The sequence below is a fragment of the Suncus etruscus genome, chromosome 1, assembly GCF_024139225.1.
Source record: "Suncus etruscus isolate mSunEtr1 chromosome 1, mSunEtr1.pri.cur, whole genome shotgun sequence".
Taxonomy (NCBI): domain Eukaryota; kingdom Metazoa; phylum Chordata; class Mammalia; order Eulipotyphla; family Soricidae; genus Suncus; species Suncus etruscus.
In genome coordinates this window covers 32668422-32870921 of record NC_064848.1, presented here as the reverse complement: position 1 = coordinate 32870921, position 202500 = coordinate 32668422, and the positions used below count along the sequence as shown (strand labels likewise).

The 202500-nt window shown below is 40.1% G+C and overlaps 1 protein-coding gene and 2 non-coding genes across 3 annotated transcripts; 2 read left to right on the top strand and 1 right to left on the bottom strand.

Moving 5' to 3' along the window:
• Positions 1 to 23869: 23869 nt before the first annotated feature.
• On the bottom strand, positions 23870 to 23976 carry LOC125996817 (U6 spliceosomal RNA). The gene has a single exon (XR_007491492.1). It is a non-coding gene; the product is annotated as a U6 spliceosomal RNA (small nuclear RNA).
• A 21029-nt stretch (positions 23977 to 45005) lies between these two features.
• MARCHF4 (membrane associated ring-CH-type finger 4) lies at positions 45006 to 188431 on the top strand. The gene is made up of 4 exons (XM_049770365.1): positions 45006 to 46590; positions 164276 to 164431; positions 169280 to 169472; positions 187962 to 188431. The coding sequence occupies exons 1-4, from the start codon at positions 46072 to 46074 to the stop codon at positions 188327 to 188329; spliced, it is 1236 nt and encodes a 411-aa protein (XP_049626322.1). The 5' UTR covers positions 45006 to 46071; the 3' UTR covers positions 188330 to 188431.
• On the top strand, positions 179813 to 180027 carry LOC125995078 (small nucleolar RNA U3). The gene has a single exon (XR_007490712.1). It is a non-coding gene; the product is annotated as a small nucleolar RNA U3 (small nucleolar RNA).
• Positions 188432 to 202500: the final 14069 nt, after the last annotated feature.

Here is a 202500-nt window from a genome sequence, read left to right as displayed (position 1 = left end):
CCTCCCCCCTGGGCGATGCCAGTCTGCATTTGCATATCCAACGCAAGAGGAGCAATGTGATGGTTTATAAGCCAGAAATTCACCTTCCTTAGCAGTTGTTCCGTTCTGATGGACTTAATTGCTTTTGCCTCTGATACTTTATCTTTTTTCTTTCTCATTATCCTGCCTCTCCCTGGACTGCCTATTCTTTGCCCCTCCTCCAACACTTGCCTCTAGTTGTATTAGGAAGAAGCTCTCTGGTGTTATTTATAATATTCCATAGTATTCCATAGTTTGATGTGAAAAATTTTCAAGCATCTAAGGTTGTTTCTGGACAAGGTTACTGTAACTGTCACTCATTATTATTCTAATTAATACACATATATAATAATATTTGTGATGATATATTACATAATATATTATGTATAATTTTCAATATATATATTAGGAAAGCAAAGATAGTTTTTATTGACTTAAATTTATTTAGAAAGAAGAGAGAGGTTGGAGGAGAAGGAAAGGGATATGTTTTCAGGGGGAGAACATAAAGTTGAAAGAGCAATCAAAGAGACAGAGGCCCTAGGGCAGGTTCAGGACCTTGCCTTGCACACAGCCAACCTTGGCTCAATCCACAGCATATCACTATGGTTCCCCAAGCTTCATCAGTGATTTCTGAACCAGAGCCAGGAATAGCCCCTGAGCATCATTGGCTGTGGTTTAAAAGCAAATCAAATAAAAGGGATGTAAAGACTAGCAAAGAAAATAGTGCGTAAGGGAGCACATGATTCTGAACAGCAAAGCTATAAAGCCCTTAGAAGCCTCTGGATCTAGGTGCATTATTTTTTGCTGTGACAGTTTATAGACTCCAGTTTACTTGGGCATGTCCATTGTTACTTTTCTGTTTCTTCTGTATCTCCAATTCTACTTCACTCACTGTATCAACATGTCTCATAATGTGCAAAATCAAGGAGGGTTACAGGATTGAAGAAGACTCCAAAGACTTTTCTCTTTTTAAAATAAAGCTTAAAAGTCTTGGTTTGGTTGTAGATATAAAAAAAAAAAGAGAATTAAGCAGGAAAGGAAAATAAAGGAAAACAAATACTCTAGGGGCCAGTGTGATAGTACAGTGGTATATGCTTACCTTGTACACTGCCAACCTGGATTCCAACCTCCAGCATCTGATATGGTTCCTGAGCTCTGCTAGGATATGATCCTGAGTACAGAGCCATGAGTGAAATTCTCAGCACCTTAGTGCCTTCCGAAGAACCCAAATAATAAAAATAACGCTCTAAATAGAGGGCTCTAGTTGTGACACAAGGGGGGGGGGCTATTTGGAAGTGGTCAGGAAAATCTCTCTTAATGAAGTCTCTAAGGCTGTGACCATATGGAGATGAAGAAAGAGTAGGAGGATCAAGAGGAATATCACAGGGACCTACTTTCCAGCACACATAAACTTTTCTGGTTGCAAGTTCAAATCCCCAGTGTCCCCCCATGTGCAAGCTCAAACCTGATAGTGCTATTGTCTGAACTTGGTGTAGTGCTGTCTGTGATCATCATCGGTGGCTCAGGCAGTGACACCACTGAACTGTTCGGGCTCCTGACCTTGAGTGCCACTGCCAGCACACACCTACAGCTAAACATATGTGAGTATCACAGCCAGGCAACCTCCTTTCTATTTCCTCCTTCCATTATTGCAGCTACAAAATAACAGCAATAATTGAGGGGAAGTGGAGGAGGGAAATAAAAAAGTACTTTTAAAAAGGGAAAAGAAAGGCCAGAGAGATAGTATGGTGAGAAACATGCTTGCCTTGCATTCAGCCAACCCCAGGTTTAATCCCCAGCATCCCATATGGTCTCCCAAGTCCTTCTAGGGCTGAAGAATCAGACTGAAGTTTATTTTATTCCTTGAGTGTGGACCAGGAGTAGCCTCCTGAGGAATGACCCCACTGGCTGTGGGTCAAAAGCAAACAAAAAAAGGGGCCCGGAGCAGAGTGGCACAGCGGGGAGGGCATTTCTCTTGCAAATGACCTAGGCTGACCTAGGATGGATCACTGTTAGATTCCTTCCCCCCATTTGGTCCCCCCAAGCCAGACGTGATTTCTGAGACATAGCCAAGAGTAACCTCCTGAGTCACTGAATATGGCCCCCAAAAACAAAACAAACACAAAAAAGCAAACAAAGTACCCAAACAGGTGGTTGTGTGTGTGTTGCTGTGTGTGTTGTTGTGTGTGTGTGTGTGTGTGTGTGTGTATGTGTGTGTGGGCAGGGGGTGTTCTGAGCCAGAAGCGGGGCCTAGAGAGATAGTTTATGGGTTAAAGTGCCCTTTCCTTTTTCTTCATTTCTCTCTGTCTCTCTATCTCTCTGCTCTCTCTCTGTCTCTGTCTCTCTGTCTCTGTCTCTGTTTCTCTCTCTCTCCTCACCTATACCCCAGTGGTCTCAGTGCTCCCTCTCTCTGTGCTCAGGAAATACCTCTGGCAGCCTCAGGGGACCATATGGGATGCCATGAATCAAATCTGGGTCAGTCTTGTACAAGCAAATGTGCTACCCGCTGTACTTATAGCTCTAGTTCCTAGGTGCTTTTCTTGTATGCAGCTGTCTTAGGTTCAATCCCTGGCATAATATATGGTGCCCTGAACTCTGTCAGGAGTAAGCCTCTGAACAGTAAGCAATGAAGTGACCATAAAACAATGAGTACTGAACCAGAGTCCAAGATGAAACAGATCTGGTCCTGGATGAGTGCTATGTTAGAATTCTAGATTTAGAATTAACTATAATCTAAATTAATAGGTTCTAGAACTGGTGTGCTTTTTACTTAGAAATAGTAATTAGAAATAACCTGGCTTTGGCTTCTGTATTCTGCTTGGTTAAGGAAGTTAACCCTGCCACAAACTTGACTTTTGCTGTGACCCTAAGTGCAGCCATGACCTTTTTTTTTGGCACACTTGGCCAGTGCTCAGGGGTTACTCCTGGCTGCTCAGAAATAGCTCCTGGCAGGCACAGGGGATCAATGGGACACGGGATTCGAAGACCAACCACCTTTGGTTCTGGATCAGCTGCTTGCAAGGCAAACACCGCTGTGCTATCTTTCAGGCCTGACAGGCTGCAATTTTAAGGTAGAAAAACCTAGGCTCAGAGAATAGCCAACTCCTAGAACAGATCCCAGGGGTAAATTCCAGAATTACACCCATATAAGGCTAAACAGCAGCTGATAGATCGACAGATGACACTCACACTGTGGGGCCGGGGCACAGACACCCAGCGGTTTGCACCCGGGGACTGAGGAGGGGGACTGGCAGCCTACCTAGTTGTTTGTCTGATGTTACAATGAACTACAACCAATCTTAGACCATCTTCATACTAAGGATCAATAACCTCTAACTAGAGCATAACAACATAAACCCCCCAGAAAAGGAAGACTGAGAAAATACCTTAAGTTGTCATGACATGGGTAATTGTGCCAGAAACCCCCACATTGAGGCTAGTCCTGGAATTTATCTTAACCACACTACCAGGATGGGGAACAGACAGATTAACATAACTGCATAGATGTGGGAAATTCCTGAGTGACTAAGTATTGCTAGTTGAAAAGTATAAAAAGCTTGAATACCTAACATTTGGGGTCCATGTGGAGACCCATGTATCAGGAGATTTTGGACCCAGCATGCTGGTTCAATAAACCTCGCTGTGTGACTTCCATTACTGTGTGCTCTCTGTTTCTTTTGGGATAAAGATAAGATTGACTCTAATATCTCCTTTCCAGGAGCAAACTGAGAGAGTATGAATGGTCCAAAATAGGGCAGTATGGCTGGAGAGTGGTAGACAAGGAGGAGAGAGGTGCCAGGTAAGAGAGGCAAAGCCAGACAGGCCACTTCAGTTTTTTGTGGTTCATGCAAACAAGGAGCAGAAAGGAACCCCTGAATCTGCCCATAGGCCTGGAGCAAATCTGCTCAATCTGCAGAAGTCAGTTCTTTTACTGAGCTGACTGAAAGATGCCAGAAGGGAGGAGGGAGCAGAAGCTCCCATGGTGAGAGACAATCTGAGAAAAGCTGATAGTGGCCTGGCAAGATGGTCCAGCTGGAAAGGGGTATGGGAGAGAGACTGCACCAAATGTTGATTACAGAGAGCCCAAATATGTTGCCTTCCCCCTCCCCCAGCCTCTTGCTTGCCTGCCTCTGGGACTGGGGAGTGTCATTGCCTTAGACAATGTAGATAGGATCCTGAACTTTGCAATGATTTCCCCTTTCTTACCAAGAAACTATAGAGATACAGGTTGGGGCTACAATGTCCTCTCTTAAATATTAAGGTAAAAAAGAGCGGGGGAACCAAGCAGCTTGTCCCAGGTAAAATATTTAACACAGACACCCAGACTGTCCCCACTGTACAAGCTTTGGGGACTGGAGTGATAGTACACTGGGGTAGGCATTTGCCTTACACATGGTTGACCTGAGTCATTCCCCAGCATCTCATATCATCCCCTGAGTACTATCAATAGTTAATCCTGAGTGCAGAGCCAGGAGTAAATCCTGAGCACTGCTGGGCATGGCCCCCAAACAAATTAAAAAGTCAATACACTCTTCACCCAGCTGCTCTCCAGGAAAAGTTTTTTGTTGTTAGTTGTAGGGGCCATATATGGCAGGACTTGGGGACCTGTTGGAGGCTGTTAGAGCTAGAGAGCAAAATGGAGTCTCTGATGCCTGAAACATTAGGCCTGTTTACGTGACAGGTGGCCACTGTGGCATTTACCCCCTGGACCTAAAAGAAATGTTAACCAAACAAGTCAGATGTCCCAGTAAACCGCCCCGAGTTGCTAAGGTAAGATCACACATCCTGTTAAGCTACCATTGTGAAAGAATGTGCCCCATAAAGATAATGTAAAACTGGAAAGTCCATCCTGCACGACCCCCCTACTTTTCTATAGATACCATGGAAAAGTACTGAAAGCTACTTCCTTATGCTGTAGAACTATATATAACCTTGTCTTGCTTTAATAAATTCAGCTCTTGATCAGCAAGCTTGACTTGAGCTCATTTCTTTCCCAGCCTCTTTCTTCTCTTCTAGGTCAGATCCTCTTCGTGACTTACGAATAACTTCGTGACTCCCCAAGTCTCCTGCGGGCAGGGGTCCCAGGGGGTCGCAGGGACCCAGGAACACAGAGCTCTCAGTGCTTGGGGAGACTGAGCTTGGCTGATCTGGTGGGTTTTATAGGACCTATTGTGCTGGGGATTGAATCCAGAGCCTCATACATACAAAGTTTCTCTTCTGTCATTGAACAACATCCCTGACTCTTTGACTTGTGAGATTGTTTTATCCATTCTCTGGGAAATTCCTAAAAACACTCCATTTCCATTTACTGATAAGTTATTTATCATCATTATTACTATTATTATTTGGGGTGGGGTGGGTCACAGCTAGATGTTTTCACTGTGCTCAGCAGCTATTCCAGGCTTTGTACTCAGGAGTGACCCCTGGTGGTCAGATATAGTGCCAGGGATTGATCAGGAATTGACCACTTGGAAGGCAAATAGTGTCTTACCTACTTTGTAGGAACCCTCAATTTAAGTTTAAAGTTGGGTTGTATCAGCAACACTGCTGTAAACCACAGTGAAAAATTTATATTAAAAAATAATGCCTCTGTAGAAGCAGACTGGTTAAATTGGAGGGAAGTGGAGGTAGGGCACTGGCGGAGAAACATATATATTCATAAAGGGATTGGTGTTAAAATATTGTAAGCCTGAAATCCAATCATAAATAATTTGGTAATTTCCACCATCAATGTTCCCCTCTCCCTTCTCCCCCCACCCTCTGCCTGTCTTCCAGACAGAAATTCTATTTCTCTCACTTACTACCATTGTCATGATAATTGTTGGTGTAGTTATTTCTCTAGCTGGTGGTGGGAAGGTCGCGCTGTGACGGGGGGTGGGGGGAGTGGGGGGGTGGGTGTACTTTTTATGACTGAAACCCAAGTACAAATATGTTTTAACTATGGTGCTTAAATAAAGATATTTTAAAAAAACTAATTTCTTTTTTCTTTTTTATTTTTTTTTTTTGGGCCACACCCTGTGACGCTCAGGGGTTACTCCTGGCTATGCGCTCAGAAGTTGCTCCTGGCTTCTTGGGGAACCATATGGGACGCCGGGGGATCGAACCGCGGTCCGTCCTAGGCTAGCGCAGCAAGCAGGCAGGCACCTTACCTCCAGCGCGACCGCCCGGCCCCTAATTTCTTTTTTCTTAATTATATTTTATTTAAACACTTTGGTTGCAAACATGATTGTAGTTGGGTTTCAGTCATACAAGAGGACACCCCCCATCACCAGTGCAACATTCCCACCACCAATGTCCCAAATATCCCTCCTCCCCACCCCACCCCCACCTGTACCCTAGACAGGCTTTCTATTTCCCTCATCATTCTCAATGTTAGGATAGTTCGCAATGTAGTTATTTCTCTAACTAAACTCATCACTCTTTGTGATGAGGTTCATGGAGTGGGCTGTAATTTCCAGCCCTCTTCTCTTTTGTCTCTGAAAATTATTGCAAGAATGTCTTTCACTTTTCTTAAAACCCATACATGAGTGAGACCATTCTGCGTCTTTCTCTCTCTGACTTATTACACTCAGCATAATAGATTCCATGTACATCCATGTATAGGAAAATTTTATGACTTCATCCTTCCTGATGACTGTGTAATATTCCATTGCGTATATGTACCACAGTTTCTTTGTCCATTTATCTGTTGAAGCTGTCTTGGTTGTTTCCAGAGTCTTGCTATGGTAAATAGTGCTGCAATGAATATAGGTGTAAGGAAGAGATTTTTGTATTGTATTTTTGTGTTCCTAGGGTATATTCCTAGGAGTGGTATAGCTGGATCGTATATGGAGCTCAATTTCCAGTTTTTGGAGGAATCTCCATATCGCTTTCCAGAAAAGTTGAACTAGACAGCATTCCCACCAGCAGTGGATAAGAGTTCCTTTCTCTCCACATCCCCGCCAACACTGCTTGTTCTCATTCTTTGTGATGTGTGCCAATCTCTGTGGTGTGAGGTGGTACCTCATGGTTGTTTTGATTTGCATCTCCCTGATGATTAATGATGTGGAGCATTTTTTCATGTGCCCTTTGGCCATTTGTATTTCTTCTTTATCAAAGTGTCTGTCCATTTTTTCTCCCCATTTTTTTTATAATTTTTTATTATGAATTATGAGAACAAAAGATGCAAAGAAAGAGGATAAGGTAAAGTTACAGTGGAAGGACAATCACCCATAACATAATTATCAGAAGAAGTCCCCTTGCTGTTATCTTAACTTTGAACTTTCACCAAAGAAAGTTAAGATAAATAAAACAGAATCCATGTGCAATTATTTTGTCCCTCAAGTCCCCAGATTGTAGCACATTATAATATTTCTTAACAGCACACAAGGCAATCTAAAGCCATCAAACTTACATAACTCCTTAAACATTAGAGGCATAGTATTTTTTACATTTCCATGTACATGCATATTAGCTTAAGTTAACCTCAAATTTTAAGTGGGTGTGTTTTAAGGATTAGAGTCAAAGGAGCACAGTAAAAACGGTGTTAGAGTGGCAATTGTTGTTTGCATAGGCCCACCAAAATATGAGAGGCATGGAAAGGAATAGCCTTGGCCTAAATACAAAGAGATCCTACCCCTGAAGTTTCCTGGCATAAGACCAGCTCTAGGCCTCAGGAAAGTTATCGTTCGCTCCAAGACATTGTCCGTAGCGCCAACACACTTATCACACAGTCTCTGTTGTTGGTCTCATGTTTCTGTATTAAAGATTCTGGAATCTGCATGTCCTACATTGAAGTCATGATGTGGAGTGCCTTCTCGTTTCACCTCACCATGAAAGGGGAATGCAGGAAGCCCTGTCCTGTAAGCAGGTTGTTGTTGTTAAGTCTTCTCAGTGTTAAGGGAAGTCTCTTTTGAGCAGGACTATGTCTGAGCAGTGGTAGGGTCTTCCGTGGTAGAGGATTGCTTCCAGGTGATGTTATAGACAAACCTCACCATAAAGGGGCAATACAGCAAGCCCTGTCCAGTAAGCAGGTCATTGTTCTTGTTGTCTTCTCAGTGTTAAGGGATGTCTCTTTTGAGTAGATCGATGTCAGAGCGGCTGTAGGGTCGTCCCTGGTACAGGAATGCCTCCGGGTGATGTTATATACAACCTTGGATGTTTTGTAAATGTCTTCTGTAGATCAAGGGGTAAATGGAGAATGCCCATTTTTCTGAGGCCTGTGCCAGGTCTTTATGTCAATGTTCAGGGTGTAAGGTCTTATTGCACTACAAGATTTGTGTGTTCCCATTTCTATTAGATAAGAACTTATTGGTATGTATAGTATTTTCCCATGTTAGTGTGCCTACGCAAACAAGATATAAAGCCACGTGGTGCTATCAGATATATGGGGGCATAAGAACATTTCCAACAAGACCCATTATTTGGTTCAAACATAAGTATTAAACTGAGGGATTCTTTCACACCAAATTCCATATTGAGCAGTTCACAAAGAGAAGATAAAAAACATGGGGGGGGGATCATCACTGTATAAGAAAGTATTTAGCAAAAGTTATAGCCATCAAAGAAAACACCCATAAAATGTTGAAAAGATATGTGTCCTTTTTATGCCTTTTAAAATAGTTGGGTGGGTGTTAACTCTAGGGCACCACTTTGGTCTGTGAATTAGGACTCAACAGTACTTAAGTTAGAAAGGGTAAAAAAGGAGTAATGATGATAGGAGATAAAGAAGTTAAAGAGAAATATGAACTTATGAAGGGGTATGCAAAAGGGCAGAGTACAAAATGGACATTCTGCATACATAAAAGCATAATTCAATGATAGTGAGTACTATTAATGTTTCTTGTGAGAGTACTATTAATGTTTCTTGTGCGCGCGGGGGCTATTGCCCCCCGCGATTTTGAAAATGTAGACTGGACAGAGATTACCAGTGCCAGCCAAACCTCCTCCTGCTAGACTCCCGGCTCCCAGGAAGGAGAGATCCTTCAAGAAGCTGGGAGACCAGAAGTTCAGAGCCCCACCCAGACCCTCCCTAAGGAGCCGCATGGATAGTGGGGGAAGGCCTAGGGTACCTTCAAGCTCCACCAAGGGACCCAACTCACCGGCTTGCCCAGGAGTGTGGCCCGGGGAGCCCTGGAGATCTGGAGCAAGGCGGCAGAGGGGTGCTGGGGTTACCCAAGTCCCGCACCCCCCCTAAGCCTGGCCAAGCAGGCCTCCGGCATGGCGTGGGCCTGCCAAACCTCCTCCTGCTAGACTCCCGGCTCCCAGGAAGAGAGATCCTTCAAGAAGCTGGGAGACCAGAAGTTCAGAGCCCCACCCAGACCCTCCCTAAGGAGCCGCATGGATAGTGGGGGAAGGCCTAGGGTAACTTCAAGCTCCACCAAGGGACCCAACTCACCGGCTTGCCCAGGCATGTGGCCCGGGGAAGCCCTGGAGATCTGGAGCAAGGCGGCAGAGGGGTGCTGGGGTTACCCAAGCCCCGCACCCCCCGTAGGCCTGGCCAAGCAGGCCTCCGGCATGGCGTGGGCCTGCCAAACCTCCTCCTGCTAGACTCCCGGCTCCCAGGAACTCTCCCCATTTTTTAATGGAGTTAGATTTTTTTTTCTTGTAAGTGCCTTGTATATTTTGGAGATTAGCCCCTTATCTGATGGGTATTGGGTGAATAGTTTCTCCCACTCAGTGGGTGGCTCTTGTATTCTGGGCACTATTTCTCAGCTTTATATATTCTCATCTGTTAATTTCTGCTTTCACTTGTTTGGAGAGTGCAGTTTCCTCCTTGAAGATGCCTTTAGTCTCAATGTCATGGAGTGAAAAAAAACTGTAATTTCATGGTGACTAAATTAAAAAAAAATAAAGTAGGTTGTCATTGGCTTGATGTAATGTTCCCAAGTACCACAAGGGGGCAGATAATCACCCATAAAAGTGGACTGGTGTCCCCATTTCCCATCTGTCCCTCTTTCAGGACCCCCCCCCCCATTTACTTTGTTTCTCTATGCTTATGCTTGATCTTTTCTTTTTTTTTTTTTTTTTTTTGGGCCACACCCTGTGACGCTCAGGGGTTACTCCTGGCTATGTGCTCAGAAGTTGCTCCTGGCTTCTTGGGGGACCATATGGGACGCCGGGGGATCGAACCGCGGTCCGTCCTAGGCTAGTGCAGGCAAGGCAGGCACCTTACCTCCAGCGCCACCGCCCGGCCCCCTTGATCTTTTCTTTATGGTTTAAGTTTCAGTAGTGAACTTAGTGTAGAATCTACAGATACTGATGGATAATGATGCCTGTATCAAATGGTATAATACAAAGCTACTTCAATAGAAATAAATAATAAAAGAACAAAAAAGAAAAATTTAAAAGGCTGATATCATGCTGTTAGTTGGAGAAATGGTATAAGCAAGAGACATACACATCTTGTCTGATCACAGCACGAGACTAAGCTTATTTTTAGAAGTGTGCTGTATGTGTTGAATTGTTCCTTGTTCTCAATTCTCCAGCAGCGTAACATATTTTATTCCTTTTGCCTAGTTTTTTTCCACTCCCATTTGTTTAATATTTACATATATGATCATTTGGTTGCCTTCCCCTCCTTAATAGAATAAAAAAAAAACAAAAACATACAATCCTGACCCAAATAAAATACCAAACAAAAAGGCATTCTGTTGTTAAGGAATTTCAAGATTATGGGACTAGTTAAGAGGTTTCTAGGGTCACATTTTACCTCTCTCATAATTAAGACAGCATTTGATACCCTCCCCTTTCAAGGAGGATTTCCGGTGGCTCTGAGGAAGAACCATCTTTTCTTTCCCCTAATTCCAAAGTCTCATATTTCTTTCTTTTTTTTCTTTTTCTTTTTGGGCCGCAACTGGCAGCACTCAGGCGTAACTCCTGGTTCTGTGCTCAGAAAGTACTCCTGGCAGGCTTGGGGAACCATATGGGATTCTGAGAATCAAACCCAGGTTCGCCACTTGCAAGGCAGTTACCTTACCTACTACCCAGTAGTATTTCTCCAGTCCCATGTCTCATATTTCTTACTGTCAAGAACTCCACAGTTGCAGTTTTGTTCTGTCCATGAGAGAAAGATATATCATGGGAACTATCAGCTATTTGCTCCTGAGGAAGCAAATTTTTTTTTTATCTGAGGGACTGGCATTCAATTCTTTGCATGGGTCTACGTGGCAAGTTGTAGGTTTGGGCAGTTGGCCAGTGATACTGTGATGCAGCCTTTCTGCTGTAAGCAGAGCTATTTCCACCTGTACTAAATGGAGGCAGACTCAGACTGAACCAAAGAGAAGGAACAGTGACATTTATCATGAGGGTATATAACCCTAATTGAGTGGTTAAGGAAATAAATGCTTTCTAGGTAGTTTACAGTAAGGGACCTCCTCCTTCTAGATGCAATAATAGCAAACTAAGGCTATCAACTCCATTTGGGAAAAAGCATTAGCATCCAGTCCACTCACCTTCTTGGTCCTCCAACAATTGTTTCCAGGAAATCAGCTTCCTTTTAGCGATCAGCTCAATATGATTTAAGTTTTCATTTTATTTTTATGAGAAGCTTCCAAAAGAGCAAGAACTCTCTTCTTAGCTCTAATTGCATTGCAAGTGATGTGTACTCTACTAAGTATTACCTATTTATGCATTTGAGACACCCTGTACAAGTCTGCGCTTCTAAAGTCTGATGAACATCGATTCCCACCTCCCACTATCCCACTTACCTGAACAAGACCACCAGTGACCCTCCAGCCCTATAGCTTTCTCTCCTGGTATGCCAATGGACACACTCAATCATCATGATTAGCTTTATAAATCCAGTAAGGGGGATCAAGTGTATGGTGAAAGCTGGAATTAGGCTTTTCATGGTGAAATTCATGTAAAACATATAGGTACTGATTAATAATGATGTACATCTAACATTTATATTCTACTACAATACAATATTATTTCAATGAAAATGATAAAAATGAGAACAAATAAACAATTTAAAGGCTAGTTATTTGCTGTCTGTTGATTGAAGAGGTGGTTTTTAGTTTGTTTTTGGACCACACCTGGCAGTGCTCAGAGATTACTCATGGCAATGCTCAGGGAACCATATGGAGATCTGGGGATCTACAAAGCAAGCAGTTTCTCTGTTGTACTGTTGCTTTGGTTCCTGATGAGGCAGTATTTAACAATATTAATGACAGGGGCCCGAGCAATGGTACAGCGGTAGGGCATTTGCCTTTTATGCATCTGACCCAGGATGGACCTGAGTTCAATTCCCGTATGGTCTCCTGAGCCTGCCAGGTGCAATTTCTGAGGGCAGAATTAGGTAGGAGTAGCCCTTGAGTGCAGCCACCAGATGTGGCCCCCAAACCAACCAATCAAACAAACAAACAAACAAACAATATTAAAGACAAAGCTATGTATCTGTTGGTGCTAAAGCATTCCTGGGATTTAGGCTCTATTTACATTTAAGAACACTTACCATGAATGTCAGCTCTGGCTGAAAGCAGATGTCAGAGAAAGCTCTGGAAGCTTTAGCTATAGAGGTTGTCATTTGCATAGGCCTCTTTACAGCTCCTGTACTTAATTTTCTAGTCATCATTCTGTTAATTTATTTTTCCTTTCAAAGTTCCTCTTCACTTAACCACATAGCCTGAACTTCAGGAATCTCAAAGTATGTATTTGTCCCTGCCCTCATCCTCTCACTTAGCCAACTCATTCCCTTCTCATTAGACAATTTATATTAGGAGTTTCTTGCCAGTATTTCTGGATGTGCTTTGTGCTTGCAAAATACTTAAGCAAAATGTATTTATTCCTCTCTTTTTCTTTTATTTGGGGGTGGAGATGGGCCATAGTGGCAATGCTCAATGGTTACTCCAGGCTCTGCATTCATAAATCACTCCTGGTGGTGCTTCAGATACTATATAGAATGCTGAGGATCAAATCTGGGTGGGACACATGCAAAGCAAGTGCCTTGCCTGCTGAAATATCTCTTAGCCCTCCACCCCATCCCTCCCACTTTTCTTCCCTTCCTTTCCTTTTTCTTTTCCTGTTCTCTTTTCCATTCCCTAACCTCACCTACCCTCCACCCATCCCCCTTTCCTTTCTCTTTCCCTTTCTATTTTATTTCTTTTGCCATACTTAATGCTGCTCAGGGCTTACTCATGACTGCACTCAGCGGTCACTTCTGACAAAGCTCAGGGCACCATATGGGATGCTAGAGATCAGATAGGGATCAGTGGTGTGTGAGGCAAGCACCCTACCTACCTGCTATACTATTTCTTCGGCCCCTTTCCCTTTATTCTTTCTCTTTAGGAAAGTTAATTTCCTCATAGTTTGGTTGCCTCCTTTATAAAATGAAAATCAATTGTTCCTAGGCCATAAACTCCTGTTCAAATTAAAGTAACATGAAGTATGTCCTTTGCCCAAACAATCACATCACAAGTAATAGTCACTCTAGAAAGAGTAAGACCTGATTGAAGCAAAACATCTGCATATATTTGTTCTTTTATCTGCACTGAAGGCTTGGAGAGCACAGATCCAAGAGACACTCATGTGCTATGTGTCTGCAGTGTCAGCCCATTAGAGTACTTACCTATCTATAGGGATGGGGAGTTAGTTCATGCTCAAGTCTGCTTTATGTGAATTAGGTTTCAGTTAGTGTGGTTTTGATTGGTGATTGGTGGAAAGTTTATCAAACTGTGAAGTTTATCAGACTTCAATTCAGGGTGGTCTGTAACAGCTTTGTTTCAGTTCCATCTGGAGTAAGAAGTGTCTAAGCATGCTTGGGCATGCCTCCGGTTGATGCCCAAAAAACCCCACTCAACTCAATCATAGCCACCCAGACTCATGATCCCAAGAGGTTTTGTATTTTTTTTTATTTATTTAATATTTGGGGAAGGGAACCCCAAGAGATGATGGGGAGGTCTGGGGACCCCCACTGGCAATGCTCTTACCTTTCAGGGAAGCATTTTGCCTACATGGTGATAAGAAAGAGTTAAAGGAAAGGAATAAAAAAGTAGTTTTAGAAAGGCTGGATGCAGATCTGTGAATGTCAAGGTGATCAATGAAGTCCCTTGTGGGGTGGTCCTCTGAGATGAACATACTCCATTACACCGGAAAATCTTAGCAAAGATCTTTGATTAAGGGTTATCTTCCTAATAGCAGGATTTTGTGAAGACAAGATAAAAGAAACATGTTCTACATTTCAGTGCCCTTGCCCAGCAGTTTGTTAGATTTTAACTTTTGAGTTCAGTTCTGATTTATTCTGAATATCTTTCAGAGGAAGTAAGAACAAGGAGGAGAGTCAGTGAGGATGCAATATTAAGTAGAAATATGACATCCAGAAATAGCGAAGATGGCAACTAAGAGGGTGATCCGATCTGACAAAATTAAAAATAAGGAAAATTTGTTGAAGTTAAATTAAGTTTAGAAGAGGAGAGTTATAGATGGGCAGAATACCATGCAATCCTATGACACCATTGAATAAGTTCCCTCTCTCTTCTGCCCAATTACAATTTGTAATTCCCTGTGACTAAAACCTGCTTTATAACAATTACGATATTATGCATAGTATCATGAATGACATGATCTTTGGGGATATCAACCATTGTAACTTAGATACAATATGAATCTGAGCTAACCAGTTCGGAGGACAGAAGGAGCAAGGGCAAATGCCATTTAAGAGCCTTTGCGTTTTTGACAGAAGATTATGCCAACCCATTCCCCCAAGAACAGCAGTAGAAATACAACATTTAACCTACGTCCTTCTGCAAAGTCAATGAATTCCAGGTGGTTGAAGGACATTACAAAGCTCAGCAAATGGGCAAAGTCAGGTGGACAGAAAGAAATATGTCATCTTCATGGAGTGGAACCAGCCTGAGAAGGCCAACAACACACTGCCTTCATGGAGATTCACTCTAGCAAGGTTGTAACCACCATGCTAAAACTGGACAAAGATAAGTGGGGGAAAATCTCCCCAACCCTCTCTTCTTTCAGTGGTGCTCTAGTCTAGAGTTTCTACCTGCATTGTTCAATACTTGGAGAATACATGGTCCAATACTTGGACCATGGGGTGTGGTGTTTACATTGGTCCTCCCAGAAGTGCTTGAGGGCATCCAGTGTTGTACCTAGCTATGCTGCAGGACCATGTGGTGCCAGGAATTGAACGCAGGCTAGGCAGATGCCCTTACAGAGGCATCTGTAAAATCTGTCTTAGAACTAAAGTTAAATCTTGCCAAATCAGAAAAGAAAAGGCAAATATGTAATGAAGGAATTTACTATTAGTGTTATTATTAGTCTCTGATTCTGATTTTATTAAATTTGTCAACAGTGGAAAAAGCTTTTAATGAGCAAGTCAAGTGTGAATACTATTATAAATTATTGTTCACTCTAAATTAACTTGTAAAATTTATTATTTTTTGTTTGTTTTTTTGGGCCATGTGAGGTGGTGCTCAGGACTCTGCACTCAGAGGTCAGTCCTGACAATGCTGGAAAGAGTAAGGCAAATGCCCTACCCCATTCTCTGGCCCCATTCATTTTAATTATTTTATTTTATTTATTTAAAGAAAATATATCACACAGAAGTCATAATTGATCATAATATATTTGTTTCCAGATAAGTGAAAGCAAAGTTATTGAAAAAGAAAGGAAAGAATAAACAAAATGGAAGAGAAGAGAGAAAAAAGAAGTAAAGAAAAAGGTACAAGTACAAGAAAAAGAAAAATTACCAAGCTATTTTGTGAATTGTATTGTATCACCAATGAAGTCATTAATACAATAGCAGAAAGTGTAGTAAGCTCTTGGTGCTGTATGTCCAGTCTGTTAAATTGGGATGTTGTTCCTGTAGGATGATAGCATCTAACAAATAAAGTTGCCCAGAAATTCAAAGCTAAGATTCTATAAATTTTAGGAGCATATACTCAGCATTGTGAGTATATGTGAGAACATGGTGACTGTCTGTGGGAGTGGTTACAGATGGCAGACTTTCCTGGAAGAAGGAAGATACAAGGAAGGTGCCTGCACTCATTCCACAAAAATCCCTGGCAATATCAGTCCAAGAAGTGGTGTACCTGAAGTTTGGTTAAAGAGGCATCTCCACAGGTAATCATAAAGGGTCAAAAATGAGGCAGGGCCATCTGGAAAATGTTGATTCTGGGTGATGGAGGCAGCAAGCATGGCTTCTAGTGAATAGAAACTTTGTCCACCCTGTCCTCCTAAGACAGCTAGCTTTATGCTGCACCAGCCAGTATAGACATAATCTTTCAAGACTCAGCTTACATCTCTTTTGAAAAAGGAGCGAGTTTAAGGAGCTGGCCTGGTTCAAACATGGAGACTCTAATTTATTTATTTATTTATTTATTTATTTATTTATTTATTTATTCATTCATTCATTTATTTATTTGTTTATTTTTTGGTTTTTGGGTCACACCCGGTGGTGCTCAGGGGTTACTCCTGGCTGTCTGCTCAGAAATAGCTCCTGGCAGGCACGGGGGACCATATGGGACACCGGGATTTGAACCAACCACCTTTGGTCCTGGATTGGCTGCTTGCAAGGCAAACGCCGCTGTGCTATCTCTCCGGGCCCGACTCTAATTTTTTAAATGGTAGTATCAATACTTTTGTTTTATATATGCTTGGCTACTTCACCATGCCCACTACTAGAGTCCGAATCCCTCAGCCATTATCCCAAGGTCTCCTCCCCACCACAACAGGAAGAAGTAATTATTTAGAAAATGCTGGCAAGGATGCACCCTACTGTATCACCATTGTCTGACAGTAGATTTTTAGCCTATTGTGTAATTGCTTGAAACTTTTCAAGATATTTCTGAAACATCTCAGAAGCTTATTATTGAGAAACCTGGGAAGAACTTATAATTGAGAAAAATGTTGGAATAAATATACCCTATTATACTGCCATAATGTGACTGTAGATTTTTAGCCTGGTGTGTAATTGCTTGAAACTTTTCAAGTTGTTTTTGAAACATTTAATTTCCTTGCTATTTTGTGATAGACGTGTGGTTTTGCAAATCTACTTTGGCTGTTTTGGTGAATTATTTTATGAATAAAACTTGAAACTGTTTTCATTAACAAATCAAAAATTTAAAAGCAAACTAGATCTAACCCCAAAACAGAAAATAAAAAATCAAGTGTGAACTAGGAGGGTTAAAGAGTCCCTTGATGGGACCTGAGAGAGGGGATGTTGTTCCATGAGCTTTGATTAAATTTGACATCTCACTCAAGGAGGGAGAAAAGGTGTCAATATTAATAAAACCAATCTCTCATGAACAAAGACAAAGTCAAAATCTTTAGCTAATACTTTAATCAATAATTCTTCTAATTACATTTATGGCTTTGCAAATTATGCCTGGGTATGATAATTGCTGTAAGCAGATTTTAGTCACAGAGACTTGTAGTTGTGCAGAAGAGAGAGGGAGTTTATTCAATGGTGTTATTGGATTGCAACTGAAGGATTGAAAATGCTGGGAACAATAGGCTCAGTTACCACTGCTACTGCCCAAGAGTAAAGTGTGAGTAAGATTGCATATGCAAAATGGTCCACGGGCCATCAAACCACCTCCCAAGTCCAGATGGGGCTTTGGAAAACTGCATGCCAAGCCATGTGTCTGAGAAAATGAATCTTGTGTCTGGATTTCAGGAATTCGAAAGTCCTATAGCTAGCTAATCAGCTTCCAGGAAACCACTGGCACCAGCCCCTCAGGACTGAATCGCTGATTTGAATGTGTTTATGACCAACAGACGGGGAGAACCTTTGAAAACTGTGCCCGTTTATTATGTGCTTGCCTTCTTTCACCCAGCTGGATCCTCCATACAGATTCTTCCCTCCTTACTTCTCTTGGCCCCAAATGCTCTATCAGCATGAACATCTCGCGTGATCAGCAAGTCATCTAGGGAAAATCCTTTTAATTAAGAAGCGAGCAACAAATTATTAAAGCAGAGTCATTTATTACCCTGCCATCTGGCCAGAACTCCTCCCAGCCCCCTTCTTCAAATTGCACAGGCATGAGATGTGAAGGAGAAAGATCAGGGGCCTGCCTGTCTGAAGGTGAAAATGATGGACCAGCCCTTCCATGGAACTGGGTGAGGGTTCTAGGAGGCCATTTCTCATGCCTTTTTTTAATGTTCTGCAAAGAAGATGATAGTTTTCTTACTTTTAAAACAGGAACAATTGTGCCTACCTCAGTGCTTACATGAGGTCCAGAACAATGATTGGTACAGTGGAGGTGGCTGGACATTTCAATGAAATCTATGAATTAGAAGCCTTATTTTGAAGGTGGGTTGTGATGATAGTGGCAATAGGGAGGTGGTAGTGGTGGTAGACCTGAGGCAAATAGTCTCCCCAGGAACCAGAGCCATTGTATAGTAGGTAGGGTGCTTTGCATGTGGCTGACCAGGATTTCATTCTTGGCACCACGTATGAGCCTGCTACAAGTAATCCCTAAGTACATACCAGAACTAAGCCCTGGGCACTGCCAGGTGTGGTCTCAAAACAGAAGAACAAAACAAAAGACATAGTCTCCCGAGCCTCCCTCATTAAGCCCCATATGGTTCTATTTCTGTTGGATAAATTCCCATAGCCTTTCCCCCCATATATCAGGCAGGGTGGCTTGGGAAATTATTGCCTGCTTCTTGTTCTGATCTTCTCCAAATTTTCACATGGGGGTTTGGTCTAAGAAACTTACAGTTGCAGATTATTTTGTGTCCAGCGTGGGCATTACCAAAAGACTGACAGATTTAGAGTTGAAAGAAATTAAGAAATGGAATTTGGGAGTATATTTCAATATGTACCAGCTCTCTTCAAGAGAGGGCCACATCAAAGGCATTGATGAAATAGATGCTAATTCTAGATGGAAAAAGAAAAAATATGACAGCTGCAAATGAAGACCAACATAGGAATAGTGGCACAATGGCTATGCTGGCTATGCTGTGACTATTGTAGTCTATGATGATATTTTTCAAAATGGAAATTCCCGGGCCCGGAGAGATAGCACAGCAGCATTTGCCTTGCAAGCAGCCAATCCAGGACCAAAGGTGGCTGGTTCGAATCCCGGTGTCCCATATGGTCCCTCGTGCCTGCCAGGAGCTATTTCTGAGCAGACAGCCAGGAGTAACCCCTGAGCACCGCCGGGTGTGGCTCAAAAACCAAAGCCAAAAAAAAAAAAAAAAAAGGAAATTCTCAGAATATTACATCGAGACTTCCCATAATTCATATCACAGGAAGTAGTTTACTTTTAGTGTTTACTTAGGCATATTTAAAACCATTTATAAAAGTCCTTCCGGTTAGGTAGAAACACAGTTACATTCAAAAGCTTAGATGATTATTCCTCAGTTTTCCAGCTTCATAAATAGATCTGAGCACTGGAATGTTGTATGGAGCAGGGGTAAGGCAAGGTTGTTTCACAGATTGCAAATGATTAAGCTACTTGAAGCTAGGCTCAATCAAGGCTCAACCTGTCAGGAATGGGACCCCTATACCTCAGAGGAGATCCCAATCACTTCAAACTTTTTAAAACATTTTTTGATTGTTTTTTATTGTTTTGGGGCCACACCTGGTAGTGTTCAGGGCTTACTGCTGGCTCTGTGCTCAGGAATTACTCTTGGTGGACTCAAGGGACCATAAAGGGGGATTGGACCTTGACTCAGCCACAGGAAAAGCAAGCACCTTATCAGCGATACTATCTTTCTGGCCTTGCCAAAATGTTTTTTTTAGGACTGATCATGGATAGATGACAAAATTGAATCATGACAACTTAAATATTAAAAAAACATTCAATGAAGGAGCTGGAGTGATAGTACACAGTCAGGAAGCTTGCTTTGTATGCTGCTGACCTGGTTTAAATTCTTGGCATTCATATGGTTCTTTGAGTACTGTCAGGAGTAATTCTTGAGCACAGAGCCAGGAGTAACCCCTGAGCACTATTAGGTGTGACAAAAAAAAAAAAAAAAAGGGCCCGGAGAGATAGCACAGCGGTGTTTGCCTTGCAAGCAGCCGATCCAGGACCAAAGGTGCTTGGTTCGAATCCCGGTGTCCCATATGGTCCCCTGAGCCTGCCAGGAGCTATTTCTGAGCAGACAGCCAGGAGTAACCCCTGAGCACCGCCGGGTGTGACCCAAAAAACCAAAAAAAAAAAAAAGAACAAAAATATTAAATGATAATCAAGAAATTTTGAATTGGAAATTAGAGAATATAAATAATTTTTGTTCAAATTTTATGGCTTAATAATGAAATAAATTTTAGGCTTATATGGGGAGTACCTCTGATGGTATTAGGATTTGCTCCCACCAGTGTTCTATGAACAGTACCATAGATAGAAAATAGGTCTCCTTCCTGCTTCCTTATGATTCCCTTAAGGGGACACCAATCTGACCAAACTTTAGGTATGCTGTTTTTTTTTTTTTTTTTTTTCTGACTGATATTACCAGGGCTTTTTGGAGCAAGCACAGACACCTCCACTCCCTTATCTTCCTTCTTCTGGAAAGCTTGGCAACTGAGCACATGCCCCTAAAGTAAAAGTGCTTTGAATCTCTGGACAACTTCATTTGTTTAATGCTGTCATCCCTATGTAAATATATCAATTTAACAGAATAGATAGCTAATAACAAGAGCTTACTAAACCTGCCATTGTGTTAATGACTTTATCGGCAATACAGATTTTCACATATGTGTTTGCTACTGTACTTTTTCTTTTTTTTTTAAACTTTCTTCTCTTCCTTTTTATTTTTTATTTTCTTTCTTTTTTTCAATAACTTTACTTTTACTTATCTGGAAATAAATGTATTATGATTAACTATGCCAAATATGTGATACATTTTTATTAAATAAATTTTAAATGTTTAAAAATGTTAAAAATTATCTTCAGATTCATAATTTTAAAAAGAAAAAAGAAAATAGGCCTCCTGCATGCTCTCAACCTATTGAGCTGTTTCTATGACTCTTAATAGTAATTTTAGATAATTTTATGTAAAAATACAGACAAACATGACTGCAATTATTCAAAAATAGTTATCTCAGCAGTGACTAACCTGAGTAAATATATCTATGAGTTTTATAAGATCTATTTTCTGGGGAGGCTTGCTTAAACTTGCTTAGCTTGGCAAGACTTTCTTTGGTGTAAACTTCTTTTTTTTTAGTACTCAAGATTCTGTTAGGTATCAAATACACCCTTATTCCCATATGTGATTGGCTGGGGATGGGGTACTCCTGACCCAATTCAAGCCCATCAAGTTTTATTTAACTGTTTTGTTTTGGGGTCAGATTCAGTGGCATTCAGAGCTTACTTCTGTTGTTGTGCTCAGAGATTACTCCTGGAGATGCTCTGGGACTAGATGCCATGCTGGGAACTTAAATGGGGTTGACCAAAGTGCTAGGCAAGCACCTTAAATTTGGTACCATTTCTTCAACCCCATGTATTCTTTTAAAAATTGGTTTCTGGCTACACTCTACCATACAGAGCTATTTTCAGCTCTGTACTCACTTTATGACTTAATGGTACTCAGGATAGTAATCTGGCCTCATGCACATAGCTTATTGAGTTTCCATCAGGAGTTCTAGCACAGGATTTTGGCAGTTGGAACAAAATAGGGTGGTGAGGGTGTAAGTCAGCTCACAAACAAGGCCCTTTCGGGATAGTGGGATATTGCAGGTAGAAAGGCCACATCCCATTTCTCCTCTTTTTGGTGTTTGGTAAGTGAATTCCTTATGCCCTGATTTCTGCTAGACACTACAGATTTCTACTTTCAAATTCTATTGTTTTGTCCTCAACTTAGTAGAAATCTATGCCTGTCATTTACAGCTAAAGAATCTTCAAATAATTCTTTTTTTATTGTATAAACAACTTTATTGATGATTCAATAATTTTCTTTTTTTATTTATTTATTTTATTATTTTTTATTTTATTTAAACACCTTGATTACATACATGACTGTGTTTGGGTTTCAGTCATGTAAAGAACACCACCCATCACCAGTGCAACATTCCCATCACCAATGTCCCAAACCAAATAATTCTTATGGAGACAACCAATAAGGAGAGAATTTATAGATCAACAATTAGTTACCATAAATTAGACACCTCAAAAGTCAGGAGTTGGAGAATTGCACTTTTCCTCAATTTGGTTATATCTAGTAAAAACATATAATGGGAGATGCACTTGAACTTGGCAAATTGTCTTTGTGTGCATAAGAAATGATTATTTAATTAGAGTAACTGTGATAGTCAGCATCTTGTTAGCCACAGTTGTGTTTATCAGAATATTCCATAATGTTATGAGTAGAATGTGACTTCTAAGGCCAGGCCAGGAGACATTGAGGTTTCACCTATGCCTGTCTTGGCTCACGTTCAAAGACATGCAAGTGAGTCTGTGGAGAGGCCCTAGGTGAAGTGACAGAGGGTTAGTGTGTCAGCTAATCCCCCATTGCAAGCTTCAGTAAGTGAATGTAGTCCAGGCTGACATCTGAAAGTTTTCTTAAATTAAATTATAGGAAGATACAGAGTTTAAAAGTTATTGATATAGTGCAAACCACAGTATCAAAAAAAAAAAATAAAAGAGACAGAGAGAGGAGAGGAAAGGGGAAGAAAGGAAAGGAGAGAGAAAGAGGTGGGATGGAAACTAGGGATATTTGTGGTGGGAAATGTACACTGGTGAAGGGCGTGTACATTCTATGACTGAAACTCAACCATGAACACTTTTGTAACCATAATGCTTAAATACAATAATTTTTTGTTTGGTTTTGGTTTTGGTTTTGGTTTTTGGGCCACACTTGGTGACTCTCTGGGATTACTCCTGGCTATGAGCTCAGAAATTGCTCCTGGCTTGGGGGACCATATGGGATGCAGGGGATTGAATCCAGATCCATTCTGGGTCTGTCAGGTGCAAGGCAAATACCCTACCACTGTGCTATTGCTCCAGCCCCTTAAATTAAATAATTTTTTAAAAGTTGTTAATATTTGAGTTTTGGTCATACATTTCAACTCATCCTTTCACCAGTGTCCATTTTCCATCACCAATTTCTCATTACCTCCTGTTCTTCCCACTCACAGATTACCTCTATGGCAGACACTTTTCTTCTTTTTCTCTCTTTCACTCCCCTCTTCTCCACCCCCATTTTGTTCTTTTAGGCAATAAAGCTTGCAATACTGCTTCTGAAGGTATAATGCATATCAATTTACCTCCTTTCAGTTCTCAGTTCTTGTCTAGAGTTATGTACAATTATTATTGTCATAGCAGTCCCTTCTCTCTCTTAACTGTACTTTCCTCCCTAATATCCACTGTCTTTGGGTGTTCTCATACTGTGGGTTCCTGACTGACACCTTGATAGCAATCTTGAACCTGAACCACTGAAAAACCTGAGTTCACATTACTTGTTGGTATGAAGTCACTGTATTTAGGAATATTTTGTTATACACTAAGAACTAAGTAATTCAAATGGTCAAACTCTTCACAATGACCTACATATTCTTTTTTTTTTGTTGTTGTTGTTGTTTTTTTGGTCACACCCGGCAGCGCTCAGTGTTTACTCCTGGCTCTATACTCAGAAAGCGCTCCTGGCAGGCTCAGGGGATATGGGATGCCGGGATTCGAACCACCGTCCTTTTGCATGCAAGGCAAACGCCTTACCTCCATGCTATCTCTCCAGCCCCAAAATTCTTTTTTTTAAAATAATATCTTTATCTAAACACCGTGATTACAAACATGATTGTAGCTGGGTTTCAGTCATAAAAAGAACACCTCCCTTCACCAGTGCAACATTCCCATCACCAATGCCCCCATCTCCCTCATCCCCCCACTTGGCTGTATTTGAGACATGCTTTCTACTTCCCTCACTCATTGACATTGTTATGAAAGTTCTTAGTGTAGTTCTTTCTTTCTTTCTTTTTTAAAATATGAAATGCTTCACGAATTTAAGTGTCATCCTTCTGCAGGGGCCATGCTAATCTTCTCTGTATCGTTCCAATTTTAGTATATGTGCTGCTGAAGCGAGCACATGTAGTTATTTCTTAACTGCACTCACTACTCTTTGTGGTGAGTTTCATATTGTGAGCTAATCCTTCAGGCCCTAATCTCTGAGAATTATTTCAATAATGTCTTTTATTTTTCTTAGAACCCATAGATGAGTGAAACTATTGTGTCACTCTCTCCCTCTGACTTATTTCACTCAGCATAATAGATTCCATGTACATCCATATATATTAAAATTTCATGCCTTCATTTCTCCTGATGGCTGCATAATATTCCATTGTGAATATGTACCACAGTTTCTTTAGTCATTCATCTGCTGAAGAGCATCTTGGTTGTTTCCAGAGTCTGGCTATTGTAAATAATGCTCAATAAATTATAGGTGCTGAGGACAGGCATTTTTGTATTGTTTTTTTTTTTGTGTTCATAGAGTATATCCCCTAGGATAATCCTAGGCTGGATTATATTAGAGCTCAATTTTCAGTTTTTTGTGGAATCTTTCATGTTGTTTTCCATAAGGGCCTGGACTAGATGGCATTCCCACCAACGTGCATGAGAATTCCTTTTCTCCATCACCACCAAAATGATTGTTCTTTTTTTTGTGATGTGTGCCAGATTCTGTGGCATCGAGATAGTACCTCATTGTGTTTTGATTTGCATCTCCCTTTAGTGAATGTAAAAATTTTTCATCGTGCCTTTTGGCCATTTGTATTTCTTTGAGAAATTGTTCATTTCTTCTCCCATTTTTCTGATGGGGTTAGATTTTTTTTCTTGTGAAGTTCTGCCAGTACTTTCTATATCTTAGATATTAGCCCCTTGTCTGATGGGTATTGGTGTGAATAGCTTCTCCCATTTTGTGGGTGGGCTTTTGTATCTAACGCATTATTTCCTTTGAGGTGTAGAAGCTTCTCAGGCTTAATATAGTCCCATTTGTTTATCTCTGCTTCGACTTGTTTGGAGAGTGCTATTTTCTCCTTGAAGATGCCTTTAGTTTCCAATGTCTTGGAGTGTTTTACCTATGTATTGTTCTATATACCACTATGGTTTCGAGAACCCCCCCACAAATTTCTATTGTCCTCTCTTTACCTTAATCTTTAACCTTTGTCTCCTAGTTCTCCTCTCTCATTCTGCCCTCACACACACTAGCCATCCTGTTTTTCTAGAGACTATCAGGCACACAACCCTCTTGGATATTTTGCATTTGCAATTTTCTCTGACTTAAGTCTTCCAGGCACTCAAATGCTCTCTTATTTACTCTAAGTTTTAGTTCCAAATGTACCTTCTCAGCAAAAACCCTTGCCTGATCACCAGATTTAAAATTAAAACTTCTCACCTCATTTGATTACTCAATTTTCTAATACTCTCATCACTCATCACTTTTTTTTGTCTATTTCATTTTTACGTTTTTAGTTTTGTAAGGACAAAGATTTTTGTGAATTTGTTCATGTGTCCTTAGCACTCTCAAAGAGTGCTTACCATATATCGAAAACTCCCAATGATTGTTTATGAAATGAATAAACTTGTCTCATTAGCTTAAAAGCAAAATATGATTACCTTCAGAGAGACTGAAGACTAAGTTCTGTTACAAGACTTATTTCTTATTACATTACTTGAAAACTCTCTGAAAATATTCAATACTGACAGTTGACATGTATCATTTCTAACTGTTTTTCATCAAGGCTTTTTGAGCTTTAAGTAATGTAAATCTATTCTCACTTTCCCAAACACAGGAATTTATATCAGAGTTTCAGTGGACTACAGAAAACCATTAGGAATAAAGTGTCTCTGGGTTTCAATGGAATGGATTTCCAAAAAACAGTGATATAAGTTTTTTTGGGGGGGTCTTACAACTTCTCTTCTAGTGTCTGCTTCATCTCTTTACCTGCTCCAATCTTCTATCTTACTACCACTTTCTTTTTCTCACTCATTGATTCATATGTGAGCCTATTTTGCTTCATAGTGTTTTCTGGAGTCCACTGCAAGTCATCACAGAACAAATTTCATGCTAAAGAATTTTAGAATGATTTTCATTTTGTTCTGGAGAGAACCAACAGAGATGAGGTTCCCTAGGAAGTGAGAATGAAATAATTATGATTCTTCACTTAGTTAATTTTAGGTCAACTCTACAAGGGGGATTGTGGTTGAACTTGGCAAGTTGTCATTGTATGCACTGGAAATAATCATGTTTTTTAATCTTACTGATTTGGTCTTTTATTGTTCCAATTTAAAGTTCCAAGCAGATGCTATTGGTGCCAGTTTGGACCAGTCTGATAGCTAAGGGCACCAATATGTACTTGTTTCTTGGGGTTGTCATAACAAAATTGCATGGCTTCAAAAAAATCAGTTGTCTCACAGTTCTGAAAGCCAGAAGTCTGAGTTGAAGGTATTCATGGAGTTATTTACTTTTGAGGGCTGGGAAGGGGGGTTTGTTTGGGCCTCTGTCCCAGACTTTGATAGTTTGCTAAAGTATTTGGCATTCATTGCCTTCTGTTGCATCATCACAATCTTCTTTCACAGGCTAGTCTCTCTGTAAGCATACACTTAAGAATGAATTTTATCTTGTTATCAAGACAGTCAGCAAGCATTCAGATGCTCCTTAGTGACCTCATTATCTCTACGTGAACATCTACAAGTATATTATTTTCAATAACATCTGGGAGACAGGTAGGACTATAACATCTGGATGAGAGGAGCACAATCAACCTCTGACAGTTCCATTCATTGAAAGAGATTTATACCTTCAAGTGTCTTATGTCTTATGTCTTCAAGTGAGTAGTGGAAGCAATATTTGGCTAAACAAACATTGCTTTCCAAAGAAATACGTATGTTTTTGAAATGCAGGATCATATTTTTCTTTCCACAATATATTGTAACTTTCCTATATCAATGACATATATATCATTTTAAATGGTTGCATAGTATTTTACTTAGTAAAACTGTCTTTGCTATACTAAAAATAAGTTTATTTTAGCAATTCCTATTGTGAGATTCCTTCCTTTTTGCTATTTTGTACAGTACTAAAGTGGGAATCTTTTTCTTTGGTCACACCTGGCAGTGCTCAGGGGATACTCCTGGCTCTGTGCTCAGAAGTCACTCCTGGAAGGCTCGAGGGACCATCTGGGATGCTGGAATTCGAACCAGGGTTCATCCTGTGCTGGCCGTGTGCAAGCCTTACTGCTGTGCTATTGCTCTGGCCCCTAAAGTGGTGTCTTTACTTCTAAATCTTTGTGTCTAAGATGATTATTTCCTTTTCCTTTCTTTCTTTCTTCTTTCTTTCTTTCTTTCTTTCTTTCTTTCTTTCTTTCTTTCTTTCTTTCTTTCTTTCTTTTCTTTCTTTCTTTCTTTCTTTCTTTCTTTCTTTCTTCTCTTTCTTTCTTTCTTTCTTTCTTTCTTTCTCTTTCTTTCTTTCTTTCTTTCTCTCTTCCTCTCTTTCTTTCTCTCTCTCTTTCTTTCTTTCTCTCTTTCTTTCTTTCTTCTCTTTCTTTCTTTCTTTCTTTCTTTCTTTCTTTCTTTCTTTCTTTCTTTCTTTCTTTCTTTCTTTCTTTCTTTCTTTCTTTCTTTCTTTCTTTCTTTCAGAGGTTACTCCTGGCTAGGCGCTCAGAAATTGCCCCTGGCTTGGGGGGACTATATGGGATGCCAGGGGATTGAACCGCGGTCCTTCCTTGGCTAGTGCTTGCAAGGCAGACATCTTACCTCTAGCGCCACCTCGCCAGCCCCGATTATTTCCTAGGAATAAAAGTTTTGTTTAGTTTTTGTTTCATAAAATCAAGGGATACCCTTGACTTTACTCAGGAGACCAATCTAGGATGGACCCTAGATCTTCTGCATGCCAAGCATGCACTCATGCTGTTTTGAGCTATCTCTCTAGCCCTGATGGATAAGATTTTTGAAGCAGCATTAGTAAATGAGAAGAGAATAGGATATTTTAAGAACTTTTGTGTATAATAACAACTTGATCTGCAGGAAATTTGTTGACGTTGCCTGTGTTTCAGCCTCTTTGCTAATATCCAGCAGAGTATTTTTGGTCAGCTAAAGTCAAAGAGATGACAAAATAACTTATAGTGGCTTTTATGTATAATTTTAGAATGAGATAAAGCCCAGTGAGTCCATGGCATATCTGTAACATACTACACACAAAGCTAAACTCTATCTTTTTCTCTTTTTAAGACTATTACTTTTGTTATTGTTGTGGGGTCCACACTTGAAGGTTGTCTCAGCAAGTCTCAGCCTGTGATACTCAGGGCTCAGCAGGGCACCTGGTGGTGCTGCAGAAGGGTTGGGCTGGGTAAGGCCATCCTGTGGCACAGGATGGACCCAGGACATTGTGTAACAATGCATGTCTGACCGTATAATGCTAAGATTTAAAACATTTTTTATTACAAAACTATGTTTTACCAAATTACAGTCATTTCCATTATTAAATATTCAGACACCAGTTCCACCACAGTATGTGATCATCTCTCCTCTTTCATGCCACTATCATTTTTTACCACCTTCTCTGGCTTATTGCTCACCTCTGGGTCCATGCAGGCCTAAATAGCTTGCTTCAGTTTCTATAGCATGACAGAGACCAACTGTAAGTCTTATGGAGTATTTCTTTAAGGCTTGGAATAATGGATGAGTAAGATAGGCAGATTATATCAAAAACTCTTAGCCCTATCAGTCTTAGAATCTTGCTCGGCTCTTGACTTACTTCCACTGACAAAGGGCATTCTTGTTATGTCAATCTATTCCAGAAAGAACAAAATCTTGGCTCTCTCTTCTTTCCCCTCAAAAGTCTCTAATCATGATTTATTTTTCTAGAAAGAGCCCTGTGAAAGTCTTGACAGGATTATTGATAAAAAGGGCATCCATTTCCTTTCAGGACAACCTCATCCCCCTCTCAAGGCATATCTATCCTACGCACAGAGTGACTTGACATTCCTTTTGTTGGGTTCTCTAGTTCTATCCGGTTCTAGTTCTGGTTCTATGCAGTTGTAAACAAATAAGTGAGTGATGCACCAAACCTGAGGAGCCCACCCTGCTTTTAACTAACAAACCTTAGTTCGAGCATCTTCAGTATTCAAAAAGTGTCCCCATTCGCACTATAGTTTATATATTCTTAGCACAACTTCCAATCAGATGAATACTATCCTTTCCTCCTCTGGCATGTCTCTTCTTTAAGAATAAGATCATTAATCACTGCCAGGCCCTTTCTGTCAGCCATTATTCCCACTGACCCTCAGTGTTGATCTCACTCTCTCACTCCAGTCTCTGACAGAGCAGAGTGAGAGGAAACACATTTCATGGAATGAGGTGAACAAAGTCAATGAACAGGCTCCCAATTCTCACTTCCTCACTTTCCCTGCTCCTCACCATTTTCAACCATCTACTTATCAAGAGTATGCCAAATTTTAAATTTCATCCTGGAATTGGCCAACAGAAAGTGACAGAGAGAGGAAGTGGGGCAAATTTTGGAGAAAAACATGGCAATAACTGGAGTCCTGCAGGAAATTTTGAAAGTGCTTTCGCTCACAGCCAGAATCCGGAAAAGTTTTCCCACTCAGTCTTGGATTCCCAGCAGGGATGAAAGATGTCAGATGGGCATGCAAAGGCTGCTTTACTTCTAGACCTTTGCTTTCCTTGTTTTCCTTTCCTCCAAGTTTCCTGCCTAATTTCTTCCAGGACTTAGCCATGAATGAATGAATTGAGTAACTACTGTCCCAGGGGACACAAAATTATAAACTGGGCCACTCTTGTCTTCTCTGGGTTCCTGGCAGTATTAGCTTTTTATGCTAAAAGTAGCAATGCTAAGGGCCTCCCTTCCACTCCAAGAAAACTGCTATGGCTGTGATGTGCTGGGAAATACTCTTTGGAAATGTCTTTGTCATCTCAAATAGTCTCCATTCTATGATAGGAACCACAGGCAGAATAGAAGGGAGAGTATCCTAGGCAGGAAGGAGTGAAGATATTTTTAGGCAGTCCGCACCTCAGAGAACCCATCACAGAGGCATGCCTACTCCACCTTCATGTCAGTGTTAAATTGGGATTGGGATCTTGGTGGCACAAAAGGTTTGGTCTGGAGCCTGAGAAGGTCAGTTCTCCCACATTCTATTTACTTTCAATTAGATGATCCTACTTCATTCAGCTGGCTTCCACCCCAGCTTCTAGAAGAGCAGGCCACCTGAGCAGTCATCAAGCACAGAGTGACTTGACATTCCTTTTGTTGTGTTCTCCAGTTCTATCCAGTTCTGGATCTGGTTCTACCCAGTTGAAAACAGATAAGTGAGTGATGCACCAAACATGAGGAGCCAACCCTAATTTCAACCAACAAACCTCAGTCTGAGCATCGTCAGTATTCAGAAAGCATCCCCATTTGTACTACAGCTTATATATTCTTAGCACAACTTCCAGCAGATGAGGATCCCACCTGCCTCTGGGCTTTCTAGAGCACTGAATTAGCTTTGCCATAATAATTTTAAGACATGTATTCCCATGGGAGCCACACACTTGGATATAGAAAAGTGACTTCTACAATTGATTTTAGCAAAAAGACTGAGAAGTGATGGAAGTACCCCCACCCCAAAATCAGACCAAGATCTTAATCTGTGCCTGGACTATTTCAGAAACTGGAGTGAACCATCAGATAGATGAGGTAAAGAAGGCCTCAGGTAGAAGAATCAAGAAATCTTTGCTACCCAGTGACTTCCTGATATTAATGGTCATTTCTCCTTTCTGGGTCTCAGATTTCTTCTCTGTAAAACAAGGAAGTCAGACAAGGAGTATCTGAGTTACTTTTTATGGATTTACTATGATTTATTGGGATCAAATAGCTCTGTAGGTTATCCAGATAAAATCTACAATCAATTAGTTAGATTAGTAATTTATCATGCTGTGAACTAAATTTTGAAATTATCTTCATATCTGAGGTCCATGCTTTCTTTAACTTTATTATTATTATTTTAGAATGAAGGGTTTTTTTTACTTGTTTGTTTTTGGCCCACTCTCAATGGAGCTAGAGCTTATTCCTTTCTCTGAGCTCAGAGATCACTCATAACAAGCTTAAGGACTATATTTTGTGCTAGGAGTCAAACCAGGGTCAACTGTGTTTAAGGCAAATGCCCTACCTACTGTACTATCTCTTGGGCTCAGTATTTTGTTATATTTGGCAAATATGGGTGGGGGTGGGTGGGGTTGGTTTGTGCTTCCTTCTATTTTATTCCTGGATATAGATAGGACCAAAGAGATTAATTTTATTTGGGTGAAATTGACTTAGTTTGGGTAGAATGCAGAGAACTCATATTTCTTGTCTCTTCTGATTTGACTTACTAGGGCTCTATGGTCTGTTCTTCTTCCCTCTAAATCAGATAGGTCATTAGTTATTGAAATGGGCAGAAAACCAAATCATTATTTTTCTTTTGATTTTTGGGCTACATCCTGTGGTGCTCATGGCCTACTGGCTCTGTGCTCTGATATCATTCCTGGTGGGACTCAGGGAGACCATATGTGGTGCCATGGATAGAACTTGGGTCGATTATGTGTGAGGCAAGTGCCCTACTTGCTATGCTGTCCCTCCATCCCCAGAAACACCAATTCTAATACACTAAAAGTCTAGTAAAGGAAATGTATTTTCCATATGTCTAGAGTATTATCACTACAATACACTTATTTCCTTTCTCCTCTCATTGTGCATTTTCCAAAAAAAGTTTTAGGTCACCAAAAGAGAATATGAATAGTCTCATTCATCTGTGGGATTTAAGAAAAATAAAACACATTATAGTAATTATACACAGAGACAATAGAGATGAGGTCTGGTAGGACCAACCCGTGATATGAAGCTTACGACAAAGAGTGGTGAGTTCAGTTAGAGAAATAACTACATTAACAATTATCATGACAATAATAGTGAGTGAGAGAAATAGATTGCCTGTCTAAAATACATTTACCACTATTCATTTTCAGTAGTATTATCTAGACACCACACCACTTACTTAACTGACTGGACAGAAATGATTTTATTCCATTTTTTTTTGTTTTGTTTTTAGTTTTTTGGATCTCACCCGGCAGCACTAAGGGGTTACTCTTGGCTCTATGCTCAGAAATCGCTCCTGGCAGGCTTGGGGGACCATATGGGATGTCTGGATTTGAACCGCCGTCCTTCAGCATGCAAGGCAAATGCCCTACCTCCATGCTATCTCTCCAGCCCCCTTTTATTCTATTCTTACCACAACCCTATAGTACCATTTTTCCAGGTTAGGAATCTATGTTTAATGCCTTTTTGAGGCGTTGGACACACTTGGGGGTGCTCAGGGCTTAATCCTGGCTCTGCCACTCTGTTCACTCTTGATATTGTTCAGGAGCCTCTATGTACACAGGGTGCTGTGTATTGAACCTGAGTCAGTCTCATACAGGGTAAGTACCCTGCTCATTGTACTATTAGCACCTAGACTCAATGCTTGATTTGCATTGGGACATGCAAAGATTCCAATCCAGATTTTTCTCATCACAAGTCCAAATCCTTTGTTCATTACATACATTCTCATCAAAATAAATTGAAAGAGAACATTGGTTGAGGAGGTAAGAGTCTTGGGGGGGAGAAAAAGGTACAAAGGTATGATAAAACTTTAAAGTGGAGGAGCTGATGATAGGAAGAATGTATTATTTGGTAGATAGATAATGTTGCTTGCTTAGTTAAGTAGTTCCAAATTTATGTTTGCCATTTGTGAAAAGGTTGAACAATAAAAATATTAAAAATTATTAGTTCTCTATTAGATTTTCTTTCTTTCTTTCTTTCTTTCTTTCTTTCTTTCTTTCTTTCTTTCTTTCTTTCTTTCTTTCTTTCTTTCTTTCTTTCTTTCTGTCTGTCTGTCTGTCTGTCTGTCTGTCTGTCTTTCTTTCTTTCTTTCTTTCTTTCTTTCTTTCTTTCTTTCTTTCTTTCTTTCTTTCTTTCTTTCTTTCTTTCTTTCTTTCTTTCTTTCTTTCTTTCTTTCTTTCTTTCTTTCTTTCTTTCTTTCTTTCTTTCTTTCTTTCTTTCTTTCTTTCTTTCTTTCTTTCTTTCTTCCTGTTTCTTTTGCATATACTTTCAGATAGACAATGGCTTGTGGCACAGAAAGGAAGATTTGCATTGAGTGACCTTTGACTATTGTCAGCAAGAGGAGTTGGGTTCCCATGATCATGATGGGAAAAATAAACAAATAGAGTCAATCTGTCTGACATGATATATAAAGGTTTCATGTAAAGTTGCCAAAGTCACTCAGGCCTGAACTATCACAATCAGAACTCAGTGTTTCATTCTCTCTGAACTAACAAGGATCCAGAACACAATCACAACAAAGTAAGCTTTATTATCCTGTCTCCAATTTTTTTTGGCGTCCCTGAGTGGGCAAAAATTGTCTCCAATTTTTAAGAATACATTCTGAATTGTAAAAGGAAAATTAAAAATATGCTTAAATTGTACAAGTTTTAAGCAGACAGCTTAATGGAATTTTACGGAACTATGTATCCATTTAACAACTTTTGCATAACTATATTAAATCATAAAAATGTTGCAGAAAATGTGGTTACATATTTTAAAATAATTTTTGTGGCACCAGGCATTTAACTGGGGAGATCACACATGTAAGGCATGCATACTATGACTAAGTCACATTTCCAGCCAAGATAATATTAATTATAATATATAATACCACATGCAAGTAGATTTTACAACCTCTCTTTTGTAGTGTGTACAATTCTAGATGATTCACAGGATGTCTAAAAGTGATAGAAGTTTAAAACAGAATGCTATGGAACTTATTTTGTGTTGACATTAACTCTCCTCTTATTGTATACACATATAAGCTTCTGTGCTGGTCACATAGAAGGGCTGTGACATATCTTGTGAATTCCGCCAAGAGAAGAAGGGCATATAAATTCAAGGAAGTATTATTGCTATGTATGTCTCTAAAAATCAATGCTTTTTATTGATCTACATGGACACATCAAGTAAACATTTAAAATCAGTCTCTTTTTAAACCACATTGAATAAAGTAGAAATTTTGTTAAAGTTAATTACATGTGTAAGTGGCTAAAAACTTGAAGGGTGTGGGCATCATTTATATACATGTAAACTTGGAGAGACAATAATAAAAATACAGATTACATTTATATTTATGACAATGCATATGTGTAATTGTGTATTTCAGAAGCCTGAACTTCCACACATAGTTGCAGGTCACTTGAATAAAATGCTGTTATCAATCAGGCCTGTTTGGTGAAGAGCTTTGTCCCACTGAAGGACATACTATGTCCAGATATGGGGTAAATATAAGAGGTGTACTTCCAGAGAAGGCTGAGGAGGCTTCAGCCGAGACCATCTCTGCCTTTGTCCCAGCCTCACTCTGAGCAGGCAACTGCCCTCTCAGCACAACTGAGAAGCGGATTCTGTCTATCATGTCTACTGCCTCGCTACAGGCTTTTTGAATATTTAATAATACAATTTGCCTTCCCAGAATAGGAACTTAAAGAATCCTGTGCAGTCATGGGTACAGGAGCTGGGCAGGAGGGCTGTGGCTTATATAGAAATTGCTTGGCCAATCATTCCCCTTCTGAACCACACCCCTCCCAAGCAGAAAACCCCAATAACTAGCAATGGGCTGTGAATATAGCAGGGATAGGAGACAACTCATGGGGTTGGGGGTTGGCATTCAGGTACCACTCAGGAGCCTCAGTGAGGAAGAGGAAAAGCTGAACTGGTATCAAAGACCAAGACATATTGTGAGATGGAAACAGATTTAATTTCTGCTCACACATGAGAACTTGTTCTGAAATCAGCTGCTGCACTGTATTTTATAGAATGGTGAAGCTAGAATAGCCCTGTTATTCTTCTGATTACCAAGAAAACTAGCCCCAGATTACAACAGACTCTGAAGTCATATGGGCAAAGAGGCCATGCTGTTGATATAACCCGACTCTTGTTTTTGTTCTTATGACAGGCTATATATATATATACTTTATATTTATATACCAGCACCTTTCTCGTTTTGTTTTATTTTGTTTTGGGCACCCTTGACAATGCTCAGGGGTTACTCCTGGCTCTCTACACTCAGGGATCATTACTGGTTGTGCTCAGGGGACCATATGGATTGCAAGGGATTGAACCAGGGTTGGCTTCTTGCAAGGCAAATGCCCTACCCACTGTGCTATAAGTTGGGCCTCATCTGTTTTCTTAACACAATTTCTTATATAGTAATGGTTTATTTTACCTTTAAGTCAGTATAGGTCCAAGTGATTATATACCAGCTGCCTTCAAATAGAGCATCCATAATTCAAACTAATTTAACTTTATGTAAATATAAATACATCCCCTCATGGCTGCCCCTTTGATTATTGATCACATGTAAGCTCTAAAATGTGACAGGCCAACTTTGTACCTAGAATTTGTAGTTCATTGATAATAGTCATAAGACCTTCCCCAGTGGAAAGAGAAATGGAAATTACAGTAGTTGGTATATACAGAAAGGGGAAGAGAATAAAAAATACTGGTTTTAACTACTATAACCAGTTACTGCCTGTGGTAAGTTGATCTTGGGTAAATAAATTTTGGGTAAGTTATTGAACTCTCTGAGCATCAGTATTCTCTCCTATAAAATGGGTAGTTTTTACCCCCAGTTTGTTGTAAAAAGTGAAGGAGATAAAACTTATACAGTGTTTGATATTGAGTCTGGCACATTGTACACATTACAGAAATGGCAACTCTAATTCTTGTCTACTCGGTAACTAGCATGACCTTTTAAAAAAGAGAAACCACTTACTTGAAATCCTACAGTGGCTTCCAATTTCACTTAAAATTCATTCCCATTTTATACTTTTATCATCGTACAGGACTCCATGATATGATTCTTGTCTTCCATTCTAATTTTCTCCCCAATAATATCCCCTCCTTCTCTAGTCTCCAAGCTGTCTGATTTCTCTGCTTTGCGAATATTCTCATTAACCCTCATCTTGAATATGCTTACTTATTTCTCTGATCAGAGCACTCTGTCTCTGATCTTTCCATCATTATTATTCTTTCACCTGTTAGTCACAAGTCAGGGTTCCATCCTTACCTTCACCACCTGTTTTTCCACAGCCAGCACACATGCTTTGAGCCATTGTTTATGGCATTACCTAACTGCTCCTTCACAGCAATAATCACCATATAAAAGGAATTGTTTTTATTTATTTGTCTACTTACTGGTTTTTCACAGTAGTACCTGAATTTTATGAGATCAAATTTGTTGCTTACTATATTCTTATCACTGAGAATGATCCAGAATTTTAGTGATGTGGGCACAAATCCCTTCTTAGTATCTTTTCCATCCCACCAAATGACCTTTTTTTCAATCTTGATTTGGAACTTGATATTTACTCATTCATGTTTAAAAAGACTTATTAGGGGAGGGCTCAGTACTTTTCACAAGGTATTTGATAACACAGAAGTTAGGTCCTGATTATGGGCTTTCCTTGGTGAATGTCAAATACCACCTGCTCCAAAATTGTCAGAAGAACTTGTGAGAAATATATATTTCCTGTCACATTAGATAGAATTTTTGGAGGCAGAAGCAATCTATGAATCTGCACTTTCAGTTGCTTTTTAGGATACACTTTGGCTTGATAACAATCTCTCTCAGGTCTTCAGTACACCAATTAAGAATGCCAAAATAATTCTTTTCCTGTCAAGTTCCCATATTTATGCTTGTATTTCTTTGAGAACCATCAAACTGTTTTAGAGTTCAAGCAAGATAGAATACTTTGGGAGACAGAAGCTTGGGCATAGTGACTTATGTTCTCAGTTTCTTCCCTAATGCACCAGTAATTAATTGCTGTGTAACAGATTACCCTCAAATTTAGTATGCTTCTCACATATAAGAACACTTATCAGCTCACCAAAAACTTTTTGAGAAGATAGATTTGAGATTTGCATTAGTATACACAGCAGAGACTATAAAAATCTACTTCAAAATTTTCTATATCAATGACTCAGTAAAAGACCTGAATTAGGAGAGATTTGTTGGGACATATTAATATGCAACTATAATATTGCTTTAGATTCTTTTGTTCTACTATTGAAATAAATCAATGGCTTGAGACAACAATGATGTTAGTTATAATCTAGTCAACAGATTTATGTTGAATATTTATCATGTGCCATCAAAAATCTGAGCGCATGGAATGAAAATGTTGGTATCAAAGAATTCATATTTTAACACATTTTCATGTTTATAATATGACAAAAGTGTATGGTAACCCAATATGTGATAATTATAATTTGCATGTTAATATTATACTAATATTTGTGGGTGTTGGGGCCACTCCTTGTGGTGCTCAGGGGTTACTATTGATTATGCACTCAGAAATTACTTCTGGTAGGCTCAGGGGACCATATGGGATGATGCCAAGGATCGAATTCAAATCACCAGGTGCAAGGCAAACACACTATGCGCTGTGCTATTGCTCCGGCCCCAGTAATACCATTATTTTTGAGAAACTGTGTGTGAAGAGAGTTAACTGGGACATAATGTAAAAGGTAACATGTTGAGGAATAGAAGATTCTTAGTTTCTAATCCTAATCTGATGCTGACTTTGATGGAAGGTCTTTTTTTTTTTTTTTTTTTTTTTGATTTTTGGGTTACACCCGGCAGTGCTCAGGGGTTACTCCTGGCTGTCTGCTCAGAAATAGCTCCTGGCAGGCACGGGGGACCATATGGGACACCGGGATTTGAACCAACCACCTTTGGTTCTGGATCGGCTGCTTGCAAGGCAAACGCCGCTGTGCTATCTCTCCGGGCCATGATGAAAGGTCTTGAGCACAAAGACACTGGGACATTTCCCCCTAGAGATTTTCATAAAGTTTCTTCTAGTTTGGGTACTCTATATGTAAGAAAGAAATAAGAAATTTAGCATGTACTTCCTAGTTAGGGAAAAAATACAATTTTCCATAATAAATCTTCTCAAAAACTGCATTTTCTAATATTCTTTCTGAAGACTATTCTTTGGAGCCTCTCATTCCTTTACTCCATCTAATTCATATGAGCCCAGCATCTCTGTATGTAATGAAATATAAAAGAAAAAACAACCTCATTTAAAAGAATAAATCTATTAAAGAGCTGAGAACTTTCTGGCGTGAAATGAAAAATATTGATTGCTTCTCACCTGTTAGCAATGAAATCCCATCCAGTTAATTAACCTGCTCAGAGATAAAGTTTATTTTTGCCTTTCACTTTCAGCTCCAAATCTTTAAAACCATTAAAACAAGTATTGGTCAATGAATAAATCTTGTCCCAGAATAGTGTTCAGGGCCTTCTGTGAACTGGCTCCAGTCTAACTTTTGACACTATTTTAAAAACTATGTGTGTTCAAGCAACTTTCACTTCAGTCAAGTGGCAGAAATAAAGTATTTAGTGTCCCTCAATTGCTAGAAATATGCTTACCCATAGGAACTGAACCTATTTTAACTGAGCTCAAATGTCACTTATTGACTAAAAGATTTTTGGGAACTCCGTTGTCTCCATCTTTTTTGCTCCCCCACCCCATTTTCAAATTGCTGCCAAATTGTATTAGTCCATTTCTTATTCCAAGTGTTCCCTAAATGTTTCTTGCCTTTGTCAGAGTTATTATCTTATACCTGAGTTATGATTATATGGTATTATATTATGGTACTGGAACCTTGAGAATACAATTTCAATTATTTATTTTTGCATTTCCCATATTTTTCAAATACAATGCTTATGTCTGAAATAGGTATTTAGGAAATAACTTCCTGAAGGTCTAAATGGAGATTTATTTAACGTTATGTTATTGTGGCTTTCACTCTTGGAACTTACAACAACTGTTCATCAGCAGTGTAAAGAGAATTTAACTTAGAGAGGTGCCTTTTAGGCACTCTTTTTAACTTAGAGAGGTGTCTTTTAGGATTTACACCATATTTTAAAAACAATATTTTCAAATTTTTCATTATTCTGAAGATAATCATGCTGTTACATCTAGTTCTTAGCAGTTCTCTGCTTCTAGAAATCCTTTTGTCATTAGGAAAAGAGAGCTGAGAAAGTTCTTTAATAAATACCACCCCTTTCTGGGCCTTGTGTCAATTTTTTTTCTCTATCTTTCACTGATTTACTTGCATGCATGGCACAGTTGAAACGAATATTAAATTTTTGTTTTGTTTTGTTTTGGGGCCACAAGTGACACAGGGGTTACTCTTGACTCTGCATCCAGGGATCACTCCTGACAGGGTCAGGGAACCATATAAGATGCCAAGGATTCAATCCAGGTTGTCTATATCTAAGGCAACTATATTATGACTATGGCGCTAAACTAGGATATTTGTAACACAAAACTATAAAGGTGAATTTTAGATAAAGTAGATATTCAGTTTTATAGAAGAGAACTCAGATGTAGGCTTCCTAGCTGAAAAGAAGATATTGAAAAGCTTCACTGAAATAAGAGTCCCTAAATGTATTGCTTATTTTAGTGGTCACTGATATCAAGTGCTATCAATGCAAAATATACATGATGCTCTCAGTCTTGAAAGGGTCTTGAGACTCTTAAAGAGAGATTACTGTATAATGAGATAATTATATGGTCTGGTTTGTATAAAAATAGGAAGAAGGTAATAAGGGGCACATATTTTTTTCATTGAGTGCTGGTGTTTTTTAATAAACACATTCTACTTATAGTATTTAGGCATCAGATATAAACAATATCTTTAATATTTTACAATTATTAAAAGAATCTTCAAAGCAAGGTCATTAACTGCCATCTTCAAACTACTCATCTTAAGTTAGACCTCAGCTTCCATAGTGAATATACTAAGGTATGATTTAAATAACCCAGCTATTATAGTATAACCAAGACCTAGATTTAGATCCTTGTTCTTTTGCACTTATAGATATTTAAGGATATGGCATCAATATGGTAATTTTTATATAATTAATGTAGCTGAACTTAACACTAACAATATTTTGGTGCAGAGATTTTGGAAACTATTTTGTCTATGCCTCTAATATATATATATTGGTTTTTTGGGTCACACCCGGCAGCACTCAGGGGTTACTCCTGGCTCCATGCTCAGAAATCGCTCCTGGCAGGCTCAGGGGACCATATGGGATGCTGGGATTCAAACCAATGACTTTCTGCGTGAAAGGCAAATGCCTTACCTCCATGCTATCTCTCCGGCCCCATATGCCTCTAATATTTTTAGAGGTGTTTACCACAGCTGTGTAGATGACACATTGAGGTGGCTTGTTCAAATATATGACTCTATAAGCTCAGGTGTGTATGTATGTGTGTGAGAAAGAGAGATATAGGAAGATGTTTATGAAAAAAAACCAATAATGCAGTCCTAACTCTATTGCTTAGGATCTACAAAATCTACAAAGTCTTGTACAGACAAACCATTTTTTATAATAATTTTTATTTTGACCAAAGTGGATTACAAATCTTTCACAGTAACATTTTAGGTACATAGTGACATTAAATCAGAGGCATTCCCACCACCAATGTTCTCTTCTCTCCCTCCCTGTTCCCAGCATGCATCCCATATCTCCCTCCTACTCCACTCCCTCGGCTGCTAGTATAAGTGATCCCCTCTGTGTCTAGCTTGTTGTAAATTGGCTATACATTCTGGTGTTGTTGGCTTTGGATTTGGTGTTTGAGTCTGATCATTTTTGTTTCTACTAATGTTCATACAACTGTTTGGTCTTGGTACCATCCATTATTTCCCCCTCAATTTGTGAGGCGGAATAAGATGGCTCAAGTTATGTGGTTCTGTTTGAAGAAAAGAAAAAGTAAAATGGGGAAAAATCAAACAAGCAAAAAATGGGAGGAGTCCTTCTAGAGGTTATAAATATCAATTTAAGAGATGAAAGGAAAAAGGAAGAAAAACATAACAACAATACAAAAAATCAAACAAAAAAAAACGAAAAGCACCACAGCAATAAAGACAACAACCTCACAATAACCATGGTTCTGAAATAAAAACAAAACATAGCACAAAAAATAAAAAGAAAAAAGTGGGGGAAAAAACCCACCAACAATAACAAACCAAAAAAAATAATTTGTGCTTCTTCTTTTTTTTTGCATAGGCACAGTAAATATTGGAAAGATTAGAAAGGGAATTCCCTTGGCCTAAGAGGTACAGGGTTTCTCCACCCTTGAATTATACTGTCATGGGAATAACTACAGGCTCCGTACATGTTCTTTTACTCTCCCCTAGGTCTTTTTGTGGTGGCTAGAAACTTTCTGCTCCATCGTGGATGATAAAATCAGGCCTCTGTAGCTAGAGATCTTGGTATTTGCACAAGTCATAGGATGGAGCCCACAATGAAGTCTTTCTTTATGGTTCTAGAAGTTCTGTTCCATCATTGTTGTCTTAATCAGTCTTCTGTAGTTGGTGGTCTTGGATTTTACACTGGTCCTAGGACAAAGCCTAGGATAGAGTCTTTTATTATGTTTCCAGAAGATCTGCTCATTTGCAGTTGTAACAGTCAGACCTCTGGAATTAGAGATCTTGGTTGTTGTACCCAAAGCCTAGACTAGGTTCTTTTTTATTGGTCCTGGGATACATTCTGCCCAGTCATGATTGTCACAATCAGTCTTCTGTAGTAAGTGATCTTGACTTTTGCACAGATGAAAGGATGATGTATCTTCTGATTATATTCTATCATTACGTGATGAGGTAAGACAACCTTCTCTTAGATCAAGTTGTTGCCATTTCCTCATTGTCAGGATGTTATATCAAAACTGGCCCATGTTGGTGTCAAAGCAGTATTAAGAATGTCCCTGGACATTCCTGGAGCTGTTGCAGAGAACTGTGTTGGTTTTATGTCTGGGATCTAGGGTATGGGATTGGACTGTCACTGTCTAATCACCTGGAGTCTAAGTTGGGACCACATGACATATGTTCAAGGTGGGAGGTGCCCCTGTATTGTAACATGTATGAGTTCTTATCCCTGTATTGTAAAATTCAAGAGCTTGATTCTATACATAAAATTTCTCCTTTTTTAGTATGCCTTTGTAAGAAGAAATGGTGCTATATTGCAAGATATCTTCGCCGTTATCTTGGCTGGGTATTTGTGAATCCAAGAACAGTCCCCAGAATGAGAAATTACTTCCCATCCCCTTGTCCCCTTTCGGGGGAAGACCTTGGTAATATTTATCCGCAGCAAATAATAATCCACACAGACAAGAACGATAGGGTTTAAAAGATCGGGCAAGGAGAGCCAGAGAATCCTCCTGCAGCCAGCAGCTTTTTCACAGAAGGACCCCTCACTCCTGTCCCTCAAGCTATTTATTGCCAACTCCACAGCGCCCCACCTGGAAGGGTTAGGTGGGGCAAAAGTCACAGAACAATCCTAAGGAAACACTTTTATATACAATTCCAAGAATCATCTTATGGAAACTTTTTCATATGCTACACTATATTATATTGCTGGTGCATTTGGGGGTGAGGGTGTCAGGCTCCATCATCTCTGTGCCTTGGTTTTGACCTGAGCTATTATCCAAGGCAAGACTTTTTCTTGTAGGTTTTTGTACCAAGCAGAACCCAAACAGGTGAAGTTAAGGAAGAGAGGAAAACAGAAACAAGACAAAAAATTAAATATATATATACAGACAAACCATTTTAAGTTCTTCTTGCAGTTTCACATTTAGAGAAACTCTCTTTTTGGTGGTGGTGGTGGTGGAGGAGGAGGAGGTGGAGTGGTGGTGGTGGTGGAGAAACTCTCTTAACTCAGAAATCATGAAAGAAATAATCTATTTTCAATTATCCTTTGTCAGTGGCTCAATGAGATGCTTGGGTAAGGGAAGACTAAAGATATTGGTAAAGATGATGCTATGACATTGTTCTGGTGTCTTGTGACTCGAAACTTAAAGTATGAAGTAACGATAACTGATGATGGAGATGGTAGTTACAATCTATTAATCAAATATATATATGTATACACACACACACACACATATATATATATATATATATATATATATATATATATATATATATATATATAAACTCAAGTACGTTCTGTCACAAGAGTTAGAAAAACCATATCCCACCCGACTTAAATTCTAAAAGAAGAAACTGGTTTAAAAAAAAAAGGTGCTAGCATTTTTCTCTTTGCAGCATTCCATCTTTTCAATGAATTCCTAGTCTCCAGAAATTTAATCTTCCATCAAGACCCCACTTCAGAACAAAAATCACAAAACTGAGTCAGAGAAATAACACAGCGGTAGGGCATTTGCCTTACACGCAGTCTACCCATGACGGACCTGGATTTGATTCCCGGCATCCATATGGTCCCCCAAGTCTGTCAAGAGCAATATTTTTTTTGTTTTTTGGGCCACACCCGGCAGTGCTCAGGGGTTACTCCTGGCTGTCTGCTCAGAAATAGCTCCTGGCAGGCACGGGGGACCATATGGGACACCGGGATTCGAACCAACCACCTTTGGTCCTGGATCGGCTGCTTGCAAGGCAAACACCGCTGTGCTATCTCTCCGGGCCCAAGAGCGATTTCTTAAGGAGTAATCCTTGAGAGTCCTCAGATGTGGCCCAAAAACAAAAAATAAATAAGTAAATAAATTAAAAAATAAGTTGTCTTAAAAATAAAAGAATCACAAAACTTTACCTCTTCTAAACCTTGCAGGCTTTAAGTGTTTTTTTTTTTTTTTATCAGCAAGGAATGGGTGTGTATGAGCGTCCATGGGGGCGGTGACAGTATACTGTGGGAAGAAATTCTACAACCGCACTATTCGCACTAGTTAGCACCTGAATTGCTCCCCTGCACCCCGCTTTCCGTTATCCTCCTCCCTTCTTAAATCCCTCCACCTCCATCCTTCCTTTCCCCCCAGGTCCCTTCCTTCTCTCACTTCTCCTCTCGCTCTCTTCCTCTCCCTCATCCCCTCTTCCCCCTTTTCCTTTTTTTCGTCCCCCACCCATCCCTCGGCGGCGTCTGCGTCAGGGCCCCCCACGGGCGTGACGCGCGCGGGGTCTGGGTGGGAGCTGTCCACTTGCTCTGGTGCTGAATCCAGCGGCAGCGGCGGCGGCGGCGGCGGCGGCGGCGGCAGCAGTAGCGAGCTGAGCGTCTTCTCCGCCCCGGGAACCGCGTCTCCAGCGCTCGGACGGCCAGAAAGCCCCGCGTCCTGCCCCACCTTGCTTCCAGCACCACCCCTTTGGAGGAGTGAGCGAGGGGGGCCCCTGTGGCGGCGGCGGCTGCCGAGCAACGGGCCGGAAGACAACACCTGGCGGCAGCTTGCCAGCTGATGCGCTTCCTTTCGTCTTCGGATGCGATATCTTTAGGCACGGGTCTGGGGTGTGTCTCGAGGACTCCGCCTGGGAATCAAGTAGCGGCTGGCACTCACCTCGGTCCCTCTGCTGGGCTCTCTCCTCCCCACCTTGAGCTGGCAGCTCCAACCAGCCTTCCCTCGATGCCTCGCGGAGAGAGATAGCAACAGCAAGCCCAGCCAGCCAGCCAGAGACAGCGGCGAGGAGGGAGGGGCGAGGGGTGGGGCAGAGAGCCAGCCGAGGCCGCCCAGGGTGGAGGCATTGGGGGCAGCGGGTTCCAGAGTCCCTGCAGCCGCCACCCTCCACCCCCAGCACCCCCGGGAGCACTCTTGCCAGCTCCTTTGAGGACCGAATTCTCATCCGTCCACGAGAGTTATTTCATTTCTTTATTATCCTCCACCCTCCCTCCCTTCCTTCTTTCCCTCCTCATTCCCAGCCACCCCCACCCCAGCGCCTGCCTCGCCTCTGGTTGCATGGCAGCGCTGCCTGGGCGCGGGGGCTCAAGGCCGGCCCCCCGGGAAGGAGGAGGAGGAGGTGGAGGATCATGAAGCCGGGAGTCGCGGTCGCGCCGGACGGCGAACAGCAGCCCGAGGACGAGCCCGAGCACCCCGAGCATCGGAGACGACACCCGGACCACCCGGACGCCGACGAGGAGTCTTTGCAGCCTCCGCCTCTACCCAAGCTTCGGCGGCGGCCGAGGGCAGAGCCCAGCCAGAGGAGAAGGGTGACACCGGTCCAGAGGAGGAAACGGAGCTGAAGGCGAGGCCACCCACCAGCCCCGACCCTCGTCCCTAGCAAGAAGAGACCTTTGATGGAGCTACGGGGAGGGGACCGTGGATTTACTGAATGTAGCAGGGGTGGTCTGGGGGCTGAGACCATGTAACTACTCCTTCCGCCTGTCCTTTCTCCTGTCCCTGTTCTTCGCTCCCTTTCTTTGCTCTACAGCCTCCAGCCTTCCTCCTCAACCTTCCTTGGATCAGGATCTTAATGCTCAGGAAAGAGGAGATCCTGCGAGGGTTAACCGATCTTTCCTCTCCCCCCACACCTCACTTTCTTTCCTCCTTGCCAATCCCTTATTTTTCCACTTCCCTCCTCCAAATTGGCTTCTCCCACTTTCCGTGTGGCTCTTAGGCTACTGAGGCAAAGCACAAGCCCCTTGCCCAGATTCACCTGCGATCCTGTCCTGCCTCTAAAAAACCACGGTGGTGCTTCTGGGTGTTTATTGCCCCAGTTTCTCAGCCCAGGAGAATTCAAACTTCTCCCAGACTTCTCCTCCTCAGTTTACTCCCATCTTCATTCCCAGTCTCCTTAGTCCCGAGGAAAACTACTTTCTTGCCCTTGCATAAGCAGCTTCACTTTTTCCCTGAACTAGTTGCCTGAAAGCCCAGCTCCATCCATCCATTTCATTTCCGATGCTCTCCCATTCACCCCCTCCATAAAAGAGATTTTCCACAGCAGAGGAATTTGAGAAACTTCAATAACCTTCTCTTGGGGAAACTTTCTAGCAATCTTCATTTAAAGGCCCTAAGTACCCAACCTCAACTTTTTTCATTTTTGGTTTACCCTCTAGTAGGGCCCACAGCTGAAAGGGAGAAAGTAGATACCCTGTGCAAAGTCTAAAGTAGGGTGCAGGAAGGGAGGAAAACATTTTGGGAGGCTTACCAGGTAGACTTCAGAATCACTAAGTCAGTTCTCAGTTCTTGGGGTGTAATCTGTTTGCTACTTGTATGAGACAGTGAGAAAGCAAACTCCTCTGCATTCAGATTCGCTTGGACCTCCCAAACCATCCTATCTTCCTCAGCAACGACTCCGGCTGCCCCTCCAGGGCTCTCTGCTTCTACTGGGCACATGCTGGTGCCCCCGAGTGGGCTGCTGTGGTGGTGGTGCTGCTACTGTGCCTGTTACTGTTGTGGACCAAGCGCCCAGGCTCCCCAGATGTTGCGCCACCAGGGTCTCCTCAAGTGCCGCTGCCGCATGCTCTTCAACAACCTGAAGGTTTTCCTACTGCGGCGCCCCCCTCCTCCAACGCCCCTGCCCATGCACGGTGACCCCCAGCCCCCCGGTTTGGCAGCCAGCAACAACACTCTTCCGGCTCTGGGTGCCGGGGGGTGGGCAGCCTGGAGGGGTACTCGAGAAGGAGTCGGCAGGGAGACGCCGCCTGTGCCACCTCCACCACTTTTGCCACCTTCTTCTGTGGAAGATGAGTGGGGCAGCCCAGCCACAGAGCAACCTGCCTTGCTGCTCAGCAGTGCCTCCTCAGATGACTTCTGTAAGGGGAAGGCTGAGGATTGCTACTCACTTGGCAGCAGCCTGGACAGTGGCATGAGGACCCCACTCTGCCGCATCTGCTTCCAGGGGCCAGAACAGGTGAGACTCCTTTCCTTTCTCCTGTTCCCTAGTGGTATCTTCAGTTTTCACAGATTCGAACTCCACTGCTTGCTACCATAAGGAAATCTCTTATGGTAGTATGAGGACCACACATGGTAAGAGCTCAATGGAAATTCTGACATTTAAGTTTATTCAAGAGATACCTGGTTATTGATGAGGCCTAGGGCTCAGCTGTAGCTTCAACTTTACATTTATTTTTAATGCCAGAATCTTTAATTCCACCCCTGAATTCCATAAGCATCCTCAAAATAGGAAATTCAGAAGACAGAAATGGTGAATGAAGAAAAGAAACTTGATGGTCACTTCATGCTTATTGCCTTTTTCTGTGATTTGTTGTCAGTGACATTTTGCCCCTTCTGTTTTTGATTTAGAGTTTGGCCATTTGTCCTCTCTTTAAATATGTTGAAATCTTGTCCTCAGTTTTTTAGTTTTATAGACTGAAGCTCAATGAGGCTGAGTCTTTTCCTTCACTTTGAAAGCATGCACTTCAATATTCTCTATGTATTCTCAGCAGTTTGCGTTAGTAATTGAAAAGGAAATGTGAGGTCCAAGAAGACATTACAGTCTACTAAAACTCAAATTGGTAGACTCAAGTTTTACTTTGAACTCAAGTTCAAAGCAGGAAGTAGAGTTGAGTGAGCTTAATAGAATAGGGAATCTGATGTATTACTTTCTCATATGTTGTTGCAACAATTTGTATTATCACTCAAACTTTCACCATCCAGGACAGGGAAAGCCAAGAAGTCATGAAACAGAGACTTTCCAAGTCTGAGCATTTTTCTTGTCCCTCAGACTTTCACAAACACTCATGCCATCCCTTCTAGCTCTCCTTTCAATCTGGTGTCTGGAGAGCTAGATAGAAAAAGTACATACTTCTAAAGAATCTCAGTTAAATATTCCCCTGAAAATTTGATCTAAGGGCCTGAGACCTAGTACAGTGGGGTGCTTGCTTTGCACACAGCTAACCTGGATTCATACCTGAAAACCCATATGATCCCCTGAGCAACACCAAGAGTGATTCTTAGTGGAGAGCCAGGAATAAGCCTTGATCACCTTTGGCAGTAGTAGTCCCTAAGCAAAATAAAACAAACAGAAAAGAAAATTAGATCTAGTTAGAGATGTTAGGAGAAGAAACATCCAATTGGAAATTGGTCTGGGCTGTGTGGTCACTTTAATCTCTTTCCAGAGGTATAGCGAAATCTTCTGGGAGCTCCTTGCACAAGTGATCAGGCAGTAAGTTCTGTGTGGGTGGCCCCCTGTGTCTTTGACTCTTATTGAGAACTGGCTCCCTGAGTGGCATGTTCAGCAGGTATTTTTTACACCCCTTCTTTGACTAGATGGCAAACACATCAGGAACAGAGGATGACTGGACATTATGAGGTGACATAGATCTCAGCTTGAATAACCAAAGAAACTGAGAGTGAGAACTCTTATGATTAAAGTTACTTTAAGTCTCAATGAAGTTCTGTCCAGAGCTGAGACAAAGGTTAGAGTGCAGGTTTAGTGCCTTTCCTTCAACTCTCATTTTTTATACTGGGCTTCCAGGTGGAGAACAAAACAGAGTGTCTTGGCTGAGACCCTCAACTAAAAGGTCCCGCAGTTTGGGGTGCTCCTGTTCAGCTTTCTAGCTCGACCAGAACCCTTCTTATCTTTGGCAAAAGACAATGATGTAATTTTCTAAAGCTTAAACTCATTCTTCTATCATATGAGCTGGTTCAGGTCTGTATGTCACATAGGCTGCTGGGAAGATGGCTTTATGGCAAGAGCACTCTTGTTTCCAGATATTGGCAGGGCTTGAAAGCTATTCTGGATGAGATCTTACTTTCTGTGTGAACTTTATCAAATTTATTTAGACATCTGAGCCCCTTTTGCCATATCTGGGTCTTAAAACAACTTTTCTTGTATCACTCTTTTCTTTGATGAGCAGGTTGGGAGAATGCAAAGGTAATTAGTAAGGGAAATGCTTTGAAAAGAATGATATAAAATGGCTCAGGGGTTAGGAGCATTTCTTTTATAAACAAAGCATTGTATGAAAAGATTACTCCAATAAAGCAATGTTCTATTGTTATGTGGGAGCAAGAGATAAGGAGTTATGTCAGAATTAAGATTGGATCAAATTAAGAACTTTATATGTATGTTGTTATTCAGGTGGCTTTCTTTGTCTGTGCAGAAGCCAGGAGATTTAAAGAGATTGGGTATAGTGGCAATAAGTGGCATGGGTTATATGTGGAGGGCATACTTTCTCACATGCCAATCACTTTTTTTTTTTGCAAAATTTCAGAGACTTGATACAAAAGGGGAGATAGGAGAAAATCTCTGCAGAAGAGAGATAAAAGGAGAGAGGGAAAGAGACGGGCGGGGGAAGAGAGTTTAGTATTTTGTTTTGACGAAGGAGAAAGCTGTCCAGTAGTTGTCCACACTTTGACCTGGGGGATGCTCTTCTGCAATCTCAGTAACTCAAAGATCTTGTTCCTTTCTCTCTGCTCCCTGATATCTTCATTTTCTGCCCAAACAAAGGAACTGAACAGCTCCCCACCCCCTAGTCATTTGCAACTGCTCTAGGGACTGAAAAGCTGCCAAAAAATGAAGATTTGGTTTCTTCCTAGTAAAAGCTTGTAATGATTATGGTAAGGAGGCAGCCAGTTATACCTTTGCACAGACCTATAAAGGGCGTTGCATGTATTCATTCATGCATGCATTTATTTAACAAATGATTATTGAATACCTACAGTGTGCCAGCTGCTATCTAGGCAGTGGACTGTTTTTATTTTTTAGGAGTGAACACAACAGATGAGGTCTCTCCTCTCCTGAAGCTGACATTCTAATGAGACACAGAAAGAGAAAAGTAAACTAGTAGAATGCCACTAATTCAATGTTATGTTGGAAGGAACATTAGAAAATGGTATAGACTAGGATGAAAATGGAGGGTTTGGGAAAGATGCAACTGCATTAGATAGAATGTCTAAGTCAAAAGAACCTAGCTTATGTATAGGTCTAGAGGAAGAGCAAACAGTAAGTTCCAAGATCTATGTGTGAGAATGCTTATCATGTTTGAGAAAAGAAGGCAAGAGAAGAGAAATGAGGTTTTAAACAAATGCTTGAGACTTGAATCCATGCTAAAAGCTAAGAGAGAAATTCTCTTTTCTCAGCAATTTACTGGGATTATACAGAGTTTAAGAACCATCAGAGTTTGGGATAGGAGTGCAGCTGGCAACCTCTTCCTTGCCATTTTGATTGGAGTTGCTATAGCTCACTATGAGGTACAATGTGGTGGTAGGCAATAGTGTACAATAAGATACAATAATGGTGGGCAAGCTGAGCTCACCAAAGCCAGAAAAACTGAGAAAAATGACACAACCTCTTTATATCTCACCAACGTCTGTTGCATGAGGGTTTTCTGAGCATCACACACATTAAATGATAACAGTGTTTTTCTGTCACATAGGCAAGAAGGTACCTTTTCTGCCTCATTGAAAAGAAGTAGCACGGTTGCTTCTGAGGCTACAGTAGGAAGATCACCATGAGCAGTAGTAGATTGCTTCCCATGCACTCAGTGCTCCTATGTAGGCACAATGCTGCTTCTTTGTTTCCATGTTCAAAAGTCTTTACTAAGTGCCTATTTGTGTCTGCAGTTTCACTAAAAAGGGCCTGAAGAAGTCAGAGAGGTAGCACAGTGGTAGGATATTTATCTTGTATGCAGCCAACCTGAGAGGTTTCCTGGTTTGATTCCTGGCAGACCATATGGTCCTTCAGCCTACCAGGGGCTATTTCCGAGTGCAGAGTCAGGAGTAAGCCCTGAGCACCATCAGGTGTGGCTCAGAAACCAATCAATCAAGTTAAAAAAAAAAAGGTCTGTATATATAAGACAGATATGGCTCTGCCCTCTGATGGTATGATAATCTTTTTTTTTTTTTTGGGCCACACCCGGCAATGCTCAGGGGTTACTCCTGGCTGTCTGCTCAGAAATAGCTCCTGGCAGACATGGGGGACCATATGGGACACCGGGATTTGAGCCAACCACCTTTGGTCCTGGATCGGCTGCTTGCAAGGCAAACGCCGCTGTGCTATCTCTCCGGGCACTAGTATGATAATCTAACCCAGGCATCACTGGGGCTTAAAAAGATACAGCCACAGAGTTGAAAGTGAATTACAGCCACATGGGTACAAGAAGGATGCTTAAAAGCTGTGAGAATGAGAAGTACCTTTTGAAAGAGAGAAGTGAAGGTATATTGCTACCTTTCCCCAGTTAGTCAAAGATGACATCTTTATTGCTACTAAAAACCATAAAAAATAGACTTAGGTTGTCTGGTTGAAGTAAAACACCTGGAAGAGGAAGAGACATCAGCCACATGGATACCTCAACAAGGAAGGGAGACTGAAACCTAAGGAGCTGAGCTAGTAGGTGGGTACCAAAAAGAAATCCATCATGGTGGTCATGGCTGTAAGGATCCATTTTAGGCACAATAAAAGCAGACCTATTTTAGGCACAATGCAAAACAGAAAATAAATCTGAAAGAGTTTAAATAGTCTCAGTCTTCATCTCTTCTTCTTTTAGGGGTTCACTCCCCTAGAGCTCTATTTTGAGAAAAGTCAAGAAAATATGGATTATTTTAGTAAGTGTTTGGACTTGGGTGGAACAAAAGAAGATTTGTATAGATTCAGAGAATCTAGAGACTCCATAATGTGACAAGCACTCTGTGAATGTAGATCTTACAGATCTATATAATAATAAACTGTGTCATTATTTAGTGTATCACCACACACAGTTGAACAATTGCTACAGTTATGGCCCTAGAGGTATGTGGTGGCTCACATACTATGTATTAAAATATTTATTTCATTTTTATTGGCTTATTTTGGAGATTTGGAAACAATGATGCTCATGTGCTGTTCCTGGTTCTGTGTTCAGGAGTGACTCCTGGTAGTGCTAAAAGAACTCTGTGTGACAGCAGGGGTTAAACTGAGGCTGACTGGGTGCAAGGGAGCTTCCTTAACTCCTACACTATTTCTTTGACATCTATCTCTATATAAAAATTTTTAGCAAAATAAAAAATTTTATTAAAAGAGGAAAGAGAAAAGACAATCCAGTCAAAAGTGAATGCAAGATCCTTCAGAAACAGGTATGGAATGATAGCACAGTAGTAGGGCATTTGCCTTGCACATGGCCAACCAGGGACTGACCTGGGTTTGATCCCTGGCATCTCATATGGTCCCCTGAGACTGCCAGGAGTGATTTCTTTCTCATTTCATTTTATTTATTTTTTATTTTTAATATCTTTATTTAAGCACCATGATTACAAATACATTTGTAGTTGGGTTTCAGTTATAGAAAAGAACACCCCTCTTCACCAGTGCAACCTTCCCACCACCAATGCCTCCCAACTCCCACCTCCCCCACCCCCTGCCTGTATTCAAGACAGGTATTCTACTTCTCTCATTCATTAACATTGTCCTGATAGTTGTTAGTGTAGTTGTTTCTCTAACTGCATTCAACACTCTGTATTGTGAACCACTCCTTCCAGCCCTCATCTCTATTGCCTCTGCATATTATTAAAATACTGTCTTTTATTTTTCTTAATTCCCACAGATGAGTGAGAGTATTTTGTGTCTATCTCTCTCTCTGACTTATTTCACTCAGCATAATTGTTTCCATGTTCATCCATGTATAAGAAAATTTAATGACTTCATTTTTCCTGATGGCTGCATAGGATTCCATTGTGTATATGTACCACAATTTCTTTAGCCACTCATCTATTGTTGGGTATGTGGGGTGTTTCCAGATTCTGGTTATTGTAAATAGCGCTGCAATAAAAAATAGGCGTGCAGAGGTATTTTTGTATTGTGTTTTTGTGTTCCTAGTGTATATCCTAACAGTGGTATAGCTGGATCATATGGGAGCTCAATTTCCAATTTTTTGAGGAATCTTCATATTGTTTTCCAGAAAGGCTCGAGTAGACGGCATTCCCACCAGCAGTGAATGAGAGTTCCTTTCTCTCCACTTCCCAGTCAATACTGATTGTTTGTGTGTGTGTGTGTGTGTGTGTTTGTGTGTGCATGATGTGTGCCAGTCTCTTTGGCATGAGGTAGTACCTCATCATTGTTCTGATTTGCAACTCCCAGATGATTAATGATGTGGAGCATTTTTTCTTGTGTCTTTTGTCCATTTGTATTTCTTTTTTGAGGAAATGTCTGTTCATTTCTTTACATTTTTTGATGAGGTTAGAAGTTTTTTTTCTTGTTAAGTTCTATCAGTACCTTGTATATCTTAGATATTAGACCCTTATCTGATGGGTATTGGGTGAATAGTCTATCACATTCTGTGGGTGGTCTTTGTATCCTAGTCACTATTTCCTTTAACATGCAGAAGTTTATTAGCTTAATATAGTCTCATTTGTTTACCTCTGCTTTCACTGGTTTGGAAAGTGATGTTTCCTTCTTGAAGGTGCTTTTATTCTCAATGTCATGGAATGTTTTACCTATGTGTTCTTCTATATATCTGGCGGTTATGGGTCTGATATCAAGGTCTTTTTTAAATATAAAAATCTTTAATCACCATGATTATAAGCATGATTGTAGTTGGGTTTCAGTCATAAACAGAACACTTCCCTTCACAAGTGCAACATTCCCACCATCAATGCCACCCATCTCTCCTTCCCAACCCCTGCCTATATTTGAGACAGGCATTCTACTTATCTCACTCATTATGATTGCTATGATCGTTGGTATCAAGGTCTTTAATCCACTTGTATTTGACCTTCGTGCATGGGGTTAGATGGAAGTCTGAGTTCACTTTTTTGCATGTGGGTGACCAGGCATCCTAACACCACTTGTTGAAGAAGCTTTCCTTGCTCCATTTTGTGTTTCTTGCCCCTTTACTAAAAATTAATTTATTGTATGTCTATGGAAAATTCTTTGAATACTCATGTCTATTCCACTGGTCTGAGGTTCTGTCTTTATTCCCAATACCATGCTGTTTTAATGACTGTTGCTTTGTAGTACAAGTTAAAGTTTGGGAAAGTGATGTCTCCTATCTTCTTTTTCACAAGGGTTGCTTTAGCTATTCTTGGATGTTTATTGTTCCAAATGAATTTCAGGAGTGTTTGATTCACTTCTTTCAAGTGCTTGTAGTGTGGTAATTTCTTCATGTTGTGCTGGAGTTCATTAGCTAGGAGATATGTTCTGCTGCAAAGCAAAGTAGAGCAAGCTGTGCTCCTTGGGCTTCACCCTTTGTGGGCGGGGACAGCTCACCTCTGGATCAGTGCCTTCAGGGAACATTCTGGATGGTGTGTTTCATGGCCCAGCACACAACAAGGCAGAGGCAGTTCATCCTAGGAGTTATTTCTGAGTACAGAGCCAAGAGTAATCTGAGCATGGTAGGATATAGTTTCTCCCCACCAAAAAAAAAAAAAAAAAAAAAAGATTCTCCAGAAAGAGAGGAGAGAGTCCTATGAGCAAAAGGAAAAACATTTAAAAGTAAATAAAACAGCTGTTAAAAACACATTCTACTTTCTTATCCTGGCAAATCTATCTCCAAAGATCTGTAAAAGAGTGTTGATTTTAGAACTTTTATTTTCCTCTGACTTTTGTTTTAGCCTGATAGACATATCTGACACAACAAGCATTTCATACGGAATGTATAATACACACCATCATGGATCTAGGTCACTCTTATTTTCTACCTTTTTCTTGCTCCATCCTATACCATGAGAGGCTTGAACACTAAACAGGCATATGGACACTCCAGTGGTCTTATTTAAGCTTTTCTCTTACTGCCCCAATAGCCACCTTTTACCTATCTTACTTTGATCCTAAACAAAAGAACCTTCCAGGATTAAAGTCATAGCTGATTGCATAGGAATCCCAGATGTACATGTTCAGAAAAATATATGTCTCCTTGAGTTAATATACTTACTACCCTGTGAATCAGGTCATAATGAAGATGAGCCAGAGTTGGGCCCCCTACAGAAAGAAAGCCTGTTGCCTGCAGGCGTCACAGTGGATTCCATTCTAGTGATAATTTGGATTTTGCTATTATATTTCTCAAAGCTTTCTCAAGATATTAAAGGCTACTTAGGGGGAAGCAGGAAATCATATACATTTCTGGGAATAAAAACTCTTAAGATCCTTTCTGAACTTGAGAGTTGGGAGTTGTTGCAATGAAATTGGGGGTGGTATTCAGAGAGATTTTTAGCCTAAGCAGAAAGATGAATCTTGATTCTTCCCAAATCATATATCATCTTGTTTCAGGATACTAGTCCCAGTTAATAGATTACATAGTATGTTTAAATATGTCTTCAAGCAAAGATCCCAAAGATCTCTGTTCCAAGTTGTTGGTGATCATGTGACTGCTGGAATCATGTGTGTACACCAAATACATACCACATAGAAGAGAAAATATTTCACATTATTAGGTAATAGATCTAGTATGGACCTTGGATGTAGAACTATATAAGAAAAAAGAAAATTTCCTATTAACCACTATCCCCAGAGTCATGGGTAGGTATTTTTTTTTCTTTTCTTTTTTTTTTTTGTTTTTTTGGGCCACACCCGTTTGATGCTCAGGGGTTATTCCTGGCCTTATAAGTGCTCAGAAATTTCCCCTGGCTTGGGGGGGACCATATGGGACGCCGGGGGATCAAACCGTGGTCCTTCCTTGGTTAGCACTTGCAAGGCAGACACCTTACCTCTAGCGCCACCTCACCGGCCCCGGTATTTTTATTTTTTATTAGGTTTTTCCACTGTAGCTTTTCAGTCTGTTTTCTGGTCTCTTTTGTTTACATTTATTTTATGCTTACTTGTTTGGGGGCCTACCAAGATCTGCTCAAAGACTGGGGCTTCCATAGGTGATTCTTGCCTGCTGGATTGGTAGTTAAATTAAGATCTGAGGATTTGATGCTGCTCAGATCCTGGATATACATGAGGCCATGCAGGGTGTGATGTGATGATATTTGGTAGACCCTGTGGTGCTGGAAATCAAACTTGAGTCAGGTTCAAGACAGTCAGGAACCATAACTGCTGGGCTATCTCCCAGCCCTTATTTATGTATGTGTGTATTGATTTACTTAGTGCTTCTCCTGACAGTGTTTAGAAGAAACATGCAGTTCAGGGAAAGGACTCCATGATTCTAGATAGAAAGCAAGAGCTTTGGCCCTTTGAGTAATCATCCCAGCCCACCTGGTCCTAGTAGAAATGGAAGCTTGCAGGACCCTCTTTTCACTCAGGACTCATTAATTCCTTCCTAAGAGATGAGAGAAGGATGTTCCAGAACCACACTCAGATTCTTTACTACTTCTCAGATTCCACTATTATTTGCATGCAAAAGCACAAACCAAACACAGTACATCTGTCTCTCTTTAACAGACAGAGCACAGGGTAAAGGAGGGAAGACACCTGGTGTCTGGACTCTTTTGGAGTGATTCTCACCTCTATTGTCTGCTGATCTGCTGCAGTGTTCACTTTGGGATAATCCCACATCATTTTCCAGTCTGCATCTGCTTGTGATGGGCTGGCTGACTCCTTAGGTGTGGCTTCTATCTGAGTCACACAGAGTGGCTCCAGAGTTTGTTAATAAATCTGGTAAGGCAGGCATAAACCAGCTCTTCAAAAGATCCTGAGGAAGAAAGGAGAGATGTGAAGTGTTTCTCCCATCCCTGCTCCAGTAGTGCCCACTTTCTCTTGTACTCATTTCCAGCTGGTATGTTTAAGAAGCCCAGCCTGTGAGTTGGGGAGAAAGACTAGGTCCTAGGGGGAGGGAATACTAAAAGGAGTGTGGGAATGAGTGAGCAGCTAGCAGCTTCTTGTTTGCTGGGAAGAAAGCCAAGTTGGAAGTGAGCCTGGATGTAAAGGCTGGCAAGCAAAACTGTGTGACCTGAGCTGCATACCATCCTCCTCCCATGATGGATCCAATGTAAGAGAGCCTACCTGTGCTTATTACTTAGTATACACAGTGGATATTCCCCTTTACTTAGGTTACAAGTATGAATAGGCTACATATGCTTCATTACAAAACAAAAAATAAAAAGTTGAGTGTTACAATTTGAGATCCAGGTAGATGCAAATGATCAGGGAAAAATGAAATCATCCAACCCTGTGATCATGATGCCCTGAAATAGGCACAAATGGGCCTCAGTTTTGGACCCAGTTTCAACTGGATTTTTTCAGGTTCTGAATTCAGAAATGTTGAAGATAGGTCGCATTAGTTTTCTTCCTTTTCTTTTTGTCCTCTGGTTTCTGGCAGTACTCAGGGCTTACTATTGACTCTATACTTAGTAATCACTCCTGAAAATACTCAGGGAACTATATGGGATGCCAGAGAACAAATGGCATGCAAGGCAAGTACTCTACTCACTTTACTATCACTCTGGCCACAGTTTTAGAAAAATTACTTTAAATGGTATTAAAGAGAATTAATGTCAATTTCTTCAAAAGAAGATTCTTGAGACTACCCTAATGGCCAACTCTTTATCCAGTCAAAACTCGATATTTATTGTTTCTTTCCCCTCCTTCCTGACACATGGTCATCCCAATGTCTCTGTTCCTTAGTGTGCACATGGCAAAATGCTGATTTGTATGTGTGCTTGTGTGCATAAATATGTTTCTTTGTTTATAAATTAAAATGTGAAGCAAAGGAGAATAAGTATAGCCCTTTGAGAGACCATCCACCCCCACCAACTCCCTTTTCTAATTCAGAAATGATACATAGTTGGGCCCGGAGAGATAGCACAGCGGCATTTGCCTTGCAAGCAGCCGATCCAGGACCAAAGGTGGTTGGTTCGAATACCGGTATCCCATATGGTCCCCCGTACCTGCCAGGAGCTATTTCTGAACAGACAGCCAGGAGTAACCCCTGAGCATTGCCGGGTGTGGCCCAAAAACCAAAAAAAAAAAAAAAAAAAAAAAAAAAAAAAGAAATGATACATAGTTGTTGCTTTAATATAAATTAAAGAGTCCTCACCTAGGGGGATGGTGAGGCCTTTCTGGGCTCGACTTGGCTCCTGCAGCCCCTATGGCCTCGCAGGTCTGAAGATTGCAGGATGAGGGTGGAGAGATTCACAAAGCAGACAGATGAAGTTCCAGGAGTCAGCCAGCTTTATTTTATGGCCCTAACCTAACATATACATTTCCTCACATGGCCTCTAACAGCTACTTCTCTACTTCTAGCTCTCTCGGCCTCTGTCTCCCTTTCAGCTGCTTTTTCCTGGCTTCCCAGTTGGCTAACTCCCTTTGCTGAAGCTACTGCTGCTGCTTCTTTGATAATGTTCAACTGCTGATACTGAATCTGATGCTGATTCTCTGTTGATTCTCACTTCGGCCTATTCTCGCTTCAGCTTATTCTCGCTTCTGCCTATTCTTGCTTCTGCCACACTTCTCTCTCAAACTCTCCTTCTTAACCCCTCTCTCCCCTCAGTCAGCCTCCTCTACCCACCCAGTCCAGGTGTGGGCAGTTCTGATCATTCAGGTAGGATAAATAAGAAGTTGAGGGAGGGGATACCCACACATAGTGCTGATTTATCCTAGTAATCATAGGGATCATAGGGCTCATTATTATTTCATCTTGAAACCATTTGTCCAGGAACATGCTTTTCTGTTGTAGGTGAGGTGAACATAGCCTTTGAAGTTAGATAATGTGGACTTAAATTCCAGTTTAGGCCCTTCCCAATTGGGAAATTTACTTGCCTTCCCTAGATGTAGGTTTTCTGATTTATAAAAGGGGAATAAAATAGTGAATTTGAACACTAGCCATAAAAAGTTAGCATTGTGCAAATATTCATTGAGAGGGTGTGATATTTACTTTCATTCTCTCAGGGGACTAAGAGACCCAATGAAGGTTCCAGATTACACTGCTGCTCTTTTTCGGGGAGAATTTTGGGCCCCAATTGGTGTTCAGGGATTACTCCTGCCTCTGCCTTCAGGGATAACTCCAAGTGGTGTGTCTGGCACCATAGGGTGCTAGAAATGAACCTGGGTCTGCTGAATGCAAGGCAAGCACCCTACCCACTTACTACTTTTTTGGCCCTTAAACTGTTGCTCTTCATTACTGGAGTTTTAAGAGAGCCAGAAACTCTAAGGAAGGTTATGCTTTGACCACAGAACAGCCCCAGCTGTTTCTGTGCCTAACAAAAAGTCTGGTATCTTCTGCTCAGCAGATTTTCTGCTGGGCTCAACTGGACTGCTGTGCAGTCCTGTCTAGGTCCTTACCTCATATCATTTTCTTTATTCATTTTCATCATGACAACCCTACAGATCTTTATCAAGAAGCCTACTCTGTTTGGCAGGAACTTCGCAGAAGAACACTTTGTGGACTCTAAGTCCACAGAACTCATTACTAAAGGAACATGTTGAAAAAGTAGTAGAGAAAAGAGTTGTCCTACATGTGACAGCAAGGTGTTTGTACTTCATGTTGTCTACACTGGTGTTTCTGAGGACTTGGGGGTGGGATGAATATCCTAGACAGACATAGCATTAAATAACTTAGATCCTCCTTTGAGTATATTGTTCTCTTTTCAATTTGTTCTTCTACTGATAATTATGTTCAGAAAAAACATATGATTGGAGCAATAATGTCTTTAACATCTTTATGATGAGTATTAGTCTCTTTTATAAACACAGAGGTGTCAGGCTAGAACATTTGAACATGCAGAATCACTAGTTAGAATAGATTCATCTAGCTTGTTTTGTGTGCATCATTTGTTTTGGAAGGAGTGTTTGGGCCATACCTAATGGTATGCAGAGATGATTTCAGGGATCACTCTTGCTGCTGCACAGGGGACCACATATAATTCCAGAAATTGAACCTGGGTCAATCATATGCAAAAAAGTGCCTTACTCATTATATTATTTCTCCAGGCCTGTGTGTGTTTTAACAAACAATTTTTTAAAGCAAAGTTTTAAGTTCATAGCAAAAGGAAGCTAAAAGTACAGAGACTTTGCATACCACATCCTACCTGACACTTATGAAGCCTCCCTTGCCATCAACATCTTGCACCAATACATGCAGGTGCATGTATTGAACTGGATGAATCAACACTGACAATCATTATCACTAAAGTTCATGGTTTACATTGGGCTCATTCATTTTAGTAAAGCCTTTAAAATTACTTATTTATATGTTTTTTATTTCTTCCCCTACCCCTTTTCTTCCTTGTTGTTGACATTGTGGTGATATCTGGCTGTGATATTCTACATTTTAGGAGTGGTGCTTTTCAGGGGATACACATCAGGCTTCCATGCTTTTATACTCAGCTGTGGAAGTTTGAATTCATTTTATTTATTGATTTATTATGATAATTTTTTGTGATTCAAGGGATCAAACTTAGGTCTCAGGAATGCAATACAGCCATTTAGTTGCTTAGTCATATCCATGACCCCATTATATTCCTTTAGTTGTAGTGTTTGTATTGTTGAAGCTCTCTTAGCACTATCTAACAATCTATTGTGACAGCACTCATGGTAGGCTGCTGTGGTGCTTAGTACATCTTAATACTTGTACGTCTTTTCTTTTCCTTTCCTTTTTTTGGGTTATACCCGGCAGCACTCAAGGGTTACTCCTGGCTCTAGGCTCAGAAATTGCTCCTGGCAGGCTCAGGGGACCATATGGGATGCTGGGGTTCGAACCACCATCCTTCTGCATGTAAGGCAAATGCCCCACCTCCATGCTATCTCTCCGGCCCAAGTGCTTGTACATCTTAGTGCTTGTCAAGAATCTCAAGCCTTTTTGTGATGCTTACATACACCTAGCTGTGTGGCAGATGCTTTCAGCACAAGATCATAGACCACAGAATTGCCTGGTTCAATAGTAGAGCTGTGAAGATGTGCTCAGAACATGTAGGACACCAGGAATTTGAAGTCATAATTATATGCTTGCAAGGCAGTTTCTCAAACTCCTGTGCTATTATTCTGAGACTCAGGGCTCATTCTTGATCTTGTACAGTCTAAGTCCTTAGCAAATGTAGGATGAATTGTATATATCATTATAGCACCAGCCTTCCTTAAAAATCTATTGTGTTCTACCCTAAAATACTCAGTAGAATATAGTGGGGTTCATTTCAGAATATTCTAGAGTTGTATTTAGTCTCTTTAGATTGGTTTTTATCATTTAATATTTTAAATTTACAGTTCTCTAAGTCTATTATCATTGCTGTTAGCTCATTTTATTTTATATCAGAATATTATTCTGTTGTGTGTGTGGATATCCCACGGTTGTCTATTTTTTTATGGTGACACCAGCCTTTCCTTTATGGTGGTATTAAGCAGTTTTTTTTTTATGAATGCCTTGAAGTATAAATGTAAATTTTTGAGAAATAAGTAAAATAATGGAATTGATTGTATGTGAATTCATGAAAAAATATAAATCACTAAAGTTTGCCTAATTCTTATCTGGCCTGCAAACTCTACAATAGTTTTAAAACACCCCTAGACACCAAGAAGTTCCTCAGTAAGAGGAAAAGGCGGAATACCGGGCCATGGTCCCAGGAGTCCATGGATGCCTCAGAATTTGTATAAAAAAGCAAATGGTTTTTATAATTCTGAAGAAGGTGAATCCTGAGAAATACTGTATATGAAGTACAGTCAGAAGAGATAGCACATGAATAGAAGTAAGATCTTCTCAGAGGTTCTCAGACCTACAGGAGAAGGAGTATGGACATTGCAGAAGGAGAAGGGAGTGAGTTGAAAGGACATAGGATCTGACAAGGAAAGAAATGGCTGATGGCACTCAGACAAGAGGCAAGCAGGGAAGATTCTGGGTTTTCTGCCTATTATTACTATCCCTATCTCAGTGATTTGAGAGTACATGTTTCAGATGAAAAAGCCACATGGTGGAAACATCTAAGCTATATGGGACTGAGCCAATGAGGGATATACACTTTGCATTAAGACACTGAGATTAGGGTGATTGTCTGTTGCCTGGCTTAGGGCTAATTTCTCTAAGCAAGCATCCACTTCCATTCTTGAATAGTGTTTAGAAGTATTTTTGAGTGAAGTCAAATCTGTGGGCTCCCCAAGGAAGCCTCATAGTTGCCACAGAGCAAGGCAACAGATGGTGCACAGCTCGCTCCTGCACAGCTCACTGAGCATCAACAATGAAGGGCTTCAGTGCGGGAATGGCACTTCACTTTTGCCTCCAGCTCATTGGCTGGTCTTAGAAAAATGGCTCTGCCCAACAGTGACAGGGGTGGGGAGTATAATCCTCTTGGGTGCTGAAGAGAAAGAACATTCAGATAAGGATGAATGCTAAGAAGCTCACCCTGAATTGTATTGGTACCTTCTTTTTTAGAGTTGTTAAGAGATTCAGAGGGACCACACATACCAATCATTTAGAATACTGTCACACCTCTAGTCAGTACTCAATAAATACTAGGATAATAAAAATATAGTTCCTTCCTCCTCAATTAGAAACTCTCCCTTGATCTTAAAACTGAACGTTATAGAACTGAATCAGGAAAGGTATTTGGAAAACAGGAAATAAAGGAATCACAGATTTTTTTTTTCAAAAAAGTGTCTTTTATTTATTTTCTTTTAAAAAATATCTTTATTTAAGCATCATGATTACAAATATGTTTATAGTTGGGTTGTAGTCATAAAAAGAATATTTCCCCATTCACCAATACAACCTTCCCACCACCAATGACCGCATCTCCTCCTCCACCCCCTACCTGTATTCAAGACAGGCATTCTACTTCTCTCACTCATTAATATTGTCATGATAGTTGTTAGTGTAGCTATTTCTCTAACTGCTTTTAACACTCTTTGTGGTAAGCTTCATATTGTGAATCAGTTCTTCCAGCCTTTATTTCTATTGTATCTGGGTATTATTAAAATACTGCCTTCTATTTTTCTTAAATTCCACAGATGAGTGAGACTATTCTGTGTCTATCTCTCTCCCTCTGACTTATTTCACTCAGCATAATAGTTTCCATTTCCATGCATGTATAGGAAAATTTCATGACTTCATCTCTCCTAATGGCTGTATAGGGAAATTACAGATGTTTTTGCAGAAAATTAGTCATGTAGATAAGAAGATTTTTTTTATCTTATCTGGAAGTATAACTGCTTTAGAATCTCCATATAGTTCTGTAGTATATGTGAGGTCTTGGTCAAATCACAGACTCAGAATCTTTATTCATTGCACAATAGTTTGATTGTGCAAGATAAGATGATATGTCTCAAAGGTAGCTGTGAGGTTCAACACCTGAAAATCTGTTACAGTGTGGAATTAAAAAAACAAAAATCATAGACATTATGTAGTAGGAAATAGTAAACATATGTTTTCTGACTGTACCAACTCTCTATAGAGTCTTTAAATTTAGAGGAATAATTTCTACTTTGGTATGTGTATGACTATGGACTTGTTCAGAGCAAGCTGCCAAGAGACCATGAAAATAGATGTACTTAATTATAGGCAGACATGGTGAGTAGGCTAAATAAAATGTATATCACAGATAAATGTATTATCATTCATGAGTGTAGAAGGCATTGTAATGAACAAAATCAAAAGTGACTTTCATTTGAGTGTAGTGTCTTGTCAATAAGTATGTTCCCATACAAATAATGTACAGCTATGGTTATGTGATGGTTGATCCTTAAAAATATCTAAAATATATAAACTGAGGAACATTATATATTAAAAAGGCAGTAACTTTTACAAGTTCCAAAGTCTATAAATAACTAAAAATTATGTGAAGGACTTCCCCAGATTAGGAAGTAAATTTAAGAAGATACAACAATTGAAAGCACTGTGTTACTGAGATTGGATTTGGGTCAAAATAAAGAGGACCAACGGGTCAAATGGTGCTACCTGACTCAGATGTTTTGAATGGTGAATAGCATTATGGTGCACATGTGTTTGTTGCCTGGGTATATAGTATCTGAGCACATGAGGCCTATATCTCCCCTATTGAGATGTGGACTTCTCTACTTTTTTTTTTTTTTTTAGTTTTTGGGCCACACCCGGCGGTGCTCAGGGGTTACTCCTGGCTGTCTGCTCAGAAATAGCTCCTGGCAGGCACGGGGACCACATGGGACACCAGGATTCGAACCAACCACCTTAGGTCCTGGATCGGCTGCTTGCAAGGCAAACACCGCTATCTCTCCGGGCCCGGACTTTTCTACTTTCATGCTGGGTTGTGTACCAGGTCTTTCTCTGCCTTTGGAGAAACCCACATTTTCTCTTGAGGGCTGTACTCATTACTCTCTCTCCTCTTTGTCCTCTTCTTCTCCTTCCTCAGTACCTCCAAATAAAATCTATTTTTACTTAACTTTTTTTTAAATGTGGTGAATAGCATTATGTCAATATCAAGTTCCGGGGTTGGGCTTCTCCAAGATGTCAATCTTTAAAGCATATATATATATATTCCCTGAGGGAAGGGTCTCTGAAATTTTGTGCAAGATAAAAAAGTAAGCCTGACATTGTTTTTTTAATTTTTGGGCCACACCCGGTGAAGCTCAGGGGTTACTTCTAGATATGAGCTAAGAAAATGCTCCTGGCTTGGGGGACCATATGAGACACTGGGGGAGCAAACCACATTCCGTCCTGGGTCAGCTGCGTGAAAGGCAAAGGCCCTGCTGCTGTGCCATTGCTCCAGCCCCTAAGCCTGACATTATTATAAATAAAAATAATTTAAGGTAGGGATGGTTTGTCATACCTAGTAAATTAGTAACTAAAAGAAAAAAAAGAACAGGGATTCAGTCATTAGAAAAACTTTGGTTAGAAATGAGGCTCTTGCCTCAATGAATCAGATATCTATTGTTCAACCCTGAACCTCAGATCCCAATATTGGGCCCAGAACAGCCCCAGGAATCAAACTCCCCATGGGGAAGGTCCAAATGCTGCCCTTGCACCAACTTGCTCCAGTTCGGCCCATAAGACACCCTGACAACAAGGCAACAGTAAAATCTTGATCTAAGGGCAAGTTGTTCTACCTTACTACCCAACAGTGAGATGAAATCAGAAGATGCACTGCCCTAGGATTTGTACAAGAAACAATATCTCTAGTTACAGAAGACTGTCTACAACAACCGTGACTAAGCAGAAATTTTTGGGGGACCACAAAGAAAGACTTTATCCTAGGACCTGTGCAAAAACCAAGATCTTTAGCTACAGAATACTGACTTTGACAACCACGACTGAGCAGAACTTTTTCTGGGACCATAAAGAGAGACATTGGGATTGTCTTTCCCATTGGGATGGCTGGAGCCTGTACTTGGTATTTTGACAGTATGCTTCATGGATAGAGACACCCTGTATCCTGTATCTCTTAGGCCAATGGAACTTCATTTCTAATTTCCCCATTGTTTGATTTGCCTATGCCAAAAAAAAAATGCTACACCTGTCCCTCTCCCTTGCCTTTTCCTTTTTTTTTTTCTTTTCTTCTTTTAATTTTCTTATATTCTGGTTAGGGGCTCCATCCTTTTACATAGAACCATTAAACTTGAATCACTTTTTTCTGTCTCATATCTATGTTTTCCTACAAATTGAATAAAGAAAAAAGTGGATGGGGCCCAGAGGCCAAGCAGTCTCAGGAACATTGAGTGAAAAAAAGGTCAGATCTAAATACCCAAACCAAAGTCATTGACAACAGAATCAAGAGACCCAAACTATAACAAGCCAAACACAAAAAGGGCCTGTGACACTGGTAGTCCAGGGGACTAGGGGTGGAGGTATGGGATGCATGCTGGGAACTATGGTGGAGAGAGGTCAACATTGGTAGTGGGAATGGCCCTAATTAACTGTTACTAAATGCCTGAAATACAACTATGAAAGACTTGTAATTCAAAAAAAACAAAACAAAACAAAAAAAAAAAACAACACAACTGTATTATGAACAACCTTGTAACCATGGTGTTTAAGTAAAAAAAAATCTTTGATAATAAAAAAAACAAGGCTCTTGTACTTATTGCCATAGGTGACTTTGGCAAGTCTGAACATCAGAGTTTTCTATGTATAATGTGGAGCTATGTATAATACTTGCTAGAACTGGGTTTGGATTGATAGAACAGTCTGGAGGGCATATGCCTTGCCTGTGGCTGATCCCGGTTTGATCCCAGGTATTCCATATGGTTCCTTAAGCCTGTCATGAGTGATCCCTGAGAGAAAAGCCAAAAGTAAGCACTGAACACTGCTAGATGTGGTCTCAAAATAAAAATAAATAAATAAAACTAAGCCAAAAAACCCCACTTGCTTGAACTGTTCTGAGAATTTAAGTCAAAAGCACAAGTACAAAGTGCATGAATGGCGCTCACAATAAACATTAGCTCTCTTTCTGCTCCCTCCTCCCCAATCTGTCCAAGGAGGAGCATAAACATGCTTTGCACATTTTCCCAGGTATAAGTACTGTGTGCTAAGATTGACAAGGTGACGCCCAAGCTGTGTAAAGCGTTGAGTGGGCAGGAAAGTTTTCCCAATATGGGATTGTAAGCATATAAACAGAGTTAATAATTATCAGCATAAACAGCACTGGCTATTATTCAATGTTCTTTAACACTCCTTAACCTAACACCCTAAAAGAAGAGGTTTGGCGCATTGAGTGAGTGTGGGCTGTGTATTTTGATTCATCCTGCGGTGATCTCTCCAGGATCCAAAGATTTACGCCTCTGTGGAACACTGTACTTCTTAAGAAAGAATAGCTTTTAAGTGCTGGGGGTCTGAGTTTATTTAGTGTTTAAAAAAATATACCAGACCCTGCAGCTGCAAGCTGCAAGTTGAAGAGCTGATCTGAGTGTGGTCCGCTCCTGTGGTCTGTGTGCTCTGTGGGCAGAAGCAAGTGAGAAGCCTAAGGGGTGTGGGAGTGGATGTGCATGCTCATGTAGAACATGACTCTGTAAGACAGAAGAAAAATAACCTGAGAACTTGGTCCTGTTGGCTGCTCTTGTCATTTGCATATTTTTGTTCCAGAGAACAAAAATGGTTTTTGTTACTTGGCTTTTGTCAAGTAAGTGCTGGAATTTTATAAAACACTGATGGCTATGTAGTGGTTTTTTTTTTTTGTTTGTTTATTTGTTTGTTTTTGTAATTGTTGGTTAGTTGGTTTTGCCTTTGACTTCCATTAATTATTTGCTTGCAAGAAAAAAAAAAGGAAAATCCTCAAAATCAGGTTGAAATTTTAGAATCATATAAATCGCTATATTATTATATCAACAATTTCCCCACACCCAACAATGTAAAGCAGTTTCTCATAATTTAAACCTACTTTTTATTCTTCTTGGGGCTGGAGTGATAATACAGAGGGTAGGGCACCAGTCTTGCAAGTGAACAAGATTGGTTTTGATTACTGGCATTTCATATGGTTCCCAAATCCATCAGGAGTGATTTCTAAATGCAGAACCAGGAGTAAACCATGAGCATCCCCAGCATGGCCCAAGAAACAAATCCACAAAACTTACATACATTTTTTTTCCTGTGAATTTGATTATAATAAAATAATACAATGGTTAAAATTTGCATCAAAATAATCTATAGCAAAAAATAAGATGAAAGAAGATGGGTCTGTGTTAATAAATGATGACTTTGGGTGATGGGTATGTTATTTTTTTTTACCATAGTCATCACTTAGACATGTTTAAAAATTTTCACAAAAAACATGGCATATTTAATAAAAATATCACTCTGGTGTCAACAAAAGGATCAATGTTACATACATCATTCAGCAGGCAAAGCCAACACACTTTGAGGAAAGGAGTCAGAATTAGGGTACCCGCACTTCATCATGCTAATGGTGCTTGCAGGCCTTAGCCATCTTGAGGAATGGCTGTAGTTTCTTGACACAATTCTGGTTGTAGCTCTTGCCTATCCTCTCCTTAGAGACCTTCCTTCTCTACTTAGTAATGTTAATAATTTCTTTTTTTCTTTTTTTTTTTTTTGGGTCATACCCAAAAACAGCTCAGGAGTTACTCCTGGCTGTCTGCTCAGAAATAGCTCCTGGCAGGCACGGGGGACCATATGGGACACCGGTATTCGAACCAACCACCTTTGGTCCTGGATCGGCTGCTTGCAAGGCAAACGCCGCTGTGCTATCTCTTCGGGCCCTAACAATTTCTTAATAAACTTTCTAATCTTGTTGCCATTATATATTTTTTAAGTTTTTTATTGAGAACAATGTGAATTACATGTCTTTCACAGTTGTATTTCAGGCACATAGTGACAGTGAATTAAGGCTATTCCAGCCAGCAGTGTTGACCTCCCTTAACCATAGTTCCCAGCATGCATCCCATACCTCCACCCTTATCCCTCTGGACTGCTATGTAACAGGTCCATTTTTGTGTATAGCTAAGTATAGTTTGGATCTCTTGATTCTATTGCCATTGACTTTGGTTTAGGTATTTAGGTCTGACCATTTTTTATTTCCACTCAATGCTTCTAAGACTGTTTTGCTCCTGGGTCCCATCAACTCCCCCCCCCCCCCAATTTGTAGGAAGACATAGAAATATGAGGCAGAAAAGGATGATTCATATTGTATGGTTTTGTAAAAAAAAGGCCAGAGCTCCTGTTTAGAAGCTATAAATAAAATTAAAAGAAGGGAAACAGGGCCCAGAGAGATAGCACAGCAGCATTTGCCTTGCAAGCAGCCGACCCAGGACCTAAGGTGGTTGGTTCGAATCCCGGTGTCCCATATGGTCCTCCACTCCTGCCAGGGGCTATTTCTGAGCAGATAGCCAGGAGTAACCCCTGAGCACCACCGGGTGTGGCCCAAAAACAAAAAAACAAAAAATAAATAAAAAAAGAGAAACAAAGGAAGAAAGGGGGTGCAGATCTGGCAAGTTTTCTTTTTTATAGATGCAGTAAGCTTTGGGGGAAATTAGAAAGAAAATTTCCTTGGCCTAAGAAATACAGGGTGTCTTCACCCTTGAAGCATATTGTCATGAGAGTGACTACAGGCTCTGGGTATGTTAGTTGTCAAACACCAAGGCCTATCTTTATGGTCCCAGAAAAAGTTCTGTTCAGTCATGCTTGTCAAAACCAGTCTTCTGTAATTAGAGATCTTGGTTTATGCACAGATCCTAGGATGAAGTCTAGGATAAAGTCTTTTGTTATGGTCTCAGGAAAAGTTCTACTCAGTTGCAGTTGTTGTAGTCAGTATTCTGTAATTATAGATCTTGGTTTTTGCACAGATCTCATGATGGAGTCTTTTGATTTCATCTTACCATTAGGTGGTGAGGTAGGGCAACCTCTTCTTAGATCACGTTATTGCTGTTGCGTCAGTAGGGTATCATAAGAACCTACCCTGGAGCAAGTTGTTGTCAAAGCAGTATTAGGGCCTCCCCTGGGGGAAGATTGATTCCTGGTGATGGTGTAGAGAACTGTGCCAGTTCTAAGATTGGAATCTGGGGTTTGGGATAAGATGGTTGATGTCCAATCAATTGAGATCTAAGTCAAGTCCCCATGACAAATGTTCAAGGTGAAAAGCTCCTCTGCATTTATGGTTTCTTATCTCTTTTAGATAAGACTTTCTATCTATAAATAAGATTTCCACATTTCAGTGTGCCTATGCAAAAATGAAGGATGCTATATGCTATTATTGATGCATTTGGGGGTAAAAATAAAATAACAAGCTATACAATCTTTGTGGCCTGATTTTGACCTGAGAGAGATTGATAATAAGCAAGACTTTTCTCTAGAGTTTCCTACTAAGCAGAACCAAAACAAGCAAACAAAACAAAACAATAACAACAACAACAAAATGGTTTGGGGGAGGCTCCCTCTACATATGGAAATAAATACTAAGTGTTATAACTATTAAGAAAATGAGTCTACAGAATCATACAAAGAAAATATAGATATCCCCATTAAGTCTTTTGAGATAGTCTGAGTGGAGGATAAGATCTAGGACACATTTTCATTCTGCATAGTGGTCTTGTAGTGTCCTTGAACTGGGGATCCCTCTTGAGCTGAATGCAGTAGCAAGCAACAGTCCACATTAAGGTGAGGTGGGATAAAAAGGATTTCATAGAAAAATAGCAGGAGTGGTGGCTGCAACTTCTTGCTGGGGAGGTAGACGGGGGGTTGAGAGGGTGTCCTTTGGGGTTGAGAGCTGGTGGCAGCTCTCAACAGCTGGGTGGCAAAAGGAAGATTCCAGATCCAGAAGAACTAAGAACTGGGGGTTGAGGCCAGGGTGATAGCATAGCAGTAGGGCATTTGCCTAGCATACAGCTGACCTGGGGCAGACCCAGGTTCAAACCCTGGCATCCCATATAGTCCCCCAAGTCTCCAGAAGCTATTTCTGAGTGCAGAGCCAGGAGGAACCCCTGAGCACTGCAAGGTGTGGCCCAAAAACAAAAAAAAATCTGAGGGTAAAGAGGGTTAAATAAGAAGAGATAATAGGATTGAGGGGGTGAGAGGATAGGAGTTTCGTAAGGTGATGAAACGGAGGGGGAAAGAGGGAATAACATATAGCAGGGACTATTACAATATACATAGGTATTATGTATAATGCAAATTAGACAAACATAGAGGAGTCCACCACGTATACACGCACACCCACTTATAGACAGACATTCGAGATATATATGTAGGTCATAGTTGGAGGACTGACCCTTATGGGATGGTCAGAGTGCTTAAAAGAATGGGACTAAAACATCAAGGAATGAGATTTTTCAATTACTAGGTACTTCATCAGTGGTGGGGTAAACTTTGATAAATAAAGCCTTTGGGTTTAGATTGTGCATGACATAATTTTCACATCTAGAATACTAAGTAATGTGGTTGTGAGTATCATAAGAGGAGTCTACCTATGTAGAATCATCTACCTTGTTTTATGCATTGAGGTTCCTTTCTTGAAAGGAAACTGCAAGCATGAGCATTATGATATAATAGTAACAGTTTTTTTGGGGGGGCCACACCCGGTGACACTCAGGGGTTATACTCCTGGCTAAGTGCTCAGAAGTCGCTCCTGGCTTGGGGAACCATATGGGATGCCGGGGGATCGAACCGCTAGCGCTGGCAAGGCAGACAATTTACCTCTAGTGCCACCGTGCCGGCAGTAACATAGTTTTAATTACAAAAGAAAAAATAAGATAATAGTACTTTTCAAAGACATACCCAATGAATGGGAACTGTAAAAATGTCTATAGTGTGTAATTGCCTGTTTCTGAGGTCTCTATGGACCTAAGAATTAAATCTTAGTAGCAGATGTAATCAAAAGGAAATGGATAAATTTAAGTATTTTATCAAGACATTGTCATAATGAGCACTGTATTTGGAGCCTAATATGATAGAGCACTAGAATGCAAAATTAAGGCATCCAACCTAGGCATGTAAAGAACACCCCCCCTTCACCAGTGCAACATTCCCACCACCAATGTCCCAAATCTCCCTCCTCCCCACCCCACCCACACCTGTACCCTAAGCCAGGAGCAATTTCTGAGCACATAGCCAGGAGTAATCCTTGAGCATCACCGAGTGTCCCCCCCCCCCCCCCCAAAAAAAAAAAAAAACAACCCAGAGACATACTTCTTGGTCTAATAATGTAACCTGATCAATAAGTAGTGCTAACATTTGTGTCTGAGTACTTTCTTGAGTTTGAATATAATTTGGTCTGATATAAGTTTTACTGTCCCACCTTTTTTTTTTTTTTCGAATGGTATGTATAATTGTCTTCATTCCTTTACTTTGAGTCTGTGTCTATCTTGAACTTTTAAGTGTGCTATTGCAGGCAGAAGATATCTGAGTTTTGTTTTCTGATCCAACCCTCTACTCTGTGGCTTTTAATGGGTGAGTTTAGTCCATTGACATTTAAGGAAATTATTGACAGAGAGGATTGTTATGCAGTTATATTGTGTAAGGTTGTTGTTCTCACAATTGGGTGTTTGGTTTGTGTAATTGATCTCTAAGTAGTTCATTTAGAGTTTATTTGGTCAGCACAAATCTTGCAAGTTCTTTTTTGTCTGAGAATGTTTTTAACCCTTCCTCCCATGTAAATGAGAGTTTTGCTGGGTTGTAGATTCCAGGTTGAAAGTTTCTTTCATTCAGTAATTTAAATATGTCATTACTGTCTTTTTCTCTGAAATTTTTCTGAATCTGGTTTGATTCTGATTCTTTTTTTTTTTTTTTTTTGGTTTTTGGGCCACACCCGGTAACGCTCAGGGATTACTCCTGGCTATGTGCTCAGAAGTTGCTCCTGGCTTGGGGGACCATATGGGACACTGGGGGATCGAACCGCGGTCCGTCCAAGGTTAGCGCAGGCAAGTCAGGCACCTTACCTTTAGCGCCACCGCCCGGCCCCTGATTCTGATTCTTATGTTCCTTTCTTTGTACTTGAGAGTCCCCCCCCCTATTGCTTTGAAGAATTCATCTCTCTCTCTCTCTCTCTCTCTCTCTCTCTCTCTCTCTCATTACTATATGTCTTGCTGTTGATCTGTTAGGGTCTATTTTGTTTGCTATTCTTTTCACTTCCTGGATTTGTAAAGCAGCCTCTTTCCAGAGAGTGGGAAAATTCTCTGCTATTATTTCCCCTCACTACTTGCTCTTCCCCTTTTCTTTCCCCCCTCCTCTTCTGGTATTCTTATTAGTCATTGATTTTTGTCTTTGTTCATTAAGTACATTGCTTTTTCTTCCAATATCTTGTCTTTCATTTTTTATTGACTTCTTTGTTGTTGCTGCCTTGCATTTTATCTTCAAGTTTATCCATACGATTCTCTATGTGTGTAATTATGCTTCTGTGGCTTGCTAGCATGTTTTTTAGTTCTGTTAGCTCCTTTTGTATGGATTCTCTTATCTTCTGATAGAGTTCTTCTTTGAGTTGGTTGAATTGTTATTGTATGGATTTCTTAATTTCTTTGGCTAATGGTTCCTTGAATTCCATTGCTAAGACATTAAATGCTGATTTTAGGTTTACATCTACAGGGTTCTTGTGCTTTGGAAGACCTAGAAGTTTGCTAGGATTTCTCTCCATGAGCTCTCCATCAGCTATTAGTGTCTTCCTTAGTTTCCCCATTGTTCTTTGCATTGGATGGGTTGAAGTGCCAGAGTTTCAGGATGTTTAAAAAAAGTGATCTGTTTAATTGTACAAGAAGTTATTGGAGGTATATCTGTTTTGGGGTAATTTATTCTAAGTAAGTGAGGTTACCCAAGTATGATAGAAATGTTGTAAACTAGTTTGTTGGGTTGTTCTTCTGGTTTTGGGGTTGTATATTTTCTTTCTTTTTTTAATTATATATATTAAATCTTTATTTAAGCACCATGATCACAGCATGATTGTAGTTGGATTTCAGTCATAAACAGAACACCCACCTTCACCAGTGCAACATTCAGGTTGTATATTTTCTAAGGGAAAGAAATGTTTGGCTCGATCTGCCTGGGACCATCTGGTATAAGCTAAAGTGTCTGCAAGGTTTATGGGGCAGCAGGACTATGTACTTTCTTTCTTGTGGGGGTGCAGGACTTTGGTGTCAGTGGCTGGTAGGTCTGGACGAGGAACATTGGGGTAGGGGCTGTTTTGAGTGGGCTAGAATTTAAGAGGTGGCTCGGGGATCCCTGCACCCCACTCTACCAAGCTAGGATCTGAGAGGTTGGGGTGCAGAGTGAGAGGTTGGGGTGCTGGGTTGGGTTGGGTTGCAGACCTTTCTTACCTGTGAGGGCACGGGGCTTTGGTGTCAGATGACATTGTATCGAACATGTATAAATTGTCCTTGCCCTTGTATTTTGTTATGTCTGGCATGCAGGGAATTTCCCAGAGGTTACTTGCCATGTCTATTCTTTACGTATTGTTGCTATACAAACTTATAAGAGTGAAGCCCAAATGATGGACAGAATTATAGATATAGAATAGTTTTTCAGGACAGAAACAGTATTATCCCTCCTCAAATATAGTGGATTTGTGTGGGGATAACATCAAGATTTAAAAGGAATATATGGAAACTACTATTTTTGAACTTTATTAGTTGAAAATGAAAAATAAAAGAAACAAGTAAATAAAAGAAACTCAAGTTCAATCTTCAATTTCTTCCCTTTCTTAATTTTTCTGTCACAGGTGATATTGCTTACATTTTTTATTGCTGATTTACACTATTATGGAATTTCAAGGGCTTAGTCTTACATCTCTGCAGATGACTCACCACACCCACCACTAAAATTCCAGTGTCATTTCACCATCACAAGACTCCTGCACTCTTTCTTTCCACTACCCTCCCCCTTCCTAGTTTTTGCTAAGTTTAGGAATTATATTTGTTGTTTGTTGTTGGTTTTTTTGTTTGTTTTTTTGGGTCACATCCAGTAGTGCTCAGGGGATATGCTGGTTCTGCTTTCAGAAATCGCTCCTGACATGCTCAGGGGAACATATAGGATGCCGGGATTTGAACCACCATCTAGCCTGGGTTGGCTGCCTGCAAGGTAAACGCCCTATCACTGTGCTATCTCTTCGACCCCTGGTTTATTTAATTTTGTTTTTATACTCTGCATATCAGTGAAGCCATGCAGTATTATATCCCACTTTCTTACATATTTTACTTAGCATAGATTTTTGAAGAATGAGATAATTTTTATTTTATTTAATTTTAGTTTAGTTTAGTTTTGGGGCCACACCTGGCTATGTTCAGGTATTACTCCTGGTAAGGTTCAGGGAACAATATGGGGTATAGCGTATTGAACTAGGTTTAACTGTGTGCAAGGCAAGCACCCATACCCACAGTACTATATCTCCAGTCCATGAATTTATTTAAAATATTACATATATGCATATATATCATAGCTTCTTTATCCAGTTTTTTTTAATAATGTGTACTTAATGTTAGTTCACTCTGGGCTTTTTCATCCACATAGTCAGTCTTCCATTAACTTACATTTTAAATATCTTTCCCATCTGTCTATGGCTCTGGATTTAAACCTGTGCAATTCAAGATCCCCTTTTTATCTTTTCTCTACTGGATTGCTAAACCTCTGTTTTGCTTCTGCTCTCATTCATATTTTGTCCATTATGTTCTCTGAAGAGTTATAAAAACCATGTTGGTTTTTTTCAATTGGTTTTTTTCAAAATTCTTCAGTAGAAGCACTTCTTTCAGGGCCATGATTGGCTTCTTGACTTGCTTTAAGAGGTAATTCATAGGTCCTCTGCCTACCTCTCCAGTTCTGGTTAGTGCCTACCCTCACCTCCCAATGTCATATCTGTCATGCATATTGATATGTATCTAGGCCTAAAGAAGCCATACCAGTTTTCCCCCAAATCTTGTTTATCCTTTGCCCCCATTTTCTCTGTTTAGAAAAGTCTCCATTCCCTCATATAAACCTTTCACCTCTGACCCAGTTAACTTTTCCAATTTTTTATTAGTGTTTTACCCCTATGTATAGGTTTGGTACCCCTTAAGCTTCTATATACTCTTATACTCACTTCACAAGTCATGGAACTCATCTTTTTGCATAATGTTTGCTCCTGTATTCAGAGCCCTCTAGCCTATAACCCTCTCTAGGGGAGGTGTCTTATCTACTTTGGGACCACTGCTCCCTTAGCATCGTGGACTTTCAATGGGCTTTTTTTTGAATGAACACACAAACAGTTCTAAACATTAACTAAGCATATGGTAGGTCCTAGCTAGGTGTGTTCATGAAGAGGTGAAGAGTACCAAAGAAGCTGAAACCCTTACCTTTGAGATATGTGTGTAGGGGAAGGACCTGACAGGTAAGACCTCTTATAAATATTTTATAACATTTGTTAAAACATAGTGTGGTCCACCATCCCAGTGTGCCAGAGACTGATGAATTTCTAGGATGTAGGACTTACAATGTTAGAGCAAGACAGTTCCTAATCTCCTACCAAGATTGCTCCAACTAATAAAATGGCTATAAGTGGAAAGACCCAGAACAACACCTCTAACACTCAATGTCTACTACTCCATCTGCCAAGAAACACTTGTTGATTGACTAGGTTGATAGGAGTCTGTTTAATCACTTTAGGAGAAACAGTTAGCAGCTATTGGCCAAGCTGCTTTGAGTCAAGGCGGTGTGCTCTCTGATATCTTTTTATTTGACTGTAGAGAGGGGAAGAGGGAAGGTTTGAGGAGTGCAGTCTCTAGCACAGATCTTCTTGGACATAAGTGAGTGTACGAGCCCTCTGGTGTCCTTGCTGAACTGCAGTGTCTGAGACCTTGTGTGGGAAACAGACTCTAATATCCTGTGTTTCTTGTCTTCTGAGTCAGTGCTAATACTCCGAATTCATAAACCACAGCATAAAGGTCAAGGGACTCCATGATTCTTCTACTTCCTTATCCTAGTATTAGTCTAAGATTAGAATTATTGGTGGGAAGAAAATGACTAGCCAGATACAAACCCAGATCATATAAGTGAACCTGGTAGGACCAGGCTTCAGTATTTATTTATTTTGTTTTGATGCCATACCAGTGGTGCTCAGGGCTTATTCCTGACTCTGCATCCTCCTTATGACACAAGTGCCAGGGATCTCACTCTGGTCAGCTTTGTGAAAGACAAGAACGTTACTTTTTCTACTCTCTCAAGTCCCCAGGGACTTTGTATTTTTAATTCTTTCCAGATTATTCCAATGTATAGACAAATCCTAGGAAAGGGAAAGGGAGAAAAATGCTGCCTGATGAATAAGGGTTGATTGATTGGTCCAGATGGGCTAGGCTGTGCTGTCAAGAAATTTATTGGAAGTGGAACCAGAAATCTAAAAAAAGAAGCTTATTTTGGAAAGCTTAGTGGCAAAATTCTTTTTAAAAAATTACACAAAAACAATGGGGCATCATCGGGTGTGTTTCTTCACCACTTAGCAGAGACTCAACAACATTCTTTAAGCCCTTTGGAGGATGGAGCTCATCATGAAACAATGGGGAGTAAAGGGATGAAAAAATACTTGAAAATACTTGCTAGCAAAGCACAGGTTTCATAGACCAAGACATAGGGACAGGTCTTCTAACTATGCAGAAGTTCCAACTTCCTTGCTCATGCATGCTTCCTATAGCTGTTCCAAACATTGCCCTTTTCTTGTCAAGTTGTGAACCTCATTCCTAACTGATGACCTGGCCCCCTACTTAACTGAGAAAAAAGGAGTCAGTCATTCACATTTCATTATCTCCCTCCTCCCCATTATCTTCTGCAAATGTCTGTCCTAGTATTTCCTCTTCTTGCCTCTCTGCTTTCTTTCCCAAACTGTTGCTATATTTTTCTTGCTCACCACTTATCTTCCACCCTGTATACAATCCATTACCTCACCTACACCAATGGATGGTCTTTACACCATCCAGTACTTCACCTACACTCTGAACAATACTCACCCTCATGTGCAATCCCCCTTCACTGTATCATTTCTTGTTCTAACATCCAAGTGCTAAGGCCTGGCTGCTCACTCTCCATTCTACCCAGAATCCAGTGAAGTCTTACTCTAACTTTGGAACACTCCTTGTGGATCATGAAGTCAGTCACTGGGCAAAATTGCAGCCAGCATGCTCTTCCTCTACCTCAGCTGGCCATGAAATAAACTAGAATAGGTAGAATAAGAATCTTTATTACATTACATGTAAGAAGAGTAATTGCTAGTTACATGTATACTCTTGATGTGAATTAGTTTTAAATAAAAATGAGAAGCTTCTGTTTTTAGTTTGCCTTCTATGCTGCCAATGGGAAAATGAAAAACCATTCCTCTGCAACATTTCTGAAGTCACAACAAGAATATCTCCTGAAAACATATGAGAACCCTCTTCTCAAACTCCTCTATTGCTAGTAGTTTCTCCACAGTTCTACCCTCATTGTTGACTTCTTTCTCTTGTACCCTCCATACTATATACGGCTCTGTTTCACTAAATTGGACTCAGGACTCTATTATCTACCCCATTCTCCTCACATTTGTCCTGGCTTCCACTATAGTTACAGATTTTGCTATATAACACAGTATATTACAACAGCTTCTAATTACTCTCCCTACATCCAATTCATGGAGTACTCTCAGTCTAGTACAAGTGCAGTTTTGAATGGTCATTTATAAGCATTTGAGCCTCATAATCTTTATTTGCAAAGTGGAAATACATGGTATATACCGTTCTCACAGGATTATTGGAGAGCTATAAATCTATCTATGAATCTATATATTTGCCATCTCTATTACCTGTCTCTATTTATAGATAAAGAGGTCAACACAAGCTAGGAGCTGTGATTCTATTAGCCTCCAGTTAATTTGTCAAACACTCTGATATCAGACTGTGAATGACTCTCTATTGACTGTTAAGAAAAAGGTCTTCAGTTCTTTGCTTTATTCTCATAGTTCTTTCTCTCTACAAGATTATTCCCCTGTGTTCAGCACCTCTCATCATTTCATATGTTATTGTAGAGTGGAAACACAAGAGTTTATCTTCCAATGATGATCCCACTGGACACCAGTTCCAGCCAGATGGAAGGGGTATTTGCTATGAATGGAAATCAGCACCCTGCAACCCAGTGCCAAGAAAGTACTAGGTGGACCTTGGCAGGGCTCCTGAATCCTAATCCAGGCCCCTAAATGGCTCATTCATCTGCCTGATGTAAACTCTAGAATCTCCATTCTGACATCCTCACCTGTGAGGATATCTCATATCTCTTCCCCACCAATCCCAAAGCTATCCTGGGCCAGCATCAAAACCCTTGCACAACCCACCTATTCTCTTGTTGGTCCCTCTGCTGGATGCCCTCAGCCCCAACCCATCAAGTCATGTAGTAGACATTGAGCACAGCACCAGAATGTTTGGTACCCCCTTCTTTACAGGCTGATCAACAGCCCTCTTGAATACCAGATAGGTGTCCTGTTGCCACCTCATAGAAAACTCATTTTATCTCATCTGACAACAGAAAGAAGAGGCATAAACCCTATGCAAAGATATGAGGCTTAACCTGTAAAGTTCAGCAAAGTTCCTGCGTAAGGTAAGGTGGGGAGGTGGAAAGATAAAGATTTTCCTTTTGAATTGGATATATACTTTATTTATTTTTAACCAGAGGAGTCCATGCATGGTATAGAACTGACTCTGGAAAAATTGGAAAGTCTAGAGCCAAGAATGTAACTTTGCCTTGCATATGTGACGTTCAGGATTAGATTGCCAACACTGTACGAGCCCCTTGCAATGCTATAAATAACCCCTGAGACAGTAAGTCAGGAGTAAGTATCCCAAGAGCATTGGGGTGTGACCTGAACAACAGCAATAAAAAACTGGAAGATTTAGACTCACTTTCAGGAGACAATTATAGGCTAGGCTAACTAGTCTTTGCCCCTAACTGTGGACAGCTTTCTGCTGTCCCTCTTCTACTCCATTACTTGAACCTTTGTATATACAGTTGATGTTCATCATGATGGAACATTGCAATTTTTCTGTGTGGTTAGTAAGCAGCTGCTGTTAGGAACTCTACCATCCTAGTCACTGCAATTCTCTCTAGGGACCCTCTTTTCTGACCTCACCAGAATCCAGCAAGAACACCAAAGGTGGCTGACAGTCTGGCATATGTGGGTTCCTAACTGTTCATCATTCTGAACAACATTTAGGGATACTGAAGCTTCTGTGTTCAGCTGAGTTCTGAGCAGGAATAGGGCAGGTACCCTGTGGCGTATTGACTGGCGACCGACTGCCTTATCCTCTTAAATATTCTGATTTCTACGTTCTTTTCTTCACTCTTTTTGAAACTAAAAGGAAATTGCATCCCTTCCCTAAGCATTTCATTTAGCTTTTTCTCTGCCTCTCAATCCATGCCCATTCATGGGGGTGGCCTGGGGTCTGGTATACCCTGGGTCAAGGTGACAGCAGGCTAGCCTCTTCCAGAAGCAAAGACAGAGACATACAGAAGGTACCTTCCGCCTTGTGGGCAGCCAAAATGAAGTCATGCACTGGAGACCAACCGTGGGTGTAATCAAAATCATTTTCTTTCTCTGACAATAGAAACAAACAAAATAGCAATCTTCATTGTTGGGATGAAGAAGGACCAGCAGGGAGCAGGCAGATTGGAGGAGCTGTGAAAGGGTATAAATTAATGATTGTGATCCTGCTGGCGCTCATGGGGGGTGCTCTGCCTCCTTGGAATTAGTCTGGTTTTTGTTTCCCTGCACCCTAAAAACCTGAGGATTTGATAGAAGAGGGGGATGTCTTTAGTGAGAAGTTAGCATGAAGGGAAGGCAGAAGGAATAATAAGGTTGCACTGTCCATAGTTCCCACAGAAATGTAACCTTCAGTCTGAGACTCTGACAGTTTCCTTGTGGGTTTTATGTGGCTACTTCCCAGGCTAAGTATCCTGGTCAAGTCGTGGCCTCAACTCTGGACCTCATTTTCACACTATAGAGTGAGTAGATTGGGCCATGTCTTTGCCAATCTCAATGTGCACACACACACATACACACACAAAAAACATACACGCACACACACTTCCATGGACCCACACCTTCACTCCCATGGCTGAAACTGTTACCTGAATTCCAAAACATTCTGGGAGACTGGGGAGCAGAGAGAGCTCTGAGTCCTCATTCTGGTTCTTGCTTTCTAGGCAGAAGAACTCATTCAGGAGACTTAAAATAGGATGAAGTAACAGAATTTTATCAAAGGGTAAGAAAACAAACAAACAAACAAAAAACCCACCCCCAGTATCCAATACATTCCTCAGCATCAAACCCCACGAAGCACAGTGTAGTGGGAACAGTGCAGGAAGAAGGGAAGCAGTTGGTTGTGCTGTGGATGACTTTTATTTTTTTAAAAATTCTGGGCACTGTGATTTTCTGTTAATGGTAGGGTTCCATGCATAAAACATTTCAGCAACACAACCACCACTAGTGTTCACTTACCTCCACCTTGGTCCCAGCTTGTTTCCCTCACCCTTCCACCCACCTCTTAATTCTTCCTCCCATGCACCGACTCTCCTGCCCATGAGAAACATCCTATTAAAGACCATTTCTCAGTTTCTGATGCCTTTGGGTATTGGTTATTCCTTTATCATTTTTTTAATTCAATATATTACCATGTTAACCTTAGGCTGCTGTGGACTGGGGACATGTAGGGGTTCTTACAGTCCCCCATCCCCACATTGCCTTCTGGTTTGGCAAGTGTCAGGTGGTCTCACATCTCCCATGATGGGCATGCTTGATGGTGGGAGCAGGTATTAACCTACTCCCCAGCAAGCACTAACAATCCTGAATTAGGGTTTTTCTCAGGCTTTGAGATACCACTATGTCGGCATTCCTAGCCCACAATCAGCCTTTTGAGGTGCATTTTCTCTATACTAGTCTCCTCAGTGCTCCTGTCTGAGTCACCTGGTACCATGTGGTTTTGGTGCCCTGCCCGGCCATCTCTGCAGCCAGAAAATCCTCCTTCTCAAGGACCAGGAGGCTTTCACTTCCCTGGAGGTCCTTAGGTGATCAGAGCATGAGAGGTGGGGAGAGGAGGATTGGGGTTGGGGTGACAGCAGGGAAACAGCAGAAGGGAAAGAATACCTGACAGCCTCAGAAGAGCTCCTCACAAACCTGAGGATAAATTTACTGGGGAAAATCTCTGGCTCCTGCCTCCCCTCACTCATATACTTTGTTAGTCTCAGGAGTAAGAGCTGGCATGCACTCTGAGTTCTTCCTAGTTGAAGTGAAACTGTCCACCCTTTAACATCTTTTGGGAGTCTTGGGTCATCTCAGATTTAAAAACAAACAATGCACTAGTAGAAACAAATAGTCATTTTGCTACTTTGCCAGATATCTGTTAGATACCAAAGAGCGTTTGCAGAAATGCACTAGATTAGGCTAGTAATTATCATTTGTTGAATAGCTCCAAAGCTGGATGACTTAAAGCAAAAAAGACTTAAGTAAAACAAAACAAAACAAAACAAAACAAAACAAAACCAAAAACCATCATCAAAGCAACACAGCAGAACAATAAATGGATGCACACGTGTGGCCTCTTAGTCCAGCTCACAGAGGTCCATCCACAGCTGGCCCAACCCCTGAGACTTCTGGCTTCTGCTTTTTGGATGGGGGTAGGGAGAGGATACCTAGGAGTGGTGAGAAAACGCAGGCAGCTCAGGCTAGAAAAGGGCTTTCACTTTCCCTACGAAGCAAGGACTTGGAGGGGAAGGGGCCATGTTTGGGAAGGGGCTTATTGGGGTAGGTCTAGCAGAGATGGAGCCTATCAGGACCATTGTCCTGAGGGACTGGACTCCAGATCAGCTGGATTGAAGGGTAGTTCCCAGGTTTCCCAATTGGAGGCAAAGAGGGGGCAAAATCCACAGCCTCACCCGCTGGCATCTTCTAGCCCCAGCCGAAACCTGGGCGGTCAAGTAGACTCTTGGATGATCTCCGTGGATTACTCTCTACTCCAGAGACACCGGTACACCCACAGATCCCCCAGTATCTGCCGCATTGTGGGCAATATGCCAGAACAAATGACCGGGGGGAGGGGCAGTTGAAGATGTGAAAGCTATGGTAAAATTGCCCTATCCCGTGTTAGTGTCACGTTCGCTCTTGTTGAATCAAAGGCATCTCTGAGAGGAAAAGGTCTTGAGAGAGGGAGAGGCAATGAATGAATGAATGGATTTTGTGTTTTGACATATTTTCTAAGAAATGTGGAAGCTGCTTAGCACCTGCTAATTAGAGGCTGAGCAACCTGCATTTTCCTCCATGTACAAATGCTGAGAGAGAGAGAGAGAGAGAGAGAGAGAGAGAGAGAGAGAGAGAGAGAGAGAGAGAGAGAGAGAGAGAGAGAGAAGAGAGAAGAGAGGAGAGAGGAGAGAAGAGAGAGGAGAGGGAGGAGAGAGGGAGAGAGGGAGAGAGAGAAAGAGAGATCTGGAAGGAATGGTGGTTTCCCGGAGGAACTATTCCATCCAGTTGAGGATGAGAGTGGGGGGTCTGTGAAAGAGTGGAATGTGGGGTCGGAGAGCTAGCATGGAGGTAAGGCGTTTGCCTTTCATGCAGAAGGTCATTGGTTCGAATCCCGGCATCCCATATGGTCCCCCGTGCCTGCCAGGAGCAATTTCTGAGCATGGAGCCAGGAGTAACCCCTGAGCACTGCCGGGTGTGACCCAAAAACCACACACAAAAAAAAAAAAAAAAAAAAAGAAAGAGTGGAATGTGAAGAAGGTCAAAGGAAGTCAGAGAGATAATCATCCAAGGAGTAAGGCACTTGTCTGGCATGCAGCAGACCCTGGTAGGTCCCTGGCACCACATAAGGTTTCCCCAATATGCTAGGGGGTTATTCATTCCTAAGCACAAAAGTAAGAATACCTGAAAACTGCTGAAGCAAGTCTTCTTCCCACAAATCATTGACAGTCCAAGGCTGCTCTCTGGTCATCCTGTATTTCTCTGTGCTTAACCCTTACCTCTTTGGAGAGTATCTTCAACCTCCTTACTTTCCTGTTTAACCTGGGGAAGCAAAGCAATTGGGAACACAGGGTCTGGACTCAGGCTGATTGGTCCACCCCCTCTTCTTACCTTCACACTCTCACTGTGTCTTAGACCAGTTAATTTTCTGCAGTTGAGCTTCAGTTCTTATACATAGGAGTTAATAATAGCACCCACTTTATAGGTGGTTGCAAGGATTAAGGTAGCTGACTCATTTCAGAGCCTTAGAAAAAGCTTGATAGAAACCAGCCTTCTCCTTGAATGTTCAGCATCCAAGAGCCTCCCTGGCCCTAGCTCGACCATACCTAGCCCAGGCCCTAGCTTGGCCATACACAGAGATTGTGTGACTTAGTCTGGCACAGGATCTCCTCGGAAAACAAAGCCCAGAGCCAGAGCTCTATTGTGTAAGGAAGAAGCTAGTTATGGAAGTGTGGATAGATCTATAAATCCAAGCTGGAGACCTTGAAGCAGCAGCATAAATATACAAATTAGTTTAATTAATCCCTAACCTGGAGAGAGATAGAGTTAATGGGTTTCTGAAAGGCCGAGACTAGGTATCTTGGCAGTCTAGGTTTTCTGGAATCAGGAGCTTCTGCTGCTATTGGAGGAATGATGCTGGCTGTATCCTAACATTCACCTTCCATTTTGCTGAATCAGGAGCTCATGGAGCTTAGGAAGTAACCTCCAGGAGTCAATGTCCTGCAACATTGAGTTGAACAGGGCAAGAAGTAGTGCAGGCATTGGAATGCAATCTTATTCAGTGTCTCAACTACTTAGGAAAGAGTGGGGAAGAGGGAGAACTGCCTGAAAACAGACTTGGTTTGATGGTTCTAAGAGGAGGATGAGAGGTCCCATAGCACAGTGCCTGGTTCTAATAAGTATTCAATAACTTTCATTTGTTTCAGGATTCAGGTCAGTGGCATGTCATCTTAAAGGCACAACTCACCTCTGTGATATCTCACCTCCTTACTCATACTTTGAATGGAGCATTTGTCCTATTGCAGTGCTGTTTTGGATCAAGTATCTATTTCTTCCACTCTAATAGAATCTCCTACAAGTGAGTTCTTCTTCTTCTTCTTCTTCTTCTTCTTCTTCTTCTTCTTCTTCTTCTTCTTCTTCTTCTTCTTCTTCTTCTTCTTCTTCTTCTTCTTCTTCTTCTTCTTCTTCTTCTTCTTCTTCCTCCTCCTCCTTCTTTAGCCCTTGCCCCTGGATTTTCTGTCATTCTCAATAGTTTTTGAATGAAAGACCTGTTGGTCAAAATGAAATCTATTCCTATTGAAAACCATCTGCAATCAATGCTGGCATTGTGTGATTTGGATTACTAGAACAAGTAAATCTCTAACAGAATTTTAGTGGTAAGAAAGGAAAGAACTTCAGGAGAGAGGAATGACATTCAAGATAGATGAGAGGTACTACAATTTGAAAGGAAACATTGAGCCGTATGCATAGTGAGCATTGACAGTTTTCCAGGCTTCCTAGCTAATTGATAATTATTGTTTCAGTTTTTCTATTTACAAGAAATAACTATTTTGTGGGGAAAATTTAGAAAACACAGGTAAGCCAAAGGAAGAAAATTAAACTGATCCATAATGCCAACACCCAAAATAGCCATGGAAAATATTTTGGAGTTTATCCACTCAGGCATATACATATAACAAGTTTTTTTGTTTGTTTGTTTGTTTTTGGGTTTTTTTTGGTGTGTTTGAGAGTACAGTTGCTTAATGTATTTTCCTAGTCTATTTTTTGTTTGTTTGTTTTTGGGCCACACCCAGTGACACTCAGGGGTTACTCCTGGCTGTGCGCTTAGAAATCGCTCCTGGCTTGGTAGACTATATGGGATGCCAAGGGATCGAACCACTGTCTGTCCTAGGTCAGCTGCGTGCAAGGCAAATGCCCTACTGCTGCACCATCACTCTGGTCCCATAGTCTATTTCTTTTTTAACTTAACTATAATGTTTGAACAACTTTCCAAGCCATTAAAAATGGTTTGCACCATACATTACAGAGCTTCAAAATACTTCATGCTCATATTCTCTTGCTTTATTTAACCAGCCCATTCTTGAAATTTTCAGGTTGTCTTTAGCATTTTATAGTGCTAAAGAATTCTATTATGAAATTTGTGTAGCTTAGTCTTTTTTGCACATTGTCATTATTTCTTTAGGATAATTTCCTAGAAGTGAATTACTGGTCAAATAATGTGCAGGGTTTTGTTTTGTCTTATAAGAAAGATTGCCAAATTGCTTTCTAGAAAGCTTTCTCTTGCTCTCTTTTAAAAATCATTTGCTTTCCTCCTTTGCTATGGAGAAAATGGTTCTAAATTTATCAACATTGACTTGATCTAATGCCATGTTGCAAAAATTAACTTACCAAATGGCCAACTCACCAAGTGGTCAGTGAGGAAAATAGATTAGATAGGCAACCAGACAGACAGGACCAAAGATAATTTATTATGGCCAATTAACAGATAAGTAATTTAACAAATGTATGAATTAATATTGTTTTTAAGGCAGTTTCTATAGCAGGAGCATATATTCAAGTGGCCTTTCAAGAAGTATGAGTGGAATAGTTTTTGTATTATATCAGCAATTTGAAGATTATTCAATTTGTTGAAATGATGAAATTTATGCATGCAATTTCCAATAACCATAAAGTATTTTTGAGTTAGAAGCAGAATATTTGAAAATAGACCTATTAAATAAGAATTTTTCGGATATCTTTTGAGTTTTATTTTTCTTTTTAAGACTCATCAGTTATAGTTTACTGTATTATCAATATATGTTTAAAAGTTATTTTTCCAACATTTATTTACTTATGTTTTGGGGTCACACTTGACTGTGCTCAGGGATTACTCCTGGCTCTGCACCCAGGAATTACTCCTGGCAGTGGTTGGTGAAACCATATGGGATGCTGCATATAATACAAGCACCCTACCTGCTGTATTGTTTCTTCAGCCCTGGGTTACCAATATATTTAAGCAATTAAATATTAAAAAAATGGGAATTTAGAGACATAGTACAGGAGTAAAGGTATTTTCTTTGTGTGCTAACCCAAGTTCTACCCCTGGCTTCACAAGCATCATTAAATATAACCCTTGACCACTGATACTGTAGTGTGTGTGTGTGTGTGTGTGTGTGTATACATGTATGTGTGTATGTGTTTTAAAATCTGGAACTATTCCTGATACTGTCTAGGGATCATATGCAGTGCCAGAGATTCAAACCCCAGACAGAACCATGCAAGACAAATAAATGTCTTACCTCCTGTGTTCTCTCCCCAGCCTCTGTATTCTTTTTAATATCATTTTATTAACAGAAATGTTAACAGTTTTGTTAAATTTATTTACATTTAAATTAAACCTGTGATAGAGTACTTCTCTGATTTCTTAGTTTCATTCTTAGTTTAAAACTATTTAGCATAAGTTTTTTTGTTTGTTTAGGAGTTAATTTTCTCTTCAACTTTATATATTGATGGCAAAGGACATCACATTGGAGGCATTCATTATATCTCATTATATATAGACTTCTCTACTGTACTCTTTCATTTTGTTTTCTACTGATCATCATATACCAATTAGTCCTTGTTTAAAACCAAAATGTCAAGATTTAATAGTTGGTACTAGTATGATGAAGAATATCTTTTAACTTTTTCCAATTATATGCAACATTAGCATTCACTTATTAATTCCTCAAATTATCTATCAGCTTTAATATGTTACTGACAGTGAGATTTTTTTTTAACTTTAGAATTTTTTTTTCTGTTTGGAACCTTGACAATGTCTTTAGTTATTTGGAGTATTCTTTTATCAGCTCTTCAAATACCTTATCAGCTTTAATTTTTTTATTTCTTTAATTTTTGAATTCAATATTAATTGACATTATTGTATTCTGCCTTTTTCTTGCTTTGTTCATCTTTTGCTATTGATAAAATTTTGAGACAATTCATGTTTGACTTCTTATTTACCTCCTATTATGGTGAAAGTTTAGCAGATTTTGTAATTCTGTTCTTTCATTGATGAATTCATTTTATATTTGAAGCAGTTTTGTGCCTAATGGTGCCCTATGTAAATTTAAAAGCATTCTGCCAAGTTGATATTACTGCTTTATTTTTATGACACATAAATCACACAGCACATAGCCATTTGAACAGTGGGAAAATTTCTGAAGGTTCTCTTCCCAAGCCAATTCTCACAGCACTCCTCACACATAGTTAAGTTACTTTCAGATGAATTTGGTAAATTCACTGACTTACCGTATTAATGGCTGTTTGGAAAAATCCATGTTTTAGTAAATTCTTTTCTGATAATACAGTCTGCTTCCTTGTGAGAGCCCTATTTCTTTGCACCCTTGCCAACTATATTTGCTTTTTACTGCTGCTGCAACAAATTGCTACAACCTCAGTAGTGCTAAATTGCACAAATTAATTTTTTGGTACAGTTCTATTGGTTTGAAGTTCAGGATTGGCCTCAAAGGACTGAAATAAAGATATTGGCACACTGTGTTTCTTTCCAAGAGGCCTCAGGAGAGAATTTGTTTCTATTCATTTGGGTTTCTGGCAGAAGGTCAATTTTTTATAATTTTAGGATGGAGGTTCCTGTTTTATGGTTGTCTGGAAACCAAGGACCTTCTCATTTTATAGAGGCTGCCATATTCTTTGATGACTGGGTGCTTCTTCCAAGCTTAGAATCAACAATAGATTCTTGACCTGTCCCAAATTGACTCTGATCCAATTCTTCATTTTCCTCTTGTACTTCTCTGTAGCTGGCTGAATCCCTTCTGGATGGCCTAGGAAAATCTTTAATGTACTGCTGATTGGCAATCTGTATTTTCTTTTTTCCATAAAGCACACATATTTACAGGTTCTCTGGCTTAGCCTATAAAAATCTTCGTGAGGCGATTATATTCTGCTTCCCACACAACATGATTACTGTTGTGAAAGAAAAATAAAAGGTCATCTTAGTTCTATAAGCAGAGACTTAAATCTCAGACCTAGATTTAGGGGGCTGAAATAAAAATTACTTTGGCACTGTGAAACAAAGACATTCCCCCATGCCAAACCAGAGTGACAATTCTTCAATGTCTTGTGTTCCCGGAGATTGGGAAGAAGCCTTTTTTCAATAATTAGAAAAATGGTCTTAGGAGAAAATTCATTCTCATAGACCATGTAAAGTAAATATAAACAAAAAGAACCTCCTATCTGGGATAAAATAGGTGAAAGAAAGTTGGAGGACATGAAAGAAAAAGGAAATCAAATTAATTTTTACAATTAATTACAAATTGGGGAACTCCAAGTGATGGTGCTCAGGAGGCTCTGATGCTGTAGACCAGTAGGGTACATGAATCTTGTCTGTGTTTGGAATGTTGTACCTGGGGTCATGTGTCCTAACCCCTATATTATCTCTTTTCCTGCAAAAATATTTTTTTGGGAGTCTCACAGTCACCTGTAATCAGGACTTACTCCTAGATATGCACTCAGAGATCATTCCTGAAAGGTTTGGGAGATATATGGGGTGTCAGGGATCAGACGTGGGTCAGCTGTGCAAAGAAAGTGCTTTACCTGCTATACTCTTACCTGCTATTCTGTGCCCTGAAAAGAAATTATTTTAAATCAAATAGAAGTTACAAAGCAGGAGCAAATAAGGAAGGAGCTAACATTGATTTCTGTATAGAGTTTTCTGCGCCATGGGGCCATGCATATTTCATCTTAGCAGAGCCTATAGACCAAGGCTGTGTATTTGTTGGACCAATTCTCTTCCATCAGCCAATGAAGAGCATATGCTCCTCAGTATCTCCAAAGCTTGCTATTTTATATTTTTAAAATTTTATCCAGCCTGTGAGGTTACATGATATCACTTTATGGCTTTAAATCCATTTCCTGACAGACCACTAAATTAGAACACTTTCTCATAAAGAACATTGGCCCTTTGCGCCATACTATTAAACTGTTCAAGGCTTTTGCGTATTTGTCCACTGAGTTTTCTGTTTTTATTTTTGATTTATAGAAGTTTATTTTAAATTTCTACGGGGCCAGAGAGATAGCATGGAGGTAAGGCATTTGCCTTGCATGCAGAAGGATGGCGGTTTGAATCCCAGCATCCCATATGGTCCCCCGGAGCCTGCTAGGAGCGATCTTCTGAGCATAGAGCCAGGAGTAACCCCCTGAGTGCTACAGGGTATGATCCAAAAACAAAACAAAACAAAAAAAAAAACAAAGCAAAATTAAATCTAGAATGCAAAATAAACTTTTGGGGACCATTTGGGATGCCAGGATTCGAAACCATTGTCCTTCTTCAAACACCCTACCTTCATGCTATCTCTCTGGCCCCTCTAGATTTATTCTTTTCCTTTGTCATATGTATCTTTTGCAAATATCTTTACCTAGGATTTGCTTCTTCTTCTTTTTTTTTTTTTACCATAAACTAAGTTCTTAAACCAGACTAAAGTTCTTAATTTACCATTTTACCCAAATACTATAAAAACATTCTTCTTTTTAATTTACAAGTTTTATAAATTTTCCACTATAATTTATCTAAACTTTTTAGTGGTGAGGGACCTGGCTCAGGGAATACTCTTGGTTCTACATACAGGATTCACTTCTGACAGATCTTAGGGTAACATATGGGATGCTGTGGATCAAACCTGGTTAGGCTGTATTCAAAACTTGCTCTACTATCTCCCACTTTCAAAAGATATTTGATTTTATTTAGCCACATTTAGTTATTTAGCAACTCCTTGAGTTGCTCCTCATTTCATTTTTTTTTCCCAAGCGATAACCCACTCCAACGATATGGGAATGAGGGCTTCTAAGGATCCCCTGGATGGCATGGGTGGAATTCAGCAGGAGAAAGAATGACACAGAATTTTAACTTCTGTGTTCTGCCAGCTGTGTCCTTGAAAAACATTAAAAAAAAAAAAAGAGGAAAAAGAAAAACTCATTTCATACTGGAACCTCCCAAAGCCGGACAGATAGTATAGTGGGTAGGAGCTTGTTTCTCATATTGCCAATTAGGGTTCATCTCCTGTACCACATAATGTCTCCTTTGCACTGTCAGGAGTGATTCCTTAGCATAGACTCAGGAGTAAGCCATGAGCACTGGTGGATGTTTTTCCAAAATCAAGCAACCAGACAAGCAAGCAAGCAAGCAAACAAACAAAACACCAAAAACATTTCTGAAGCCTCCATTTTTTTTTATTATTATCAGAAACTAGCTTCCTTACCTACTTGTCTTATAGGCATGTTTGAGATTAAATGAGGTAGTAAATGTAAAAACACCTGTAAATTCCAAAAATGAGATGGTAAACTGACCAAGAGCTGCATGCGGGCCAGTTAGGCCCATGGGTCTAAGTTGACCAGGGGCTGGCCACTTAGAGTGCTGGAACACAATTTCAGATTGGGCTAGTTTCCTCTCCTCTTCATATCCTGTACTCATGTTCATTCCTGGTATAGGGCTTATACATCTCCACTCACCTCTTCTCAGTCTGTGGCCCTTGATAAGACCTTATATAATTAGTATTTATTATTCATTTGAAAATAAAAGGCAAACAGGTGAAGAATTTTTAAGTGCTGCTAAATTCGGAAGCAGGTGCCCAAAGGGGTAAAAAGTCTTTCCTCTTTTGGAAAGAAGTGATAGCACAGCAGGTAGGGCATTTGACTGTGTGTGACTTACCCTGGTCTGATCCCCTGTAGCATTAACTGGAAACTATTCCCACTCAGTATACGCCTTGTTACTCATTGGCTGGAAATACTTTTTAATGTAGTACCTTGGATTGGTGTTAGACCACCTACTGCCACCTCCAGGTGTGGCCTGTTCCTTCCTAATAAATATCTTGGGTTTTAGGAAAACACTCTTCTTGCGTTTCTGGAATTCTCGCTGAGCTTCCTGCTCTTCTTAGGAGCTGATGGCTTACATGTTGAAACTCCTGAATCCGTTTCACCCGCGTGTGTGTGTATGTGTGTACATGTTGAAACTCCTGAATTCATTTCACATGTGTGTGTGTGTGTGTATGTGTGTGTGTGTTATTTTCTTACATTGACGTTTGCTTCCAGGCTCACGTCTCTCCAGTGTCCTGGTTTTGGAACTTGAGGCCTGATTATAAGAATCCCCCACATCCCACATGATTCCCGGAACCACCAGGAGTAATTTCTTAATTTTTCTTTTTCTTTTTCTTTCTTTCTTTCTTTCTTTCTTTCTTTCTTTCTTTTTCTTTCTTTCTTTTTTCTTCTTTCTTCTTTCTTTCTTTCTTTTCTTTCTTTCTTCTTTCTTCTTTCTTTCTTCTTTCTTTCTTTTTTCTTTCTTTCTTTCTTTCTTCTTTCTTTCTTTCTTTTTCTTTCTTTTCTTTCTTCTTTCTTTCTTTTCTTTCTTTCTTTCTTTCTTTCTTTCTTTCTTTCTTTTCTTCTTTCTTTCTTTCTTTCTTCTTTCTTTCTTTCTTTCTTTCTTTCTTTCTTTCTTTTCTTTCTTTCTTTCTTTCTTCTTTCTTTCTTTTTTTTTTCTTTCTTCTTTCTCTCTCTCTCTCTTTCTTTCTTTCTTTCTCTCTCTCTTTCTTTCTTCTTTCTTTCTCTCTCTCTTTCTTTTTTCTCTCTCTCTTTCTTTCTCTCTCTCTTTCTTTCTTCTTTCTCTTCTCTTTCTTTTTTCTCTCTCTTTCTTTCTTTCTCTTTCTTCTTTCTTTCTTCTTTCTCTCTTTCTTTTTTGCTTTCTTCTTTCTCTCTTTCTTTCTTCTTTCTTTTTTCTTTCTTTCTTTCTTTCTTCTTTCTCTCTCTTTCTTTCTTTCTTCTTTCTCTCTTTCTTTCTTTCTTCTTTCTTTTTCTTTCTTCTTTCTTTCTTCTTCTCTTTCTTTCTTCTTCTTTCTTTCTTCTTTCTTTCTTCTCTTTCTTTCTTCCTTTCTTCCTTCCTTTCTTCCTTCCTTCCTTCCTTCCTTCCTTCCTTCCTTCTTCCTTCCTTCCTTCCTTCCTTCCTTCCTTCCTTCCTTCCTTCCTTTCTTTCTTTCTTTCTTTCTTTCTTTCTTCCTTCCTTCCTTCCTTCCTTCCTTCCTTCCTTCCTTCCTTCCTTCCTTCTTTCTTTCTTTCTTTCTTTCTTTCTTTCTTTCTTTCTTTCTTTCTTTTTCTTTCTTCTTTATTTTTTCTTTCTTCTTTCTTTCTTTCTTTCTTTCTTTCTTTCTTTCTTTCTTTCTTTCTTTCTTTCTTTCTTTCTTTCTTTCTTTCTTTCTTTCTTTTCTTTCTTTCTCTTTCCTTTTTTTGTTATTGTTTTTGTTTTGGGGCTATACTCAGCAGTACTTGGGTTACTCCTGGCTCTGTGCTCAGAAATCGCTCCACCAAAAGTAATTTCAGAGTGCAGAGCCAGGACTAACCCCTGAGCATTGCCAGGTGTGCCCCTCATATACAAACAAATAAATAAAAAAATATTTGTTCTAAAACCTAATAATAAAACAGATACACATGCAGACCCTTGGTCCCAGATAAAATGCAAAATAACTGTATTAAAATTCTTTAGCCTTCAAAAATGGCTGGATGTGGAGGAAAAGAGATAAGATTTTAATAGCTAACATTAGATACTGCGATGTAACCCAATATCTGGGAAAGAACAATATTTCACAATATAGATGGATAAAAAGTATTTGTTTACAAAAATGATGCATGAACATGTCGTAACTTAATGAATTGTCCATTTAAATCTGTATGTTGGGAGGAATGGCTGGAATGATAACACAATGTGTAGAGCACTTACTTTGCCAACCTGGGTTTGATTCCCTAGCCCATATCTCCAGAACTCAAGTACTCCCATCACTAAGCACTTGTGGCATGGCCCCAAACAAAACAAAATCTGTATGTTACAATGTATGCAAATTACAAATAATTTTAAAGTGCAAAGCAAAACAAACAAACAACAAACACTCAACCCACAAATCTATAAAGGAAAACATGAGATTAATTATAATTTCAACTTTGACAGGGACTTACACATTGCAGAGTCCTTCTCAGGTCAAAAGTTCTGTTATCCTCTATTGCCAGATGCTAAAACTAAAGTTTAGACTCCGAGTGATGAAATAACATACCAGTTTTTCCAGTTGTTCATTGTAAGCACCAAATCTTGAATCTCATATTATAGAACTCCAGTGCCTGGATTTTCATCTACCCCCATTTTATGTCCAAATTCTCTAGAAGGAGGGAAAAATTAATTGCTATAAGTGGGAGGAATCAGAAACTAGTGGTGCATGTAAACTATGATGGAGTCCATTTAAATATCTGTTAAGTGTATTTTGCTTACTTTCTTTTAACTCATTTAGATAACTGAGTCATTCATTGGATTTTTTTTTTTGAGCCAGATAATGGATTTCCGTTCAAGAGCAAGAGTACATCAAAATAATGGTAAATCTTTTCATGGAAAATGATAAACTTTAATTTTTTTTAATATGGGACCACACCTGGCTCTACTCAGAACTTACTTCTGGTTCTGTTCCCTGGGATCACTCCTGGCAGGGCTCAGGAGATCATATGGGGTATGAAGATTGAAACCAGCTCAGCTACATGCAAGGCAAGGGTACCTATTGTATTCTCTCTTTAGCTTCACAGCGTTCTTTTTAAAAAAAATTTGGGGGCCACACCATGTTCTGAGGTTACTTCTGGCTCTGCATGCAGGCATTATTCTTGGCAGTACTCAGGAGATTATATGGGATGCTTCGTCGACTGCATGCAAGGCAAGTGCCCTTCTTGCTGTACTATTGCTGTGACCCACAACTTCCATCCTTAAGAGTAAATAGCTTTGTTTTCTGTAATGATTACCATGACAATAAAATTCTATCTTTATAAAATATACTGAGTCCCAAGTAGGTTGTTTGTACATCTTGAGACCAGTAGGTCTTAATTTGATCATCTGATGTTTGAATCTAATAGATTCTAATATTATTAAATATAGCAAAACTTTGTCCATAGTGTTTTGACACATACATATGCAAAATAATACCAGACTCATAAAGATCTTCCCTGAAGTTTGTTTATAGAACCAAAGAGAAAAAGAAAGAACTGCTCCAGGAACAGGAGAAACAGCATAGTTGGTAGAAAATTTGGCTGGGTTTCAACATATGGTAGGAAATTTGGTTGGGTTCCAACATATGGTTTCCTGAATACTCTTGGCACAACATCTGGTCTCCTAAACACTGTCAAGAGTGATCTTTGACCACAGAGCCAGGAGTAAACCTTGAGCATAGCCAGGAGTGGCCCACACCACAACCCTAATCACCAACACACAAACCAAAATCATTTTCTAGACTAAAATGTATCCAGATTCTGGGGTCCCCAGCCATGCCTTCAATATCAATGATTGTTTCTTGGTACTTCATAACCAGCTTAGCTTTATTCTACTTTAAAGGCTAGATGTCTACCTGGTAAGCTGGTCCTGGAAAATACATTACAAAAACAGACAGCTTGATTGATTCTGATAATATTTACCCCCTCCTTAGACTTCTCTAATTATTTTTGGTAACTTTTATTAATGCATCAGAATTCTTTTATACTTAGACACACACCAATTATGATTCATTTTCAATCAGTCTAGTCCATGTTTATGGCTATCTGCTACAAAGACTTGGTTTAGCAGAGGACTGTTCACAATCTGTATGGATGGCTAAAATTGGCATTCACAAGATTGCCTGTGGTTTTGAGTCAGGGCAGTTGATCATTGGCAATAATCTATGCTTTTTCTCCTCAATTTTGGTACTCTGTCCTGTGACTGGGTCATTCTAGAGTGTAGGTATCTTGGTTCTAGCCCAAACCAAATGCAATATATAGGGACAGTGGCAGTGCTGCCGAATTAGCATGTGTTATTACGGAGTCAAGGAATACTGAGTATATCAGAAAATAAATACCAGTTACTCTACTTTGGATTTGTATCTTCAGTCACCTTGTCTCTTCTTTCTCCCCAGTAAATAAAATATTCAGTATTTCCAGGGCTATTTTCTATTCTCTACCATCTCCATTTCACATGATTCAGGTTTCTGCTATGGCAGATTGAGGAAAGAGAGGATGAGAATAACAAAAAATTCTATTAGCTTCTTTTATATCTTAATTCGTAGTCATCATCCTTATCTTGGCTCAAGAATAGACCATTTTCAAGGGCAGACCAATCATCTCTTACTCACTGTTATCCTATGCTTTATACAGTATATATATATATATGGGGAAGATATATATATCACAGAGACATAAACCTCTTAGAAGAACCATTCTACATATCTTGTATGATTACATTCCTGTTACCTGTCTCTTGTTTTTTTTTTGGGGGGGGGTCACACCTGGTAATGATTGGGGTTACTCCTGGCTAATTGCTCAGAAATTGCTCCTGGCTTGGGGGACCATATGGGACGCTGGGAATGGAACCACAGTCTGTCCTAGGCTAGTGCTAGCAAGGCAGATGCCTTACCACTCCACTCCACCGCTCCAGTCTGACTCTTTTTTTAATTTCTTAATTAAGATACCATGATTTACATAGTTATTCATAATAGAATTGTTTCAAGCATACAATATTCCAACACCAATCGCACCATCGTTGTTTTCTTCCCTCCACCAATATCTCTCACATCCCCTACCTATCCTTTCGTCCTTGGCCAACATATAACAAATTCATTACATTACTTGCTTCAGAAATCTTAAGGGAATAGCAAATGAAATTATCACAAAATAAATCAGTAAGTCAATTTGTGATAATTGAATGCTATGTTTTAATTAGTAGAGGGCAATTGTATACATCATCAGTATGTGCCATCCTCAGCTACTGCCACATGTTGATGAATTTCTCCTATTCTTTAAAAGAGCTCTTTATTTTTTTTGTTTGTCTTGTTTTGGGGTCACATCTGGTGGCACTAAGAGGTTATTCCTAGCTCTGTGCTCAGAAATCGCTCCTGGCAGACATGGGGGACCATATGGCATACCGGGATTCGAACCACCATCCATCCTGATCGACTGCGTGCAAGGCAGACACCCTACCACTGTGCTATCTCTCCGGCCCCTAAAAGAGCTTTTAATGCTTCTTGCAAAACTGATTTCAGGATGTTAAATCCTCAAGTTGTTCCCTGTCTATGAAGCTCTGTATAACTCCTTCATATTTGAATGATAATCTTGTTTGTTAAAGTAATCTTGGTGAGGTGTTCATGTCATTGAGTTTTTGTATTATAGCCTATACTCTTCAAACTTGTAGAGTTTAACTTGATAGATATGCTCTACATATTTGATCTCTTTTAATGTAAGCTTTTTTATAATTATCTTTATTTAAACACCGTGATTACAAACATGATTATAGTTGTATGATTACAGTCATGTAAAGAACACCCCCCTTCACCAGTGCAACATTCCCACCACCAATTTCCTAGATCTCCCTCCTCCCCACCCCCCTACACCTGTACTTGAGACAGGCTTTCTACTTCCCTCATTCATTCACATTGTTATGATAATTCTCAGTGTAGTCATCTCTCCAACTGCACTCATCACTCTATGTGATGAGCTTCATGGCATGAGCTGCACCTACCAGCCCTCATCTCTCTTGTCTCTGAGATACTGTTAAAAATGTCTTTCATTTTTCTTAAAGCCCATAGATGAGTGAAACCATTCTGCATCTTTCTCTCTCCCTCTGACTTACTTCACTCAGCATAACAGATTCCATGTACATCCATGTATAGGAAAATTTCATGACTTCATCTCTCCTGATGGCTGCATAGTATTCCATTGTGTATATGTACCACAGTTTCTTTAGCCACTCATCTGTTGAAGGGCATCTTGGTTGTTTCCAGAGTCTGGGCTATTGTAAAATAGTGCTTGCAATGAATATAGGAGTAAGGAAGGGATTTTTGTATTGTATTTTTGTGTTCCTCGGGTATATCCTAGGAGTGGTATAGCTGGATCATATGGAAGCTCAATTCCAGTTTTGTGAAGGTATCTCCATATCGCTTTCCATAAAGGTTGTACTAGACGGCATTCCCACGCAAGCAGTGAAAGAGTTCCTTTCTCTCCACATCCCCGCCAGCACCTGCTTGTTTCCTTTTTTGTGATGTGTGCCAATCTTAGTGGCGTAAGGTGGTACCTCATAGTAGTTTTGATTTGCATCTCCCTGACGATTAGTGATGTTGAGCATCTTTTCATGTGCCTTTTTGGCCATTTGCCTTTCTTCTTTTTCAAAGTGTCTGTTCATTTCTTCTTCCCATTTTTTTGATGGGGTTAGTTGTGTTTTTTTCATGTATAGTTCTGTCAGTACCTTGTAAATTTTGGATATTAGCCCTTTATCTGATGAGTATTGGGTGAATAATTTCACCCACTCAGTGGGTGGCCTTTGTATTCTGGGCACTATTTCCTTTGAGATGCAGAAGCTTTTCAGCTTAATATAGTCCCATCTGTTTATCTCTGCTTCCACTTGTTTGGAAAGTGCTGTCTCCTCCTTAAAGATGCCTTTAGTCTCAATGTCCTGGAGTGTTTCACTTACATGTTGTTCTATATATCTTATAGTTTCAGGTTCAGATATCAAGGTCTTTAATCCATTTGGATTTTACCTTTTGTACATGGTGTTTAGCTGGGGGTCTGTAGTTCGCTTTTTTGCAAGTGGCTAACCAGTTGGTGCAACACCCACTTGTTGAATAGGCTTTCCTTGCTCCATTTAGGATTTCTTGCTCCTTTATCAAAAACTAGGTGGTTATATGTCTGAGGAACCTTCTCTGAGTACTTAAGCCTATTCCACTGATCTGAGGGTCTGCTGTGAGACAAATTTTGTTTGCAGTCTTCAGCACCTGCAAACAGGTCCTTCGGTGGAGTTCGGGGAAAAATTCCACGGGGAGAAGGTGGACACGCGGAATGGCGAATGCGGAAATATATTGTAGAAATGAATGAAACCACGCAGATTGCATGGGGACTCGCATCTACAAGGACGGAGACAAATTTATTTTTTGAGCTGGCTGACTTTTAAAGGTTAGAGGCAGGGAAAAGGCAGGGTGCAAATTCTAGACATCAAAGACACTGGGGAAAGAAAGAAGGACTCTGGCTTTAAGATTAGCATATTAAAGAGCTGATACTGAAGTGAAAAAGGCAGCTTGTTTTGGTGTTCGCTTTGTTTTGGGTAAAACAGAAGGAAAAGGTAATTATCAGGGAAGTTTGGAAGAGTGAGGGAATGTTTCAGAGTTTCGGGGGAAAAACTTGAAAATTACTTTGTTTTGAGCTAAGTATATTGAGAAAACCTTGTTCTTGGTGCCAAGGTAGCAAAAATTACAGGGAGCTGTTAAGTGGGAGACTTTTGGCTGGATTGTTGCTGTTCTTTGTAGGAAAGAGTTTACTAAGGCCTGATTTCTAATATTGGTTAAAAATAAAGAGAGAAATAGTTATAGCCACTTATTGAATTATGTCCAAACAATCCATGCAAAGGGTCAAGTGATTTTGACTGCTCTAAGCCCCACTCAGGAGAGGCACACACCAAAGTGTGGTGCTCTCCTGAAAGGAATTATTTGCCAAAAAGGCCCCGCTTAGAGCAGTCAAAATCACTTGACCCTTTGCGTGGATTGTTTGGACATAATTCCAATAAGTGGCTATAACTATTTCTCTCTTTATTTTTAACCAATATTAGAAATCAGGCCTTAGTAAACTCTTTCCCTACAAAGAACAAGCACAATCCAGGCAAAAGGTCAAGTGATTTTGACTGCTCTAAGTGGGCCTTTTTGCAAATAATTCCTTTTCAGGAGAGGCACCACACTTTGGTGTGTGCCTCTTCTGAGTGGGGTTGTGGCAAGGGTCTGTCTTTATTCCAATACCATGCTGTTTTTTATAACTATTGCTTTGTAATACAGCTTGAAATTGGGGAAAGTAATGCCCTCCCATATTCCTTTTCCCAAGGAGTGCTTAGCTATTCGAGGTTGTTTATTGTTCAGATAATTTCAGAAGTATTTGATCCACTTCTTTGAAGAATGTCATGGGATATCTTCAGAGGAATCACATTAAATCTGTACAATGCTTTTGGAAGTAATTGCCATTTTAATGATGTTGATTCTGCCAATCCATGAGGCAAGGTATGTGTTTCCATTTCTCGCGTGTCCTCTCTTATTTCTTGGAGCAGTGCATTGTAGTTTTCTTTGTATAGATCCTTCACATCTTTAGTCAGGTTGACTCCAAGATATTTGAGTTTGTGTGCACTAATGTGAATGGGATTGTTCTCTTTAATGTCCATTTCTTCCCTATCATTATTAGTGTATAAAAAGGCCATTTGATTTTTGTGTGTTAATTTGTAGCCTGCCACTTTGCTATATAAATTTATTATTTCTAGAAGCTTTTTGGTAGAGTCTTTAGGGTTTTCTAAGTAGGGTGTCATGTCATATGCAAACAGTGAGAGCTTGACTTCTTCCTTTTCTATCTGGATTCCCTTGATATCTTTTTCTTGCCTAATCGCTATAGCAAGTACTTCCAGTACTATGTTGAATAGGAGTGGTGAGAGAGGACAGCCTTGTCTTGTACCAGAATTTAGAGGGAAGGATTTTAGTTTATCTCCATTGAGGATAATATTTGCCACTGGCTTCTGGTAGATGGCTTTGACTATATTGAGAAAGGTTCCTTTTATTCCTATCTTGCTGAGAGTTTTCATCAAGAATGGGTGTTGAACCTTATCAAATGCTTTTTCTGCGTCTATTGATATGACCATGTGATTTTTATTTTTTTGTTGTTTATGTTGTGTATTATATTTATAGATTTATGGATGTTAAACCAGCCTTGCATTCCTGGGATGAAACCTACTTGATCAAAGTGAATGATCTTCTTGATGAGGCACTGGATCCTGTTCGCCAGGATTTTGTTGAGGATCTTTGCATCTGTGTTTATCAGGGATATTGGTCTGTAATTTTCTTTTTTGGCAGCATGTCTATCAGGTTTTGGTATTAAGGTGATGTTGGCTTCATAAAAGCTATTTGGAAGTGTTCTTGTTTTTTCGATTTCATAAAAGAGCCTGGCCAGGATTGGTAGTAGTTCCTCTTGAAAGGTTTGAAAGAATTCATTTGTAAATCCATCAGGGCCTGGGCTTTTGTTTTTGGGCAAATTTTTGATTACAGTTTTAATTTCCTCAATAGTGATGGGGGTGTTTAGATATGCTACATCTTCTTTATTCAACTGTGGAAGGTTATATGAGTTCAAAAATTTATCCATTTCGTCCAGGTTCTCATATTTAGTGGCATAGAGTTTCTTAAAGTATTCTCTGAATACCCTTTGAATCTCTGCAATATCTATAGTGATCTCCCCCTTTTCATTTCTAATACAAGTTATAAAGTTTCTCTCTTTTTATTTGTGAGTTTTGCCAATGGTCTATCAATCTTGTTTATTTTTTCAAAGAACCAACTTCTGCTTTCGTTGATCTTTCAGATTGTTTTTTGGGTTTCCACTTCGTTGATTTCTGCTCTCAGCTTTGTTATTTCCTTCTGTCTCCCTATTTTTGGGTCCTTTTGTTGAGCACTCTCTAGTTATATTAGCTGTGTCATTAAGCTAGTCAGGTAAGCTCCTTCTTCCTTCCTGATGTGTGCTTGCAAAGCTATAAATTTTCCTCTCAGTACTGCTTTTGCTGTGTCCCATAAGTTCTGATAGTTTGTGTCTTTATTATCATTTGTTTCCAGGAACCTTTTTATTTCCTCCTTGATTTCATCTCGAACCCACTGGTTATTCAATATGAGGCTGTTTAACTTCCAGGTGTTAAATTTTTTCTTCTGTGTCCCTTTGTAGTTCACATCTAACTTCAGAGCCTTGTGGTCAGCAAAGGTAGCCTGCAAATGTCTATCTTTTTTATTTTATGGAGGTATGTTTTATGTGCCAGCACGTGATCTATCCTGGAGAATGACCCATGTACATTGGAAAAGAATGTGTATCCAGGTTTCTGAGGATGGAGTGCCCTATATATATCTACTAGGCCTCTTTCTTCCATTTCTCTTTTCAGGTCTAGTATATTTTTGTTGGGTTTCAATTTGGTTGACCTATCAAGTGTTGACAAGCCTGTGTTGAGGTCTCCCACAATTATTGTGTTATTATTGAGTACTGCACCCAGCAAAACTCACTTTCAGGTTTGAAGGATGTATACATGGCTTCACAGATAAACAACAGCTCAAAAACTTTGCAGACTCAAAACCAGCCTTAAAAGAAAAACTGAAAGATATATTCTAAAAACAAGACAGAACAAAAAACACACCAAACTTCTAAACAAAGATGGCAATAAATCCCATGACAATTATTTCTCTCAATGTTAATGGACTAAATGCACCCGTTAAGAGGCACAGAGTGGCGAAATGGATCAAAAAACTGAAGCCAACCTTCTGCTGTATACAAGAAACACACCTGAATAGTCAGAATAAACATAGACTCAAAATCAAAGGCTGGAGGAAAATCATTCAAGCAAACAACACCCTTAAAAAGGCGGGGGTGGCCATACTAATATCAGATGACACAAACTTTATACTCAGAAAAGTTGTAAGGGACAAAGATGGATATTATGTACTAATCAAGGGATTTGTACAGCAAGAAGAAATCACTCTCCTAAACATATACGCACCCAATGAGGGACCAGCAAAGTATTTAATACAATTGTTGACAAATCTGAAGAAGGATATCAATAATAACATAATGTATCTTTTTTATCTTGCTGCTTTTAATATTCCATCTCTATCTTTGGAATCTCTCAGTTTGAGTATAATATGTCTTGGAGTTTTTCTATCTATGCCTATTATTGCTGGGATCCTTTGGGCCTCTTGGATCTTGGTGCCTATATTCTTCAACTGTGGAAAATTGTGTTTGATTTCTTTATTATTTCTTTATCACATTTGTCTTCTGTTTTTTAGCGACTTTAATATTCTTATATTGTTCCTCTTGAACTCATTCACAGTGCTCTAGTTATGCTGTTCATTTCTTTTCAGACTATTTTTCACCTTATGCTGTTTCCTAGTGGTTTCTTTTATCTTCTCTTTTAGTTCCTCGATCTTCTGCTCTACTGCTGTTATTTCATTATGTTATTCAGATTTTCTATTACTGTTTTTTAATCACCAACTAGGCTCTTTATTACTGTCATTTCTGATTGAAGCAGTTTTTTTTTTAATTTTGACTCATACTTGATTGTTCTTTGCAGGCAACTTGTACCATTGTTTCTCTGAATTCATTTAACATGTGCATTGTCCGTGGTGTTACTAAAGGATTTACTGAACTTGATATTGTTTATGTCTTTGGTGATACTGTTTTCACTCACTAAAATTGGCGAGCTTCTATGAGTTTTCCCCATTAGTTTTCTAGTGTTCTTGCTGTGCTGGGGGTGAGCCTTTGTAGTTAGGTCCCTGGAAGATGCTGATAAGTTAAACTGGAACTTGTTCTCTTTCTACTCAAACCATCTTTACTAAATGACAGGAAGTATAACTGGAGTGGAGGAATAGCAAGCAGAACATCAGGAAGAAGCTGTGAAATTGGCTCTTAAGTGGCACAGATCTGATGTGGTAGGTGTTGGGACTTAGATAAAGGATTCACACACTTTAATTCCACTCCAGGGAAGTGGGTCTGGAGCAGAGGCCACCATATGAAATAATCCAAACCAGGCTGATGAGGATGAAACATGTGTCTAGTGACCTTTCTACCTTGTTGGGCAAGAGGAAGAAATAGGCTGAGACTGCAGATTTATTGGAAGATTAAGACCACCTCCAAGGGTGAGGGGAGTGAAGGTAAAGGACCTATCTATATGTAGAAATATATATTGAAAAATACATATAGGGGGCCGGCGCGGTGGCGCTAAAGGTAAGGTGTCTGCCTTGCCAGCGCTAGCCTAGGATGGACTGCGGTTCGAATTCCTGGCATCCCATAGGGTCCCATAGGCATCCCATAGGGTCCCCCAAGCCAGGAGCAACGCATAGCCAGGAGTAACCCCTGAGTGTCAAATGGGTGTGGCCCAAAACCTATATATATATATATATATATATATATATATATATATATATATAAACTCTTTGCTTAAGTGGGTCTTTGACATGTAAAAAGGAAGTCATCTTTGTTTAGGGTGAAGACCACTTAACTCAACACTAAGCCAGAAAGGGAGGGGCTCTGCCTCCCCATCCAGAAAAGGCCCAGAGGCAAGCCTCACCTGAAGTGGCAGAGCAGCTAGTCGAAGGTCCCTATTACCTGTCCTTTAAAAGATGTTTAGATATCTGTTTGTTGAAATAAAGGAATAAATGAGAAGTAGATCAAATTGTAAAATTTGATTTAGGAACAGCCCGTGGCGTTTCTTACTTTCCTGTTTCAAGCAGAATACATAACCAAGTTCAAGAGGTTCAACTCATTAGCTTCATAAGCATGTGTATCTGACATCCAATTTAACTCCAAGTTCATTCAAAAATATATGGGTGACTGTATTATGTTGAGAGTTGACAGCCTTATAGGATTGTGATACTTAGTGTAAATAGGAACAACCTGGCAGTTGGCTGAAAATCAGAGTCTGAGACCTCGTTGCAAGCCTCTTGAATCAAAATGCACCTTGGAACTGAATGTTCAGTAGAGATTGGCAGTTTTGGAAAATAGAGAATTGTCTAGCTAATGTACCATGGGGGTGTAAGACTTCTATAGACACCAGTCAGAGATTATGGTTTGTGGGGATTTGCATATCATGTGTGACTTGATAGGGTCAAAGATCACTTGTTGGCCAGCATGAGCTCAAGAAACTTATGATTAATCTAGTGATCTTTTCTTCCTTTACAATTTTCTTCCCCAACCATGCCACATCCTTCACTAATCATTTCCCATAGCTTCTTCTATTGTACCCACCAACTAGTCCCCCAACCATGCTTATCCTTAATTTTCAGATTGGAGAGCTCAAAGCAAGATTATTTAGACAGTGTACTCTGAAATAACCTGGATGCCTACTTAAAATAAATATAGTTTTCTGAACAGCAGAATCAGATTTGGGCATAAGTGTGGGACCAGAAATACAACTGTGTGTGAACTTGTGCTCCTGTGTTCAGTGTTTGTATTTAGCCTTCAGAGCTTCATACACCTCTCTTTGTTTTTTGCTCTAAAGATATGATTTTGTGGTGCCTCTATTTCTCTGAACTCTTGGCTCCTATTTCCCCCAAAGTTTGAGGGCCACTTATTTCTTCGATCCTAGACTCTGTTTCCTCCTTCCAGCATGACACAGTTTTTCCAAAAACCAAATCTTTTATCTTTTCTTGAGTCAGAGAGGTGCTTTGATTTTCAATTTTTGGCGCACACATGCCCTCATGTTTGAGAAAGACTAGTGCGGGAGGGGGGCACTAGAGCCGACAGGGACCCCCACAACAGGAAGCACAATTAAGAATGTTCCCAGCAGGAAGGCTGCTCTTTGGGAAGCACAGAGAGCTGTCAGGACAAGTGACCTTTCTAATCACATCTGACATTTCACGCCTAGAACTCGGAAGGGCTGCCCTTCTTCCGGAGGCGGAGGCTCTGTTGTGTCACACTGTGTTATCCCAGACACCTACCTCTGAGGCTACTGCGACTTGGCCTCCAACTGGGCAATAAATCAGAGCATTCAAAGGACTTTGTTTTCCAGCAAAAGAGAAAACACTGAGCAGGGGGCTTAGGTGGATGAGGCTGCTGTGTCTAAACTGGGGATAAAATGGTACTGGTGTGAAATATTGCTTCCACTGAAGATTAACCCTGGCTCAGGTGATACCCATCGAACTGGTTCTCTAACAGGAAATGAACCAGACAGGATTATCTATTGTCCCTTCTGACCTCAGGGGGATTCAATGACTAATTTTTTTTATCTACCACAATATGAAAACAGCTTTGTTTGTTCTTAGTGTGGGGATAACAAATCAAGAGGCAGATTAGAAGAGACTTAAGGACAATCGTGGAGGCTCTTGGACACTTTGGCATAAGTGAGGTGCAGTAACTGTATACATCAAAATCTTCAATGTTAATGCTATTGTAGCCATGGTACCAAAACAGAATAGCTATTTCAATCTCATAAAATCAGAGCATAGGGAGGTTTATTGTGTGGAAATGCATTGTGTTCAACGATGTAAGTGATGATAAGTAAAAAATATCCATCAGAATGTAGAAGCCAAATTTAGTAGAGGGAAAAATGTAATTCAAATTCCTTCTAACAGAAGACTATTTAAGATGTAAAGGTAAAGTTAAATTAACCAAAATAAAAAAATCCTACAGGATCCCCGCTGCACATGTTTTAATGTGGCTGCCATCCAAAATCTTCAGCTGCTGGTTCTGGGGCCAATGCCCAGGAGAGCCTTTGGAAGTCACGCCAATGTAGGTGAGCTGCCACACCCATGAAGAGGGGTGCCAGAGTGGCCTGGTAGCTCTGCTTGGATCTGCATTTACGCACATCTTCTAGTCAATGATCTGAGCACAACACACAGAAAACATCACACTACAAGCATTACAATGAGGAAACAATGCAGGCCAACACAATGCATAGAGAATGAAGGTAGATCTTATGACCCAAAAAGTGCCAACCAGTTATTTAGCCTCTCAGATAAGGAGTTTAGAGAAGAAACATGAAGGATGTTCATAGAACTCAAAGAAAGCATGTATTGAGCTGAACAAACCACAAGAATCAAGAGGATATGAAAAAAGAAATCAGAAAACTACCAATTGAATTAACAGGTTGGAAAAATTTGGTAGGTGAAATGAAAACCTCACTGGAAAGCCTCTCCAACAAAGTAACAACAGGTGAGGACAGCATCAATGAGCTGGAAGATGAGATGCATAACAACTCCATACAACAAAAGGGATTGGAAAGAGAAATAAAGCAAATAATCAGACAATGGAAAATATTCAAAAAATGTGAACAAAAAGAAAAGAAGGCTTTGATAAACTCTATAGCAACAACATAAGAATCATTGAAATATCAGAGATCTAGGAAGAAAATCTCCATGAAGAATCAATAATCCATAATATCATTGCAGGGAAAGCCCCAGAGCTAAAGATTGCATGCAACCAAATCCTGCATGCCCGAAGAGTACCGGCTAAAAGAGACCTGAAGAAAAGCACCCAAGACACATCCTAGTCATAGTGATGAATCCCATAGATAGGAATAGAATACTAAAAGCAGCAAGATCAAAAAAGGAAAATACATTCAAAGAAGCATCCTCAAAAGTTACAGCAGACATGTCACAGGAGACATTCAAGGCACAAAGACAGTGGTGAGATATAGTAACAAAATTCAATGAAATAAATGAGATGCCTAGAAAAGCCTAGAAAACTTCACGAAGCCAGATTAATATTCAGGTTTGAAGGAAGCATACACAGCTTCATGGAAAAAAAAAAGCTCCATAAAATTTACAGACTCAAATTCAGCTTAAAAGAAAAATTTAAAAGTCTACTTTAAGACAAGACAAAAGAAGAGGCCAGAGAGATAGCATGGCAGCAGGGCGTTTGCCTTGCATGCAGAAGGATGGTGGTTCGAATCTCAGCATCCCATATGGTCCCCTGAGCCTGCCTGCGGTGATTTCTGAGCACAGAGCCAGGAGTAACCAAAAACCAAAAAAAAAAAAACCCAAAAAATAAAACAAGACAGAAGAAAAGACACATCAAACTCCTGCACAAAGATGATACTAACTCCAATGAAAATTATCTCTCTTGGGGCCGGGCGGTGGCGCTGGAGGTAAGGTGCCTGCCTTGCCTGTGCTAGCCTAGGACGGACCGCGGTTCGATCCCCCGGCGTCCCATCTGGTCCCCCAAGAAGCCAGGAGCAATTTCTGAGCTCATAGCCAGGAGTAACCCCTGAGCGTCACAGGGTGTGGCCCAAAAACCAAAAAAAAAAAAAAAAAAAAAAAAATTATCTCTCTTGATGTCAAAAGACTAAATGAACCAGTTATGAAACACAGTGGCAAAATGAATCAAAAAGCTGAATTCAACATTCTGCTGCCTGCAAGAAACACATCTGAATAGTCAAAACAAAACAAAACAAACAAACAAACAAACAAAAAAACAGACTCAGAATCAAAGGTTGGAGGATAATTATCCAAACAAACAACTCCCTTTAAAAAGCTGAAGTGGCCATATTAATATTAGAGGACACCAACTTTAGACTTAAAAATGTTATAAGGGAGAAAGATGGATATTTCATCATAATCAAGGGATATGTAAAACAGAAAGAAATCTCACTTCTAAACATTTATGTACCCAATAAGGGACCAGAAAAGTATTTAATACAATCGTTAACAAATCTGTAAGAAGACAACAATATCAATACAAAATAGTGGGAGACCTCAACACCACCATATCAATCCTTGATGGGTCAACTAGGATAAAACCTAACAGAATACATTAGTTCTAAAAGGAGAAAAGGAAGAGAGTATCCTTTATATATATATATTCTCCAGGATAGACTCAAACTACCTTCTCAGATTATAATGCATTGAAATTAGAAGTGAAATGCAAAGAAACACAGAAGAAAAACTTTAACACCTGAAAATTAAACAGCTAATTACTGAACGAGTGGGTCAGAGATAAAATCAAAGAGGAAATCAAAACATTCCTGGAAACAAATGCCAATGAAGACACAAATTATCAGAATTTATGGTACACAGCAAAAGTGGTACAAAGAGAAAAATTTATAGCTTTGCAAGCACACATCTCAGTGACACAGATTATAAAATTCTAAATTGATCAACAAAAAGAACCAAAAATAGATAGGTAGAAGGAAATAACAAGTTTAGAGAAGAAATCAATGAAGTGGAACACCCAAAAACAATTCAAAAGATCGATCAACCACTAGCAAATGGAGAGAGAAACAATATATCAGATTAGAACTAAAACGTGGGAGATCACTATAGATACTATAGAGATTTAAAGGTTAATCAGAGATTTCTTTGAGAAACTCTATGCCACAAAACAAGAGAATCTGGAAGAAATGGATGAATTCTTGGGCTCCTATCATCTTCCACGGTTAAACCAGGATAATCTAGCATATCTAAACAGACCCATAGCTATTGAGGAAATTAAAATGATAATAAAAAATTTTCCCCAAAACAAAAGCCCAGGCCCAGATCGTTCATTCAAACCTTTCAAGAGGACCTACTACCACCACTCTTCAACATCTTCCAGGAAATATAATAATTTAACATATGTAAATCAATCAACATAACACACCATATCAATTAAAGAAAAAATAAAAACCATATGATCATGTCAATAGATTCCGAGAAAGCATTTAATAAGGTCCAACACCCATTCATGATAAGAACTCTCAACAATATGGAAATGGAAGGAACTTTTCTCAGTGTAGTCAAGACCATTTACTACAAGGCAATGGCAAATATTATACTCAATGGGGATAAACTAAAAACCTTTTCTCTAAAATCTGGTATAAGACAAGGCTTCTTTCCCTCACCAGTCCTACCTAACATAGTACTGGAAGTACTTGCCATAGCTAATAGGCAAAAAAAAAAAAAGATATCAAGTGCATTCAGATAGTGAATTCAGAAAGTGAGAAGTCAAACTCTCTCTGTTTGCAGATGAAATGATACTATATTTAAGAAACCCTAAATACTCTACCAAAAAAGCTTCTAGAAACAATAAAATCATATAGCAAAGTGGCAGTCTACAAAATTAACAAGCAAAAACCAATGGCTTTCTTATAAAAAAATGATAATAGAGAAGAAATGGACCTTAACAAAATTCCATTCATATTAATTGCACACAAACTCAAATACCTTAAAGCCAATTTAAGTAAAGAGGTGAAGAACCTATACAAAAAAAATCTACAAAACACTGTTTCAAAAAATAAAAGAGAACACAAAGAAATGGAGACATATCCTATTCATGGGTTGGGAGAATTAACATAATTAAAATAGCAATACTTCCCAAAGCATTCTATAGATTTAATGCAATTCCTCTAAGGATACCCATGACATTCTTTAAAGAAGTGGATCATACACTTCTGAAATCCATTTGGAATGAATAGCTAAAGCAATCCGTAGGAAAAAGAAAATGGGAGACACTGCTTCCCCCAAACTTTAGATTATACTAAAAGCAATAGTCATCAAAACAGTATAGTATTGGAATAAAGACAGACCCTCAGATAAACTGACTAGACTTGAGTATGCAGAGAATGTTTCCAGACATACAAGCAATTAATCTTTGGTAAAGGGGCAAGAAACACAAAATGGAGCAAGGAAAGCTTCTTCAACAAGTGGTGTTGGGATACCTGTCACCCACATGCAGAAAAGCGAACTTGTACCTCCATCTAACACCATGGCAAAATCCAAATGGATTAAAGACCTTGATATCAGACCTGGAACCATAAGGTATATAGAAGAACACATAGGGAGAACACTCCGTGGCATTGAGACTACAGATATCTTCAAGGAGGAAAGACCACAGCCCAAACATGCAGAAACAGAGATAAAAGAAATAGGACTATATTAAACTGAGAAGTTTCTGCACCTAGAAGGAAACAGTAACTAGGATATAAAGGCCACCCACAGAATGGGAGAAACTACTCACCCAATACTCATCAGATAAAGGACTAATATCCAAGATATACAAGGTTCTGAAAGAACTTAAAAAAAAAAAGAAAAAGACTTCTAACCCCATCACAAATGGAAAGAAGAAATGAACAGAAACTTCTTCAAAGAAGAAATACAATTGGCCAAAGACACATGAAAAATCCTCCACATTCCAGCTGCCTTCACAAAAGCTCCAATCCTGCTCGAAAACAGCCCCAATTCCCCCAAATCCTATTCGCGGATCCCAGCTCAGTGTGGATGGTGGGCAGGGACACCTGAATCACCTCATAAATTCAACACATGCAAAATAGCCCCTCCCCCACCTTCCCTTCCTGACCTTCCAGCTGCCATCACAAAAGCCCCAAGCCTGCTTTGGACAAAAAAGATCAATATATACCCGACCACCTCTTACACAATTAAACAGACCACTTTCTTTAAATACCCTGAAATTCCAGAACTACAATCCTCTCAATGCAAAGCACAATGGGGAAATTAAATTAAGATATCATTTTTTAAGGACTTAGAACAATCAATTACAAAGTTCTTGTGGAACCACAGAAGACCCAAATTAGCCAAATCTATCTTGAAAAACAAGAAACTGGGTGGCATCTCTTTACCTAACCTGAAGCTTTACTATAAAGCCATAGTGATCACAACAACATGGTACAGGAACAAAGACAGAGTTTCAGACCAATGGGTCAGAATAGAACATGCAGTGACCTCCCCCCAAATATATGGTCAACTAATATTTGACAAAAGAGCCAAGAATTTGAAATGGGACAAAGACAGTCTTTTCAACAAATGGTGTTGGAACAACTGTAAGAAATTAAAGATTGATCATACCTCACACCTTACGCAAAAGTCAACTCAAAATAAAATAAAGACCTTGAAATCAGACCCAAAGCTATAAAGTTAATTGAGGAAAACATAGGCACACTCCAAGACTTATATCGCAAAAAAAGTCTTTGATGATAAAATACCAAAGGCAAGAGCTGTAGCATCAAACCTAAATAAATGGGACTATATAAAACTAAAAAGTTTCTGTATGTCAAAAGAAACAAGGGCTAAAACCAGAAGACAGCTAATGGAATGGGGAAAAAAATTTTGCACTCGACACATCTGATAAAGGTTCAATATCTAGGATAAACAAAGCACTCACAAAGGTTAACTCCACAAAACATAAAAAAAAATTGAAAAATTGGGTGAAGAAATAAATACTTTTCTGAGGAAGAACAATAGATGATCAATAAACACATGAAAACATGTTCTTCATCACTTATTAGGAAAATCCAATTTCATTAGGGAAATCCAGATCAAGACAACTATGAGATACATTGTACACCAGTGAGGATGGGAGCAATCTTTGTTGGCAGGGATGTGGTAAGAAAGGAACTTTCATCCACTGCTGGTGGCACTGCTGCCTGGTCCAACCCTATGGAAAACAGTATAGAGGGTTCTCGGTAAATTCAAAATTGAACTACCATATGACCCAGCAATCCCTCTCTTGGGTATCTATCCCCCGAAAAGAAAGACATTCGTGGATCATGAATATGTGGTTCATATACACAATGGATTACTACATAGAGTAATAATGACATAATCATGCAATTTGTAGCAACATTGATGGAACTAGATAATATTATGTTAAATGAAGTAAGCCAGAAGATGAAGGATAAATACAAAATGATGTCACTTACATGTGATATTTAGAATAATTCCATGAAGAAATACATGGTCTAAATGGAAGATATTCCAAACATCATAGGTGTCAGGATATAGGGAGGAGAAGCAATCAGATCAAGCAGAAGAGGAGTAACATAAAGCCTCTACTCTCTTTTATACTACAAAGAAACCTGCAAAAATGGAAACAGCTGTTTAGAGCAAACAGATGTTCAATCAACCTCTTATTATAAAGGTCTATAATAATGTTCTAAAGTTTTATTCCACAGAATCAGTGCAGAATATGATTCGATGCCAGGGACTCCTGCTGAAGTGCCCACTTTCAGTATATTTTAGTGTCTTAATTTTATTATATATAAAATAACTTCATTTTTCTCCACAGTTCATATATATATATATATGTTGGACACCCTAATATCACAATTTGGTGCTCTATCATATTAGACTCCATATTTAGTGCTCATTATGACAAAATTTTGATAAAATACTCCAACTTACCCATTTCCTTTTGATTATGACTTTTACTATGATCTAAAGCCTATCTACGACCATAGAGGCCACTGAAATAGGTAACTGCACACCATAGACATGTTACAGATCCCACTCATAGAGTATGTTTTTGCAAATTACTATTATCTGTTTCTTTCACACTCTTAGTTTCCTTTCAGAAAAGTAACCGTGATGCACAAGACATGGTGAATGATACTACATAGGGTAGACTTCTCATATAGTGCTCACTACCATATTGCTTAGTACTCTAGATGTGAAAATTATTTATATCCTAAAGTGCTAGCCCTGAAAGATTCATTTAGCGAAGTTCACCTCTGCCATTGAGGAAGTGCCTAGAAATTGAAAAATCTTTTCCATTCAATGTTCTGGCCCAATTTATTTATTTTTCTTTATTTCTTCTTCCTTTCTTAAATCTATTTATCCCTAATAAATTAAAAACTTGTTTCTAGATATAATATTTTCCCCCCATTTTAGTCTGCCTATTCAAAAAGGAAAGATTTTTATATTATATTGTTGGTGCATTTGGCAGTAAAAATGACAAGTTATACATTCTCTGTGCACTGGTTTTGACCTGAGCTTTTATCCCAAGCAAGACTTTTCTACTAGAATCTCTTACTAGCAGAACCAAAACAAGCAAAAAATAAGGGGGATGTGGGGGAGTCTACCTCTACATATGGAAATAAATACACTAAGAGATATAACTATTAAGGAAATAAACATACAAAGAAAATATAGATATCTCCATTGAGTCTTTTGAGAAAGGTGGGAGAGGGGTTAAGATCCAGAGCATATTTTCAACCCACACTATGGTCTTATAGAGTCTGAGAAATGATTTGCAGCAGTATGGGATCAGGTAGTGTCCTTGAGCTGGAGGTCCCTCTGGAGCTGAATCGGTAGCAAGCAACAGTCCACATTAAGGGGAGGTAGTAGAGAAAGGGCCAATAGAATGAGTCAGCAGGAGTGGTGGCTGTAGCTTCTTGCCAGGGCGATAGATAGGGTGCTGAGAGGGTACCCTTTTGCTTCGGAGCTGGGTGGCAGCTTACTGGGGTAGAAGGATGGTTTCGGTTCCAAAAAAGTTAAGAACTGAGGGTAAAGAGGGTTAAATAGAGAGAGATAACTGATTAGGATTGAGGGGTGAGAGGCTAGAAGCATTTCTGATTGGGGTGAAGGAGGGATAATATATAACAGGGGCTATATACAATATAGACATGGATTAATTACCATACAGTTTCAGCAAACATAGAGGAGTCCACTGCATTCAAACTCATGCCCACTTATAGACAGACATTAGAGCTGTATATATATATATTTATATTTATAGAGATCTATATATAGATCTATTTATAGAGATCTTTTTGGAGGCCTGACCCTGTACCCTGAATACCAACCTTAGAACTGGCACAGTTCTCTGCAGCAGCACCAGGAATTAAACTCTCCCCAAGGGAGTTTCTAATACCACTCTGGCACCAGGGAAGGTTCATATGACATCCTGACAATGCGGAAATAGCAATAACTTGATCTAATGGCAGGTTTCCCTTTCTCATCTCTTTTTTTGTTTGTTTGTTTGTTTGTTTTTGGGTCACACCCAGCAATGCTCAGGGGTTATTCCTGGCTCTACGCTCAGAAATCACCCCTGGCAGGCTTGGGGGACCATATGGGATGCCGGGATTTGAACCAGTGACCTTCCGCATGTAAGGCAAATGCCTTACCACTGTGCTATCTCTCCGGCCCCCCTTCCTCATCTCTTAACTGTGAGATGAAATCAAAAAACACCCTGCCCTTTGATCTGTGTAAAAACCAATATCACTAGTTATAGAAGACAGACTACAACAACTGTGATCATAACTTCTGGAACCATAAAGACTCTAACCTAGACTTTGTCCTAGGATCTCTAATTTCAGAGGACTCACTTGGACAACCGCAACTGAGCAGAACATTTCCTGGACCCATAAAGAAAGATCTTGGGGTTCAACAATGAACATGTCCAGTTGGTCTCATGACAGTATGCTTCAAGAGTGTTGACACCCTGTATTTCTTAGGCCAATGGAATTTTCTTTTTAATTTCTTCAATATTTACTATGTATATGCAAAAAAAACAAAAAACAAAACTAAACAAAACCCAAAAAACTTTGCCACATTAGTCCTCCCCTTTTCTCTTTATTTTCTTTTTTCTTTTACATTTATAATTATAGCTTCTAGACAAGGGCTTCTACTCACTTTTTCTTTTTTTAACAGAACCATAGAAGATGGGTCATTTTGTTCTGCCTTATCTTTCTATGTCTTCCTACAAATTGGGGAAAAAGCTGAGGTACCAGGGCAAAGGAGTCTCATGAGTATTGAGTGGAAATAAAAATGATCAGACCTAAATACCCAACCCAAAGTCAACGACAATAGAATCAAGAGACCCAAACTACAACAAGCTATCCACAAAAGGGACCTGTTATGCTAGCAGTCCAGGGGGCTAAGTGTGGAGGTTTGAGACGCATGCTGATGGAGTGATGGAGGAAGGTCAACACTGATGGTTGGTAATTGCCCTAATTCACTGTCACTATGTACTTTAAATATAACTGCAAAAGACTTGTAAAAATAATTCTCCACATCATTAATCATCAGGGAGATGCAAATCAAAATAACAATGAAGTTCCATCTTATGCCATGGAGACTGGCACACATCACAAAACACAAAAACAATCAGTGCTGGTGGGGATAGGGTGAGAAAGATACTCTCATTTCCTGCTGGTGGGAATGCCATCTAGTCCAGCTTTTCTGGAAAACAATATGGAGCTTCCTCAAAAAACTGGAAATTGCGCTCTCATATGATCCAGCTCTATCACTTGAAGGAATGCACCGTAGGAACACAAAAACACAATACAAAAATACCTTCTGCACACTAATATTCATTTTAGTGCTATTTACAATAGCCAGAATCTAGAAACAACCTAGATGCCCAACAACAAATGAATGGCTAAAGAAACTGATACATATACACATGGAATACTATGCAGCTTTCAGGAAAATAAAGTTATGACATTTTCCTATACAAGTATGGACGTGGAAACTATTATGCTGAGTGAAATAAGTTAGAGGAAGATAGATAGACACTGAATAGTCTCACTCATCTGTAGGATTTAAGAAAAATAAAAGACAGTATTGTAATAATACCCAGAGACAATAGAGATGAGGGCTGGAAGGACTGTCCCAGGATGTGAATCTTACTACAAAGAGTGGTGAGTGCAGTTAGAGAAATAACTACATCAACAACTATTATGGCAATGGTAGTGAGTGATAGAAACAGAATGCCTGTCTCAAATACAGGCAGGGGGTGGGGAGGAAGAAGATGGAAGTATTGGTGGTTGGAAGGTTGCACTGGTGAAGGGCTGTGGTCTTTTTTTTTTTTTTATAAATGAAACCCAACTACAAATGTTTGCAATCATGGTGCTTAAAGATATTATATAAAAAACACAATTATATGGAACCACTTAAGGATAGACAATTTTTTTGGTGGTTTTTGAGTCACACCCGGCAGTGCTCAGGGGTTACTCCTGGCTCCATGCTCAGAAATTGCTCCTGGCAGATACGGGGGACCATATGGGGATGCTGGGATTTGAACCGATGACCTCCTGCATGAAAGGCAAATGCCTTACCTCCATGCTATCTCTCCAGCCCCAAGGATAGACAATTATTAACATTTAACAATATTTTAATACTCATGCAGTGTTATAAGATAAAGTACAATTCCATCATAAGCATTGATTTGTATCCTGTATTTTTACTTAGCATCTTGAATAAATTTTTATGTTAGTAAAATAATTAAAATTTGAGAAAATATTATTTTTTATCCTTTTTTTTTTGGCTACACCAGTAATCTTAGGTTTTACTCCTGGCTCAGCTTTCAAAAATTATTCCTAGCAGGCTCAAGGGACTATATGGGATGCAGGGGTTTGATCCTAGGTTGACAGTATACAAGGTAAGCACCCTACTTGCTGTACTATAACTCTGGCTCCTAACGATATATTCTTAATGATATTGTGTTGGATGTGACCTAAAAATAAAAGAAACCAAATAGTCCCAACACACTACTATACAGCAAAATAGCTCCATTGAAATCCCCATTTTATCTGGAACCCAAGAATAAAAAAAAAGAGATGAGAGAAATAGAATCAATGGCTCTAATCATTGTAGAGCTACAGTTTTATTATCTTCTTTCTAGGATGATTCCCCTTTTCCCATTGTTATCTCTCTCTTTGTCCTTTTCCTAATGTTTGTTTCTGGGCCTAGCTTTGAGTGAATCTTTAAAGGTGTGTAATGACTTATTCAAATAATTTAAATCAGAGTATCCCCTCTCCTCTTCTCCCCTCACGTCCCCCTCTCCTTCCCTTCCCCTTCCTTCCTTTCCCTCTCCTCTCCTTCTCCTCCCTGTTCTTCTCTCCCCCACTCCCCTTAGCTCTTTCTTGCTGATATTTGGATATCTGCTATGCCTCATACAGTATTTTCATCCAGCTCTGGAAGCTCTGAAAAATCTATGTTTCCTCTATAAACCCAGGAAACTAGGTTTTTCTATATCCCTGTTATAACTAGGGGATACATTTAGCAGTTAGGAACAAAGAAAAGGAATGAAGAATTAACAGGTAGAGAGCAGACAATGGGTGCACATGCTTGTATACACGTTTCAAATGCCACTTTATGCCACATGACAATAGTTTCTTCTAGACTGATCTGAGGAGTAACTACTACAGTTTTGCCATTGGGCCATAAGGAGATTTTAACTTTCAGACATAAATACAATATCAGGGTCCGGAGCGGTGGTGCAGAAGGTAGGCTGTTTGCCTTGTACACGCCAACCTCAGAAGGACCACAGTTCGCTTCTCCAGAGTTCCATATGGTCCTCCAAGCCAGGGGTGATTTCTGAGCATCTAGCCAGGAGTAACCCCTGAGCATCACCAGGTGTAGTCCCCCCAAAACAAAACAAAACAAAAAATTCAATATCAGGAGCTAGAGAGATAATATAATGGGTAAGGTGCTGATTTACATATAGTCAGAATAAAAGGAACTGTGTGTGGTCTCCTAAGTGATATCTGAATGCAAAACCAGGAGTAAACTCACAATGCCACTCGGTATTACCTCAAATCAAAAATCAAAATAAAATAAAATTTAATAGCAATTATTTTCCATTTTGTGAGTAATATGTAAGGTATGAAATAGTGGAAAGAGTTACAAAAGTATTTTGTTCCATTTAAATATCTTTAACAAATCTTTGAGGGGGTCAGAGTAATAGTACATGGTTAACCTGGGTTCAATCTCTGGCACCTCATATTGTCTCCTGAGCACTGTTGGAAAAATTCCTGAGTGCAGAGCCAAGAATAAGCCTTGAGCATTGCTAGGTGTGGCCTCAAAACAAGACAAAACAAATAATAAAAAGTAAAACATTTTAATAAATCTAAAAATGTTCAACTTTACTAAAAGACAAGGAAAAGCCATTTAAAAGAACAATTAGCTATTTAACCTATAAACTAGCATATCATAAAGAGAAACTAATTTGACTCTATTAAAAATGATTCTATTAAACTTGAAACTTTTTACGTTGCAAATAAAAAATATAGTTTAAAACCACAATTAGATGATGACTTGCTCCTAATGAATTATGAAATATGAAAGTATAACTTTTTTTTTTTGTTTTTGGGCCACACCCGGCGGTGCTTAGGGGTTACTCCTGGCTTTCTGCTCAGAAATAGCTCCTAGCAGGCATGGGGGACCATATGGGACGCCGGGGTATTGAACCAACCACCTTAGGTCCTGGATCAGCTGCTTGCAAGGCAAACGCCACTGTGCTATCTCTCGGGCCCGAAAGTATAACTTTTAATACTGAGCAGAATACAATCAGACAAGTGCTTTATATGCTGTTAATGGAAGACTTAATGACCATATATTTTTGTGAATGAATTTGCCAGAAAGAAGCAAGAACCTTTCAAACATTCCTACTCTTCCGACTCTTGGCCTTACTTCTAAGAATCTCTACTAAAATTTTCATCATGTAGTTGTTTATTAAAGTAAAAATCTCATAAAACAGAAGTATTTGATAATAAGAACGTGAAAATATATGGTTCCAGCAATATTAAAGAATAAATTTTATCAGTATTTATGGGTTAATTAACAATATGAGCAATACTTTTGAATATAGTATTTAGAGTTTGATTCCAAATTTTCTTTTAAAATTATATCTTTATAGAAAAAGTATTAGGAGATGATAAAGTATAAGTAGTACTCATCTCCAGGTGTTAGGAATATATATAATATTTTATTTTCTTCTTTATAGTTTCCTAATTTGTAATAATCTATTCAATTACTTTAAAATAAAATATCTTCCCTTTTGGACTAGAGCTATAGTAGGACTTATCTTTTAGTAAATAGTAGGCTTTGTATATGGCCAACCTGGGTTTAGTCCCCAAGTATACCACATGGTCCCAGAATGCCACCAGCAGTAAGCTCATTTCCATTACTTGCTGATTCTGAAGAGATACCTTAATCATTCCTCGGCTCCAAGCAAATGTTACCAAAGTCATTTGAGAATAAAGTTGTATGTTTGTGGTTGAGTAGAGGTAGGGCTTGAAGAACAAGAAATATCAGTGAGCACACTTGATTGCAAGGGGCAGAACTGGTATGAAGCAAAATAGAACAGCTATTCAACAGGAGCAATAACAAATCCACATAATTCAATGAAAGTCAGGAAAGCTGGAGTGACAGAACTAATTGTGGCTGGGCTGGAGCCAAAGGAGCTGGCCTCTAATCATTTCCATTTTAAGTAATCTTTAAAATTTAGTATTCCAGCATTTTCTTCCAACTTCTATGATTTTCATAGGCTGGCTCAAACAAGTAAACAGTTATTAAATTTAAAAAAATTCTTAAATTAAGTTTCACACTTTATTCTTGATCTGAATGATTGAGTTTGGCTGCTTGCTAACACAGGTCTCTTCAAGAGAAGATAGATATCTCTGAAGGTTTTGAGCTTATATTGTGCTCACAGCTCATATGCTAAGTACTGTTTTTCTCCAAAGAAGAGTAAATTATTTAGTAAGAACATTTCAGATGGATTTTAAATTATGTAACTCATCTATAAACCTATCTCTGGGGCCAAGGGGAGTGCCAATTGATTGATCAGACTGGTTTATCTTATATACCTAGAATCTTGTGGGATAGAGATGAATTAGCTTATTCAAGACCCTTGAAAATAAAAATGTCCAATTTCTACTGCAGGGAGTTCACCCCTATTTTACAAATGTCTTGAAAAAGAAGGTGCACCAGCTGTTTTTGAAATTTATTTCATACCTATATTATTTTAGTAATTCTATTTTCTTTCTACTTTATTGAAATAATGAATTTCTTTATTAAAACTTAATTCAAACAGGTAGCTATTACATACTTCTAAATACAAGGAGATTGCATCACAAGACAGTCAATGTATTCCCATATTTTTCATTTTTACTACTATTTTGCAGGAAATTCTAAACAAATGAAGGATTTAAAGTTAAATATATATTAAACGATAGTCAGTTAAATTGTGTTCCTACAGTTCTTACATACATTTATGTGTAGATATATGTATGCAAAATTAATGGGCTAATATTTGTTTATAAGACTGCAAATGTTTATTCATTTTATAATTTCACCCTTTTTCTACATTGAATTACTCCTGTTATAAGGCTCAATCACCTTGCTCTGTTCTATCTTTAGGGAACTTTTATTAATTTTTTGTTTTGGGACCACACATAGCAATGCTCAAAGGTTACCTCTGGCTCTGCACTCAGAAATTACTCTTAATGGTAATATGGATTGCTGGAAATTGACCCCTGGTTGGTTGCAAGCAAGGCAAATGCCCACTACCTGCTGTATTATAGCCCTGACCCATTCAGGAACTTTTAGACAAAAATTTCTATCTTCACATACACACTGTGAAGATTAATTAAATTTTCTGGAAGCCATCTTTAAAGTGCCATGGGATCTTTAGAATCAGATGCTTTTAAAATGAGTAAGGGTGGGGATTGTTGAGGGAAGTGAACACTTCTGAAGTGTGTTGAAACACTGTATCCTAAAAACAATCATGAAGAACCTGGTAATTTCACAGTGACTACATTAAAATATATAATAAAAAATATATGCTGCCGTTAACAACCAACAAAAAGTGGAGGTATGGGAAGGAAATGGGAAGGAACCTGGGAACATTGGGAGAGGGAAGTTAATACTGGTGGTGGTTTGGTGTTGGAATATTATATGTCTAAAACATAACTATGAATAATTTTATAAACCATGGTGGTTTAATAATAAAAACATAAATTAAAAAATACTATGCCATGGTTTTATTAAAATAGATTCTTCTTTAAGGAATCAACTGCTATAAAAATTTGTTATACTTAGAGAGTTAATAAGATCTGTATGACACCCTTGGTTAATGCTAACCATTATTTAAAAAAATTTTAGACACAAGTATTTTTATTTCATGGAGTATATGATTAGGTTCTCAAATTAAATTTTCCAAAACATTTTATGTAAAAAGATTCAGTTTATATAATTTTGTTATGACATTAGCTTTCAAAAATATGTAACAAATAATGGAAAGATGAAAATTAAAAAATATTTATGTTGCCACTAGATCTCTCCCCTTTATAGTTATGCTTAGAGAGGTTGAGAAGGGATCACAGGCAAGGAAAACGTCTTTTACCAGTGGACATATAGTTCTTGCTGGCTCTGATAACTAGTATTTTCTTTCCTTATCTTTCTTTCTTTCTTTCTTTCTTTCTTTCCTTCTTTCTTTCTTTCTTTCTTTTTCTTTCTTTCTTTCTTCTTTCTTTCTTTCTTTCTTTCTTCTTTCTTTTTTCTTTCTTTCTTTCTTCTTTCTTTCTTTCTTCTTTCTTTCTTTCTTCTTTCTTTCTTTCTTTCTTTCTTTCTTTCTTTCTTTCTTTCTTTTCTTTCTTTTTTTCTATTCTTTCTTTCTTCTTCCTTCCTTCCCTCAGTCCTTTTTTCCTTCCTTCCTTCCTTCTTTCTTTCTTTTTCTCTCTCTCTTTCTTTCCTTCTATTTTCTCTTCTTTCTTTCTTTCTTTTTTTCTATTCTTTCTTTCTTCTTTCTTTCTTTCTTTCTTTCTTTCTTTCTTTCTTTCTTTCTTTCTTTCTTCCTTTCCTTCCTTCCTTCCTTCTTTCCTTCCTTCCTTCCTTTCCTTCCTTCCTTCCTTCCTTCTTCCTTCCTTCCTTCCTTCCTTCCTTCTTTCCTTCTTTCTTTCTTTCTTTCTTTCTTTCTTTCTTTCTTTCTTCTTTCTTTCTTTCTTTCTTTCTTTCTTTCTTCTTTCTTTCTTTCTTTCTTTTCTTCTCTTCTCTTCTTTCTTTCTTTCTTTCTTTCTCTCTCTCTCTTCTTTCTTTCTTTTCTTTCTTTCTTTTCTTTCTTTTCTTTCTTTCTTTCTTTCTTTCTTTCTTTCTTTCTTTCTCTTTCTTTCTTTTCTTTCTTTTCTTTCTTTCTTTTTTCTTTCTTTCTTTCTTTCTTTTTCTTTCTTTCTTTCTTTCTTTCTTTCTTTCTTTCTTTCTTCTTTCTTTCTTTCTTTCTTTCTTCTTTCTTTCTTTCTTTCTTTCTTTCTTTCTTTCTTTCTTTCTTTCTTTCTTTCTTTCTTTCTTTCTTTCTTTCTTTCTTTCTTTCTTTCTTTTCTTTCCTTTTTTTTGTGTGTGGATTTTGGGTCACACAGTGCTCAGGGGTTACTCCTGGCTCCATGCTCAGAAATTGCTCCTGGTAGGCACGGGAGACCATATGGGATTCGAACCGATGACCTTCTGCATGAAAGGCAAACGGCTTACCTCCACGCTATCGTTCCGGCCCCATATTTTCTCTTTTCAAATATTTTGCTTTTGCTATTCACAAATAAGCATGAATGACTGTAATTGGTGAGTACTCATATCTTTCTGCAAAAAGAGTGGATGATAGAGATAGGGGCCCAGGCTTAGTTAAATAGGTTGTGTAATACAAACCTAACCAGGATCAGTACCCTGAGGATTACAACTGACACTATGGAGTTTTCCCTTTTTAGCTCTGGTTAATGAATTATGGGAAGGTTAGATAAGGCCTTTGACCGAAGGGAATTAAGCATGGAGCGGTAAGAGGAGGAGACATGGATGGAAAAGCTAAGATGCAGGGCAAGCTAAGGATAGCATGCGTAAATGGTTAAGATTGACCATACATGTGGTGGATAGGGCATGAATAAAGCTGATACTTTCTGAAGCCTGCTTGTGAGTGAGATTTCTACCCTCCGCTCTCCTGGACCCAGATACCCAGCGGCTGAAGGGAGTTGCAGAGCCACGTGGCCTGGGATGGCAGAGAAAGGCACCTCCATGTGTCCGCCACCATCCAAGCCCATCCTAAAGGCTGTAACTCTACATTTTCTTATATCAGCTATAATCATAATTCTCAAGAAAGTTATCACTGACACAAAGTTAAAAGTTAATGTGCAATCTATATTAAAATATCCCTGACCATCTCTTTAATTTCTTTAATGTCCTGTCTTTCCAGCTCATGTCTTAGTCTATCATTCACAACACTGCATTTTTTGAAGAGTGAAGAGTCCAGGCCTGTTATTTTGTAGAAGGTCACACAATTATTTTTATCATTTACTCATGATTGATTAGACTTAAGTTTAATGCATGAATTTGTGTGTTTTTAGCAAGCTACTCAATGACAATCTCATTTACTGATAATATCACATACCTTTTATGGTTTTGAGAAACCAAAGAGAGAATATCTAAAATTCTTAGCATAGGAACTGACATAAATCAGTCCTTGAAAGTTTTCCTATGATTAGTATCATAATTTGCACCCCATTCAGAGCTAGATAGATTTTCATCTCCATAAGAATCTTCTGGAGCTCTAAATATTATTTTCCTAGTCTGAAAATAAAAAATAAGCCCTACCCTGGACAGTTTTATAGGTTATTATAAGACTCAAGTAAGAAGTATAATCAACAACATTATGAAAACTGCAATATGCTATGAAATTTTATGGAAGTATCATTATTTTCTGTTTGCATACTTTCAAATGATTCTATGCCATAATAATAAAAACAGAAAAATCCAAAAAAATTTAAAATTAAATTAGAATCTTTAAAAATATTTAATTGAATACCATGAATTACAAAGTTATAAGGATATTTGTGATTGAATTTCTTTTTTTATTTTATTGAAACAATTGTGATTTACAGAGTCTTTCATAGTTGAATTTCAGATATACAATGAGTCAGGACTCTTCCACCACCAATGTCAACCTCCCTCCATCAATGGACCCAGAGTGCATCCTATATCCACCACTTTGCCCCTGGCATGTCCAGCATAACAGGCCCATTTAAGTTTAGTTTATTAAAGTTTAGGTCCATGATTATACTATTGTTGACTTTGGCTTGGATATTTTTATGTTTATTATTTTTTTTATTTAAACAGCTTTATTACATACATGATTATGTTTGGGTTTCAGTCATGTAAAGAACACCACCCATCACCAGTGCAACATTCCCATCACCCAATGTTCCAAATCTCCCTCCTCTCACCACCCAATCCCTGCCTGTACTCTAGACAGGCTTTCTATTTCCCTTGTACATTCTCATTATTAGGATAGTTTAAAATGTAGTTATTTCTAACTAAACTCATCCCTGTTTGTGGTGAGCTTCATGAGGTGAGCTGTTACTTCCAGCTCTTTTCCTTTCGTGTCTGAAAGTTGTATTGCAAGAATGTCTTTCATTTTTCTTAAAACCCATAGATGAGTGAGACCATTCTGCGTCGTTTCTCTCTCTCTGACTTATTTCATTCAGCATAATAGATTCCTTGTACATCCATGTATAGGAAAATTTCATGACTTCATCTCTCCTGACAGCTGCATAATAATTCCCATTGTGTAATATGTACCACAATTTCTTTAGCCATTCATCTGGCTTGGATATATAAGTTCTGTCCCTTATTTATTTCCTGCCAATGCATCCAAGACCACTTGGCCCCTGACCCACAACCTCTCTTTATTCCTTTCTTCTTAGTTTTATAGAAAAATGCAGTAATATGTGATAAAAATAAAGTAACCCAGGTCCCAAAGTTCTATGAAAAGGGCAGGAGCCCCAATATAAAAGACTGGAGATAAAAAATACAATGAAAAAGTGTGTGTGTGTGTGTGTGTGTGTTGTGCAGTTTTGGGGTTTTTTGTTATGTTTGTTTGTTTGTTTTTGCATAGGCACCGCAAAATAAGGAGAAAATATAAAGGAATAACCTTGGCCTAAAAGCAGGGAGATTATTACCCATGAAAATCCTGGCATAAGACCAATTACAGGCTTCAGGCATACTAAGTTGTCTAACTCCAAAGACTTTCTCTGTGGTTCCTGTAAAACTTCTCCACAATTTTAGTTGTCGAGGTCAGGTTTTTTTAGTCAGAGATATTCTAGTTTTTGTACAGATCCTATTTCGAAGTCAGGGTGACATGGAGCATCTTCTGGTTTCATCTCTCCATTAGGTGGCAATGCAGAGAATCCTGCCCTGAGAGAAGGTTGTTGCTGTCATCAGGGTGTTATATGAACCGACTCTGGAGCTAGTTGATGCCACGGCAGGATTAAGGCCTTCACTGGTAGAAGTCCAATTCCTGGTAGAAGTCCAGAAAATTGTGCTGGTTTTATAGATGGAATCCAAGGTTCAGACCAATGTCTGATCTTCTGAAACCTAAGCCAAGTCACTATGACAAGTGTTCAGGGTGTAAGGCACCACTGCTATATAAAATTTATGTGTTCCTATAAGCACTTGTTTGAAAACATAAGATTTACCCTTTTAGATGTGCCTGTACAAAATAGAACAATGCCACATGGTACTACTGGTGCATATGGGGGTATAAATAACAAGCTGAACAATCCCAATAACCTGGTTCTAAACATGAACTCAGAACTCAAGAGAAACTTATCTACTAGAATTTCCTACTAAATAGATCCAATAAAAAGGAATGGAGTAAATTGACGCTACATAAGAAGAAAGACAGAAAGAATTGTACCTATTAAGGCAATACAGCTAAAGAAATATTTGAAGTATATATACATGTCCACTTTAAGTCTTTAGAAATAGCCTGGGGGAATAGAATCTGGAGCACAGCTTCAGCCTATGACATGTCTTGTGGTCTTTTGGTCTTGTGGAGTCTGACTGCCAGCAGTCACATATCAGGAAATGTCCTCAAGCTGGAGGCTTTTCAGAAACCAAATCTGGTAGTGAGCAACAGTCACAGTAAAGGGAAGTAGGGGGAAATGGGCCTCCAAGAGCAAATCAGCAGCAGTGGCAGTGGCAGTTTATTTTCGGGCTGAGGCAAAGCAGGCTGAGAATCTATCTTTTTTGCTTTGAGAGCTGGTTGGCAGCTGGCTAGGGTAAAGGGAATGTTCCAGTTCCTGAGGAGTTAAAAACTTAGGATAAAAGGGTTAAATGGAGGGAATTTTATGGGTGCATAGTTATTATTATATTATAAGTTTGCATACTTTCAAATTACCCTATAGCATAACAATTAAAACAGAAAAATTGAAAAGGAATTTAAAATGAGATTAGCATCTTTAAAACAACTCAAATTTGGGGCCGGAGCAATGACACAGCGGTAGGGCATTTGCATGCCACTGACCCAGGATGGACCACGGTTCAATCTCCGGCGTCCAATATGGTCCCCCAAGCCAGGAGCAATTTCTGAGTGCATAGCCAGGAGTAACCCCTGAGCATTACCGGGTGTGGCCCCCCCCTCAAAAAAAAAAAAACAACCTCAAATTCATGAGTTTAATGTCATAATTTTTAAACTTAAAAAATTCAACACAATTTACTTTTACAATATAGTTCATGGAACTCTGATAGATGAGTAAAGTGAAATAAAATTTGGGATTGCTTCCACAAGGTCCTCCAACAATCCTTTCAGAGCCTCCACGTTAAGAGAAACAAGGTTAGAGCATGGAAGAAGGATTCTGGGGTTGTAATAGGGAGAATTGGAGGATTAAGACACTTTCCCCTTTTGTGGGTGTGGCCCACAAAGCCCAGGCACCATGCACCAAGTCCATTTCTTCTAAAAAGTGGTAATAGCTGTGGACACATTCATTCATTCATTCATTTCTTGAAGAATCTTTCCTTGGAAACAGCACTAAATGCCTTTCTCTTGAGAAATGGACATTGACAGATCCCATAATGAGGCATCCGTGATGGCTCTGATGGAGCTACTTTGGTAGCATGAACTCCTTGTGTAAGTACCACTACTTGTACATTTTCATATTCTGAATGGACCTGTTGCCTGGTCTCCCAGTCTGAAGTGAGTGGGGGAATGGAACTCAGGCATTCCTCACTCCAGAGCATGCCGCAGTGGAGGGTGAGAGAGTACACAGGCAATTCATTCTGTTTCAGTTTACCCACTTCTCTTACTATTCACAATCAGTCCCCTAACGTTGATAACAAAACTATTCCCTAGGAAATTTGCTCAAAGTCACCTAACATGGTCGCAGGGGAGTCAAACTAGACCTTTTTATTTGTTTGTTTGTTTATGGGATCACACACAGTGATGTTCAGGGATTACTCTGGGCTTTGCACTCAGGGAATCACTCCTGCTGGTTCCAGGGACCATAGAGATGACAGGGACTGAACACAGATTGGCCACATGCAAGGAAAACATCTTATCTGTGGCAATTGCTCTCCAACCTCGGTCAAACTAAAACTTTTGGGCACAGCCATCCTGAGTGGACCCAGTTTTCTGATATCTTGTTGAAACACTTCCCATGTGACTAGTGGCCACTGTCATTTCTTTTCATCTTTTAGCATTATGGGGCCCAAAGTCTTGGTATTAGCTAATGCTTATTTGTGACTTAATAAGTGCTAAGCACTGTTCTGAGTTTATTTTGTGGGGAGGCACCATTCATTCTGTAGGTAAGGACTGAGGCACTGAAGTTACAGTGAAGCTACACTGAGGGCTACAGACTGAAAGTTGGTGCCTGCTCTATCCCTAGTGTGATGATCTAAGATGATGAGGTCTTAGGGAGTTGATTAGATCATTTGGAGTCACAGGTGACTTGTGAACGAAATGATTACCCTATATAAAGGCCCGGGAAGCTGCTTCTTTCCAACTTGCATGTAAGGACATAGTGTGATGGTCATGCATGAATAAGGTAGCAGGTCTCAACAAACATTGAATCTCTTGATGCCTTCACCTTGGGTTTACCATCCTCCTATTACCCTGAGAAATACTTCTTTGTTTTTTATAAACCCAAAGTGTGAGATTCAAAGTGTGGTTGTTTTAAACCACTGAGTTTAATGGATAGGTTGCTCAGAGGGAACCTTGCTTTTGTCACAGGACCCAAAATTACCATTCCTCTTTTTCAGAATGACTTTGCTGGCCCTTTTCATCTCTTTAAAGCTTGTCTTTCAACCTTTGGCCCACATATGGTTCCCTCAGAGCCACCGTGTTCTCCTTCTCAAAGTGCTTGTCAAAGCAGCAGCATTACATTTATTTACATAATCATTTCATGAACATATGTCTTCCCTAATGGGCACTCCATCCTCAGCCTAATAGATCACAAACAAAACCCAGTGTTGATTTATTTGCCACAATATTTCTAGCATCTTTTCTGCATTTACAAGGCAACCTCATGGCTTCAATAAGTATGTGATGAACGAATGAATGAATGAATGAATACATGTAAATGTGTCTTTCTTCCTGCACTTTGTTCAACACATGGTTAAACTTGCTTTCAGTAGTGATATTTGGCGGTGTTGTATGCTCAAGGAAAGGCCAAGAGGGTGGGGTCTGGAATTAGCTACTTTTACTTCAGTTAATACAGCTTCCTTTTATTGTTTTATATATTGGCATTCCTAAGCAGACACATTTAGAGAAGAGGTTCTATCTTTATGAAAAATAATATATCTTTGAAAACAACTCTCCTAGACCCTGGCCCTCTAGTCTTCTCCCCCTCACTCTCTCCCATCTTCTTTTCCCTTCTTCCTTATTCACAGAAACTTCCACAAAACTAATGCCTGGCAAGGGTTTAAAAATAGAAGCCTGCCTCTGCTCTCCCTCCCTCCCCCTCTCCCTCTATTTCCTTTCCTTCCCATCCCCCTGTAATTTGTTGTAAAAAAGGAAACCGTCTGGATGTTCTCCGCCAAAAAGGCACGCTCTTCCTGACTCAATCAGACAAACTCTGATGTAGTCCCCCTCCCTCTTCCTCACCCACCTCTAATCCCTGCCTGGTGTCCAGGTCCCTGGGAGTCCACTGAGCCTGGTTTTTAGGACAGCGGCTGTTCCCCTACCTTGATTGTGACACATGTGTTTACACAGACACCACATACCCATGTATCCAGCTTTCCAGCTGGAACATGAAGGCGCACATTAATATAAACTTAGGAGGATCCACAGAAGGTATGCCATAACATGGTCCTCTGAATGGGATTCGCCTATAAAGAGAAAAGAGGAAGCCAGTAACTGCAGGTTTTGCCTAGAGTTTGATGGCAGTCTTTGTGCTTTGATAGAATGAGAGAGAAAGAGAAAGAGATAGAAAGAAGAGAGAAAGTGTGCGCTTGTGATAGAGACAAAGAAAAATAGGAAATGGGCAAGAGCAAAACAAAAGATGCTAGCTAGGATACCTGAGTGTTTCCTTAGTCACTGAAAAGTTTTTTAATTTTTTATTGAGATAATTGTGAATTACATATCTTTCACAGGTGTATTTCAGGTGTTTAGTGACAGTGAATTAGGGCCATCCCCCCCACCACCACTATTGACTTTCCTCTACCAGAATTCCCCACATGTATCCCATACCTCCACCCTTAGCCTCCAGGACTACCAGTATAACAGGTCCATTTTGTGTTTAGCTTGTTATAGTTTGGGTCTCTTGATTCTATTATGGTTGGCTTTGACTTGGGTATTTTAGATCTGACCTTTTTTCCCCACTCAATGTTCCTGAGACCCATTAGCCCCTAGGATCCATCCACTTTTATTTTCTTTTCTCAATTTGTAGGAAGGCACAGAAATATGAGACAGAACAAAATGATTCAAATTCAATGGTTCTATGAAAAAAGGCAGGAGCCCCAATCTAGAATATAAGTAAATTCAAAAAAGAAAAAAGGGGGAGGGGCAGATGTGGTAGTGTTTTGTTTTGTTTTGTTTTGTTTTACATAGGCACAGCAAGTGTTGGGGAAATTAGAAAGGAAATTCCATTGGTCTAAGTGTCTTCACCCATGAAGCATACTGTCAAAAGATCAACCAGAGGTTCTGGGTATGTTGGTTGTCCAACCCCACTGTCTCTCTTTATAGTCCCAGAAAAAGTTCTGCTCAGTTGCAGTTTGTCAAAGTCAGTCTTCTGTAGTTAGAGATCTTGTTGTTTTCACAGGTCCAAGGCTAAAGTCTAGGTCTAGGACAATGTCTTTTTTTGTGGTTCCAGTAAAAGTTCTGCTTAGTGTCAATTGTTGTAGTCAGTCTTCTCTAACTAGAGATACTGGCTCTTGCACAGGTGGTAGGACTGAGCGCCTTCTGATGGTGAAATAGGGCAACCTGCCCTTAGATCAAATTATTACTGTTTTCCTCATCATCAGGGTGTCTTTCTGGAACACGTTGGTGCCACGACGGCATTCGGACTTCCCTTAGGGGGAGTTTGATTCCTGGTGCTGTTGCTGTAAACTGTGCTGGTAACTATGTTGGGATCTGAGGTTTGAGGTTGGACAGAAGATGTCCAATCCATTGAGGCCTACATCAAGTCTTCATGATAAATGTGTCAGGTGAAAGGCAGCACTGCACTATAAAGTTTATGAGTTCCTTTTCCTGTTAGATAATAATTTATATATATATATGATTTTCCCATTTTAGTTTGCCTATGCAAAAAAGAACAATGCCATATGATACTCCTGGTGCATATGAGGGTAAAAATAACAAGCTAAACAATAGCTATAATCTGATTTTAACCTGAGCTCATAACCCAACCAAGACCTTTCTACAAGAATTCCCTACTAAGCAGATTCAAAGCAGGGATTCAAAAAGGAAGCTACCACTACATATAGAAATAGACACTAAGAGGGCCCGGAGAGATAGCACAGCGGTGTTTGCCTTGCAAGCAGCCGATCCAGGACCAAAGGTGGTTGGTTCGAATCCCGGTGTCCCATATGGTCCCCTGAGCCTGCCAGGAGCTATTTCTGAGCAGACAGCCAGGAGTAACCCCTGAGCACCGCCGGGTGTGACCCAAAAAACCAAAAAAAAAAAAAAAAAAAAAAGAAATAGACACTAAGAATCATAACTATTAAGGAAATGTGTCTACAATTTTCCAGTATCTAGGCAATTCATCCATGGTAGGGATACATTTTTCTAGAAAAAAGCTCCCAGGGTTAGATTATGCATGGAGAACTCTTAGAACAATCATAATTTTCCCATCAAGGATACTAAGCAATATGATAGTGAGTTCTGTAAGAGGAGTCTACCCCAGAGTGTATTGTTTACCATGTCTCAAGCATCCAGATTTCTTTCCTGGAAGCAAACTGACAATGTGAGCCTTGTGGTTTGATAGGTAAGCTAGCTTGCTTTAAAAAACAAATTGTAGAAAACAGAGTCAGTGAACAGGACCTGTAACAAAAGTCTATGGTATGCAGTTGTCTATTTTAATGGTCTCTCTGGACATAAGCATTATATTATGATAGTAGGCATAATCAAATGCAAGACGGATGAATTAAAGTATATTGTTAAGGCATTACCATGTTGAAAACTGTATTTGGAATCTAGTAGGATGAAACACTAAAATGCAAAAACTTGGTGGATGACCAACCTGTATCTTCAAGAACCCCTGTGGACAAGAAAAGTTAGAGTTATTATAGACATAATATAATTAAGACATTGAAACATTCTAATAGTGAGCTCTGTAGTGAGAGTCCTTGGCTCCTCAATGCACACTTCACCTTTCTCTTTGGATAAAAGTATTAGAACATTATTATAGGTTTCTATGATGAGCAGTTGATTGAAGTTGTTCACTCTAAACAGCTGTATGTATTGCTGCAGACTTCTTTGAAGTATATGCTTCTCCTCTTCCACTGAGTTTGTTTCCTTCTATTCATGTTGCTGCAAATTGCATGATTGTATCATTTATTACTGCTATGTAGTATTCCGTTGTGTATATATACCACATTTTCATGATCCACTCATCTGTTGATGGGCATATTTCAAATCTTAGCTATTGTACTGAGTATTGCAATGAATAGTGGTATGCATTCTTTTTGATGAAAGTTTTTCTGTGCTGAGTTAGATACCTAAGAGAGGAATTTCTGGGTCATATGGTAGTTCAATTCTGAGTTTACTGAGAACCCTCCACACTGTTTTCCATAAAGCTTGAATCAGGCAGCATTCCCATCGTCAGTGAAGAAGAATTCCTTTTTCACCATCTCCCTTCTAACAGAGGTTGTTACCGTTATTTTTGATATGTGCCATCCTCATTGGTGTAAGATTATATTTCACTGTTGTCTTGATTTGCATTTCTCTAATGATAAGTGATGAAGAACATTTTTTCATGTGTCTGTTGGCCATCTGTTGCTCTTTCTCAGAGACGTGTCTGTTCATTTCCTCTCCCCATATTTTTTTTAGGTTTTGTAGAGTTAACATTTGTGAGCACTTTGTGTATCCTAAATATCAAACCTTTATCTGATGTGTTGAGTGCAAAAAAAATTTCCCAGTCAGTTAGCTCTCTTCCAGTTTTAGCCCATGTTTCTTTTGCCATACAAAAACTTTTTAGTTTGATGTAGTTCCATTTATTTAGGTTTGCTGATAGAGTTCTTGCCATTGGCACCCTATCATCAAAGACTTTTTTGAGGTATACGTCTTGAAGTGTTCTGCTTATGTTTTCCTCTATGAACTTTATGAACATGGGTCTGATCTCAAGGTCTTTAATTCACTTTGAATTGACTTTTGTGTAAGGTGTGAACTATAGATCAATCTTTAATTTCTTACACATGGTTATCCAATTGTCCTAACACCATTTGTTGAAGATACTTTTTTTGTTCTATTTCAAATTCTTGTCTCTTTTGTCAAAGATTAGTTGACTGTATACTTGGGGATAAGTCACTGGATATTCTATTCTGACCCATTGGTCTGAAATTCTGCCTTTGTTCCAGTATCATGCTGTTTGGTCACTGTGGCTTTGTAGTAGAGCTTCAAGTTAGGTAAAGAGATGCCTCCAAATTACTTGTGTTTTTAAATGGATTTATCTATTCTAGGTATTTTATTATTCCACACAAACTTTATAATAGATTGTTATAAGTCCTTAAAAAATGATGTCTAAATTTTTTTTTTTTGGTTTTTGGTTCACACCCGGCAGCACTCAGGGATTACTCCTGGCATATCACTCAGAAATTGCTCCTGGCCGGTTTGGGGGACCATATGGCATGCCAGGATTCAAACCACTGTCCTTCTGCATGCAAGGCAAATGCCTTACCGCCATGCTATCTCTCCAGCCCCTGATATCTGAATTTTAATAGGGATTGCATTGAATCTATATTATAGTTTGGGTAAGATAGTTAATGATATAGATTCCTCCAACCCATTTGCATGGGATGTTTTTCCATTTCCTTAGGTCCTCTGCAATTTCTTTCTGAAGTGTTTTGAAGTTTTCATGGTATAGGTCTTTCACCTCTCTTGTTAAGTTGATTCCTAGGTACTTGATCATTTTGAACACTATTTTAAAAGGGATAGACTCTTTGATTTTTCTTCTTCCTGAGTCGCTATTAGTATAAAGGAATGCACTGTCCTTTGTGCGTTGACTTTGTAACCTGTCACTTGGCTATATTGGTTTATTGTTTCTAGGAGCTTGTCTGTAGACTCTTTATGGTTCTCAATGCATATCATCATATCATCTGCAAGTAATGATAGTTTGACTTCCTCTTTTCCTATTTTAATTCCTTTGATTCCCTTCTCTTGTCTGATTGGTGTTGCTAGGACTTCTAATACTATGTTGAATAAAAGTGGAGATAGTGCCTGACCTTAGTGGAAATGCTTTCCGTTTTTCACTGTTAAAGATAATGGTGGAACTGGGCTTCTTATAGATGGCTGTTACTATCTTGAGGAAGGTACCTTCCACTCTTATTTTGGTGAGGGCTTTCATCATGAATGAATGTTGGATTTTGTTAAATACTTTCTCTGAATTAATAGATATGACCTTGTGGGTTTTGTCTTTCTTTCTGTTGATATAATGTCTGATGTTGATTGATATGCATATGTTGAACCATCCTTGCATTCATGGGATGAAACCCATGTAGTCGTGGTGAGTAATCTTTTTGATGTATTGTTGGATTCGGTTCGCTAAAATTTAGTTAAAAAGTTGTGCATATGCTCGCTTCAGCAGCACATATACTAAAATTGGAAAGAATTTGTGCATCCATGCTCATTAGTGAAATTGGCCTGTAGTTTTATTTCTTGGTGGTATCATTGTCAGCTTGGGAATGAGCATGATATTAGCTTCATAAAAGGAATCAGGGAGGATTCCCATCTTTTCTGATTTGGAAGAGTCTAAGGATCAATGCTATTTACTCTTCTCTGAATGTTTGATACAATTTGCCTGTAATTCATCTGGTCCTGGACTTTTATTCTTGGGGAGTTTCTTTATTTCTGTTTTGATTTTCTTAATTGTTTGAGGGACCATATGCGATGTTGAGAATCATCCTGATACATCCCAGGTTGTTCACATTCAAGGCAAATGCCCTATTGCTGTGCTATTGCTCCAGCCTCGCTAGTACTCATTTCTGAGTACAATTGTGGTTAATGAGATCGTGTTTATTTGATGAGATCATATTTTGGATGTCCACATTGCACTGGGTGGTTAATAAAATACCTTCAAACAGATGTGACAAAGCAGCTTCATTCTGATGATCTAGTTAGAAGCATTCGGTACCAAAAATCTGATAGTGCTAAAAATTGCCCTTGGTAAAATTTGCAATTTATTCAAATCTGGCACAAGACTCATGGCTTAATGACAAAAATTTAGATCTACAAATTGTGATTCAGAAAAATTAAATATAAAAAAATTATAAAAGCCACAAAATAAAATTTTCAATGACAGAAGTGAGAGTTGCCAAATTTTAATATAGACTCAAAATTTATCAGCTAATTCAATGATTAACACATTTTTTCATTTTTATGATTTATTTTAATGAAAAATTTCAATATTATTAAAAGAAAAATGGGAAAAATTCTAGCTACTCTATATTAAAAATGATCAAACTTAAATTGACTAATGGCATTCTGCTTGAAAAATATGTTCTCAAGGAGTGTTTATCAATGCATATATAACTTTTATTAAAATTTACATTTGTCAGAACATGAGAGAGCTGATCCACAGAACTGATCTCACAGTGGGGGTAAAGGGGAGCACAGGCAGTGGTAGTAGAAAGGAGAAACTCTGGTGGAATGTGTGGAATTCAAATGTCATGTGCATGAAAGTGTTATAACTCATTGAGCCTAAAATACACATTTTTAAGTTTTCATATGTAAATAAAAATATCCTTGGGGTTCATGTAGTAATATAAAACCAACTTTATTAAGATCATAATAATTACTATTATAAAAAATGTATTGGTGAGAGAAACATAGAATGCACTTAGGTAAGTGCGCTGGGGTGACCTGATGGAAAAAAGTTAGTTTGATAGAGAGGATGTCAGAAAAGATATATGTATTCTTTCGGATTGCTTCTTCATTGGGGTTTATGTTGTGTTATTCCTTTGAGGGGTTCAGGTGAAAGGGAAAGAGGTTAAGTATAGAGAAATGAGTAGTGATGACCAACTCAATGACTTCTATGTGACTGGACTGTTCAGGACAGCGCTTAGCAGAAGCTGAAAAGTTCCTACCAAGCCTGAAATAACTGATATGAAAAGTGGTAAACTGGGCCCGGAGAGATAGCACAGCGGCGTTTGCCTTGCAAGCAGCCGATCCAGGACCAAAGATGGTTGGTTCGAATCCCGGTGTCCCATATGGTCTCCCGAGCCTGCCAGGAGCTATTTCTGAGCAGACAGCCAGGAGTAACCCCCGAGCACCACCGGGTGTGGCCCAAAAACCAAACCAAAACAAACAAACAAAAAAAAACACCCCAAAAAGTGGTAAACTAACAAAATTTTTCTTTGTTATGGAGTCTGTATTTGTGGTTCCCTGGGCACAGAGGACTGCCTGACTATCCCTTGCAGTGCCTAATTCGTTGAGTTACTTGTTTTATTTTTTTGTTTGTTTTTTTTTCAGGCCACACCCGTTTGATGCTCAGAGGTTACTCCTAAGCGCTCAGAAATTGCCCCTGGCTTGGGGGGACTATATGGGACGCGCGGGGATCGAACTGCGGTCCTTTCTTGGCTAGCCTAGCGCTTGCAAGGCAGACACCTTATCTCTAGCGCCACCTCGCGCGGGCTCCACCTCGCTCGCGGGCTCCGGGTTACTTGGTTTTTATCACATTTTCCTGCTTTGCCTCTCATCTGTTCATCTTGCCTCTGGCACTTTTGTTTAAGAGTCAGAGTCAAGACAAGAAAGGTGATGCTCAGGGTGAATAAGAAAAGGAATTTTTCCAGAAGATAGAGGTAAGACAGGTGATAGAGGAAACTGCTACTAAGAAGGTAGGGAAAGGACACCTATATAATATGTACAGAGCCACGTGAACATTCAGACAAACCTCTAGTGCACAATTTTGCTCTTTCTTAAATTTAAGTCTTCCTATCTCCGTTTTACACTCATACACTATTCTACCAATATAGATACACAATGCCATATATCTTGAGAATATTCCAGCCTTTTATGATATATCTTCATTATGATTCTCCACAGTACAGTTTATAAACTAATGCTTGTTTGCATTTTACACCCAGCATTCACTACTTGCAACTACTAAAAAACTTCTATGGTTAGCCTTGTAAGGTAGTAAGCACACTGTACAGGAAGCAAATGATGAGTGACAGCATACATGTGGAGCTTAAGTGATGGCTTAAATGTATTCCATAGAGTCATTATGAAAGTTAGAAACTGTTAGAAATAAATCCAGTTCACCTAACCCCATGCCCCATATCCACAATGAGAAAACGAAAGTCTAGTGAGATAAATGTACTTGTTTAAGTAGTAAGGCCGAGACTAAGAACAAATTTTTGTTTTAATAAATTTTTTTAAATCCCTTTTATTGTCAGGAATATTTAGAAATTGCCACTTTGTGGGACAGGAGTGTTTCTACCCTAGTCAGGATATTCTGTCACACTTTATTGAGCACCACGGACAAGGGAGGACCACCTATATCTTAGCTAAATCACACTCATTTATTTGAGTTGCGGACATATGAGGAAAACCATTCCTTGAAGAAGTGAGCTGATTTGTGCAACCAATTACTTCTTTAAATGACCATTCTGTGTATTTCTCAAACATTATGGGTCTAGATGGAAAATATTAGGCACAGGAACCTGGACACATAAGTATAAACTGGGGATTAAGTTTGAAGAGGAAGAGGTCTGTTTTTAATGGTGAGAAACCTATACTGACTTTAAACAAAGTAAATTAATGTCATTTTTTTATGTTCTTTGTGCCAAAGGTCAAGGACTTCTGTTTTCTTTCAAGAAATAAATTTCTCATTACTTCATAGAAAATGCTGTGTTTTGTTATTTATTTTACACTGATTATTATTATTCTTGTTTGGAGCTTTAACAAGAAAGAGGCCTTATTTTCCAATGAGGAGATAGAAAGTAGAACCGGATAAAGGGTTTGTGAGAGTGGAATAGAGTAGAGTTGCTGGGGCTGGAGAGATAGCATGGAGGTAAAGCATTTGCCTTGCATGCAGAACTGCGGTGGTTTGAATCCCGGCAACCCACATGATTCCCAGAGCCTGCCAGGAGTGATTTCTAAGCATGGAGCCAAGAGTAACCCCTGAGCGCTAAAACCAAACACACACACACACACACACACACACACACACACACACACACACACACACACACGAATAGAGTTGATTTTGTTTAGAATTTAAGAAGGCTTTTTGGGTATTTTTAAATACTATAAAATCCATTTTCAATCATCTCCAATGCATATTTTTCTCTCCCTACTTGTGATAAACTTTTGGTACAATTTTAATAATAAAAACAAAGTATACAATAAAAATAAAACAGCCAGGTAGTTACAAATGATTTATTTCTCTATTTTAAGCTATTAATCCAAAACTATGAATATTTTTATTTTTGATAAATTTAAATTGATTATCAAACTTTCATGTTACAGGAGAGGTTTGTAGAAGTATTGATTTTGCATGTACATTTTTTGTCTTTTTACCGGTCGTTTTCTTTTTTGCCAACAGGCTCATTAAATCACTAAATTGGCAGCAAAGGCAGGTCAATGACAAGTCCCATTCTTTTGTCCTCAGAAGTAATCATGGAAACACATTTATCAGGTTTCTGTATTATTGTAAATTCCTTATATCTTATTATGCTTTCCAAAAAACCTATTTGACAAGTAATTGTTCTCAATTTATTAATGAAGAAAATATGCACAAGGAGATAAACTATTTCACTCAACCATCTTTAGAAAAGCATTAAGTGTATTATCATGTTTATACTAAAAATATACATTGTTTTGTTTTCATAGTCACCTATGTGACCTACATGTCACCCTATGTTATATGTGTGTTCTAGGAATCCATGGTAGAAGGAGTAGACACATTTCCTCAAGAACACATTCTACCCAGTAATTATCACAATAATCCAAGTGAAAAAAATGAGAGCATTGTCCTGAAATGTCAGTGTGGGAATGCTGTGCCTTGTCAGATAATAGACAAATTTTATGTAAGCACACACAATCACAAGAAAGCTGAACATCTATTTGGAGAGCTCTTGGAGATAGGACATGAATTTTTCTTGGCTTTTCTAATGCCATAACTATAAAGTGCTTCTCTAACCAAAGTCAGGGGAATTACAGGGCCAAAAAGAGCTATAGACTTCATGTTCTTGTGTTGGCCATCATATGAACACTGTGTGAGAGGTCTTTGACCCTGACTGGAAGCCAAACCTAGAATCGGCATGGACTGTGGGCTATTACTAAGATGTCCCCTGCAGGTGTCAGATCTTTGTTGCCATGAACCTCCTAGAAGCCTTACCCTTGAAGCTTGTCTTACCTGCTCTAGAGGAGAGGACCAACTCTTTCTGTGCTTCCTGCCATGATGCTTTCACAATCAATTAAAATTTTATTCCATTCCCAGCAAGAGAGCTGGCAGCCTTGGGTCTCTTCAGCAGGACAGACTGGCTACAATTAATGTCTCTTCTGGAGCCTGATTAACCAAGGAGAAGCCAGGCTACTTATCTAAACTACAAGGCTACCTTTAAATTAGGAAATGGAGATGCCAATCTTGTATCTCTACTTAACTCCTAGTTAAAGCAACTGTGGTTACCTCTTACATGTCACTTTTGGTTGTGGTAGAGTGGTTCAGAGAACCAAGAGATAATCTTTTAGGAATAAAGGAAAAAGAGGTTCCTGAATTGCAAACTACTATTATCCAAATTCCAGTTTTGGGGGACATGAAGTAATAATCTACTTTATTAAACACAAATTAAAAGTTGGGTCACAGCATAGTTTACTGTTACTATGTTGAGGCAAAAGCACTGCATAGGAATAATTTTTTTTTTTTAGTTTTTTTGTGTCACACCTGAATTTTTTTCCTGGCTCTGCATTCAGGAATCACTCCTGAACGTGCTTGGGGGGCCATATGGAATGCTGGGGATTGAACCTATGTGGGCGCTTGCAAAGCAAGAACATTGTACTATCTCTATAGCCCTGGGAATAACGTGTTTAAGAAAAAAGAGGAAGTTCAAATAATTGTAAAGAGGGGGAAATGAATATGTAAGGTATATTCACTATGTGCCACTTTATATATTTGATAGCAAGGAATCATACAAATTTTCATTTTTTTCATGCAGTTTAAGTATATTGTCCAAGTTCATAGAGCTAACATAGTTTCATAAAACCAATGACTTCAGACTCTCATGCTTCTTTGTAGTAACTTCCTTTTGGCCACCACTGCTCACAGACTCTAGTGTAGTACATGACTTTTTTTGGCCAGAGAGACATTAACTAATGACAGCAGAGTCTTGCAAAGGGCTGATGAACATGAACTTACCCTTTCTTCATGCTAGAAACCCAAAAGCCTAGAAAATTCAACTGGCTAAGAGACATGTGAGCAGAGGTGTTTCCTGTCCTAGATCACTCAGCCTCCATCCAATTATTGATGTATAAATAAGATCAACCAAAATCAGTCAGGTCGAATGACCAGAAACCCTCAATCTGTTAAATAAGTTGTATGTTATGTTCCTGATCTGAGGGGAGTCATGTGTGTAGTACAGAGACTGGTACACATCACAAATAACAAGAACAACCAGTACTGGTGTGGATGCAGGGGAAAGGAACTCTCATTCACTGCTAGTGGGAATGCTGTTGTCTAGTCCAGCCTTTCTGGAAAAAAATATGGAGATTGCTCAGAAAGCTAGAAATTCAGCTCTCATGTTATCTGACTATACCACCCCTAGAGATACACCCTAAGAACACAAAAACACAATACAAAAATGCCCTCTGCACTATGTTCATTGCAGCTCTATTTACAATAGCCAGAATCTGGAAACAACCCAGATGCCTGACAACAAATGAGTGGCTAAAGGAATTGTGGTACATATGCACAATGGAATACTATGCAGCCATTGGGAAGAATGAAGTCATGAATGGAGACTATTATGCTGAATTAAATGAATCAAATGGATAGTAATAGACATAGAATAGTTTCACTCATCTGTGGGATTTAGCTAGAGCACTAATTGCAGTGATAACTACCATGACAATGATAGTGAAAAAGAAGCAGAATACCTATCCCAGAGATAGCTGGGGGGAAGGAAATGGGGGTCATATGTGGCAGAAAAGTTGCACTGGTAAAGTGGGGTGTACAGTCTATGTCTGAAGCACAATTATGAACATTTTTGTGATCACAGTACTTAAATAAATTATTTAAAAGTACTACTTTGAAAAATAAAATTATGTGTGTAGTAATGAGGAGGCTCTGGTTATAAGAAAAAATTTACTTAAAGTAAATTTCTACCTATTTAATTTTGCAAATATCTATATGGATTTTTCATCTTCTAGTCTCTGGAGATGTAGTCTATGGTTGTCTTGGACACAGCAAGAGAATGTACTTTAAAAAACTTAAAGCTGGTGAAGGGCTAGGAAAGAAAAATTACTAAAATGATGTATGATATAAAAATGGGCTTTAAAAAATAAATCTTTCACTGGGTGTGGATACCTACTGAGGGGAAGATGAATAAAGCTTTTAAAAAAAAAGTATGTATGGGGCTGGAGAGATAGCATGGAGGTAAGGCGTTTGCCTTTCATGCAGGAGGTCATCGGTTCAAATCCCGGCACCCCTATGGTCCCCCGTGCCTGCCAGGAGCAATTTCTGAGCCTGGAGCCAGGAATAACCCCTGAGCACTGCCGGGTGTGACCCAAAAACCACAAAAAATAAAAAAAAATAAAATAAAAAAAATAAAAAAATAAAAAAAAAGTATGTATAAGGGCAGAGGGAGCATGAACTAGTATCCCCAAATCCCAGAAAGAGATAGAAAACATCAATTCTTTTTTTTTTAATTTTTTATTTAAACAAATTTATTACATACATGATTGTGTTTGGGTTTCAGTCATGTAAAGAACACCATCCATCACCAGTGCAACATTCCCATCACCAATGTCCCAAATCTCCCTCCTCCCCACCCAACCCCCGCCCGTACTCTAGACAGGCTTTCTTTTTTTTATTAAATATATTTTTTATTTAAGTAACATGATCATATTTGGGTTACAGTCATAACCAGAACACCCCCCTTCACCAGTACAACATAACCCCCTCCCCCCTTCCCATCCCCTGCCTGTATTCGAGACAGGCATTCTACTACAGTAATTTGTTTTTAAGTTCAGTAAGTTGTATTTTTTTCCTTAAAGGATAAGAGTAAAAAAATATAGTAAAGGTGTGATAGTGGCAATCACCAATGTTTGCATAGGTCCAGAAAAATGGAGAAAATGGAAAAAAAAATCCTTGACCTGATTACAAAAAGGCCTCACCCCAGAAGTTTATTGGCATAAGACAGACTCTGGGTTCCAGGCATACCAGTCTATCCAACTCCAGTCATTCTCAAGGTCCTGGTGAAATTTTTTCATACTTTAGCTATAGTTGGTATCAGACTTTCATTTCTTTCGTCGATGTCAGGCTGATGTGGAGCATCCTCTAGTTTCAGCATATCATTAAATGCAGAGCGATCTGCCCTGCATGCAGACTGTTGCTGAGTTGCCTGGGTGTTGGGAGTACTCTTTGGAGTAAGTTAATGCCAAAGCAGTGGTAGGTCTTCTCTGGTAGAGGCTTGGATCCTGGGAATGTTAAAGACAATTGTGGTTGTTTTCATAGTTCAGGTGTGTGTGGGCGATGCCCATTCTTCTGAGGCCTGAGCCAAATCATTATGCCAATGGAAAACATCAATTCTTGATTTCTTGTTTAACCACCTTGTCATCTGGCAAACGCTGAAAGGAAATGAAAAGAAGTAATGGTTCATATACCAGCATTGATTAAGTAAAATGCAGGCCTAAAAATCCCTGACAAAGTCTGTGGATCTGGATGGCTCTGAGAAAATCTGCGCTAGTATACATGTTGCCTGGCAGGCACTCTCTTACTTTTACATCACCAGTGCAGAGAGCTGGTGTTCATTTTTTTTGAGGGAGGGGGTTACTCCTGGCTATGTGCTCAGAAATCGAACCTTGCTTGGGGGACCATTATGGGATGCCGGGGTATTGAACCATGGTCTGTCCTAGGTTAGCGTGTGTAACAAATACCCTACTGCTGGCCCAAAGAGGTGGTGTTCAACCCAGGTACTAAATGACTGCTAAGAGGAGACAGTGGGATGGACCGGCAAGAAAAGAACCTCCATGGCAAACATGTGGTTGGAAGATTGATTCTTGGTCCACAAATTCACATGCGATTCTGACAGCTTTTACTTTTGGAATCCTGGCATTACAAGAGTGTGTGATCTTTAATGCACCAAAACCAAGCATCTCTGACTACTCAGAGTGTGACCCCAGTGAAAATCATAACTAAACATGTGCAAGTACTGTGGCCAGCAGTACAACCTTTAAGCATCCCTGCTAAGTATGTATGTGACCCCTCTTATCATTGCAACAAGAGGAAGGGAAATAATGATAATTATAATAATAAACAAGGGATTATCATCTCTATCATCTGGAGGGAAAAAAATTATTGGTCTGTAAATAGTTCATCTTTCCCCAGGCATGAGCGCAAAAATTTGGGCTGTTCTATCAACTTTGATTTAGTCCTGCACTGGTTTTTACTGAAGGATGTGAATGGAAAAACTGGAAGGCACTGGTAGGAAAGGAAGACTCTAGCAGGGGTCATCAAACTTTTTAAACAGGGGGCCAGTTCACTGTCTTTCAGACTATTGGAGGGTCTGACTATAGTAAAAACAAAACTTATGAACGAATTCTTATGCACACTGCATATATCTTATTTTGCAATGAAGAAACAAAACAGATACAAATAAATATGTGGCCCGCGGGCCATAGTTTGAGGACCACTGCAGGGTGTCCTCTTCCTCAGCATTATCTCTATATAGAAGAGCCTTATCTGCAGGGTTGGGGCAGGTAAGCTGAACAAATGCTGTAAGATTCAGGTCTTTAAAGACCACCCTATTTTCAGCCCCACAAGTAAGAAATATAGAAATATTTCAAACAAAAAGAAAAAATTGCCAAGATGACAGAAGCCACAACCACTTGGAACAGATTATCAGAAGCTTAGCATCAACGAAGCGGCAGTCTATTCACAAGCCATAATAATTCAAATTCCACTTAGCATGCTTATTCCTGACAGAGACCGGGAGCCAAGACTTCAGGAATAGTATGCTTCCTTAGGAAGTGTGAAGAGAGTGATGGTGTGTTTCCAGCAGACTGGGTACCAGCTGGGAAGAGGCTGTAGTTCTACAGAGTTGTGGGAGTCACTCTTGGCTCTCATTTTTTGGTACCTACTTCAGATTGCCCCCACTGCACCCATTTCAGAAAGCCACACACCCCTTTCTGGGCTTCAGGTTTTCTACTCCATGTGGAGTAGAATCTAAAGGAAGCCTATGAAAAAGAAAGACTAACCCCCAGCAAGTAAGAATTGAAAACCGTCGTTGAAGGGCCGGAGAGATAGCATGGAGGTTAGGCATTTGCCTTGCATACAGAAAAGGTCAGTGGTTCGAATCCCGGTGTCTCATATGGTCCCTCGAGCCTGCCAGGGAGGGATTTCTGAGCATAGAGCCAGGAGTAATCCCTGAGCGCAGCTGGGTGTGACCCAAAAAACCATAAAAAAAAAAAAAAAAAAGGAAAAAGAAAAGAAAAGAAAAGGAAACCATTGTTGCAACTCTAAGTAACAGGTACCCCCCTGGTGCTCAGTTGCCTCTAGTGCTTACAGATACACAGTTTTATCAGACAGCTGGAGGGAGAAAAAAGAAAGATGGTTACAAACGTCTTTGGGGTCAGAGCAATAATATACATAGACCTAACATAATTTCAACCCCGGGCATTTCATAGGGTTCTCAAAATGCTGTCCAGGGGTGTGTGATTCATGAGTTCAGAACCATGAATAATCCCTGGGCACTGTCAAATTGTAACCACCCCCAAATTAAAAACAACAATCACCCACAGTTCAAGATCAAGACTGTTTCTCTTCTCTTTCCTAGGCAGTGGAGACTGAGGCACTATGAGGGAAGAAGGTTTAGAGGAGGGATGAATGGTTCCTAGGAGATTTTGAGGCTGCCAGGTGGATAGAAACAGGGATGCCTGTTTTATTTCTTCCTCCTGAAATCACAGGGCAGTTAGCAGCACCTGGAGACGGCTGGCCTTCATCACACTGTTATTACCTATACTTATTATCCGGGCACCATGGCAGCTTAAGTACTTACAGGTTTTAGACTGATGAGCTTCATTTACAAGGTGGTAAGGGAGGGGCTTCCTTGCAACAAACTGCAGGTGGAGCACCATATCTTCTACAACTACATCCAGATGCAGATGACGGGCTTTGGACTATAATGGGGGAACAAATTAAAAATATGTCTTCCTTGGAGTAGGTGAAGGAATAAGATTGGAATCAAAAGTGAAAGATTATATGCAAGGGCTTGGTTTATAGTAAGCATTGGGTGAAGTTTAGTTATTGGCATTTGTTCTATGTGTACATAAGAATCTTAGAGTGATGCAGGAGACTGAAGACTTGCAAGAGAGTATCGAGGCCAGAGCTTCCTAGAGTCTTGTGGGGGGACTCTGGAGTGGTAGATCACAGCAGTAGTGCCCACTGTGAGATACCAAGCTGAGATCTATTATGTGCATGCGTCTCATTATGCCTTCTCTCATTTCACCCTCACCAATACCTGGGGAGGAGGTACTAAGTTTTCTCTGAGTAAACCTAGCACTGTACAACTTTATGAGCCCACCTAACTCTGAGCACATTTGGCACTGCCACCCAGGTTACAAGTGACAGAACAAGGATTCAAGCCAATCTGGGTCCACAGGACCCAGGAACCATGCTGTACCTGCTCATGCTTGTCAAGTATGTAGAACAAAACACCTGCTCACCACATGTTCAGTAAGAGAGTAGGAGGCAGAAATCCTTTGGAAAGGGGTCCAGATGCAGATGACGGGCTTTGGACTATAATGGGGGAACAAATTAAAAATATGTCTTCCTTGGAGTAGGTGAAGGAATAAGATTGGAATCAAAAGTGAAAGATTATATGCAAGGGCTTGGTTTATAGTAAGCATTGGGTGAAGTTTAGTTATTGGCATTTGTTCTATGTGTACATAAGAATCTTAGAGTGATGCAGGAGACTGAAGACTTTCAAGAGAGTATCGAGGCCAGAGCTTCCTAGAGTCTTGGCCAACCTTGATACAAGAGAGGAAGAGGGAACCCCTTGCATTCATATGTTTTGGAGAAAAACCTAGGATATCTATTCTCAAGACTCCCTCAGGGAATCTTGTGTCTATCTAATTGAGAATTAAGGAGTCAGACATTGACAACTGAAACATATACTCACCAGCCAGATGGTGGCAGAGCTGGTATTGGCACCCAGGAAAATCCCTGCTTTTGGGCCTTGTGGGACTCAACCATACCAAAAGCCTTCAAGTGAAGAAAGCTGTGATTTCAAATTTTTGTCAAGTATAACATATCACTCTAGCTCATCACACTTGTAACACCTGCTGTATTTCCTAAACATCCTGGAAAATATGTCAATGACTGGAAGTTAATTTTGTATAATTTTACCACAATCCCTTCTAATAATACAAGGACTTGCATGGGGTTCCCCCTACCTCTAAGGAAAGCTCACCCAAGGGGAAAATTGAGTATTTGTCTCTTAATTTGGCCTGTCTCTCGACTTGGCCTGAGTTCTGAGATTAAAGAAGAGGAGATGAGTTGGAAATCTGGTAATTTTAGCCGACAGGTCTGGAACCTTGAAAACAGATTCAGCTCTCTTTGCTTTATGCAAATAGCTCAATAATGACCAATCTAGCTTTATCAAAAGGAAGCATCTCTGTTAAGTCTAGCAGAGGACTAAGGGCAAATCAGTCTTTCAGTTTAGTTCTGATGATAATGGTGATAGTAATGATGAGTTACACAGAAAGACCAACAGACAAAATATTGCACATTTAGATCATTAGAAATTTTGATAGGATTCTGAATATACACATAAAATATGACCTTCCATCTTTCTGTCAGACTAGTATATAACATAGCTTGTTTATTATGCAGAACATGTTTGACATTATGGAAATGGATGTTATTTAAATTCAATTATTGTGAGGTTAAGTTCTTTCTAATACCAGTCGAGTAAATTTAGAGGCAGTTAGAGGGAATAGGTACATTTGTCTTCTACCAGTTAAATTATAGGGAGAAAAGCACCGCAGGATTAAACAATTAACATGAAAATGAAGGGGGATAAAAAACAACCATGGTGTAGTTTGGTTTGAGTTTGAGTGTTTATTTTTTTGTCTCCTTTGTGTGTGTATATGTGTTTCCTTTTTTTGTAACTGATAAACAGGAAGGCTGGAAATATTTCTACAAGATCAATTATATGTTTGTGTGTGTGTGTGTGTAAAAGGTAACCTGTTAGTGTGACAGTGTAACCTCCCCAAAACCCCTCCCTAAAGCTGATATTTCCTGAAGCCTGCCTGTGAGTGGATTTTCTCCTCACCGCCACCCTGAACCAGTAGACCTGCCAGCTGGTGGGGGTTGGAGACACGTGGTGCTGGGATAGCAGAGAAAGGCCCATCCATCACCATCCACCACCATCCAAGCTCATCCAAAGGGCTCTAATGCAACAGACAGTAGAAGACAAAATAATGATATGATTATCTGTATTTAGTGCAGATAACTACATCTCATTAGAGCCTTTACTCTTCTTTTTTCTGACTTGGTAATAGAATTATTTTTCTTTCAAATCAAATTATCTTGCAACTCTTTCTTTTTAATTTTTTCTTTAAATGTAGTGTTGAGCAACTATTAGTCTTCAGAAGCCAAGGTTTGGCCATTGGGTCATTGACAGGAGAAATGAGAAGACTGGATCTGTTGTGACTGAAAAGGAACTAAGATGAACACTATGAATGAGAATTGATAGAGAGAAAAGATTGACTAGAAAAAGTCAGATAATAAGGAACTATCTATACTCTGCCTGACACACTATTCAGAGGGTTTAGTATGGTTTGTCTGAGCATAATAATGGATTCTAGCGTCATGAGGATCTTTGAATTCATCTGAACAAGCAGGTCATAGATTGAAGGGAGTTGGTTTGCTTTATCTTCCTCCAGGCAATAGGAATTACAACTTTCCCCTCTTGTTTTTCAACCATAGCTTATGCTATGATTATAAGAAAGTTTTCATGATAAATTCTTTGTCTTTGTTTCATTTTTTTGGGTGACACCTGGTTGTGCTCAGGGCTCAATCTTGGCAGTGCTCAGGAGACCATACGCAGTGCCTGGGATTAAACCCAATGCAGACATGTAATAAATAAGAGCATTATTATACCCTGTACTGTCACTCTGACCCCATAGGATATTTTCCTTTATCTTTACATAAAAATACAGTAATACATTAATACAAAAGTACATTTCTCACATGTCTACAGAAACTAGAAATTATAACCTGATATCCAGCAAATAAAAGACACTGCAGTATTTTGTTTCTTTCTATTTCCTGATCTTGTTTATGATCTCCTTTTGCTCCTCTTTCTCCAACTCTCCACTAACCGAGACCACAGATACACAAATAGTTGATTAAGATTGTTGACCAGTTGGATGTGACCCCAAAGTTGGGAGGATGTATTAGTGTACAGTCTGCTGTTTGTTAGCTCCCCTCCATATATGGAGACTAGGAGTAATTGAAAATAGTAATTGAAATAATTGTCATATTAAATTAACTATCCTTCCTCATAGAGATTATCTGATGAAAATTGGGGAGTCCCTACTTTCTTTGATATTGTCTAATTTCTATCCTATAAAATTCCAATTGAATTTTTTTTTTAATTTTTTTTTTATTTAAACACCTTGATTACATACATGATTGTGTTTGGGTTTCAGTCATAAAAGGAACACCACCCATCACCAGTGCAACATTCCCATCACCCAAGTCCCAAATCACCCTCCTCCCCACCCAACCCCCGCCTGTACCCTAAACAGGCTCTACATTTCCCTCATACATTCTCAATATTAGGACAGTTCAAAATGTAGTTATTTCTCTAACTAAACTCATCACTCTTTGTGGTGAGCTTCCTGAGGTGAGCTGGAACTTCCAGCTCTTTTCTCTTTTGTGTCTGAAAATTATTATTACAAGGGTGTCTTTCATTTTTCTTAAAACCCATAGATGAGTGAGACCATTCTGCGTTTTTCTCTCTCTCTCTGACTTATTTCACTCAGCATAATAGATTCCATGTACATCCATGTATAGGAAAATTTCATGACTTCATCTCTCCTGACAGCTGCATAATATTCCATTGTGTATATGTACCACAGTTTCTTTAGCCATTCATCTGTTGAAGGGCATCTTGGTTGTTTCCAGAGTCTTGCTATGGTAAATAGAGCTGCAATGAATATAGGTGTAAGGAAGGGGTTTTTGTATTGTATTTTTGTGTTCCTAGGGTATATTCCTAGGAGTGGTATAGCTGGATCGTATGGGAGCTCGATTTCCAGTTTTTGGAGGAATCTCCATATGGCTTTCCATAAAGGTTGAACTAGACAGCATTCCCACCAGCAGTGGATAAGAGTTCCTTTCTCTCCACATCCCCGCCAACACTGTTTATTCTCATTCTTTGTGATGTGTGCCATTCTCTGGGGTGTGAGGTGGTATCTCATCGTTGTTTTGATTTGCATCTCCCTGATGATTAGTGATGTGGAACATTTTTTCATGTGTCTTTTGGCCATGCGTATTTCTTCTTTGTCAAAGTGTCTGTTCATTTCTTCTCCCCATTTTTTGATGGGGTTAGATGTTTTTTTCTTGTAAAGTTCTGTCAGTGCCTTGTATATTTTGGAGATTAGCCCCTTATCTGATGGGTATTGGGTGAATAGTTTCTCCCACTCAGTGGGTGGCTCTTGTATCCTGGGCACTATTTCCTTTGAGGTGCAGAAGCTTCTCAGCTTAATATATTCCCATCTGTTAATCTCTGCTTTCACTTGCTTGGAGAGTGCAGTTTCCTCCTTGAAGATGCCTGTAATGTCCTGTAGTGTTTTGCCTATGTGCTGTTCTATATATCTTATGGTTTTGGGGCTGATATCGAGGTCTTTAATCCATTTGGATTTTACCTTTGTACATGATGTTAGCTGGGGGTCTAAGTTTAATTTTTTGCAAGTGGCTATCCAATTGTGCCAACACCACTTGTTGAAGAGGCTTTCCCTGCTCCATTTAGGATTTCCTGCTCCTTTATCAAAAATTAGATGGTTGTATCTCTGGGGAACATTTTCTGAGTATTCAAGCCTATTCCACTGATCTGAGGACCTATCCTTATTCCAATACCATGCTGTTTTGATAACTGTTGCTTTGTAGTACAGTTTAAAGTTGGGAAAAGTAATTCCTCCCATATTCTTTTTCCCAATGATTGCTTTAGCTATTCGAGGGTGTTTATTGTTCCAAATGAATTTCAAAAGTGTCTGATCCACTTCTTTGAAGAATGTCATGGGTATCTTTAGAGGGATGGCATTAAATCTGTATAATGCCTTGGGGAGTATTGACATTTTGATGATGTTAATCCTGCCAATCCATGAGCAGGGTATGTGTTTCCATTTCCGTGTGTCCTCTCTTATTTCTTGGAGCAGAGTTTTATAGTTTTCTTTGTATAGGTCCTTCACATATTTAGTCAAGTTGATTCCAAGATATTTGAGTTTGTGTGGTACTATTGTGAATGGGGTTGTTTTCTTAATGTCCATTTCTTCTTTATTACTGTTGGTGTATAGAAAGGCCATTGATTTTTGTGTGTTAATTTTGTAGCCTGCCACCTTGCTATATGAGTCTATTGTTTCTAGAAGCTTTTTGATAGAGTCTTTAGGGTTTTCTAAGTAGAGTATCATGTCATCTGCAAACAGTGAGAGCTTGACTTCTTCCTTTCCTATCTGGATTCCCTTGATATCCTTTTCTTGCCTAATCGCTATAGCAAGTACTTCCAGTGCTATGTTGAATAGGAGTGGTGAGAGAGGACAGCCTTGTCTTGTGCCAGAATTTAGAGGGAAGGCTTTCAGTTTTTCTCCATTGAGGATAATATTTGCCACTGGCTTGTGGTAGATGGCCTTCACTATATTGAGAAAGGTTCCCTCCATTCCCATCTTGCTGAGAGTTTTGATCAAGAATGGGTGTTGGACCTTATCAAATGCTTTCTCTGCATCTATTGATATGATCATGTGGTTTTTATTTTTCTTGTTATTGATGTTGTGTATTATGTTGATAGATTTACGGATGTTAAACCAGCCTTGCATTCCTGGGATGAAACCTACTTGATCGTAGTGGATGATCTTCTTAATGAGGCATTGAATCCTATTTGCCAGGATTTTGTTGAGGATCTTTGCATCTGCATTCATCAGTGATATTGGTCTGTAATTTTCTTTTTTTGGTAGCGTCTCTGTCTGGTTTAGGTATCAAGGTGATGTTGGCTTCATAAAAGCTATTTGGAAGTGTTTCTGTTTGTTCAATTTCATGAAAGAGTCTTGCCAAGATTGGCAGTAGTTCCTCTTGGAAAGTTTGATAGAATTCATTAGTGAATCCATCTGGACCTGGGCTTTTGTTTTTCGGCAGACATTTGATTACTGTTTTAATTTCATCAATGGTGATGGGGGTGTTTAGATATGCTACATCCTCTTCCTTCAACCGTGGAAGATTATAAGAGTCCAAGAATTTATCCATTTCTTCCAGGTTCTCATTTTTAGTGGCGTAGAGTTTTTCAAAGTAGTTTCTGATTACCCTTTGAATCTCTGTCATATCAGTAGTGATCTCTCCTTTTTCATTCCTGATACGAGTTATCAAGTTTCTCTCTCTCTCTTTCTTTGTTAGGTTTGCCAGTGGTCTATCAATCTTGTTTATTTTTTCAAAGAACCAACTTCTGCTTTCGTTGATCTTTCGGATTGTTTTTTGAGTTTCCACTTCGTTGATTTCTGCTCTCAGCTTTGTTATTTCCTTCTGTCTTCCTGTTCTTGGGTCCTTTTGTTGAGCATTTTCTAGTTCTATTAGCTGTGTCATTAAGCTACTCAGGTAAGCTCCTTCTTCCTTCCTGATGTGTGCTTGCAAAGCTATAAATTTTCCTCTCAGTACTGCTTTTGCTGTGTCCCATAAGTTCTGAGAGTTTGTGTCTTTATTGTCATTTGTTTCCAGGAACCTTTTTATTTCCTCCTTGATTTCATCTCGGACCCACTGGTTATTGAGCATGAGGCTGTTTAACTTCCAGGTGTTAAAGTGTTTCTTCTGAGTCCCTTTGGAGTTCACAAATAATTTCAGAGCCTTGTGGTCAGCGAAGGTAGTCTGCAAAATTTCTATCCTCTTGATCTTATGGAGGTATGTTTTATGTGCCAGCATGTAGTCTATCCTGGAGAATGTCCCATGTACATTGGAGAAGAATGTGTATCCAGGTTTCTGGGGATGGAGTGTCCTATATATATCCACTAGGCCTCTTTCTTCCATTTCTCTCCTCAGGTCTAGTATATTCTTGTTGGGTTTCAGTCTGGTTGACCTGTCCAGTGTTGACAAAGCCGTGTTTAGGTCCCCCACAATTATTGTGTTGTTGTTGATATTATTTTTCAGATTTGTCAGCAGTTGTATTAAATATTTTGCTGGCCCCTCATTCGGTGCATATATGTTTAGGAGAGTGAATTCTTCCTGCTCTACGTACCCCTTGATTAATATAAAATGTCCATCTTTGTCCCTTACAACCTTCCTGAGTATAAAGTTTGCATTATCTGATATTAGTATGGCCACTCCAGCTTTTTTATGGGTGTTGTTTGCTTGGATAACTTTTCTCCAGCCTTTTATTTTGAGTCTATGTTTGTTCTGACTATTCAGGTGCGTTTCTTGTAGGCAGCAGAAGGTTGGATTGAGTTTTTTGATCCATTTAGCCACTCTGTGTCTCTTAACTGGTGCATTTAGTCCATTGACGTTGAGAGAAAGAATTGTCCTGGGATTTAACGCCATCTTTATTTCAAAATTTGGTGTGTCTTTTGGGTAGTCTTGTCTTAGATTAGGTCTTTCAGTTTTTCTCTTAAGACTGGTTTTGTGTCTGTGAAGTTTCTGAGCTGTTTTTTGTCTGTGAAACCATGTATTCTTCCATCAAACCGGAAAGTGAGTTTTGCTGGGTATAGTATTCTGGGTGAAGCATTCATTTCATTCAGTCTTGTCACAATATCCCACCACTGCTTTCTGGCATTGAGCGTTTCTGGTGACAGGTCTGCTGTAAATCTCAGGGAAGCTTGCTTGAACATGATTTCCCCTTTTGATCTTGCTGTTTTCAGAATTCTGTCTCTATCTGTGGGATTTGTCATTGTGACTAGGATGTGTCTTGGGGTGGTTTTTCTGGGGTCTCTTTTGGTTGGTACTCTTCGGGCATGCAGGATTTGATCACATATATTCTTTAGCTCTGGAAGTTTCTCTTTAATGATATTCTTGACCATTGATTCTTCCTGGAAATTTTCTTCCTGGGTCTCTGGGACTCCAATGATTCTTAAGTTGTTTCTGTTGATCTTATCATAGACTTCTATTTTCGTCTGTTCCCATTCTTTGACTAATTTTTCCATTGTCTGCTCATTTGCTTTAAGTTTTTTTTCCAATCTCTCCTGCTGTATGGAATTGTTATGTATCTCATCTTCCACAGCACCAAGTCTATTCTCAGCTTCTGATACCCTGTCCCAGAGCTTATCCATTTTGTCATTCACTTCGTTTACTGAGTTTTTCAGGCCTGTTAGTTGACATGTTATTTCAGTTTGGAGTTTTGTCATTTCTGCCTTCATATTTTCTTGGTTCTTATTAGTGTTCTGTTCAACTCGATCCATGGTTTCTTGGAGTCTGTTGAGCACCTTCCATATTGCTAGTCTAAAGTCCTTATCTGAGAGGTTGATTAGTTGTTCAGTCATTATCTGGTCCTCAGAATTGTCATCTTCATTCTCTATGTCTGATGCTGGCCTGCGCTGTTTCCCCATTGTCACATTTGTATTGTGGGTTTTTCTACGTGTTGTAGTGGTATTCATTGTCTATATGATGTAGGCAGCACACTCCTCTGGCTCCTCCCTTTCTGGATGGGCTGACTTGCCTCTAAGGGAGGGGAGTCCTCCGTGGATGAAGCCTCACACTGGGTCAAATCTTAGGCCCGAGCATGTAACAGAGAAGACAGTCCAGAGAGAAATGTTTGCTTCTGTGATATAGCGCCGTTCTTAGTGTGATTTTTCCTTCTTGTTGCAATGGAGTTCTTTCCTTAGAAAGAGTGCACGGCCGCGTAGCGAAGCGGAGCGGCCGTGCTCCTCTGAGCCTCTTTTTGCCCCACTCGCAAGAGTTTCACGCAAGAGGACAGTAGACAGACATAGACAGGTCACACTCACAGTCTTTCACAGCTGAGCCCCACTGGGCCGGTGTACTTTCGCGGATTTTCCCCGCCTGGTGTCACACACAGGGAGCCAGCTTTTGCAATGGATAGCCGGTTTTTATGCTCTGAAGTCCCTCCCTGAAAATGGCGTCTGGGCGAGCGAGGTTTCTGGAGGCTCTTTTTGCCCCACTCGCAAGAGTTTCACGCAAGAGGACAGTAGACAGACATAGACAGGTCACACTCACAGTCTTTCACAGCTGAGCCCCACTGGGCCGGTGTACTTTCGCGGATTTTCCCCGCCTGGTGTCACACACAGGGAGCCAGCTTTTGCAAAGGATAGCCGGTTTTTATGCTCTGAAGTCCCTCCATGAAAATGGCGTCTGGGCGAGCGAGGTTTCTGGAGGCTCTTTTTGCCCCACTCGCAAGAGTTTCACGCAAGAGGACAGTAGACAGACATAGACAGGTCACACTCACAGTCTTTCACAGCTGAGCCCCACTGGGCCGGTGTACTTTCGCGGATTTTCCCCGCCTGGTGTCACACACAGGGAGCCAGCTTTTGCAAAGGATAGCCGGTTTTTATGCTCTGAAGTCCCTCCATGAAAATGGCGTCTGGGCGAGCGAGGTTTCTGGAGGCTCTTTTTGCCCCACTCGCAAGAGTTTCACGCAAGAGGACAGTAGACAGACATAGACAGGTCACACTCACAGTCTTTCACAGCTGAGCCCCACTGGGCCGGTGTACTTTCGCGGATTTTCCCCGCCTGGTGTCACACACAGGGAGCCCCCAATTGAATTTTTATACTCTTATGCTCATTTCTTCCCACCCAAAATACACACAGGTTATGATATTGAGCTGGAGGAGGAATTTCAAGCTCAAGGTCTTAAGACTTCACAGTATAGAATCTATAACACACACAGGCCTTTTCTTATTAAGATAAACCACATCTCAAAAAAAAGTTTAATGTGTAATTAAGCTCAGCAGTGGTGCAAGGGGTAGGGCGTTTGCCTTGCATGCGCTAATCTAGGATGGACCATGGTTTGATCCCCCAGCATCCCATATGGTCCCCCAAGCCAGAAGCGATTTCTGAGCACATAGCCAAGAGTAACCCGTGAGTGTCATCTGGTGTGGCCCAAAAAACAAAACAAAGAAATCTTTTAAATTTAAATAAATATTTTAAATTAAAAAATGACACTTTCTAGCTAGGGCAGATGTGTGAGAAGGGAATGAATGAGAAGCTAAACTCTTCCTGTTCCCATGATACAATCTACTCCCACATTAATGAAAATCCAATGAACCCTACCTGAAATTGATTTAGGATGAGGGAAAAGGGTTTCTCTTCTGTTGTTTTTGTTTTTACTTTTGGGCTGCACTCAGAAGTTCTCAGGACTTATTCCTGGCTTTTCATTCAGGGATTAGTCCCAGTGGCACTTGGAAAACCATATGAGATACTGGGGATCTCACATCGAGGTTTGATCAAGACCATGTTCAAGCAAGCAAGAGGCAAATTAAGGCAAGCACTCTACCCACTATGCTATCTCTTCAGCTCTGGGTTTCTTTTTTGTATATCTGTTTTGAGCCAGCTTGTCTCTCTTATTAGGATTAGGAAAGAGGCAAAATTTCTAAAGTGGAAGAAGAGTGAAAAGGCAGGTGACACTGGATAGGGTAGTAATGCTCTGGGTGGTTGTATACACAAATTGGTAGTGCTGATGGAAATAATCCATTTTAGAGTTTAACTACTTTCTTCTTGAGTATCTAATTACCTCTCTGAGGGGCCATCATTATATATAAAATAGGGAAAAATATTATTAGCCTCAGATGGATATTGAGGTAGTAGGTATACAGTGTTTGTGCAAGTATTTCATTAGTTTTCAGAAATGCTTCTCATATTAGGATAATTAGTAAGAAAAGAATGTTAAACAAAAGAGAAAGGACATTAATCAACATTTGGAGCAGGTGAGAAGGCTTAGATAGACTCTCTATTCTTTAGCACAACCTGTTACAGGTTAGTCCACACTTGTGCTAAGTAAACTATCTTTGATACTTCTTCCAACTTCAAATGAGCTATTGGGGCAAGGGGAACCTGGATCCACTGAGGGGTTGCTCCTGTCTCTGTGCTCAGGATTTACTCCTGGTATGCTCAGGTGACCATATGAGATGCTGGGGGATTGAACTTGGGTTAGCCGTGTATAAGGTAAATGCCCTATCAGCTGTGCTATTGCTCCAATCCCCCGATGAGCTATTTTTTATTCACAGAAAGAATATTTGCCTGTTTTCATACTCTATTTTTCTAGTTAACTTCTTAAACTCTCCAGGATAACTCTTTTATCTCAGTTCTCAGACTCCCAATATCTTTTCCCATCTTCACTCCTAGTATATGACTTTGTTTCCTATTTCATCCATTAGAAGAAATTAAGGAAAACTTTAAAATCCATAGTTCACCCTTCGTTCTCCTTCAGCCTGATCCCCCAACATTTGATAAAGTTGAATCTTTCTCTTTCTTAAAATATTTTATTTTTGATTTTTGGAACATTATATTCTTTTTTCATGTTGCTCTCATTTTCTTTTTCTTTTTCTTTTTAATAATCTATGTAAGCATCATGATTACAAACATGTTTGTAATTGTTTTTCAGTCATAAAAAGGATACCGCCCCTTCACCAGTGCAACATTCCCAACACCAATGCTCCCATCTCTGTCCTCCCCCCCTCACCTGCCTGTATGGGAGACAGGCATTCTACTTCTCTTACTTATTAATATTGTCATGACAGTTGTTAGTGTAGTTATTTCTCTAACTGCACTCACCACTCTTTGTGGTGTTTGCTCATTTTCTTCTAAATCTCTTCTACCATCTTTCCCTCATTCCCCAAATTCCACCATCTTGGTTTCCTGTTGGGAGCAATTCTGTTTCTCCTCTCTTTTCTGACCCAAGTTTACTTCTTTGGTAATCTCATTCAGGCTTGTGGCTTTGAATACCATCTGTTTGTTAAAAAAACTTCGAATTTATGCCTTTGGGTTATTGACCCTACCCTAATTAATAATTGTACTCCACCCTAGGGATAGTATATCTGGTGATAGTATGTTGGATTATCCCTTAATTGGTATTCTTCTTTCACCCTAGGGTGGGACCTGATTTTTTTTGGGGGGGACCTGATTTTTGTCAATAAAAGCAGGGGTCTGAGGAAGTCAGGGGCTCATTTTTCGGTCTTCTTCCACTGAGCTGTGCTCCATCTTAGGAGAAGAAGAAAGCTTGGGTGGTTTGAATTCTTTGCTTGAGCACTTGATTTCTTAAACCTATTCTTGCACCTCTTCGATGTGTGAATTATTTCCTGTAGATCTCTACAACTGGAAGTGTTTCCCCTGTCCTAATTGGACAGGGGAATGGGAACTGCCTTTCCTGTCTGGGAGCTCTGTGGGAATCAAACCTCAACAAATCTCCTAGAGAACATGACTCTTCATGTCTTAACCTGGACATCTCTCTCAAATTAATATTGAATAAAGAGCCTGTTTAATTGGAATTTTTATCATGTTCTCATAGTCAAAATGCCCACAACTGAGTGCCAACTTACCCTCAATAATCTTCTTCTTTCTCAGCTTCTCCTATTTGAGTTGAAAACATCTTTCTATCCTTTTTCATGGCCAAAATTAGCATCATTGTTGACTTTTTACTCATCATCTGCTTATCCAACTCACTGGCACATCTTGATATGTGTAGTTTCAAACCATATCCAGAAATTGGCTGCTGCTCAGAACTTCCACTACAACCATCCTCATCTAACGTCCACACATGGTTTACCTGGATTAGTGGCACAGTTTCTATCTCCATACTCTCCCTTTTATTCCCTATAGTTCTGTCTCAGAAGAACAATCAGAATAATGCTTGGTCAGATTATATCCATTTCCTCTGTTTCAAACGCTTTTTCTACTTCCCAATTTACTGTAAACATCAAGTCTTTCAAAAGAGCCATAAGTTTTGCTTGTTTTGGCCTTCATTCTTGACCCCAGAGTATTTTTAACCTCACCTCCTTCTCTTCATTTGCCCTACTCTAGTCCCACCAGCCTCTTTTCAACTCACTAGAATTGAACTGGCACCCTGCCTCAGGGTGTTTGTGCATGTTTCCTCTGCTCAGCAGGCTCTGTTCCTAGATATCTGCCTAGTCTGTTCCTTGACCTTCCTCAGCTCATTCCTGAAGTGTTCTCACTAGGAAAAGCCTTGCATAGCCACTCCATTTAGAATTTTAACTGCCTTCCTGGATTACTATTTCTCTTTTCCCCACGACACATAACAACATCATAGGTACTCAGATTGACTTACTTATTTCTTGAGTGTCTCTTCCTCTCTGCTAGAGAATTTCACTTAGCTCCCTTTACTACTATACCTGTCATCATGAACAAAATGTGGAACCTACTTCAGGGGTAGCAAACATGTTCGACACAAAGAGCCAAAATTTTAAACTGTGAAAGTTAGAGAGCCACACCACGCAGTGACCTGCCAAAACAGACAAACACTCACACAAAAGCATGTAATTTTAACAATAATATATTAAACACATATTGCATTTTGCCATTTTGAGTGAGGGTAAAAATCCTGTTCACCACCCCTGTACTAGATGAACCTTCAATGAATGCAAAAGGTTTAATTGCTCAGAGTCATACAGATTGTAAGAGCTTGGATATATCCACACCTGTCAGAGATTAGAATTCTCTTTATTTTTTTTTTCTAAATTTTGCTTTGAGCCACACCCAAAAGTGCTTAGGCCACACTTCTGGCTCTGTACTCAGAGACCACTCCTAGCGGTGCTCAGAGAACCATATGTGCTGCCAGGATTGCACTAGAGCCAGCCACCTGCAAGGCCTTACTCCTGGTTCTTTTAGATACTGGAATTGAAATTCTGTTGTTGTTGTTGTTGTTGTGGGGGCCACACTAGGTATTGTTGGCTTGTTTTCTTCCACTTGAGTATATCTGCCCTCCTAGAGTTTAAGTTCTTAACAACAGATTGATCTCAATAAAGGAAGATGTTTCCACATTGCACGCTGACTCTTTTTTGGGTTGGGGTAGCCATACCCAGCAGTACTCAGATCTCACTCTGTACTCAGGAAACATTCCTAGCAAAACTTCGGCGGTCATATGGGTTTCCAGGGATGGAACCCAAGTTAGTCACGTGCAAGGCAAGTACCATACTCTTGTATTATCACTCTGGCCCCTGACTTTTTCTGATCTCCTTTGTTCTGCTGACCCAGAGCTGAAAACTGACTAGATTACATTGCTTCATTTTGCTGGGTAGCAGGTATATCTGGTGCCTCTGTGGGTGGAAGGGAAAGTCTTGACTTACCTGCCTCTGCCATGACAATTAAGTAATATAAGGACTCCAGCAGCAAGTCTTTTCAGATTAAGGGATGGGAACCAGAGAAGAATCCAAAGTAATCAGGAAGAAATCTATGAATAGAGAAATGACTGAAATTTTGTGGCTTCAGTTTGCTGAGTCATCAATAGTGAGGAGAAGCCATTTGGTCTTTGCTCTCACCTACCTCCAAGTTACCTACTGCCATACCAGTCTCATTTTGCCCAGCCTCCAACCTCACGCATGCTTCTCCATAAAGCGCCTAGATGAGCAGCCCTCTTCTCTGTAATCATCCCTGGGAAGGAGAGCTCCTCAATGCTTACAATGTCTCCATGGAAAATCAGAGGACAGTCCTGAGCCAGAGGTCTGAAGATTTGTCCTCTGACCACTTCTCAGTTCTTCAGTTCTGAAGAACTGAGAATTCTCTCGGTCTCTTATAGACAGTTATTTTATCCCAACCTCTTTCTGGGGTTCTGTGGACCCCTTCCTCAATTACCTACTTTTTTGCTTACTTTATCTGTTATGGGAATGATAGTTGAAGAATGAAATAAAACTTTTGTAGAAAAAAACCCTGAAATTGAAGTTATATGGAAATATGACTTGGAATCCTAAAGCTTTTAAAAGAGAGAAGTGCAGGTGCAGGGCAAAGTGTGTGGCTTGCAACCTGCATAAGTTTTCTCAATTATTTTCTTTTTTTTTTAATTTTATTGTGAACAAAGTGTATTCTGTATCTTTCACAGTGATATTTAAGTTATATAGTAACAAGGAATCAGGGGCATTCCAACCACCAGTGTCGTCCTCCCTCAATGTATGTTACCAGCATACATCCCATATCTCCTTCCTATGCTCCCCGGACTACTAGTGTAACTGGTCTTCTCTGGGTATAGCTTGTTGTAGATTGCGTATTGATTCTGTTGTTTTGGACTTTGGGTTTGGTGTTTAAGTCTGATCATTTTTTTATTTCTACTCAATGTTCATATGCTTGGTCCTGGCACCATCCATTTTTCCCCCTCAATTTATGAGTTTTTTCATAAATTTACAGAGCCACCCTAGGAGGAAATAGGCATTACCTATAATCAAAAAGTAGAGAAGCAAATAGAACCTCGGAGAGGTTACAAACTTGTCTAAGTTTGCACAACTGATAAACTGTGGAATTGGAGTCAGATTATGGAGTCTGTCTGGAAAACCAACAACATAAGCAACACTAGAATCCTCTTTATAACTCAGTCCTGGAGTGGGGGGTGGGAGCTGGGGGATTAGGAAAGATCAGATTTTTCTTTAGTTATTCCCAGGACAGACTCTAGGCCCCAAAGCTCTGAGCAGATCATGGAGGAAGTGTCTGCTGCCCTGTGAATTTAATGAACTCCTTTGATCTATGGAGTTTGCTGAGCTCTGAAGACAAGATCAGAATAATCCTCCCAGCCCAAAGTCTATAGCCTCAGGATCTGGGCCAGAGAACCTTATTCTCCCATACCCCTAGGCCCATCTGGTCAGCAAGCATATCTTTGTGCTCATCTCCAATGTGTGCGGTACAAGATACAACCCAATTCCAGAGGAGACAACTAGAGAAAGGTTGAACCAAACTGAGTGAGGATGTGGTGAAAAAAGATAACAGCTGTGAGCTGGCAGGCCTGAGTGACTAGGTGAAGGAGCTGAGCTGAGTCAGAGAGGGGTATGGAGCCTGGAAATGGAGAGACTGAGAAGAGGCCCTTGATCACAGGCTGGGAGAGACAATAAGGCTCAGGTGGCAGAAAATACATGAGTAGAGAGGTGTGATGAAAGCAATTTCTGAGAGTAGAGCCAGGAGTATCCCTTGAGTGCTGCTGGGTGTGGTCCAAAAAGAAAAAAGAAAAAGAAAACTATCTGGCATCAGAAACATCTGCCTTTAGCTGGAGAGATAGGTTAATGGACTGGAGTCCAGGCTTTGTATGAAGGAGGTCTCGGCTTCATCTCCAGCAGTGAGTGGAGTGATCATTAAGGTCTGAGTTGAGAGTAGTTCATGAGCACTTCTTAGTATGACCGAGAGAGAGAGAGAGAGAGAGAGAGAGAGAGAGAGAGAGAGAGAGAGAGAGAGAGAGAGAGAGAGAGAGAGAGAGAGAGAGAGAGAGAGAGGCAGAGAGACAGACAGACAGAGACAGAAAGACAGACAGAGACAGAGAGACAGAGACAGAGAAGAAGGGAGGAGGAGGAGAGAGAAACCTATCTTCTTAGCCTTTTAAGTGACCTTGTGCTGATCCTTTACCCGTCCACTTCAATTCAGGTCTCTCACATTGAGACATAACTGCCTGTTGTATTCATTATTCATTATAAAGTCCTAGATGGTAGAAGGTGGAGCCTTTCTCGGCCTGGCACCAGCTGCCCCTTTCAGTCTGGCGGATCTGTAGGTTCAAGATAATGGCGAGGAAATGACCCACAGCAGTCAGATTTCAGGAGACATGAAGTTTTATTAATAAGGACCTAACCGCCATGTGCACATCTCACATGACTTCTAAGCTAAGCAGCCTCTCTGCACCCAACAGCGTCTGTCTCTCCTCTCCATGCTGCTTCTTCCTGCTGAGACTCCCTTACCCCTCTTCGGGCCACTTCAATTAGCAAACACAGACCCATCTCAGAGGTGAACTGGTCTGACCATCAAGTAAGATTGCATTTGGCCCTGGGGAGGGGTAACAACTGCCATCACAATTTCCACATTTTTCCAGTTTTACTTTAACAGTATAATGCATGGAACTCCTTCACAGAGTTGATTTTTATTTCTTTTATGTTTTTGTTTTGTTTTGGTCAATTGAGTGGTGCTCAGTGCTTACTCCTGGCTTTGCACTCAGGAATCACTACTGGGGATGCTGGGGCCACCATATCGGATGCTGGGGATTGAGCCTGGGCTGACTATATGCAAATACTTGAAGATCAGAGGTTCCAGCAAACCTCTCTTTCACCAGAGCCCCCAATGGAGGACCTAGGTTTCATTATCAGTGACATCCTTGCCAGCAGCCTTCCATTGAGCTTGGTGGCTATAGCTGGGCTGGAAAAGGAGCACCCTCATTCTCACCATTCCTTGGCACTGTTGTCAGGAACGAGAAGTCATGACTCCTACCTGATCGGCAATTTGATATGGTTGCTTAACAATCTGATTAAACTAACCCAGTTAGTCCTATTAAATTAATAGGAATTATTATATATAATTATATATATAATATATATAATATATATAATATATATTATATATAATTATATATAATTAATAGGAAATGTGGCCATGAATAATGAGTGCTTTTGCTCCTCCCCCAGCACATCTTACTCATGTGACTCTGGTTTCTTTCTTGGGAACAGGAAACAGGCACTCCTCAATGCCAAAGGCCTTAAACCTTGCTGAGTGTCCTGCAAGATAGAAACTCCTGCTCCTTTAAATCTCCCAGGCCCCATAACTGTGCTCTAGGCTAAGCCCAAGGCTGACTCTGTCCTAGAGAAGCCAAGGCCTTCTTTCATCAGACTTGTATGTATGCTTTCTTCTGTCCATGCTGCAAGAAACATTGCACTGTTTCAGACACTGAACGGGATACTGCATATGCAGAAGGATGAGATATTGTCCCTGAGAAAGGGTCATATGTAGTGAACTGGGGAAAAGCATTAAGGGGAGCATTAAGACAAAGAAGATTGTCCATGGAAATCAAGATGTCCTTGAATAAGAAATGCCAAGAGCCACAGTATCAGAAGGTATCAGTATAAGAGGAACCAGTTGGAGAACCAGGTATATTCTTATACCTTACCTTAGGGTAAGGTACTCCAGCATTTTTTCTATGAAGTTTATTAATTGCACATATATAGCATACTGAGATTGAGCAAAGTGATGGGGTTCCAAGGTAAAGATGAGGTGTGATTCCTATTCTCATTGACTAGGGGTAAAATAAGCAGTCTCATTCACATTTCTTTGGGAAGTGCAAGTGATTTGACTGTGTGATTTTCACAAATGCATAGGTTCTTGAGGGCCTTTCAGGAGCAGATTAGGTGCCAGGAGGAGTACAAAGATAAACATTCTTTATTCTTTGCTTTCCAGGCAGGGCTCTTTTCATAGATGACATGTAAGGATCCCTATAAGAATTACAAAGTAGTAGCTGGAGTAATAGTACAGTGACTTGTATAAAGCAGACCCAGGTTTAATTCCTAGAAACCCATATTAACCCAGGAATAATTCCTGAGCAGAGTCATGCTGATCACTGCTAAGTTTGCCCCCCAAACAAACAAAATGAAACAAACAAACAAAAAAAAACAAAGATAAAATAATTACCGGGTATCCTAACTCAAGGTTTTTCAACTAAAGGAACCTTAGATGAGAATCACCTAAAAAAGCCCAGGTCATGAGACCAGGAATCTGACTGGTAGCATGGAGGCATGTCTTTCTTTCCAAGAAAAAAGTAAGGTCAGGGAGGATCCATGGTTAGAAAAATGTTGAGAAATATGGCTCTAACTGGAATACATGGCACCTGAGGTACTCAAAGGCCTGACCTCAACCAAGAAACCAGTTTGAACTGACACTGGAACCACTGAAGACAGAGCACTTTGGCAGGTAGAACAAATGCAGAAGGAAATTCTAGCTCTCACCCAGGCCAGGGCATACTCTCTTTGAAGGGCCACAAGCATCAAGAGGAAGGGGAGGAAGATTCCAAGTATCTTTAGAAGAAAACTTCTGTGGTTTACAGTAAGTTTATAAGTGAAGCCTTTAAATTACATCCCAGAATTTCCTGGAATTACTTACTTAAACTTGGGGGCAAGATGTGGTGTCCTGAATGGCAACACCCACTAATTGGCCAGGTAATGATCAAAGAGACCAAACCTGAACATATACCAAATATGCCAAGGTAGGAGCCTTGAACCTGGGCTCTGTGTGTCAGATCCTGAATTATTTGGTAAAGGTGAGGTGGAAGGACTAAGTTGTGGAGGGCAGAGCACAAGGAGTAAGAAAGGAGAGGACATGGAATAGGTCAGAGGGAGCACAGGTGGCAGAGGATGGGTATGTTCAAGTGCAAATTCTCTGGGAAAGACATTGAAGGAATTGGGTGGATAGGATTTGGTGAGCAGGACTGAGGGACCCCGAGCTAGGAGGGAGAAAAACAATTGATGGGGAGAAGGGGAAGATGGGTGGAATAGGAAGTGTTCATGGAAACTCCATGAACAAGCTAGGCAGGAAATAGAGGCAGGCTTCAGAATAGGCATCTGATGTACAATCACAGACTGCTCTAGAGACAAAACCCAACTTCATGGTCCATTCACAAGAAGTTTCAAATTCTGTGACCACCTACTGAATCTTTGGCCTTTGTCGCTTGCATCCAGATCTGCAGGGGCTTGGCCAACCTCTTTGAATGAGGTCAGGTCAGCCTTCACCTGCTGTGACATTGTTACTCTGGTTCCCAGGGTGCAAGGCTTCACAGAAGAGACCTGGATTTCTTCCTGCTTGTCTGCCTAAGAGTGAAAGACCTAAGACTAGAGCTCCAAACACAGGCAAAATGACCCCTTAATCTGTTTAGAATATCTACATTCAAGCTATATTGGGTGAGTGGGGGATTTTATACAAGAAGTGACATTTAGAGAGCACATTAACAGCTGTTTGCAGCTGCCCCTTTAAGTGGGTTGGGGTCTCCAATTCAGTCTATTGCCCCCAAAACGCCAAAGCCACTGTTGGTGCCTGTGTTTGCCTACCTGCCTCTGAAGGTACTTGTATGAAACTACTGAATCTTTAAAAGCCTATGGAGGTTAATACTCCCCACTTTTTTCTGTTGTTTCTTCATCTTTGTGGTGGGGAGACAGCCAAGTATGGCGGGTGGCTACTTCTGGCTGTGCTCAGTGGACTATATGATGCATGGGATTGAGCCTAGGCACTATTAATGCAAAGAACTTCTAGAGACATTTCTTTTTTTGTTTGTTTATTTTGGGCCACACCGGGTGACACTCATGGGGCCTGGCGGGCTTGGGGAATGATAGGAAATGCTGGGGATTGAACCCCTGTCAATCAAGTGCAAGGCAAATGCCCTGCCCACTGTGCTATAGCTCCAGCCCAGAAAATTTTTGTTCCTTTTTTTTTTTTTTTTTTTTACAGAAATTCTAGACTTGGCCAACACCAAGTGGAAGTCAGAATGCAGAGCTGTTAGTTGAAATTGCCCAACTACCATAGTAGGAGGTTGGATCCATATCTTTTCCTCCCTCCTTGGAGTCTCTTGCTCCCAAAGGAAAGTTTGAGTGGCATTAGCAATGGCTCTCCAACTCAATTCATACACCTGACAGTTTCTCGGACTCACCACTGCTTTTCCTTGCAGGGGGAATTGCTGAGCCCTTGCCGGTGTGATGGCTCAGTCAAGTGCACACACCAGCCCTGCCTCATCAAGTGGATCAGCGAGAGGGGCTGCTGGAGCTGTGAGCTGTGCTACTACAAGTACCACGTCATCGCCATAAGCACAAAGAATCCTCTGCAGGTACAATGGGGGCTGCCCCCAGGGGAAACTGCAGTCAAAGCTTTCCATAGGAAAGCCTGGCTGACTTTCAGAAGAAATGAGAGGGTGCAGAAAGATCAGACAACAGACAGCATGCAGGAAGGAAAGGATGAAAGAAGTTTGGTTTCCATGTCAGAATCAAGGAAGAAATAGAGCAAAAAAGAGAGTCGTAAGTATAGAAAGGCATAAGAGAGAATAAAATGAAAAAGAAAAACAAATGAGTTAGTTGATTGATAGGTCGGTTGATTGATAGGTTGTGGGGATAGGGGGGTGGATAAATGGGTAATGGGTGGGTGGATGGATAATGGAAAGTTGAAAGAGAAGGGAAGAAAGGAAAAATCTGAGAGGGAGAAAAATAAAATATTAGAGGAAAGAAAAGAGAAGGACAAAAAGAAGAGTGATGGTAGACAGGAAAAGGAGAAATACAGGTGAAGATAAAGATAGGAAAAGAATAAGAAGATAAGAGACTCATAGGCACTTCACAAACTTTAATCTGATTATGATTCACCTCGGATCTTGAGAAATGCAGATTCAATTTAGGAGTCTGGTGTGGAGCCTCCCTTCATGTCCTGCATTTTTTTTAATAATAAATATTTTAATTTTCTTAAACTTTATTTTGCTTATTATTATTATCAGTATTATTATTTTGGTTTTTCAGGCCACACCCATTTGATGCAGGGGTTACTCCTGGCTAAGCGCTCAGAAATTGCCCCTGGCTTGGGGGGACCATATGGGACGAAGGGGGGTCAAACTGCGGTCATTCCTTGGCTAGCGCTTGCAAGGCAGACAGATACCTTACCTCTAGTGCCACCTCACCAGCCCCTATATTTCTTTTTATTTTTGATCAAAGTGGATTACATATCTTTCATAGTAATATTTTAGGTACATATTAACATTGAATCAGGGGAATTCCCACCACCAAAGTTGACCTCCCTCCACCCCCATTCCCAGCATGCATCCCATATCCCCCTCCCTTACCCCCGGGGCTGCTAGTATAAGTGATCCCCTCTGTATCTAGCTTATTGTATATTGGTTTAACAGCTAATGAGAATAAAAAGGGTGGGAAATATGAAAAGGGTGAAATATATGAAAAATATGAAAAGCTTACTGTAAGGTCAAGGACAGGGAAATAGGCTGGGTTAAGGGGAAGGGTTTTGCATGACAGATTCAACCAGGGATGGACTCCTTAGAATGGAGGGTTCCTTTTCTCTGCCACTCTCTATCTCCTCCCACATATCTATCATCCTCAGAAAAGCATGCAGGTTCTGCATGACCTCTTAAACGTTCCAGATCCAGCAGCTCTCCCTGTAATATGCATATACATATAAAAGTGCACTAGGCTTCTGCAAATGTATGGTCGATCAATTAAACTGCCACATTAGTCATTCATCAGCATATCCATGAGAATAGGAACTGCTTGGCCCAGTTGCTAATCTCCTCCTCTCTCCATAGGAGGGAGAGACAGGAAAGGATCCTGCAAGAACCAGGGGGTGATGTGGGATAGGACCTATATATGTAGGGACGCTATGAATTGGCAACTACAATGTCTGGGCATTGTATTTTAGACATTGTGAAGTTCTACATGGGGGCACAAAAAATGTGTTTGTGTGTGTGTGTGTGTGTGTGTGTGTGTGTATGTATGTGTGAGCGAGTGAGAGAGAGACAGAGCGAGCAACTTAACCAATGTGACACAGAATTTTATACAGTGTATTAAATTTGATGCTATTTCTTACTTTTACTCTATTGTGAACAGGTACAAAGTTTCTCAGTACATTTGAGAATATTCTCAGTTTAACAAATAGAACTATTTTTGCTGAAACATAGTGATATATAAAACTGATAACAACTCATACCTTCAAAGCACCAATAGCTATTTCAGGCCTAAGAGAGAGTACAATGTCTAGGGCATTTGCTTGCATGAAATCAACCAGGCTTAATCCCCTGTATTCCTTATGCCCCCTCTCCCAAGCACCTTAAGGAGTAATTCCTGAGTGTAGAGCCAGAAGTGACTCTTGACCATTGCATCCCCGCTGCTAAAAGAAAAGAAAAGAAAAGAAATGAAAAGTAAAAAAGGGCAAAATCAAAACAACCCAAAACAGAAGTTTTTTTTTTATCTAATCCTTATAATATTTAGGGAGCAAGAAGTTTCCATTTTTCCACCTTTGAAGATGGTAAAATTAAGAATTTTAGTGATTTATTGACTTCTTGGCCATAATCTGCTAGAATTGAATCACCTGAGCTCTTCTTCAAGTCTCCTTCCCAGTATTAGACATTACTCCTGATCTTCTGTCTTGTCTGCTTATTCCAGAACCTCAAACTCAGAAGTAAGGGGACTGGATACCTGAAGTCAGATATGTATCATATATCTAGAGATAGTGAGATTTGCTTCTTTGCTGGAAAAGACATTTCTATGTCTGCTGCTGTTATCCAAGCCTGGCATGGCAAGAGCACTCCTGCCCTTGCCAGCCTTCAGAGGTCTCTTGTTCTTTGCCTTCTCCTGCACTTCTGCACTCCAAACTTCTTGGGGAGGTTCACATAAAATGGGCATGAGAGCCTGTCTGTGGTACTCCCAAATCATTCTTCATGCTTCAACTGGTCATCATGATTCCAATTAAGGTTCTACAGGTAGCTTGGGGGCTGGTAGGAAAGGGCTTTGGGGATTAAGGCTCTTTTTTTGTGTGCCTCTCTGGGAATGAATTTTGAAGTCTGGATCAATATGAGAATCACTGATGACTCACTGGAAAAAACAAAAAAGTTAGTCAGGAACCCTCTTCACCATGAGGCAGCTTCTGGAAAAAAGCATTTGCAATATAGGAGACTCTTCATCTTCTGGAAAATTCTTTTGTTTTTTGTAACTCTAGATAGATGGAGGAAGAAGTGGAAACTTTAAAGACTCAGTTACCTGTAATGAGATGCTATCTCTATAATTAAATATAAAGGCTGAAGTCCTACATTTCTGCTAGTATGTGAAATAGTTTCTGATAGTTACAGTTCCTTAAAGGCCCCTGGGAAATCTTGACTGCAGCCAGAACCAGTGTTTTTATACAGGCCATCCAGGGCTCCCTATTGACAGAGGGAAGAGAGTCCATTCTCTTTAAAGAGATTAGTTCAAATGCCTTCTGTGGTTTCTCTGAAGAACATTATACAGAGATTATCCTTCTCTCCACCTCCTAAATCTAATCCTCTTCTTTTTATGCTTCAAACTTCAAAAGTATATAAATTTTCCTCAAGATTATTTGCTTTCATTTTCAGAAGAATTACCCAGGTTTCTTTTGCTGTTTTCTACTACATCGAAAATCTTCAAAGATCTTGTAGTTAACATGTTTACATCTGCCATAGGACCATTCTACATGTCCTTCATTGTACCTGGAGCTCTTTGTGCAGTAAACTCTGTTCTATTTAAGTATTGCTTCCTCTGAGAAGCCAAAGTTTCCCATTACAAGTTATCAACATGCCTCCCTTTCCACTCCTTATGAATTAGTAGATAATTCTATTTTTATAACTGTCTTTATTTTGAAATCTTCATGAGGGCAGAAATCTTGTAGGCTTTTGCTTGCTACTTCAACTCTAGCACCTAATAGAGTGACTGACACCTAGAGTATACACAGTAACACAGTGTATATATATATATGTATATATATACATACATATATACACATATACATATATATACACAGATATATACATACAAATATATATTTGTAATATATACATACAGATATATATACATACAAATATATATTTGTTGAGTGAGTGCCTGAAAAATATCTCAAACTAAAATCCAACTCCAAAGTTATTTGGGTCTTTGCTATCTAGAGTAGCAATGACTCAAAGAATTTCTGTGTTGAAATTTACCCACACTTCAGCCTTCAACCTATCCATCAACGCTGCTATTAGTATAGAGCTTTTTCTGTGGAGAAAAAAAATGGAATCTCAGTGTTCATATATATTCAGTAAATTATACTGTTTTTCTTATCTCTCCCCCACATCCTGTGTCCTCTCCTCATTTATTAAACTGGTAATCTCTAGTATAAATATTATATGACAAGTCAGGTGTTATAGAAACAAGCAAAACAAAGGCTTATGCCCTCTCAGCACCAAATAGAATAAAAATAAATAGTGTTGCTCTTAAAAGAATATGCTGGGTCCCAGAATACTACCCACACAAGAACTCCACGTTATCTCTTTACCTTTTCCACATCTCTGTCTCATAATCAACCATGAAGACCTTCTTTCTAAGTCATGATTCCCAGCCTCTTCTCCCTACAATGACTTCTGATTATTAGGTATAATTAGATTTCTTCTGCATCAAACATAGAATGTCAAAGTCAAAAATACATAAAAATATTCTTTGTATTCTAAATTAGAGTCCCTTCTTGTGGGAGACTCACAAGTGGCAATCAGGAGGTTTGGTGATCTTACAAGCAATTCTAGGCCAGCTGGGCTTGCAGTTTAATACAGGGGAGAAGGATTGCAATGTTGCTTGGGCTCTGTCATGTTGAAGCCATCTGGGTTGCCCTGAGGGTTTTGGGGACTTCCAAGGCCACGCACAGAAGTGCTCAGACACCTCCAAGTCATTCTCAGACACCTCCTGTGACTTTATGGTGAATGAACCATTGGTGCCAGGACTAAAACTTAGATTGGCACATGCTAGGCATGAACCCTAACTGTTGTACTATCTCACAGCCTCTGGAGAAGCCTGGTTTTAGTACTAAAATCATTTAGACTGCGATGAGAGGCTGAGACAGCAGAAGGAAGAGGGATGAAAAAAGGATGGGACTGGGGGAAGTCATGCAAACAGCAGCTAATCTGTAATTCTCTCTTTCCCAGTGGCAGGCCATCTCTCTGACAGTCATTGAGAAAGTCCAGATTGCAGCTGCCATTTTGGGTTCTCTCTTCCTCATTGCCAGTATCTCTTGGCTCATCTGGTCAACCTTCAGTCCCTCTGCAAAGTGGCAGCGCCAAGACCTCCTATTCCAGATCTGCTACGGGATGTATGGATTCATGGACGTGGTGTGCATAGGTGGGTCTGGAGACTTGTCTCCATGGAAATTTGATGTCACATGTTGATGTGTTACTTGAATCCCTCAAGGTTCCAACCTCTAGAAAATCAAAGTAAAAATGGCACCAGGTTTAAGGATTTTTTAGTATAGGAGAAGCCAGGCCTTATATATGAGGATTGAAGAGGGTAGAGAAAGGAAATCTAAGTAAATTTGATTTAAGTAATTTGAGTAAATTGACTTCCCAGTTGGAGATAAGGATAAAGATGCTTGTTTCTAAGAAAATTTGAAAAAGGAAAGTTAAGTCATTCTATCTGTCTCATACAAGATGTAGAAATTGTCTTCTGTTGTGAATACTTAACCTCTGAGGTGAAAGGCTAATAAACCACTTCATTTCATTTCCCCACATAAACAACCATGCAAGTACCACCTACCTCATTTTTTGCAACTTATCATACAGCTGTTCAAACATCTACAATTTCTCTAGTCTCAGGGATTTGGTAGGTTAGCACCACCCCCAAACTCTCTGTGGTCTTGTGGTTGTATACAGAGCTACAGACATCAATTTTGGAAGTGGAACATAAAATGATACACAGAAAGACCTTGCTTTATTTCTAATTGATTCTGAGTATTTATAATTTTTATTAATTTAAAGTTCCTGGATGAATGGATTTTGTTTAAATGGTTTTGGGATTTAGACATAAATAAGAAACTATCACTCTATTTCCTGCTTGTTCCCTTACCCCATCCCAAGTTTGTATTCTGCCTGTCTATTAGGTAGAGAATAGGATTTTTTTTTCTCCAGTAGGTGAGTATGGCTGCCAAAGCAGAAATCTTTATTCAAGTTACTGAGGCAGTAGGGAAATATCCTGGATTTTTCCAAGTGAAATGAAGTGTGTTTAAGCACAGCCACACACTGAACCAGGGACTCTCAGGTTATTTCCTAAGCATCAACAATGAGAACAAAGAGTCCCATATTTGTCTTCTCTGGTGATTAGCTTGTCTAATTATATCAAATTTTCTGTTCTACTTTGTTTAAAATTATCTATTAGTTATATATGAGATACTATTAACATAAATTTCTTTTTTTTTCATTTTCTTTTTTTTCTTTTTTTTTTTTTTTTTTGGTTTTTGGGCCACACCTGGCAGTGCTCAGGAGTTACTCCTGGCTGTCTGCTCATAAACAACTCCTGGCAGGCACGGGGGACCATATGGGACACCGGGATTCGAACCAACCACCTTAGGTCCTGGATCAGCTGCTTGCAAGGCAAACGCCGCTGTGCTATCTCTCCGGGCCCTAACGTGAATTTCTTTCAGAGTTCTTTAAACTTAGAACCAGAGAGGTCTAGAGTCTTGTCTGTATACCACAGTAACCAGCAAGACCAGTGATGGTAAGGCTTGTAAAATTGCCTAAGAATCTTGCTGCCTCTTCACATTAGCTATATCAATATATCAATTCCAAGTTTTAGAGCCTTTTAATTTTGGCTCCTGGAGTGAGGAAATAGACTGTTTCAGAGCAGAACTTGACATTGAGACATTTTTACACAGTTCTTCCTTCTATGCAAATCCTTTCCTGTCGAGGAGGCCTGGGTTATTGATGCCAAACCCCAGGTGTGTCTCCATATGGAGGCAAAAGGCTTTGGCATGAAGGACCAAGCAGTGAAAGACTATTGGGGCCCTTCCGGTTGCCCTTCATTATCCTTCAACCAGGCCTTGGATATGGTTAGCTAAGTGACAAACTTTCCTGTCACGTGGTTAGATTACTCAATCATAACTGCAAACAACTAACAAACAACTCCACAATTTCAGGAGCTCACAACAGGAAACATTTACTTCCTGTTCGTAAGTCTGCAAGAAGGCTGTGACTGCAGGATTTGGCTAGGTTTTGCTTCTGACAGTGCACTTTGTTTAGACCTGCTTACGTTGGGCATGCTTGGAGTCCATATAGGCATAGGGTGTCAAAGAGTGAACCAAGTTAGCTACCTGCAAAGTAAGTGCTCTATTCATTGTATTAGTGATCCAGCCCAATACCTCCGTTTAAAACTTCAAAGTCAGGACACAGAAGAGAGAAGTGATCGGCTCAAGGTTATTCAGCTGGGATGAGAGCAGTAGACTACCAACTGGCAATCTAGTGCTCTTACTACCCACCCTCCTGTATTAGAGAATAAGAGTCCCACAGAGTCAATGATGGGATGCCATCTGCCACACAGAGTGCACCTGGCTTAGTCACAGGAGAAGCCCCATACAACAGGCCCTGTTCCCTGTGACTCTGAGCCCCCTAACATCTTTCCCTTCCCTCAGCCTGCCTGGTGCTCTGGCTCCTTTGGCTCCCAGTATCTTCTTTGGAGTAGGGCTCTGCAGTACTATTTCCTCTGTCTCTTTTTCCTAGCTTCTCTCTAGCTGTTTGTCTCTCCAGCCTACATCCCTCCAGTGCTTCTGCTTTCTGTGACAATCATTCAGTTTCTGAGAGAAGCCAAGGAGCAAATGTAGGTTTCCACATTGTTTTTCTGTGCTAGCTTTCAGAAAAATAGTTCCCAGGATACCCAGTAGCAACATGACCTATTCTTGGACAAGTCACATACTGCTGGAAACAGTTTCTGAATGGGAAGGAAATATAGATTGTATCCATGGCTTTGAATGCTAAGGTGGTCTTGTTATTGATATTTAGGTTCACCTCGGCCTAGTTTTTAGGGTTCCAACAAATGCCATTTTCAGTTATCTGAGTCATATGCTCAGGAAAGCCTGAAGTTATGGTCTCCCACCAGGCATTCATTCAAAAGCACATGCCGTAAAGAAGTTCCTTTGACTTATTGTGATCAAAGGATGACATAGCTGATACTCAATATCCATTAAATTCTGCTGATGTTGAATTCAGACTATTATGAGAGAAGAAAATGTCCCATCTTCTACTGCCTTCTACCCCCATATATAAATTTGAGTTTCTCTTCATACCAGTCTGATTTTTCAAACTACTGGCAAACAGAATATTAAGAATTAGGAGAAGAAGCCAGAGAGATAGCATGGAGGTAAGGCCTTTGCCTTTGCATGTAGAAGAACGATGGTTCAAATTCTGGCATCCCATATGGTCTCCCGAGCCTGCCAGGAGCAATTTCTGATTATAGAGCCAGTAGTATCTCCTGAGTGCTGCCGGGTGTGACCACCCCCAAAAATAAAAGAATTAGGAGAAGATATCTGGTGGGACCAGTTTGAGGCAGAGTATAAAATTGCAGCACAGAGAAGGAAAAAGCAAGAGCATTGCAGAAGACATCTGCTTTATTTTTTTGAGATAGTCACCAGTTGGAAATTTTAGTAAAGAAGCCAGAGCAATAGTATAACAAGTAGGGTATTGGCCTTATGATCAACAAACCCTGATTTAATCCCTGACATACTATATGGTCCCCCAAGAATCACCAGGAATGATTCCTGAGTGCAGATCCTGTTATAACACCTGAGCATCACTTGATGTGCCCCCCCAAAAAAACAAATAAAAGTTAATTATCTTACTTCCATAGGAAAAGAGAAGTTCAAACTTTCCAGAAGACCACAGAGCGTAGATTATGATAATGTGATAGACTAGACAGAGTAAGAGAAGACTTCATAACAGAAAGTGGGAAGAAAGGTTTCTATCTGTAGTTTCTATTCTCCAGAACTGTTGGGTGAAATGCTGCTGAATGAGAGAATCCATTCTGAATATCTGAAAGCTTATCACAGGGAGAAAAGAAATTAGTTTAGTCCTAAGATTGCTCAAGAATTAGAGTTCAAAGCACAGTCTAGCAGTATAAGGAACTTTTGGTACTTTCTTAATTCTTCACTTATCCATTCCCTAATAGTAAAGACTCTGAAAGTAGATAAAATGTGTAGCTTTAATTATTACCCCTTAGTTATGTGAATAATTTACTTAGGGACAATTTTACCCAGGGAGGGGAGGAGTACATGGAAAGAAACACACTAGGGTCCTACATCAGTTCAGCAGACCTTCTTGGTTTTGGAGCCCAGAAAATGTTGTATCTGAGACATGCTTTACTCAATCAGTGTTCATGAAGTGACCTCAGCCTCCTCTATAGTTATGGCACCTGGATCATTTCTGATCAACTAGGGATAAAGAAGAAGTTTCCAGAGCAATGAATCAGAGCAAAGTCTTAAGTTTTCACCACAAGATTTTTCCTAGACTCTTTCCAGGAATATCAGAAGCTATTTAAGGCATTAGCTCTGGGATTCAAGGATGCCGGATCCCATACAGATGAAGTACCTCTGTTCTTAAAGTCCTACCATCAAGTGATCCTTACCTCTTTGAAAGCCCAGTGTAGGTGGAAGAGAACAAATCACTAATCCCCTTGAAATGGCAAATAGAAACTGAGAAAGGGCACAGAATTCTTAAACAGAATGGTATTGCCATCCGTATTCCATAAGCAAGGAAAAACTTAAAGCAACTGGGCCAGAGGTCACACAACTAAGCAGATAATGGCACTGAGCCCTGGATCAAAGTCTTTTGGTTTCAGATCCAGGGCACTTGCTGCTATTTCATCTCTGGTTACTCTGTAAAATTTAAATGCAGAGCTTGGATGAAGTAGGTGAACTGAAACCTGGTCTAGTAAATAGTTGGATGTACAGAGTATATAAAAAAATTCAGGAAGAGACAATTGTTTTTGACCTGAATTCCAGGTTGTGGTTATTATTTTGTTGCACCCTCCTTTTTGATAAGTACTCTTCTGACACAAACTAAGATGGAGGCTTAAAATGAAAATGTGTGTTTTATTCTCTTGTAATAACCTCAGAGAAAAAGGAGTGGGATGGGCAAACTTAAGTTTATATAAACTTGAGTAAGTAACTAATTAATTAATTGTTTCAAAATATGTATTGAGAGGGCATTGGGTATATAAATTCCAATAAAAGTATAGCTTGCAGTATATATAAAAGTATAGCTCAGTGGTAGGGTGTTTGCCTTGCACATGGTTGACCCAGGATGAACCTCAGTTTGATCCCTGGCATCCCATAAGGTCCCCCAAGAAAGGAACAATTTCTGAGTACACTGCCAGGAGTAAACCCTGAGTATCGCTGGGTGTGGTCCAAGAACCAAAATAAATAAATAGTATAGCTTGCTCTTTGAAGCCAGAGTGATAGTAAGTACGGCAGGTAGATCACTTGCCTTGCTTATGGCCGATCCTGGTTCAATGGTAACTGGTATCAGGAATAATTTATAAGCACAAAGCCAAAAGTAGTCTCTAAGCAGCATCAGGTATAACCCCCAAACAAAAACAAAGAATAGCTTGCTCTCAAGTTCTAAATATCTCATGGATGAAACATCTAAGTCGGTTGTGATCCTTTGTAGAAGGAACTGAGACTGAAATCTGAACACAGATATGAGTGAGCAGAGAAAATTATTAAGTTAAAGGGCATTTGAGATAGTCCTGACATTCATTCAGTAGAAATTGCTGGCTTTCTTATTTTTTCTCAAAATTTGGAAAGATTTACAGAGTGATAAGACATAGAGACTTTCCTCAATGAACTTACTGCCTACATATGAATCGCAATATAGCTAAAGTCTGTACAAGGTACAGAAAGGGGAACAGCAACAAAAAAGCCATTTCTTTGAGAGAATTCAGGGAACTTTCTGAAGAAAGATGCCTTAGACTCGAACTAGTTTCAAAAGAGAAGTAACCATTTATCCAGAAGAGCAGAGAACATTTGATGTAGAATGACTAGCATGTGGAGAAGCATGTTGACATAACACATGGAGAACAAGCAGTACTTAGAAAACTTTGGGCAGGTTTTTATAGATCAGTACAAAGAACCAAGATTTGGAGGTGAGTGATGAACATTAAAAAAAAGGGGGGGGGGGAAGGTTGGTACAATCCACAGCATCATGAATCAGTGTTTGGCAGTTTGGTTGGCCGAGCTAGCGATGGGAGGCATCAATAAGATTCTATACTGGAGCAAAGTATAGTTAGGTGTGTGGTTTTCTAAAGAGAAAGTTCTGGCAATTGTGGGACAAATGAGTCAGAGCTAGACAGACTAGACAGAGCTAGAGGTAATATACTCTCCAAGGGGGTGTTGTGAGCTCTGTGGTTGAGAAGTCTGTGTGGAGGAGCCGGAGAGCAGGCCAGCTAAGAGGTTCTTAATCAGCTTAGATTCCCTCACAGGAGTACTGGATAAAGATTCACTCAGACTATTGAGACCTGGACCCTGGCCCAGAATCCCACCTTCTGTTCTCACAGAATCAAGAAGCTGCTGTTATTTGGACCAGAGTCCACTCTAGACAGTGTTTGGTTTCCTCAGTCATGTCTTCTCCATGAGGTGGGATGACATCGAGTGTCCTTGTTCCACATATCTCCTCTTCTGTCATCTCTAATGACTCTGTCTGCCCCAGCAGAGAGACTGACAGCAGACAAATGTGGTACTACCTGCTCCAGTGAGTCAAGTTATTAGGATTTAACAAGCGCAAATTAATTAAGGGTTTTGGCCCCCAAACTATTTTTTAATCCATAGACTTGAGAGAGATTGGCTCTCAGAATGTGAACCCCACAAAACTGAGGATTAGTTTATATCCTCGTCATGTTTGTTTTCTACTTGCAAGTAGAATAGGGTCCGAGTAAGAAAGGAAAGATGACTCTACTTATTTCAAAATATGGCAACTTTAACCTTTAACCTTTGTTAAAGCTTCCTATGTTATTCCTCTTAGATTCTTTCCTATGAAAGAATTTTGAATCCTTCTGAAACAAAGGATTCAAAGATATTATTTCAATTATATATACATAATGAATATGTAATCCTAAATTAGAATGTATATAACCAATGACATATATATGTATATATATAACCCAAAATTAGAGCAAATGAACAGAGGATACAGCATCAGGACTGTGTAAACATGATTTGTTAAACTTTAATTTTAATATATGCAACCAATTAAAGATGTAAGTTAATATATTTCTGTACTGGATGAAAAGTTATCCTACCTGTCAAACCTTTAAAAGCTAAAATAAGGGGCCCAGAAAGATAGCACAGCAGCATTTGCCTTGCAAGCAGCTGATCCAGGACCTAAGGTGGTTGGTTCGAATCCCGGTGTCCCATATGGTCCCCCATGTCTGCCAGGAGCTATTTCTGAGCAGACAGCTAGGAGTAACCCCTGAGCACCGCCAGGTGTGGCCCCCCAAAAAAACCAAAAAAAAAAAAAACCAAAAAAAAAAAGCTAAAATAAGAGAGAAATGACCAGTATAGTTGACAATACTAGGACCTCATAGACATTTTTTTAAAAAAAAAAGTGTGGGGCCCAGAGTGATGGTATAGCAAGTAGAGCATTTGTCTTTCATGTGGCCAACCCAGGTTCCATTCCCAGAATCCCATATTGTCCTCCAAACACCACCGAAACTAATTTGTGAGTGCAGAGCCAGGATTAAGTCCTGAGCATGGCCAGGTGTGGCCTTAAACTCTGTGCTCTAGGAATACCCTTGGCCATCCTCCAGGGGCCATATCTGGTGCTGGGGATAAAGCCCACGTTCAGCCACATGCAAAGCAAGCATGATGGCCAATATATTGTTTATGGCCAAAATCTTTAAAGAAAAATTTATGGATTTTAAAATATAAAACTTTCTAAATACATGTTTATCATTTTGCATAAGTAAACTGCCTTTATAATGTTATAGTAATTCCTTAAGATAAATTTAGCATGTGACTCAGTAGTAGAGCATTTGCCTTGTATGTGTGAAACCTTAATTATAATTTCCAATATCACAATTTAAGAAAGATCCATTATTCATTTGATATTTGTTTATGATAATGACAACGAAATAATATTTGTTTTAAATAATGTACCAAGCACTATGACATGCTTGTGTACATTATTCCCCAATAACTTTGAGGTATGCTTATTTTTATAGTAACTGTAGAATAAAAACCCTTTGGATAGGCTTGGATGACGGTGGATGGTGAGGGAGGGATGAGAGGCCTTTCTCCTCCAGCTCAGGCCACGTGTCTCCAACTCCCTCCAGCCAATCCATCAATCTTCTCTTCAATCCATCCTCTCCTCTCCTCTCCTGGCCTTCCGGCCAAACCTTTTGAGACCTTCCCCAAGACCCCTCCCAGAAATGGGCAGGTCTTACCCTAAGATAAAGTTATGTAGAAGATGGGGATGGATTGACAGTAACCTTTTCCTGATGAGAAAATTGAGGCTAACAGGCTAGTCCTGTAGGTTGTACAACTAGAACCTAGGTGTTTTATTTTGTTTTTTATTTCAAAGCCTGCTATTTAAAATAACTCTCATTTAGTCAAGTAAAGCATTAAAACATAGCACAAAATACATCTTACTATGAACACAAATAGAAGTATAGATCCGCATCATATTTTAGAAAGTGTTTCCCCTATAGCTACTCTCTCTGGGGGGAGCACTTAGACTGGGATGTGCAGGAGGAAACTGCCAGACTCATGGTACTTCCTGTTTCAGATGTATCTCAGTTTATGTCTCACTTTCAGGACAAGCTATGAATCTTTGGGCAAGATAGTCTCTTTGGCTTCATTTTCCTTTTCAGGAAAGTGAAGGATAATTTCATCTCTCTTATAGGAGAAAGTATTTGAAAAGTAAATAATATTTGCAAAGCACTTTTAGAATTACAGAAACTTATGAGGATTCAGTGAATGGTGACTATTATTAATTCACCATCATTCCCAAGACCCTTCATCATCACTAAAGTGGTTGAGAAATATAATGATGATCTGTCTATGATAGGGAGAATGCTAAGCTTTTTCTCATGAGGGTTGAGGGATGAATACCTACATGGTATCATGGGGTATAGCTTCACAAACGTACTTTCAAGAACAAACCTCTCAATTAACCCACACAGGGAATTCTGGGGCTCCAGAGCTATTTTTCTTTCTTATCCAAACTTACTGAATTTAGCTCAGGTCATTTTTAAGCACCTGGGTTTCTATTCATTTCTAAAACCACTCAGTGCTTTTCTAGCAAAGGTCATAGAGGGCTATGCAATGTCTTGAGTAAGCAGAGCTGTGGAATAGTTCTGGCTCTGATGTTTGGAGACACAGTCCCTGCTGCTGGAGCAAGGTCAATTTGTAGGAACCTCACTCTGGAGAAAGATCCAACAGAAATCACTTCCACAGAGACAGTCTTTCCAGCTGCCTGAGGCATAGCTGGGCTAGTGATAGGAAGAAATGGTAGCCTTCGTTTTTAAATAATTTCTAATTAAAAAATGTTTTTGTGTGCTTTACCTGGCTGTACTTAGGGTTTACTCCTGGCTCTAGGCTCAGGGATCACTCCGGCTTGGGGCTCAAGGGACTTTCTATGGGACCAGGGATGGAGTCCAGGCCAGCCATGTGCAAGGGAAGCACCTTATCCATTGTACCATCTCTCTGGCCCTGAGATGGTGACTTTTCATGCTTTCATTCACTTTCATTGAATGCTCAGTCTTTTAGTCTTTGAGTCGTTGTTATTCTAAACCAAAGCATTCACAATATTATGGCTCAAAGCACTTGAGTCTATGAGTTGAGCCCGTTCAAATAGGACCCTTGGAGTTATGCCTCACCCCTAGAAATACAGCCTAGATGATTTCCCCCCCCTGCAGAACACTGAGGCAGTGCCATTGTTGATTCAGCCTCTTCCTGAAGCATTGTCTTAACCCTCCCAATCTTTCTCACACTGACCTCATTAGTTCATTTGAGCAGGCCCTGGCAGGGCTGGGTACTTTGGGGGCGTAGGTAGTATTTATCAAAAAGGGGCTTTGTGGAACGGCTTGCACCACAGTTGTCTGGTAGTGATTCTGTTGGGAGGAGAGTGTCCCTTCCCTGGCATGCCAAAGCATCTCCCTGGTGAGAGCAGCTCCTGATGCGGAGGTTTATCTCCACATCTGAAACATTCTTTGGTCTCCGGAGTGTTTTTCAGTTTCTAGTATGTTGGTCAACTATAAACAATGACTCAGATGGAGGGTTGGAACAGGAAATTCGAGAGCAGGTGCATGTAGTTGGGGCCAGGACTGGAAGGGAAAGAGGATGAGGTAGAGGTATGGGCAGGCCTTTTGCTGTCCTGTAATCTTACCCACCCACCCCATTCACTGTCATGTGCGATTGGTGTGCCAGATATAGTCCTAGGCATTGGCTCATAGATCTCTACCTCCTAACAACCTTCTAAGAAAGAGAATGTCAAGGGCCAGAGAAATAATATACTAAGTAGGACACTTGAAATGCATATGACCGACAAGTTTGAGACCTGGTACCTATATGGTTCCCGGAGTTCTCCAAGAGTGATTTCTGAGCACAGAGCCAGGAGTAATCCCTGAGTACAGCTGATTATGGCTCCCAAAATACAATAAAATAATAAGAGGAATAATAATAAATAATCATAAGACTGTCAACCCCCAAGACTATACTTTCAGGGATCATTTCTATAGTATGTGACTGGAGAAGTTTCTCTGATCGTGTAGAGCACCCAAAGCCCCGAGGAGGAGCCAGAGCTTCCTCTCCTGAGTGTGAAGCTGACTCTAGGTGTTGCTTCTGTGACTGCCTTCTTGCCATTGATGATCGTTCTCCCCTTCCTTTGGAAGGGATAGAGGGAGAGGATGCAGTCTGAGTGGTAAAGAAAAAAAAGAAAAGAGAAAGAATGTCAACCATAAGAAAAATGTCAACCCTAATGTATCATAAAAAAAAAAAAGACTCAAAAAGAAGTGTGACCTGGGGCTAGAGTGATAGCACAGCAGGAAGCACATTTGCCTTGGGTGCGGCAGACCTGGTGGGTTTGATCCCCAGCATCCCATATAGTCCCCCAACCCTTCCTGAGTGCAGAGCCAGGAGTGGCCCCTCAGCACCACTGAGTGTGGCCTAAAAACAAACAAACAAAATGTCTGACCTGAAGCCTCAGCTTGGTTTGCTACAGATGCTTGCCATATTGAACGGTAAGAGGATTCAAACTACAAGCCCCCAAATTCTATGATTCTGGAAGCAGTTGTCTCCTTTTCTTTAACTTCCCTTTATTTTCATGTTGGTTTTATACATATATATGTATATATAAGCACCATTTCAACTATATATAGTTTTCTTTTACTTGTTCATTTTGTGGTATCAGGGATCAAACCTAGGTTTGATCAAACAAATGTGAGGTATGTGTTTTACCACTTATAATACCACTATCTCCAGCCCTTTATAATTTTTTATTAATTAAAATTTAGAATCTTCTAATGGGCAGTTGGTCAGAGTAAGGAAGTGATCTTATGCAGTGCTACTCAAATAAGAGCTGCAGTTTCAGCATTATCCATTCAAAAACGCAATTCCTAATCCTCACCCTATAGCTGCTGAATTTCAATTCTTTGGGAAGGAAGCCTGGGAAATGCTTTAACAACCTCCTTAGCTGAGCCTGGTGCAGACTAAAGTTGATGGAGCACTGCATCTTAAAGATACCAGCGATGTTTATGCCTCTTATACTAGGAGACTAGCTAGAGGTAGGGACTAGCAGGGGGGACTGTAGCAGTGCTAAGGGGACCAGAAATTTCTCTGCAGATCTTTTAGTTAGCCTTGTTCACATAACCCCATACCTAAAGGGAACTCAATCTTGGTTCCACCACAGATACTCCTTGGAGTATGTAAAAGGTACTCAGGAAGTACTAATGAGAAAGAATGGCACTGAATTCTTTACGATAGATAGAGCAAGTGCCAGTGGCCAAAACTAAGCAGGGCAGAGTGGGGGAGAAGCTGACATCAGAGTGGGGGCAGCTGGAAGAATTGCCCCAACAATAGTTGCAATCCTTCCCATCTTCCTGGGCTTCTGGGGACCACTTCAGTGAGGCTGAGGAAGAGAGATGATGAAAAAGGAAGTGACTGATAATTTGTGGAGCCTCCCACTCTACCAGGAAGAGAATTGCCAATGTGGACGACATTATAGTAAGACGGTTCCATTTCTTTGGAATTGGATTTTCCATAGGTACAGCCCTTTTAGGTGATTTTCAGGCAATTGGTAAATAGAACCTTCCCACTCCTCCACCACATGACCAAGTCACAATGTCCTGGGGATCCTATATGACTGAGCATCCTAAGTTTCTAATTTTATCTACTATTTCTCTGGTTCCCTTTCCCAGTACCTTTTATTCTCCTGTACTCATTTCAGTTTTTCTGTCTATCAGTTGCCTTTTCCCTCTTGTTCTCCTTATCTTCCATCCTTTTCACCTTTCCCCCTTCACCTGTCTTGAAAAGTAAAGCTTTCCCTGTCTTGAAAAATTTCTCTCTTTTAAGAAAAGTTCTGTCATCCAAGGAATCAATAAGTAATTTGTAAAGTGGGAAGCAGAGGCGGGGACCAAGGGAAGCAGGCATGAGTGCAGTACTTGGTACTTTTCCAATTTTGCCAAACAAGCATTATCTACAGAACCAGGTGCGCCTCCCTCCCCTCCAGCTACCTATCCATTAAAATGGTTTAATTACTTCCTGCACACGAGACAGTTATATAATTAGAAGGCAGTATTCAGACCAAAAATTTAAGCCACCCTCTTCAATCAGGGTAAAATTGTCTGATCAAGAAGCTAATTAAGAAACAAGTGTAATGGTTCTTTTTGAAGAGTTAGTTTGGGAAATTCAACTGTCCCTTCCTTTGCTCTCCTTGGACCTCTTCTCCTCTGTTATCACCCAGAAAGTTGTGGGTATTATTTTTTTAATAATATCTTTATTTAAGCACTATGATTACAAATATATTTGTAGTTGGGCTTCAGTCATAAAAAGAACACTCTCCTTCACCAATGCAACATTCCCACCACCTATGCCCCTAAGCTCCCTCCTCTCCCACCCCCTGCCTTATTTGAGACAGGCATTCTATTTCTCTCACTCACTAACATTGTCATGATAGCTGTTAGTATAGTTATTTCTCTAACTGCTCTCACCACTCTTTGTGGTGAGCTTCATGTTGTGAGCCGGTCCTTCTAGCCCTCATCTCTATTGTCTTGGGCATTATTACAATAATATATTTATTTTTATTAAAACCCATAGATGAGTGAGACTATTCTGTGTCTATATCTCTCCCTCTGACTTATTTCACTTAGCATAATAGATTCCATGTACATCAATGAATAGGAAAATTTCATGACTTCATCTCTCCTGATGGCTGCATAATATTCCATTGTATATATGTACCACAGTTTCTTTAGCCATTCATTTGTTGAAGGGCATCTTAGTTGTTTCCAAAGTCTGGTTATTGTAAATAGCACTGCAATGCATATAGGTGTCAGGAATATATTTTTGTATAGTGTTTTCGTGTTCCTAGGGAATATCCCTAGGACTGGTATGGCTGGATCATATAGGAGCTCAATTTCCAGTTTTTCTGTGGAATCTCCACATTGTTTTCCATAAAGCCTGGACTAGATGCCATTCTGTGGGTATTGTTATAGTGACCTGCCTCAAAAATACTTATTCTCTCCCCGAGGGGCTTACATCTAGGTATTGTGCAAACAAGGCTGCTGGAGTCAATGAACAAATAGCTGCTGAAGCATCATAAAAGCCTTGGCCCACCTTCTAGAGACTGAAGGTCTTCATGAGACTGAGCTATTAGGGATGGTCTGAGAGCACAGGCAGAGAGGGTGGACCTTTGTCCTGGTCTAATCAGGCAGGACAGCCCAAGGACCATCCTAGAATTAAAAAGGCAATTCCAGTGTTTAGTGTTTTCCAGCAAAATAGCCTCAGCTTTCATCAGATACTCAGTGGAGTCTGTGAGCCCAAGGATGAGGAGCTTCTGTGTAACAGGGAGACTGTTTCCCTCAGTGAAACCTGGAAACTGTTCACAATGCAGTGGAAGGACCTATGCCTATGGGAACTGGTGGGAAACTTACCCTGGGTGTTTGTCTTCTAAAAGCCTAATGAGAAGTGAGTGTGGAGACTTCTGAAGTTCCTATCTATTTGCTTGTCTGGGGTGTTCAATCAGTTTGATCCTGTGAGTCAGCTCTCCCCTTGGGTTGAAACTCAACCCCACCCCAAACTGCTTCACTCATTATCACAAATCCCAGTCTTCCCCAAGTCTCCCCAGGTGGACAGTCACCCCTTTCTAGTCTAGCCCATTCTTTAACTGGCTACATCTTCCCTCCCAGTCACCTTTTGGAGCTTAACCTGTTCTCTGGGTTTTCCTGACAGAGGACTGACTGAGAACAGTTTCTGCTCTCTCAGCTAAGTTCTCTCCTGTACTCTTTATTTCATGGAGCATGGTGGTGAGGGCCTGGACTTTATTCTCTCCATAGTGTGCCTTACCATTTTATCCCTCTCCTCCCCTTTTCTCCCTGTTTTCTGCTGATCTCCTGGATGACTGCCTCTTCATCCTTCCCCCACCCTTCACACACCTGGCTTGCTTCCCCCTCAGGAGCTTGTTCTCAGCAGAGATGGAATCATCCCTAAGGGTATTTCAGAAATGATGATGGGGTTTCTGTTTGTTTTCTAATGGTGTTGGTTTCCAGCTTTTATTGAACTCTATGTTGTTTTTTTATAAATGATTTCCCCTTTGCTTCATTTTATCTGCTAGAGCTTACTATTATTTTTTTTTAAAACCCACAATGACTTACATTATAATATGAATTACATTTCAAGCTAGGAAAGTGAATACTCAAATATATTTGTTATAAGAAGGAAGCACTTGGTTTGATAACACTCAGGATATTCAGCTCCCTGATTTTCTCAGGATTCCAGCCCACTTCAATTCTACTTAAGCAATTTCCTCTACCAACAACCACACCATGTCAGACAACTTAAAACCTAGATGTCAGCACTCTTCTTTTTGGACCATGACTTTTTTCCCATTATTATTCTCTAGCTTCAGCAATTCTCCATTTTCATAGAGAGCTTGTGTCATTGACCCTAGTTCCTTTCTGCTCTCTTTTTCATTATTCTTTTTGTTTTGTTTTGTTTTTGGGCCACACCCAGTATTGCTCAGGGGTTACTCCTGGCTGTCTGCTCAGAAATAGCTCCTGGCAGGCATGGGGGACCATATGGGACACCAGGATTCGAACCAACCACCTTTGGTCCTGGATTGGCTGCTTGCAAGGCAAATGCCGCTGTGCTATCTCTCCAGGACCTCATTATTCTTTATCCCCTTTGTGTCCTCACTCCCCTCCTCTTAGCCTAGATTCCATGGGTCCCCTAATAATCAATCCTTTTTTAAAAATAATTTTTATTGAGACCAATGTGAATTACAAGTCTCTCAAAGTTGTATTTAAGGTGCATAGTGATAGTGAATTAGCGCAATTCCCACAACCAGTGTTGACCTTTCTCTATTATAGTGCCCAGCATGTATCCCATACTTCCACCCTTAGCCCCTTGGACTTTTAGTATAACAGGTTCTTTTTGTATATAGCTTGTTGTAGTTTGGATCTCTTGATTCTATTATCATTGACTTTAAGTTGAGCATTTAGGCCTGATCATTTTTTATTTTCACTCAATGCTCATGAGACTGCTTTGCCCCTGTTACCATAATAATCAATCCTTTCAAACATCTGTCATTCTCCCTCCCCTGCCTGCTTTGCATGTCTGGATAAACAGTCTATACTAAATCCAACATTCTTCTTCCACAGGTGCTCCTAGCAACATTTGAAGGTGTGGATTAAAAATCACACAACAAATAATGACTCACTCCAAATATAAAGTCACAAATCTCAACCAGGCACCTCAAAATTGCAACTAGTTTTCTCATATATGCCTTGTATATTTACTCTACCTTTTTCCAGGACAATTATTTTCACCTCCTCTTCTTTCCACAAATATTCAGAACTTCCTCTCTTGCCTCTTCTACCATAGATGATGGCTTTATGAAAGGAGATACACTTGGATGAGAACTACCTGAATCATATTTATCATCATTCCTCCACATGCTCAACAAGCGAGTGCTCACCTCTCTTTTCACCTGAGCCCATTTAAAAGAGTTGTCACACTTTTTTTAAAATTGAAACTTGTCTTTTTCTTGCTTTCTAGCTCTTACACATGCTGATCTGGCTCCTATAGCTTTAGTCCTTCCGATCTTCCTTTGCTGGCTTACCATCCAAAATCTATCCATCAGAAGCTTTTATCTGTGCAACTAACTTCTCAGGAGATTTAGGATCATTTCCAAGGTCAAATTTTCTTTTGTTTCTTTGACAGACATCTCTCTCAATCACAGACTCATATATTCAACAGCCATATCTGACCTGTCTAGTGAGGTTCCTATCAGATATCTTAGAGTTATCATAAGCAAAGTAGAACTATTGATCAGTGTGGAAGGCTGACTAATAACTCTCAAAGATATCAGCTCCTAAAATCTGGAGTTGAACATTATTTATTTTACATAGCCAAAAGGAATGTGCAGATATGACTCAAGAATTTCAGAGAGGGGCCAGATAGATAGCTTGGAGGTAAGGCGTTTGCCTTGCCTGCAAAAGGATGGTGGTTCGAATCCTGGCATCCCATATGGTCCCCCAAGCCTGCAGGAGTGATTTCTGAGCATAGAGCCAGGAGTAACCCCTGAGCGCTGCTGGGTGTGACAAAAAAAAAATTTCAGAGAGAGGAGATTATTCTAAATTATTTACATGGGCCTGATATGTTCAGAAAAGGAAAAGTTGATGACACCAGAGTAACAGAAGATGTGACACTGGAAGAAAGGAAGTGGATATGAAGAGGTAAGGCTTTCAAGAGAGTTTTAGAAGCTGAAAAAGAAGAAAAAATGGCTCTTCTTCTCAAAGACATTCACATTAACTCAAGGAGATTGGATCTATTTCAAGAGAATTCATTTGTGGTGCTTTAAGACAAAAGGTAGTACCAAATTTTGACAATGGTCACCATAGGGAACACATACAGTGACTGTCACTATCCTACTCCCCCCTTTTACATACCAGATCCCAGTCACACCACCACTAGACCTACAACAGGCAAAGCCAAAGGCTTTTGTTTTCCCTTGACCCATGCCTCACCTGTCAGCCAGTCTATCACAAGACACCAAATCTAATGGTTTATTTCTACCTCTATCACTAACCCCCTAATCAGGTCCAGCAATCATTTCCTAGTGAATTACTTTCTGTTTGGTCTTCACGTCATTTCTGGTGACTTCATTTTCAGTTGGGTCTTCTGCTCCTGCTCATATTTCTCTTTTGTTTTTGACCACACCTAGCGATGCTCAGGGGTTACTCCTTGACCTATACTCAGGAATCACTCCTGGCAGGCTCTGAGGATCATATGGGATGCTTGGGTTAGCTACATGCAAGGCAAGTGGGCTGCATGCAAGGCAAATGCCCTCCATACCTGCTGAATTATCACTCTAGCCCCTCATATTCTTTCAATTAATTTGTCAACTGGCAGCAGGAGAAATTTTCTGAATCACATTACCATTCCCTATCCCTGCCCCTTAGAAAATGATTCAATGGTTTCCCATTATACTCAGAATAAGATATCGTGTCATTGCCATGACTATAACCTCTCCTGGCTTGACCTATACCCACCTCCTCTCTTCACTCTTCCTCATTATTCATAGCAACTAAGCCACACTAGCCTTCTTTCTGTTCATGATTCCTGGTTTTCATGTTTGCAGTTCCTGTCATGAATGTCCTTTCTCCCTAGATCTATGCAGATTATCCTTTTCCTTTATTACTTATAATAGTTAATTTTCTGGATCTCCCAACCAGTGCCAAGGAGACATGACATGCCTCCCACAGTGATTCTCAACCTGCAAGGACTCTGTGCTGCTTGAGCCCAGGCAGCCCCCAGTGGCCCCACTAAGGCTGTCATCTCTCTGCAAAATCCTTTTCAATGCCAGTCGTTATCTCACCCCATTTTATCTTTTCACAAATTATTCAGTATTTTCAGTAATCCTACTAGTTTATTGACCTGTGTGTTTGAGTATTTCCATGAGAATGTCAACTCGAGTGTGGGACACTACCTGCACTGCTTTCTGTACTATCTCTGGCATTCATCACATAGTAGGCATGCAGTTTATCTGTATTTGCCTGGTTGTCTGATGCCATTTGCTTATCACTCTGCACTGCCAACATAAAGTGATTTTGGGTGGGGTACTGGGAGGATGGATTTCAGTAGCATCGAGCTATTTATGCAGAGTTAACCCTGGCATTTCAGACATCATTCATCGGGCTGTAAGGACAATAGACTCCTTTCACAGGGCCTTTGAAAGCATGCAATATATTCAGCATCTGCTAAATGTTGGGTGCCATGGATAGAGGGAAGAAAAGATATTTCTATTATGCCTCAACAGACAAGTGATTTGGTTTTCATGAATCAGAAGTGGGTGGGGTGGAGCTCTAGAGGTAGGCAAATGCGTGGTAGGCAGCAGCTCAAGGAGCCTGTGACCAGGGGTGGGGTAGCAGCCAGGCCCTTTTTCCCTACTGAACCCCTAGAGTTCAGGGACACTGACCACATTGCTCAGCTGAAACATACGTGTTAAAAAAACAACAATGACATATCTCATCAGTTTCAACCCAGCCCACTGATGTCCCTGTCCATTTATAAACTGAGGGAGACTAGGACAGACTTTGTCTGATGTGGCCTTTGTTTTTCTCTCCTCTCTGTTGCTTCAGGGCTCATCATCCACGAGGGCCCCTCTGTGTACCGCATCTTTAAGCGGTGGCAAGCTGTCAATCAGCAGTGGAAAGTGTTGAACTATGACAAGACAAAAGACCTGGAGGATCAGAAGGCAGGAGGCAGGACCAACCCCAGGACCTCCTCTTCCACCCAGGTCAACGTCCCATCCACTGAAGAGGAGGCCACAGGCACTTCTGGCCCTGAGGAAGGTCCTGCCAGGGCTGCCAGCCACCCCTCAGACCCACTGTCCGATCACCACTGTGCTTACACCATCCTGCACATCCTGAGCCACCTCAGACCTCATGAGCAACGGAACCCGCAGGGCGGCAGTCGGGAGCTCGTCATGAGGGTCACGACAGTGTGAGAGACCCCCAGGAAGGCTGTGATCAAGAGATGAAAGGCCAGGCCAGGCAGGGTCCTGGTTCCATGGCATATCTGCCTGGGGGGCAGGTGTGTGTGTGTGTGTGTGTGTGTGTGTGTGTGTGTATGTGTGTGTGTGAGTGTGTAAGATGGCACTCTAAGAACTGAGGGAAGTCAGACGGTGGTAGGTCTGGAGGGGGTAAGGAATCGCAAGATTTGAGAGGGTGGGGATGAGATGCAGGAAGGGTTCTCATCGGGTGATAACATAGCCCAACATCAAGAGCAAGGAAAATCCATACTTGTGGAAACTAGTGAGACATGCTCCTCGTCATGTCTCTATGCCAGACCACTTGGGAGAGGGAACTTTGGCTAGCCAGGCAAGCAGCATTTCTAGGGGTGATGAGGACACTATGGTCACCTATTGGGGGTGGAGGAAGATGCCAAGGGTGAAAAATGCAAAACAATGTGTCCTCTGTGCTCCTGGAGTATGGGCTTCCTCCTCTTGGGCCTGGTTTTGGGCAGTATGTGGGGGACAGAATGGGCTAACATGGGGATCTGAGCCCCCCTGTGGCGGCAGGGTACTCCGGCTTCACCTGATAGGGTTGCTTGGTGGATGGGGGTAGGCAGCCAGAAGCCAGAAGGACTTCAAACTACATTTCTGGAGTCTCCCAGAGGGTGCAGAAATAGGGGTCTTTTTGTGCCCTTATTACTTTTATTTTCTGGTGGTTTGACTCAAAGTTGTTTACAGGATGCACAGGCTGGGCACACACAGAAGTCTGAGAGTTTTCTGTGAACCCTGGCACTGGTTAGATGCCTGCCTGTGTTCATTTTGCCCAGGGCCCCTGTAGATTGTGGGACATTGGCCCAATGTTCCCCAATGAGTGGAATGGGACCTGTCTAAGTGTTTCTTGAGGGGCCAGCGTGGCCTAGCCCCTGTACTATGGTCTTTTCATGCAGCTGGGGGCCCCAGGCCCACATGCTGGTCCCAGGCTTCTGTAGGGAAGGCCGATGGGGGGTGGGAGCAGAAGCAAGTCTCATGTCTTTGCACAATGGCCGCATTATCGTGGGTCTGAAGGAGACACTGTCAAGTACTTTTTTAAACTAGTTTCTAGGGTTTTTTTTTTTAAACGCTCTGTTGTTTGTATTATTCTCTTAAAAGCTTGAAAATAAAATTTCTTTCCCTACCATGAGTGTCCTTTTTTATTTGTGTGTTTTCTTTCCTCTCTTCTCTCCTCCCCTGGCTTCCCTCTTCCTGAATCGACTCCTGAGGAGACTTCTGACATCTCCTTCAGAGCAGGAAACCAAGAGCATTCTTCCTGCTTTGAGGATACAGGAGCAGCACTGGAGTAGGGCATTTTGAGGACAGTAGGGGGAGTGTGGGAGTGGGTGGGTGGGTACAGTAAAGTGCAGGTATGTGTGTGTCTCTGCTATGATGCAGAGGGTATGGGAAGTGTGTGTGTGTGTGTGTGTTTCCTGGCTGTGGTGTACAGAGAATATATATGTAAATATGTGTCTCTAATGAAGCACAGGGTGTGTGTGTGTGTGTGTGTGTGTGCGCGCGCGCGCGCGTGCACGTGCGTGCATGCGTGTGTGAATGTGTGTGTATGCTCCTGATGTGGGGCCCTAAGGGACTCCCGAACTCTTCTTGGTGTCCTCACACACAGATCCCTTCATGTCAACATGAAACACAACCCAGGTCTCCCAGGGTGAGTTTTTGCCCAGGAAGGAAGCAATGGAATCCAATGGAGCTGGAGCTGGAGAGTAGTAGGAGGATGCTATGAGCACCTCCTTTTCCAGTTTCCCATTAACTATATCTCAGTCCCTGATATGTGTCCCTGGCTTTGTCACAGGCCACATAAAATTGTCCCCTCAGCTGTTCTCCTGCTCCTAGACTAGGGAAACTTCCCCATAAGGCACAAGGCAGCTGCAAGAGAAGACACCAGGGAATAATACCAGCAAGTGGAAACCATGAAACTATCAGATGAATTCATATAGGGTCATGGTATCTGTTTCTAGAAAGGTAATGTTCAGTTTAATAGACTATTATGGATGTTATAGATTTGTCACACAAACTTTCTATTTTTCAAGGAGAAGTATTCGAGCACAAAATGTGCTTGTCTTCTAAACTGCAATTACCATTGCTGCATCTTTCTTTGGTGACTCACGATGTTGGGGTGCTTCAGGGCCATCTTTGTGAATTTGCCACATGGAAGACGTGATTAATGAGAGATTCTAATAGAATTCTGGAATTTGTTGTATTCTGAGGTTGTAAACTCTAAGAGAGCAAGGCCCTCATCTGTCTTGTTTATTGCTTTATTTCCAGGGCACACAGTCGTGCCTGACATATTGAAGGTACTCAATAAATGTTTCTAGATGAACACCACTCCAGGGTGGGTAGAGAACAGCCTTCAACCCATTAAACTATGCCTTCTTTCAAGGATAGGTTAGCTTTAATGGTCAATCATAGAACAAAGAAAGGTCAGCCTCTGGCTCCTCAGTCCAGGGGATGACTAATTTCCTGTTCTTTGGGAATTCATGGTAATGAGCACAAAGAAGAATAAGCTGAACTTTATTAACCTAAATGCATATCTAGAGCATGAGGAAGCAATGCAGCCACCAGAAACCACTACCATATTTTCCAACAGCAATCCTTCTCCAATCCACCAGCAGATGCCAAGATTTCCAGCAGTGTTCTCTGGTCAGAGGGAAAAGGAGACAAATTCTTTTGTGTTTCTGCCACAGGATGGTCTCACTGGGGACAACACACTATTCTGCCCCTGCAGGACTTACTTTAAGGCCAGGCACCAGAATAAATACTGGAAATGAAGAAACACATTGAGCAGTCCAGACACAATTATAATGTCCATTTCACAGAGGTGGAAATGGAGGTAAAGAGGTTCTAGAACTAACTAACCCAAAGTCCCCATCTAGGTGAGCTTTGGATGGAAACATATTTTTTCCTATGAACAGTTTTTCTGATTCCCTGGAACAACATGTTTTTGAGGCAGAGAAATCTGAGTTGGACAAATGGTGGGAGTTGATCATGGATTTGACCAAAAAAAAAAAAAAAAAAAAGGCAAATGGAAGGTAGAGAAATGGGGCCTGAATAATTATGAACTGTTACTACCCTCTATCAAAAAGTTAAGGAAAGTAAAAGACCTAAGTTTACTTAACAAGTCATTAGGGGCCCAAGTTTGCATTTAGCTTTAAATAGCAAATAGCCCATGAGGCAGACCTTAACAAAATCAAACTTTTGGTTTTTCTTCTGTAGTTCTTCCAGAGTAGGTGGTTGCTGGCATCAACCCAGGGGCTAAGTTCCCTGACTACTACACTCAGCACTCATCCTCATTTTCTTTTTTTCTTCTCTCTTGGTGCATTCCACAGCAGGGCCAAAAGTGATAGGTGATAGCTTTCCCAATTCGTCTGCATCTGAGATTGACATATTTCTGGCCTCAAAATGGATGCAGGTAGGACTTGAAACATTATTCTAGGTAACTTATTGTTCTTCTGGGCTCTTATCTTCTCCTTTCCTTCTAGCTTGGGCAAGAATAGCCCTTTAGACTATGCAATTATAACTATGGTTGGTGAGCATGCCAAGAAGGCCAGAGGGGAAAATAAAAAGAGGAAAGGCCACTAATGGCCTCACTGAGCAGTGAGCAGGCTAATAAAGGAGTGGCTGCTTTGAAAGGAAGAGAGCCACTGGTAATTTTACAATGAATTTCAAATACATGTACCCTTAGAAGCCAGAGCAATAGCACGTGGTAGATCATGTGTCTTGCATGCAGGTGGTCAGGATGGACCTTGGTTAAATTACCGGCATCCATATGGTCCCTTGAGCCTTCCAGGAGCGATTTCTGAGTGCAGAGCCAGGAGTGACCCCTGTGTGCCGCCAGATGTGGCCCAAAACCCAAAATAATAAAAATAATTTAAAAATAAACAAAATAGGGGCTGAAGAGATAGCATGGAGGTAAGTCATTTGCCTTGCATGCAGAAGGACGTTGGTTCAAATCCCAGTATCCCATATGGTCCCCTGAGCCTGCCAGGAGTGATTTCTGAGCTTAGAGTCAGGAGTAACTCCTGAGCACTGCCAGGTATGACCCAAAAACCAAAATAATAATAATAATAATAATAATAATAATAATAATAAAACAAAACAAAATAAAATAAAAAATGAAAAAAATACATGTACCCTTTCCAGAAGGTTCTATTTCTTTGGATTCTAGTCCTAGAGAGATAGTAGCAGGCCTCATTGCCTTCTCAAAGGAATTGAGAAATGATCAGAGGTATAATATCAGAAGGATACCAACTGGAGGAAAAATAACATGACCTTGGGTCAGTACAGGAGTGATTAGATAGAAACTAGGGAAATCTGCAGATGGTCCCTACATCAAGCATCATCACAGACCTGGATGCATCCACACAGACAGATCGCCAAGTCATATTGTTGACAGAAAAGATATAAACTGAGGGTGATGTATGCAGTGATTTCGTATGTGCAGAGAACCCAAAAAAGAACTCCACCCACATTTCAGTTCTGAAATGCCATTCTCCCAAACAATATGGAAAGATACCACCAAATGAATCAGATGTTTACTCCTAGGTGAGGGCGAGGTTGGGGGACACAGAGAATTCTCTCTCCATTTATGTGCTTTCATTTTTGTATTTTTTGAATGAGTACTATATCATATTTGTAAATTTTTATTTTACTTTTCTTGCATAAATTTTATTTTCATCACTGTATTAAATTTTCTTTTTTTGGTTTTTGGGCCACATCCGGTGACGCTCAGGGGTTACTCCTGGCTATGTGCTCAGAAGTTGCTCCTGGCTTGGGGGATCATATGGGATGCCAGGGAATAGAACCGCGGTCTGTCCTAGGCTAGTGCTGGCAAGGCAGATATCTTACCTCTAGCACCACTGCGCCGGCCCCATTATTAAAAATATTTAAATGGGGTCAAGAAATTGGACAGCAACTTATCCCTGGCACTGATCCCTGGCACCATATGATTCCCTAGTCACCACCAGAAGTGATCCCTGAGCACTGAAGCTGGAATAAGCCCTGAGCACCATTGTATGTGGCCCTAAGACAATTTTTTTTTAAAATTACAATATTACAATCTTATTATTCTGTACTTAGATTTCTTACATCATGCCCACAACCAGACTCTCAGGATAACTTCATCAATATCCCAAGGTCTTCTCCCCAGAACCCATCTACTCTGTATCATCATCAGTAACAGTTCTATTGACCATATTATAGGTTTTTACCAAGATTGTCTAATTTTTGCAATTTTTAAAAAGTCAAGATTGTCTAATTTTTGCAATTTTTAAAAAGTAGGTATAGAGTAGACTGTAACAACACTGAGTACTAACTCTAGAGGAGGAAGCTAATGGGTATTTAAGTTCTCCCTCATCTTCCCCCTCCCACAACCTGGCTTTGGAGGAGGGGCTGCACTGCAGACATGTTAAAAAAAAGGGGGGGCGGCGAGGTGGCGCTAGAGGTAAGGTGTCTGCCTTGCAAGCGCTAGTCAAGGAAGGACTGCGGTTCGATCCCCCGGCATCCCATATGGTTCCCCCAAGCCAGGGGCAATTTCTGAGTGCTTAGCCAGGAGTAACCCCTGAGCATCAAACGGGTGTAGCCCGAAAAACAAAAAAAAAAAAAAAAAAGAGGAGGCTTTCTGTTCTCTATTTCCAGATTCTGGTCTCTGTATTTCAAGGTTCTGGGTAACAAAAGTTTGAGAGCAACAAAATTGGCAACAGAAAATGAAGCTGAGGATCTTGTAAAGTGTGAGGAAGGAAAGTACCAACTAGATGACACCACAGGGTCCAGACCAGAGGAAAACTTCCAGAGAGAACGCCTGAGTTCGGGATGCTAGCATAGTCCCAAGAGAAGAGTTGTCTTAAAGGACAGCAAGAAAGTATTCTTGATATTTTTCCATGTCTTACACAGAAGCATGCAATTTATTGGCAAATGGCTGAAAATGAGCCTAAGAAACATGCTTTACTGCTGCTGAGCACCTCTGCACAGAGGTAGCAAGCAGCTTGTTGTCCTGATCAATATATGCCCAACAGAAGCTGCAGGTGAGTGTGGCAGCACTGGCCTTCTTCTTTCCTTCCTTCCAAGTAGGCTTAAGTTCTTAAGCAGCAGATAGAAGATGCTTTCTCACAGCAGATGAGACAAAATAGATGTAGGATATGAGTGGCACCTCCCAAGCCCACTGTGAGCTCCAACTCTTAGGAGCCACTGAACTTTGATAATGGGAGCCAGTCAATCGATGGCCAAGGAAATGTCAACTAGGATGGTCGTTGAAGTCTCCTGTGTGTTCAGCCAAATGCCTGAAGCCTCCCAGATGCCAAGCTTGGCTTCAGAGTCTGCTAGAAGTGACTTGGGGAAATCAGTTAAGGAAATTGACTAAAAGTGGAGATAAGATGAAAATAAAGACAAAGTGGACTTCAGGCAGATGAAGATCCTCAAGGATCATGCAGCACACAGACACACACACACACACACACACAATGAAATAATTAAACCTTATTTGACAGCAACAGCAACAAAAGAGAAGATTAAATAAGCCATGCACTTTTTTAAATTAATATTTGATATTTTTATAATAAAATCATAATTCTGGGCTCTTTCATGTTCTTGCTTAAACCATATTCTGGCATAAAAAGTGCTTCCTCTCTTATTCTTCCTATAATATTATAGTGGTCTTACCTACATAAGCAAGCCCATTGATTCTTTTCCTCCATCACAGTGAGGAGCAATGATGCCTTCTTCTGCAATTTTGCTTCTTTTTGCTTGTAACATTTTGACAGCAACAAGTTCATTCTCATTTATAAAATTGTTCTCTGAATGCTGACCCCAACAGTCATTCTGAGAGTCCCTTGAACTTTTCTCCTCCAGACTTGACCCATGTTTTATATTAACAGATCAACTAATTATTTATTGCATAAACGTTTTCAGTGCATCTGAATATAACTGGGCACAATTCCAAGCAGAGATAGTAAAAAGACACTTAAGGTAAGCAACTCATTGGCTTTGTTAATCTATGTTTCACCTGAGCAACAGAGACAGCTCTGGAAACATCATTAAAGAGTTCCTGGTGAAATTCTGAAAAAGATGGACAAAGTGGTGTTAAAAGCTAGAAGGGAAATAACTGAAGGCCTAACTAACAACACCTGGAAGCCTGTGGGCAGACAAGGTCATGGATACCCAGTGTGTGCCTGAGCCCCTCCTCTAATACTTCAGCTGACACAGACCCAAGGCCCTATTAATTACAATATTCCACTCTAGATATCTAGCCATAAAAAAAAACCCTAGACAATAGCCAATCAACTTAAAGGTTAACTGTGATGGTTTGAAGCCACTGTACCCCTACTAAAGGAGCCCAAGAGCTCAGTAAGGGGTTGTTGCCTTAAGAGGGCAACCCCAGTATGCTGGTAAATAAACCTTCATCCTTTATTGCAGTACTGTTTGTCTCTTTGGTGGTCTTGTGAGATGGATCATGAATTCGGAGCTAACAATTTGGGGCTCATCCAGGATCCTAATCTATAAAAATGGGAGGACAATGAACAATAGTGAGACAAGCTCAAGCTGAACCTGTAGATCCCTAATAGGCATTTTGGGATCAGTAATACGTTGCAGAAGGGTATTCCAGGGTCGACTGTAAGTCCCCAATGAGCATTTCAGGGCCAGCTATAAATCTGTTAAAAGGTCTTTCTCCGAGAGCCAGTAAAAGACCCACAGACACACAGCTGAGAGTTTGGAAGATGTTCTAGCTCTCTATGAATCCCTGATGGGTATTCTGGGGGCCCCAATGGGTATTGCAGGGTTGGGTTAGTTTTCTTTTTTTTTTTTTTTTTTGGTTTTTGGGTCACACCTGGCAGTGCTCAGGGGTTATTCCTGGCTCCAGGCTCAGAAATTGCTCCTGGCAGGCACAGGGGACCATATGGGGCACCGGGATTCGAACCGATGACCTCCTGCATGAAAGGCAAACGCCTTACCTCCATGCTATCTCTCCGGCCCCAAGGGTTAGTTTTCTTGACTGATCTCTATCTATCCTCTTATTTGTATTTGTCTATTAAGGTTTTTTTTTTTTAATCTCTGTTTAGCTAGTCTGTGTTCTGTGTTTATCTGGAATTTGGTTTGAATTCAGCAAAATTTTATTTGTGTGTGTGTGTGTGTGTGTGTGTGTGTGTGTGTGTATGTGTTTGTGTTGGCTTGATTTGCAAGCCTAGTGTTAATTGCTTTTTTAGACAGATAGGTCAGGGTGTGCAAGGGAGGGATCAAAAACTCTGAAAAATTCTCAAATGGCTGTCAGGTCTTAAATTTTTTCTAGAGAAAATCTGGACATTCTGATCAAGCTCAGCTACTTTCTTGTCACTCTTAGAGGCGGGCAGAGGAAGGTCAAATGAAGTTATTTGCAAGTGGAGGGCGGGGTGCAGGGCAGAAGCATGTCCCCTGGAGTGTGGACAGTCTGGGGTGCAAGCAGAAGAGCCACTGGGCACAGGTGCCACCGCTTACACTGCCACAAGCCTCAAGGGAAAAGCATGAGTCTATACTCTTTTCCTCTCCCTAAGCAAACTGCAGTCTGTGAGTCTATCCATGGGAATGCGGGCAGTGGGAGGGCTTGCATGGAGTTAGGCAGTTCAGGCTAGGTAGGGCAGTTAGCAGAGAAGGGCTGAAGGCATAATGCTATGATGCTTTGGTTTTTGTTGCTTAACTTTTATGTTATAATTACAGAGGTATCTCTGTCCTTCCAAGTATAGAGAGGACCATTTACTGATCCATTTTCAGATGTTGAAACTGCAGAACCCAACCAATTGCCTAATTAGGAGCTAAGGTAGAATGAAATTTCACCTTTTCTGATTACTTATAGGTAGGTTCTACAGTCCTTTTCCAGCCTGAAGAAGTTTCAGAAGATGGATCTTTGCCCACAATTCCATTGAATGATTTCTAAGGTGGTTAAATCTCTAGGAAAAATATGAAATAGGAAAGTCAGCAGGAAGGCAGCCAGGGAAATAAGGATAAGAGGGGAAGATTGTGGTTTCCGTAGAATTAATAAGGGTAAAAGAATAATCAATAGGTGTAGGATGCATTTTTCTTGAACCCAATATAGGGAGGACAACAAAGTCTCCCAACTTTTCCCCTTTCCTTCCAGGACTGCAGGCCATGACTCCCCACTTTTCTCTTATTTTTTTTAATAGGGATTGTAAAGGCTGTAATCCAACCACAGAAAAATGTTTCTGAAGTGGGTCACCAAAAAATTAATAAAATAAGACAGTCATAAGAGAAAGGGCATGGGAGTCAGGGACTTTCAGACTTGTGTACCAAGAGTACAACCTTTATTAACCAGGCTCAATTCCTGCAAAGAAGGGCAGATGCCATTAATAGGAAAAAGTACTAATTTCATATTAATCAAGCCTAGGTGGGTCTTTATATCTAAAAAGGGGTGGATGAGGGGCATAAGAAGCTAGAGCATAATCCTTGTTTTTGGGTACAGTAGGATATGATCTCTGTGCATATAGCAACATATTAAAATCTCAGATTGCGGAGACATATAACTGAGGTTTTGTGGGGAAAAAAAAAAAAAAAAGGAACTCCTAGAGCAGAAGCTGATCATAGGAGAGCTTGCTTATCTTATTGAATAGTACTGTCTCAGGCCCCACTGTTCTAAGTTGTTAGTTGGGAGAAGGCCCTGGGAATCAAATGAACATGGTAGATTGAGCTGCAGCTGGGGGCCTCCTTAACTAAATTCCTTCCAGCAAAACTAATAGTGGCTCATATTCATGGCTCCCATCTTTGGTCTTTCATGTATTACCAGATATAGATGAGAGAAGATGGAAGATGTTAAGAAAGAAAGGTATTGAAAAAAATGGCTCAGCTCCTCTATGAAGCTCCAGAAGAGAATGATGGCCACTACCTCTTCCCTGGTAGTCTAGTCTGGGCTGAAAACTCTGGGGCCCTCTCAGAAGGGGTGGGAGGCATATTTCCTTTTCTGCCTGAAGCCTCAGCAGCCCACCAACACACTGGAGACTATCTGACAGAAAGTGCCCAGCTCCACAATTGAATTCAAATAATAGTAGCAGTTGTTATAATAATTTAATAATAATAGCAGGTGGAACCACATTATAGGTTGAACTCTCTGAGGCATTCATTAATGGGAACAGGCCAAGACAATGCCACCACTGAAAAACCCAGCAGTCTCTGCCCACACATGCCATCTTTCTAACATAAAAACAGCCCAGGAACTCTACTAAGCTCCAAAGGAAAATGATGGCCACGGACTCTTCCAGATAATCTAGTATGGACTGAAAAAAATGACAGCCTTTTCAGAATGGATGGGGGCAGATTCCTCTTTCTCAGGAACCACAGCAGCCTACACCACACCTGACACCCTTCAACAGAAACAGCCCAACTTCACAACTTGATCTTATCAAACTGCGAAGGCACCACATTTGTTCCAGATCTATAGATAGATCCTGGGCTGCATGGCTGCAGTCATGTGACATCTCAAATTTTATAGTTGTATTAAGCCAGTAGAGATCAGAGCAAGCCTTATGGAAAAGTTACACAGATCACCAAGCTCATAATGATTTAGTAACAACATTGAGAGATATAACAATCATTTCATATTGATCCTTATTTATCTAAAATTTGATAATTCCATTTGCCTTACTTAGTGTAGTAACAAAGAATGTGAAGTGAGCTTGTTTGTGCCTATATGGAGGCAGGCTATGGTGGTGGGTGGGAGGTTAGGTACACTTGTGGTAGAATTGATGTTTGAATTTTTATGTCTGAAACAACTGTATTCTTAACAACTTGGTGTATTATTATTATTATTATTGTTATTATTATTATTATTATCATTTTGTTTTTGGGCCACACCCAATGATGCTCAGGGGTTACTCCTGGCTATGTGCTCAGAAATTGCTCCTGGCTTGGGGGATCATATGGGTCGTTGGGGGATTGAACCATGGTCCGTCTAGGTTAGGAGTGTGCAAGGTCAATGCCCTACTGCTTCCTATTTATCACTTTGGCCCCATAATAATATTTTTTAAAAAAGGAAAGAAGATATTCAAGAATGAAGGAGTTACCTAAGCAAGGTATGAACCATTGTGACTCATTGGTGTCTTGTAAGTGTGGGTGGGCATGGACAGAGAAAAAGTTGGGCTATATGGAGAGATAAAGTGTGAGTAGATGAACTATTTTCATTTGACAGTGGGTTTGAAATCATTTTTGGGGACTGTGATTTGAGCTATGAGGAACCACTAAAGATAGGGGAATATTAGTATAGCTTGAGTCTTGGAAAGAGACTGTTTGCATGTGATGGGCAGAGTTAGGCACAAGGTAGCCCCACCCAGAACGTAAGAAATGTTTGGATCAAGCTCCTGAGATTTACTAAAATCTTTTCTAGACTCAGGAGAAATCATACTGAATAGGAAGCCCTTTAAAGTCTGTAAAGACTTGTGATATAAAGGAGAGGAAGAGAGGTATGCATGAATGAATAAATACATGGAGGTACTAATGCATGCAAGATTAAATGAGTGAATCAAGTGGTCAGAGGCAAGCCATTTGTACTTCTCTGGGGACAGTTCTAGAGACATATTCTTCTTTGTGTGAAATCAAAATAAAATCACTATGTCTTCCTACTAGAGAGTTTATACTAGGTGAAAATATTACTAGATAAGTGATTAAAAAAATACAAACCCTCACTCTTATGTCCTTCTTTGCAAAAACGCATCAGCCCTCAATGCAGGCTGTTCTCAGGCAGCCATGAATGCTACTTTGGGCATGGCTGAACAAGAATCTTGAGGCTCCATTCATTCTCAGGGCCAGATGGTGTCTGGCTCATTGACTTTAACTGCTGATATAGTCTTGTTTGTGAGGATTTCATAGGTTGCTTCCCTTCCTTTCTTTCAATTCATCCTTTCACTTGCCCTACTTTTGTTCTATGTGTCATGTTCATCATTTGTGGTCGGCCAACAACTGGAACTTTCAGAAGGTTTATGCTTTCAGGGATTGGGTCAAACCTAGTTTTCAGCAATAAGCAGCCCACATTCAATCTTACATGACTCTTGGTTAAAAACCCTGAGGATGGTAGTACATTCACTTTTATTGAATAAACACTGCTGATGAAGGAAGATGGAAAGTAACCCGTAACTGCTATGACAGAAAAGATGAGTTATAGTCTCTTCTATTTTCCCTAGGTTGTCTGCTTTCATCTTCCCTGAGGCCTAAACTAAATCCAGGATATTCCTCAAGCAGGGGTTCTGTCACTATCTAGAAGAATTAACTTCTCCATATGCCTTCTATGCCTCCAGGGCTACCTGAAAATCCAAAGGTCCCATCTTGCCTTCCTTCTTAAACAACATTTTCTTAACTTACACATTTATGATTCAATTGAGCTTTCTTTTAGAATCTGGATTTTTTTAGAAAACTACTGTACCTATCTAGAACCAACATCTCTGCCTTAAGTCTACAGTCTATTCAATGTGGGTAGTTCTTACCTGTTTTGGCCTAGGCAGGTTAACTTAAACATGAAATGCTTTGTTATCATCACTCTAAAGATCTGGGGAAGAATTTTTTTTTTTTTAGCCAATGAGCTATTATAAAAAATAGTATACACATATATGTATATGTACATTTCTACTTGATTTCTACTTCCAATGCCTGCGATTTCAGTGCTTCCCAGTGGGTGGTTGATTTTGGGGTGGGCACACACACTTTGGCCAAGACATTCTGACCCTGGCCACTATTCCATCATTTCCTCTCCTAATGCATAGTGGAAGGAGGCCACTGAATAGTGAGTGACTGCTGAATTTGTACTGGTCATTCACTGTGAGGCAGAGGGTCAAGAGTGGGCATGAGGCTTCAATGATAAGATACAGGCTGAAGTGGGGAGAAGGGAGATTTGGGACATTGGTGATGGGAATGTTGCACTGGTGAAGGGGGGTGTTCTTTACATGACTGAAACTCAACTACAATCATATTTGTAATCACGGTGTTTAAATAAAAATATTTTAAAAAAGATACAGGCTGAAGAAATCCAAAGAAATTAATTTCATCATTATTCTTCTTAAGAGCCTATTGTGCTAGGTACCATTCTTTGTACAAACTAATGCTTTCACATTGAGATTGAATGTGAACCTCACTTTTAACTTTCTAGTCGTTGCACTAGAAACAGATTAGGTTCATTTAGTCATTTTGTGTGTGTGTGTGTGTGTGTGTGTGTGTGTGTGTGCGGGGGTGGGGGGACATACTTGGTGATGCTCAGGGGTAGTTATTCCTGGCTCTGCACTAAATAATTGTTCCTAGTGGTGCCCAGGGGACTATATGGGATTCCAGAAATCAAACCTGGGCCACACACATGCAGAACAAGTATTCCTTACAGGGTACTATAGCTTTGGTCCCACTAAGTCAATCTAAATGCATGCTCAAAGTATTATCAGTAAAACACTAATCTGATTAGTATTATGGATCCAATGTATTATTAGTAAAGCACTAATCAATACATAAAACATTAATGACATTGATTGTTCTTTGCTTTTTGTTTTGAGATCACCCCTGATAGTGCTCAAGACAACTCCTGAAATTGCTCAAGAGACCACCTGGGATCAAACCCAGGCCTCACACAAGCAAAACATGCATTCAACTTTTTGAGCTTAGTCCCTGGTCCCAAAGGGGTCACACATCAGAACTTAGGGAGACAGGGAACCACTTCCAATGATGCTCAATACATGGATGAGATACTGATGGCTTAGTACTTGGGGTCGCTAGGACTGCCAATGATGGTACTTGGGGAGGCATGCAGTGCCAGAAATGAAACTCAGGGCTTTGCTATGCCAATCATGTGCTCTATGCCTTGAACTCTCTCCTGGAACCATGTTCTCATCTTTATCCTAAGATTTCAAAATTGGGCCAAGAACATAGCAATATATCTGGCATGTATAAAAAAAGGTTCTATGGTCAGTCACAAAAACAAGCACAAAGACTTACAGAACATGTCAAATGATGGCTATATAACTCTAGAGGATAACAATAGTGATGTTCATGCTGGTTGAGTTCTCCATTGCACTAAGCCTTCCCATATATCACTGTTATTTACTATTTTAACTTTTAAAAATTGGTGAGGGGCTTCTAACTGCTTAGAAAATCAGGGATCTGGGGCCAGAGAG

Excerpts from the sequence above, each read along its gene's own strand:
- MARCHF4 (XM_049770365.1), top strand. The coding sequence starts at position 46,072 with ATGCTGGTGCCCCCGAGTGGGCTGCTGTGGTGGTGGTGCTGCTACTGT. Across the intron at positions 46,591-164,275 it reads GCTTCCAGGGGCCAGAACAG|GGGGAATTGCTGAGCCCTTG; the intron begins GTGAGACTCCTT and ends TTTTCCTTGCAG. Across the intron at positions 164,432-169,279 it reads GCACAAAGAATCCTCTGCAG|TGGCAGGCCATCTCTCTGAC; the intron begins GTACAATGGGGG and ends TCTCTTTCCCAG.